Genomic DNA, 268,763 nt, shown 5'->3' on the forward strand with positions numbered 1-268,763 from the left:
TGCCACAATGATCAGTTTATCTTCAATGTGGCTGATGACATTTTCATGTCCGGAAATAACGATCCTTCTAAGAGAAATCTTTTCTTTGAATAACCCAATGCCAGCTCTGAGCTGGCGTTGGGGCAGTGTTTTGGTGTGTGCTGTGTCTTTGAGCAGGGGGCAGAATAGCTGATGACCTCAGGCCCCAACACAAGCATACATATGCTGCTGTCTTACTAATCTTTCATCACACACACAATTACATACAAATCTCTCTCCTTGCAAATGAAAATGCCAAAGACAGAAATAGTGTTATATATAATATATATTTGCTCTTGAAAAATAAACCTTCTGTCAGAGGGCTACATCCAGACAAGCTACAAAAATAGACCTTCTTTTATATAAATAATTTATAAGGCATTGCAATAGTTCTTTATTAAGATAAAACAAGAAAGACAGACAGACAGACAGACAGAGAGAGGCCGCACTAGTTGACTTGGTGTGTTCCATGCCAGATCAAGCCAGAGGTGTGTAATGCACCCAGATGAAGGATACAGCGGAAAGAAGAGTCCCCCCCCCCTCCAGGACAAACACTGTCCTACATATGACAGCAGGCCTCACCCACATACACCACAGAGCACAAGGGCCTTAGACCACACAATCACACCAACCCCCCATCAACTCCTACTCTACATATACGTACGTAGCAAGCCGTTGCAGACAAAACATTCAGTCCAAGGAGAACAGCTGAGAGATCCCAATCCAACAGGAGTCCAGTAGGAGCTTTGGCGGGAAGTGTAAAACCCAATTGCAAACAAGGAGCCCTGTCTTTCCTCCCAGTAGGTTCCCCATCAGGAAGGAGCAGAAGCAAAGCAGTTCCCACTCCCACCCCCTAGATATACCTTGTAACCCGTTCTGGGCTCCTGGGGAGGACAGGCCATAAAACCAACTGACTGTCTATGTTAGGATGAAAGTAATGGCGTGTGGGGAAATCAGGAGCGTTCCCTCCTTTAGTTTCTGACTTGGGCCCCAGTTTGTCTGTATATACAACACACTCACATCAACAGACTCACACATGGAAACTCACTCTCCCATGTACACATAAACATACCCCACACCCATCCACATTATTGCATTATTCCTCCCCCTCCGTGTGGAGCTTCCGAATTACCTGGTTCCAGGAGGGCAATTTAGGCCAACCTCATCCTGATATATTAAGGAGAATGCAGCACTGTTTTCAATAAGTAGAATCAGGAACTACAAATCCCATACTGCTTTGGGATATAGGCCATAAAGTCTCCCTCTGTGCACATATAAATGATTTACACACATGCAGATGGATAGAGAGATATGCACACCTATATCTTGCTTTTAGCAGGATCCATGTTACAGAGGCTGGAGCGAGTTGGTTTATTTACCCAGAATCCCTCAGCAGCCAGCATGCGTGTATTAAGAGGCCTGACACGAATGACATCGATGAGCAGAGAGCACTCAAGATACCAGTCCCAGCAGTATTGGAGGGGTAGCAGCACTGCTCTAGGAGGGAGATTTTAGGCCAGTCCTGAATTTCTCCCCCTCTCATCTTGAAGCATTATGGGACTTCAAGTGCTGATTTGAATAGGTAGAATCAGGGACCATAAATCCCATGACTGGCCACAAAGTCTCCCTCCTGGAGCTCTCCCACATGACCTCAGCTCCCTACAAAGGAGGATGTTCATCCCAGAAACATAACCTACGCAGTGGGCACCATCTTGAAGAGGATGCAGGCACCCGAACTTCCCTGCCCCTCCCTACTACAGTGTGTGAGTGCCACTTCCCTTCCCCTGGTACAAGCAGCAACATCCAAGCTGCTGTGGTGCCAGTGTCAGATCTTCCTCTGATGTCACTTCCTGGACCTGCGCCTAGGACGTGACATCAGCATGGGGGTTGCTGCTTGCGCCAGGAACATTAAGAGGTACGGGGAAGGGAAGCGGTGCCAGTGCGACAGGAGGGGGGTGGGAAAGGAGCGTGTGGAGGTGGGGGGGGGTGGAGAAGGTGCACCACTGCCTTGGGTGCCTCTCACCCTCGCTATGCTACTGAACCTACGGCATCAGCTGCGGTGGAGAGGACTAGATGGTACAATGGGAAGGGGTCAGATATGAAGCCTTTGAAGGGCTGAGCCAACTCTCAGTCAAGCGCTTATGTTACCTGCTTGTGAAACGAGTTAGAGAGACAGGAAAGGGTCATTTAGCTGTAAACCAAGCTCCCACCCCTTCAGCTGCACCTTTACAAGAAAGCAAAGTGGATTTGACATCGCTTTTAAAAACAGCAGCACATTTCTGAATATAACTTACAATATCTTCTATCGGACAGACATTTTGCATTGCGGAGGGATGGCAGTCCAGGCCCCCCTCCCCAATACACACACACACGATTCTTTACACCTGATCACAACTGGCAAAATATACATTTCAGTTTTAAATAGATCTTCCAAAACAATGTCTCTATTCCCTTCTTAATCGTAAGGAGCCGGGGTGCCTGAATCCGGAGGCAGGATCGGGACGGCTCTTCTCTCTAACACAACCTTCAAGAAACAAGAGACCGTGGTTAAAGCTACTGACCTAATCCCCCTGGCATTCAGACTGCAATCCTGGAAATTCAATGCCAGCGCCTGGATGGCCACAACAGCTGGATAGGCCAGTCTTTTAGGTGGCTCTATCTGACCGCCAAACTTAGCCGGTGAGTCACTGAATAGTGACACATGACGTAGCTGGTCAGTAAAGGGGTGTGGTCTTCCTTGGGGGCCCTGGCACCCCTCCTGCTCTCCCCCCTCCCTTCCCCCGCACCTTTTAAACTTTGGCGCAAGGAGCTACAAAAACTTGCCACCACATCAGCTGTGACGCGCTCTCTGACGTCACTTCCAGGAATGAAGAGACGTCAGAAAGCGCCAAAGCCTACATGGGCAGCAAGTTCGTGGCTGCTTGCGCCGAAAAGAAAAAGATACGGGGAAGGGACACTTGCGCATGGCAGGAGGGGGGTGGGAAAGAAGGTGGGAGAGGGGTGTTGCTCACCCTTGCGAGTGGGATATTCAGCAGAAGATACTCGTAGCTGGCTCTCCCCCGTTGAATATTGCCAGCCGACAAAATAGCAATGAATATCATCAAAGTAACGTCCAGCTCTAGGCCAGTGCGTCCTCTCCGGACTACAGATCCCAGAGTGCTCTTCTACCCAGACCCACCATTCTCTGTGCACAACAGTTCTGGCCCACTGACCCCCATTTCCCTTTCTCCTGCCATCAATCTGTGGAAGCTGCAGTTGTCGGATCATTTCACTCTCTCCCTAAAGTAATCCGTCCAGTTTTGTAGTTGGAAGCCAAAGTGTCTCAGGCAGTTTCGTCATTCCCTGTACGCTGGCACCAAATGTATGTTATAATGTGAGAAGGAGGCTGAAGGAGTGGCCTAGTGGTTACAGCAGGGGTGTCCAACCTGCGGCCCCGTGAACTATTTTGTGTGGCCTCGGCCGAGGGCGATGCAGTGTTTTCCTTCTTGCCGGCTCCCTCCTCTGTCTTGCTGCAGCGTTTGCGCATTTGTGCGACCTCAGGGAAGCCAAAAGGTTGGATACCCCTGGGTTACAGCAACAGCCTCAGCACCCTGAAGCTGTGGCTTCAAATCCCACACTGCTCCTCGCGACCGTGACCAAGTATTGCCCCAGGTACATTAGATAGATGGTGAGTCCCCTTAGATAGCTTTGATAGGTGGTATAGAAATACAAGGAAAGAGGAACCTCCTGAGACACTGAGGCTGCAGTAAAATGGGAAACAGATCAAGGCACAGAAATCCATCTGCAAAAAGAGGGTGGAAAGGGTATCAGACAGCCGCTACTAGAGAATTTGTCCCCGTTGGCACAGGAACTCAATTTCCCTGTCCCATTCCTGTAAGCTCTGCCTTAACCACACAAGCCTTGAACACTTATGATTTGAAAGTGCACAAGAATGAGTTTGCAGGGACAGGAAAAGAACTCATGGGGATGGGAAAATTTGTCCCCGTGCCATTCTCTAGCTGCAACAGCAGAGCTGGCCAGTTGGGTTAAAGCACTGGATTGTCAAGGTTAGATGGTTGGGGGGAGTTTTAGTTCTATCTAAAACTACAATTTCTCCATTGGAGTCCACTGAGAGTCTCTTCCTACCAGTGTAGCCTGGCTGTACTGACCTTCTTTCTCTGGGGCCTTACATGTAAGGGCTGAGGACCCTCAAGTGCACAGCCCTGGACTGAGCCGGGTATGGAGGGATGCAGGGCCAGGGTGATAGAGGCAGTGGCTCTCACAGTGCTGTAGCTGCCACCTGGCCCTTCACTTCTGTGTTCTGGTACTGAAGTCCTGGGGTGCCAGGTCCTGCTGGGCCTCCAGGGCTGCTGCTGACTGTGTTTGGACTGCGTTCTTGAGTCCGGAGGGTCCTCCTTGAGTGGCAGATCCTGTTCCTCAGCCTGACTTTTTACTACCTGTCATCGAAAATGTTCAAAGAGAAACGGCAAGTTCTGCCTGATTATTCCTCAAATTAACAGTCTGGAAGTGCAAAACTATAAATCCTAAAAGGCACCAGGGCGACAGTAGAGAAGTTAAAGAAAGACAAAACTACCTACTGACTATGGAACCTTTGCTTCACTCATGTCAGACTATATATGCCTGCTGTCCTCAGAGAACACCTACTACAGGTAAGTATCTTTGCTTTATACAAAACCCCCTTATATAAACACCCCATAACCCCTTTTCTTATAAATACAATACATAACTCCTATAAACACTCCATAACCTTTCCACCCTGTAACTCCTCATATGCAAACCCTCCAAAGACTATCTCTTGTAGCCACACCCCCATAGCCCCTCTCCTTACACACTCCCATACTGGTGAAGACTGACCACTCACAGTGATCCGGGGGAAACCGGGGTTCTTGCTGGCCTCTAGTATGATGGGGGGCCCATGGCAGTCAGCATGGCCCTCATAACGGTACTGATCCTCCTCACTGCTCCCTAAGGTCGTGGTGCTCTCGCAGTACTGTTCCGAGTCACAGCATTCAAAGGCACCTTGCTGCACGTAAAACTCGTGGTGGCTTATGGGTGGGGGGATGGGCTCTGGTGAGGCTGGTGGCAAACAGTTGCTGTTATCTGCTGGGGTCACCTGGAAGGATTGAGATAAAGGCAAAAGGATTACAAACACAAAAAAGAACCAGAAAGACTTGTTCTAATGGCCCAATGAGAACACACTTTGCTAAAAACACAGCTCCTTAGGGCAGGCCAGAGCTCTGCATTCTGAGAACATTTCTAAAACTTTTCCCATGTGCTTCTATACAGTTGATGAAAGATGGGGGGCACGCTTAGATCAGGTCAGGGGAAGGAGCTGATGCTCATGCTTTCAATTGTCAGAACTACATCGGCTACTCCCAAGCACACAGGACACTTGACTTTCTTTCATCTCAAGCTATCCTTCAATCAAGCTTTCACTCTCTTCGTTCCACAAAAACTGCCCTTACGAAAGTCTCCCGTGACCTGCTCCTGGGCAAACCCAAAGGCCTCTACTCTGTCCTCATCCTTCTTAATCTACCAAGCTAAATTACCACCTACTCATCGATCCACTCTCATCACTTGGATCTCAGTTATCTCATGGGTTTTCTTCCCATCTTTCTTATTGCACCTTTAGCAGATGCTCTGCTGGATCCTCCTCAGATGCTATCCTGCTATCGGTTGGCATTCCTGGGACCACTTCTTTAGTCCATCTACACTTCTTCCCTTGGTGGTCTAAACTCCTCCCATGGCTTTCAGTATCAGCCTCTGCTTGCTCTGGTCAGTAGCATGGGTTTTGTCCAGGTACTAGTGACCTGGATTGGCCACCATAAGAATGGGCTACTGGGCTTGATGGATCATTAGGCTACTCTTATGTTCTCTATTCCAACAACTCACAGATCTATCTCTCTGCACCTGAAATCTCAACAAACATTTAGTTCCAGGTTTTAACCTGCTTGTCTGACATCACGATTTGGAGGACTCACCACCATCTGAAATTAATCATGTCCAAGATTGGGCCCCTTATCTTTCCACCTCATTCTCCGTGTCTCATCAGCTCACAACTTTGGGGTAATCTTTGACTCATCTCTCTCCTTCTCTTCACATATCCAACAGACTGCCAAGATCTGTTTCTTTCTCTACAATATCGATAAAATCGGACCCTTCTTTTCTGTGCAAACTGCCAAGACCCTCATCGCCTCTCACTTAGACTACTGCAACCTGTTTCTCACTGGCCATCTGTTCAGAACTCTGCTGCACACCTCATATTCCGTCAATGTTGTTATGCCCACATTGCCCCTCTCCTCAAGTCACTTCATTGGCTCCCTATCCATTTCTGCACGCCATTCAAACTCTTCTTATTGACCTACAGGTGTATTTGCTCCACAGCTCCTCAGTATTAGGAGCTGTTTGTAGAGCAGTCTAAGCGCAGGACCTTGCTGATTTCTTTCTAAATAAAATAGTTACAGTTCGTCAAAATCTAGAGAATACTTCCTCTTTTGCTTACGCGGCCATTACAAAATGGAATACTCTACTTGTATTGGTAGCATGGAATATTGCTCCACCAAGGGTTTTGGCCAGGAACTAGTGACCTGGATTGGCCACCGTGAGAACAGGCTACTGGGCTTGATAGACCGTTGGTCTGACCCAGTATGGTTATTCTTATATTCTTATATATTGTTTTATTTAAGTTCAAATTTATAATTATAATACATAAACATATAATATCTTTCTACCCAATGTGACAGGTCCCCAGCTTAGACGCATGAAAACAAACAACAAGGAGACCATTTTAGACTCCAGAGGCAGGCCTTCTTAGGCCAAAACACGATCGTGTCGAGTCTGTTAATAAATAAAAAGATTGAGCACCATCTGGTCTCCTTCGTTGTTTGTTTTTGTACCTCTCACTGATGTGGAGGCAGTTTGTCCTGTTTTGTCTTCCAAATAGGTCCCCAACTTACTCATTAATCGATAGATTGACAATGTAAATCCAACGGTTTCTAAACTCTTCTAAAATGAATTAAATTTCACTTCTTTACAGCAGCTACTTCTTCATCTTTTCATATTAAACAGACGACATTCCACACCAGGCAGCCTCCGAGAAAACAGAACTCTTCTTCCATTCAGACAAAATTTGTTGTATTGCTAGACCCATTAATATGTCAAACAGCTTTGATTCAGATTCTGAAGCTCACCTCGGACAATTAATGGGAAGGCTTAATGCTTCGAAATAAAACCTCCTTTCCTCTGGGAGCAGCTAATGCTTCATATTAGCTGTGAGGTTAGCACCACCCCAAATTCTGCTTATAATCTGGGATTGTCTGGAGTAATGATCCATCTTAGAGTTAAAATGGTCTTTATAATTTTGGTTTACCAAAGCTTTCACTCCACCTGACAAGGTCATCACTGGGATGTATGCGGACCCATGGGAACAAAGATCTGGGATTCAGACTTACCTCTGCAGGGGGGCCAATGACAGACAGCATGACAGGAAGCAAGACTAATCCATTCAGGAGGCCCAGGACAGTCAGAATGGTTAATACGGCAAAGAAATACCTAGAGAAAAGCAAGAAAAAAACAGAAGCCATCAGAAACGGTCCCAAAGGTATCTAAAAGAGGGTGATGGGTCAAAAGCACGCGAGGACAAAGGCGCGCCGACAACCAAGCGCAAACAACTGAGCGCAGGGCTTAATCGCACCGAAGAAAACCCGTATTTTAAAGGGCTCTGACGGGGTGTGTGGGGGAGAACCCCCCACTCGACTTAATAGGAATCATGCTGTCTCACACTGCCATGTTGGGGGGTGGGGGGTGTAACCCCCCACATTATACTGAAAACTTAACTAAAAAACAGGGAAAAAGTTAAGTTTCCAGTAAAATGAGGGGGTTTACAACCCCCAAAACCCCCCACAACGCCAGCGCGATCTCTATTAAGTAAAGTGGGGGGATCCCCACCAACACCCCCCCGTCGGAGCCCTTTAAAATACGGTTTTTCTTCGGCACGATGAAGTCCTGCGCTCAGTTGTCGGTGCGCCTTTGTCCTCGCGCGCTTTAGACTATAAACCCTAAAAGAGACTCTTCAGTCCTGCTCTCATGTCACTGGATCTCCAGATCACAGCCTTTGACACCTGTACCCCCAATCTCACTGTATCCTGAGGCCTGTGATACCTACTACTATTTATGATTTCTATAGCGCTTCCAGACACATGCAGCGCTGTACTTTAAACACGTGAGAGACAGTCCAAGAGCTTCAATCTAATTACGACTGACACACTGGACAAAAATGATGAATCAATATACGGGACTGCAGAGGGAATATTGGTAGGGTTAGGCTTTAAAACGCAGCTTCAAAGAAGTGGGCCTTCAGCCTAAAAACTCACTTTTTTGAAACTGCATTTATGCCTGACCCTTTCAACTTGAAAATCACCCATATCTGTTGCCATTCCCTCTTTACTCCCCTACCTCTAATCCCTTATATTTCCTCACCTAATAAGCATTTGTCCTATGTCCATTTAAATTAGATTGTAAGCTCTTTCAAGCAGGGACTGTCTCTTGCATGTTTGTTGTACAGCACTGCGTGTGTCTGGTAGTGCTTTATAAATAGTAGAAGTGTGGACATAAATGCCACCGGAGAAAAAGCCTGACATATTGAATCAGGCAGTGCAGAAAGGCAAAAGGGATGGAGTAAGGAATTGGCCGTGAAGGAGAAGGGTGCAGACCAGAGACTTACCTGGCAAATTGAGTTCCTGCGGCAGAGGATAGGGAAAGACGAAAGATACTGAGGTGCTGCAGAGTGCCAAGGGAAGAAGTGTAGATGGAAAAAAGAAGAGGTCCCAAGACAGAACCTTGAGTTGCACCAAGTGATGGTGGAATGGCAGCGAAGGAAGATCCTCCAGAGCATACATTAAAAGTGCGATGGGAGATGAGATAACAAAGTCCTGTCATCCAAGCGAGAACAGCGTTTCGATGAGTAGGTCGTGATCTACAATGTCAAACGCTGCAGACAGATCAAGGAGGATGAGGATTTGGCCAAGAGCAGGTCATTAGAGACTTTAGCAAGGGCAGTTTCCGTAGAATGGAAAAGGGCAAAAACCCAATTGAAGGGGGTTGAGAATAGCTTGAGACGAAAGAAAGTAAAAATAATGGTGATGAACAACATGTTTAAGTAACTTGGATAAGAGGAGGGAGGGCAGGTAGGGTCCAGTGATGATTTTTTGAGGAGCGGTGTAACTACGGCATGTTTGAAGACATCGGGTACCGTCGCAGTAGACAATGAGAGATCGAGGATATAGCAGATAGCGGGGATGACAGTAGGAGAGATGGGATCAGAGGAACAAGTAGTGAGTTTGGAGGAGGAGAGAAGATGTGCAGTTTCCTCTTTGTGTTTTCGAAAAAGGAAGAAAAGGCAGCAGGAGTTGGCAGAGGGTCAGTGGAAGGAGAGGCGGAGACAATTTGGTTGAGAATTCAAGGTTAATCCTGTGGAAGTACTCAGCTGTGGTCTGGGGAGAGAGCGAAGGAGGAGTTGGAGGTGAGAGCACTCTTGAGTAGAGAGTTGAGCGTGGCAAAGAGACGGCGAGGGTTGGATCCAAGAGAATCAGTCAAGTGGGCCTAGTAGTCTTGTTTCACAAGCAAAAGAGTAGATTGAAGGAGGTCAGCAGGAAATTGAACAAACTCAAAGTGAGTGCGGGATTCAGCCAGTGACATTCCGCAGATCGGGCACAGGAACGTAAGTAGAGGTCAGCCAGGGCCTTATGGGATGTGACATGGGAGGAACGAGAGTACCAAGAGAAAATAATATTATAAGAAGAGATTGTGTTTGAGAGGAAGGGGAGAGTGCACGGGTCAATAGTCTGAAGATTCCTGAAAAGATTGGTGAGGATCGGTCGTGTCACCGGTGCCCTGTTCTCACTGTATGCCAACACTGAGACCTGTGATACCCAAGCTCCACTGTCATTGGATCCCTGGACTTTGGGTGTCTGAGATTCATCAGTGACTGATGCTTTGGTCGTGAAGCTTTTCACAATTTGCTTCTGTGGATCCCTCATGTGCTGCTCTTGGTGCTCCCTGCTCAATCTCCTTTCAGCCAGCCGAGATGAGGTGCTGGGCAGCTCTCCCTTTCCGCTCTCTAAAAAATTCCTGAGCAGGCCAGGAGCCTGTGACTCCCCCAGGACCCTCCATTCATCAGCGCAGCCAGATTACTTCCTGAACACATGTGTTTACATTACTGTATGCATTCTTACACACCCGAAAGAATTCATCTGCTGCTGAAGAAGAGAAAAGAGAGTGCTCCAGAACAGATGCTGAGACAGCCATGAGGAACAGAGTAGAGGGACATGATACCAAGGAGGTTCAGTAACACCCATTGAACGAAAGATCTTAATCTGTATACTTTTGAAGAAAGGCAGGAGAGGGGAGATATTTAAATATCTATGTGGCATAAATGCACAGGAGGCAAGTTAGCACATAATTTATGCTATGGGCATCTCTGCACGTTGGCACCTCCACTTCTGAGATCTTGGTTGAAACACAGAAGCTTCTGGCAGATGTAGCCCCTTATGCCTATGGCCTGGCTGCCCTGGGGAGGCCTGCTCTTGCTATCGAAAGCTAAGCAGGGTCATACCTGGCTGGGGGACCACTGGGGAATACCGGGGCCTCATGCTGGGCAGCAGTAACATAGCGGAGCGCAGGAGAAGGCAATGGCAAACCACTTGAAACGTCAGTTGTCAACTCAAAGGCATACACATACACACACCCCACTTCTGCCCATTTGTGCCAGCCTATTGTGCTGTCATAGATCGTACTGAACTGTGGTCCCTGGCTTCCCTCCGCCTATCCTTTTGCCTTACCTAATACCAACATTGTTCCCCATGAGGCCTAAGCACCCTTATGGATTTAAGATGAGTTCAACCACAGGGGGGAAGACCCTTCTCTGCCAACCAGTGGCAGAAGAGTCTGGAGCTCCTGACTGCTGTTATGTGGCATCTTGGTGAAGCTGTTGACGCTCAGCTCATGAGCAGAACGCTATTAAGAGTTCTGTGTCCTACCCAGAAAAGCCATAATTTCATATGTTTAAAGGCCGTGATTGGTGTTTTAAAGCAGTGCTAATCATGAAGTTTAAACCCTGAGATGGTTAGAATCTAAGCCTTCCAGGGACAGGAGAATATCCGAATATACCTGAATGTGACTTACCCTGAGTTTGCATGGGGAACACTAAGTCCAAGTCATTAAATTCTCCAACCTGGTGTCCCTGTTCTTAAACTGAAAAGAGCAGAGAATGAGGGGCTGCGGCAGCTGATCCAGGAGTGGGTTAAGTCCTGGTCATTTTTTCTACTTCTTTCCTAGTTTGAGGGAAAGGAGCTGGCTGGGGTTTGATGAGTTTATTCCATGCTCAGCAGAGAAGAAATGTTTATTTAAGAACTCTACAGGCGATTCCCTTTCCCCTTAACAGCAGCTCCCAGTGTCTGAGCCTTGCCCATAATAAAATATTCCTTCATTCAAGTCCCATCTCTGGCAATAGTAAGTGTGGGAGAACTTCTTTCTCTCTTATTAAAAAACCCTGGGCTGTTTTCCGAGAAAAGCTTCTCTAAACTGCACAAGGCCTTTCAGTCACCAGCAGATCCTCCCTGGGAAACACTGCCTAAGCCGGAATATAAGTGCCCAACATCCTGTCTCTCACAATGGCCTGGCTAGGTCACTTGCAGATCTTAGCTGGACCATCCATTCCCCCCTTTTATCTCTAGCAGTAAGAAATGACAGATGCCAACCAAAACTGGCCTGAAATGTGGGTTCAGGTTTCAGCCAAAAATCCTAAGGCAATTTCCAACTGAAACCAACCCCCCCTCCACCCAATGTCATGGCCGGTGCCTCTGCACAAAGCCTCCCTTCCAGCCTGTTCCAGCTGCAATCTCTTTTTAGAGGGCATGTCCAGGCGTTTTAGAGGGCATGCTCGGGTTTTGAAACTCAGATTGCGTCGGGAGGGGCATTTGCACATGCGCGGATGTTCTCCCAACCAACGAGCAGGCTGAGGGGGGCAGGGCATTGATGGGTGAAACTGGGCGGGTCTGGGGGGCGGGCCTATGGATCCCTAGACAGGGGAGACATTCGAGATAAATGACTGTGAATTGCTCTTGCCCCAGTTAGGCCACTAGACCACGAGGACACCTAGAGCAGGTGGAGGTGGGGAGAGAAGCTGACTGATAGGTGGATCCAGGAAGGGGGAAGGTATGTGGCGGAGGGGAGAGAGGCTGTGTTCAGTGGCTACTTTCATTTCTGCAGAAACCAAAGGTCCTGGGTTTGGTCAGGCTCTAAGGTAGCAATCTCCAAGCCCAGATAATAGCTGTAGGTTCTGTAAACCAAATAGTTTCTGAGTCGCACATTTGCAGGGTGTTATGCTGCTTCACATTTGTGCTGCCTGATTCGCCAATTCAAATAGATTCACAGATTCACTCTGGTGAATCAATTCATTGTCCGAGAAAATCAAACTCACTGATTCAGCGACTAACCCCCCCCCAAACCCCTCCCCAGTGAAATCTGACATACTTCTGAAGCTTCCTAAAGCAGCGGCGGTGGTGGACGGTCAACAGTGGCATCGGCCTGCCCCACTGGGGCCTTCCCTCAGCCAAGTTACTGATGACATCACTGATGACGCAGCAAAGGGAAGCCCTGGTGGGGCAAGCCATGAGTAGCCTATTCAGAGCGATGCTGCTGCTGCTGTAGGAGGCCTCGTAGGTATGTCAGGTGTCACGGTGGGAGAATCGGTGGGCTGCAGCTGAACAGGGGGATGTCACGGCAGGAGAAAGGTTGTGATTCACTGTTCTCGGGTATAAATATTCAGGTTTTCAAGTCTCTTCACACATATTCTTTGGTGCAAATCTTAGACTATTTTTGTCCCCTTCCTCCAAAACTGAACACAATAGAACAAGTAGTACAGAGGTATCAATGCCTCCTTTCTTCTGCGGGTTAAGTCCCTCTCTATAGAGCCCAGCGTCCATTGTTTCATCACCCCTACATCCCACTCCCTCTCTGTGCATATCAGCCTCTCACATCAGACCCAAATGTGCTCTAGGAGGTCTGGGGAAGCATCTTCCTTCCATTCAGAGGGGTTCCGCCTCCGATGGTGTACTATATGGACGTACCAGAGCTCACCTCTCGGGATACAAGAGAGTATTTATGGCAGAGCGGTAGATTGCCTTCCTGGGTAGCCACACTCCTTCAGTGCCCATCTGAGTATTCCATTCTGTGAATGTGAACCAGGTTGAGCCCCCCTATGCTGTCATGCACCTCACGTACAACCTTCACTTCCCCGTGAAGGGACTCACAGGTGGAGGGATGTTAGAAGAAAGTACATGAACGCCCCTGCTTTCTTTCCTGACCCCCTCTTATTGTGCCCTGAACTGTTCTGGGTAGGAGTGACAGTAGCAAAAGAGGAAACCTTCTACTCTCTTCCCTCTTTTGCCCCCGTTTTCCTAACTGCTCCCTCCCAAAATGAAAAGCAGGTGGGTGAGGAGGAAGTAAGAGCTCCAGGAACGATGGGGACCTCAGCCAGTTCTATTTATATAGGAAGCAGAAGGGGAGGGTCCGCAATACCTTAAGATGAAGTCAAATTCAGAGCCAGCAAGCATGAGCACCCCCAGAAGTGTAGAGATGGCACCATCCATTACTGGGGCAAACATATGCTCCAAGGCAACGGCTGAGCGTAGGCTTCTGCTGCCGATTGCGGTGAGGAAGCCCTGCACAGGGGACAGCAGAAAAGAGAGAAAGAGACAACAAGCAATGAGCAAGTCCGTCAACAGTCAGTGTTCGTGCTGGAGGAAGCTACTTCTTTCAGTGTAAAACGCCAGATCTTAGCAGCTTGCTTTAATGCAGACTATGGCCCGGATGCACTAAACTCACTGGGTGGCTAACGATCGTCGCTAAACCAGTTGATAAGGTTTAGTGCCGGACGTAATTTACACAATGGCTGCGTTCGGTGCAGCCATGCAAATAACCTCATTAGTATTAAAATGAGGTGATTAATATTAAAACAAGCGCTCCGATTGATGCCTTAATATTGCTTAGGCATGCACTAAATCTAGCGACAACTAACGACCCCAAATTACCGGCAGGCGCCTTAGGTGTTTGAGCCAGAAGGGGAAGATGCAGGAAGGGCTCGGCATTCCTCCTTCCCTCCTAATGTTTTCTTCTATAGAAGTTACGGGGTGGGTGGGGGGGGGCAGGAGGAAGTGGGCATCCCTCCTGCTTCTCTTTTTGTGATTGGGAGAGGGGGTGGCACATCTGTGGCCATGAAAAAAAAAAACCCTGCTGGCTCTGTGCATGTGTCAAAGTCGCTTTTTCAGGGACTAAAGGGGTGGGATTACGGCAGCCCTCCAGGGAAGTCGTTTGAGCCTCAATTGCCATTTTGAAATTTGCGCCACCCAGGGGATTAGTGCATCAGGGCCTCTGAGTTTCAACATAGAAAAAGACGTGACGAGTGTGAAGTACCCACCAAAGCAATGTGCACAGTGAATTCCACCCCGATTCCTACAGAGGCAACGAGGATTACCACTGGGATGGCACTCAATTTGATGCCCATTAGTCCCATCATGCCAAACAGCTCCACGGTCATCATAGCCAGAACAAAGACCTGCAACAGACACGTTCTGGGTTGGAAGGAAGCGCCATGTGCGTGGTCCTCCAGCTCCCCTCCCTACATCTGCCAGCGCATGGATGAATCTGACTGACTTTTACACACACAACCTGGGACCCGATGTTCAAGAAGCAACACATGTGAGACATGCTGTTACAGCTGAGCTCTGCAATGGGCTGCGTACTTAACGATCCTACACTTATTCCTGTTGAATTAGTCTTTCTTCTGGCATCAGGGAAAATCTCTCTGCCTTCCCCCCGGCTCCTTACCTTCACAGATACCCTCTCTTTGAAATGAACACAAATATTACACCAGTAAACAACCATTTACATCTGCATGAAGGCTGCTGCGTTCCTGGGGAAACAGTTGGCGCAATATTCAAAGCCTTCACTGTCCTAAGTACTCTCTGTCCAATATTCAGCCACAGCAGCTCCTGGTCAGTTAAAATACAGTGCGAGATGGCCACTGAATATTAGCGCTACGTTTAGCCACCAAATTGGGCCACATAAACAGCTTTAACCACTAGAAACCTAACCAGCCAGCACTTAATATCGACTTAGCCAGCTACTTGTAAGCTTATAGCGGTCAAAAATAAATTGGATATTTAATGCCTGTCACCGGCATTGAATATCTGGGCTGAGGCCCAATGTACTTCCCTGTGGAAAGGGCTTTGAATATCACGCTCCCTTTTCTTGTCTCTAGGCTCCAGCTAGAGAATGACAAGGTGACAGAATTTGTCTCCGTCCCTGCGGGAAACCGTCCCATGTCCTTCTTTAGTGACTATATCAACCTCAGATCTGGATATTTGGACAGATTTGGTTTGCCACTCTCTGTGGAAAATTGGGTCACTCTTTTGGCTATATCAACCTCAGTCCTTCCATGCAAGGCTTGAGGGTCAGTGGCTGGGCCCACTCATGCTTTGATTCTTCCCTCTCTCCTTAAAGAATGACACAGGGATGGTTTCTCGTGGTTATCTGTGGGGACGGAGACGGTGACAAATTCTGCCCTACTGCTCAGCCAGGTCCCTCTTTCTTGAGAGGCAGAAAGAAATCACTTATACAGCCTGGTGCTAGAAACTACTGAGCTGCACTAACCGAGGCTCACAGAGTGGGATGGCATAAAGGGCCCCGATACTCACAATGATGCCAGCAGTCCAGGGGTTCAGGAGAAGGAGCGCGCAGACCAGAAAGGTGCAGGCAAGCAAAATACTTATGGCCAACAGGAACCAGTGACGTAAGCTGATATACTGCTCCCAGAAGAGGAATGGGTAGCCGCTAGGATAGCTGAGTACCCCCTTATGGGCAAATTCTTCACAGATGGCCCGAACGCTCCTGATGGCTTCAATGAAATCTGACGTCTGTTGCAATCCATTGAGGTAGAAAGGAAACTGGGCAAATTCAATGGGCTGAGCAGCTGGAACTGCCGAGAGAGAAAAGCAGTAAATTGAGTGCCCTATGTAATTTCTTCATTATAAAATGGAGGAAAAGACCGAGTCAGTCAGTAAGTTTGGGTGGGTTTTGCAGGGCTCACCATACAATATAAGCAGGGAAGTGGTGGAGAGGAAAACGGTGATGGAATTGAAAAAAGCGTGGGATCTCTAATTAGAAAACAAAGGATGTAAATTAAAGATCTTCACGGTCATTTGGTGTAGGATGGGCTGGGGTGGAACATGAGGATGTTACTGGCCAGACTTTACGGTAGATGTCCTGCAAACAACGGGATGGCTGGTAGGCTGGAGTGAGCTAGGACAATACCAGGTAGACTTTAGTTAATCTAACCCTGTATTTTTTAATGGATGTAGGTCTTTTACCTGCCGTCATGTACTATGTTATGGTGAGATGTGTGCCTGGGACTTCCCCCCCCCCCCCCAAGGATGTCCCTCTGCTCTGCTCTGATGTCTGTGGCCAGTTTGCTACGAATGCTGGCTGCTTGAACATCCCAATAGCTTGTTCATGTGTGGTTTTTGTTTGGACGTTTTCATTCTTAAAAATGGTCAAAAAAGATAGCGCATGAGGGCCAAAATGCCTACAAAAGTTATTTAAAAAGACAAACGTTTGGCAGTTTTGTAAAGGAACATTTTCTGTACTGGATTTCTGAATGTCTTTCCTAAAACGTCCAAACTCAAATGCCCCTCCATGTTACTAGGGGGCTAATTTAAAACAAGAGAAATGTCCAAAACATTGCATAAAGGGGCTGATGGACTTTTTTCTCATCCTTTAAATCTGAAGGTAACGTTCGAGGCATGGTGTGGGTGGGACTACGGTGGCCTTAGGATTTGAACATTTAAGAATGCATCCAGGGCAGAATTTGGACATTTGGGGCTAGATCTGTTTTAATAACAAATACATGCTCAAAAGGTGCCCAAACTAACTAGATGACCACTGAAGGGATGTACGAATGAACTCCTCCCCCCCACACTTTCCCAGTGGTCTCTGACCCCCTCCCACCTCCCAAAGATGTGTATGACAGCGTCAGATGTTATGGCCAGGCCTAGCAGAGGAGCAAGCAGGTTCCCGCAGTAGCCTGGTGGGTTGTGTAGTCAACAAGACAGATGGGGACTCAGGGCCACATCCCATTCTAACCATAACACTAATGAGCCAAATCCCACTATACTGCACCTGCAGGCATAAGGGCTATTGGGGTGCTGTACAGGTGGGTCCCATAGGTTTTGGAGGGCTCACCATCACCATACACTATAAGGGGGTTATGGTGAGGTGTGTACCTGGGACCTTTTAGGTGAAGTTCGCTGCAATGCCCCTTCTGGTGTCCCACTGCTCTGCTGGGATGTCTGTGTGGTCAGGCAATTACAATGCTGGCTCCTTCTACATCCCAATGGATTGTTTTGTGCGGTTTTCTTTTGAATGTGTTTTTTTCAAAAATGGTTCAAAGAGACAGACACACCGAGGACAAGCACATCTGAGAAATGGCCAAATCAAAAAGATGGACGTTTTTTGGTTTCAAAAGACAGGATACTGGGCTAGATGGACCATTGGTCTGACCCACTAAGGCCATTCTTATGTTCTTAAAAATGGTCATGTTCAGTAGTAGGTTTTTGTGCGTCTTCCTTAAAACGTTCAAACTCAGATTGGGACGTCAGTGTGATATGACTATGGCAGAAAGAGCTGAGAAAGACAAGGGAAATGGAAAAATCTATCCCAGGGTGTCAGTGTGATGTAATTGTGCAGGAAGAAGAGACAACCAGTGAGAGAGATGGGGAAATACCAGGACAAGCAGAGCAGAGACAGAAGGGACAGACGGGGAAAGAGGAAATGGATCACTGGGTGTCAGATAGGGAAATGTTTTTCTTTAAAAAAATGGGAGTGTATTTGTCCCAAACCCCTGTCCCGAGGAGAGAAGCTCACTTACTTCGCAGGTGTTCTCCTGTGGTCTCATACTTGTCATGGATCCACTCGGGAGGCTGGGGGTAGAAGTTAGCCTGTGAGGCTGCGTAGCCCAGAGGGTCGTTGCTACTCCAAGCAGTCAGGTAAACGTAAAACATGTCAGGGTTGATCGTTCCATTGGTGTCCACCAGTCGCTGCCTCGCAAGCTGTACAGGTCAAAACAGGAGCACACAGAGATTAGGGGGAGCTGGTCCAAACACCCCCATCAGCAAACAGAGCCAGAATCTGCATGACTTCAGGTCTACTATTTATACAGATAGACTTGGCACAAATTTCACAAAAACCGTTATTCCTCACACACCCCTTTTTGTCCAGCTAATTTTGACAGCACTCAATGTTTGTGTGGACAAAGTTACCTGGACAAAACAGTGGCAGTTCTGCCATACTTGGACAGACCGAAGGTCCATCGAGCCCATTATCCTGTTTCCACCAATGGCCAACCCAGCTCATAGGTACCTGGCAACATCCCAAGGAGAGAAACAGATTTGATGCTGCTTCTCCTAGGAATATGCAGTGGATTTCCCCAACTCATCTCCCCTTTTAGGAAATTAGCCAAACCTTTTTTAAACCCCACTGAACTAACTGAAATCACCATATTCTCCGGCAACAAATTCCAGAGTTTAATTACACGTTGTGTGAAGCAACATTTTCTCCGGTTTGTTTTAAATCTGCTAGTATTTTATAGACCTCAATCATATCCACCTTCTCCAAGCCATTTCTACTTACATAAACCTGGTGCAAATTGATCTGAAAGGAGCAGGGGGGGAGGCAGCTGTCCCTCAGAATGACCCTTAAATCCTGTAATTAGGCCTCGGTGTCACTATGGTTTTGGACTGCCCCCCTTCCCTCCCGATGCTACCTCACCTGCTCGTAGTCAAATGGGTCCTTCCTGTTGCCTGTTTGGACTAGCAGTTTGTAGGCAAGGGCACCGTCCTCAGAGGCGTTGTGGGAGCTGTCTTTTCTGATCCGACCTGCCTCCCAGTCCTTGTCAAATGCAGCCTGCAGACCTGAGGAGCCGAGCAGAGAGGTCAGTCCTATGCGCATCCTTCCTTTGGAGTTTAATGGCCAGATTTCATTATGCATTCTAAGGTTTTAGGGTCTTTTTTTCATAGGTTTGTGATGATGAAGCACTTAGAATTACTCTGGCTGGCGGTTGACTTCGCCTAAGTGAGATAGTCAGTGAATATCACCACAGAAAGACCAACAAAAGAGTAGGCAGCTCAGAGGAGGTGCAGGGGGTTATGCGGGTGCCAGCAAATTTGAATGTCATACTATTTTAAGCCACATTTTGGTGCAATATATACAATATTGGATGTTGAGCACATAAGATTTGCATAGAGGGCTTCACTCCTGTCCCCAACGACTAGGGTTACCAGATTTTTCCAAAGGAAAATCCAGACCCATGGCCACGCCCACCCCATTCTGCACCCCAGCCCCGCCCCTCATACAGCACGCACGCATGTGCAGATGTCCCCTCTCGACCTGATTTTCACAGGAAGCTTTTCAAAATCCGAACAAAGTGCTAGACGTCTGCTAATCCTACCAATGACCCCACTAAGACCACAAGGGAGACAGGAAGGCCAGGGGCAGCCTATGTAGACCTTGTAGGCGGGTTGGGATGGCCCATTCAGGGAGGGGGAGGGACACTGATGCAGGCTGGGGGATGGCTTTAACTCAAAAAGAGTAATGTGGGTCCCGGTCGATATTTTGGCAGAGCCCACATAACTTTCTTATATAGGCTGTGGGTCAATACTGGTTAGGTCCAGCACTGAATATCTGAGTCTAATGTAGACAGCAACAGCTTTTCAAAAGAAATTTTTGACCCACACCAGCTGAATACTGGCTGGAGCAGGAATCAGATGTGGCACCCTAATCTGTGGTATTCCTGTGGGAACACTCTCGCTAAGGAACACCACTGCAGGGTTTGGTATCCTATAATTTGTATGCTAAGTTCTATTAAGAAACAAATAATCAGTCACACATTGAATTTTTACCTCAGCAGCAACTGATAGGCCTAAGAAAATATTTCAGCTTGTGCAAGATTTTCCTAGATTAAGGATCCCCTGCAGACCTTTTTTGGCCCTTTTGGCTCAGAAATGTACAGGGCTTTTAGTGACAAGTTTATTCTGGGGCACTGAGACAGGAAAAAAAGAGTAGGAATGGTTCAAATATGTCCCAATATGATGTGCCTCCATGAGGACCAGACATCAGATTTCTAGCAGTCACTGAGAACAGCCCTGAGACATTCATCTTGGTCCTTTATCGGTCTGTTTAGTCAAGGGTTGCACGAACAGACTACTTTCGAGGCTTGAATGAAGAAGATATTCCAGACAAACCCTGAGGGATCCAGCAGCCTGTACCATGCTGTGATCATTGCCATCCCCACCCAATCCATGACCAGGAAAGACCTTACCTCTCAGCCATTCTTGGAAGTAATGCAGCCACATTTTGGGCAACTCTTGGTCCTTCACTCGCAAGATGTACTTGGCTGCTGCAAAAGCCTGGTGCAAACTGTACAGCGTTTCCTGGCTCTGGGGGTAGTCAAAGCCCCCCTTGGTCACGATGAACATGTTGTAGAAAGAGAAGTATTTGAACTGCGCAGAGATGAAGCGGTGCTCCTTGGTGTCACGGGGAACGATATCTGCTAAGGAGAGGCCGTCATGTACCATCGTAGAGCCATATAGGCTAATCCCCAGCAGAGTCAGAAAGAGGAAGAGCACAACAGCCTGCAGGAAACAATGAAAAAGTTGGGATCACCCAGGACACTCCCATTCCCACTAATAAAAAGCTCAACGCAAGAGCCCTGACACTGTGGGATAGGAGAAAATGCAAGAACCAGTCCCAGGTTTCTAGAGTACGTTAAACATATGAGAGTTGGTAACTTCACTTCATTTCTGAAGGGCCACTTTCAAAAATGAAGTCTTAGTCCAACTTGTACGATTCCCACTAAACATCCAAAGTCAGAAACACAGAAATGTCCATTTTCGAAAGCCAAACTGCTAGACATCTCCCAATTTTTTTTCTTCTGAAAATCGCCTAGTTGGACGTCTAGATCGACACGACATCCAACTCTTAGGACTCCTGACGTTATGCCCCATTTTCAAGCACAGAAACGTCCATATTGAAAACGTCCAAATCCAGATCATTTAGACGTGGGAGGGGCCAGCCTCAGATACAGCCTCAGCACCCTGAGGTTGTGGGTTCAAACCCTGCACTGCTCCCTCTGACCCTGGGCAAGTCACTTAATCCCCCCATTGCCCCAGGTACATTAGATAGAGTGTGAGCCCACCGGGACAAATGCTTCAGTACCTGAATACATTCATGTAAACCGTTCTGAGCAGAGGGACACCTTACAGAGCACTGCTGTGAACGTCACATAAAGGATGCCAGTTGCAAATCTCACCATAACCCCCTTATAATTTATGGTGAGCCCTACAAATCTCCCCCCCAAACCTACTATACCCACCTGCCTACCACCCCAATAACCCTATGGCTGCAGGTGGTACCTATATGGCAGTATAGTAGGGTTTTGGTGGCCTCACACTTTCCACCATAAATGTAGTGGTTAGAGTGGCTTATGGGCCTGGGTCCTCCTCTCCCCCCCCCCCCCCCCCCCCCCCGCTACTTAAGACAAATGAAGAAATGTTTTCAGAGATTAAGAAAGCTGGCAAATTGGGCAATGAGTGATTTAATTAGCCAAATTTGTTTTAGGGAGTAACAGTATACAATGTCCCCATTCAAACCATTTCACTCTGTTACTTAAGCCAAAGAGCTGAAATCCCTCGTCTCTAAGCAGAGGTCCAAATATTGTCTTCAAACTTAATGCTGCTATTGTACTATCATGGGCATAAAAAATCTCCTTCTGTTTTTTCAAAACCAGCACTGGAACCCCTACATAAGAGGCAAACAGTATCGTCACCAGGGTGACCCCCAAACCTCATTGATTCATAACATAACATAGTCCATTTATCTTCTTTCTTCATCCAATTACAATCACCTGACAAAGAAGCGTGGGATGAACACAGAGGATGCAGAATCCAAAAAGAATAGTAAATATTGAACTGGGTAGACTTGCACAATATGTGTCTTTGTCTGGCCTTTTGGTGGAGGATGGGCTGAGGAGGGCTTCAATGGCTGGGAGGGTGGAGAAGGGCTGGAGTGAGCTTTGACAGAGACTTCAGGAGTTGGAGCCCAAGCACAGTACCGGGTAGAGCTTTGGATTCATGCCCAGAAATAGCTAAGAAGAAAAATTTATTTTTAATTGAATCAGGTTGGGCAGACTGAATGGACCATTTGGGTCTTTATCTGCTGTCATCTACTATGTTACTTGCTTTGCCGCTGACCATAGCTGCTTCAGGGGAAAATGATCCCATTTGCAGAACTCCCAACTCATACTTGCTCACCCTTCTAATTCTTCTCTACGATGGCCCCCAGCTTTAACTCAACATTGACTCCAGCATTTATAGATAGACATCTGATTCCATACAATTCGCCTAGAGTTCTCAGATCATCCTCACAATCTACCCTATACGTTCCCTCTTTAAAAATCATTGGTACTCGCCGTGACTTGATCTTCTCGGTTACTGCTCCAACAATTTGGAACTCACTCCCTCTTTATTTAAGACTTGAACCAGACTTGCAAAAATTTAAGAATAGCTTAAAGTGTCTTCTTTTTAAAGAAGCCTTTAACTAAAAGTTTTTTTTTTTGTTGTTTGTTTTTTTTTTTTTTTGCTGGTTATTTCCTATTTTCATCACCCTTCATCAAATTAAGATCCCCATCCCCTTCCCTTTTAACTTTTCTTCTGTTCTAAATTTTTTCCCCTCACCTTCCTAATGTACTACCCCATTTTGGTTATTTTATTTTAAAATTGTATTTTTTCTTTCTTTCCTACCGTTTCATGTGGCATGTCACCCCAGTTTGTTTTTTACTTTTTAAAGTAGTCATTTTTAATTTTAATGTATTTGTGATTTTATTGCCTTTGTAAAACGCTTTGTAATCTGAAAAGCGTTTAATCAAATATCATAATAAACTTGAAACTTGATAAACTTGACTGGATAAGTGCTAGGGAGGTAAAATTCCAAGACGTCATAAATGACTGCTTCGTGGAGCAAGAGGTCCAAGAAATGACAAGAAGGGGAGCTATTTTAGATTTGGACCTTAGTGGAATGCGGGGAGGTAATTGTGATGGATCCACTAGGAAACAGTGATCAGAACGTGATCAAATTTGAGCTCTCTGGAGTGACAAGTGAACAAGGCTTTAAATCATAATGAGATCAAAACTCACTTCTTGATATAACCCTCTTAGGTATATTATTACACTTTATAGGGGCTTGCGTCTGTCAATTTTAATAAAAAGAACACAAATAATGGTTGAACCATTGACTTACTTTCCAGTTATATCAGACAAATACAGTAAACCCCCGTGACTTTGTGGTTCGTGAATCGCGGACTCAGGAGCTGCTTTAACACGCTATCTGGAAAATACTGAGAATGATTTTCAGCACTCGCCGGTGCCCCAGCTGACCTCTCTTGCCTTCGATAAGCTCCTAAACTGCATTTGCGGTTTTTTAAAATTTGCGGGTGTTCCTGGAACAGAACCACCGCAAATTTTGGGGCAGTGCTGTATATATGCGGCAATAATGCCTCTCTATTAGATAAAGTGGCCAGATTTAAATGGGTCTTAGAAAAGACTGGAACAATATAACCCAGCAAAATCAGGCAAGACAAAAAAACATAACTCCATGTAGAACACGGTAAGGGGATGTTAAAGAGTTATTAGTCACAAATTCTAAATAATCATTACGAGTTCTAGACCAACAAGTAAGAGAATCTCTTAAAGAAGAATCAGTAAATTGACAGGCTAAAATTTCTAGATCCTTTGCTTAAAATCTATAACCGAACACTTAATAAAAGATGTCATAATAATTGCAAGACCCCCTTCCTTTTGTTCTTTTTACACAATAGAGTAACTTTATATCCTGGTGGACAAAATTCTTGGATTAGAGGATCATTCTCAGAGGACAACCAGGGTTCTGTCAAAGATAGACAGCTTATTTAGTCCTCGAGAAGCCGATTTACCCCAAATAGACCTTATATTCAGATATGCACTGGGTCCTTTCCTCCTCTGTGAATTTCGGAAGATTACTCTTCTCCTGGATACCACTGGAATTGGATGAAGCGCTGTACTCAAAAAGTCAATAGGTGTCCAGAATTGCAGAGTTATCTTTGAATTACGTTCTAATTTCATAAAGGAGTAATGTACTGGAATTAAATCAAATGATACAACCCTCACCCCTCCCCCAAAAAATAAACCAACTCAAAGAAAATAGCAACACCTTCCAATTTCTATTCCTAAAAGAGTTCTGATAAGAACAAGTTAAGAACAAAGCTGCATACAAAACTGTGTGCAAAGGGGTAAAAGTTGCCCCTTAGGCACGGCCCTTCGGAGCTAAGCCTCGGAAGAGCTGGTGGGTGATGTCATTAGAAAAGCGACAATGGCAAAGAAATCAAATTAGGAACTCTGGGGGCAAAGCAACTGGTCTTGATATTCAATAACACTTATGTGACTGTGCATTATAATATTATTGCATATCCAATGACATTGTACCATATCTTTGTGATTTTCATGTTTGGTTTATTTTTGGCTCTAAGCCATAGTTGGACACTGTGACCACACTGTACCATGTCTTTACTTCTGATGACTGAAAACTGTCTGATGGTTCCGATTGGGCAGTAAATGAAATGTACATAAACCCTGGTATTTTAAAAATACAAAATAGGCAAGATAGGGTGATATTTGCTAAAGAAATCAACCTTTAAAGGGAACATTCTTGGAAAAGGTCTTGCTGTGAGCAAGTAGGAAAAAATAAAGTGTGATGTGATAGATCAAAGCAACAACATTGAAAGTGTCTCTCTGGCAACCTGACTGCAGTGTGAATCATCAAAGAAATGTTAGCAGAGCCTCCATTGGAAGCAAATACGGGTAAGGAAAGCAGAGCTCAGTTATCCTCAGTCCTGGGACAAGTGCTGTGAAGGAACCTGCTACTGCGGGGAGCAAAACTGCATTGGCGAGTGTTACCTAGTGGGAAATCTAGACACATTTTGATCCACTCTTTAGTGATTATTGCAATTCATTATTCAAAAAAATTAGACATCCACCAATTATAGAAAACACAGCCATAAAACTCACTTCAAATGCTAATCAATTTGACCACTTCCAGTAAAGCACATTGGCTCCCAACTGCGTACAGGATAACCTATAAGATTATCTTGCTGTCTTTTCAAACGTTAACATCAAACTCTTAATTCCATCTATGCCTTTACGTTCACTGAGATCCTCTGACCAGCATTTATTATCTAACCCCTCTCTTAAGATAATCAGCTCAAAGCGCCCTGATACCCCCAGCTGTGGAACGCCCGACCGATGAAGAGCAAATGCTGGATTGGTTGAAATGCTGTTTAGTTAAGGATGCCTTTCATTTCATCGGGATGCTCCTTTTCCATTCCTCAATCCCTTAGGCTTAATTGTTCTCCTATCCTATTATGACATGTATTTCTCCCTCCTTTGCTTTTGTTCCTGATATTTGTCTATTTTTTGTCATTTTTGTACTTTTCTGTCTAATTGTTTGTTTGAAATTTACTTTTACCCTATTTTATAATTTCTCCATTGCTTAGGAAATAGACAAGTGATTTAATCAAATTTTAATAAAAACTTGAAACTTGATAATATGGAACTGGGTCACTTCAGAGCCTTTTTTACATTATTGGTCGCCGTACCTTAAGAAGGACATGGCGTTACTCGAGAGGGTTCAGAGGAGAGCGACGCGTCTGATAAAGGGGATGGAAAACCTTTCATACGCTGAGAGACTGGAGAAACTGGGTCTCTTTTCCCTGGAGAAGAGAAGACTTAGAGGGGATATGATAGAGACTTACAAGATCATGAAGGGCATAGAGAGAGTAGAGAAGGAAAGGTTCTTCAAACTTTCAAATAATAAAAGAACAAGAGGGCATTCGGAAAAGTTGAAAGGGGACAGATTCAAAACAAATGCCAGGAAGTTCTTCTTTACCCAACGTGTGGTGGACACCTGGAATGCGCTTCCAGAGGACGTTATAGGGCAGAGTACGGTACTGGGGTTTAAGAAAGGATTGGACAATTTCCTGCTGGAAAAGGGGATAGAGGGGTATAGATAGAGGATTACTGCACAGGTCCTGGACCTGTTGGGCCACTGCATGAGCGGGCTGCTGAGCACGATGGACCCCAGGTCCGACCCAGCAGAGGCATTGCTTATGTTCTTATGTTCTTTACTAACAAAAGTAGTTTCTAACATGGTTTAGTAGTTAAAGGCCCTACATGTTAGTCTATGGACGCGTTAGCGTTTAGTGCTTGCTAATTGGTTAGCACACCTTAGTAAAAGTGGAGGAAAGCCAGTGTTTAAAGCTGTTAGAGCTTAGCAGAGCAGTTATTCAAATCAGTGTTCAGTGTCTGAGCTTCACCCTCCCACCCATGCTCAATCTTTGTTTTATAGGCTTTTCAACTAATTAGGTCTATACCGTGGTGTAGAGAGGGCAGAGCCCAGGACAGAGGCGCCCACTCTTGAGCACCCCCTCATCCCCCCCGTGTAACTCTTGAAATGTTCGCCAGCGTCAGCAGCATCTTCCACCTGCTGCTCGCACTGGCCTCGGCTACCTTCTGATGTCATATCCTGGTCCCTCAACCGGGAAGTGACATCAGAAGGGAGCTGAGGCCAGTGTGAACAACGAGTGCAAGATGCTGCTCATGCCAGCATGCATTTAAACAGGTACGCAGGGGGGCAGAGAGGAGGAGAAGAGTCTGAGGTGGTCCACCCCCCCACTTACTACACCACTGGGTGTATATAATTTGAACTGGTCCAGTTGGTAATTTATCTCTTAGAGATCTATCAGCTGATTTTCAAAGTGATTTAAGTGGGCAAGAGAGGCTATAGACCACTTAAATTACTCCTGGCTGCCCAACTGCCAAGATTCAGCAGCTCTTAACCAGGCGGTGCTTTTGAATACTGGCTCTGACTGGCCACTGCAAAAAAATGGTCAGGTCAGGGTCAGTAGAGGGGACCTGCATAGCTAACCCGGCCAAGTTACAGCAGCTGAAAAGCCTTTACAACAAATAACCAAGAACTCCTGAGGCAAAGATAAGGACTTCAAACAGTTCAGTCATGCCGAAGGTCATTTCCAATTGAGAATCCCACCATCACTGGCCAAAGCATCAAGTCAAAAGTGAAACCTAGGCCCGCATGGAAAAGCTGAGCAAATCTTCTCCATGATACTGGTGGCCTTAGATTAGCATACAAGCGTGAAACGTTGGCCATCGTCGGCAGAATATAGCAGGGATTGAGTCCCGCTTTAAGTGTCAGTCTGTACAAAGACGGAAAGTGAGCAGACACGGAGCAATCGGCAGGATTCAGTGGAGCAACACACTTCCAAGATAAGCTATGCCTGCTTTTCATTGTACAATAGATATTTAATTTTACTGAGATATTGCTGAAAAATTGATCCGTGTATTCGAGATTAGTATATTTTGAACTTTACAATATGCACTATTCAAAGGGGTTTCTTTTTTAGCCAATGAGAGAAGCATGGGAGAGAGCCAATGAAAACGCTTCTCTCTCTCTCTCATAGCTCCGTTGCAAAGGTATGCCCTATTGGCTTCTGAGGCATTTGTCCCCTTTCAAAGTTCATTTAAATGATTTACTAACATTGAGGGTGGCAGCAATAATTCACACAGCAGCCAGCTTATATTTAATTCCAGCTCCTCTATTTTGTAGTCTAGTAATTTGTGGTACAGATGTTTCTTACATACCTTTGTCTGTGGTTTCAGCAGCAGGGGAGCATACTTCTCCCTGGCAAGGTTCGACAGGTTCCAGCCGAAAAAGGGCAGCAGGACACACTTCCTGCCTTCCTTTGCTTCCCTCACTTGAGCCAGAAGATCCCGTGTAGAGCTGGAGGAGCTGGAAGACTCCACAGAAGGGACGAAGGTGGAAGGCGCAGTGGAGATTTGGGAGGTAGGCGGTAGGATAGTGATCACATGCTGCCCCGTGGAGTCACACCGGGTGAAGGCCTGCACAGTAGTGGTTATGGTGGTGCTGCAGTACGAGGAAGGGTGGAAGGTGTGGTTGTCATTGGAGTCAGCGTACTCTTGAGGCTGGATCTGGATGACTCTGCTTGAGCAGGAGCTGAAAGGGAAGGGGCCGGACGGTTAGACGAGATGGCTTTCACTGAATGACATCCTCTACTGCCCTGGATACAGAGAGGGAAAATGCTTGAGTACCTAATTTGAAACCCGTTCTGAGATCCTTTGGGAGGATGGGCTAACGAAAATCGAATAGATAAGCCTGGAATGCCCCCTGGCTGGCATATTTACCCTTTCGGTGTGGAATGGAGATGGGAAAAGTTACCTGTAAAAGCAGCAGGCTACGTCAAGTCTTTTATCTTCTCGTCGGCGAAGATCCAGGCTTAAGATGGCAGGAAAAATGAGCAGGACCATAGTGAAATTAAACACCACTACCACAGCAGCCTGCCAGGAATCAAACAGAAAAAAAGGGCTTAGCAGAAACACCGTAATATCAGGAATGTGGCAGATCTTAGAAGAAAGACCAGGGCTGAGGCCTGCAAAAATGTTCCCGAGAGCAGGAAGTTCTTAGCATGGAGGAAAAGGGGCTGACAAGCTTAAAACAGCGGCAAAACATTTAGAAATCCTGGCACTCTGCTCTCTAACATAGTAACATAGTAGATGACGGCAGATAAAGACCCGAATGGTCCATCCAGTCTGCCCAACCTGATTCAATATTAATTTTTTTTTTCTTAGCTATTTCTGGGCAAGAATCCAAAGCTCTACCCTGTATGTGCTTGGGTTCCTACTGCCGAAATCTCCGTCAAAACCTACTCCATCCCATCTACATCCTCCCAGCCATTGAAGCCCTCCCCAGCCCATCCTCCATCAAACGGCCATACACAGACAGACACAGACCGTGCAAGTCTGCCCAGTACTGGTTTTAGTTCAATATTTACTATTATTTTCTGATTCTAGATCTGATAGTAGATCTAGCCCCTCCCCCACTCTCTTCTCCACCCTCCCAGCCATTGAAGCCCTCCCCAGCCCATCCTCCACCAAACGGCCATATACAGACACAGACCGTGCAAGTCTGCCCAGTACTGGCCTTAGTTCAATATTTAATATTATTTTCTGATTCTAAATCCTCTATGTTCATCCAACCCTTCTTTGAACTCAGTCACTGTTTTCCTCTCCACCACCTCTTTTGAGAGCTCACCTCCTGCTTCTTTAAGTCAAGCTGACAGACCTGCTGAAAACCCGAGGAGGGGGAAAGCAGGATCCTTCCCATTGCTGACTACCCAGGGAATGAGGATGCAGAGCTGGCAGGATAAGGCATGTGTGTGATGGTGTGAATCTCAGTCCAGGGTTCAAGTCAGGCTGGGAACCTTACCACACTTTCCCTTCCCCCGCCCCCACCACACACACATATTGAAACAGAGACACAGACTGAGGGATACACACATACACACACACATATACTGAAGCAGAAACATACATTTACCTAAAATGTGACGTATATACAGTATATATGAAAGAGAGACATAGACTGAGGGACACAACCATACCCACAAACCTACTGAAACAGGCACAAAGGGGCCAGTGCAATATGGCGCAGAAGGCGGAAGGTCTGGAATCATTATGGGTTAAATTACCAGAAAGAAATGGTTTTGACATAAAATTGGGACTGTACTATCGTCCACCTGGACAAACAGAAGCAAATGACAAAGAGCTGGAAGCAGAATTGAGGCGAGAATGCAAGAACGGAAATGTGATGGTAATGGGGGACTTTAACTTCCCCGGGATAGACTGGAGTATTGGAAACTCAAACTGCGTGAAGGAAACAGAATTCCTAGAGGCTGTGAGGGACTGCTTCATGGAACAGCTCGTTAAGGAACCAACGAGAGGGAATGCCACTCTCGACCTAATCCTCAGCGGGCTAGGGGGACCTGCAAAGGAAGTGGAGGTAGTAGGACCACTAGGAAACAGCGACCACAACATGATCCAGTACAAATTAGAAGTAGGAACATCAAAAGGGAAGTGAACCACAGCGGCAACGCTCAACTTCAAGAAAGGGAACTATGACGCTATGAGAGCAATGGTGAGAAAGAAACTCAGAAACAGCTCGAGAAAAACAGAGACCATGGAGAAAGCCTGGTCCCTATTCAAGGACACGGTGCAAGAAGCACAGAATCTGTACATTCCCAGTTTTAGAAAAGGGTGCAAAAAAAATCAAACAAAAGACCTGGTATGGATAACCAATGAAGTGAAGAAGGCGATAGGAGACAAGAAAAAATCATTCCGAAAATGGAAAAAGAACTAAACCGGGGAAAACTGGAAGGAACACAGGAAACACCAAAAAGAATGTCACCGAGTGGTCAGGAGAGCGAAAAGAGAATACGAAGAGAGACTGGCTGGGGAAGCAAGAAATTTCAAATCGTTCTTCAGATACGTTAAAGGGAAGCAGCCAGCGAGGGAAGAAGTAGGACTGTTGGATGATGGAGAAAGAAAGGGAGTGGTAAAGGAGGAAAAAGAGGTAGCTGATAGGTTAAACAAGTTCTTCTCATCAGTCTTCACAAATGAGGACACATCCAATGTACCAGAACCAGAAGAGATCTTCGATGGAGACCAAGAAAAACTGTCGACAATAGAGGTAAGCCATGAGGATGTCCTCTAACAAATAGATAGACTGAAAAGCGACAAATCACCAGGCCAGGACAGAATCCACCCAAGGGTATTAAAAGAACTAAGAAACGAAATAGCGGAAATACTCCAACGAGTTTGCAACCTATCCTTGAAAACTGGGGAGATCCCGGAGGACTGGAAAATAGCAAATGTTACATCTATCTTTAAAAAGGGATCGAGAGGTGACCCGGGAAACTACAGGCCGGTAAGCTTGACTTCAGTTCCAGGCAAGATGGTAGAAGCAAGCATCTGTGAGCACATAGAAAAAAAATGGACTAATGAAAGCGAGCCAACAAGGCTTCTGCAAAGGAAAATCGTGCCAAACGAACTCACTGCACTTCTTTGAAGGGATAAACAGCCAGATGGACATCGTTTATCTCGACTTCCAAAAAGCCTTTGAGAAGGTACCCCATGAGCGGCTACTCAGGAAGCTGTGGAACCACAGGGTGGAAGGGGACGTACACAGATGGGTTAAACACTGGTTGGCAGGCAGGAAGCAAAGGGTTGGAGTGAAGGGACACTACTCGGACTGGAGGAGGGTCACGAGCGGTGTTCCGCAGGGGTCGGTACTCAGACTGCTGCTGTTCAATGTATTTATAAATGACCTAGAAATAGGGACGAAGTGGGAAGTTATAAAATTTGCGGATGACACTAAACTCTGTAGCAGGGTTAGAACCGTGGAGGAATGTGAAGACCTACAAAGGGACCTGAACAAACTGGAGGAATGGGCGAATAAATGGCAGATGAACTTCAATGTAGAGAAATGCAAGGTCATGCATATAGGGAAAAAAACCCCGATGTTCAGCTACCAAATGGGGGGATTAGTACTAGAGGCAAGTAACCTTGAAAAGGACTTGGGTGTGCTGGTGGACACAACAATGAAGTCAACGGCACAATGCGCAGCTGCCTCAAAGGAAGCAAACAGAATGCTGGGTTTTATTAAGAAGGGTATCACAACCAGAACAAAGGAAGTCATCATGCCGCTGTATCATGCGATGGTGCGCCCGCACCTGGAGTACTGTGTCCAATATTGGTCACCATACCTAAAGAAGGACATGGCGATACTTGAGAGGGTTCAGAGAAGGGCGACAAAAATGATAAAAGGTATGGAAAACCTTACATACGCAGACAGGTTAGAAAGGCTGGGGCTCTTCTCTCTGGAGAAGCGGAGACTCAGAGGAGACATGATAGAGACATTCAAGATCAAGAAAGGCATAGAGAAGGTGCAGAGATCTTCAGCCTATTGGGAACCACAAGAACAAGGGGACACTTGGAGAAATTGAAAGGGGACAGGTTCAGAACCAATGCTAGGAAATTCTTTTTCACTCAGAAGGTGGTGGACACCTGGAATGCGCTTCTGGAGGATGTGATAGGACAGAGTACATTACGGGGTTTCAAAGAGGGATTGGATAAATTCCTGAAGGACTCGGGGATTGAGGGATACAGATAGGGGTAGAGATAGGACTATGAGGGTTAATAGATAGAAGGGAAAAAGGGAATAAAGGGTTTCAGACAAAGAATCACTTTACAGGTCATGGATCTAAAGGGCTGCCGCGGGAGCGGGCTGCTGGGCGCGATGGATCTCTGGTCTGACCTAGCGGAGGCAACTTCTTATGTTCTTAAGGCTTTGTGCAAAAGGGGAAAAGACCTGGAGGCTTAACACTGGGAGTTTAACTCAGAGTTTGAGAAGAGACCGCGGTCAGCTGCCAAGGGCATATCTGGGAATGGAGTGGATATTACGCCGTTCACAGAAGAAAACGTTTATAAACAACTTGAAAATCTGAAAGTGGATAAAGCTATAGGGCCAGATGGGATACTAAGATCTCTTAAGGCTTTATGTAATAGATCTATAGAGATGGGAGAGGAAACGAGTGGGAATGGCTCTTCTTCACAAAAGCATGGTCAGAGAAAATGTGGGAAAGTTCAGGCTGCCAAGCCTAACGTTGATGGTAGGAAAACTGATGAAGGAAAAGAGAATTAATTTTCTAGAATTCAACAGGTTGCAAAATCTAAGGCAAGATGGTTTTACAAAAGGGAAATCCTGCCAAACGAATCTGATGGATTTCTTTGATTGGATTTCGCAGAAGACTCAGGAGTGAGCTGAGAAGGCTGAACCTAGGACCCAAAGTGATGAATTGGATTGGAAACTGGTTGACCAATAAACGGCAGAGGCTGGTGGTAAATGAAAGTCGATTGAAGGAAAGGAAGGTGAAGAGTGGAGTGGAGTGCCACAGGGGTTGGTACTGGGGCTGATTCTGTTTCATGTATTTGTGAGAGACATTGTTGAAAGGTTAGAAGGCAAAGTTTACCTTTTTACGGATGACACAAAGATAGCCAATAGAAACCATGAAAAAAACCCTCAAAAAATTAGAAGAATGGTCAAAGATCTGGCAGGTACAATTTAATATGAAGAAGTGCAGAGGGGTGTAGTTGGAGTGAGACTAACTCTGTATGTTAGAAATCGCAGAAAGAAATCTGTCATAAATAGCAGTCCTGATTTGCGGAACAAACTACCATATAACTTTAGATGATTACACGTTCAGGAGACTTGTGAAATCCTATTAATTTGATAGGAGAGTGTGGCAAAGTGTTAGCGCTACAGCCTCAGCCCCCTGAGATTGTGAGTTCAAACCCTGTCTGCTCCTTGTGACCTTGGGCAAGTCACTTAATCCTCCATTATATATACTGTGAGCCCATAAGGACAGATAGGGAAAAATGCTTGAGCCTGAATGTAAACCACTTGATACACCTTGTCCAAGCAGCTGATTTATTTGCCAATACTGTGAATAACTCTTCTAATCTTTTGTGATTCACCTTGAGCCATGCCTAGGTTAGGCGGAATAAAAGTGACCAAATTAGATTAGAAATCCAAAGGCGATGTATTAGATCGGAGGCGAGAGATTAACAAGCACAGCTCAGGAGAGGGATCTTGGGCCTAGATTCACTAAGCCCATGGATCTGATCTGTGGCTGGGGGGCTGATTCACGAAGCAATCAGAGGCACGCCCCAAACCGACCACATGAATCGCTGAAGAGCGATCCCAACGAATGTGCAGACCGTCTTCTTTGCCTGTAGATGGTCTGTGCCTGCTCTCTGCGCAAGCTGGAAGAAACCTTCGTGAGCCCGTGGTTTTAACTACTTACATCCATCTAAACTCGGAGGGGGGGGAGAAACCAATCTCTGCATATTCTGCATGTTTAAAAGGAGACCGAAAGGAGGAGACCGAAGTCCATGCTGCCCCCAACTCTCCTGCTCTCTGCCGCCCTTCCCCGCAGTACAGCCCTGCTTTTTACCCGCGGGTTAAAACCATGGGCTCACACTGCGGGGAAAGGCGGCAGAGAGCAGGAGATGTGCCTCAGCTGGTTCCTGATTCCTTTCGGGGCAGGGAGCAGAGTGGCAGAGAGCAGGGTTTTTGCTGCAGGACAAGGATTTTAGGGCACCAGAGAACAGGAAAAGACGTGAATGACTGATCCTCAGCAGTCGCTTCTTTTTTGATTGGCCAGCCCAGTCGGTGTTCCTTAAATAGTTTAGTGAATCGCTGCCTTTCCCTCATTTGCATGCGCGGATCGGATCGGGAGGAAGGTTAGTGAATCGGGTTGAGGTCGGGACACGATCAGTGTCCTTAGTGAATCCAGCCCTTGGTGTCTGAGGATTTCAAGTTGGCAAAACAATGTGACAAGCTGGTGGCTACAGCCAGAGGGATGCTAAGCCTCACAGAGAAGGGGTACAACCCGCAGGAGAAAGGAGGTGCTGATGCCCCTGTGCAAGTTACTGGTGAAGCCCCACTTGGAGTACTGGGTTCAGTTTTGGAGGCCATATGTCACTAAGGACGCAAAAAGACTTGAAGCGGTTCAGAGAAAAGCGATGAAAGTGGTATGAGGTTTGCAGCACAAGACATGAGGAGAGAGTGGTAGAAACCTGGAACGCTCTTCCGGAGTCTGTCATAGTGGAAAACACCCTCCAAGGATTCAAGACAAAGTTAGACAAGTTCCTGCTGAACCAGAACGTACGCAGGTAGGGCTAGTCTCAGTTAGGGTGCTGGTCTTTGACCAGAGGGCTGCTGCGTGAGTGGACTGCTGGACACGATGGACCACTGGTCTGACCCAGCAGCGGCAATTCTTATGTTCTTATGTTGATCTGAAGGTAGGTGGATATAAGAACATAAGAATAGCCTTGTTAACCATCCCTTTTTGAATAATTCTTAACATCCTGTTTGCTTTTTGGGCAGCCAGCGCACATTGAGCGGAAGGTTTCATCGTATTGTCTACAATGATACCCAGATCCTTTTCTTGGGCGCTAACCCCCAAGGTGGACCCTAGCATCTGGGAACTGTGATTCAGGTTATTCTTCCCAGTGTCATCACTTTGCATTTGTCCACATTAAATTTCATCTGTCACTTGGACGTCCAGTCTTCCAATTTCCTAAGGTCCGCCTGCAATTTTTCACAATCCGCATGCGTTTCAACAACTTTGAACAGTTTAGTGTCATCTGCAAATTTAATCATCTCACTCGTGGTGGAGAGGGGTGATATTGGAAAGGTACTGCATTAACTTACAAACAGACTTTTTCCAGAGACAGGAAGCTGGTCGAACTTGAGGACATGAGCTGAGGTTGCAGGGGGGCAGACTCAGGAATAATGTCAGGAAGATACCTGGACTGCCCTCCTAGGGAGATGAAAATGGTAGTGGAATTCATAAATACATGGGATAAAGACAGAGGAGAACGGAAGCAAACCCTGGTGGGAAAGAAAGCCAGGGCCAGACAGACTTCTACCGTCTGTGCCCTGATCATGGCTGCGCAGGTCTGGATGGCACTTCGATGGCAACTTTTGTCATTGAAAAGCCTCTGCCCAGAAAATGGCAAAGACAAATCAAGATCAAGTTTACATATGTAGTATCATATACATACATAGTAGATGACGGCAGATAAAGGCCCGAATGGTCCATCCAGTCTGCCCAACTTGATTCAATTTAAATTTTTTCAATTTTTCCTTCTTAGCTATTTCTGTCACACCATATGGTATGAGGCAGACTGGATGATGGCGAAGGTGACTCTCTGTTCAATAAATTTATTGATTTAAAGACTCGACGCGTACGTGTTTTGGCCTAACCGGCCTGCATCAGAAGTCTTGATAAAAGATGGATTTAATTCAATAACCTTCTGACATCTTATGAGGTTGAACATTCTCAGCGCTGCTCACAAAAAGTACAGTCCAGCACACCCTGACAAAAGCCACAGCATGAGGGCTACCCAGTCGCAGCGAGACCTGGACAACTGCAACCATCATGACACCAGCGGCGGAAGCCTAAGAGGACCATATAGGCTTTTATCTGCCATCATCTACTGTGCAGTGCTGGTGTTAAACTTTCAGCATCGGCCCTCAGGTGTAAATATTTATTTTATGCATGCAATAGGAAACTAATCGAGGCTTATTACATGCAACCCACAGACACAGGAACGAGAGGAAGCAAAGGACATGAGAAACACACTCGACTCGCATTACTCCCCCCTCCCCATACTGAGTCAAAAGGTCAGTAAAGAGGATTATACAAGTGTGAACATAATCTTAGAAGTGCTTTCAGGGCAGGGATTAAGATAGAAGCCCTCATTAACTTGCAGTCGCTGTTCGGTCACACTTTTCTCACGCACACACTCTCGGAGCTGATGCAAAGCTCCCAAGTAGACCAGAGCCACAGACTGAATTTACCTTCAGGAAGATCATTTTCAAAGGAATTTGGTCAGCTAATGGAGCAAGTTCTAGGAAAATCCCCCAGAAGGTTATCATGCCCCTGTACCGGGCCATGGTGCGCCCTCACCTGGAGTACTGCGTCCAGCACTGGTTGCCATACATGAAGAAGGGCACGGTACTACTCGAAAGGGTTCAGAGAAGAGCAACTAAGATGGTTAAGGGGCTGGAAGAGTTCCCGTACAGCAAAAGATTAAAGAAACTGGGCCTCTTCTCCCTCAAACAGAAAAGATTGAGAGGGGACATGATCGAAACATGAAGGGAATAGACTTAGTAGATAAGGGCAGGTTGTTCACCCTCTCCAAGATAGGGAGAATGAGAGGGCACTCTCTAAAATTGAAAGGGGATAGATTCCGTATGAACGTAAGGAAGTTCTTCTTCACCCAGAGAGTGGTAGAAAACTGGAACGCTCTTCCGGAGTCTGTCAAAGGGGAAAACACCCTCCAGGGATTCAAGACAAAGTTAGACAAGTTCCTGCTGAACCAGAACATACGCAGGTAAGGCTAGTAGTCTCAGTTAGGGCGCTGGACTTTGACCAGAGGGCCGCCGTGTGAGCGGACTGCTGGGTATGATGGACCACTTGTCTGACCCAGCAGTGGCAATTCTTATGTTCTCCAAACTGCCCTCTCCTGAACGGACACTTACCAGAGCAACATGGATATAACATTTCCATATAAAAAAAAGGAAAAATAGTTTTGTAGCAAAAGAACCTCTATAAATCCTCCTTAGATCCCAAAAGGTAAGAGAGAGCATAAAGATAAGGAGATTGAAAAAGCAGAAACAAACAATTTGGTTCATAAGAAGAAAGGAAACTGAGGTGATTCCCTCCACCTACTCATTCCCTCTACATCAATTGGATGAAAAGGCTGGAGAAATCCCTAATTTCATCAGATTTACATAGGCTCTCAACTGCTATGGCTGAAAATATCCATATTTAACCCCTAAATATTTTATCAAACAAAGAAAGGTACATCCTACTTTAATGCCATAAAGTTTTCCTGCGATCTTGCATTTCCTGCATTGCATGCATTTTAACTGTGATAAGACAGGAAAGGCTGGGAGAGGCGCATGCAGGAATTTTGTTACAAAATCTCTATAAATCCTTCGCCACGCAGGAGCAGAGAGCACGGCCTCAGATCTTCAGAAAGAAGCTCAGCCGTGTGCTCGTCTGAAACTTAGCATAAAGTGTAGGATGTAGAAGCAGGAAAATGACACGTCAAGCGCTGGAGTTATTCGCCTTCTCTACGCTAAACCTCAGGGCAGACCAGCTGCAACAATCAGTTGGAAGAGGGAGAGAGGTGAAGGTAGATATGAGAAAAAGATGGATGGGCAAAGCTGAAGAAAAGGGGCTGCCACCCTACCTGAAGGGAGAATGCCCGCAGAGCTGGAATGGGCACCAGAGCTGCCATGAAGAAGGCGATGACGTTATTGATGGATGTGAGGGTGACACTGGTTCCAGTACGACGAAGACATTCCCCTGTCCGCTCCTACAACAGAAAACAAAGAGGGCCTCACTCGCACGTGCTAAGGCTTGCTGCCTCTCTCTCTCTCACACAGCACACGCTTACCAACCTTGACTGGCGTGCCGGATCCAGCTTCAGTGAAGGCATGTGCTAGAAGAAACATGTCATCCACTCCGATCCCCAAAGCCAGGAAGGGCAGCACCTGAGGACACCAGAAAGACCACCAAAAATTATGCAGCAGCGCTGGAGTCCAGGGGAACGCTCAGCATTTGATACCCTGTGGCATGGTATTCCTTCAGGAACACTCAGTAATCCCGCAGAACCAGTCTGGGAATGCCACACTATAGGGATGTGCTAAGCGTGGCACATTATAGCATTTTATAACTGTAGGCAGTGCTCTGGATGTGGCACACGACATAGAGTGGGATCCTTGTGACAATGATCTGGGTATTCCTGCAGAGGCCTCTGGGTGGAGCCTATTATAGTGTTCAACACTAGTGAACAATCGCTACGCACCACGGTTCTTGTTCAAGATGAAAGAAAAAGCCTCCGTTTCTGCTGAGCCTAATTGAATCTGACTCTACCAGTTAAGCATCCTAGACATAATTGTCATTACATGAACAGTCCTATTAAGCTGTTCAATTCTTTGGCAACAGGGCAACTTCTCTTGAGTGAAGCTTTTTCCTTGTGCCATGACTGGTTGCTCAGGGACTCCGTGGACCAATCAGAGATCTGTTTAACCTGATTGGTTACAAGGGAGTATTTAGGACACTACCACGCCATGTTTTCTATGTTTAGCGAGCAGAGGGCGTGACTTTTTTAAAGCGAGTAAGCAACATTTGGTTTTCTTATTTTATCCGTTCCTACAGCAGTTTATGTTGTTAAATCATTTATTGTGGGCTCGTATACTTGAAGGTTTAGTGGTATTTATGCCACCAAACGATCGTCGGCCTTATAAAGTGGGACCTTTTTGTTGCTGACAAACTGGTAGAGTCAGATTCAAGTAGGCTCAGCAGAAACGGAGGCTTTTTCTTTCGTCCTGAACAAGAACCGTGGTGCGTAGCGATTGTTCCCTAGTGGAGAGCTCTGTTTTTGTTGAATATTTTTTCTCCATTCCTCCTTTTTTTGATTTTGCATATTATAGTGTGACATTCCTTCTACTACTACTAATTATACCTAGGGCGCTACCAGACGTACGCAGTGCTGTACAGAGTCACGAAGGAGATGGTCCCTGCTCAAATGAGCATTCCTGTGGAAACACTCTTGTGGATGCTACACTACAGGACAGTATTTCTGTGGAATGCTCTGAATGTAGCACATTAGAAGTGTGACATTTCTGTGGGAACATTTTGGGTGTGGCACTGGCACTTTCTAGTATGGCATTCCTGTGGGTACCCTTATGGGTGGGTTACACTATAGTAGGCTTACCCTTGTGGCAGCGCTATAGGTGTGTTAAACTACACTATGGTAAGAATATAAGAACTGCCATACTGGGACAGACCGAAGGTCCCTCAAGCCCAGTCTCCTGTTTCCAACAGTGGCCAACCCAGGTCCCAAGTACCTGACAGAAACCCAAAGAGTAGCAACATTCCTGAGCTGAGATTGTGATGTCATAATGCTTCATTCCACCAGTGCCTAAGAGCCAACCTCAGCAGTGATGTCACAATGGCTCAACTGTCCTATACTTGAAGAAACAAAAAACAATGTGGAGAAATTATGTTCCTGAGATGGACTTTATTAATATTAAAATAATATTAAAACTTGGCAAACCACATAAAAACCTCTAGTACGCAGTCCACTGAAAAGCTTTGGACCCTGGACCCAACACGGTCCGTGTTTCGACAGAATGTCTTCTTCAGGGGTTCCTATGAAGTCCTTTGGTAAAGATACCTGGATAAAAATGCCAGTCAGAAATAAACTGTTCCGTAGAAGTCGTGTGCAGGACTTCACAGGGACCCCTGAAGAAGAAATGCTGTCGAAACACGGACCGTGTTGGGTCCAGGGTCCAAAGCTTTTCAGCGGACTGTGTACTAGAGGTTTTTATGTGGTTTACCAAGTTTTAATATTATTTTAATATTAATAAAGTCCATCTCAGGATTCTCCACATTGTTTTTTGTTTCTTCTTGGAGATCATTGGGTCAATTCTCTTGTTTTCATCTGTCTTATACTTGATTCACATAAGAACATAAGAATTGCCGTACTGGGACAGAGCAAAGGTTTCCAACACTGGCCAACCCAGGTCCCAAGTACCTAACTAGATCCCAAGTAGTAAAACAGATTTTATTCTGCCTATCCTAGGAATAAGCAGTGGATTTCTCCAATCCATCTCAATAATGGCCTATAGGAAATTATCCAAACTTTTTTCAAACCCTGCTAAGCTGTCTGATTTCACCACATTCTTCAGCAACGAATTCCAGAGTGCGAAGAAATATTTTCTCTGGTTTGTTTTAAATCTACTACTTAGTAGCTTCATCACATGCCCCCTAGACCTAGTATTTTTGGAAAAAATAAGCAAGCGATTCACATCTACCCTTTCCACTCCCCTTAGCATTTTATGGACCTCTATCATATCACTCCTGAGCCATCTCTTCTCCGAGCTGAAGAGCCTTAGCCACTTTAACCTCTCCTCATAGAGAAGTCGTCCCATCCCTTTTATCATTTTTGTTGCTCTTCTCTGTACCTTTGCTAATTCCGCTATATCTTTTTTGAGATACAGTGACCGGAACTGCACAAAGTATCCTTGTGAAATGCCCTGGATGTGGCACATTATAGTGTGGTATTCATCTTGGGTGTGGAATGCCTCGAGTGTGTTACCCAATATTTCTTGAGAATTCTCTTGTCTTTCTTACATTACCAGAGTTTTTCAATAGCAGTTTATTCAGGTAAATGAGCTCTTTGAGGGTAAAGCCTACATCTTCTCCTACAATTCCCTTGCCTTTACCATATTTTCCTGGAGCTGAGAGAAAGATTAGTCCAGTCCGGGATTTCTGAGAACCCTATTCGGCTACATTATGTCAATGCTTCTCAACTCCGCCCTCAGGGCACACTCGGCCAGTTAGGCTTTCAGGATATGCACAGTGAATATGCGTGGGACTGATTTGCATACCAAAGAGGCACTGCATGCAAATCTGTCTCATGCACTGACGTAGTGAGAGTGGGAGGCACCCACTGCTTTAGGATGTTAATTCCAAACCAGGACTGGCCAAAAAGCCTCCCTCCTGGAACTGAGTAACTTGGCAGCTCTGCAGTCAGGTCACAGAGGCAGTCAAGGATCCGGTTGTGCATTTTCAAACTAGGCGTGTCTTTGATCATCATTATTATGGTCTTTTCAGCTCGATTTCTTGTACCTGAGTAGTGGCAGCATTGAAAGACAGTCCGAGCAGAGAGCACAGCCCCAGGCCTGATGCCACGGACAGGGCCACCAGCAGGACTCCAGCCAAGCCCACAGCACCTTGGGATTTGGAACAATCCCAGCGTAGCATGGTGACACAGGCATACGCGAGCTGAAAGGGAGAGAGAAGACAGAGGTCAGAGTGAGGAAAACATTGCAAGCCCTATCGTGTGGCTCACCGGGGTGCGTACCATGAGGAGATACCCGCCAGCAACTCGGATGACACTGACATCGGAGAAGGATTTCATAATGTCATTCAGCGTCGTGGTGGAGAAAGCATGGATGTTTTGAGATGAGTTCTGTGGTACAGACTGCTGGGCAAGCTGTGAAAAGACCAATAGGAAATCTGTCATGTGCCACGTCAGCACCACAAAGCCAGAGGAGCTAGGAATGACAAGGGAGCAGTGCTGAAAAGCGAGAGAAAGCTCACACCATATAACCCACTTGGAAAAGGAGGTGATGATGCCTTTGTATAAGTCTCTGGTAACATCTCATTTAGAATATTGAATGAAAATCTGGAGACTGAACCCTCAAAAAGATATAAAAAGACATGGAGGGTAATTTTTGATATGGCGTCCAAATCTGAATTTAGACGTTTTACAGAGGACACACAAAAATCCAGTAAAACTGCCCAATCCCTCCCTGATTCCCCAAAGCAACCTCATCTACTCTTTATCTCCTCTAGAAATTACCAGAAATCTTCTTCATGTAATACGTTCTTTGTAATTCTTTTGCAATCCGCCTTGAACCGCAAGACAATGGCGGAATAGAAATCTCTAATGTAATGTAATAATCAAAACGTCCAAAACGCATCCCAAATTGGCACTTGTCAGGATGTCCAAGTGACGATAATCGAAACAGTCTTTCTGTACCTGTGGCAAGGTGTTGCAGCCTCTATGCGTCCAGAGCATGAGATGGGCATGGTGGAGGCGTGTTATGGGTGGGCTTCGTGCAGTCTCAAGGATGTCTTGCAGCGATAATCAAACATTTTGCAAGATATTCTGGATGAAACTTATACGTTTGGAACTAGACCTGTTTTAGAAGGGTCTAAGTGCCACAAAGGTGCCCAAACTGACCAGATGAGCACTGCATGCATCAAGGTAAGACACCCCCACACTCCCCCAGTGCTCACTGACCCCCAAAAACAGCAGCATGTGTTTTGGGGTTTCTTAAGTAGCCTGGTGGGTGGGCTAATGAACCATAGAGAGGACTAGCGAGTCTCATAAGACACTCTAACCACTACATTCATGGTGGAAAATGTGAGCTCACCAAAAACACCCCAAAACCCTACTCTACTGCCACATAGGTACCACCTGCAGCCATAAGTGCTCTTGGGGGGACGGGGGACTCACCATAAATCATAAGGAGTTATACATCTGGCACCCTTTATGTGAAGTTCACAGCAGTGCCGTCTAAGGATGTCTTTGTCTTTGTGGCCCCACCCACGTCCAAATGGTCAGGATTAGAATGTTTTCAAAAATCGAAAATGGGGTATAAAGTGAGATGTCCCAGTGACCAAGATGTCTAAGTAGACGATTTTCAAGAAATAAATATATATTTGGACGTCCAGCAGTTTATCATTCGAAAATGGCCATTTTTGTTCCTCCAACTTAGGATGTTCGGTTGGAAACATCCAAGTTGAACATCGATGTTTTTTTCAAAAATGCCCCTCTGTGTGTCTATCTTTTTAAACCATTTTCAAAAAAATAAACTAAACCTTGAATTTATAGACCGTGTCATCTCTACAACAATAAAGCTCAACTCAGTTTACAGTAGAAAACAGAAAAGAAATAGTGAGATGAAGACTTTACAATTTAGAGAATAGCCAAGTTTTTACATATTTACGAAAAGTACCTGGCTCAAGCCATTGGGATGTCGGAGGGGCCAATATTTTTATTAGACTGGAAACACAGACATCCCAGCAGAGCAGTGGGACACCTCAAGGGGCAAAGGTCTCAGGTACAAACCTCACCATAATCCCTTTATATTTTATGGTGAGCCCGTCAAAGCCCCCCCCCCCCAAACCTACTAGACCCAACTCTACAGCACACCAATAGCTCTTATGCCTGCAGGAGACACCTCTAGGTGGGTACACTGGGTTTCGATGGGCGTAGTAGTCAGAGGGGGGGATGGGACTGAGTCCCCACCCACTAGGCTACTCCAGGAACCTACTTGTTGCTCTACTAGAACGGAAGCTGGAATGTACTATTTCATTCACATCTTTGGGGGGGGGGTCATTTTACATCCCTCTAGTGGTCATCTGCTCAGTTTGGTCACCTTTTGGGCACTTACATTCAAATTATGCCCTGGACATATTCTTAAATGTTCGATTATGGCAGAAAAATGTCCAAGTCCTATGGCCGCCCTAGTCCCACTCAAACCACATCTCTAGCACGCCCCCTTCAGATTTAGCCAAATTTTTCTAGCAAACAGGTTTCAATAATAGATAATTGGAAGGGTTTGGCAAGAGAAACGTCCATCCGCCCCTTTAAGTCACTTTCAGGACGGTTTTCATTTTTGAAAGTGAGTGCCGTAGTACAAGGGATTTTCAAAAGGTTTCCACACTTTTATGGGCCTCATAATCGAAAGAGAAAAACATCCAAAAACCAGTCTAAGTCGGCGATCATCAGTCAAAGATGACGATCATCAGTCAAAAATGTCCAAGTGTCGATAATAAAAACGGGTTTTGGACATAGGCCTTCATAGTGCCGCTGAACGACCAGAGCTAAACGGGGTGTGTCAGGAGGAGTGTCGAGGGCGGGACGTGGCAGGCTTAGACTTAGTCATACAGCATGTATAACCGAAAGTTATACAGCACAGGATCGACGGAACTTGGACGTTGTGACTTAGACCATTTAAAGCATGGTATAAGTCGCAAAAACCGACCTAAAGTGACCAGAAAGCACTGCAAACACATAATACAGACCCCACACACACTATCCCAGTGATCACTGACCCCCATAACCCCATAAAAATCGTAATCACACCTTTAAAATTCAGATTCCAGACCATCATCACCTGGCAGCCTGGCATAGGAAAGCCTAGTCGACTTGCACTGAGGTGGCTTAAGTCGTTAGGAGGTTAGGGACCCATGGAGAGGAGGACCCATGCCCATAAGCCCCTGTAATCACTGCATTGATATTGAAACATGTGCACTCCCCTATACATCCCCCAAACCCTTTTGTACTGGCATATAAGTGGCTCCTGCAGCCATAAGGGCTATTGGGGTGGTAGATAAGTGGGTCTAGTAGATTCTGGGTGTTTTGGGGGGCTCACCATGACCTATGAGGGAGCTGTAGTGAGATGTTTATGTGGGACCCTTTTTGTGATGTTCTCTGTAAGGTACTCCATTACTCTGGTGTCATGTCTGGGTGTTCAGTCCATCACTTTGCGGTCCAACAGGGCTTGTTCTAGGCGTTTTTGAGTTGGACAGAAAGTTGGACGAAAATGTGGTATAAAAATGGACGATTTAGCGACTTGGATGATCAAATTGGCAGGACGTATAATTAGACGATTTTCAAAACAAAAAAAAAGTTGGACGTATTTTTCAAAAATATGTCCTAAGCTGTTTTTTACTTTGGATGACTTGCGACTTAGACAAAAACAGACTTAGACGTTCCTTTTGATTATGCCCCTCTATTTATTAAATATCTCAGAAGCAAATGACATACGTTTCCACATAATCACTGTTTTGCAATACATTTTTCCTAACAGCTTACTAATTTTTTAATGCCATCAGAAATGAATGTTTTTGATTGAGCGTGAAATATGAACGTGCGGAAACGTTTGAAGAATCCTCGTGTAAACCAGTCTGACAATGGTTTTAAGGATGGTCTATTAAAATGTAATCAACTCTAAACTGGATGGAGTCAGTCCAGAGGATGGCCTTCATCATACAGACTTAAAGAGCTCAGTTTCTTATACCCTGCCAAATATCAGCAAGGATTCACTGTACATAAGATTCTGAGATCAATCTTTAAAGCTGAGGAGTCTTAGAACATAGACTGGAAGAGGTCATGAGGGATTATAAGAAGAGATAGGTCTAACATTTTTCTGAATTTGTAGTAAGAAGGGAGCTGACGCAGAGAAACTTTGGAAATATATATATTTTGGAAGAAGGCAGGAGGGGGAGATATGATAGATATGCTATGAGTCCCTTTCAATTGAAAGAAAGCTCTGGAATGAGGGGGCATAGGAGAAAGGAGAAAGGGACCAGACTCAGGAGTAAGTTGAGGAAACATTTCTTCACGGAAAGGGTGGGTGAATTCATGGAAAAGCCTCTCAGGGTAGATGGTAGAGACAAACGCTCTATCTGAATTCAAGAAATCTTGGGACAAGCGCATAGGATCTGTAGGAATAGTAGAGATTAGGAGATGGTGTGGATGGGCAGATTGAATGGTCCATGTGGACTTTGTTCACCATCATTTTCTCCACATCTTCAGCAAAGGTAAGCTGCTTGGTGGCTTTTTACACATAAGTCAGGAGCCATCAAGGTCTGATCGAATGCCAGATTGCACCCCACTAACCAGTGACCTTCTAATTCCTGCACAAGAAACTGTTCAACCATTCCAGTGCTTGTCATTCTGTGAACATAAGAAGCTGAGGTCAAAAAAAGGTTCCGGGAGACACGTCTTTACATCTGGCAGTGAAACTGGGAATCAGCTTCATTTTATCAGGGACTGGGGGAGGGGGCAATGATTTCACATCCTGCTGTTCATTTCCCCCTCAGAAGCCCCCTGTGGAAGTTCGACAGTCAAGAATGATGACTGCAATTGCCAAGGGTCACAGGGGTGAAAGGTTGGATTAGGTCACCTTGCCTCTCTGGGGCAGTCTGGTGCATACCGAGCATCTGTTACCTTTCTGTAAGTTCATGCATGCGTCAGTACCTCCCCAGCCGTCCAGATCATGCACTGCTCAAGTTTACAGAGCAGTTGAACTTCAGGATGACTGCAAGTTCCAGTGGCCGCTCTTGCCCCAGAAACCCCTCCCCATTACAATCAGCATTGGTACTGAACTGAGGTGATCAGATCTGCAGATGACAGAAAACTGTTCAAAGCTACAGAATGACATGCAGACTATGTGAAGCTACAGGAGAATACTGGAAGGCTGGAAGACTGGGCGTAAATGGCAAATGAAACATAATGTGGAAAATGGTAGAAGTCCAACAATCTGGACTGCTTGGGGATTGGGTCAGTTTGGATTTCAGATTTTCCGGAGTCACGGGCAGTAGTTTTAAAATTCAAATTGAAGAAATATAGAATAGATGAACAAGTCGATTTTGATTTCTTCACTAACAAATACAGAATGTTTCATTGATCAAAACTGTTGGTTAGGTGCCATCGACTCGTGTTCGTGCCCTAATAACTTGATGAATTATAGGTCTCAAAAGAAATCAGTTTTATGCTAGTCTGGAAAGGTCCTCCAGCGTCATCTCCATGGTTGTTTGCAACATGTCCAGCCATCTGATTGTAGGTCGCCCTCTTTGCCTAGTTCCCAAACATAATGGCCTCTTCCAATGATCTCTCTCTTCTGATGGTGTAACCAAAATAAGACAGTTGTAACTTCATCATTTAAGAACATAAGAACGGCCTTCCTGGGTCAGACCAATGGTCCATCAAGCCCAGTAGCCCATTCTCACGGTGGCCAATCCAGGTCACCAGTACCTGGCCAAAACCCAAAGTGTAGGAATATTCCATGCTACCGATCCAGGACAAGCAGTGACTTCCCCCATGTCTTTCTCAATAACAGATTTCAAGTGACGTAGCCGGTTTGATCTCTTCCAGAATTGACTTGTTAGTTCTTCTGGCGGTCCATGGAATGCAAAAAATCCTTCTCCAGAACCAAAGCATCATGTTTTCTACATAATGGTTACTGTAGATGGGCAGACTAGATGGGCCATTTGGCCTTTTGTTTGCAGTTCATCTAAATGTCAAAGGGGAGGCATGGTTTAGTGGGACAAGAATGGACTTATGATTTGGACATTTATGTGCAATAATGAGCCTTAGAAGTATGAGGTAAGGTAAAGCTACTCTGAGGAGCATAAAATAATACTAAAGACAACAAATATGGAAGCTAGAGCTTGAACAATGCTCTATGACACGTGTGTCAAACAGAAGGCCCGCAGGTCGAATCTGGCCATTTTATGTGGCCCATGGTAGTGCTCCCGGAATTTCCCCTTTTCATGGCGCAGCATGTCTTCCCTCCCGTGCCGGTCTGATGTCACCGTCATGCTGAAAAATCTGCCAGCCTCGGCAGTGATTCAGCAACGTTGTCCATGGCTCCCCTTCTTGCTTTCCGTCTGCCTCGGTATGTCTCCAATGATGCAACTTCCTGTTTCTGCCTGGGTGGACCACGGCAGCTGGAAAGCAGAAAGGAGCGTCGCTGACAACGTTGCCGAATCACTGCCAAGGCGGCAGATTTTCAGCATGACGGCAACATGGGAGAGCTAGGGACTGAGAGGAGATGGAGAATTGAGAGGTAGCCAAAAATTTAAAAAGAAGGGTGAGAAAGAGGGCAAGATTTGAGTGGACAAAGGCAAAAAAGAAAAGAAAAAGTTAAGAAAGCTGAAAGGGAAAAATCAATACGTTGGAGACAGGCATAAGAAGGAAATGGAACGAGAGAAGAGGAGAAAAAAATGGACAGCAGACCCTGGAAAGAGAATTAGTTGAGGATAGACAAAAAGCAGAAAGAGAAACTGGGACCAAGATGATGGAAAAGCAAAATAACCAGACAACAAAAGGTAGAAAAAATAACTGTATGTTCTATTTTGTGATTACAATACGTCAGATTTGAAACGTGTATCCTGCCAGAGCTGTTGTTAGACCGCGAACGTGAGTTAAGACCTAACAGAGAGAGGAAATGTCTTTTTTTATTTATTTTGTTTACATCACAGAGCCAGTTGGAGAGGTTGCAACCCTAGACTTCTACTGGGACTAAGGGCTCCTTTTATTAAGGTGCAATAACTGATTTAGCACGTGCTAAATGCTAAGATGCCCATAGGAATAAAGTGGTGATGCGCTAAATCAGTTATTGCACCTTAATAAAAGGACCCCTAAGTATCTTAATAAAAAATTTGGCCCGCAACTTAGCCTGTGTTTTAGATTTCGGCCCCTTATGTGATTGAGTTTGACACCCCTGTCTATGAGCTACCATCAATATCGTACACTTAATTTTATTTTCTATTGGTAGCCAGTGAAATTTTACGTACGAGGGGGTTACATGATCCCTAATACGAACTTTACCAAGTAGCCAAATGGCAGTTTGTAAATGTTTGAATTGTACTGTCAATATCGTCCCCTGGGCCTATCCTCAAACATCCAGTTTTTGCCGTAGACGTTTTGTCCAATGTTCCATTTGGTGTCAATAGAAATTGTGCTTTTTTTCATTTGGTCCCAGTTTTATGGAATTGTTTTCCACTAGAGTTGAGAAAAGAGGAATCCTTTGGGTTCAGCTGACTGAATTCCTTGGTATTGAGAGTATGTACGGATTAGGTTGTTTATTTTATGTGTGCTTGACTTTTCTTTTTGTTTCTTTCCTGGTTTTAATAGAGTTCATTAAATTATTTTGTAAACCGCTTTGACCTTACTTATAGTTTAAGAAGTATATAGTGTTAATAAGCATACACGTATTCCCAAAGGGTCTCCAATGCATACTTCACAAGTCTACCTCAACAAACTTTCTCTGCCATGCTTCCAAGATGGCAGTCGCCTTCTCCTCGTTCCAGTTGATGTCATGAATCTCGTAGTCATCCTTGAAATGTTCATACAGCTGCCGGGGGCTCATTAGGAGAAACATGGTCTGCAGAGCTTCGGCACTATAGAAATAAAGGTAAATGGACATGAAGAGGAAGAGTCAAAGGACCTAAGCTGGAGAGAAATATCTATGCTCAAACCATGCAGCATCAGCTCTCTACTCCACCAGTCTAGTCCAGTCTCCAGCATCAGTGCCAATGTCACCTCGCTTCAATCGCATCTGCGATCTGTGCTGAAATGCATCAAAGTCAAAGAGGTTTTCCTGGCCAGAAGAAGCGATTCTCCCTTTGTAAGGATGCTGCACTTAGGGCTCTCCTACAAGTAAACTCTTTTATAGACTTCAAAGGGAGATGGAGAAAATATTCTATAAAAAGCTGCATTAACAGTTTCCAGAGGACGTGCTGAGGTTCCAATGGAACACAGATTCCTGCTAAATTGATCCATTAATGAAGGTTAACTTATTTGCACTGAATCTGCTAAATGAATCTATTAAAAATGGCCTGAAGAGGCAACTTCTTTCTGTAACAACTGTGTGAATAAGGTCTATTGATTAAATCTGTACAGAAATATTCCAACAACAGCCCCAATATAAGCAAAAGATTTCTTGCAAAAGCTACAAGACTGGTGCTTAAACATCAAATAATCAATATGTATTCAAAGAGTTCAAAAAGGTGAATACATATTGATTAGATGTTATTTGATTTTTCACTCTTTTTGCATTTTGCACTCAGACTTATACACTGAAGGGTTCTGGGATGTTTTACAACTTAAAACCCGTTTGGATAAAGGAGAACCAACAACTTGCCTAAACAGGGGTTAAGACTGAGGACCCTCTACACACATTTAAGATTTTGAACTAATTTAGTTTTCCGCAGCCTCTTATTTTGAAAGATTTTTCTACATACTTTATCTCTTCATCTTTCTGTCTCAGGTTCGTTAGTATAAAAAGTTAGATGCAAAGCATTGATAAAGAAAGCTAAACAAGAATATGAAGAACAACTTGCCAAAGAGGCAAAAACTCAGAGTAACAATTTTTTAGGTACAACAAAAGCAGAAAACCTGTGAGGGAATCCATGGGGCTATTGTATGATCAAAGAGTAAATGGTGCACTCAGGGAGGATAAGGCCTTAGCAGAGAGAATGAATGAATCCTTTGTTTCAGTCTTTACGATAGATATAAGAAATCTTCCTGAACCAGAAATGGTTTTCAAGGGTGATGAGGCAGAGGAATTGAAAGAAATCTTAGTGAACTTAGAAGACATATTAAGCAAACCAACAAGTTAAAAAGTGATAAATCACCTGGATCAGATGGTATACATTCCAGGGTACTAAAAGAACTCAAACATGAAATTGCTGATTGTTGTTAGTGATCTGTAACCTGTTGCTAAACTCGTCTGTAGTACCTGAAGACTGGAGGGAGGCCAATGTTATGCCAATTTTTTAAAAGGGTTCCGGGGGAGATCCAGGAAATTACCTCAGTGCCGGGCAAAATAGTGGAAACAATTATAAAAAATAAAATTGTGGAACATGAAGACAAACATGATTTAATGAGACAGAGTCAGCATGGGTTCAGCTGAGGAAGGTCGTGCCTCACGAATTTGCTTGACTTCTTTGAAGGAGTAAATAAACATGTGGATAAAGGTGAGCCGGTTGACATAGAGTATCTAGATTTCCAGAAAGCTTTTGACAAAGGTCCTCATGAGAGGCTCTTGAGAAAATTAAAGAGACATGAGATAGGAGGCAATGTTCAATTGTGAATTAAGAATTGGTTATTGGATAGAAAACAAAGGGTAGGGTTAAATGGCCATTTTTCTCAATGGAGGAGGGTAAATAGTGGTGTGCCACAGGGATCTGTACTGAGACCGGTGCTATTTAACTTATTTATAAATGATTTGGAAATTGGAACTATGAGTGAGGTGATTGAATTTACAGATGACACTAAACAGTTCAAAGCTGTTAAAATGCAGGCAGACCTTAGGAAACTGGAAAACTGGGCATCCAAATGGCAAATGAAATTTAATGTGGACAAATGTAAAGTGATGCACATCGGGAAGAATAATCCAAATCACAGTTCCCAGATGCTAGGGTCCATCTTGGGGGTCAGTGCTCAAGAAAAAGATCTGGGTGTCATCGTGGACAATACATTGAAACCTTCCGCCCGCCCAATGTGCAGTGACGGTCAAGAAAGCAAATGAGATGCTAGGAATGATTAGAAAAGGGATGGTAAACAAGACTAAGAATGTTATAAAGCCCCTGTATTGCTCAATGGAGTGACCTTACCTGGAATATTGCGTTCAATTCTGATCTCCTCATCTCAAGAAAGACATAGTGGCACTAGAAAAGGTTCAAAGAAGAGTGACCAAGATGATAAAAGGGATGGAACTCCTCTCGCATGAGGAAAGACTAAATGGTTAGGGCTCTTCAGCTTGGAAAAGAGAAGGCTGAGGGGAGATAGGATTGAAATCTACAAAATTCTGAGTGGAATAGAACGGGTGCAAGTGGATCGATTTTTCACTCCGTCAAAAATGACAAAGACTAGGGGACACGCAATGAAGTTAGAGAAATACTTTTAAAACCAATAAGAGGAAATTTTTTTTCACTCAGAGAATAGTTAAGCTCTGGAATGCATTGCCAGAGGATATGGTAAGAATGGTTAATGTAGCTGATTTTAAAATATATTTTTTGTTCCTGGAGAAAAAGTCCATAGTCTGCTGTTGAGACAGACATGGGAGAAGCCACTTCTTGCCCTGGATTGGTGGCGTGGAATGCTGCTACTATTTGGGATTTTGCCAGGTTCTTGTGACTTGGATTGGCCTCTGTGAAGATGGACCATTGGTCTGATCCAGGAAGGCTATTCTTATGTTCTTATGGAATTTTGGCAACCTTTATCATTAGTGTGCTAAGCCACCAGTTCTAGAAGTGGGGGGGGGGGGGGGGGGAGGGACTTGAGAGTGAGTGGGAGATACCAGATCACAGATGAGGAAGGGGGGGGGTGAATGAAGGGAGAGATATTAGACTGAGCAGGTGCCTTGAACCGGCCCTGGCAGCCTCTCTGACTTTGGAGCATTCCAGCACAGGTGAGGTGAAGTTAGCACTGATATTGGAGAGAGATGAACACGATGGTCCCCTCGCTCACTTGGTGACGTCCCAGCTGCAAATGAATAGTTAACCCTACCCTGATGTCGGATTTGAGAATGTGCAAAGACCCTTCTTCAATAGGAAATGCCTGTATATTTAAAATCTTCTCCCTTAATACAACATCTTTTGTATTTTTTATGGGTATTTCCTCTTCTCACTCCCAGAGCCTTTTTTTTTTTTTAGTTGTTCTGGTTAGTTACCATAAATTTCCTTGACCTTTCCCTTCTGGAGCCAGTAATAGGGCACAAGATGGCTGCCGTCATTCCAACGTTAAAATACTCCCTTAAAATGCTTTTTTAAAAAAAAAAAAGGTACACTCATAAACTACGGAGCCTGGGACTTGCACATATCAAAAAAACCTGAGCAAGCTAAAACCATACAAAATTGAGGTACAAATCAGCTAAAACAAAATTGTTGTTCTCATTCAAAATGTAAAGTCCTAGACAAATGCTCATTTTTGAATAGAAATCACACAAAACATCAGAATACTGTCTCATGTTTGTTATTCTAACCTGAATCTATATTAAAGATAGGGGGAGAAGGAGACTATGGCCCAAATTCACTAAGCTCACTGATGGTGTCCCAACCAGTTTGCGAGCCTTCTCCAACCCAGACCCGATACACTAACCTTCTGCTTGATCCGGTCCGCACATGCAAATGAGGGGAAATGGCATGCAAATTAGGAAGGCAGTGATTCACTAAACAGAAGAAGGAACACCGATTGGGCTGGCCGATCCAAAAAAGAAGTGACCAGTCGCTCACATCCTTGCAGACTGTCCTGCTCTCTGCCCTGAAACCATTTTTTTTAAACCCATCTCCCTTGTGCAAAAAGCGCCCTGCTCTCTGCCAGCCCGTGGTTTTAACCCGTGGGTTTAAAGCGTGTTCTGTTCTGTAGTCTGGCTGCAAAGCAAAAGTCCTAAAACAACAATAATTTGAGTTGTCAGGAAGCAATTTTTAACTAGCAAAGCCTTGAAAATGTCAATCAAATAACTGTAGCATATAATGAAGTGCATTCCACTTGGCAACCTTCCCCCTTAGGCGCTGATTGGGCGGACATAATAGAGAGTGGGTCCCTGCCTAAACGCAGAGCAGGAGCGGGGCTTGTGAAGTTGATCCGTGGAATCGCTTGTGGATGTACATCTGATCAGATCATTTACATGGGGACTTCTTTAGTGAATCGGTCGCCCGGCAAGACTCGGCTACGGATTGCCCACGGATTGGATCGGAAAGGTGAGTTTAGGGAATCTAGGCCTATGTTATACAAAGACAACATAATAATACAAAAATCTATACAAGAAAGTAAGAGCCATATTTTCTGATTTGTGTGTTTTTTGTTTTTTTTAATTCTTTATTCATTTTCAAATTTACAATAAGTGTAACAATATATCCAAACAAATTAACAATAAATATAACACTTAATAATCATTAATGGTACAAATAATATGCTCATCTCCCACCCTTCCTTATCATATAATCAATACCTTATAATATGTAACAATAAATTTATCCCCCCCTCCTCCCCTCCCCCCCTCACAATCAAACTTGTAAATTTAAGGGGGAAAAAAATAAAAAATAAAATGTCATCTAATCGGTACAATACTTTATAAATGGCTCCCACACATCCTGAAATTTCCTGAAAAAACTGCGCTGTATTGCAATAAATCTTTCCATTTTATAAACATGACATAAGGAATTCCACCAGAAATTTTAATTTAATCTACTCCAATTTTTCCAATTATACATAATTTGTTGAATGGCAACCCCAGTCATTGTAAGTAATAATTTGTTATTATTTGTAGAAATCTGACTTTTTGCTCTCATTTGTGTGTTTTTATTTTTCTTATAATAAACATTGGAAATTTTTTTTTTTTTTTTTTTTAATCACTCAAATAGGAAGGGCATAAGATATCAATCCAATTTCATTCATTCAAGAACTCAAAGTTTGTGAAACAATGAAAATCAAAATGCCTTTAAAATGTAAAACCTGTAGGAGAAAGTGAATTTTCACCCCAGAAAAATTGAAGCTAAGTTTAAATGGAATAGCTGTGCAAGACGGATCTTCCAAGTTCCTGCTGAACCAGAACGTACGCACGTAATGCTAATTCCATTAGGGCGCTGGTCTTTGACTGCTGGGCACGATGGACCACTGGCCTGACCCAGCAGCGTCAATTCTTATATTAAAGATTGTGAAAAGTCCAGTTCCTTACTGAGGGATAAAGCTCAAACTCTTATATGGTGTCATCCCCCCCCTCCCCCGCCAGACAAGTCCAGTTCCTGATTTTGTCCTTTTGGATGGACAGGGTTAAATCTCTGTTCCAGTCTCAGAAGTTTGCCCTCTTCAGGGCAGCTCAGCTTAACTTTGAAATGACTGCAGCCATCTTGGTTCTGCCGTTTTAATCGCAGTTTTTAAGCTGGCTTTTCTTTTTTTTTTTTTTCTTAATCTGCCTTTGCACAATATATTTCTAGTGGTCATGGAATAGTTTTTCGTCTTAGTGGCCCTATTGCTTCCTCTGATGCCAACATGACACACAAAGGAAGGAAAAAGGTTTTAAGCTGTTTAGTGATATTTTTGTGTTAGCAAAATCTTCAAATCCAGTCTTCGTGTGTTTTATCAAGGCACTTGATGGGCTGGGCAGTTCAATGGGGTTTTTTTCATATTTTTAAAAACCGTTTTCATGTGACTCGGCAGCTATTAAAGTTGTTCTTCTCCAAACACGTCGTGTTTCCCTCCCCCTCTTTTCTTTCCTTCATTTGCAGTTCTCCCCATTTTCCTCCTTCTGTCAACTCTATCTTGGTTTTCAACGTATTCTTCTCTAAGCAGCTCAGGTCCTGGGGAGTGCACTCCCTTTAATATTCTATGCTGCCCTGACTTTCATCATTTCTACTGAGTGGCTTTTGTTGAAAATATGTTTTATTTAGAAATTATTGAACATAAAACAAAACCACAACATTCAGAAACAGAGCCCAAGTAGAAAACAAGTGATAAGAAAATCTATCACTTTGTTCTGCTGAGTGGCTTTTAAGCTTTATGTTTATAAATAGATCTGACGTTCTTTTGGGTAATTATTTGGGCGAAGTGAACGTCTAGCCCAGGGGGAGCCAATTCCGGTCCTCGAGAGCCAGAGCCAGAGCCAGGTCAGGTTTTCAGGATCTCCACCATGAATATGTATGAAATGAATTTGCATGCACTGCCTCCTTGAGATGCAAATCTATCTCATGCATATTTATTGTGGATATCCTGAAAACCTGATCTGGCTCCGGCTCTCGAGGACCTGAATTGCCTACCCCTGGTCTAGCACCACAAGGGTAGACAATGTGAAATCCAGCCTCTGAATAAGACTCTGGTGAGACCTCATTTAGAATACTGTGTACAATTCTGGAGGCCACACCTTCAAAAAGATGTAAAAAGGATGGAGTCTGTCCAGAAGAAGGCTACTAAAATGGTGTGTGGTCTTCGTCATAAGGTGTATGGGGACAGACTCAATCTGCATACTTTGGAGGAAAGGCGGGAGAGGGGAGATGTGATAGAGATGTTTAAATACCTACGTGATGTAAATGCACATGAGTCGAGTCTCTTTAATTTGAAAGGAAACTTTGCAATGAGAGGTCATAGGATGAAGTTAAGTGATAGGCTCCAGAGTAATCTGAGGAAATACTTTTTTTACAGAAAGGGTGGTAGATGCGTAGAACAGTCTCCTGGAAGAGGTGGTGGAGACAGAGACTGTGTCTGAATTCAAGAGGGCCTGGGATAGGCAGTTGGGATCTCTCGGAGAGAGAAAGAGATAATGGTTACTGCGGATGGATAGACTAGATGGGCCATTTGGCCTTTATCTGCCAACATGTTTCTATGTTAACCACTCTTATTTATAAAGGATTTAATATCTTCCACCGTGTCTTTTCTAAGACTTCTATCTTCATAGGCCTAGCAGACTGCTTCCCTATCTGTTTTCTGGGACCTTCCATCAGACTCAGTTGAAGGAAAGTGTGTCAGCAGAGTACGACAATGCCTTCCTCCTACAGACTGGGATGGTCGCAACATTGGACTGGAACACCAAAGCTTAACAGATGAATGACACAGAGCTACTTTGTTTCTCTGTCTCCATCTGCTGGCCAACTGACATAACCCACAGGTTCATCACTGCTCTAAAAGTAAGAAAAGAATGAAGTATGACATAAGTTCTTCATATCTCCTATCTCTTCATCCCAAATATCCCACTTTCTTTCCTGTATTTTACTTCAGCAGTGATCCTAATATTTCACCCCTTACCTCTACCATGAACCAATATTCCTGCTCCTTTATCTCTGCAGCATGTTTATCGAAATTCATAGTGTGCCATGTTAGAAACCCCCACCCTGCTAATACACTTCATCTCCACAATGCCAGCATCCTCCCCACCTCTACCACGTGCCCTACCTCTATTGTGTGCCCCTACCTTTGTCATGTAAGCTATTAATAAGCTAGTACCCTCACCTCTGCAGCGTTCCCTGCGAGTTCTTCACAAGGCCACCCAGTATCAGCTCCTCCTGCCAGTGCATGAACTTCTTGGAAAACCCGTAGCAACCTCCTGTGAGCTCCAAGGAAATGTCCGGATTCTGGGGAAGTCAGAAAAGATTGAGTGAAGGAGAGTCAACTGACCAAGAACATCCCAGGGGGCCACTCTGCAGCTGGATCTACCTGGAGAATCCCAGGGGCCACACTGTAGCTGAATCTAGCTGGAGAATCCCAGGGGGCCACACTGTAGCTGAATCTACTTTGAGAATCCTAGTAGCCACACTGCAGCTGAATCTACCTGGAGAATCCCAGGGGCCACACTGTAGCTGAATCTACTTGGAGAATCCCAGGGCCCACTCTGCAGCTGGGTCTACCTGGAGAATCCCAGGAGGCCACTTAGCAGCGGAATATATCCCTGTCTAGATGCAATTTCAACTTGTCTCCATTCTCTCTGAGTCCTGCCACCTCACTCTTGTGTCTTCTCCCAGTCCCTGTCCCTCTCTCCTGGTTTCATCCCCTCCCTCTCAGAGCCAGCATTTCTTCTTCCAAATCCTCTCCCTGCTTCTATTCCTTTACACAGACACCTCCTAATAATAAATTCTGCTCTCACCACTCATAGGCCACCTCTCAGCTACTCATAAGAACATAAGAATAGCCATACTGGGTCAGACCAATGGTCCATGGCCTGTTCTCATGGTGGCCAATCCAGGTCACTAGTACCTGGCCAAAACACAAGGAGTAGCAATATTCCATGCTACCAATTCAGGGCAAGCAGTGGCTTCCCCCATGTCTTTCTCAATAATAGACTATGGACTTTTCCTCCAGGAACTTGTCCAAAACCAGCTACACTATCTGCTTTTACCCTTACTCTTTCCCTTAATCCCTCTCTCAATGTCAATCTTCCCTGGCCCTGCAGGGTACAACAAGGGCAGGTCACCTGTCTCTTCTGCACTGTTCTGCTGCGCTCTCCTCTTCCTATAGCCCACTGGTCAGGAATTTTCCATTCAGCCAAAAGGTGCAGGGGGAGGCGGGAAAGAGCGCAGCTCAGTGGACAGGAGGGACCCAGTCTCTATCCTTAGGTGAATGAAGGGTTCCAAACCACTCTCAGACTCTTTATTTCTGCAGGGGGTCAATCACTTTTCAGCATTTCAGGAAAGAAACACCTGTATTTTCTCTCTGATTTATTCTAAAGGAAAGGCAGGAGGTTTTTACTATGTAGTGTCTCTGGAAGAAAGCAGCATTTCTGGCCAGGCAATAGCTCACTGTATTTGCCGTTGGATGACAGGTCAGACTGCTCGCATTGTGGCAAAGCACCTGTTTTCACGGTGAAAGTGTGTGCACTTTCATGTTTACCATCTTTTAAGGGAAAGTCCCCACAGACACCTGCCCTTGTGAACACCTCTGCTAAATATGGAACTCGCATCGATTTCTCTGCAACTGTGCGCCCCACCCAGGCTCTGGCTTTCAAACTATGCGCCACTGAGCTCAGGCACTATCTTACAGAATAGCTCGTAGGGGGAATTTTGGCATGTAGCTGTTAATGTATTTGCTGGTATTCTGGTCAGTTGTGTGAGTGGGTGGCACCCTCTTTATAGAGCTACCTTCTCCCTGTGTGGAGAACATGCTTTCTATACAGAAATTACCACCATGATGTATGTAATAATGTGGTATTATCTTTCCACTAGCATGAAGAAATTAAGAAGGGTCAGGTGACATTTACATGTGTGAAAAGTTAGTCCAAATTAGTGATTTAAAAAAAAAAAAAAGTTGTTCCTAAAATGCATCTTCCGAAAGCGCGTATCAGTTTCAAGGCATTTCCCATTGAAGAAGGGTCTTCTCAAATCAGACATCAGGGTGAGGCTAACTATTCATTTGAAGCTGGGATGTCACAAAGTGAGTGAGGGGGCAATTGTGTTTATCTGTCTTAAAAAGAAAAACCAAATTCAAACAAAACCCAAAACTAAGAGACTTCGAACTTGGACCACAGAGATTGAGCTATATGTAGAGCTGCCGACCTCCTCTCATATTGTATGAACCTGGAACAGAAGGAAGAGGCAACGTAGGGACCGGCAGCATCATTTCAGCATCGGTCCTAAAGAGAGACAGAGAGCAGGAAGGACAGGGTGGCGGAAAAGCTGGTTAGGCCACGGTTCCAGGTGGCTCAACCCTTTCTAGCACTTATGCGTTCATGGAGGGTTTCTTTCATCTGTCCAGTTTTGTACACGTCACGTCAAATGGTCAGGCAAAGGGACACGTTGTGAAACAAACAGCAAAGTAAAAACAAATTGGGGGGGGGGGGAATGTCACTTAATGCCCATTAAAGCTAAGAAATTTGTTGGAATAGAACAGTGTAAGTGAAGATATCTAAACCAATGGAAGTACGGTATCAAGGATGACTTTCCTCACTCAAAGGCAGGCGCTCTCCCGCCAAAACATGGTACTATCATTTATTTTTAGTATTTCTATACCAAAGCATTTTTCCCTCACACTCTGTCTAATGTACCTGGGGCAATGGGGGATTAAGTGACTTGCCCAGGGTCACAAGGAGCAGCGTGGGATTTGAACCCGCAACCTCAGGGTGCTTTAACCACTGTGAATGTGCATGACGTGCATTAATAGAAAATGTACCCCAGATGGAAAGTCATCCTTGACACCCCTACTTTCATTGTTTTATTGAGTTGGTTTGTAGTGAAGACGTCTTAACACATTGGCCTTAAGAGAGGAAAAATCCACATCTGGAATGGATCAGAATCAGAGACCGAATGCTGGGCTTGATGGACCCTTGGTCTGACCCGGCACGGTTCTAATGTTCTTACCCTCCTAACCCCATCGTTCCCTTTCAGAAGTGTTGATGATCTTTTCTAACCTTGTCATTCCCCTCTAGAGATGTCAGTGGTATCACCCTCCCAACCCTGACATTTCCTTCCACAGACTTCAGTGATATCACCCTCCTAATAACCAAAAAAGTCGGGATAGAAGAGATGCTTCCATTTCATATAAAAGGACTCAACGCTGCCAGCGTTTCGGTACATAGATTAGTATCTTCTTCAGGAGTCTTCCAAAAAAGGTTGACCAGCCTTAACTGGTGGGCAGCAAGATCTCAATGTTGAGGAAGACTGTGCGTTAAACCAGAGCATTGACAGAAAACTTTTTGGGATTTTTTTTTTTTTTAAATGAATGTCAGATTATTCTTACTTAATAACAGAAGGTTAAGGCTGGTCAACTTTTTTTGGAAGACGATAATTTAAGTACTGAAACACAGGCAATGTTGAGGAGACTGAGAGGGGACATGATCGAAACGTTCAAAATACTGAAGGGAATAGACTTAGTAGATAAAGACAGGTTGTTCACCCTCTCCAAAGTAGAGAGAACGAGAGGACACTCTCTAAAGTTAAAAGGGGATAGATTCCGTACAAACATAAGGAAGTTTTTCTTCACCCAGAGAGTGATAGAAATCTGGAACGCTCTTCTGAAGGCTGTTATAGGGGAAAACACCCTCCAGGGATTCAAGACAAAGTTAGACAAGTTCCTGCTGAACTGGATCGTACGCAGGTAAGGCTAGTCTCAGTTAGAGCACTGGGCACAATGGACCACTGGTCTGACCCAGCAGCGGCAATTCTTATGTTCTTATGTTCTTTTCAATAAAGATCTCGAATGGAAACCACTCTTCTATCTCCAATTTTGTTTGTTATTTTGTATCCCCGTGGGGACTATTTGTTGCTCTTCAGCCGTATCACCCTCCTAACCAAACCATTCTCCTCCTGAGACCTTAATGGCATCCCCCACAACCTCCTCATTCCCATCTCGAGGCTTCAGGGCTATCTTCCTCCTAACCATGAGCCTATGTCGTAAGGATGTTTTCCTTAGACATAAATTGGTAGAAACAATTTTGAGTTTCTGACCACATTTTAGTGAATGGCCTTGTCTTCTGTACTTTCCTAAGTCATTCCAGCTGTCACTAAATCACTCTATCTCCTCCACACACTCACCTGTTTCCTCTGCTTGTTTGGGGCACTCTCGGGGCACTCCGGATCAGTGGGGTCAAGGCACGGCCTTTCCATGTATGCCTGTCCAACCTGTGCCTTGTCCAGCATTTCTCTGAACCCATCGAGGGAAGTGAACTGTCCCAGTTCCTCCATCAACTGCACTGGGTCCAAGTTGGTCCACTGGATATTGGGTCGGTCACTGGCAAAGCAGGAAAAAAGAAATTGTACAAACCACGCTAGACACTGCAGGAAGTCCACTGAGCTCTCACAGCACTTGCAGGGTAACACGAAGAGGCCTCCAATAGCCAAACCACCCAGAGTGGTCATTTCAGAGTTCAAGTTTTCCAGTGAAAAGATTCAGCAGAGCCTGGGGAGCCAAGTATCCAACTCATGCCTTCCCTTCCCCTCTCCTCCCTCCCCACCACCACCATTGTTTGCCCTGCTCACTTCCCCTCTCCACTCTGCGCTCTGCTGCTACCTCCCACCCATTCCGTGGTATATCCTGCTAGCAGGGCCGGATTAAAACTATATGGGGCCCTAGGCAGACATAAATTTATAGATATATAGACACACACAGAGTATATAAAATAACTCTAAATAGGAGGAAACAGTCCAGGAGGAAACAGTCCAGAAACCATTAGCGGCACTTTGCTGGGACCAGACAGAGAGAGCTCTGCTCAGCTTCTCTCCTCTCTGGAGGTGCTCAAAGACTGGAAGCTCTGGTGTCACACAGGTCAAGCAAACAAGCCGGCCTAGTGCTAATTCTGCCCAACACATGCAGGGTGGTAGATGGCAGATATGTGGAAAAGTCTCTCAGAAGAGGTGGTGGAGACAGAGATTGTGTCTGAATTTAAGAGGGCCAGGGATAGGCACGTGGGATCTCTCGGAGAGAGAAAGAGATAATGGTTACTGCGGATGGGCCATTTGGTCGTTATCTGCCACTAGGTTTCTAAGTTACAAACACCAGTGCAACCACAGGACTAGAAGAGACTGTTCAGTTGCCCACCGAAGGTGTCCTGTCCTTTCTTCAGGATGTCTCCTGGTCCAGTCCAAGTGAAACCCGGAGGCAGTCAGCCCATACCACAGTCTCATGCTTCACAGAATTACCGCTATGGCCTGGTGCACCCACAAGCAGCGTAGTAGTCTAGGTGGAACACAGGCAATGCTTGTGACTCAGGAATCATGTCAGTAGTGAGGCTGACGGTGAAATGCAAGTGTGCCTGAGAAATGCCAGGAAGCGTTACTTACGGTAGGTAGGCAGAGCCCCCTTGTAGCTGAGCTCCTTCCCAGAAACAGTCCAGCGGGCTGACGATCACACATGGAAACAGCTTCTCAATCATCTGTCCAGAAAGAAGGGGCACGGGGAGGAAGAGACAGGTATCAATGTCAGGACAAGAGCCCACAGCCCCTGAGTGTTACAAGAGCCAAACACTGGACTTCTGACTCGGCTGCACACACTGCAAACGTTTAAGAGGCTACACAGGTTCTGGGTTCCAGCTCCAAACTGGAGACATCACTCGTGACCTGCTGCACCCCTGACTGTTCCAGTACTGAGACCCCCACCCTCCACCACACACACACAACTGCTAGTGCATCTAACTTCTACCCTCTAGATATTCAAGTACTGAAACTCCTCCCCCCTGCACCTCCGGGGAGTGGGGCCCAAATATTTTCCTTTCTCCCGCTCCCACGTCCAACACAATCTCTCTCTCTCTCCCTCCATTCCCCACACACACCCTAGGTTCAATTCTCTCTTTCTCTTCCTCCCTAGCCCCAAGTCCAATTCTCTCTCTCTCTCTCTATCCCTCTTCCTCCCTAGCCCCAGGTCCAATCCTCTCTCTCCCTCCCTCAAGTCCAACTCTCTCTCCCACTCTCCCCCACCCTACATACCCTAGGTTCAATTCTCTCTTTCTCTTCCTCCCTAGCCCCAAGTCCAATTCTCTCTCTCCCTCCCTCAGGCCCAACTCTCTTAATTCCCTCCATCGCTCTCTTTCCCCCCTCCCCACGCAAGGTCTGGCATTTCTCCTTCCTCCCCTGCACTCGCCCGAGACTCAATGCTTCCCCCTTATACCCCCACTACATCTTGATGCTCCCCCCCAGCACTCTCCCTGTGACTCGATGTCTCCCCTCAGCACCTGGCTTACGGTTAATCTGTCTTCTTTGGCCCTGCAGCCAATATCAGCCCTACTGAAAGGCTGCCAGCGGCCTGCACAGGGCCTTTACCAGCCTGCCCTCTTCTAACCACAGAAGGTGAGGTTAAAGAGGCCATTAGAGTCAAAAGAATATTTTTTAAAAAAGGATCCAAATTAAGAAAACAGGAAGCAGCAAAAGCATGAGAAGTTCAAGTTTCAAGTTTAATATAAATTTGATTGATCGCTTATTCAAAGTTCTAAGCGATGTACAAATCAGTAAAATTAAACAAACGACACAAACTAAATCTTGTAAGACGTATTAAGTTGGATGCAAAGCTAAAAGAGAATTTGGAAGAAGTTTGCTATAGAGACAGAAACTTATAGCAAAAGCCTTTACAGCTAGATTAGAAGCAGAAGGCCTGTGAGGGCAACAGGCAAGAACCAAAATGAATTCTTTGTTCTACTCTTCACTGAGGAAGATGCCTGAAATGGTATTTAAAGGTGACAGTTTGCAGGAACTAAAACAAATTTCAGTGAATGTTCTCTGACCATCACCAGTGATCCAGTGGCTTTGGTTGTAACGGTAGTATCATGGTGTGTCCACTAGGGGTCATCAACATCCTCAACCTCAAGAATGCCAAGTCACCTACCGGTAGATGGATTTCTCTTTGCACTTTCTCTAGGTTGCTTTGCTAAATCATTTTGCTTTTATTTACTTTCAGTTAACGGGATTCTGGCTTTTGGGACCAGTGGTCAGATGTGTCTTTCCCTAATCATATATAAGAGTTTTAAATGTACTAGGTAATGGCGGAATAGAAATCCCTAATGTAATGTAATGTAATATAATTGCTTTATTGCTGAGAGAGAAAATGTGATTCATGTTTACCTGTTTCCTCCACTCAGTATTTTATAGACCTCTATCCTATCACCACTGAGCCGTCTTTTCTCCAAGCTGAAGAGCCCTAGCCACTTTAGCCTCTCCTCATAGGGAAGTCGTCCCATCCCTTTTATCATTTTTGTTGCCCCTCTCTCTGCCTTTTCTATTTCCATTATATCTTTTTTGAGATACGGTGACCAAAACAGCACACAGTATTCGAGGTTCGGCCATACCATCAAGCGATATAAGGGCATTATAACATTTTCCTCTTTGTTTTCCATTCCTTTCCTGATCATTCCTAACATTCTATTTGCTTTCTTAGCAGCCGTTGCACATTGAGCTGAGGATTTCAACGTCTCCTCAGCATGACATGTAGAGATACTTTTCCTGGGCAGTGACTCCTAACACAGAACCCAGCATCACGTAGCTATAGTTTGGGTTCCTCATACCCACATGCATCACTTTGCACTTGCTCACATTAAAGGTCATCTGCCATTTTGACACCTCACAAGGAAGGTCCTTTGTGTCACCAGCAAATTTAATTCTCTCACTAGTTATTCCCATCTCTAGATCATTGATAAATATGTTAAAAAGCAGCGGTCCCAGAACAGACCCCTCGGGAACTCCACTGTTTACCCTTCTCCATTCAGAATACTTAGGATGTCAATATGTTTACTTTGGAGGAAAGGTGAGAGACATTGAAATACCTATGTGGCATAAATGCGCACAAGGCGAGTCTCTTTCAATTGAGACATCGCTCTGGAATGAGGAGGAAGGTGGAAGGGGATAGAGTCAGAAGCAACCTCAGAAAATACTTTTTCACGGAAAGGATGATGAATGTTTGAAATGGCCTTCTGGTGGAGGCAAAAAGTGACAAGTACGTTGGATCTCTAAGGGGGAGGAAGGGGTGCTGGATGGCATGGTTGGGAAGACTACTGTACTTAGGCCACGGGGTCTTTATCTGCCTTGGTTTTTCTCTGTTTCCCTCACAATACTCCCTGCTAATCTGCCAGTTTCAGTTCTTTTGGAAAGCAGGACTACAAGTTCAGCTGGACTTGATTATCTGGTACCCTCAATGCTGCCCATTGAACCCCAGATTGCACTAAGCAATGAAAACCCAGTTCTTGCATTTCGCAGCTGGTGGGAGCCACAGGAAACTCACTCTCTCGATCATTCCATTCTCGATTATAGGAACTCCCGACTTGTAGCACAGTTTGTTCAAATCCCAGGACCTGCAGAGAGCAGAATGAGAAGACTTAGAAAGGCACATGATTGCACTGCTGCTAGCTCATACACTTTCTCCTGAGTCCAGAGCACGCACAGGAGGTGCTTCCCAAATCATCTGAACAGCAGGGAAAGAGGTGACCCGAAACTAAATGAGGCATTTCCCTGATCCCTGCACCCATCACGGACAGCAGCCTCACAGACTCCCCCACCCCCACTCTAACGCCTGAGGAGTGATTGCAGTCGTTAGGGCTTTGGAAGAGGGTTTGTGGGAAAGGGCGCCTCCCCAGGTGTGGGCTGATACAACGGCTTACTTTCCATAGTGAGACACCTGAACCCTGCTAGCAGCGACGGCAGCTCTCAAGTGCAGCAGAAGTGCCTCCTGGCTCAGGATGTTCTCGCCTTCCTCTTTTGGTGTCTGAATCAACATTTGGGAGGTGTACGCAGCTTCCTCACCCAATTTCTCCTTTGTATATCTTAGTTCGTGGCTGACTCGACTCCCCACTGAAAGGAAAAGGAGAGAGAGAGAGAGAGAAAGAGAGCATTCGCATAGTCTGTAATAGCCAAGAGGGGCCAGAGTTTTGAGAGAGAGAATTTAGGGCATGCCCTAATCCCACCCCTGCCACACCTCTTTTCCTCAGTTGTGGTACCAAGAAGCTGCCTTTCCCTCTAGCAGCAGGAGATGCCTTAATAAGACGTCATCCCCTTCTGCTAATGGGGGGGGGGGGTAAGAGGGGCAGCTCAGCAGTTCTTAGCTCCCCAGAGAGAGTGCAAGCAGGAGACTTAGTAGGTCTGTAATAGCACTATGCAGAATGAAGACAGACTAGGAGGGCTGGCTTTGGTGTTGCATGGCTAGCTCAACCTGAAGAAGAAGAAGAATTTTATTCTTATATACCACCAAAGCCATAATAGTTTGAGGCGGTTTACAACAAGAAGTGACAATCAGGGAATAAAACACAATATAAAATCATCAGTATGTACATACAATGTGAAAGTAAAAACAGTAAAACCTTAACTTACAAATCTAAAACTGAAGTAGGATGAGGAATGCATAATGATGTTACCCAACCTGCCTGGAACGCAAGAATCTTTTATATCGACAGGCCTTTATTCTAGGATAAGTGGACATATGAATTGTACGAATAGGCCTGTTTAAAATGAGAGACCAGATGCGTAGAGGCCAACCCAAATACTGATTTAAAACAAAGACAAGAGAATTTGAACAGAACTCTTGCTTCCAGGGGCAACCAGTGTGATTTATGGTAGTAGGCGCTTAACTTGGCTAGGAGTTGGGCAACCTTCTGAGGATGGGGGAGCCCATTCCAAAAGAGCCAGTTTCACCTTAAGCAGCGTAGAACCAGACTGCAGGCACCAACCGACAAGAAGCGGCTTTCAAACTCAAATCTGGCAGTCGCTCAGGAGCATATGGTTTAGAGCAGTGGTCTCAAACACTATTTTGAGGCCCTCGCTATTATAAAGAATGATTCCTTATGGAAAACTTGTGGCTTAAGTGTCCGGCAGTCGCATTCTGGAACGTTGCCCGCCTCACTGCTGTAACCTCACGCAAGCCCTTTCCTGCATCTGTTCGCGATTGTGAGGAGGTGTCTGGTGCTGGAGGAGGTGAGAGCTGAAGGCGGTTGCGGACACGACTGCCGGACACTTAAGGCAGAAGTTTTCCATAAAGAATCATCCTTTATAATACCGAGGGCCTCAAAATAGTTGATCCAAAATCTCGTCTCTTCCAGTTGATACTTTGAGAGTTTTTCACTTTCTGCATGTTGCACTGCTTTCAGCTGTGTAGAACTGAAATGATCAGAAGCAATTAAGGAAAGATTTATAAACTATAACAAGTTTTACCTCATGCAAAGTTGTCATTTCTTTAATAAGATATTAACTATTTTTTCTGCGGCCCTCCAAGTGCCTACAAATCCAAAATGTGGCCCTCGAAGGGTTTCAGTTTCAGACCGCTGGTTTAGAAGAAGGTATTTTCAACAGATCCTGGCAAAATGCAAACATTAGAATATCTCAATAGAGAGATTGTGGGGTTTTTTCTAAGATATTCAGAAGCAACGTACAGGGGACCCTCTGTAGCCCTGCTCCCACATAGCCTTTGAAAGGCAGCTCTGCAAACGTTACACCTAGTACCTAGAACAGCAAATGCTCCTTTCACTAGGAAAAGAGGACATGCAGAGTTTCACTGAATACATCACCTAAGTCACAAATCTTAGAAATAGAAATATGTAGCCAGACAATGACCTGGACTTTGCCTCCAGAAAAAAAGAGGACGGACTGAGATATATCCAGGTTTTACTTCCACTGAAAGCAATGGATATAAGGAGAATGGATGGATACACCTGGTATAACTTCCACTGAAAATCCGTCCTGCTTTTTCTCGGAAATATGAGTGCAAAGCAACAGGATGCGTTCTGCAGTCCCAACATGTCAAACCAGAGGCAAACCTCAACAATTTAGAAGTGAGTGAAGGTTCTGCAAAGAAGAGCCCTCTGGGTCACCCACATTTACTCCGTTCGTCCGCTAATTCCCCAAAGAATACTGAAAAGATTCATTCCACAGATTCCGTGGCAGCTGAAAATGTGCAATTTGCCTCTAGAATGAAGCCTCTACCATGGTTTCCGAGTTTATTAATATCTTGATATACCGTCTATCACAAAAGAATATCTAGGCGGTTTACAATTTATAAAATAAATTTAAAAGCAAATGTTAAAAAGGGGGAAAAAGAAAAGCCCGTCATCAAATTTAATGAAGGGGGGATTACGTAACTTAAGACTAACATCATGGGGAAGGTACATAGGTACAAGACATCGAGATAAAATATATATAGAAATGCGAGGAGGCGTTTGGATTTAAAAACCTGCAGAGAGAATTATTGCTGGTGGAAGCCAATAGGATCCTGGATTAAGCGTCGTAGGCATGTTTGAAGAGAAACGTTCCAAAGAGAGGGCGCCAGGACCGAGAAGCCACTATTGAACACAATAGTTGCGTTTTCCTCCTTCCTTGCTCCATTTCAGTTTCTTTCATAAATTTTCTTCATTCTGACTTCATATTTTTCTTTCTCTTAAATATAAACCACGCTAGCCTGCTTTGATCTCTTTATCCTTTTTCACGTTCTTACTTTTCCTTCTTCTGGCACATGTTCTTTTCATGCTTTCCTTTTGCCTCTTGCGGATCCTGTTTCTTTCTGTCATCTATTTTCTCTTTTTTTGCTTTTCTTTACTACATATCTCTTTCTTTCTGCTCCTCTTGCCAAACCCTTGTTCCCATCTGCTCTCCCCCTCCCCTTCCTAAAATATTCACCTTTTCCCTTCCTTCATCTGTCATTTCATTCTTGTTTTTTTACTATTCTCTTCCTCATTTCTCTGTTATTAACCATTCCATCATCTCCATTTCTTCCCGCATCCTTCTTCACTTCCCTCAGAGTCATCAAGTTACCCAGTTCCAGGCTGGAGATGTTTGACCAGGCCTTGTTTTGAATTTTATATCCCAAAGCATTGTGGGATTTGTAATGCCTGATTCTGCTCATTGAAATCAGTGCTGTTAGTCCCATAATGCACCAGGAAATCCAGGACTGTCCTGAAATCTCCAGCCTGGAACTCGATAACTTGACATCTCTGCTCCCTTCTCCTTTCCATTCTACCCTTCCCATCCAACCCTCCTTTATCCTGTTCTCCGCCCCCTCCCCCCTCCACCTCTACTACTGTTACTACTATTTATTATTTCTATAGTGCTACCAGAAGCACGCAGCGCTGTACATTAAATACAGAAAAGACGGTTCCTGCTTGAAAGAGCTTACAATCTAATTATGACAGACACACAGGACACAGGGTAGATCAATATATACTATTCATGAAGTGGGATATAAAGGGATGAAGAGGTAGGGTAGGGGCTGCAGAGGGAATGAGAAACAGATAGAGTGCATTACAAGTTGGAAGGGTTAGGACCTAAACCTCTGGGACGTCCCTCCAAAGCTCTCCTGACCAAATAAGCAGCAGCAGCAGCACTGGGATGGTGTTTGGGGGCGGGGCTGGGGGCAGAACTAGGTGGGCCTTGGGGCATGGTCATGGGTCCGGATTTTCCTTCGGGAAAATCTGGTAACCCTAGAGGGGAGCATCTCCTGTGTGATTCCTGTAAGAAGGGTAGGGGTGTGGGAGCACTTCCTCTACAACTCCTGTAAAAACAGTGGGGTAAGAGCATTTCCTGTGTGAGGGGACAGCACTTCCTGCGTCACTCATGTTAGTAGGGAGGGGATAGGAACACTTCCTGCATGATTCTTGTAAGAAAGGTGAAGGGTGGTAGCATTTCCTATGTGACCTGTAGAAAGGATGGGGAGATGGATAACTTCCTGTGTGGCTCCTGTAAGAAAGGTGGGGATATGACCCCTGTAGAAAGGATATGGGGTGGATACATTCCATATGTGACTCTTTTTAGAGCAGTGGGGGTGGGGGCACTTCCTTTGTGATCCTGTAGGAAACCTATCAGGAATTCTGGATGGAAGTTACTGAAAAACTAGAACCAATGAATGAAGGCATTGCAGCTTGGCAAAACCTAGCTAATAAAGTTCTAGATAAGACTGCACCAATAAAAACAAGAAAGCTGAAACAGCAACATAACCCGTGGTTCACTTAAAAGCTAAAGGCCACAAGGAAAGAGGAGGAACAAAAAGAGCAAAGACTAGAAACCTATATCAACTGGAAGAAAGAAATAAAACAATACCAGTTAGCAGCAAAAAAGTCGTACTGTGACAAGATGATTAGCGAATCTAAAAATTCTTCAAAATGCCTCTTCAAAATCTACAACTCACTAATCTTCACAAAAGATATAACGCAACCAGATGTAGACAATCTAGAATCATGAGGACGTCATTCACACAAGACCCATCAGATAACATAGATCATTACCCAACCCAAAACAACGAAGATGAAGGAATCCCAGCCGACAGATGCTGGTCAAAATTCACTACAGTTAGCACACAAGAGATCTCAAACTGGCTGAAAAGAATATCCAGAAAGCACTGCTACCTGGATATATGTCCAGCTGGCCTGCTAACCCATCCCCCCCCCCCCAATTGTCTGCTATGGCTGACAGGCCTAAAAAACAGATGCTTAGAAAATGGACTCTATCCCAAAACAATATCAACCATAGCATTGACACCCGTACCCAAAGCCACAAACTTCAGGCCTACAAAATTACTAGACTTTTGTGTCAGCACTCAGCTAGCTAACTTCATAGACCAAACACAAGTCACAACATGGCTTCAGACCAAGGCACTGCACTGAATCCCTCTGACTCGAACTAACATCCAAAATAAGAGGCAAACAATTCGATATCTGGGCAGCATTTGATGCCATAGACCACTCTCTCTTACTCCTCAAATTAAATTAACTAGGAATACAAGGCATGGTGTTACAATGGTTTTCACAGTTCTTAAGAAATAGAACATATGAAGTCTGGAAGGAAGACAAGAGATCCCAATCGTGGAAGGCCAACTACGGCGTCCCGCAAGGCTCACCAATATCACCTGTGCTATTTAAACATCTATCTAAGTGCTCTAGGAAATAACCTACACTCAGCCCAGGCTCATATCTTCTCCTTCACAGTTGACATCTTCATTCTCTGTATAGCCAGAGTCCTTCAATAACACTCTAAATCAGGGGTGTTCAACCTTTTGGCTTCCCTGGGCCGCATTGGCCCCAAAAAATGTTTCTGGGGCTGCGCAAATGCTGCAGCAAGACAGAGGAGGGAGCTGGCAAGACGGTAAACACCCAGGGGCAGCAGAGGAAAACACTGCATCGCCCTTGACCAGAGCAGCACAAAATACTTCACTGGCCGCAGGTTGGACACTCCTGTTCTAAATGATCTGAAAACCACTATTGATGACCTAAGTACATGGACGAAGAGTAACTTCCTTAAGCTAGATAAATCTAAAACAAAATTATTATGGTTCGGAGATTATAAGTCACTACTGAGCACAGAACTAGAGCTATCCACATGTGAGAGGCTAAAGATAGAAAATTCCTCCAAAGTACTGGGAGTTAAACTTGACTCAAACTTAACCTACAAAATTCATATCATCTCTAGTGAAAAAAATTCTTCTTTAAGATGAGACAACTGAGACCAGTTTCAGGACAGTAGCACAATCTGTCCTAATACCCCACCTGGACTACTGCAATTCACTAAATGCTGGCATTACAGAAAAAGAGCGCAAGAGTCTCCAACTACTATATAACACGACCACAAGACTAATTCTCAAAAAGGGCAAATCCACTATTGGAACAACTGCATTGGCTACCAATGAACAAGAGAATCCATTTCTAGATTGTCTGCATGGCTTACAAAGCGATCCTTGGAGAACACTCAGAGGGACTAATATCTGATATCAAAGTCCCACATTCCTTCTTCAACTCACGCGTGACACAACGCTTCAAACTACCCCTCCTGTCACCACAAAAACAATGGCGGAAGAAGATGTTTGAGGCTACCTTCGAATACTAAGTTCCTCACATTTGGAACAAACTGCTAATATAACTAGGACAACCCACCACGTTCCTTGACTTCTCCCTAGAACCACTCTATTATCTTCCTCCCTAAACCACCTCCCTCTTAGTAAACCGCATAAATTCCTTGCAGAGATTCACAGTATATAAGGCACTGTATTGTACTGAATGCCCTTCATATGTGATTGAACTCCTGTGCCACCAAAGCTGCACCCCAGGAATGACTAATCACAGCATGAGTATAATACATGCCATTTATTACACACCAGCACATATACTGTATGTGCTTAAACACACAATTTTAGAGAAGGCCTGTCTGTGCAGAGAAATCACTATAGAATTACCCCCAACATACATCACTGTGGTAACCCATGTACAAACTGTTAGGTCACCACCGTTATCTGCCTTCGAATCTGAAAGGATGCAGACAGCGAGATGAGGGCTGGGGGAGGCAAGCGAGAGAGTAAAGTTTGTGTAATTAGTTTTCATTTGAAAGAGTGCAACCTGATCCGGACTTCAAAGGACAGTCAGGAAGAGTTAAATTCCAGCGCTCTAATTACTCAAGACAAAGAGACTCCACCACTCACACTTCAAAGGGAAGGAAGTGAGACAAAGCTGTGGAGTGGCTAAGGGGAAAGTCACCAACACATCCAGTCTCATTCCAAACTACTCCTTCCAAGTCCCAGCAAAGGTCACCCAGAGCAGCACAGCAGGGTGGCCCATGGATGATGGATGAGGGATGGGGGGGGGGGGCCGAGCAGGGGCCTCATTTACATGTCAGCAGCGGCTGAAAAGCTCAGTGCTAGGGTTGGTCCTGCTTCGCTCACTCTCAAGGTCACCCTTCTCAGGGCATATCTCCTGCACAAGGTCTGTGGTGGATTCTGTCCATTTCATCAAGGGGATAACATGCTGGGTGCACTATCCACTCATGAATTCGCTCTCTATCGCGTTCTCAAAGAGCTCAGAACGGGTCAGGTTGACAGACATAATAAACAGTTACACTACAAGTGTTTTTAATACAAGTTTTTATCCTAATTCGACACATACTTGGGATCTAATATGTAATTTACAGGATACATTTGACATAGTTACACTGCAAGATTCAGCAATATAAGTCTTTATCCTAATGTGACTGAATTCAAATAGTGATGTCACAAGCACGAATGGTGACATCACGGGTCCTTTTTCTGACACAGTCCTTCCCGCCTGCTCTGATTTCTTCCAGCTCAGTTGGTGCCATGAGCTTTCCTTGGCCTTATGCAGAGATGGTTTTCTTATCCCTCCCTCCCCCCCCCCCGCCCCCTATTCAATCATTGCAGCCTCCATGCTGGCCACTGAATGTTATCCTCTGGATTGTAAACCCAATAAGCCCCTAATTCTGTATAAAGTGCTAAAAATTGCATGCAATTTAATTACTTAGCGAGCCAATTAGAAATGATTCTTGGCCACTAACAATTATCGTTGCTAATTGGCATAACTGGAATTAACACGTGCGTCTTTATAGACGCAACCTCAGGGTCAACTTTGCCTTGTCTCTGTTATTCTCTGCACATATCCAACAAACTGCCAAAACTCATCACTCTTTTCTATAAGACCTTGCCAAAATCTGGAGTTTCCAAGACCATTATCCACACCCTCATCACCTCTAGTCTGGATTACTGCAATGCGCTTCTCAGGGATCTTCCGCTAACCCATCTCTTCCCCCTTCCATCTGTTCAGAATTCTGCTGCGCGCCTTGTATTCCACCAGGGTCGTTATGTTCATGTTACCCCTCTCCTCAAGTCGCTTCATTGGCTCCTTGTCCACTTCCACATACTGACCTACAAGTGTGCTCACTCTGGGGCTCCTCAATCTCTCTCCTCGCTTATCTCTGCCTGCACCCCGCCCTGGGAGCTCCGTTCTTCATGTAAGTCTCTCTTGTCTGTACCTGTCTCCTCTACTGCCAACTCCTGACTCAGCCCCTTCTGCATTGCTGCGCCGTATGCCTGGAACAACCTGCCTGGATTAGTACACCAGGCTCCATTCCTGGTGGTATTCAAATCCAGGTTCAAAGCCCACTTTTTGGAAGCTGCGTTTAGGTCTTAACTCCTGCAGTTTGAAATACACTAAGGGGCTCATAATCAAAACTTTAAAACATCCAAAAGCCAGCCTAAGTTGGCACTTGGACATCTAATAGAAGGGATGTCCAAGTGCCGATAATCAAAACCAAGTTTCTGGACAGGCAGAAGCACTTCTAAGCTGCTGTGCGTCCAGAGAGAAAAGGGGTGTGGTGGGAGGTGTGTTATGGGTGGGAATCAGGCGGGATTCAATCTGGACGTACCCCAGCCAGAATCAAACCTTTCCTAAATGGAGCTTAGACGACAGCAGTTAGATCTGTTTGTGTTGTGTCTAAGTTCTACAAAGGTGCCCAAACTGACAAGAAGACCATTGGAGGATTTAAGGAATGACCATCCTTTATTTCCCCAGTGGACACGATTCCCTCCCACCACCCAAAGAGTGAAACCCCCCCCCCCAAAAAAAAACCCATAGGTTTCCCATCAGCTGATTGCATCAGAGGAATTCCCATCAGCTGAGTTGGTTTCGGGGATTCCTGGCAGCTCCACCCCTCCCCCTAACATCCCCTGATATCTCTGCCCCCTCCCCCCGCCACATTCCCACAGTATTCCTGGGCCCTCTCCTACATCCCCAAACACCCCTGCCCCGTACCTTCTGGATGTACTTTCTCCTGCCTAGAGGGCTGTGTGCTGCAAATGATGGGGCGTCCCCCTCCCAGTGCATCTTGGGATGCAGTGGAAGGGGCCAAAGGCCCTGATTGGCTCAAAATCACTTGGGCCAATCAGGGCTGCCAGGAATCCCCCAAACCAGCTCAGCTGATGGAGATTCCTTCTGCCGTGATCAGACAAGGTTGCTGGTGATTATGTCTACAAAACTTGCTTTTCTATGTTTTTCACGTGGATGTTTTTATTTTTGAAAATGGGCAAAAAAAAGGTGGATGTCTTAAGGACCAAAATTTACACCTAACTCATTTTCAAAAATAAAAGCCAGACGTTTGGCAGCTTTGAAAATGGACATTTTTCCTGCTGGGTTTGTGGACATAAGAACATAAGAAATGCCTCCGCTGGGTCAGACCTGAGGTCCATCTTGCCCAGCAGTCCGCTCACGCGGCGGCCCAACAGGTCCAGGACCTGAGCAGTAATCCTCTATCTATACCGTTCTATCCCCTTTTCCAGCAGGAAAATGTCCAATCCTCTCTTAAATCCCAGTATTGTATTCTGCCCTATAACGTCCTCTGGAAGCGCATTCCAAGTGTCCACCACACGTTGGGTAAAGAAGAACTTCCTAGCATTCGTTTTGAATCTGTCCCCTTTCAACTTTTCCAAATGCCCTCTTGTTCTTTTACTTTTTGAAAGTTTGAAAACTCTGTCCCTCTCTACTCTCTCTCTATGCCCTTCATGATCTTATAAGTCTCTATCATATCCCCTCTAAGTCTCCTCTTCTCCAGGGAAAAGAGACCCAGTTTTCCAATCTTTCTCTATCTCTCTCTTTCTATTTCTGTCTCTCTCCCTTTCTTTCTATCGCTCTCTCTCTCTCTCTGTTTCTCTCTGTCTCCCTTTCTCTCTGTCCCTCTCTACTCTCTCTATGCCCTTCATGATCTTGTAAGTCTCTATCATATCCCCTCTAAGTCTTCTCTTCTCCAGGGAAAAGAGACCCAGTTTCTCCAATCTCTCAGCGTATGAAAGGTTTTCCATCCCTTTTATCAGACGCATCGCTCTCCTCTGAACCCTCTCGAGTAACGCCATGTCCTTCTTAAGGTATGGCGACCAAAACTGGACACAGTATTCCAGGTGTGGGCGTCCAACCTCCGACAGGCACACTTTTGATTCTGCCCCTCTAGATCTCTTCTCGTTTCCTTCCTTCTCAGCCTCTCCATCCCTTGTTTGTCCCTTCCTGAGCACCATATGTCCTGCATGTCTGGCATGACTTAGATTGTAGGGTCTTTCGAGCGTGTTTAATGTACAGCGTTGCGTGCATTTCATAGCGCTATAGAAAGCAGTAGAAATTTCTCCGCGCAGATCCAAAAAGTAGGTCAGGGCGTTTGTAGGATTCGGAGGACTCACACCTAATTAAGGTTCAGAGATTTCCCCCAGGGTTCAGTTGGTGTAAATCCTTGCGTCCAAAATTGGATGAGGATCCCGGTATCAAGCGCTATTCTGTAGATGCCACCTAACTTTGAGCGCCATTTAGCAAATAGCATTTAGTGTGCTTTTTTTTTTTAGGGGGTGGGGGGGTCATTTATGTGTGTACATTTCATGCATACGTATTCCTAAGGGAGGTTGTAAAGCCCCACCGGCTTGACCAGTCTGAGACCCGCTGCTGTAATATGATGGGACACTGGCTTCTACCTGGAAAACCAAAGAGTGGATGTGAAACGTCGTTGCCCCATTTCCTTCCTCTGCAGCCCTTCAAGCAGTCACGTTTGGAAAAAGCATCACACCTTCTGTCCAGTGGCCGGGTGATGCTGGCCCTGCAATGACAGACGCTCTCCGGGAGAGCTGGTTATAAATTCCGAGAGAACGCCTTTGCTTTTCTACAGGCAGCGCGAGTACAACTCACTTGGGAGGGTGAATCACTCCATCAGTCGCCTTTTCCATGGATGAGTTAGCCCAAAGAGGGAAGGGCTGTGTTTTCCCCCATCATCTCCAACCTCAGGCATACAAAAAAGGGGCGACATGGAGCTGATCTCAGACAACACGCATGAACCTTACAGCTTCAAATTCTGTTTAGGTATGGACCTGGTGTTTGGCAGTCAGCCTGTCCTTTGTGGGCCGAAACTCTGTGAGGGACTTCAAGTGACTTATTGAAGCTTTGCCCTCTGCAAGTGAAATGCAGCCAAACCTCAAAGATGCAGAGCAGTAAAGAATGTGTCTTGCGGGCACCCGGACAGACAGACAGGATGGCAGGAGCTGATAGAAGGATAATTACCTCACAGTCAACAGAGAGAGAGCTTTCTTGGCTTGTACAGATGTCTGTGTGTGTTGCGGTTTCTGTCTTTGTGTGTGTGACCCTCCAACCCCCCTTAACTTTTGCAAGGCTGGAATCAGCTCAACTAGAGCTTGGGCTGGAGGCCGGTCACTGAGGGGACATTAAACGTATTTTAGTTTGCAACCTCAGATTGGGAGCGAGGGTATTAAGAATGCTTGTTACGCTTCTTACGCCATTCTGCCACACATTACGGGGTATGGGGCTAATGCGAAGTCCCTCTAGCAGGACGCTAAATGCTGGCTGGCCCCCTGCTCTGTACTGCGAGAGGAAAGACTGTGTGGGACCAGCCCAAAAACAACAAGATTCAGAATGCGCTCGGTAATTACACAGGCCTGAGACGATTACACCACGTCCTCCATCTGGACCACCCAAGCGAGGAGCTGGCTCCCATTTCTGGAACAGGGACTCGCCCTCCCATGCACAAACTCTCTTAAAGAGGCAGGAAGCCTTTCTCTCTGCTCTCTAACACCTGGCACTCACTCTGGTCTGGCGTCAGGGCTCAGGTTCAGAACCGGTTTGGGGTCCATGTGGGAAGAGCATCTGTAATAGCGAGCCCAAAGCCTCTTCTGCCCTCTAGTAAGTTACACAGTGAATGACAGCTGAGAAAGACAACATGTGCCAGAAAGGTGGCCTCTCCTCCCCCCACCCTGTGCAGCCTAACCCCTCTCTGCCTCTTTTATTCCTTAAAATGTGAAAGTAATTTCCAGTTTTACTGTGAGTGAAAATGTTCAATACTTTTCGCCAATCTTTATGACATATAGAGAATCTCTCTGTCTATCCCATGCTTTTTTGACCCTACTACTTCCTGCAAAAGAGCTTCCAGGCCTCCACCACCCACTCTATAAAGAAGTATTATTTCCTGATGTTGCTTTTCATTTTCCCTTCTTGCAACTTCTCTTCATGCTGCTCTGTTTTTGGAAACGGTTGTTTTGTTTCTCACTATCACGCGAGCATTTTAAATGCTTGAATCATTTGTCCCTGTCTCTCCTCTCCTCCAGAATAGACATATTCAAGTCTTCCAACACCTTCTACGCCAAGACATTTTGGTCACTTTCCTCTGAATGGCTCTGAGTCTTTTTACACCTTAGCAAGACACGTACAACCTCCAAAAGTGAATGCGGTCTCACCAATGACTTTGTACAGGAACATTATCAGCTCTGCTGGCTAAGCCCCTTCTGGATCTTCTTGGGTACCATCACCTCTCACCTCTGCTCACGAACAGCTCCTTAGGATTTCCTTTCCACCTTTGGTTCAAAATTTGGAGGAGAGACTGCGGGCTTTCATTGCCTCCCTGGCCTCTTCAGGCCTGCCTTGTCTGCAGCATGACATTTTCGTTAATGTAGGCATGACTTTGGTGTTTCCTACTAACACTGACTCCCAGAGCTCAAAGCGCAATGACAGAGCCTAGGAAAAAGCAACTAAAATGGTTAAGGGGTTGGAGGAGTTGCCGTACAGGGAGCGATTAGAGAAACTGGGCCTCTTCTCCCTTGAAAAGAGGGGACATGATCGAAACATTCAAGATACTGAAGGGAATTGACTTAGTAGATAAAGACAAGATTGTTCACCCTCTCCAAGGTAGAGAGAACGAGAGGGTACTCTCTAAAATTGAAAGGGGATAGATTCCGTACGAACATAAGGAAGTTCTTCTTCATCCAGAGGGTGGTGGAAAACTGGAACGCTCTTCCGGAGGCTGTTATAGGGGAAAACACCCTCCAGGGATTTAAGACAAGTCTAGACAAGTTTCTGCTGAACAAGGACATACTCAGGTAGGGCTGGTCTCAGTTAGGGCACTGGTCTTTGACCTGGGGGCTGCCGTGTGAGCGGACTGCTGGGCATGATGGACCACCGGTCTGACCCAGCAGAGGCAATTCTTATGTTCTTATTACACAGGATATTCAAACCTAAAAAACATATACTGTAATATTGGCAATCCCGTCTCATACCCAAACAATTTCAGTCAAATAATATAACAAAATATTTTGTTCCATCAACCCCTACATTTTTGTAATCTTGACGCCATCATTTTGTAACTTCAATAATGGATAGGTTAGCATTTAGTGTGCTACTAGTTAGCAAGTGTTAAATCGAATAGCAACACCGTAGTAAAAGGATCCCCAAGTTACAAGGCCTCTGTCATCTAATATAATAAAGCCCTAAGCGCGCATGCGCACTCCCACCTGCGTGCTCCCATTTTCCGTGCGCTGTAGGGTACCACAGGTAGGAGTGTGCATGCACAAGAATCCCCCGCGGCGGCTGTGGGCGGCTGCAAACTGTGGCGGCAGATGGCTGAAGCCTGCCTGGAGGAGGACGAGGAGGAGCTGCGAGAGCTCCACAGAGGCAGAAGGTGAGGAGAGAGAGACAGAGACAGATGGATGAGAAGGACAGAGGGGCTACTAGGGGGACCAGGAGAGATGGTAGGGGATAGGGAGAGATAGACTTCAGGGAGTGTGGAGGGGGCAGGAGAGAGAGATGGTGTTGGGGAAGGACAGAGGGGGACAGGAAAGGGAAAGATGGCAAAAGAGGTGAAACAGGGTCAGAGAGAGAGATGGTAGAGGGTGTGAAAGGGGGAAAGGGAGAGATGGAAATGGTAGGACCACTGCTGCTTTGGGGCACTAAGGGAGGAAAGGTTGGTACATCAGGACTGCTGCTGTCGCCTCGGGTAAGTAAAGACCCTGTCAGGAGGGCCAAAAGGGTACAAAGGAAATGGTGAAAGGTGAGGTGGTGGGACTGGGATCAGTGGGAGGCAGAGTCCGGGCACGATAGAGGCGGGGCATGGGTGGGGTCAGAGTCAGGGTCAAGGTATAGGTGGGGCTATTCTAGCACCCGTTACTGTAACGAATGTAACAGGCTAAAACACTAGTCTATCATAAGCTTCTAATGTTCATATTTTGACTATCTCATATTTTCAGAATGACAAAAAAAGAAAACCAAAACCTTATGGCTCCTTTTACAAAGATGCAATAGAGGTTTCTACCGTAGGTTGGCGAGGGAAGGGCTCCATCACTCATCGCAGTTCTATGGGCATTGGAGCAGTTACCTTGCCGGCCCGCAATAGAGACAGACACGGGAAAATGTTGAATAAATTCCTGACAACCGTTCTGAGCTCCCCCGGGAGAATGGAAGAAATAAATCAATACTGCAGCTTTGTAAAAGCTTTCAAACGTTTTGACGATCCATCTGTGAGTTGTTTTCAAGAAATCAAAGATCGACGCAGTGCTATTGTTGCTAGAATTTCTTAATCCCACCTTGGGGCCAAATTAATAAGTTATTAGAAAATCATGTAGGACTCTCATATGACACCATACTATTTGGCACTGCAATGAGAACTCAGAGTCCGATCTCAGCAAATAATAATAAGCTACTATTAATATTGACAGGAGTCGCCATGCAACAAATAACTCAAAATTGGAAGGACTATACCAAATTAAATTATACATTCTGGTGGAACTCTGTATGTCATATCTACAAAATGGAAAAAGTAATAGCGTTACAACAAGGGAATCTTCATAATTTTAAGAAAATATGGCAACCATTGACTAATTATTCTACTGATCAGATTTCTTAGCACATTGGTAGTAGATATATAGGATTGGGGAGGGATTTGTATAATTTTTGGAAATAAGAATTGAAAAAAGGGGAGGGATTTATTATTTATGATATGATATATTGATTCTAAATACAAATGTTATGTAATAATTAATTATATTATATGTGAATTAATTGATGTAAGAATAGTAAATTAATAAATAAATTAATAAAAATAAAAATAAAAAAAATCCCACCTTGGATTCAAGGCGGTAGAAACCAGTCCTTTACCTTTCTCACACACACAGGACCTCGACTCAAGGGACCACAATTTAGAAACAGACAAAACCTGAACTGGAAACCCCAAGAAACCAGACTCTTGTCTGCACCACAGCACAGATAGAAATACAATTTCCCCTATAGCAAGACGAGATGCACATTGCCAAAACTGACATTACAGTCTTTCCCTCTCTACTCGGCACTCTTCCATCCCCACCACACTTGAGTTCATCTACCCAAGTCCTGCCTGTGCTCTTCATCGTCTGCTAACGTCCCCATTCCCCCTTCAACTTCTGTTCATTCAGAAGTCATTTCTAATCCAATCCCTTTCTCCTCTGTACAGCCAAAACACAGACTGACCTTCCCCACGCCATGAATCGAGTGGACAGAAGTAACCATTCTGTATTCTCTGTAAACTAACTTGGTGTCTACCCTGTTCACACACATTCCCCATCTCTTTCTCTTCAGAAAGCAAGCTGAAAACAAAACCACAGTCTCTTCAAGTATATTATAATGTTCTGTTGTTGGAGGGGACAGTGTCTCCAAAGGGGTTTGTTTTGCACATACCATGACAGGAATGAAGCTCAGTCTTAAGCCAGAGTACATGGCGTGTGATCTCAGTCTCTCATCGTAGAGCTTGTCTTGTGCTAAAGTTAGAGCTTCCTTCTGGAATTCATAAAATATAACATGTATGGATTTGGTAATGTGTGTGAGCATTCGATGTCCAGGCCTTTGCCATATAGGCAGACAACAAACAAAATGATTTATTCATGTAGTCGAAGGTCAGATATAAAGACATCATTCTTCCCCACAAGCTTTTCTAGCTCATGATTAACCATTTAAAGGAGGGTCTAGTCTCCTGCCAGCCCAACAAAAGATGCAAAGTACAATCTTTATCTTACTCTTCCTTGCAGTAGACAGAGCTGCATCTCTCTCTTTAGAGTCTTCCCAGTCCTCTCCTTATGTCCCTGGCAAGGACAAACTTAGCATCCTTTCCTGCAGGAACTAGTTTCAAACTCTCTCTAGGTCTTTGCAATCCTGGGATCATTCCTAGAGGTTCCTTCTCTTCCCTCTGGGCCTCCCCTAGCTTGTCCTTGCTCTGGGATTTTTTTTTCTTCTGGCTGAACCACACATTCTCTACTATTCATAGACTGCCTTTTACATATGGTTTAAGATAAGAGCAGTTTACAATCAATGTTTCTCTTATGACAAATTTCACATATGATCAAAGATAGGTGACAAAGGAAAAAGAAAACCTATTAACAGCAGTATTAAATACTGGAGAAAAAAGCCAGGTTTTCAGCATCTTTCAAAAATGGAGCTATCCTACTTGATCAGAAGCTACCAACGGCAGAGCACACAAATGTAAAGGCCCTTTTTCTGGTGGTTATCAAGTGAATACTCTGTAACGAAGGTAGCTCGAACAAGTTGTATTGAGAAGACGGTAACACCCTACTCCGATTTAACTCCTTCAACTTCTCCCTGAGCTAGCCAGGCTGTAAAAATCGAAATGCTTTGAAAACAAGAACTGGGAGCAAGGTGATCTTTTTTATCTTCTTCTTCTCTTCTGGTCTTCCTTGGCAGTGGGCTATCTGAGTCCAAGTCTACTGCATTGTGGTCTCTGCTTTGACTATGGATCGGAGGGGGGGGGAGCTGGGGTGTTGGATCTGTGTCCTGGTTTTATTTGGTTGTTATTCCATGGTTGATTGTATTTGTGGGATGGAGTTTTTTCTGAAAATAAAAATTGATTATACACAGAGGGAAAGCCGATGCCAGCACGAGTGGCTCGCGCTGGCAAAGATTTAAAGAGGTACAGGGAAGGGAGGGTGCGAGGGTGGCGTGGGGAGGGGTGGAGAGTAGGCACCTCATATTCTCACTATACCACCTTCTGTTTTCTGTCTTTCAACCAGTTCTTAATCCATAATGGAACATGACCTCCTATCCCATGACTTTCTAATTTCCTCAGAAGTCTTTCATGAGGTACTTTCTCAAATGCCTTTTGAAAATCCAAATACACAATATCAACCGGTTCACCTTTATCCACATGTTCATTCACCTCTTCAAAGAAATGCAGGAGATTGGTGAGGCAAGATTTCCCTCGACTAAACCCATGTTGGCTTTCTCTCATTAATCCATGCTTACGTCTATGTTCTTTATAATAGAAACATAGAAACATAGAAACATAGAAATAGACGGCAGATAAGGGCCCACGGCCCATCTAGTCTGCCCACCTTAATGTCCCTCCCCTACCTTTGCCCTGTGAATAGATCCCATGTGCCGATCCCATTTGGCCTTAAAATCAGGCACGCTGCTGGCCTCAATCACCTGTAGTGGAAGACTATTCCAGCGATCAACCACTCTTTCAGTGAAAAAGAATTTCCTGGTGTCACCTCGTAGTTTCCCGCCCCTGATTTTCAACGGATGCCCTCTTGTTGTCGTGGGACCCTTGAAAAAGAAGATATCTTCCTCCGCCTCCATGCGGCCCGTAAGATACTTGAACGTCTCGATCATGTCCCCCCTCTCTCTGCACTCCTCGAGCGAGTATAGCTGTAATTTGTCAAGCCGTTTTTCGTATGGTAAATCCTTGAGTCCCGAGACCATCCGGGTGGCCATTCTTTGCACCGACTCCAGTCTCAGCACATCCTTGCGATAATGCGGCCTCCAGAATTGCACACAGTATTCCAGGTGGGGCCTCACCATGGATCTATACAATGGCATAATGACTTCCGCCTTACGACTGACGAAACCCCTTCGTATGCAGCCCATGATTTGTCTTGCCTTGGACGAAGCCTGCTCCACTTGATTGGCAGACTTCATGTCCTCACTGACGATTACCCCCAAGTCTCGTTCTGCTACCGTTTTTGCTAGGATCTCGCCATTAAGGGTATAAGACTTGCATGGATTCTGGCTGCCCAGGTGCATAACTTTGCATTTTTTGGCATTGAAGTTGAGTTGCCATGTCCTAGACCATCGCTCCAGTAGGAGTAGGTCGTGCATCATGTTGTCGGGCACTGAATCTTCGTCTGTTGTGCATTTGCCCACTACATTACTCAGTTTGGCGTCATCGGCGAATAATGTTATTTTACCTCGAAGCCCTTCTGCCAAGTCTCTTATAAAGATGTTGAATAGGATTGGGCCCAAGACTGAGCCCTGTGGTACTCCACTAATCACCTCCGTCATTTCGGAGGGGGTGCCGTTCACCACCACCCTTTGGAGCCTACCTCCAAGCCAGCTCCCAACCCATTTCGTCAATGTGTTACCTAATCCTATAGAACTCATCTTGCTCAGTAACCTGCGGTGTGGTACGCTATCGAATGCTTTGCTAAAGTCCAGGTACACGATGTCCAGGGACTCCCCAATATCCAGCTTCCCCGTTACCCAGTCAAAGAAGCTGATCAGGTTGGATTGGCAGGATCTCCCCTTAGTAAATCCATGTTGTCGGGGATCCCGTAGATTCTCCTCATCCAGGATCTTATCTAATTGGTGTTTGATTAGAGTTTCCATTAGTTTGCTCACTATCGATGTTAGACTCACTGGTCTGTAGTTTGCTGTCTCCATCTTTGAGCCTTTCTTGTGGAGTGGAATGACGTTAGCCGTCCTCCAGTCCAACGGGACGCTGCCTGTACTAAGGGAGAGGTTGAAGAGCGCGGACAGTGGCTCCGCCAAGACATCACTCAGCTCCCTAAGCACCCTGGAGTGCAGGTTGTCCGGCCCCATTGCTTTGTTAACCTTGAGCTTTGACAGCTCACCGTAGACACTGCTGGGCGTAAACTCAAAGTTACTAAACGGGTCAACTGAGCCAACCCTTGTCTGTAGCTGAGGGCCGAGCCCTGGCGCTTCTCGGGTGAAGACTGAGCAGAAGTATTCATTTAATAGTTGGGCTTTTTCCGAATCCTTTTCCACATAGTCTCCGTCTGGTTTCCTAAGACGTACAATCCCGCCTGAGTTTTTTCTTCTATCACTGATATACCTGAAGAAGGATTTATCTCCCTTCTGGATGTTCTTTGCTAGAGACTCCTCCATGAGGAATTTAGCCTCCCTGACTGCTGTTTTGACGGCTTTTGATTTGGCCAGTCTCTACCATTTTGCTGGGCACCAACATCAGACAATAATTTCCTGGAACCCTTTTAAAAAATTAGCGTCACATTGGCCACCCTCCAGTCTTCTGGTACTATGCTGGATTTTAGAGAAAAATGACAAATTACGAACAATAGCTCTATACATTCATTTTTCAATTCTATCAATGCTCTGGGATGTATACCATCTGGTTCAGGTGATTTGCTACTGTTCAATTTGTTAAATTGACCTATTACATCTTCCAGTGTTACAGAGATTTGTTTGACTTTCTCTGATTCATCAGAATTGAATACCATTTCTGGCATCGGTAACTCTCCTACATCTTCCTCCTGAAGAGATGCTGAGTGAGGATCTGCTAAAGGGAAGAAAAACTCCATTGGAATATCTTATTTTCTGGCATTCAGACTTGGGAAAAGGTAAAGCTTGGGCTTCAGTAGATTATTTCATTGTCCTTCTCTGTTACGTTTTAGTTCAGTACTTAGCTTTTTCAGCAAAGTCCGTTTAGGCAATAGTATGAACATAAGAACATAAGAGTTGCCTCTGCCGGGTCAGACCGGAGGTCCATCGCGCCCGGCAGCCCGCACCCGCGGCGGCCCATCAGGTCCATGACCTGTTAAGTGACCCTGTCTTTCCTGTATCTATCTCTATGTCTATCTGTCCCTGCCTTTCCTATACCTATCTCTATGTTTATCTGTACCCCTCAATCCCCTTATCCTGTAGGTATTTATCCAAACCTTCTTTGAACCCCTGTAGCGTGCCCTGCCTTACCACAGCCTCCGGGAGCGCGTTCCATGTGTCCACCACCCTCTGAGTAAAGAAGAACTTCCTAGCATTTGTTCTAAACCTGTCCCCTTTCAATTTCTCCGAGTGCCCCCTTGTATTTATGGCTCCTCTCAGTCTGAAGAATCTGTCTCTGTCTACCTTCTCTATGCCTTTCAGGATTTTAAAGGTTTCTATCATGTCTCCTCTAAGTCTCCGCTTTTCCAGGGAGAAAAGCCCCAGCTTATCTAACCTATCAGTGTATGAAAGGTTTTCCATACCTCTTACCAATTTAGTTGCTCTTCTCTGGACTCCCTCAAGTACTGCCATGTCCTTCTTGAGGTACGGCGACCAGTACTGGACACAGTACTCCAGATGGGGGCGCACCATTGCACGATACAGTGGCATGATGACTTCCTTCATCCTGGTCGTGATACCCTTTTTGATGATACCCAACATTCTGTTTGCTTTCTTTGAGGCCGCCGCACATTGTGCCGATGCCTTCAGTGTTGTATCCACCAACACACCCAGGTCTCTTTCAAGGTTACTTACTCCCAGCAATGATCCCCCCATTTTGTAGCTGAACATTGGGTTCTTTTTCCCTACATGCATGACCTTGCATTTCTCTACGTTAAAGCTCATTTGCCACTTTTTTGCCCATTTTTCCAGTTTCGTTAGGTCCTTTTGGAGGTTCTCACAGTCTTCCGTGGTTCTAACCCTGCTGCAGAGTTTGGTGTCATCTGCAAATTTTATAACCTTACAATTTGTCCCCGTCTCCAGGTCGTTTATAAATATATTGAACAGGAGCGGTCCCAGCACCGACCCCTGCGGAACTCCGCTCGTGACCCTCCGCCAGTCGGAGTATTGGCCCTTTACTCCAACCCTCTGTTTCCTGCCCTCCAACCAGTTTTTAATCCATCGGTAGACATCCCCTTCCACCCCGTGGTTCCACAACTTTTTAAGCAGCCGTTCATGTGGTACCTTGTCGAAGGCTTTTTGGAAGTCAAGGTAAATGATGTCAATGGATTCCCCTTTGTCCATCTGGCTGTTTATCCCTTCGAAGAAGTGCAGTAAGTTCGTAAGGCACGACCTTCCCTTGCTGAAGCCGTGCTGGCTCACCCTCAGCTGTCCATTTCTTTCCATGTGCTCGCAGATGCTATCCTTGACCAGTGATTCCATCATCTTTCCCGGAACCGATGTCAAGCTCACTGGCCTGTAGTTTCCCGGGTCTCCCCTAGATCCCTTCTTGAAGATAGGTGTGACATTCGCTATTTTCAGTCCTCCGGGATCTTCCCAGTTTTTAAGGATAGGTTATAGATTTGCTGGAGTGTAACCGCTATTTCATTTCTCAGTTCCTTTAGTACCCTTGGGTGGATTCCGTCTGGGCCTGGTGATTTGTCACTCTTTAACTTGTCTATCTGTCGGAGAATATCCTCTTGGCTTACCTCTATTTGCTCTAGCTTTTCGTCCTGACCCCCACTTATGATTTCCTCGGGTTCTGGAACATTGGATGTATCCTCGCTTGTGAAGACCGACGAGAAGAATTTATTTAACCTGTCGGCTACCTCTTTTCCCTCTCTCACCACTCCCTTATTATTTCCATCATCCAAAGGTCCCACTTCCTCCCTTGCCGGTTGCTTCCCCTTCACGTACTTGAAGAATGGTTTGAAGTTTCCCCCTTCCCTAGCCAGTCTCTCTTCGTATTCTTTTTTTGCTTCCTTAACCACCTGGTGACATTCCTTTTGTTGTTTTTTGTGTTCCTTCTGGTTTTCCTCAGTTTGGTCCCTTTTCCAATTTTTGAACGATATTTTCTTGTCCCTTATCACCTTTTTCACTGCATTTGTTATCCACACCGGGTTTTTTGCTCGATTCTTTTTGCACCCTTTCCTAAACCTGGGGACGTACAGGTTTTGTGCTTTGTGCATCGTGTCCTTGAGTAGGGACCAGGCTTTCTCTACGGTCTCCATTTTCCCTGAGCTGCTTCTGAGTTTCTTTCCAACCATCTTTCTCATAGCGTCGTAATTCCCTTTTCTGAAGTTTAGCGCTGTCGATGTGGTTCTCTTCACCTTTGATGTTCCTGCTTCTAGTTTGTACTGGATCATATTGTGATCGCTGTTTCCCAGTGGTGCTATTACTGCTACCTCCTTTGCGGGTCCCCCTAGCCCGTTGAGGATTAGGTCGAGAGTGGCATCTCCTCGCGTTGGGTCCTTGACCAACTGTTCCATGGAACAGTCCCTCACAGCCTCCAGGAATTTTGTTTCCCTCACGCAGTTGGAGTGTCCAATACTCCAGTCTATCCCAGGGTAGTTGAAATCCCCCATCACTACCACATTTCCTCCTTTGCATTCCTGCCTTAATTCAGCCTCCAGATCTTGGTCATTGGCTTCCGGCTGTCCCGGTGGGCGATAGTACAGTCCCAGTTTAATGTCAGCCCCATTTCTTCCTGGTAACTTAACCCAAAGTGATTCCAAAATGTCCGCCCTTACTGCTGTTTCCATCCTGGTCGAGTGAATGTAGTCTTTTATATATAACGCTAGTCCTCCACCCTTTTTGTACGTCCTGTCCCTCCTATAGAGTTTGTACCCCGGTAGGACCACATCCCATTTGTTTTCCTCGGACCACCATGTCTCTGTGACTCCAATTATGTCTAGGTCCTCCTTGTTGGCTATGACTTCCAGTTCTCCCATTTTGGCTCTCAGGCTCCTTGCGTTTGTGTATAAGCAGTTATAGTCCCGGTTGTTCGTTTTCCTTGCTGGTTTCTCTTGTGGTTTGTTGCTCCCGCCGACCCCCTCTAGAGCTGCCAGCTCTCGAGTTTCGTTTTGTTCTTCCTCCTTCTGTGTTGTGTCCCCTTTATCCTCAGCCAGCTTCCCCACTTTTACATGCCCCTTTAGCTCCTGCTTTTTGCTCTTCTTTATGCTCTCCAGTTCCAGTTGTTTCTTGGACCACTGTATTCCATCCTTAAGTCCTCCTCTATAGTTTTCCCACTCAGTATCTTTGTTCGATACTCTAGTCCGATGTGTCGTTGTTGGATCGACTGTCGGCTTTCCCCTTCTCCTCAGTTTAAAGCCTTGTCTATTGCAATCTTCACGTTGTTCGCCAGCATTCTTGTTCCCGCCTTGCTCAGGTGCAGTCCGTCCTTCCTGAAGAGCTTGTTCTTCCCCCCAAAAGTTGTCCAGTTCCTTATAAAGTGGAAACCTTCCTCCTCGCACCATCTCCTCAGCCATCCATTCCATTCTTGCAGCTCGGTCTGCCTCCTCGCATCCGCCCTCGGTACTGGCAGGATCTCAGAAAAAGCTACCTTCCATGTCCTCCGCTTCAGTATCCTCCCCAGGGTCTTGAACTGCTCAGTTAGTGCAGTCCTGTTGTAATTTCTTCTGCTGACATCGTTGGAGTCTCTGTTAGGGGTTTTATATAAAAAGTATTAGTCTAGATTAGTGTTTTAGGTTGCATTTCAGAGCATAAGATAAGATCAGATTAGGGCACAGATAGCAGTTGAGGAAAGTCTTTGTTTAGTGTTTAATTCCTGCCTTACCTCCTCCCCATCCCTGGCCCTGGCCTGATATCTGATTTATAGGCCTTTGAACCAATTAAGAGGCTAAAAGAGTAATTAACTAATCTCTATTAGCTAGTAATTAGTTCTTTAAAAATAGTCTAAGAAATCCTGGAAGGGAAACCTACCAATTACAACATTATAAATAAAAATTAAACATTACCATAGCCTAACATAAAACTAGCTTATTAGTGTATATTTTCCGACTCCCATAGCAACTTAAGAAAGAAATCACCAATATTAAGATGCAGGCAGCAGTCCAGCAGCAAGATGGGGGGCTATCCAGTCTTTTGCACTGAGTGTCACATGTTTGATTATCTCCCAGTTGGTGAGAGGTCTTATATGTGGGTCTGGTGCAAAGAGCTCCTAGCACTCAGGGAACAGGTCCTATCTCTTGAGGCTAGAGTAGCAGAATTGGAAGAACTGAGGGAGACAGAGCGGTACACAGAGAAGACCTACAGGGATGTTTAGAAAAGTCCCACCTCCAGTCTGGCAGCCTGTAATTAAACTCTGGAATTCGTTGCCAGATAATGTTGTAAAAGCAGTTATCTTAGCAGGGTTTAAAAAAAGGTTTGGATAACTTCCTAAAAGAGAAGTCCATAAGCCATTATTAAGATGGATGTGAGGAAATCCATTGCTTATTCCTAGGATAAGCAGTATAAAATTTGTTTTTCTCCTTGGGATTTTGCCAGGAACTTGTGACCTGAGTTGGCCACTGTTGGAAACAGGATACTGGGCAAGATGGACCTTTGGTCTGTGTCAGTTATGTTCCTATGTTATTATGACTAAAGAGCAGAACCTAAATACAGTTCTTGTCTACTGGCCCAACATAATATCTGTAGCAGAGACATTCTTCTCTCATATTTTGTTACCCTGTAGATCAGTGGTCTCAAACTCACAGCCCGGGGGCCAGGTATTATTTTGAGGCCCTCGGTATGTTTATCATAATCACAAAAGTCAAATAAAACCATTTCTTGATCATCTGTCTCTTTAGCTATAAATGACAATATTATTATTAAGACTTAGCCAAAAGGAAAAATTTATAAACTATAAAGAGTTTTACCTCATGCAAAATTGTCATTTCTTTAATAACACATTAACTGTTTTTTTTCTGAGGTCCTCCAAGTACCTCCAAATCCAAAATGTGGCCCTGCAAAGGGTTGGAGTTGGAGACCACTGGCTAAACTGTAACCATGACATCCTGTTTGTCTTTGGGAAGCAGAGCTGAGATTGTGATGTCATAATGCCTCATTCCACCAATAAGAGCCAGCCTCATCAGTGATGTCACAATGGCTTGATTGTTCTGTTCTCCCCTCTGCCCTCCAACCCAGCCAGCAGATTAACTGTTCCCCTTAACTCAGTGGTCTCAAACTCACGGCCCGCCAGGTCCTATTTTGAGGCCCTCGGTATGTTTATCATAATCACAAAAGTCAAATAAAAGAGTTTCTTGATCAAATGTCTCTTTAGCTATAAATGACAATATTATTATTAAGACTTAGCCAAAAGGAAAGATTTATAAACTATAAAGAGTTTTACCTCATGCAAAATTGTCATTTCTTTAATAAGACATTAACTATTTTTTCTGAGGCCTCCAAGTACCGACAGATCCAAAATGTGGCCCTGCAAAGGGTTCGAGTTTGAGATCACTGCTGTAGATCAACTTTGCCACATTGTTTTCAGCCAACTGAAGTTTTCTTAAAACACCCTGTTTAAACCCCAAAATAAACAACATTACAATAATCTGTGTTAACTAGAACCAAACTTTGAACCAGTAAGCGAAAAGTATTAATTGTGAAATAAGCTCTAGTCCTTCTTAATTTTTATAATTATCTTTAAAAATCTTATACCCCTTCAGAATAATCTAAACAGATGTCCTGGCCCTTTAAAGAGGGCTAAAGAGCCCCCACATCTGTGGTCTGGACACACACACACATCATCCCCTCTGGGGACTTTACAGCTGCATGCAACCAGACAGCTCAACAGTAAACTCAAGCAAGGTTGAGAAAACATGCTGGTAACGTTATATCCAACAGGCAGAAGTTAATTAAAACAATCATTGTGAGGAAGTGACACCACTCCCGGAAATGGGAGACAGCCTGAAACATGCTTATTTTGCTGCCAGTGACTGCTCAAGAGAGAGCGTCCATAAAAAATAAAGTGGCAGACCGGAACATTATTTTGAACCATACTGTACGAGTACATCTGCAGAATGAGAACTATAACGATATGAACACCCAAATCCGGGACCTGTCTGACCATTTTCAAGTATATGAGAGTACACCCGAAGGAAGAGAATCAGGCAAAATTAAATAAAGAATGGAAAAAATTAGGACACCCCATGAAATTCAGGTCTTTCTTAAGAAATGTTCACATATCAATGTCAAATCTTTTTTTATTTATCTCTGGAAAATCTCCATTTTGAGCCAATCAGGGCCTTTGGCCCCTCCCACTGCATCCCAAAAATCATTGGGAGGGGGTAGCCCCATCATTTGCAGCCCACGGTCCTGTAGGCAGGAGGGAGTGAGCCCTGGGGCACACCATTAGGATTTTGCCACTCATTATTCATCCTTACTAATATTCCAATAGCTTAGTGTAATCAACTAAATCAAAAGACCTACTTAGATCAAACTGCCTAATAAGAAAAAGTCCAAGATAGTAGCAAGAACTGTTTCTGTACTGTAATGAGAATAAAAACCTGACTGCAAATCATGTAATAGTGAATGGTGCTCCAGATAATTTGTGAGTTGCAATTGAACTAGGGATAGAAGCGATTGGTCTGTAGTTAGAGATCTGTGATAAATTGAACCCTTATCCAAAAGATAGGATAACCAATTATACAGATCTATCTTGAAATTCAACAGGGCAGTTTTCATTAATGATGGTACACAATGACTCTTAGAATATGTGTTATATACACTCAAAAACTGATTCCAGTCAAGTCTATCATTCATTACTTCCCCCTGTGAATTACAAAAGGATCTCAAGGAAGTGATCTTAGAACCGAAAGTAGTTGGCTAACTCAGTCGAAGAAGGACCTCGATAAAGTTAGATTATGTAAATTGGGAAACATCAATGTTGGAATCATTTCTTTGTGACAATCCTACTTTGGCTGAATAAAGTTTTTCATTTTTCCTTAATTAGAGCCTTGTAATTATGGACCTCTTTACACCAGATGTCAAGATTAACTTGAGTTTTAGATTTCAGCCACTTTCTTTCTAAACATCTTACTAAACGTTTCATAGTATGCAATTCTGAGTCAAACCATTCCTGACACTTTCCAGGACGACTTTAGGATCCCATTACAGACCTTATCCCAGTGAGAAGAAAAATCCGCAATTTCTGTAATTGCAGGACATAATTCTAGAATTCCACAGGGTTGGATGTTGTCCTAACAATAACCTGTTGTTTAACCGTAACTGATTTATGGGAGTTAGTCAAAATCAAAATAACGCTACTGAAGTGATTAGTAGTTGTAGTGCTTCTTCTGTCCCTGGTGGGCTCCCAATCTAAGTTTTGTATCTGGAGCCATGGAGGGTAGGTGACTTGCTCAAGGTCACAAGGAGTCACAGCGGGAACTTAAGAACATAAAATTTGCTGTACTGGGACAGACCGAAGATCCATCAAGCCCCATATCCTGTTTCCAACAGTGGCCAACCCAGGACCCAAGTACCTGACAGAAACCCAAAGAGTAGCAACATTCCAGAACTGAGATTGTGATGCCATAATTCCTCATTCCACCAATGCCTAAGAGCCAACCTCAGCAGTGATGTCACAATGGCTCGATTGTCCTATACTTCGCTCACCTAAGAACATAAGAATTGTCAAAAGTCCATCAAGCCCAGTATCCTGCTTCCAACAGTGGCCAACCCAGGTCCCAAATACTTGACAGAAACCCAAAGATCAGCAACATTCTAGAGCTGAAATTGTGATGTCATAATGCCTCATTCCACCAATGCCTAAGAGCCAACCTCACCAGTGATGTCACAATGGCTTGATTGTCCTACACTTGACTCACATGAGAACATAAGAAATGCCATACTGGGACAGATTGAAGGTTCATCAAGCCCAATATCCTTTTTCCAACAGTGGCCAACCCAGAGCCCAAGTAGCAAACCAGATTTTATGCAGTTTATCCTAGGAATAAGCAGTGGATTTTCCCAAGTCAGTGAACTCAGACCACTGCATTGCCATTACTACCACTACTATCTATCTCCAAAGTACAGTGCTGTACACAGTTGCGAAGGAGACATGTCCTGCTTAAATGAGCTCATAATCTAGTCAGTCAAGATAGGAGGGGAAAAAAACATTACCTACATAAGGTTTAAGTGATAACGAAGAATCAATTGTCACGGCTAAAGATTAACACTGACGTAATGGGGATGGGAGCATAAGCTGAATTGTGAAATTTTGTTGACTCTGGTAAGGGGAGAAGCCTCCAAGATGGCGGTGGTACAAATTGTGTGGGGACTAAAATGCTGGCTGCAACGGTTATACACAAGCGCACACATGCCTTGGGCCACCTTCAGAGTGTTGTGGGGAAGGATTAGATGGATTAAGGAGCCTGTGAAAGCACTCATGCTGTTCGTAGGAAATCTCGCTGGGGGGATCCTCAGACAGCCATTTTTACCTGTCTCACGTACTGGCAGCCTGAGAAAAAAGATCAAAGGCCCATCCTTCTCCACAGCCACTTTCTGTCAAAACATGTTTTAGGGCTTGCCTTCATTAGCTGGAGTTTCCTGGGAAGACTTTTTCAATCAGAATATTTGTTAAATGAATGGGAAAGACACAAGTGCAGGTGGCTTAACAGTACTAGGAATGGAGGGGGGGGGTGTTAATCCAGCTCTTTGTACCTCTCAGATAAATAAATAGAAATAGTCAGCTCCCCCTCCCCTTTCTGGCACAGTGGCAGCAGACAGAGCCCAAAGATCCCATCCTCCACCAAATGAATATGAGGCTTTGTGAGCTTTTCTGAAAGTCCTGGAGGATATTCTCCCAACAAACAAGGGGAGAATCCATTCCCCCCACCCCAAAAAAACAAAAGCAAAGAAACCAAGGTTACTTTTCCAAACAAACGAGGCAAGGGGGGGGGGTATTATTTTCCTAAAGCACAAGAGATGGGGAAGCAGACAGTGGTAGGCCACACCAAGGCCTAGTTGAGGTTTCCTTTTTTAGGCCTCTTTTTAGACAATGGCCTAAATTAATGTCTTAGTAGAAAATACGCCCTCAAAATCTTCAAATCCTCCACCTTGGCAATGTTTTAGAATTAGCAAATAGTAAGAAAACTAATAATCAGCCTTAAAAAGGATTTGGTCCTGGGCTGCGAAGGGAAGTGAACCTATTCCGAAAAAGGAGGGAATAAAATTCTGTTTGGAGCTATTTACTACTGAGACTTCTGTCAGCATGGACATAAATTTGCACTGGTGCTGGCATTTAGATCCTTGCCATTTCCATATGTATAGGCCCTGCCTGCACTAATTATGCTAATCACCCTCTCTGTTGGCTGCTGTGAAAAATGGCCCTATTAGGCCCCCCACTGCCTGCTAATGTGACAATGTGGCTGCAAAACACATTCAGGCCTCCCTGAATGGAGACATTTTCCAAGTTGCTGGATTCATTCAGGCACAAAATTAAATTTTTGGACTTGGGGAGGAACTCTCTTCCAGGCCCTGGAAAGGCCCAAGTTGGCTGTAAACAAAAGAAAAGCATTTTTAGGTACTCTCCTTTTGAATCCCATGAAAGTACCCATACCACACTGCCTTGAGGAACAGAAAAATCCAAAATGGGGTGGTAGAAGGTAGGCCTGAGCATGTCCAGTACGTTATGAGAAGCATGAAGCAGACGGATTGGATCTGACTAGGGTTACAATATGGCTCCAGGAAAAGGAAGACGGATTGAGACATCCGGGTTCTACTTCCATTGAAAGCAATGGAAGTAAAACCCAGATGTCTCAATCTGTCCTCCTATTTATGGAAAACAAGAAAAAACTGCAGACAGAACATACAAGATGCAGGCTATGTTTATTATATCTATTATTAAATGCGGTTAATGTTACCACCTCTTAACAAACCAAGGGACCCGACACGGTCCGTGTTTCGGTTAACACGCCTTCATCAGGGGTCCAAGGTTGATAAGGTTTCAAATTAAACTGCAAATAAAAATAAACATAAGCTTAAGTAAATCAAGGGTAATCGCTTTGTAGCAAGTTTACACTGACACTGTTGGTCAACGATTACCCTTGTACGTTCTGTCTGCAGTTTTTTCTTGTTTTTCTTGTGTTGTTCTGTTTTCACTGTAGACTTCATTGGTTTTCTCTTTTTGTTGTTCTCCTTTTTATGGAACCATATGGTAACCCTAGATCTGACCCTATTGAAGGGCTCACGGAGATATTTTGTGGGTATTTCACAAACAGTGGCTTATGCTCTGAGTGGTGTGCATTGAGGGCTAGAAGCATGAAACAGGATCAGTAAGATCACGTGGGTCCACAACAATCCAATTTTTGGCCGATTCTAAAAGAGCTATTGATGCAATAAAAATTCTGCATGCAAATCATTCGCGCAGAGGTTCATCATAATCCCCGTCTTTCCCCCCCAATTGATCGCTGTGAGAGTGACTCTCACACATGCGCAGAGCTGGCAGGGGAAGTCCAAACAGCTGAGAGGCAGGGAAAGCCTTTTTTTTTAAATGGGCACAGATGTTGTGTGTGTGTGTTACACATGCACAATATCTGTCCCTTAAAAAAAAGAAAGGAAAAAACCTCCCCCTCTGCCTGCCAATGACAGCCTTCTTCGACATCCCCCCCCCGACGCACTGGCACTGGGACTGTCCCCCCCCGTACCAGCAAAAATCAGCAGGAGGGATGCCCACTCCCTCCTGCCATCAAATGCTCCTCTGAACCACCCCTACACCAACCCCCCCCCCCAGTACCTTTGTCTGAAGAGAGCAGGAGGGAGGCTCGGTCCTTCCAGCTTTGAGGCCTGCTAATTCAAAATGGTGGGCCTTCCCCTCCTCTGTGCATCATGTGATGGCCTAAGGCCCCTCCCAATTAAGGCCTTAGGCTCCTCCCTCTGTATCCCAGGATACAGAGGGAGAGGATCCTTGGGAGGGGCCTTAGGCATATGAATCAATCAGGGTCTTAGGCCCCTCCCCATGCATCACATGATGCACCGAGGAGGGGAAGGCCTGCCATTTTGGATCGGTTAAAAAATTGAATGAATAAATGAACAAACAGATAAGCTGGAGTGCAGGGGATAAGAGACTTCCAGGGCCATTGCTTCCATTAGATAAACTAGGCAGTCGCTGGCTGGCCCGGAACGTCCTCTTCGACATCAGAATTGATGTAGGGAAGAAGGCTTCTGGGCGCGATTAGCGGCAGGGAGGTAAGCAGAGGAGCGGCGGTGGCGGACCTGGAGGGAGGTTTAAATCGGGCCTGGAGGGAGGCTTTTTTTTTTGGGGTGCGGCAGGGAGGGACAGGAAGCGATCACCTGTCCCGTTGTCCCCACGCACAGCTTCGGGACGCTGACCCTGAAAACGGACCATTTTTGCATCCCAAAGCTGTGTGTGGGGACAACGGTACAGGGGATCCAAAAACGGGACTGTCCCATTCAAAACGGGACGTATGGTCACATTATCCAAGCACCTACAAATCCAAAATGTGGCCCTGCAAAGGGTTTGAGTTTGAGACCACTGCTGTACGGCATAACTTCCATTTACACAAAAGTGAAAATGAAAGTGATCAGAGTAATTAATGACTCTTAAATAATGGCGTCTGACGTAATCTGCTTGTCAGTTCTCCATAAAAACGGTATGGTCCGAAAACAGTCCACAAAACTAAACACTATTTTTAAGACAGTTTATGCATACACTTTAAGTAATGACTAATTGGTTTTATAATGCTGACTAATTTGTTCTTTAAAAAGAGCAGCTAGCTTAGTTGATGGTGTCTGACGTAATCTGCATTAGCTGTCTGTCAGAGTAAACCTTTAAAAAATGACCCACTTGGCTAAATACTGTTAAAAAGGCAGTATACGAAGGCATATTTATTAATAATATTAAGTAATGCAAAAAGACTGAGGTGGTAATGATATTCTGCTTTCTTAATTGATATGGCACCCTAGTAACATAACATAACCAAATCGCCAATCTACTGACGGCATCCCTAGACTACAAAACTTTTAGAAAAGAAATAAAGACCATACTCTTCAAGAAATCCCTGAACAAAGAAATAACACCACCTCTCACTAAAGCCAACTACCCCAAACAAATAACCATACTCATTTCTTACTCTCTTTGAAAATGACCAAATTTCTTTTCTTTTTTTAAGTTATTGTTGTAATACTTCCTTGATAATTCTTTTGTAATCCGCCTTGAACTGCAAGGTAATGGCGGAATAGAAATCCCTAATGTAATGTAATGTAATTTATATACTGCAAAAGCCTTACAGTTCTATGCGGTTTACAAAAGAGATGGGCTGGCTATTGTCAATGAGCTACAATAGATAGAGTATTGGCGTCAATATAAGAACGTAAGAATTTGCCGCTGCTGGGTCAGACCAGTGGTCCATCACGCCCAGCAGTCCGCTCACGCAGCGGCCCTTAGGTCAAAGACCAGTGTCCTAACTGAGACCAGCCCTACCTGCGTACGTTCTGGTTCAGCAGGAACTTGTCTAACTTTGTCTTGAATCCCTGGAGAGTGTTTTCCCTTATAACAGCCTCCGGAAGAGTGTTCCAGTTTTCTACCATTCTCTGGGTGAAGAAGAACTTCCTTACATTTGTACGGAATCTATCCCCTTTCAACTTTAGAGAGTGCCCTCTCATTCTCCTTACCTTGGAAAGGGTGAACAATCTCTCTTTCTCTACTAAGTCAATTCCCTTCATTATCTTGAATGTTTCGATCATGTCCCCTCTCAGTCTCCTCTTTTCAAGAGAGAAAAAGCCCAGTTTCTCTAGCCTCTCATTGTACGACAACTCCTCCAGTCCCTTAACCATTTTTGTCGCTCTTCTCTGGACCCTTTCAAGTAGCACTATGTCCTTTTTCATATACGGCGACCAGCGTTGGATGCAGTATTCCAGGTGGGGCGCACCATGACCCGGTACAGCGGCATGATAACCTTCTCAGATCTGTTTGTGATCCCCTTCTTAATCATTCCTAGCATTCTGTTCACCCTTTTCGCCATCGTTGCACATTGCGCAGATGGCTTCATTGACTTGTCTATGAACACTCCCAGTATGCTGCTTTGAAAAGATTACAAGAATTTTGAGAACAGATGGGTTTTTAATAGCTTTCTCAAAATGCATATTCTAACCATTTGGCCCAGTTCAGGATCCCTGGAAGTGGCTTGGTATGATAAGAGTTGATTAATGAATCTTTTCTGAGTACAGCCTTTGACTGAAGGGTAGGTAAAAAATGATCAGAAACGTATGGAGCGGCTTGGTGACGAGAACAAGAATTGAGCAGTTAGGCAGTAGGCCATGTAGGGTTTTGTAGACAAGACATCCAAATTTGAAGAGAACTCTTCCCTTGACAGGAAGCCAATGTAGTTTTTGGTAGAATGGAGTTTTGTGGTCAAAATTTTTCAGGTTAAAGATTAGTCTCAGTGCTGCGTTTTGGATGATACTCAGTTTTCAGAAATGTCTGCTTTGTACTGCTAGGTATGAAATGTTGCAGTAGTCCAGGAGGCTTAATACTAGCGATTGGACTAGTAATTGGAAAGGTGCAAGTTCAAAGTATTTTCTTATGGATCTTAGTTTCCAAAGCGCGATGAAGCCTTTGCTTACAACTTGGTCCACTTGAGTGGTCATAGATAGGTGTCTATCAAGGTGAACTCCCAGGATTCTAATCGAAGGGGTGAGGGGATGTCCAAGGTGCAGTTGGTAGAGATGGCTAGAAAAAAACATAGTTTTTTCAGTGTTTAGCTTTAACTTAAAGTGTGCCATCCACCCTTCTATAGTGGATAAGACCAAGTTTATTCTTTGAATCTCTGCAGGTGGTAGGCAGGTGACAGGGAGGACAATAGTAATGTCGTCAGCTTAACTATTTAAGCTTTTTAGATGAGCTCCCTCGGCGAGAGGGAGAATTAGAAGTCCTTGAGCATGCGCAGATGCATGCTCAAGGCCGGCAGAAGCAGGAAGATCTTCTAGCGGCACCGGCACGACCTATGGGCTGCGTGCCGGTGCAAGACGGGGGGGGGGGGGGGGAAGTTTAAGTTGTTCGGGCGGGGGGTGCCGGTTCGCACGGAGGGGGGTCTTTGCGAGTGGTGGGGGAGCAGCACCGCTGGCCTCGGGGGGGGGGGGGGGTAGGAACGTATCAAAGCGAGTTTCCATTATTTCCTATGGGGAAACTCGCTTTGATATATGAGTATTTTGGTTTACGACCATGTTTCTGGAATGAATTATGCTCGTAAACCAAGGTTCCACTGTACGCTCCACAAAGAAAAAAATAGCATCTCAAAAGGAGCAAATGCTGGGGCAAGTCCAAAACATATGTCCCAAACCTGCCTCAGACGTCTGACATCATGGACAGGCAGCTGACTCCCTAAATCCAGAGAAGTGAGCCCTTTTAAGGGAGATGTACAATCGAAAGACCAATTTATAGTGTTGTTCCCAAAAAACAGTGTATTTACGATAAGTAGACAATCTGCCAACAGCTTGCAAAATCACATCACCAGATAAGTCCACCCCAAGGTCACGTGTCCAGGCATCCCATAAGCTAGAGTGATTGAAAAAGGGGGACTCATCCTTCAAATGATGATGGTGAAACTTAAGGGGAACAGCCCTCAGACTCATCTACTCGCTTAGCAAATTTGACCACATCACCAATGCATACTTAGACTCTCACTGGCTACCGATAAAAGCAAGAACACAATTCAAATTCTACTGTCTACTATTTAAAGTAACCCATGGAGCTGCACCAAGTTACCTAAACAACCGCCTATACCGCAACCTCACACACAGAATAAGGAAAACTCAAATCCTATTCACCTACCCACCTCTCAATGGTACTCGACGCAAGAAACTTTACGACAACCTTCTGGCGACACAGGCAGCGAAAATTGACCCAACCGTCTCCAAACTGCTGACCAAAACAACAGACATTAAAGTGTTCCGAAAAGAAATCAAAACTCTTCTATTCAGAAAACACCTCCCATCCTTCATGAATACCACCCCTATAGTATCTGCTAGCCAATTCTTCAAACCATATCCCCCAAATTATATTCAGAAACCTAAACAAGCAACCTCCATCTGTAACCAGAATATTTCTTCCCTCAACGTTATGTAATAATCTTCTATAACCTGAATGTATTGCTATTCTTACCTGATATGTAAACTTCCTGGAAATGTCCAGATTTCTTCTAATTTTGTAATCCGCTTAGAACCGCAAGGCACAGGCGGAATAGAAATTACTAATGTAATGTAATGTAATACTTCAGAAGCTGATGGAAACATTTTCTCCAATCGTACAGGAGTATAATTCTCCTGAACTAACACGCAGACAGAAGCTTTCTTACCTTCCAAAAGGAGGGGGTGTTGGCACGCCATTTTATTTTATTTTTTTAATGGGGCAGATATTGTGCGTGTGTAACACACACACAATATCTGTGCCATAAAAAAGAAAAGAGCCCCAACAGCTGAGTGGCAGGAGGTTGCTTTGGGGCTTCCCCAAACCGGCTCCCTGTAAGAAAAGTTGACAGTCGACCTTGCTCACCTCTCACCCTCCTGAGAAACACCAGTCCCTGTCTTTGACCCATTAAATGCTGAGCTTCCTAAAATAAAAGTAATGGATCAGAACCAGCACTACTTGCTTAAAGTTAGGCGGAGTTGGGTTTCAGTCCTCAAACTCCCAGCAAAGTATACCACAGCCCCAATAAAACTCCCACCAGCGCCCACCACAGCTGCTCCCTCTGCCATTAGCAGCAGCCCTTGCGGTCAGTCTGAAACTCCTCTCCTGAAGACCACCCACAAATTACTGCGACCACCCATCCTAAAGGCAGCACTCTCCCAGCACCGAGAGCTCCCAGACCATCCTGGACTCTGCCTGCACTCCAACACACACAAACTCACCCTTACACGTAGTCTATCCCCCCCCTAAAAACACACTCACAATGAAACCATAATATACGCCCAAACACACTCTCTCTAGAGAGACTGACCTAAACAGCCATAACATACGATCCCTGTTTCCATTGTTAGCATGTTTTCTAAAGGCATTTCTGAGGGTGGAGGCCTGAATAACTCAAGTGCCCCATTAGGAAATGAATCTTCCATTTGTAGTTTGAGTCTGACATTTTTTCTCCTCAGGAGGAGGTGAACTGGGGTTCTTGCATCCAGTGTGTATTTGCAGACTCACTGCTCCTTAGGAGTCTTTGTTAGGGTTTCCAAATGTCCGGATTTCCCAGGACATGTGCTCCTTTTCGAGGACAACTCTGCACTTTATCCGCGTTTTGAAAAGCCTCCTCTAAATTGCGTTGGGCAGGAGAAAATCCATGCATGCGCGCCTGGGGGCGGGTCCAGGGGTCTGGATTTTACTATAGTATAATCTGGCAACCCTACTCTTTGTAGTTAATGCTGTTATGGGAAGTGCGGCCTGTCAAAAGACCCACTCTGCCCATCCAGAACAAGTTCCAAGCTCTACAATCCCTTCCAGATCCTTCTTGCATGTCCCATGCTTTCTTTACTTTCCTCCGTGTGTCTCTCCACAGCCCTGGCAAAGAACGAGAGATTTGGAAGGAAACAGATACTGTACTTTCCTCCAGGGAGACTATCGGGCTACAAAGTAGAGAATGACACCATCCCCATTTGGTACAACCTCGGTTTTTACATCACCCTCCTACAGTCCATCTTTCACCCTCACAGTGTCAATTAACCTCTTGAACCCTGTTATTCACCTGCATGGCTCCAGAAAAGAGAGGATGGATTGAGACATCAATGTTTTACATCCATTGCGTTCACTAGAAGTAAAACCCGGATGGCTCAATCCGTCCTCCTTTTTCTGGAGCCATATGGTAACCTTAACAGAGGCAGCAAGCTGCACATGAACAAAACAGAGCAGATCAGTGAACCGAAGAAACCAATGTTTATTGCTCAAGATGCCTACATCATGTCATTCACCAGGACAGATTCCACAATTGTCATCCTATCGTTCATCCCCAGAGACTTTAATGGTTTTATACTGGGAAAGAATGGTTTGCTGAAGGCCTGGGCCACTCAACATATGTGACAGGATTGCACCCACTACCCCACTGATTGCATTATGGACAAGGTGGCAAACTTTGAGGAGGCAGCAAAATTCTGAGGGTGGTATTAGTCAGATTGGGCTGTATGAGGCAGCAGAATCCACCAGGGGCAATATTACAAGACCTAGCTTTCATCCTGGAGCCTCATGGGCCAGGGGGAGGGCGGTGTTGGAGGTATCAACTTGTCTGCCAATGTGGCAGCTTCCATTGCATTGTGTATATTGACTAAGAATATGAGAGAAGAGAAGCACCACAGGCCAATTTGCAAAAGAAAAGAAAAAGTCTTACAAGAATGAGATCAGCAAATGAGAAAAAAGTAAGTTTTCAAAGCCTAAGAGTGTATCTGAAGATTGGAGGGTGGCTAATGTTCCAAGGGTGATCCAGGAAATTATGAACCAGTAAGCCTGACTTCAGTGCCAGGCTAAATAGTGAAAACAATTATAAAAAATGGAATTGCAGAACACATAGACAAACATGATTTAATGAGACGGAGTCAGCATGGGTTCAGCCGAGGGAGATCTTGCCTCACAAATTTGCTTGACTTCTTTGAAGGTGTGAATAAACATGTGGATAAAGGTTATCCAGTTGATGTAGTGTAGTGTAGTGGCCCTTATCTGCCGTCTATTTCTATGTTTAGATTTTCAGAAAGCTTTTGATAAAGTTCCTCAAGAGGCTCCTGAGAAAATTAAAGAGTCATGGGATAGGAGGCAAAAGTTCAGTTGTGGATTAGGAATTGGTTATCGGATAGAAAACAGAGGGTAGGGTTAAATGGTCATTTTTCTCAATGAAGGAGAGTAAACAGTGGAGTGCCTCAGGGATCTGTACTATTTAACATATTTATAAGTGATCTAGACATTGGAAAGACAAAACTGTTCAAAATTGTTAAAATGCAAACAGACTATGAAAAATTGTAGACAGACCTTAGAAAACTGGAAGACTTGGTGTACAAATGGCATATGAAATTTAATGTGGACAAATGCAAAGTGATGCACATTGGGAAGAATAGCCCAAATCACAGTTACCCAATGCTAGGGTCCACCTTGGGGGTTAACACCCAAGGAAAGGATCTGGATGTCATCGTAGACAATACGATGAAAACTTCCACCCAATGTGCGGCGGTGGCCAATAAAGCAAACAAAATGCTAGGAATTATTAGAAAAGTGATGGCAGTACTGCATTCAGTTCTGGTCTCCATATCTCAAAAAGATATAGCGGCACTAGAAACGGTTGAAAAAGCTACCAAGATGATAAAGGGGATGGAACTCCTCTCGTATGAGGAAAGACTAAAAAGGTTAGGGCTCTTCAGCTTGGAAAAGAGACGGCTGAGGGGAGATAGGATTGAAGTCTACAAAATCCTGAGTGGAGTAGAACGGGTTCACTTTGTCAAAAATTACAAAGACTAGGGGACACTTGATGAAGTTACAGGGAGATAATTTTAAAACCAATAGAAGGAAATATTTTTCACTCAGAGAATAATTAAGCTTTGGAGCACATTGCCAGAGGTTGTGGTAAGAATGGATAGTGTAGCTGGTTTTAAGAAAGGTTTGGACATTTTCCTGGAGGACAGACAGGGGGGAAGCCACTGCTTGCCCTGGATCAGTAACATGGAATGTTGCTACTATTTGGGTTTTTGTCAGGTAGTTGTGGCTACCGTGAGAAGGGGCTACTGGGCTTGATAGACCATTGGTCTGACCCAGTAAGGCTGTTCTTATGTTACTCCAGACACATGAATGGTTTAGGAGAGGTGAATTGAAGAGAGCAGATTCTGGATGAGAGGGTTCACAGAAATAACAAGTGCTGTAGATTTAGTAAGAAACAGCTGGCAATGGCAGAAAGTGTGTGTCTTATGAAGAAGGGTTTCCCAAGGGTCTGTGCTAGGACCGCTGCATGGGAATAACTAGTGAGATCAATCGAAAGAGGATTGTGAAAAATGGCATCAAAATACCGTATATACTCAAATAGAAACCGAGATTTGGGGTCCAAAAATGGGGGTCTCAAATTTATATTCAAGTTAGCACACAACCTGCCATAAGTCCTTATAGTCCACAGGAGGGATCCCTCCTACCTTTAAAGCCCTAGTGGTCCAGCGGTGAACCAGGGCAGGAGGGAGGAGGGTTGGGTGCAGAGACTAGAACATAACCCCCCAGTTAAATTTGAGTCAACTTTTTTCCTCTTTTTTTTGGGGGGGGGGGGTGAAGGTCACCTCAGTTTATATTCGGATCGGTTTATATTCATAAGAACATAAGAATTGCTGCTTCTGGGTCAGACCAGTGGTCCATCATGCCCAGCAGTCCGCTCAAGCTCAAAGACCAGTGCTCTAAAATGAGTCCAGCCTCATCTGTGTACGTCATGTGAGCAAGTGCAAAGTGATGCATGTGGGAAAGAGGAACCCAATCTATAGCTATGTGATGCTGGGTTCTGTGCTAGGAGTCACTGCCCAGGAAAAGGATCTAGGTATCATTGTCAAAAACACATCGAAACCCTCAGCTCAATGTGCAGCAGCTGCTAAGAAAGCAAATACAATGTTAGTAATGATCAGGAAAGGAATGGAAAACAAAGAGGAAAATGTTATAATGCCCTTGGATCTGTGTGCAATTCTGGTCTCCGTATCTCAAAAAAGATGTAGTGGAATTAGAAAAGGTACAGGGAAGGGTGACGAAAATTATAAGAGGGATGGGACAACTTTCCTATGAGGAGAGGCAAAAGCGGCTAGGGCTCTTTCGCTTGGAGAAGAGACGGCTCAGGGGTGATACGATAGAGGTCTATAAAATACTGAGTGGAGTGGAAAGGGTAGATGTTCACTCTTTCCAAAAATACCAGGACTAGGGGACATGCGATGAAGCTACTAAGTGGTAGATTTAAAACAAACCGGAGAAAATATTTCTTCACACAACGTGTAATTAAACTTTGGAATTCATTGCCAGAGAGCGTGGTGAAATCAGTTAGCTTTGCCGGGTTTAAAAAAGGTTTGGCTAATTTCCTAAAAGGGGAATCCATAGGCCATTATTGAGATGAGTTGGGGAAATCCACTTCTTATTCCTAAGAGAAGCAGCATCAAATCTGTTTTGCTACTTGGGACCTGGGTTGGCCACTGTTGGAAACAGGATACTGGGCTTGATGGACCTTCACTCTGTCCCAGTACAGCAATTCTTATGTTTTTATGTTCTTCAGCATTTGACTCATGTTCCTAAGAAAATTGTGGAAAATGAAGAGGTTACGATCACCTGGGACAAGAAAACTGGATATAGTGGTAACAGGTCAGAGACAATAAATAAGTGATTCCCGTTTCCTTCAAAGCTTTCTTTGGTTCAGTTAAGGCTCTTAACTCCACCACCTCCCCTCAGTTACCATTCTGAACTCCCCCCCTCAGGCCATGAGCTCCCTACCAAGGGGGAAGGGGGAATGACATCAAAGCTTACAGGGCAAAGGTGCCACTCATCTGCCCCCTCCATCCTGCAGAGAACATGTGAATAAATCCTGATGCCTTTCACTGGCAGTTTTCAAGTGCAGGATCCAGGGACAGAGTAAAGGTTTTATCATCACAGAAAACAATCCAGGGATGGCTACGGACCACCCAGGGAGTCTTGAATGGGAGAAGGGTGATGAGAACTGCTGGCGGCATGAAAACACCACAAGCCAGCAAGGTCTGAGGGCCGTCAGCTGGAGGGGAAGCTCAGCTCACTGAGTCACCATGGAAGGGTGTGCTGGCCCCTTCCTTGCGCCAAGAATGGGAAAGAAACTGATGAATGGTGCCAGAGAAAACACTACAGCTAGGAACCTGAGACCCAACAATACCTCTCGATCCTCGGTGGTGGGTGTCTTTTCTGCTCTGTGACTTCCTTTGGGTGATATCTGTCTGTGTATCTCTCTGCTCTGTGGTTCTCCTCTGTCCCCCACCCCCTGTCTCCCTGATCCTGGGTGACGCGTCTCTCTGCTGTGTTGCTCCCCTTGAGTAAGGTTACCATATGGCTCCAGAAAAGGAAGACGGATTGAGGAATCCGGGTTTTACTTCTGCGTGTGTATCTCTGCTCTAGGCTTTTCCCAGAATGACATTTGCATCGCTCTGCTTTCTGCCTTCCTCTGGGTGCTGCGATACATGTCTGTCTCTCTGCTCTGTGACTCATCCTGTCTTCGGGTAACGCTTTTTTTCTGTATCTGCCTCTCTTCTGTGATTCCAACCTTTAGCTATTCAGGTTGTTCGTTCCATGCTCAATTACTGCACAAAGAATCTATAGTAGAAAGCTAGGGATGTGTTTCATCTGGTGCTAATGGTAGGACCAATGGAAAGCCCTGTCCAATAACCAAGATCCATTGGAAATACGGAGAAATTCAACAATCATGATACACTCAATGCCACACCTCTCAGAGCAATCCTTTCAAAATGTATTATTGAACATCATACACTGAAATGTTAAACTTTACTTAATATAAGTCTCCAAAGCAATTTACCTGAGTAACTAGGCAGTTTGGTAATTCCCATTCTCCCTGATGGTTCTTTGAGTTCTTCAAGCTGTGAGGTCTATTGCTTTGCCTTATTGCAGTTGCTCTTTCTTGCCCCAGAGGATACCCACTCTTGCCTAATGATTGTGCCAGTTCTGGATAATGGCAGAAATTGTGCCCACATATCATTAAACAGTAGATATCTTCTGGAAGCCTGGTGGTGTATGCACACACCTGGCACATTTTCAACCTGACAAACTAAAGAGCAACAAATCACCAGGACCAGATGGTTTTTTACCCTAGTCCTGAATGAGCTCAAACTTTAAGTTACTAAACTTTTACTAGTAACCTGTAACCTACTATTTAAGATGGTCTCAATAATAGAGAACTGGAATGTAAAAAATCTAACACCAGTTTAAAAGAAGGCTCCAGAGGTGAGCGAGAAAACTTTAGACTAGTGAACCTGATATGATATGAAGGTTGTTTAAACTAGCTGAAGCTATACAAAAAATATTACTAGTTATATAAGTAGACATGGCTTAATGGGAATGAGTCTGCATGGCTCTTGCCTTACCAAATCTGTAGATTTTTTATAAGTTTAAAGCAGACAGGTGGATAATGGTGATCCAGTTGCTATTGTGTATTTGGATTTTCAGAAGATGTTTGACAAACTTCCCTCATGAGAGTTTCTTTAGGAAACTAAAGAGTCATGGGATAAGAGATGGTGCCATTTTGTAGATTATAAACACAGAAACGTGATGGAAGATAAAGGCCAAATGGCCCATCCAGTCTGCCCATCCACAGTAACCCTGATCTCTTTCTCTCTCTGAGAGATCCCACCTGCCCATCCCAGGCCCTCTTGAATTCAGACACAGTCTGTGTCTCCACCACCTCTTCCGGGAGACTGTTCCAGGCATTTACCACTCTTTCCGTAAAAAGGTATTTCCTTAGATGACTCCTGAGCCCGTCACCTCTTAACTTCATCCTATGCCCTCTCATTGCAGAGTTTCCTTTCAAATGAATGAGACTCAACCCATGCGCATTTACGCCACTTAGGTATTTAAACATCTCTATCATTTCTCCCCTGGCCGCTAAAAACCTAGACAAGGAGCAGAAGAAGAAAGCAGCACATGATGACTTGACCAAAGCTAATTAATACATTAAAAAAGATAAAGTATCATAAAATCATTGATGAAACAAGTAATTGATTAACAGAAAATGCACAGACAACTACCATAAAATGCAGAAACCTCCTTAACGTCAAACTGTAAAGTAAAGAAGAGTCAGAGGGTCCCCAGTGGGCTTGAGCAAGTCCTGATCCAGCTGCACAGTCACGTTCAGAGTGCCTCTGTCCAACACCTTATGTACACTATAACAGTGTTCTTCAACCACCGGTCCATAGACCAGTGCCGGTCCACAGTGCAATCGATGCGGCGTTATCTTCGAGCCAGAGCTCTCCCTCTTCCTAACTGATTCAGTGGCTCCTACGGGCATCCTGCGCCTGAACCAGAAGCCTTCTCTCGGACGTTGCAACGGGACGTGCAAGGTGCAATTAGTACTGTTATGGGGGCGGGGTCTGGGGTGGAGATTGGGTAGAGATGGGCGGGGTCTGGCCCACGACTTAGCCCCGTGTTCTTCAACCGCCGGTCCACAGACTAATTCTTTTATTTCTGGCGGTCCAAGGTGTAAAAAGGTTGAAAAACACTGCACTATATGGCTCTGCATATCTCTTGAAGGAAAAGCTTCTGTGGCTTCAGACCTGGTTTTTAAAGCTACCTGACAGATTCCTGAACTCTTGTTGCCTGTGAACAAGTCACCTGTACCTTTTCCATTAATAAATTCGTTGTTCTTTTACCAATATTTTCAGACATTTTATGTTTCTAAATTTGCTTTTGGTTTACATCGGTGTCGTAGCTATGGGTAGGCCTGGGCGAGCAGGGGCCCACCCAGTTTTGGCTCAGGCCCACCCAGCAGTAGCATCACACTGTTCTTCCCCTCTCTACTCCGTGGCATCCCTCCATTTGTCCTCCTATCTCCCCCTGGTATATCTTTCACGTGTCCCAAGCACCTGCAGGGGTTTGTTTTGGCTTCCCTTTGATGCATCCTGCCTTCACTGATGTCACTTCCTGTTTCCAGTCTGACAGGAAACAGTATTCTATAAAGAGTGCTCATCCTGAAGCATCCTCAGCAGTGCTGGGTGCAGTTTTTTTGGCTGCCATATTTGTTCCCTCCATTTACTGAATCCAGCCCCATATGTCCACTGCTTGTACACTCATATAGCAGCACCACACATAAAGATTTATGTGTACAGCATTCCCAGGACAGTGCTGCTGCGGCAAAATGCACCTTGGGTGCAAGAACTTCTATTTTGTGCTGTATGTTGGAGGCATTCCTTAAGCACCAGAAATACTGAAGAAGTCACCTTCCACTACTAAACTGTCCTCCCTTTCACACCCTCCCAAGTCTTACCTTCCACCCAGAGTCGCTCAATGTCTGTCTCGATGGAAGCAACCCGTAGTCCCACAGCCAGTGCACCGAACAGTAACAGACCAAGAAGAAGCACCTTCCCACAGTGCCGCTGAATCTGGCAGCCTAGGGAGAAAAGCAATGCCTGGAAGTGGGCTCTCAGCCAGAGCGGAGCTTTCTGGCCTACAGCTTTACCCTGCAAGAAAAGACAGAGAAAAGGGTGGTGAAAAGGAAAGACAATATGCTGTGTACACAACACAATCCGCATCCCACTGTAAGAAACCCCCCAACATAATAGAAATAGAAATTCACTGCACACGGCATCTCACTGTAAAATCCCCCCCAAACAGAAATCTACTACATCTCACTGGAAACCCCGCTCCCAATATAACAGAGAGGACCACTGCATCTCGCTGTAAGAAACCCCCAACAGAGAGTATCACTGCATCTCACTGTAAGATTCCCCCCAACAGAAATCTACTACATCTCACTGGAAACCCCAGTCCCAATATAACAGAGAGGACCATTGCATCTCGCTGTGAGAAACCCCCAACAGAGAGTACCACTGCATCTCACTGCAAAAAAACTCTACAAAACAGAAATCCACTGTACACTGCACCTCACTGTTAGATTCCCCCCTCCCCAACAGAAATCTACTGCATCTCACTGGAAACCCCGCTCCCAATATAAGAGAGGACCACTGCATCTCGCTGTGAGAAACCCCCAACAGAGAGTACCACTGCATCTCACTGCAAAAAAACTCTACAAAACAGAAATCCACTGTACACTGCACCTCACTGTTAGATTCCCCCCTCCCCAATAGAAATCTACTACATCTCACTGGAAACCCCGCTCCCAATATAACAGAGAGGACCATTGCATCTCGCTGTGAGAAACCCCCAACAGAGAGTACCACTGCATCTCACTGTAAGATTCCCCCCAACAGAAATCTACTACATCTCACTGGAAACCCTGCTCCCAATATAACAGAGAGGACCATTGCATTTCGCTGTGAGAAACCCCCAATAGAGAGTACCACTGCATCTCACTGCAAAAAACCCTCTACAAAACAGAAATCCACTGTACACTGCACCTCACTGTTAGATTCCCCCCTCCCCAACAGAAATCTACTGCATCTCACTGGAAACCCCGCTCCCAATATAAGAGAGGACCACTGCATCTCGCTGTGAGAAACCCCCAATAGAGAGTACCACTGCATCTCACTGCAAAAAACCCTCTACAAAACAGAAATCCACTGTACACTGCACCTCAGTGTTAGATTCCCCCCCAATAGAAATCTACTACATCTCACTGGAAACACTGCTCCCAATATAACAAAGAAGACCACTGCATCTCGCTGTAAGAAACCCCCAACAGAGAGTATCACTGCATCTCACTGTAAGATTCCCCCCAACAGAAATCTACTACATCTCACTGGAAACCCCGCTCCCAATATAACAGAGTACCACTGCATCTCACTGCAAAAAAAAAACCCTCTACAAAACAGAAATCCACTGTACACTGCACCTCACTGTTAGATTCCCCCTCCCCAACAGAAATCTACTGCATCTCACTGGAAACCCCGCTCCCAATATAAGAGAGGACCACTGCATCTCGCTGTGAGAAACCCCCAATAGAGAGTACCACTGCATCTCACTGCAAAAAACCCTCTACAAAACAGAAATCCACTGTACACTGCACCTCAGTGTTAGATTCCCCCCCAATAGAAATCTACTACATCTCACTGGAAACACTGCTCCCAATATAACAAAGAAGACCACTGCATCTCGCTGTAAGAAACCCCCAACAGAGAGTATCACTGCATCTCACTGTAAGATTCCCCCCAACAGAAATCTACTACATCTCACTGGAAACCCCAGTCCCAATATAACAGAGAGGACCATTGCATCTCGCTGTGAGAAACCCCCAACAGAGAGTACCACTGCATCTCACTGCAAAAAAACTCTACAAAACAGAAATCCACTGTACACTGCACCTCACTGTTAGATTCCCCCCTCCCCAACAGAAATCTACTGCATCTCACTGGAAACCCCGCTCCCAATATAAGAGAGGACCACTGCATCTCGCTGTGAGAAACCCCCAACAGAGAGTACCACTGCATCTCACTGCAAAAAAACTCTACAAAACAGAAATCCACTGTACACTGCACCTCACTGTTAGATTCCCCCCTCCCCAATAGAAATCTACTACATCTCACTGGAAACCCCGCTCCCAATATAACAGAGAGGACCATTGCATCTCGCTGTGAGAAACCCCCAACAGAGAGTACCACTGCATCTCACTGTAAGATTCCCCCCAACAGAAATCTACTACATCTCACTGGAAACCCTGCTCCCAATATAACAGAGAGGACCATTGCATTTCGCTGTGAGAAACCCCCAATAGAGAGTACCACTGCATCTCACTGCAAAAAACCCTCTACAAAACAGAAATCCACTGTACACTGCACCTCACTGTTAGATTCCCCCCTCCCCAACAGAAATCTACTGCATCTCACTGGAAACCCCGCTCCCAATATAAGAGAGGACCACTGCATCTCGCTGTGAGAAACCCCCAATAGAGAGTACCACTGCATCTCACTGCAAAAAACCCTCTACAAAACAGAAATCCACTGTACACTGCACCTCAGTGTTAGATTCCCCCCCAATAGAAATCTACTACATCTCACTGGAAACACTGCTCCCAATATAACAAAGAAGACCACTGCATCTCGCTGTAAGAAACCCCCAACAGAGAGTATCACTGCATCTCACTGTAAGATTCCCCCCAACAGAAATCTACTACATCTCACTGGAAACCCCGCTCCCAATATAACAGAGTACCACTGCATCTCACTGCAAAAAAAAACCCTCTACAAAACAGAAATCCACTGTACACTGCACCTCACTGTTAGATTCCCCCTCCCCAACAGAAATCTACTGCATCTCACTGGAAACCCCGCTCCCAATATAAGAGAGGACCACTGCATCTCGCTGTGAGAAACCCCCAATAGAGAGTACCACTGCATCTCACTGCAAAAAACCCTCTACAAAACAGAAATCCACTGTACACTGCACCTCAGTGTTAGATTCCCCCCCAATAGAAATCTACTACATCTCACTGGAAACACTGCTCCCAATATAACAAAGAAGACCACTGCATCTCGCTGTAAGAAACCCCCAACAGAGAGTATCACTGCATCTCACTGTAAGATTCCCCCCAACAGAAATCTACTACATCTCACTGGAAACCCTGCTCCCAATATAACAGAGAGTACCACTGCATCTCACTGGAAAAAAAACCCTCTACAAAACAGAAATCCACTGTACACTGCACCTCACTGTTAGATTCCCCCCTCCCCAACAGAAATCTACTGGAAACCCCGCTCCCAATATAACAGAGAGGACCACTGCATCTCGCTGTGAGAAACCCCCAACAGAGAGTACTACTGCATCTCACTGTAAGATTCCCCCCAACAGAAATCTACTTCATCTCACTGGAAACCCCGCTCCCAATATAACAGAGAGGACCACTGCATCTCGCTGTAAGAAAACACCAACAAAAATCAACTGTATCCCACTAGAGACCCCCCTATACTAGAGAGGACCACTGCATCTCACTATACCTATGGGCAATGTCTGTATTAGATCAATTCAAATCCAATTTAAAAACTTTTCTGTTCCAGGATTCTTTTGGGTAATAACTGCCCTTGTAAGGACAAACAATTCTCTTCTGGCCTTTTCTCTCCCTATCGTTCTTTTTTTTTTGCAAATATTGTAGTTCTTGCCCATCTCCTTATGTTTGGTGTAAGTCAATTAATTTGTTCCACTAGCATTCATTCCCTAGTATTGTCCAGATCTGTTAATTTTATAATTCTGGTTTTAATGTATCTTTTCTAGAAGCCTGATTAGGTGGTATAAGAAATTTTTAATAATCTTGAAACTTGATAAGAAACCTCCAACAGAAATCCACTGTAACCCCCCCCCACACACACACACACATAAGAGAGAAACACTGCATTTCACTATGAGAAACCCCCTTCCCAACAGATAGGACCTCTGCATCTCACTGAAAGGAAAGCCTTCCCACTTGCTAATATTTCAGTTTCTGCCAGGGACTTGTGCCACTGTTGGATTCAATATACAGTACCTAGACCCACTATATCATTTCCTCTACCATAATCTCCCAACCCTGAAATGTCCTGTCTAAATTAGATTGTAAGCTCTTCTGAGCAGGGACTGTCTATTGTAGGTTAAAATGTACAGCGCTGTGTACGCCTTTCAGTGCTATAGAAATAATAAATAGTAGTGATAGTAGGATACCTGGCTAGATGGACCATTGGTCTGGTCTGGTCCAGTATGGCTATCCTTATGTTGTTAGATAGATCAACTGCATCCCCTACAGAATACCACACTGCACCTCACTAACAGATTCACTAACCCCCATCCATACAAGAAGGGTCTATAATAGTGCAGTGGCTAATGGAGATGGAACAGGAGGGTGGGAGGGTCATGTGCAACACCTCCATCCAAGCTGCCAGAGCCCCTTCCTTCCCCTCGCACCTCCACACTAGTGCTCCCTCTGCTCTAAAGAAGACAAGCTCTTGGGAGCGAGCACACCTTCTATAATCAATGCGATGAAAGCTGATCCTGAAACTGGACAAAGAAGCAAAGACCCCCTAGAAGCAGCCCCAACACCCTCCCACAGGACCAAACAGGCTACCCAGATGCTGGCGCAGAGCCCTGTGGCACATGGAACCTAAGACGGAGCATCTCATTGCCAAGTAGTCAAAATTCAGCTGGTGACATCTAAATCTGTGGACACTACATAACACACAGAGAGACTGTCAGTGCCCTTGACATGGCTGGGCTGGAGCCCATGACTTCCCCTTGGCTTGGCTGCATTTACAGTCTCGTGTACGGATGGCTCAGTGGTTTTCCACACTTCAGCCCTTGCGAGAGTTGCTACGGCTCTGCCTTCTCTAAGGAGAGCTCCAGGCGAGTCACAGCAGGAAGAGACGGCCAGGAGTCCAGGGGCAAGAGAAGGCTGCGGGATCACAGCCTGGCACTTCTGCACCCCAGTTGCTTCTCTCTTTCCTTGTGCCACTAGGCTCAGACTGGCATTCCCCCTAACTGCGGTAGTCACTGTAGCAGCCTAGGCAAGGATCCCATAAAGAGCCCCCCTTACTGCCTGTCAACCAGTGTTCCCAGTGCCCCTCTCCCAGCACTCCCAGTGCCCCCTTCTCTCCTGTTGTTTCTTATTTCTCTAACACAAACAATTGGTCTTCTGAGTAATGTTTCCTCCCTGACCAAACGCATCTCTTCATGCACCATACACACTTGCACTCATGGGTGAGCTGGTGCAAAGCCACATCTCATGCACTCATGCGGTGGACTTGCCTCATGTGTGCACAGCTCGGCTCCGATCGGGACTCACCTTGCGGATCTGCTGCAGGGCGAAGGCGGCGTGGCAGTAGCTGGGTCTCTGCTGCAGATCGGAGGCGGCCCCGGCGGACGGGGGCGCCATCGAGACGGCGACGGAGGCTGCGATCAGCCAGAGGAGGCATCGGGGTCCGGGAGCCTGAGCATCGTCCGTGCTGAGTGCCGGCAGAGGCGGCGGGGGAGGGGCGCGCTTCCTATTGGCCGAGCCGGAGACAAATTCCCAGGCAATCAGCTCTTCTTATCAGCTGCTAAGCAACAGCCCAGATGAAGGGAGGGGGAGACCACCCAGACTGCCCACCTCCCCCCCACTCTTGCATAGCAGGCAATCTGCCACTAATGCGAGCTCACTCCCTGCTGTTCTTCTACTACACAACACACCCGGACACGCATAGAGGGATGCACAGTGCACACACACAGACAGATCTATATACAAATTCACACACACAGATGTATGCACATGTGCACATCCAGAGACAGATCCATATACAAATTCACACACAGATGTATGCACACGTGCACACAGAGAGAGAGATCTATATACAAAATCACACACACAGATGTATGCATATGTGCACACACAGTGACAGATCCATATACAAATTCACACACACAGATGTATGCACACACAGTGACAGATCCATATACAAATTCACACACACAGATGTATGCACAGTGCACACATCCAGACAGATCTATATACAAATTCACACACACAGATGTATGCACACACAGAGAGAGATCTATATACAAATTCACACACACATATGTATGCACATGTGCACACACAGAGACAGATCCATATACAAATTCACACACACAGATGTATGCACACGTGCACACAGAGAGAGAGATCTATATACAAAATCACACACACAGATGTATGCACACACAGTGACAGATCCATATACAAATTCACACACACAGATGTATGCACACACAGAGAGAGATCTATATACAAATTCACACACACATATGTATGCACATGTGCACACACAGAGACAGATCCATATACAAATTCACACACACAGATGTATGCACACGTGCACACAGAGAGATCTATATACAAAATCACACACACAGATGTATGCATATGTGCACACAGAGACAGATCCATATACAAATTCACACACACAGATGTATGCACACGTGCACACAGAGAGAGAGATCTATATACAAAATCACACACACAGATGTATGCATATGTGCACACACAGAGACAGATCCATATACAAATTCACACACACAGATGTATGCACACGTGCACACAGAGAGAGAGATCTATATACAAAATCACACACACACAGATGTATGCATATGTGCACACACAGTGACAGATCCATATACAAATTCACACACACAGATGTATGCACACGTGCACACACAGAGAGAGATCTATATACAAAATCACACACACAGATGTATGCACATGTGCACATCCAGAGACAGATCCATATACAAATTCACACACACAGATGTATGCACACGTGCACACACAGAGAGAGATCTATATACAAAATCACACACACAGATGTATGCACACACACAGATAGATGTATATACAAATTCACACACAGATATATGCACAGTGCACACATCCCATCCAAACACTGAGCTATATACACAAGCATACAATTCACACATAGATGTATGCACATCCAGAAATAGATCTATACACAGATATGTATGCACAGTATACACATAGAGACTGATCTATATACAAATTCACACACACAGATGTATGCACAGTGCACACATCTGGAGACAGATCTCTCTATATAAGCATACAAATTCACACACAGAGATGTACGCACAGTGCTCACATCCAGAGATAGTTTTCTAAACTGCCCCCACACATTTTGTATAAGTATATGGAATACAAATATGTTCCAGAATTAAGTCACAGTGTCAAATGAATGTGTCATCCGTGATTTTCAAAAAAGTTCAAGACTTGAAGTGTGAATTTGGAACTTGTACACAGAAATATACCGAAATGCAGCATTTTCATGGGGAAGTGTACACTTTATTCAAATAAAAGGCAGCCAAGTGACTAAGCAACTGCTCTTTAAATAATATGGGTGGAGGGTGGGAGGGGCACAGGCGGTGCTAACTCCTATGTGCACAACCTACAGATTCCAGTAATTATTTAGACCCTTGCTGCTTTTACAAGGCTGCCATCGCACAGGGTCTCTGGCTGCTAATATAGGTTGTCTGGACGTTATGCAATAGGCCAGTGGTCTCCAGCCTTTTCCATGTAAAGGGCCACAAAGTGGATACAGGACAGCTCCAGGGCCACCAACATTTTATATTCAAATCTTTTTAGTAAATTCCTGCACCCTCTGGGATATAATTTTTGTATATATGGATCCCAGATGTTCAAAAATAGAATTTCCTTTTCCGGGTCCCCCTGGCATCTCACTAGTCGATGCAACTGGTAACACCAGTGCCAGAAAGCAGGGGGGATCAGTAGCAGCTCAAGTTTGCAAAATGAATCAAACGCATCCGATGTCCCCTGTCAATTTGTCCATACGCTTCAGGCATGCCTAGCACCAACTGAGCTGCTGTGTCGACCTGTCCAGAAGAGCTGACATATAATCTACTATATGAATCCAGAATCTCTGAATTTTGGGGCAAGTCCAGAGAGCATGATCAAAGGTGTTATCCATTTGCATGTAGGGGTTTGAATACCTCCAGTAGAAAATAATTGCTGATAATAGCTTTCCCTTAAGCAAGCACTCTGTGACAACTGTGACATCCAATTCCACCCCCAATCCCAATGACGACATTAATCATTTTGATTCTACGAGCACATCGCCATTCAACAGCGCAAAGTCATGCGAGCAAATGCAAGCGATGAAGGTGCATACAACATTCCACCTTGATGCAAAGTTTCCTCTCATTTGCAAACCTATCAAGCTACTATTCAAATGAAAGGTGTCTGTCCACCAGCAACCAATACATCTGTAATTCCACGTTGCTTAGATTTGGGGGGCTGAGCTGCAGCAGAGGTACACCGTTGGGAGGTTTTAGCAGTACATAAAAATCGCCATACTGGCACAGACCGAAGGTCCATCAAGCCCAGTCTCCTGTTTCCAACAGTGGCCAACCCAGGTCCCAAGTACCTGACAGAAACCCAAAGAGTAGCAACATTCCTGAGCTGAGATTGTGATGTCATAATGCCTCATTCCACCGATGCCAAAGAGCCAAACTCATCAGTGATGTCACAAAGGCTTGATTGTCCTGTATTTGGCTCACATAAGAGCTGCCATACTGGGACAGACCAAAGGTCCATTGAGACCAGTATCCTGTTTCCAACAGTGGCCAATCCAGGTCCCAAGAAGTAAAACAGATTTTATGCTGCTTATCCTAAGAATAAGTAGTGGACTTCCCTAAGCCATCTCAATAATGGCCTATGGACTTCTCTTTTAGGAAACTATCCAAACCTTTTTTTAAACCCTGCTAAGCTGATGTCACTACATTATCCAGCAACAAATTCCAGAGTTCAATTACACGTTGTGTGAATAAATATTTTCTCCATTTTATTTTAAATCTACTAATTAATAGCTTCATCATTTGTCCCCTAGTCCTAATATTTTTGGAAAGAATGAACAAGCGATTCACATCTACCCTTTCCACTCCACTCAGTATTTTATAGACCTCTATCATATCCTCCCTTACCTGTCTCTTCTCCAAGCTGAAGAGCCCTGGCCGCTTTAGCCTCTCCTCATAGGGAAGTTGTCCCAAACCTTTATCATTTTTGTCACCCTTTTCTGTATCTTTTCTAATTCCATTGTATCTTTTTTGAGATACAACCAGAATTGCACACAGTTTTCAAGGTGTGGCCGTACCATAGAGCGATCCAAGGGCATTAGAACATTTTCATCTTTGTTTTCCGTTCCTTTCCTGATCATTCCTAACATTCTATTTGCTTTCTTAGTTGCACATTGAGCTGAGGGTTTCAATGTATTTATTTATTTTTAGCTCAGAACAGGTTACAAATCAGGTATTTCAAGCATTTTCCCTGTCTGTCCCGGTGGGCTCAAAGTCTTTCTCCAACCTCACGTGGAAATGTCATAGGAATAGTGGGGTGGGGAAGGGTGGGTGTGAGAGAGGAGAGAGAGATGATCTCTGGTCTAGCTGAGCTTGAGTCACTGTGTCATTCTTACTAATCTGGCTGAGTTCGGATCACTCACTGTCTGTCTTGGAAGAAGGCATTGGCTTCTTTCTGCAGGAAAGCTGTGGGTTACGTTTTCATTCAGAACATTTCAGAAGTTTCTCTGGGAAGTCACTGCTTATTCTTAAGTCATAGTAAAGAAGGGAGGGATTTTAGGAATTTGTCCTTTCGGAAGAATTCTGCATCAGACTAAATAATACTGATAATCCAGATCCTGCTATAGTGTCTCCTCCCTCTCCCTCCCAAAGAAACAGCAGTACATGGCGTTATGATATCGGGGCACTGCAGACAGTTCAGCACCACAGTCAGCTCTTGTGACAGACAGATGGACAGACAGATGGACTTGAAAATCAAAAGGACTTTTTATGAAATGGCAAAGCACCTGCACAGTGGCAAATCAGGCGGTCAAACTCAGGTCGCTGGTGACCCCACTTGCCAAAGGCGACGACTGGAACTCCAGGGCTTGGAGGGACAATTTAAATACAAGACATTGCGAATGAGACTGATCCGAGCCAGACCAGACCCAGCTGCTGGAACATCAAAGTAGCCGTTGGGAATGTCCGTCCCTCTGCTCAGGGACCCTGCTGGGAGTGACTGTCTGGCTGTCCTCTCTGCTCATAGACCCTATTCTCAATGTCTGTCTCACTGCACAGCGACCCTGCTGGAAGTGAGTGTCCATCTCTTTGCTCCTGGACCCTGTTGCGTATGACTATCTGCTCAAAGTCCCATTAATGTCCGTATTTCCGCTACGGTTTTCTAGTCAGTACACTATTTGCAGGGTGCCAGACAGCTACAGCTATCATTACAGCCTCTGAGATGTCTGTGTAACTGCTGTGCTGGGTGGCATCTCATGGGAACCTCTTTGCCATACAGCCGACTGCAGTGCTATCCATTATCTCATCTCCACCACTTCTCCTGGGAGACTGTTCCAGCATCTACCACCCTTTCCTTAGATTATTCCTGAGCCTATCACCTCTTAACTTCATCCCACTCTGGAGTTTCCTTTCAAATGAAAGAGATTTGCCTCAGGCACATTTATGCCACGTAGGTATTATATCTCCCCTCTCCTGCCTTTCCTCCAAAGTGTATATATTGTGAACTTTAAGTCTGGACCTGCAGGGTGCTAGACCCATGTTGGTCTCACCAGTCATCAATACCTCCTTTTTCCTACTGGCCATAGCTCTTCCTATGCACCCTAGCATCCTTCTAGCTTTCAGAAACAAAAAACACTGCAGTGAAGATGATATCCAAGATGTAGGCTTTATTGAAAATACAGTCAATTAACTGATTGACTGTATTTTCAATAAAGAACATAAGAATTTCCGCTGCTGGGTCAGACCAGTGGTCCATCGCGCCCAGCAGTCCGCTCACGCAGCGGCCCCCACCCTCTCGTTTCACACTTTCACCTCTCCAACCCCTTGCCCTTTCCTCTAACCCGCTCCTTGTGTGGTGTCTGTCATAACATTCTCCTGCTTTCAAATCTTATTGTGAAATCGGGTTTCTAAGTCCTCGTTACTCCCTCCTCCCCATGACTGTCCTAGAAATATTTAGAGTCTGGATATCTAAACTCTCGCTCATCACACCTCCCCCTCTACTGTAGCTTCCAATGTCATTTCCTGTATTGTCCCCCATGTCAATAAGAATCTATAAAATCAGACTTATTACAGAAAATGCAATTCCCAGAGGAGCACTCAGTGCAATACTAGGGAGGGGAATCATTGGTGACACTCGGAAAGTGTCATATGCTGAAGAGATGGGTCAGGGGAGATAGGATAGAGGCCTATAAAAATACTAAGTGGAGTGGAACGAGTAAATGTGAATCACTTGTTTACTCTTTCAAAAATTATACTAGGACCAGGGAGCATGTAAATAAAACAAATCAGAGAAAATATTTCTTCACTCAATGTGTAATTAAATTCTGGAATTCATTGCCAGAGAATGTGGTGAAAGCAGTTAGCTTAGCAGGGTTTAAAAAAGGTTTGGATAACTTCCTAAAACAAAAGTCCATAAGCCATTATTAAGATGGACTTGGGGAAATCCACTGCCTATTCCTAGGATAAGCAGCATAAAATTCGTTTTACTCCTTGGGATGTTGCCAGGTAACAGGACACTGGGCTTGATGGATCTATGCGGTCTATCCCAGTTTGGCAACTCTTATGTTCTTATGCATCGCACTGCTCTCTCTGACTCTTCTATATCAGGTCAAGTTTCAAGTTTATTAAAAATCTGATTAATCGCTTGTCAAACTTCCCTTCCTTGTGGTATGAAACACTATGGTACAGGAACTCACATGACATGATGAATCTTGGCCAGACCTTGCACTGAACACGCACAGAAAGCAGCACACCATGGCAAGACAGAATATGTTTTTTATTAGGTTATAAATAAAAGAATGCGGGAGAGCAGGAGCTGGTGGGGGCAGCATCTCAATCTAAGAAATATAAAATCCATTGATGAACCCAGGGCCATCATATCTCCATGAGCTGCTCAGTGCCAGCGATCACTTCATTAAGATGCTTAGCTGCAAGAGAGAAAAAGAACAGGAATTATCAGGGAGACAGGCATGAAGAGCTGATCCCTCCCCACAAGCTCATACTCTCAGGGCAAGATACCACTGTGACACATGGGCCCACTGCAACAGGAGGTCAACAGATGAAACTCTTAGGTGGACTCGAAGCTAAAAAGGAGATACCGGTAAAGAGTTAATGAGAAATTGGAGGACAGAGGACATTTATCGAAGGACAATCTAAGATCTTGAGTGAGGATGCCTTGAAATAGCCGAGTGATGACGCAGAGAGAGAAATAAGAGAGGGAGAAAGGGGACATAAGGAGGAGAGATGTCATATGGGAAGGTAGATGGAGAGAGGAACTCCACAAACACAAGACAGGCTGAGAAATGATGGAAGAACGGCAGAAGGACCCAGCAGTTCAGCCATAGTTTCTTTTAATTTTGATTAAACGCTTCTCCAGGGGTACAAAGCGTTGTACATAGAGGAGATGAATATATTAAATAATTAAACGTAGACCAACAAAACAAACATACTTATGACATGAAAACATTGGAAGAAAAGGGAAGAACTACAATTTATTACAAAAGAATACATAAAAGGAAAATTTGGACTTGGAGGATGAGACCATCTTGGTTTTTCCTGTTGCCTAGAGCAGGATGGAGCCCCGTTAAGTTCTGGATGTTGGCACTGTCCTCTTGAAGCAGGACATTGGATCATTTGCTGGTTTTTGTCCATTGATACAAACATTTTGGAAATCTATTTGGAGAATCTTGTAGCTTTAACATATGACACGGTGTTATTTGGGACAATGTTGAGAGCTAAAAGTCAACTTTCATCTTATGACAATAAACTTCTTCTGATAACGTAACTGATTTTGAGAAATTGGAAAAACTTGGACAGGTTGAGCTACAGTTTTTGGGGGGAATCCTGTCATTTTTTTAAATGGAGCGGGTGTTGGCTGTACAACATGGAAATTATAAAAAAATGTTGAAGGTTTGTAAGGATTGATGTTATTTTTGGTCATTTCATTATACACATCCAGGGGGTGGGGGGGGATTTACAGGATAATTCTAACCTGATCATTTTTAATGAATTATTAATTTAGGGGTGGGGGAGTTAAAGTGATTGTTAGGTAAATCTACTAGTTAAAAGTACTTTTGTGTATATAGCTGTTGTGCACAATGATTGTTTGAAACTTAATAAAGATTTAAAAAAAAAAAAAGGAAAATACAATAGGGAAGGGAGACAAATTAAGTAATGCGGAAGTAAATACATATGTAAGAAATCAATTATAGGCGTCTTTAAAGAGAAAGCATTTTAGGCTGCTTTTGAATTTCTGCAAGTTTTGTTCGGCTCTGAAGGAGTTCCAAATTAACAGGGCAGTGACTGAGAAAATGGTTGTTCACCCTCTCCAAGGTAGGGAGAACGAGAGGACAATCTCTAAAGTTGAAAGGGGATCGATTCGGTACGAACGTAAGGAAGTTCTTCTTCACCCAGAGGGTGGTGGAAAACTGGAACGCTCTTCCGGAGGCTGTCATAGGGGAAAACACCCTCCAGGGATTCAAGACAAGTTCCTGCTGAACGCAGTTAAGGCACTGGACACAATGGACCACTGGTCTGACCCAGCAGCAGCAATTCTTAGGTTCTTATGTAATGAGAGTACGACGAGCACCAATTATTTTTAAGGATGGACATTAAGGGAATGTTGACTTGGATTTCACAGCTAGAGTAAGGAGTTTGAGAAACAAGATGAATACGGGCATAATTTGTATAAAAAAGAGACAACCTTTGGATATTCCAAAAAGTAGCCAAATATACTACCGTGCAGCCGTAGAGAAAAAGAGAAAGACAACTCTTCCTCCTTGGAAAACTTGAGGGAAAGAGAAAATCTTTGCAACTAGGATCTTGATCACCAAAGAAGATCCAAAATAATAAACTGAAACAGCTCGAGGAGATAGGAAGAAAATAATTGACAGAAAACCCCAAACAATTGTACAGTGAAAGGTGGAGAAGTTTAGGATAATTTGGAAGGGGTAAACCTTACCCCTATGGAATGACTTGAAGTAACAAGGTTAAAAACAGCCCCAAATTGTAAGAGTCCTGGCCCAATTCTTTTGGGCTCAAACATTTAACATTCTTCCACCAATTGATCACTGCAATAGATGCTGATATTAAGATGGCAATAGAGCAGAAGGGACAAAAGACCGGTTAATCTTTAATAAAGTCATCAGGACCAGTGTATAAAAAGCAGAAATCTTAGTATAGCATAAAAAAGCCTTTGATGGTGTCCCAGGAAATGTACAAAAATCAACCTACAAAAGAACAAACAATTGCCACACTGGGACATATCGAAGGTCCATCGAGCCCATTATCTTGTGGCCAACCCAGCTCACAGGTACCTGGCAAGATCCCAAGGAGAAAAACAGATTTGATGCTGCTTAGCCTAGAAATAAGCAGTGGATTTCCCCAAACCATCTGAAGAATGGACTTTGGACTCCCCTTTTAGGAAATAAGCCAAACCTTTTTTAAACCCGGCAAAGCTAACTGATTTCACCACATTCTCCAGCAACGAATTCCAGAGTTTAATTACACAGTGTGTGAAATATTTTCTCCGGTTTGTTTTAAATCTACTACTTAGTAGCTTCATCGCATACCCCCTAGACCTAGTATTTTTGGAAAGAGTGAACAAGCGATTCACATCTACCCTTTCCAGTCAGCATTTTATAGACCTGGAAAACTGGAATGCTCTTCCAAAGGCTGTTATGTGGGAAATCACCCTCCAGGGATTCAAGACAAAGTTAGACAAGTTCCTGCTGAACAAGGACGTACACTGATAGGGCTAGTCTCATTTAGGGCACTGGTCTTTGACCTAAGGGCCGCCACGTGAGCAGACTGCCGGGCACGATGGACCTTTGGTCTGACCCAGCAGCTGCAATTCTTATGTTCTATCATATCACCCTTTACCTGTCCCTTCTTCAAGTTGAAGAGCCGTAGCTGCTTTAGCCTTTTCTCATAAGGAAGTCCCTCTTATAATTTTTGTGACCCTTCTCTGTACCTTTTCTAATTCCACTACATCTTTTTTGAGATATGGTGACCAGAACACAGTATTCGAGGTGCGGCCGTACCATAGAGCGATCCAAGGACATTAGAACATTTTCCTTTTTGTTTTCCATTCCTTTCCAGATCATTCCTAACGTTCTATTTGCTTTCTTAGCTGCCGCCACACACTCAGCCACTGTGCAAATGGGATACTGGGCTAGATGGACCATTGCTCTGATGGACCATTGCTCTGATCCAGTATGGCTAAGTAATGCAAGTACTAGCAGTAAATTTGAGGGACTGAGATCCTGGCTTAGAAATGAGGTTCATTCCTGTCATGGTAGGCATGAAACAAACTCATTTGGAGAAACTGCCCCAAACACAGGGACACTCTAAAAGCACACAAATGGGGAACAGAGAGGGGAGGGAGACTGCATGTTCAGTGGGGCTGGCATAGTAAGAAAATGGAAACTGAAAAGCAGAAAAGGGCACTCAGAAAAAGACTGATGCACACAAGCATGGAATCCCATTCACATCCAGAACAAGCAGACGGTGGGGATTAGAACTCCATTTCCCAGAAGCAGGGCAGTCACCCTGACACCTCCACACCCAGGCTTACATTTTGCTTCTATGTGCTGACTATTTCCAATCAGACAGTTCTCGATGTAGGCTCCCTTCTTGATCCAAGCAGAATTGCAAATGATGCTTCTATGGATGCTGCACCTGGTGTGGGACAAAGGGAGAGAGTTGAATGACAAGCAAACCACTGCTGCAACACCCACAGAATTAAACATCTAGGAAGGCACTCCTGGACATAGGGGAAGCCTCTGGATGTCGCTACTCCTTGGGTTTTGGCCAGGTACTAGGCATCGTGAGAACGGGCTACTGGGCTCGAGGTTCTTATTAGCACCACAAGCAGAGACAAGTAGGTACAGGGGCATTCTCAACATTCCCATGAAGTGAGGGCAATGGTTGTAATGCTCCTAGTTCTCACACTGAAGTCTTTCTGTTACTTAAAAAAGTGAGTCTAGCTGCTCTAAATTCATCTCCACCTCCCTGTCTGATCCTGTTGAAAAGTGCTTGTCTGAGCTCTATCACTATGGCTGAGAAACCCTCAGTCTATACGAGGAGACGGTAGGCCTGAGGCAGGGAGGTCTCCGTCTCCCTTTGAGCCCTGGTGAGCTTTGTAAAATCCACTTCATTTATGACTGAAGGATGTAAGTGTTTTCAACTACGACCGATTCTTTTGCAAAGGCATTAGGCTAAGAGATGAAGGAAGGACGGGGAAGCTAAGCGCGACCTGGAATTACAACTCTGCAGTCCACGATTGGCTGCTCGATGCTCCCAGGAGAAAAGAGCTTGAATGGGAGCGATCAGGACCTCCAGTGCAGCTCAGCCTGCAAGAGTGGGCTAGAAGCGCAGGAGCTCCAGAGTAGAGGCACAATTGCCTTCCTCGTGTGCTCAGGAAGGCCAAGTTGCTACTGCTGAGTCAGTGTGCAAGAGTACACGGCTCTGTCAATGCACCTCACTCCTGCTATTATAGTGCTGAGATCCTCCCCACTACTCCAATAGACTACCACTACTATTAATTATTTCTATAATGCTACCAGACCTACACAAAAGACAGTCCCTGCTCCAAAGAGCTTACAATCTAAACAGACAAACATAATCTAATGGATACAGTTAAGGGGAACGGTTATTCTACTGGCTGGGTGGGAGGGCAGTGGGGAGGAGGGCTATGGATTGAAGGCTATATTAAAAAGGGAAGGGGCTTGGCGGAGTAGTTTATTCCAGGCACAGGGACCCCCCCACAACAGAGCTCTGCCAATGCACCTTGCTCCCACATCCCACCGAGGTGCTTCTGTGGAATGATACTTCTGTTGTTCCGCTGCCCTCCTGAAAAAGGTGGAAGAGAAATAATGCGGTGGAATTCCACAAAGCCTGGATAAGCACAGAGGAAATGACATCAACTGCAGAGCTGCTAAGTTACTCAGTTCCAGGAGGGAGACTCCAGTCCTGGTTTTAGCTTACATCCTAAAACAATGTGGAATTTGTAGTCCCCAATTTCACCCACTGAAATTAGTGTTGCAGATCCTGTTATGTGGGTTCCTGACATTTGAAATGAAACTGGCCAGGCTACCTGAAGGCAATGGCCTGAATGCGCCGTTTCAGTCTGGGTTTCTATATGACTGCTGCATCGTGCTGGTATTCAGGAGTTCGTATCTTATTCAGCTGAGATATTGTCTACATATGAACCTAGGTGAATACTACACTTTTCTAGCCAGATCCTGCATGCACTGTCTCTGGTCTTACCTGCTAATATCCTTTCCTCAAGTGCTACTAAACTAGTCCAGAACCAATGGGTTATCTCCACCAAGCAGCAGAACAAAGACAGAGCTAATCAAATTTGAGCTTAGCCCTTCAGTACTGAGCTAACAAAGCAAAAAAAAAAAAAAACCACAAACCCCCATCGATTGCCTTAAAAAGTATGGAGGGGAGCACTTAGGAATCAATTATTAAAGGTCCCTAACTTCTGGAATAAGGAGAAATTAGGTCCTTCCCTGTTCATTTTCTTTCTTTTAGTCCCTCCAGACAGGCATAGAACGGATGGGTTTACGCTCCTCTGCCAGCAGGTGGAGACTGAGACACATTGACTTTTGGCAGTCGTACAAGTGGACTGTACAGTCCCATCTACATTGGTCTGACGAATAGCCAAGCAGAAACTAACTAGGCTGAAAAATAACATTCCAACTCCACATGCACATGGAGAAGCCAAAGAAAAATACTGATTAGGAAAGCAACCTTTCAGAAAGGCCCCACAGTTCGCCAGCTAAAGCAGCCTGACCAAGATCCCAAACAACCCAGAGAAATAGATCAAGGAAGTGCACTAGGTATCATTTCTTTAGATTTCAGCAAAGCCTTTGACACAGTTCCTCATAGGAGGCCTGAAGTTAGGACCAAAGTGGTGAACTGGGTTACAAACTGGTTGACGTCAGATGTCAGAGGGTGGTATTAATGGAATTTGCTTGGAGGAAGGAAAGGTAAGTAGTTGAGTGCCTCAAGGATCGGTGCTGGGACAGATTCTTTTCAATACATTTGTGAGCAACATTGCCAAAAAATAAGGAGGAAAGGTTTGCTTTTTTACAGATGATATCAAGATTGGTAACAGAGTGTAAAGCATGAAAAAGGATCTGCAAAAGAAGGAAGAATGGTCTGATGTCTGGCAACAAAAATTCAAAACAAAGAAGTGCAGAATTCTGAGGGCTACATATGTGCTGGGAGGCGAGAGGCTGATTTGCAGGGATGGAGAGAGGGACCTTGGGATGATAGTGTGACAAGGCGGCAGCTGTAGCCAGGAGGATGCTAGGCCTTATAGAAAGGGATGTAACCAGCAGAAGAAAGAGGTGTTGATGCCCCTGTACAGGTCACTGGTGAGGCCTCACTTATTGTGTTCAATTTTGGAGCCGTATCTGGCCAAGGATATAAAAAGACTAGAAGAGATCCAGAGGGAAGTGACGAAAATGCACCAAAGAAGTACAAGAAGAGACTAGAAGACCTCAACATGTCTACTCTGGAGGAGAGACAGGACAGGGGTGATATGAAAGGTATTAATATAGGAGCAAATCTTTTCCAGAGAAGGGAAATTGGTAAAACTAGAGGACATACATTGAGGTTGAGGGGTGGTAGACGTAGGAGTAATGTTACGAAAATCTTTTTCATGGAGAGGGTGGTGGATGCCTGGAATGCCCTCCCAAGGGAGGTGGCAGAGAGGAAAACGGTGACGGAATTCAAAAAAGCATGGGATGAGCACAGAGGATCTCGGATTAGAATAGGAATGGGCAAACCTTCCCCAAAGAAGATGGTTTGGATAGGCTGGAGGGAGCTTCTACAGCAATGCCAATAGTTGGAACCTAAGGACAGGAGCGGGTGGCCCAGAAAGAACAAAGAAAAAAAGACATTGTAATTGAACAGATCAGAGAAGGTTATCATGCCGCTGTAACGGGCCATGGTGTGCCCTCACCTGGAGTACTGCGTCCAGTACTGGTCGCCGTACATGAAGAAGGACACGGTACTACTCGAAAGGGTCCAGAGAAGAGCGACTAAAATGGTTAAGAGGCTGGAGGAGTTGCCGTACAGTGAGAGATTAGAGAAACTGGGCCTCTTCTCCCTCGAACAGAGGAGATTGAGAGGGGACATGATCGAAACATTCAAGGTACTGAAGGGAATAGACTTAGTAGATAAGGACAGGTTGTTCACCCTCTCCAAGGTAGGGAGAACAAGAGGGCACTCTCTAAAATTGAAAGGGGATAGATTCCGTACGAATGTAAGGAAGTTCTTCTTCACCCAGAGAGTGGTAGAAAGGAGAAATTAGGTTCTTACCTGCTAATTTACTTTCTTTTAGCTTCTCCAGACCAGTAGAGGTTAATCTTTACGAATGGGTATATATCCAATCATGACCAGCAGGTGGAGACTGAAAACAAAACTGTGGGACTATACTATACTATACTCCCTTCTCTATTTACATCAGTCTGCCGAATAGCCAAGCAGAACTAAGAACTGGAAAACAGGAAGAAAACAATACTCCGAACAGGAGTAACAAATAACATACCCAAATGCTGTTGGAAAATGCAGAGGAGAAATACCCGAAGGAAAATGTCCCCACAGCTCGCCAGCTAAGCCAGCCGAGCCACAGCCGCTGTTCTTTAATTCTCCCCGGCCCTAGAAAAATACTAGAACCCGCAGCAAAAAACAAAAACTGCCCGCGAAACAGCCCCAACAACAACAACAACAGACAGGGTGGGGACCTCTACTGGTCTGGAGAAGCTAAAAAAGCGGTCCCTGCTGAAACCTGCCCCTGTGTTTGCAATACAGGGGGAAGGTCACCTGAGGTTGCAGACAAAATGGAGGGGCCAGACAGAGAAAATGGCGAAGTTCCCGCCAAAAATGCTCCCTCCATGGCCTGTAGCGGCTGAGAAGGCTGAACAGTCCCAGCCGCTAAAACAGGCAAGTCGGCATCAGCTGTCAAAAAATCAGCTGAGAGGGAATCCTTCGGTGAATCCCTCCGTGGGCGGTTGGGGAAGACCGGGCTTCCCCACTGCTCCCAGCCGACTCGCGAGGCACCATCGGCGGGGAGCTCTGGGCGCCTGCAGCCGCTGCCGACGGAGCTCCATCACATCACCGGGCCAAACTACCGAGTTCAGTCCGGCCGCGAGTGCCTCGCGGCTGGACCTAATTGTGTCCCCCTCCCCCGGAGAAGGGCACAATTGCTCCATACGCGACCTAGCTAGAAAAAAGTGCCGGTTAGATGAAAAAATACAGTAAAATACAGTTTTCTTAAAGGGAAACAACCCTTCAGACCGGCACTACCTCAGGATTTTTTTTTTTTTTTACAGAACAGACTCCACAGGCTCTCGAAGCAATATGCCTCGCTTGATTTAGGGGGCAAGGCTTACTGCTGAAGCTCCTCTAAAAAAATGTGGGGAGGTGGAGGAAGTGGGGGGAGGGACCCCGCTCGAGACCTGCCGGGTTTGACACCCCCGAGGTCGGACGGACCCCCAAACAGGGCCCGCCCAAGCTCTGTCCGGCCAAAAACAGGGATTATAAACCCCCTAAACAAATTCCAACAGCCCTACCAAGGGAGATGGGTACAGATCACTCAACACCTGCTGGAGACTGAAAGAAGACTGAGGGAAATAGAGAAGGGGGGATAGGATATACTGTCCCACAGTTTTGTTTTCAGTCTCCACCTGCTGGTCATGATTGGATATATACCCATTCGTAAAGTTAACCTCTACTGGTCTGGAGAGTGCTAAAGAAGCTGGAATGCTCTTTCGGAGTTTGTTATAGGGGAAACACCCTCTAGGGATTCAAGACGAAGTTAGACAAGTTCCTGCTGAACCAGAACATACGCAGGTAGGGCTGGTCTCAGTTAGGGCGCTGGTCTTTGACCAGAGGGCCGCCGTGTGAGCGGACTGCTGGGTATGATGGACCACTGGTCTGACCCAGCAGCGGCAATTCTTATGTTCTAAATTGACAGGGCAGATTGGAAGGACATTTCCTAGGTCCAGATCTGAGTTTCCATTGTCCAGAATAACAGCTGATATTTTTCATCCTCTCTCTTTAGTCAGTTTACTCTGAGCCCCACATACCCTTCCTCTATGATCACCGAGTTCATGATGACACACTTGGTGATTTTCACGTTCTCCTTTAAGACGCAAGTTGACCCAATGACAGATGCACTGATGGAGGTTTTCTCTCCCACCTGCGTGGACGCACCAATAACCGAGTCTGATCCGACCTGTAGAGGAGGAGAGCAAGCTCAGTCAGTCAAAAGCTCAAACACCTATTCAGGGATTTCTCTTCCCCGAGAGGAACACTATTAGCACCATGGCTATAAGGCTCTCACTCCTCAACAACATCCCATATTTCCCTCAGCATGGCCTCTCCCCTCACAAAGTAACCTAATGAAAGCAGATAAAGACCTGAACGGTCCGTCCATCCAGTCATGGTTAAATTGTCTTTTCTTTAATATTTCTGGGCAATAGACCCTAGCAGTCCGCCCGGTCCTGCCATCGAAGCCCACCCCAGCCTATCACTGGAGCTTCTATCAAAAGCAAGTACTGGTCTTAGTTTTATACCCTTTATTTTCTAATTAGAGATCCTCTGTGTTCATCCTGTCACCATCTCCCTCTCTACAACTTCAATTCAGGCCTTTTAGCTGGCTCTTCTCAGGAAGCCATTAGGACGGTATTTCTCCTTACTTTTCCCCAGCCCAGGAAACTACATTTTTCTCTTATTATGGACAGTCTGTTTTCCTAATGTGGCTTTTTGCTGAGGTATACTGTCCATTGCCGAACTGGATTCTCGCTGCCTTTCCACTAACCCAAAGGCCAGGGGTGCTAGGGTTTTTGGTGAGCAATACGCATAGCTTCTGCCAACCCGAGGAAAAGGTGGAGTCATGATTCAGGATCCAAATTCCTGTAAAGTCTCATTAACTAATTCATCCCCCGTCATCAAAAGACACATCCTAGCCTTTGATGTCCACTAGTCTTGAATCATTCTAACAGAACAAGCTATTGCTCAGCTAATGACATCACAGTTCTGTTCCAAATTGGGTTCTATATGTTCAATGATGTCATCAATGCACTGCATCTATTTCCTGTTTTAGAGGCCATTTTCAGACCCCTCAATCCCCAAGGCGTTTGTAGGTCTGTGATATTAATTTTCTACCTATGAAACTATAAGCCAATGTTCAAAAGGAAGTCTCTGTTCAGTTTCTTTGTAAGCTTCTGCCTGGCAGAGAAGGACATGCAGAGTCTGTGGGAAGTCACTGCCCTTTTATCCTCACTCCTGTGCGATATTTTCAAAGGTGCTGTCTCATTTACCTGTGGAGAATCCCTCTAAAAATCACCTCCTTACAGACTGACATTTGATAGAGCAGTTTACCATAGCAGCAACACAGTGGTCTAAGAAAGGTTCTGTGACCTCTACTCACCAAGTTTCTGTCTGTTATCTGAGCAGAAGGGTGAAGCAGTGGCTCCTCCGGACACAAGACACTCAGCAGTTTTGGAACCTGAAGAAAATGAGGACAGTTGTCATGTTCCTGCTGTACACGTGAGGATCCACCTCACTAACCTTCTCCAGTCCGAGGTAGTGACTGACTCTACTCAGTGCAATGTACAATAATTGCTCGGAGGTTCTCCAGGAAAGTGAAACCTCCTGCTCTCCTCTGCTGTGGACCTTTCTTTGATACTCCGGCCTATATGGTATCATATTCATCACACCCAAAAGAAGTAGCTGAGTGGGGTTGAGACTTGGGTCTCCTCACCTGCCTGTTAGCCTCAATATACATGGCCAGTGTGTTCACACGGTAGCAGACTCCCTCCTCCAGAATGTGGACATAGCAGCGCAGCTTTCCCCCGTGATACGCCTCACTCATATCCCCCCGGTGATCGTTCCAGCAAGACTTGGCCTGAACCTCTGTCAACAGCTGGTCCTTCTTCAGGTAACTGTGAATATCTGCAGAAACAACTTTAATGAATTCAGGTGCTCTGAACAAGCCAAATTATAAGAACAGTCGAAAAAAGCTGAGACCCTAAACGCAGCCGGAAGTTATGCTCTGCTATTTATTTGCCTAGATTAAGGAACTTAACTTAATTGTCTAGTGCTGGAAATCAGGGCTAAGCTCTTAACAATTGTCCTGCCTTAAATCTGGCACTGCAGACTCCTAAACTTATGGGCCTAGTGAATCTAAGAGCATAAATGACACCTTTGCTATGGTTGGCAGGTAGCCCTAGTATTCTCCCGGGGGTCTTTTTTAATAACGTCCCACTGTGAGGCATCTCTCCGCCTCATGCTCACGCTCCCTCCCACCGATGATCCAGCATCTCCAAGGTCCTCTCAAACTTTTAAAACTTCTCTTCACACACCGTGCTCACTGCCAGCCCCCGAGTCTTCCCTCAGATGTAATTTCTGTTTCTAAGAAGGCAGCGTTGCATCGGAAGAAAAGCTCTGCGGCTGGACATGAGTAGCATGTATGAATCACTGCTCGCTGCCACTGACCTCCAGAAGCAAAGTAAAGTTTTAAAAGGTACCGAGGGGGGGGAGGCACTGTGGAACAAATAGGGCCAAAGGACATATGGTTAAAGAGACTAGACTTATGTAGTAAGATGTGTTTGGTGGCTCGCAAGGGCATCTTACAATATTGGACCTCATGTGCCTCTCTCCCCCCTCCCAACTTCTAACACTGGCATGTTGAACACCACCTGGCATTTTGGGAAGTGAAGGATGCCAAGGGATCCCGGAAGGGCAAGTATTTCATGAAGATGTGGGACCTGTATCTACAGATCTTGCACCAGAGAGGTTGCAGCCTTTTGCTGAATGAGTTGTGAATGTACGGAAGGGGGAACAGTACAGTAGGATGGGCAGACAGCCAGGGTGGGAGGGGACAGGGGACGTGTCCGGTGTAATGTCTCTGATAATGTTGCCTTTGTTGAAGAAGGTGGGGAGGTCATTGGACATTTCAGCAATATTGGAACAATCAGATAGAGAGTTGGCGGTTCCAGCTACTCTCTTGTTGTCTGTGGCTTTGGCTCCAGACAAGGATTGGATATTAAAACTTTTCTTTAAAAAATAGGTCTAAAAGACTTCCTGGGGCAACATATTCAGATTTTCCCTGATGTCTCCAGAGAGACTCAAAAAAGAAGGAAAGAATTTTTAATTTTAAAACCTGGAGTGACTCAAATAGGGGGTATTTTTTTCTTGAGATATCCATGTAAATGGTGTAGTGAGATAATTTATCATTGAAATATATATTTACAGAGCCATCTCAATTGATTAGTTTTCTCTCAATGAAACGTCTTGAAAAAGGAATAACAACGTAATAACGCCTAAGTGAAATTAGCTCCCTGCACTTCAGTTAGACAAGGATTTTTCTTGCTTAATTAATTTGAAGTATATAAGTTCTGCTCTTAATAATGGATCCAATAATATTGAGGACTAGTGTGAGAACAGCTAGTTTGGTATTTCCTTGTAGCAATATTAAGTTTGGAATTATAGTTTAATATGTAGTTTGATCTCACTTTTCTGTACAAGATGTATATGCTTGGTAATATTGTAAAATGTTATAAATAAAATAATAAAAAAAGGGGAACGCATAGGGTTGAGGATGAGACATGCTGACCTGATTAAGATGCACAGATGGGGGAGGGGAGGGGACTTATTAATAAAAGGAAACGACTGTTGCTATACTGATAATGATATGTCATCAATACAGCTGTTTTAAACATAAAAGGTACAGGAGGGGTGGTTTGAGAGATTTTTGTTTTCCTAGAAAGAAGACGTTTAACAATCCCGATGGCTCTTCACACATCTCCAAGAGGACTTGCACTCACCACCTATGGCATCAGATCATTTTACACCAACCTAAAGATGTAGTGTCCTTTTGGCTTTTCTCCTTGTCTTCTTGGTCCTGTTCTGAAAAAGCAGGAGCAGAGAACTGTTTCCTGATGAGGTATGGAATAAGTTCACTCCGGAGAGAGGTGATTGACCTAAGAGAAAGACAGCGAGGAGTTTAGTCTCACTGGTCACTGAAAGGTAAAAGGAGAGATGACTGAGGAAGAAATGGAAGACCTGCCAAACCTCAAGCTACAGTAAGCCTATGCTTGGGGAGGTCGATTTGTAAGACCCTATCTATGGATGAGAAGGGCTCAGCTTTGGCACTTGAAGGGGTCAGAGAGGAGGACTTTTGCTTCCTTGCAGGTAGGCTTCAGTCTTACAGCAGAAAGCTGGACTTAAAGCTCTCAGGGGAAGGGATTATTTGGGTGTGCTATAGTGAAATATTTATTTTGCTCAGAAAAGAGGGAAGTTATCATTCTGCTAGCTGGTCCCAGCCCACTTCATGTCTCTGTCTCCCTTTCTTACTTGTTTTCTACCAAGAAGTCCACAACAGATTTCCGGAGGCAGTAAAGATGTGCATCCAGTAGGCTGGTCTTGACATGGATTCTCGGGTGTCTGAGGAAGAGAAAACATTGAGTGGCGAGTGTCAACAACAAAACCGATACAGTCTGGTTTTCAGAAAAGCTCAAGAAACATTTTGCATAAACCCACCAATCACGGAAATCGCCTGAGCAAGCCTGTAACAGAAAGGGATTCGATCAGTCCTGCAAACCATGACTGCCGTGCACAGCACTTTACAAAGCAGAGCAGTGATTCAGGTAAAGAGTAATCTGCCCCACACCATTTGCAAACTCAGCTACAGACTCCACAGATACTCACCTTCTGTGAATCAAAAGGCTTTAACATATCACTTTTCCACATAGTCCCCACGCAAATCGTTCAACTGGCTTCTGTATTTTCAGTTGCTCCCAAAGCCAGGTGAGTACCACTTCCTTCATTTCCTCATACTTTGTCTTTTGCTCTCCTGGTCACAATGACAATTATCTCAATTGTCTCATCGCCGGTGACAATTCTCTCCGGAATACGTGGATCTTCTTCATACTGTCTCAGGAACTTGGTCGCAACCTCCACATGCTGGTTGCTTCTGCAGATTACTGCCGCTCAATTCAATCTGGCCTACTGAATTGATTTTTCGATCCGATCCAATTCGATTCACTTTTCGGCAATTCTTTTTTAAAACAGCCTGGCGGGTTCATTTTTGTAGCCTCTTCATCCACCCCCACCCCACGCTGGTGCTGTGGTGTAAACAAAACAAAAAAGACTTTTCCTCTCTCTGTTAGGTCCTAGATCACGCTCACTAACACCAGCTCTAGCAGGATACACATTTCAAATCTGGCATATTGTAATCACAAAATAGAAAATACAATTATTTTTTTCTACCTTTTGTTGTCAGGTCATTTTATTAGTCAAATCATGTTGGTCCCAGGTTCTGATTTCTGTTTGTCTTCTGTTAACTTGCTCACCAGGTTCTCCCGCCCATTTGACATTTTCTTTTTTTCCCCATGCTCACCATTCATTTTTCATCTCTGTAACTTCCCTTCCACTGCCATATCCAACATTTCTGGGGGGTTTCCCTACTGTCTCCCATCTCTCTCCGTGACTTGATTCCTGGGTCAAACCTCTCTATTCTCCTCCATGCAGCATCTCTCCCTTCCTACCCTCCATCGTGCCAGCCACCACCAGTCACTCTACCCATCACTAGACTTCTGGGTCTTCTGGCTGCTTCCAGTGCCATTACCATTCTCTCTGCTGGTCGCCACCGGTCCCACCACCAGTCAAGAACCTCTGGTTCTTCTAGCTGCTTCTGTACCATTACCAATCTCTCTGCTGGTCGCCACTGCTCCCTCTGCCAGTCACTCACCAGTCACCATCAGGCAGGATACCACCATTGCACTAGTCCCCACAGACCTTCCTGTCACCGGTCACCCAAAGCAACAATACCATTAGCACACTGGTCCCTCCTGAACTCTCCGGTCGCTCAGATAATTAGGCTTACCAAGGTTTAGATTTTTGCCAGCATTCCTCCTCTTGATGGTTGCCTGAGCTCCAGAAGGAGCTCTACTTTTTCAAGTTCTTTGTTCTGGGTGTCTTGTTTTCTAATACCTTTTCCATTCAGGGTGAGTAGAGAGCTCCTACGCATCCATACGCAAATTAGCTCCTTCTTCAGATACTGTGCCTTCCCTCTGCTGGCTGGTGACGGGACATACACCCCATCACACCAGGGTTGCACCAGGGCATCCAGGCCTTTGCTTCCTGGCTCGTGTCTTTGACTGAAGAACTGAACCGCTTTCTTACTGGCTGCCGATGCCATTAGATCCAATGTTGAGCACCCCCTGTTCAAAGGACTGTCTCAAAAGGAAATTAGATGTCTGCAAATCATACAGAATGCCTCAATCAAACTCATTACGAAAGCCAAAAAATATGATCACGTCACTCCCCTACTTGAGAAAGCTCATTGGCTTCCTGTTGCTCCCTGCATTATGTATAAACTATGCCTCCTTACTTTTAAATCTCTGGTATTTAAAACCCCAGCCTTTATTTATAGGGTTTTAATTCCATATACATCACCTAGACTCTTGAGGTCAAGTGACCAAAATTTGTTGGTCATCCCTTCTCTTAAAGTTATTAACACGTGGCGGCAGACTATTTTTTCTGTTATGGCTCTCCAATCCTGGAATTCTCTTCCAATTCATCTGAGAGATGAAAAGAATCTTGAAAAATTTAAGAGCAAACTAGTCTTTTTCAAGATGCATTCAATGTTTAATTAAACTGCTTTTGGCTCTTAATCCATTTTAACTACTTTGATTGTTTTTTATTCCCCTTCTTATTGTTTTTAACCTTAATTGTTCTACTTTTATAACTGGATTGTATTTCATCCCGAGTTTTCCCTATGTTTTTATTAATGTATGTGTAATTTAATTTATTATTATGTATTAGTAGTTATGAAACTTGTCGTTTATGTTTGTAATTTTATTTACTACAATGTATTAGTAGTTATAGTACATCTCTTTTATGTTTGTCTTCCTATATTTTGTAATTTTATCACTTTGTACATCGCTTAGAATTCGGAATAAGCGATTAATCAAATGTTATAATAAACTTGATAAACTTGAAACTTGACCATGCAAGTGAAGGCTTCCCGAGACAGAGACCACTCCCCGGAATTCCACTTGCATATTGTCCACTCCTGCCACAGGTGCTATCAAAAGTGCCAGAAGATGGACCTCCGCCCATCAAAACAACATGTGGGCTTCCAAGCGTAGAGCAGTGCTTTTGGTGCCCCGCTGACGATTGACATAGGCTATGACTGTTGCTTGTCTGTGAAAACTCTTACCACTTTGCTCTGCAGCGCCTGACGGATGGCTCAAAGTTCCAGGCAGTTGATCCGCAGTTCCCACAATCCTACACTGCTCTCAAAGTTGTATAAGAATAATGCAAGATGACAAGCACGGTGCAGCAAAGAAAGACAAGAGCCCCAGTTTACAGCTGCAATAAACTCTGCAGTTTTGCAGAATCCTCCCCCCTTACCTTACCATCTAAACAAAGCATTCCAAGGTGAAACTTACTTCTGCAAGATTGATTTCTTCACCACAAGCTCATTATCCAGGTCTGCTTCATTGGCCATGAAGAGAAGCCTTTTTCCTGTGACATCCACCCCAATGAAATCACGCTGCTCCACTAAACAGGAGAGAAGGGCTTCAGTCACAATCATGCACTGCTTTCCTGCAATCCTGTCACACCAAGACGCAGCTGCAGCACTGCAAGAAAGAAGAGCCTCAGGCAGATGCTTTCCTGCAGTTTTTTTGGTTTTTTTAATTAATTGAAACACGGCTGAGCACAATTTCACTCCATTTTATGCCACTGAATGGATAATATCAGATTCTACAACTTGGTTCCTTTACCTGGCTTTTTTCCCTTGTGTCCTGGCACAGGCTCCGTGGACTCATTTGCTTTCCACATCAACATAGACAGCGTGGCACTGTGGGCACGGAACAGATCCACCACTTTATGTAAGGCAGCATCTGTGATCAGATCACAACTCAACACCAATACATCACCCTGTAGAAAGAAGATACACAGAATATTGAGACAGAAGGGAAATGGCCACATCGGGCTGGACTGCGATCAGTAGATTCAGTTCAGATTCAGAGCTTAACTTAATCTGTATCTACAGCACCAGCACTCACCTGCCCTTCACTGCCTAAACTATAAATGGATAACTGCATAAAGACCCATATCTTTGCCAAACATCGGTATCAAAATATTTGTTATGATTTTGGCCAATAAGCTACAGAAAGTTATTGAAGGGCTTGTAAATCCTAATCAGTTGGGATTTAGCTAACCTAATCTTCAATTTCTGAGTCACTCTATGCCTTTCTAGGTTCAAGGCGACTTACAAATCAAGAAGGCTACATTACATTTAGGAATTACAATGAAATATAAAGTAAGCAGTATACTATGAAGTAGATACCAGAGATACGAGAGATAAAGTAATCATTCAATAGAGGGAAACATTGAGCTGTCGTTAGAATTACAATACAGCAGTTTGAAGTACAATACAGTTGAGTCAGATACAAGTACATTGCTGCGACGATGTTATGTAGAGTTTGGAGAGGGAGCTCTTGTGGTTTCTGGAAGGGTGAAATGCCATGTAGGTTGCTGTGGAAGAGTAGACTTGTTAAGTATCAAAAAGGAAAGTCTTCAGTTTCTTTTGAAATCTGGGGTACTTAGGTTCTGTCTTGATTGTTGGAAGATTATTCCAAGTCTTGAGGCGAGGTAGATGAGTAGCGAGTTAAATATGTGCTTGTATTTCAACCTTTGGGAGAGGGAAGGATCAATTGAAATGTTTTAAGTTTTCTCACTAATATTGACAAGGAGTTGATGAAAAGGATTATAAGTCATTCTGCAGAGTTTGCATTTAGAATGTGGAACATTACACATGATAGGTGTTGCAAGTATTAATAGGTAGCCAGTGCAATCTATTGTAATAAGGTAAGATGGAATCGTATTTCTTTTCAGTCTGAATATTAGACTTATTGCAGTATTTTGTATCAGTTGCAGTTTGTGCGTGAGGGTAGAGTAAATGCCAGCATAAAGAAAGTTACAGTACTCTAGTTGGAATAGCACAAGTATCTTGCCAGTGTGGCAAAGTGATGGTCATGGAAGAAGGATCTGATTAGTCTTAGTTGTCTCATACTATAGAATTTTTTTCCCATAGGTTGGAGATTTGAGGTTCATAAGATAGGGTAGAGTTGAATATAACTCCGAGGACCTTAGAGGTTTTGTCTATATTTAGAGAGGTCCCTGAGGATAGTTTATTAGTTGCAGGGAACATAAATTGTTGAATGTTATTTGGTGTTCTCAAAAGACCTGCCACGAGAAGATGAACCAGATCTGCGTACCATGGGCGCCTGGGTCAATCCGGACACACCAGGATCACATGGTCTGCATGCCGAGCAATGTGAAAAACTCTGACTACCAGTGGCCATGGAGGAAAGACATACAGCATGCCGTCCGTTCGCCAAGGCTGCACCAGAGCATCCACACCCTCGACCTGGTAATCCCTATGCCAACTGAAGAATCTTGGCGCTTTGGCATTGACACTCGTCACCATGAGGTCCATGACCTGCCGGCACCAGGCCTGAGCAATCAACTCAAAGGCTTCCAGGCTGAGACACCACTCTCCAGGATCCACTTGGATGTCCACTTGGATGTTGTCCACTCCCACTATGTGAGAAGTTGAGATGTCCAGAAGATGAGTTTCTGTCCACTCCATGAGAAGAGGCGTCTCCTGCTCTACTAGATGACTCTTGGTTTCCCCTCCCCTGACGATTGATGTAAGCCACCGCCGTAGCATTGTTCAAGAGAACTGGATCCGACTTGCCCTTCAGCAACGCCTGGAAAGCAAGTAATGTCAACCAAATGGCTCTGATCTCCAGAACATTGATCGACCAGGATGCCTCCACCGGAGACCAGCAGCCCTGAGCCGAGCGACCAAAACATTGAACTCCCCAACTGAGGAAACTGGCATTCGTGAGAAGCACCATCCACTGGGGCTGATCGAGACTCACTTCCTGAACTAGATTAAGAACATAAGAATAGCCTTACTGGGTCAGACCAATGGTCCGTCAAACCCAGTAGCCCGTTCTCACAGTGACCAATCCAGGTCACTAGTACCTGGCCAAAACCCAAGAAAAAATTTGTCCCCGTGTCATTCTCTAGCCCAGAGTCACAAGAAGCTACAGCAAGAATCAAACCCAGTTCTCCTGACTCTCAGACTTCTGCACTATCCACTAGGCTACTCCTTCACAAGTTTTAAGATTGGAAGACTGGAGTCACCAGCGCAGGCTGCAACAAACTAATCCCCGAAGCAGGACAGGAGAGTCCAGATCGTGAATCTGGCAAACACCGCCAAAGTAGCGCATACTGAAGAAGCATGTGAGCCCGAGCCCACCGGACCACTTCCAAGGAGGCTGACATGGACCCCAAGACCTGCAGAAATTCTTGTGCCAGTGCACATCAGCAATCCATCAACGAGCAAATCTGCATCTTAGAAACATAGAAACATAGAAAAAGACGGCAGATAAGGGCCGCGGCCCATCTAGTCTGCCCACCCCAATGACCCTCCCCTATTTAACTCTGTGCAGAGATCCCATGTGATGATCCCATTTCTTCTTAAAATCAGGCACGCTGCTTGCCTCGATCACCTGAAGTGGAAGTCTATTCCAGCTATCAACCACTCTTTCGGTGAAAAAGTATTTCCTGGTGTCGCCGTGTAACTTCCCCCCCTGATTTTCCATGAATGTCCTCTTGTCACCGTCGGACCTTTGAAAAAAAAGAAATCCTCTTCTACCTCGATACGGCCCGTGAGGTACTTGAACGTCTCGATCATATCTCCCCTCTCTCTGCGTTCCTCGAGTGAGTATAGCCGCAATTTATCCAGCCGTTCCTCGTACGGGAGATCCCTGAGTCCCGAGACCATCCGGGTGGCCATTCGCTGGACTGACTCAAGCCTCAGCACATCCTTGTGGTAATGAGGCCTCCAGAATTGCACGCAATATTCCAGATGGGGCCTCACCATGGATCTACAACGGCATAATGACTTCAGGCTTACGGCTGACGAAACTCCTACGTATACATCCTATGATCTGCCTAGCCTTAGATGAAGCCCGCTCCACTTGATTGGCAGTCTTCATGTCTTCACTGATGATCACCCCTAAGTCCCGTTCTGCAACAGTCCTTGCTAGGATCTCGCCATTTAGGGTGTAAGTCTCGCATGGATTTTGACTGCCGAGGTGCATGGCTTTGCATTTCTTGGCATTGAAACTCAGTTGCCAGGTCCTTGACCATTGCTCCAATAGGAGTAGGTCGTGTTTCATATTGTTCGTTGTGCTCTTGCTTGTTATATTACATAGTTTGGCATCATCGGCGAATAATGTTATTTTACCGCGAAGCCCCTCAGCTAAGTCCCTTATAAAGATATTGAAAAGGATCGGGCCTAAGACCGAGCCCTGTGGCACTCCGCTGATCACTGCCGTCGTTATGGAGGTGGTGCCGTTCACCACCACCCTCTGAAGCCTACCACTAAGCCAGTCCCCAACCCATTTTGTCAAAGTGTCACCTAATCCTATAGAACTCATTTTGCACAACAACCTGCGGTGTGGGACACTATCAAACGCTTTGCTGAAGTCCAAGTATACAATGTCCAAGGACTCTCCAACATTGAGCTTCCCCGTCACCCAGTCAAAGAAGCTGATCAAGTTGGATTGGCAGGATTTCCCCTTGGTAAATCCATGTTGACGGGGATCCCGTAGATTCTCCTCATCCAGGATCTTATCTAATTGGTGTTTAATTAGGGTTTCCATTAGTTTGCTCACTATAGATGTGAGACTCACTGGTCTGTAGTTCTCAGCCTCTGTCCTGCAACCTTTTTTGTGGAGTAGAATGACGTTAGCCGATTTCCAGTCCAACGGGACTCTACCTGTACTAAGGGAGAGATTGAAGAGTGTGGATAGTGGTTCCGCCAGGACGTCCCTTAACTCCCTGAGCACCCTGGGGTGTAGATTGTCTGGCCCCATTGCTTTGTTAACCTTGAGTCTAGACAGCTCACAGTAGACACTGCTTGTTGTAAACTTGAAATTACTAAACGGGTCTCCTGAGGCGCCGGAACCCGGCGCCTCACGGGTGAAGACTGAACAGAAGTATTCGTTTAACAATTCAGCTTTTTCTGAGTCTGCTTCTACATAGTTCCTGTCTGGTTTCCTAAGGCGTACTATCCCGCTTGTGCTGCGGTTTCTGTCGCTAATATACCTGAAGAAGGATTTATCGCCCTTCTTGATGTTCTTTGCTAAAGTTTCCTCCATTCGGAATTTGGCCTCTCTAACCGCTGTTTTGACAGCTCTTGCCCTAGCCAAATAGACTTCTCTAGAGTCCTGAGATCCTGTATGTTTGTAGGAGATGAACGCTTTTTTCTTCTCTTTTATGAGGTTCGAGATCTCCGCAGAGAACCATTGTGGCTTATTGTTCCTGCGCCGTTTACTCACTGATTTTATATAGCGATTGGTCGCCTCCAGAATGATAGCTTTCAGAGTCGACCACAATTCCTCTACGTTATCTGTTCCTGCTCGGTTTTGTAGTGCTTGATTGATGAAATCCCCCATACCCTCAAAGTTGGCGTTCTTGAAGCTAAGGACCCTGGTTAATGTGTTAGTTTTGGCGAAACCCTTCCTGAGTTTGAACCATATCATGTTGTGGTCGCTGGAGGCCAACTTGTCGCCCACTGAGACCTCAGTGACACTTTCGCCATTGGTAAGCAATAGGTCCAGTATTGCCTGTTCCCTTGTTGGCTCCAATACCAGTTGCCTCAGTTTAGCTCCCTTCATAGAGTTCAATAGTCTCCTGCTGCTGCTGGATGCAGAGGAAAGTGTGTTCCAATCCACATCAGGCATATTGAAGTCTCCTAACAACACTGTATCCCCACGTAAGGTGATATTCTCTATGTCACCGATTAATTCTATATCTATGTCATCCTGTTGCCTTGGGGGTCTGTATACTATGCCAAGATACAGGCATTTGTCATTCCCCCTGGCCAAATTTACCCAAAGGGATTCCCCTGTGTACCTGATATCTGTGATTCTGGTGACTTTGATATCATCCTCATCTGCAATTTGCACACCCTAGCCTCCAGAAGGAAAACTCTCCCCAACCTGGTGTCGAAAGAACGCCAACATATTCCAAGCCCTGAAACAGAATTAACTAGCTTTTGGACAGGTTGATCACCCAGTCCAGGGACTGCAGAACCCAGGAGTTCTCCTGCAATAACTTTGCTTGAATCAACCAGTGCGCAAGGCCACCACTACCATAATCTTGGTGAAGGTGCGTGGTGCCGTAGCTAGGCCAAAGGGAAGCGTACAAAACTGATAATGCTCTCCTAAAATTGCAAAGCGAAGGAATCACTTGTTGGGATGCCCGAATGGGAACAAGCAGATAGTCCTCTGTCAGATCAAGAGAAGTCAGAAATTCCCCAGATTGGACAGCAAGAATTACGGACTTCAGGGTTTCAATACAAAAAGACGGAGCCCAGAATGCTCTGTTGACATCCTTGCAATCCAAAATGGGCCAAAAAGACCCCTCTTTCTTGGGCACCACGAAGTAAATATATCTGCCAGTGCAAATCTCCTAAGGAGGCACTGGGACTATCGCTTTGAGGGCCAGCAACCTGAGCAGTGACTGCCGAAAAGCCCTCTTCTTCCAAGTTGCCTGACAAGGAGAGGAGAGGAAACGTGAAATCTCCAGAGCATAACTATCCCGAATAATTTATAGGACTCACTGATCCGTTGTGATCTCAGCCCATCCCTGGTAAAACTCACACAACTGGGCTCCAACTGAGACCAGGGGAAAGACCTGCAGCAAGTCATTGGGCTAGACAGGTGGCTGAGGAGCCTGTGGAGGAGTTGCGACGCCCCCCCACCGGACTGCATGCATTGAAAGAAACATCCTCTGGAAGGAAAAGAGGTCATACCCCAACCAGGGCGGTACCTATGAAAGTCACTGAAATGTCCCCGGGCAGAACCACCTCACGAAGCCTGGCAAAGATGGTCTTCCTGCAACCAAGGTACCTTAAAGTCACTCAAGGCTTGAACCAGTTTATCTAACTCCTCCTTGAAGTGGGGAGTGTGGTGCAGTGGTTAGAGCTATAGCCTCAGCACCTTGGGGTTGTGGGTTCAAATCCTACACTGCTCCTTGTGACCCTGGGCAAGTCACTTAATCCCCCAGTGCCCCAGATACATTAGATAGAGTGTGAGAGAAAAATGTTTGAGTACCTGAATAATTTGTAATCCGCATAGAATTGTAGGAAATGCAGAATATAAATAAATAAATAAATAAAGGAGCCCCGAAAGGGAAATTTTATGAGCTTAGCCTTAGATGCCATATCCATCGTCCAACCCCGAAGCCACAGGGTATGGCAGGCCACTACACCGAGAGCCATAGACTTGGCTGAGGCACACAACAGATCATACATGGCATCAGAGAGATAAGCTCCCAGCTCAATCTTATCAACTACTAAGTACTTGTGGTCAAGAACTCTCTCAGACCACTGGAAATAAGCCCGTACAACCAAACCGCCACAAATCGCCGCCTGGACAGCTAGGGTAGCCACATCAAAACTTTGTTTAAGTAGAGTCTTCATTTTATGGCCCTGAGGGTTTCTCAGGGCCCAGCTGCCTTCCACTGGCATGGTATGTCTGCACACAATAGCCGAGACCACCGCATCGATCACAGAGAGATTTAAAGGTATCTCTATCACCATCAGGAATAGGGTAGAGTCTGGCCATGGACCACGTCAAGTGAAAGGGCGCATCTGGAACTTTCAACAGAACATGTACTACATCCTGAATATCCTGATGGATAGGGAAAGAGCGGGATGCTGATCAAATCCCTGAAGACACCTGAAGAATGAGCTCCTGCAACTCCTCCCGATGAAAAATGCATACAACAGCCAACTGGTGCCTCTGAAAAGTCTACATCCAAAACATCAGGCCCCCCTAATGGATCTGGAAGGTCCTCCCCAAGATCTAAGTTTTCATCCTAAAAAAACAGATCGGCCAGAAATGAATCCTTGAGCCAAGACACCTGCAGCTGTTTGAACGATGGCTAAGGGGACTGGACAGAGGCAGCCACAGTAGGAGACTGAACGGGGTGGCCTTGGAAGGTAATCCCCCCCCCAGAAGACCCTGAGACCCCCCAGGACAGAAGCAGAACCCCCAGATGCCTGTAAATAAGCCTTGCATATGGCTAACATAAAATCAGGGCAAAAAAAAAACCCTGGCAGCAAGCCAGAAATCACAGCAGGAGCAGAAGACACATTTAAGGCTGTTCCTGTTGTTCCAAGAGGAGGAAGGTCACCTGAGGCTGTGGGCAAAATGGACGCGCTTCCTGACAAAACCAAGGGAAGGGTCGTCGACAAACTGTCACCTGAAATAATACGTGACACCGAGGCCAAACTCGACCCTGACGCTACATAAAAAACGCTACAGTGGTAAGGGAAGCCCCAGCCTCTCTAGTGATCCGCAACACCAAATCTGCTAGACCACCGGCAGATGAGGAAACCCTGGTGTGGGTGGCAGGACAAGCCCGGGTGTCACCACCACCTCCCGCCGACAAGCGGTGTGCGCGCAAAGGGGAGCCTGACACGCCGACAGCCAAATCTGGGTCTCTCTCGAGGCGGCTGGAACATTTCATGCACCCTCCAGCCGCATCCAGCGCTCAGCGCCCACATAAAACACACTTGTTCTGCTTTTTTAAAGTGCTTATAATAAATGTGCCAAAACCTCATGCACAACAATGCCGTACAAAAATGGTGGCCTCAGGACCACTGTAAGCTCCTTTTATTTCTTATATCTTTTTTTTTTTTAACTTCTTACACCTCACCAGCTGTATCAAGAGAGCAGACCCCACTGGCACTCTAAACTGTAGTCTGTGCCTAACAGATGGCCAGATGTACAGTTGAGGCTCCTTTAAATTCAGAAAACCTGGGGAGGTGGAGGGAGGGACTGACCCTTCTGAATGTGGCACCCCCCAAGGTCAGTAGGACCCCCGAAAGGGTCCCCCAAGTTCTATCCAGACAGCAAAATGGACAAGAAAGATTCACTAAACCAGATCCAACAGACCCAAATCAAACCTCAGCACAGACTGCACAAACTTACCACGCCACCTGCTGGAGGCTGAGAAAAGACTGATTGTAATAGGGACTGCACAGCCCACTTGTACTGAAGCCAAAAGTTAGTATCTCAGTCTCCACCTGCTGGCAGAGGAGCGTGAACCCATCTGTTTCTGTGCCGGTCTGGAGGGACGATAAAGAATGTCTAATTTATACGAAGTCTACCTGGTCTGGATGAACTATACCAGGCAGCAGTGAGGCCAACTGATAAGCTAAGATCTTGGCCATTAACTTGAGTTCAAAGTTTACCAAATGTTAGACCAATTAGGCAGTGCTAAGCGTGATTCTATAATGGGTGCCTAACTCATAAAATCGCGCTTAGCACCCACCCAACTAGGCAGAGCTGATTTTTTAGGTCCCATATCTAGAATCATGCCCTAACTGGCTAACACAGGGATATCACATGAGCCCTTAGGGCCAGATTCTTCAAATGATGCTTACACAAAAGCAGTGCCAATCACATATCTGTTTGAAGAATCGCAGGCACCGGAAATGTAGGCCAGGGTTTTAAAGATTTACATTTCTGGCACCTACCTTTCAAGGGAATTGCGTCTTCAGAGGCATTAACCACACCTACAGCGGTACAAGGTGCCTCCTTTGCTGGAACAAAGGCACCTTCATTTTTTTTAGCTGTGTTTTAATTGGCACAGTCATTTACTGCGCTGATTGAACCAATTAAAACAAGATCTTCTGAAACTTTCAAAAAATAAACAGACAGTTAATATCCAGAAAGGGCGGCGCTCTGGCTTCATCTGCTGCATCTAAAGGAAAGAAAATTAACAGGTAAAAACATAATTTTTCCTTCCTTAAAACAGCAGCAGATGAATCCAGAGACTAGTGGGATGTAGCAAAGCAATCCTCAATCTGGGTGGGAAGCGAACGCCCCTCCGCAATGACCTAAGCACCAAAAGCAGTCTCTGCACGCACTGCCACGTCCAACCGGTAATGCTTAGAAAAGGTATTCTTAGAAGACCAAGTAGCCGCATGACAAATCTCCTCCAAGGAAAGACCACTGGACTCAGCCCAAGAAGTAGCCATTGCTCTGGTTGAATGGGCATGAAGTTCTTCCGGCAACTGCTTCCCTGCCATCAAGTAAGCAGAAGCAATGGTCTTCTTGACCCACTGAGCAATGGAAGCTTTGAACGCTGCCATACCTTTGTCGTGTCCCGCGAAAAACCCAAACAGGTGATTTGAACGTCAAAAGTCATTAGTAACCTGCAAATCCCGCACACAGCACTGCTAACCAGATGGAAATAAATACTCAAAAGTATGCTTACCCAACCTTGACACCATTTAGAGAATTTGCTGCTTACTGACTAAAAATTGGGTGGTTGATAAGTGCTCATATAGTAATTTCTAAAAATGGTCACACAGGAATGGCCTAGTAGCATAGAAAAAATAATAATAATAACTGACGACTGGACAATCAGCGAAGTACAAAATACAAATAGCAAAAGTACAATATATTTCTTAAGGATAATCAGAGTAGAATTATTGCAATTATTAAAGAATTATTACATTTTGTAATTTCTATTTAGGAAATAAACCTATCAAATAGTACAGTTTTAATTTTTTTCCAAACAGCACCGTAGGTCAACCTGGCTCCACTAATGTAATTACCAAACCAGGACTGCCGTTTACTTGCTTGAAACCTAAAAGTCCTATCCAAAAAGGACCTATATCTACAACCAGCAATTTTTGAATAGGCAAAAAAATTACAATTTTTGGATAGAAAATAGGCCATTTTATGGATGCGGTAAAAATAGCCTTAGCGCACAGGAAAGAGTCACGTAAGGCCGTGCAAGCTTAGTAAAAGGATCCTTTGGCTAATTTCTCTGCAACTGAACTGGGACATCTTTTGCTGAAATGAATTGTTTCTTGTTTCTCTCTGCCTGACTTAGAAACGCAGGAAGCCATCATCGAGGAAAGGGCCTCTCTCCCACTGCCATATTATCGCTTGCAAGAGGGGAAGACTGACAAGAAAGCATGAGCGTTACCTTGATCTTCTGATGAATATGGCGCAGAGAGTCAGCTGTCCCCATGTCTGCATCATCCGCAATGCAAACGATGTCCAGTTTCAGCTTCCTGTCTGGGTTCAGCAGTTTCTGCACCTCTTTCGTGGTAACCACAATGACTTCTGCAGAGGGGATGAGAGGGAACCTAGCAATCACTGCTACATACCTATCTCCCACGCATAAAGGTGCAACACTTCCTTCCCCAGAGATTTCCTGATTTTCACGGCACACTGCACATGTGCATACCCTATCTCCAAGACTGAGAGGAGAGAGCAGAAAGCACAAAAGGAATAAAAATATTCATTAAGCAGAAATAATGCATCTGACCATAAACAAGACCCCCAGCTCCCAGGATGCAAACATAGAAACATGATGGCAGATAAAGGCCAAATGACCTATCTAGTCTGACCATCTGTAATAACTGGCGACTACATAATAATAAAATTAAAGGTTCTTGGGTTTCTCGTGCTTCTAGAAAGCTTTCTAGCTTGGCGGACTAAAAAAAAAACAAAACACCCTTGAAATTTAATTATACACTTCATCAGGAAATTCTGCCTCCACTTAAGACTATACCAGAATGCAAAGACAAAAATGGTTAAGGGGCTGGAGGAGTTGCCGTACAGCAAGAGATTAGAGAAACTGGGCCTCTTCTCTCTTGAAAAGAGGAGACTGAGAGGGGACATGATCGAAACATTCAAGATAGTGAAGGGAATTGACTTAGTAGAGAAAGAGAGATTGTTCACCCTCTCCAAGGTAGAGAGAACGAGAGGGCACTCTCTAAAGTTGAAAGGGGATAAATTCTGTACAAACGTAAGGAAGTTCTTCTTCAACCAGAGAGTGGTAGAAAACTGGAACGCTCTTCCGGAGGCTGTTATAGGGGAAAACACCCTCCAGGGATTCAAGACAAAGTTAGTCAAGTTCATGCTGAACTAAAACGTACGCAGGTAAGGCTAGTAGTCTCAGTTAGGGTGCTGGTCTTTGACTGCTGGGCACGATGGACCACTGGTCTGACCCAGCAGCGGCAATTCTTATGTTCTTATGCTCTTTTTATCCTAAATGACTCTTGAAAGATCAGGGCTTAGCAAAATCTTTTCATCAAGAAAGAACATTTCTGCTTCTAAAAAAGCTTTCAGACCAGCTCTAGCACAAAATAACTCAAATAACCACCTCCAGAATTGTGACCAAATTTTTGGCTTCTGCCTCCGGACCACACTGGGCTCTTTCTCTCTCAGGGAGAGGGAAGGATGGACAGATGCAGAAGCAGGACAGATGCTGGAGTCCATTGGTCATGTCTGTCCTACAGGAAGAGGAGATGCAAATGTGAAGAGCCTTAGCCAATAGGGAGAGGCGGAGATAGTGGATGCTGCGGATGGGCCATTTGGCCTTTATCTGCCATCATGTTTCTCTAACCATAAAGCTCTGTGACCTCACAATGCAGGTGTAAAGAGCCTTAGCCAATAGGAAGAGGAGATGCAAATGTTAAGAGCCTTAGCCAATAGGGAGAGGAGGAGATAGTGGATGCTGCGGATGGGCCATTTGGCCTTTATCTGCCATCATGTTTCTATAACCATAAAGCTCTATGACCTCACAATGCAGGTGTAAAGAGCCTTAGCCTATAGGAAGAGGAAATGCAAATGTGAAGAGCCTTAGCCAATAGGGAGAGGAGGAGATAGTGGATGCTGTGGATGGGCCATTTGGCCTTTATCTGCCATCATGTTTCTCTAACCATAAAGCTCTGTGACCTCACAATGCAGGTGTAAAGAGCCTTAGCCAATAGGGAGAGGAGATGCAAATGTGAAGAGCCTTAGCCAATAGGAAGAGGAGGAGATAGTGGATGCTGCGGATGGGCCATTTGGCCTTTATCTGCCATCATGTTTCTATAACCATAAAGCTCTATGACCTCACAATGCAGGTGTAAAGAGCCTTAGCCTATAGGAAGAGGAAATGCAAATGTGAAGAGCCTTAGCCAATAGGGAGAGGAGGAGATAGTGGATGCTGTGGATGGGCCATTTGGCCTTTATCTGCCATCATGTTTCTCTAACCATAAAGCTCTGTGACCTCACAATGCAGGTGTAAAGAGCCTTAGCCAATAGGGAGAGGAGATGCAAATGTGAAGAGCCTTAGCCAATAGGAAGAGGAGGAGATAGTGGATGCTGTGGATGGACCATTTGGCCTTTATCTGCCATCATGTTTCTATAACCATAAAGCTCTGTGACCTCACAATGCAGGTGTAAAGAGCCTTAGCCAATAGGAAGAGGAGATGCAAATGTGAAGAGCCTTAGCCAATAGGGAGAGGAGGAGATAGTGGATGCTGTGGATGGGCCATTTGGCCTTTATCTGCCATCATGTTTCTATAACCATAAAGCTCTGTGACCTCACAATGCAGGTGTAAAGAGCCTTAGCCTATAGGAAGAGGAGATGCAAATGTTAAGAGCCTTAGCCAATAGGGAGAGGAGGAGATAGTGGATGCTGTGGATGGGCCATTTGGCCTTTATCTGCCATCATGTTTCTATAACCATAAAGCTCTGTGACCTCACAATGCAGGTGTAAAGAGCCTTAGCCAATAGGAAGAGGAGATGCAAATGTGAAGAGCCTTAGCCAATAGGGAGAGGCGTAGATAGTGGATTGGCTACTTGTGGTGGGGCTGTGCAGGCGCCTCCTGGCGCGTGACCACCTACCTACCTTCGAAGCCCTCCCTCTCCAGCAGGTTCAGCAGGTACCAGATGAGGGGTTTGTTGGCCACGGGCAGGAGGGCTTTGGCGGTCCCGCAGCTCAGCTCCGTCATGCGGGAGCCTCCGCCCACCGCCATCACCACCGCCTGCAGCTCCGTGGGGGCGACCTGCGGGCGACAGAGGCTGAGCGTCAGCGAACAGCGGCTCTCCCCCCACCCCCGAGATTGCTTTTCTCTCCCCCCTCCGTCCCTCTCACCATGGTGCCGAAGTAGCCGGAGCAGCGCCTTGCCCGCGCTTCCGCCTTGGTGCGCATGAGCAATGCAGAGCTACGGCAGCCGCCGAGGTCCAAACGAGTGCGGAGCGCGACTGGAGACAGGGCAGCGCCCCCACCCCCGCGTCTTCTGAGTCACAAGCGTGAGAGGCTCAGGTAGGACAGTGAAGGTCAGCAGCGGCAGCCCACATTATTTAACTCAAGTGGGTCAGGCTCATGGGCCATCTAGCCCTCCTCCTCCTTGTCATATCTATATTAAACAGTCCCTGATCTAAAGAGCTTATGATATAATTATGACAGGCACACAGGATAAATAGACGCTGCTCAAGTAGGATACGGAAATGACAAACAGATATGGGGTTAGGACTTAAAAGGCAACAGTGGTCAACCCAGGCCCCAGGACCTGGCAGAGACCCAAAGAGTAGCAACATTCCAGAGCTGAGATTGTGACGTCATAATGCCTCCTTCCACCAGTGCCTAAGAGCCAACCTCACCAGTGATGTCACAATGGCTTCATTGTCCTAGACTTGACATAAGAATTGCCACACTGAGACAAGACCATAGAGCCATCAAGCCCAGTATCCTGTTTCCAACAGTGGCCAATCCAAGTTGCAAGTACCTGGCAAAAACCCATATAATAGCCTTTATCTCTGCAACATCACCAGAATTCACCCCTTCCTCTCTGAGCACACTACCCGGACCCTTGTAACTTCACACTTAGATTACTGCAGTCTACTTCTAACTGGTCTGTAATGCTGCCTCGGTCGGGAAAGGGTAAAACGCAAACCTCGCAGATCTCAACCGCAGGTCCTTAAAAATCTTCATTTATTGACAGCTGAGGTTTCAGATTTCATGTGTGCAGGTCTGCGTTTTAACCCCTCATTCCACCGCTGTATCTGTTGCCGTTTCTGATCCCATAGGTCTGTGCTGAGTCTTTTATTAATAACAATTAATTTGAGGAAACACTTCAGCTAATGGACCCTCATGCTTCTCTCTCCCTATGCTGAGACTAAAAGTGGCACGGACCTCAGGGCAAAAGTTTTGCCACTTTTAGTCTCAGCATAGGGAGGGAAAAGAATTAATATAAGAATAGCCTTACTGGGTCAGACCAATGATCCATCAAGCTGAGTAGCCCATTCTCACGGTGGCCAATCCAGGTCACTAGTATCTGGCCAAAACCCAAGGAGTAGCAATATTCCATGCTACCGATAAAAGGGCAAGCAGTGGCTTCCCTCATGTCTTTCTTAATAACAGACTATGGACTTTTCCTTCAGAAACTTGTCCAAACCTTTCTTAAAACCAGCTACACTATCCATTCTTATCATATCCTCTAGCAACACGTTCCAGATCCAGAGCTTAACTATTCTCTGAGTGGAAAAATAATTTCCTCCTGTTGGTTTTAAAAGTATTTCCCTGTAACTTCATTGAGTGTCCCCTAGTCTTTGTCATTTTTGACGGATTACAATTTCGCTGTGACCCTTGCTTAGTAGATCTTTTCCCTACTTTACTGTGCTATGACCACTGTCTCAGAGCTGTGATTTTTTCTGAGTCCCTTTACTTTCCTCTCATTCTCAGTAAGTCAGTGTTTCCACCAATAATTGTTTGACCCCCCCCCCCCACACACACACCTATTTTGATTGTACATCGCTTTGAAATTCTGAAAAGCGATTTTATCAAATTTTATCAATTACATATCCCTCCATTATTTTGATGAATTGGGGGATGGAAGCTACTGGCTGATAATTGGTCACTTTAGAGGGGCTGAGTTTTGTGTTCTTGGGAGTGGACGTTAAGATAATTTATCCTCCTGATTTGGGGAAAAGGCCAGTTTTTAGGTGATAAATTGAGCCATTGGGTTATTTTTTTCTTTGCTTGTCGGGGTGTTTAATGTCGCTCCCCCCTCAAGCCTGATTGATGTGGGTGGGGTGGGGGGATGATTACACAGAGGTCCTGGAGAAATATGAATTTGTTAGTTTTCGTAAACACTTTATAGATGTGTCTGGCTGGGGTGGGTCAAATGTCTCAAAACAAAGAACACACACAAAGGCAACACAAACTTTTCCTGCTCACCCACTAAGATCAAACATCCATCAAAGATTTCCCCTGGAGTCCCAAATCCACAGCTGGGACATGTAGCAGCTGATGACAGATAACAGGGAATTAGCCGGTGGCAGCAGCTGCAAGGGAGAATTCATTCACTGCTGGCATAACACCCAGGGGCTGGGCAGCCTGACCCTCGGAAGAGTTCATACACTGCTGGCACAATGCCTAGGGACAGTACAGTGCAGCTCGTGGGGGAGGCAGCAGATGGGGGTATAAGGAAATCCTAAACCAAAATAGAAGGACAAAGGCTGCACATAGAGCTTTCATAATGAGACCCTATGTCTGATGGCTCCCTGATAAGAGCAGGACAGGAGAGGGACTGGGCATAATGACTGCAGATACCTGAGATATTAAAAGTAGATCCCAACGGAGAACACTCAAGATTACCAGATCCTCGTCCACAGAAAATCAAAGCTTTACCCTCCCTCCCCAAGAACAAAAATAAAAACACCCCAAGAATGGAGGGGAGTTACACTTGTTGGACTAACTTCACAAATTTCTTGATCAGTTACCACAAACTCCTACTACGAAGCAAGCGATTGATCACCAGAAGCAGTGCGGCCCTTGCCTCCTTCTCGGAAACCTGGCTCAAAGACGCGACTTGTCCAGAACTTCCCCAGCAATGTCCACCAGGATACAGCATTTTGCACGCTGCTAGACTTAACAAACAGGGAGGCAGCCTTGTGTTAGTCTACAAAAGTTGACTCCAAATCACTCTGACTGATTCTGCAGCTCTTTCTGAACTTGAATACATGATGTGCAAATTAGGAGACAAAGCTGGCACCTGTTCCAGGAGCATACCCACATCACATGATATTACAAAAATACAAGAAATTATCACAAACCTCACTTGCCAGTTTGCGACAGTCGTCGTCCTCGGTGACATAAATATTCCACTGGAATCCCTAGAGGATGAAAGCATCTCCAAAAGTCATAAATTCCTTCTTGAGAAGCATCGGGTCCCACACACGAGAAAGGCCACACTCCGGCTATCATAACATCCAATCCCCCTCATCTCGTCACAGACACTGACTGGAAAGCAGTCGCCTGGTCAGATCACTACCTATTAGCACACTATTTTTAGAAGCATTTTAATAAAGTTGAAATGTTGAATGCTAGTTTTAAGATGAATTGTTCTGTAAAGATTTATTTAAAATGCAATTATTCACTTGTAACCCAACATGTTTGTAAAAGTCCTGTTTGTCATATTCTGTGCATGTTGTTATTCTAATGCCACCTAGATATAGGCAGTTGATAAATGTTTTAAATAAACAAATTATCCTTCAATCTCTCCCTGCACATGAGAAATGTACCCACCAGGGACACCATTAAAAAAAAAACTTTTAACAAGAGGCAGAATTAATGCAAATTGATCCTGGAATATGGTCCCTGAATTATTAGACTCAACCTCAAACAATCCTGCCACATTCCTTGCAAACTGGAACCACACTATAAAACAGATCCTGAATTCTATTGCGCCAATACAACCCCGCAACACAAGGACCGACAAAGCTTCCCTTTGGTTTACCGAAAACCTAAAATCAGAAAAACAACCATGCCGAAGACTTGAAAGGCAATGGCAAAAAGTAAAACAGCCTGGCGAGATGCTATCAATAAATACAAACGTAGTATTGCTGAAACCAAAAAAAAAACTATTAACGTGAAATAGAAAACAACAACTTTGACATTAAAAAACTAGACTAATGCGCTCCCCCCCCCCACCCCCAGGCAAACATTTCAAGAGGCACGCAGGGGTATTGTAGAGATGTGTCAGTTCCCCCTCCAAGACACCACCCAGGGCTGCCACTGGAGAGCCCTGACCAAACAATTTTTCTGGCTTGTTAAATCATTCTGAATTGCTGAAATGCAACTGGAATATGTTTTCTCTACTTACTCAATGATACTGCCACCCTGTGACACTCTATCTTCCCCCCTGCAATATTTAGGCTCAAACTTTTCTCAGCATCCTGCATCTTGGAAAGCAGGACCAAGCTTGTACCACCCAGCCACAGCATAAAACCACTTTCTTCCCACACTCAGGAAGCAGTTCAGTTCATTTGGTACTTGGTGTGAGCCAAGGTCCCCTGCAATGCAGCATGCTAGGATCAAATAATTAAAAAAATGTGTGTTTTTTTTAAATTAAAAAAATAATTACAGTAGCTTAAAAAAAATTCTAGAGATCAAGCCGTTTCAGATGATTATTCCTGCTATAATCCTTACTCCATTAGACTACTGTAATATAGTACTTCCTGATAAAAACCTGATCAACAACTTAGCGCTCCTTTTACTAAGCTATGATAGCGATTTTAGCGCGTGCTAAATTGCCGCTCACGTTAGATGCTAATGCCAGCATTAGTTCTAGCCACATAGCATGGGTTTAGCGCGGGCTAAAATTCTGCATGTGCTAAAAAAGCTATCGCCCTTAGGATCTCTTTTATTGAGGTGTGGTAGAGCTTTCTACCTAGATTTTAGGTGGTATATACATGTTTTAAATAAATAAATGCTCCGGCACTCTTAGGAATTCTATGAGCGTTGGAGTATTTCACACTCTGGACTATGGTAGTCACCTGTATTGCAGCTTAGTTAAAGGGGGGGGGGGCTAAAGATGTGCAAAATAAAGCTGGTAAATTAATTTTAGGCGGCAAAAGGTGAACTCTGTTTGATTGAACTTCACTGGCTGCCACTGAGGGCCAGAACTAAATTTAAAACAGTGATTCCCAACCTCTTCTACACCCCTAGGAAATGTCTGATTAATGTTTGAACCCCCTACAAAAGTAATATCGCAACCAACCACCTACGACCACTGACCAAGGGACACGAGTCACTCTTTGCTGGGAACCCCTGATTTAAAACATTAACATATGATATGAGCTAAGTTTGGAGTCTTTTTCAACATCCTGCGATCATTTACACTCCCAACTGCAAGGACTTGGTACTATGGAATTCATTCCCTGCAGACTGAAGGGAGGAGTGACCTAGTACTTGGAGCTGCTCTCTCAGCACCCTGAGGTTGTGGGTTCAATTCTAGGACCACTCCTTAACCCTCAATTGCCCCAAGTACCACCAGGACAAACACCCGATTACTATTCAATGCTCATATAAACAAACATACTAGTTACCTGGAATTTCATCTTCATTTAAAAATGTGTCTCGTAGGAGAAGATAAAGCTTTTGGTGTTGGACCTGTTCTAGACTCAAGAAAATTATTCTACTGTGATGGTTCTACAAAGGTATAATTCTGAAACCGATATTTCACACAATATTTGCAGGGAAAATGAAGGAAAAACACTGCATCCAGAGCTAGTACCCACTGCTGTTTGGAATTGACAAGACCAAACACTGAATAAATGCTGTTTTCTTTTCCTTTTTTTATTGTCTGATTGGAAATTATTTTTATTTATTAAGGATTTCAAATTATACATAGCCATAATATACAAAGAAAATACATGTTGCAAAGGTAATTACAAAACTAAATCAATCAAACAAGTTCACAGGTGCAGCAGCCCAATGGTCTATTTTCAAAGCACTTAGGGCTCCTTTTACAAAGCTATGGGGGAGGCACCAAAGCCCACAAGAACTGAATGGGCATTTGAAAAAGGGGCCCTTACACTTAGTCACCATCCTTCCACAACCTTCTCCCCTTTTCCCATACTGGTAGTGAAATACCTTATTTACCCCCAGCGACTGCAAGGTTGGAAGAAACGAGCAGATACCAGCAGCTATCCAAAACTGGCTCCGTTCATTCCCACCCAGTGATTCTTGGGCTTGCTGAATCTGAAAATTGTTTTCTTTGTTTGATCTTGAGTTTTTTCTTCATCCCTCGAACCTTATCCTCTTTTGTCTCAGAACCCTTTTCTCACCTCCATCCCCACCACAGTTCTCCCTGTCTTCATCTATTTCTCCAACCCATCCCTCCCCCCACTTCTCTTTTTATCACAGCCCATGCCCCCTCCCCCAGCTTGCATTCACTTCCAGCTCTCAGTACCCACGTCCACCCTCTCCTTCCTCAGCACGTATACTTCTCTCTCTATGGTACATCAAAGCTGGAAGCCCATCTGACCACAACTACAGCTCTTCTCTGCTTCCTGCTCTTAGCCCATTGGTCACATATTCCTTAGCCAGCCAATAACCTGCAGAGGACCAGCTAAGGAATGTCTGACCAATGAGCTGCAGTAGTAGTTGAGGAAACAGATCCTTACTTCCTGCTTTCCTCTGCTCATATCTGGGCAGTGCTGGAAGGAATATTGAGGGTGTTCTAGCACCCACTGAGGGTCTGAAGGGTTTACCTGCAGGCTGGGGCTGAGAGATTTATATACAAGATAGGGCTGGGACTTGGAGATTAATCCACAGGCCGTTCTTGATTCTTAAGGGTTCTGATCTTGTCAGAAACTTCTGAGATCTGGTGGCCAGTCACATTCAGTCCCAGTCTGATTTTTACGTTTTGAACTGTGGTTTCAGTAACAAATTAGTACTGGAAGGAAACCAGACTGTCTGCCAGGGCAAAATTTTTACTCTACCAATAGGCAGGCCAGAGATAGTGTGCATCTACGAATCAGCAAGACCTACGAGAGCAAGGGAGCACTGAGACCCAGTGTGGGACTGGGGATGTCAGAGGAGGGGTCTGAACAGATAAATTCTAGTTAATAAAAACTTGAAGCAGAAGCAAAGTTTCATGAGTTTAATAGACACGCAACCCTGCATCGTGATCAGCCCATCACATGAGCTCTGGAGGTACACAGGTGAACAGCAGCCCTTCCAACACGGTTCCTGCACGATTCATTACTCCTCCCATGGGCTCAAGTCTGTATCGATAGCCACACAGTTATATGCTGCATAGCGCAACTTCTCCTCACAGATCTTTGCACTGGAAAAGAAAGGAGAGGTGACATGGGCAGCAGAATACGCTCTAGAAGGAACTCACACTAGCGGGGGATTGTCTACAGAAAAATGTGCAAGGGAGATGGAGTGAGGGGGGAGCCAGGAATGCACCAGGATAACCAGAAGAAAGGTGAAGGAGGGAAGCTTCTGGTGGGGACTTTGTTATCAGAAGAAGAGAGGGTGGTTGGGTCGTTATCTCTTACTGGCCTCCAGATTATCAGACACAGGCAGCTGCACTGGAGTAAGCGGTTAGAAGCAGTGGCATCAGGAAGACCAGTGGCTCTGCCCCAGGATCTTCATAAAGTCACAGAAGAGATCCTGAGTGGACATGAACTCCTCAGAGCCTCTAATACAATTCTCACCTCTCAATCTTTTTTAACAAGACAGTTCTGAATACATACTCTGGAGGGTATTTTATTTTGTTATACATAAGAACATAAGCATTGCCTCTGCCGGGTCCGCTCCCGCGACAGCCCCCCAGGTCCTTGACCTTTAAGTTCCCACCACCTACATTGTTTGTGCCCTAATCCTGAAGTGCCCTGTATAATAATAATAATAATAACTTTATTCTTATATACCGCCAACAATCTTGCGACTTCTAGGCGGTTTACAATAAAGAGAAATTGTACAGACAGCGAATTACAGAGTATAGCAGTGTACATCTGATTATAACAACATTAATCGTGATAACAACAGTTCGTATGCTGCAGGGCCATGCGGCTTACAAAGAATTAGAAAAATTCCATAAATTGAATGGAGTATTCATAGTTAGTGATTAGGGGTTAACAGTTTACAAGTTCGGTTTTGGGATGGTATTACGAAGGGGGGCTATTGTCCTGGTTCGTTCCCTAGGTATTTCGAGAACAGGTAAGTTTTTAGGTGTTTCCTAAATTCTCTGTATTTGTTTGTGTGTGTAATTAATTTTTCTAGGTCTTTGCCCCATAAGGCTGCTTGGTACGATAGAAGTTGTTGATGGTATCTCTTATATTTGCATCCTCGGTGGGGAGACGAATTTCAGGTGTGTTCTTCTCTCATGTCTGTTGGTTGGGAATGAGAAGAGGTCTGTTATGTATTTAGGGGCTAGACCGTGTAATACCTTGAAGCAGAGACATCCCAGCTTGAACTTCGTTCGTGCCTCCATTGGCAGCCAGTGCAGGAGTCGGTAGGAAGGGGTTATGTGATCAGACTTCTTCAGCCCGAAAATCAGCCTGACTGCTGCCTTTTGTATTAGTTGTAGTCTCTGCATTTGCTTCTGGGAGATTGCCAGATGGGTAATGTTGCAATAATCAAGGTGGTTTAGTATTAGGGATTGTACTAGAATTCTGAAAGCTGAAGCGTTGAAGTATGCTCTAATGGACCTAAGTTTCCAGAGAGTGAAAAACCCTTTTTTGATTAGGGAGTCCACATGGTCTTTCATTGTTAGACCTTGGTCTAGTATTACCCCCAGAACCTTCATCGTTGGTTGAATGGGGTAGTTAAGATTATTAATGCGTACTGATTTTGTCGTATTATGTGCGTGTGGCGAGGCTATAAAGAATTTAGTTTTGTCTGAATTGAGCTTCAGTTTGAATTCTGTGGTCCATTGTTCCATCAGGTTTAGCGCTTCTGTTGTTATGGGGGTGATTTCGGAGGGAGACGCATTAAACGGGATAATGATTGTGAAGTCATCTGCTTAACTGAATACTTTTATACCTCGCTGGGCCAGCTGCATGCCTAGTGAAGATATATAGACATTGAAGAGTAGTGGGGATAGTGGGGACCCCTGTGGAACGCCTGATGGGTTTCTCCATATTTTAGAGAGGTTGCAGTTGAAGCGTACTTGATAGGTGCGGGTCGTAAGGAATCCTCGGAACCAGTCAAGTACCTCACCTCCGATGCCGATTGCGTCTAGACATTGTAGTAATTTTTCGTGATCCACCAAGTCAAAGGCCGAGCTCATGTCGAATTGCATGATTAAGGCGTTAAGGCCTTTGCTGAATAAGTTGCGTAAGTATTCTAGGGTCGCTGCAATCACCGTTTCAGTACTAAATAGAGGTCTGAAGCCAGACTGGGTTTCATGTAGTAGTGAGAATTGATCAAGGTAGTCCATCAGTTGGGTGTGTACTAAGCCTTCCATTATTTTTACGAAAAATGGAATGGATGCTACCGGTCTATAGTTGGTTGCTGATGTTAGGTGTTGTTTACGATTTTTTGGAATTGGGGTGATTATAATGTGACCCTCTATCTATACCCTGTAATCCCTTTCTCCTTCAGGAAGTCATCCAATCCCTTTTTGAAACCCAATATTGTACTCTGTTCTATCACCTCTCCTGGAAGCGCATTCCAGGCGTCCACCACCCTCTGAGTAAAGAAGAACTTCTAGCATTCGTCTTGAATCTGTCTCCTTTCAGTTTTTCTGAATGCTCTCTTGTTTTTGATGTCCCTGCTAGTCTGAAGAATCTGTCCCTCTCCACCTTCTCTATACCTTTCATGATTTTATAGGTCTCTATCATGTCCCCTCTTAAGTCTCCGCTTTTCCAGCTTCTCTAGCTTTTCAGTATATGAAAGGTTTTCCAAGCCCTTTATCATCTTTGTTGCTCTTCTCTGGACCCTCTCGAGTATCGTCATATCCTTCTTAAGGTGCGGCGACCAGTACTGGACGCAGTACTCCAGATGCGGGCGCACCATCGCTCGATACAGCGGCAGGATAACTTCTTTCATTCTGGTAGTGATACCTTTTTTGATAATGCCCAACATTCTGTTTGCCTTCGTTGAGGCCTCTGAACATTGTGCCACTGGCTTTCATCGTTGTATCCACCAATACCCCCAAGTCTTTTTCTAGGTTGCCTTCCCCCAGTACCCTCCCTCCCATCGTATAGCTGTACATCGGGTTTCCTTTCCAATGTGCAAGACTTTACATTTCTCTACATTGAAGCTCATCTGCCATCTTTTTGCCCACTCACCCAGCTTGTTCAGGTCACTTTGTAGATCTTTGCATTCCTCAACAGTTCTGACCCTACTGGAGAGTTTTGTGTCGTCCGCAAATTTTATAACTTCGTCCCTGTTTCCAGGTCATTAATGAATATATTGAACAGCAACAGTCCCAGCACTGACCCCTGTGGGACACCACTTGTGACCCCTTTCCAGTCAGAGTAGTGTCCCTTTACTCCTACCCTCTGCTTCCTGTCCACCAGCCAATTTTTGACCCATCTGTGCACGTCCCCTTCCACCCCATGGCTCCACAGCTTCTTTAGTAGGCGCTCGTGGGGTACCTTGTCGAAGACTTTTTGGAAATCCAGATATATGATGTCTATAGGGTCACCTTTGTCCAGTTGTTCGCTAATCCCCTCAAAGACACGCAGTAGGTTCGTTTGGCATGATCTTCCTTTACATTATAGAAGTTTAGTGTTCCTCACTTAGCAATGTAATGATATGAAAGAACCTGGGTTAATATCTGCCTTTTACAGAAAAGTTCCCCCCTTAGCATAGACGAAGGGTCAAAGCATGTGAAAAAATCCCCATTTAGTCTATGACCCAGAAATATTAAAGAAGAGACAAGTTAATTTAATCATGTATTTTTAATGGATATAACTAATGGGCAGACTGGATGGACTGTTCAGGTCTGTATCTGCCGTCATTTACTACGTTACTAATAAGCTCAGCTATCTGCTCTCCCTTGCTTTTCCAATAACTGAATATAATATCCCAGAGTCCTTTGTTGACACTCTAGTCCTACCAACACACATGCTGACAGCCAGCATACAATAACGTAAGGCTGACCATAACAACCCCTTTGAATTTTACAGGATCCATTAGACCCCCAGCAGCGATGGCCCAGATAGCATGCTCCCTCACCTAGACCAGTCAGCAAATCTAGGACACCTCTGAGATATAGAGGAACCAGGGTCTGCCCTTTGCTACTGGTTTGTAGCATGTAACTAGCTTAGTTTGGGAGCAAATGACAGCAAAGTAAGAACCAAGCAAACATCCTCCCAGTCACCCATCCAACAAAAGGAGAGCAAGAGAAATACGTGAAAGTAGAACCCCACAGGGAAGGCAGAGGGCAATCAGAAGCTGAAGGAAAAATCTTGCCAAACTCAGTGTCATGGGACTCAAGGAAGGAGAAATTAGGTTCTTACCTGCTAATTTACTTTCTTTTAGCTTCTCCAGACCAGTAGAGGTTAACTTTACGAATGGGTATATATCTAATCATGACCAGCAGGTGGAGACTGAAAACAAAACTTTGGGACAGTATATACTATCCTCCCTTCTCTATTTCCCTCAGTCTGCCGAATAGCCAAGCAGAACCAAGAACTGGAAAACAGGAAGAAAACAATACTCCGAACAGGAGTAACAAATAACATACCCAAATGCTGTTGGAAAATGCAGAGGAGAAATACCCGAAGGAAAATGTCCCCACAGCTCGCCAGCTAAGCCAGCCGAGCCACAGCCGCTGTTCTTTAATTCTCCCCGGCCCTAGAAAAATACTAGAACCCGCAGCAAAAAACAAAAACTGCCCGCGAAAACAGCCCCAACAACAACAACAACAACAGACAGGGTGGGGACCTCTACTGGTCTGGAGAAGCTAAAAGAAAGTAAATTAGCAGGTAAGAACCTAATTTCTCCTTCTTTAGCACTCTCCAGACCAGTAGAGGTTAACTTTACGAATGGGATGTACCAAAGCAGTCCCTCTCACGGGCGGGACCCCCGAAGGGCCGATACCAGAACACGCTCACCGAACACCGCGTCCCGACGCGCCTGAACATCTACCCGATAATGTCTAACAAAAGAATACAAGGAGGACCAAACCGCAGCCTTACAAATATCCACCGGAGGCACGAGCGACGACTCAGCCCAAGAAGCCGCCTGACCCCGAGTGGAATGAGCCTTGAGAAACTCCGGAACAGGCTGCTGTTTCAGAAGATAAGCGGAAGCAATCGTCTCCTTGATCCAGCGCGCAATAGTAGCCTTAGAAGCGCCAGCTCCCCGACGAGGACCAGCCAGGAGGACAAAGAGATGATCGGACTTCCGGAATTCCTGGGTCCGCTGCACATCAGAGCGAAGGACCCGACCGACATCCAACTTGCGCAGCTGCCGTTGCTCAGAAGAGCCCTCCCGACCACCCAAGACCGGGAGAACCACCGATTGATTGACATGAAAAGGAGAAACAACCTTCGGCAGAAAGGAAGGAACAGGCCGCAAGACGACCCGCTCCCTAGACAACTCCAAGAAGGGAGCCCTACAAGAGAAAGCCTGCAGCTCAGAAATACGCCTAGCAGAAGTAATGGCCACCAAAAAGACCGCCTTCAAAGTAAGGTCCTTCAAAGAACAGTCGTCCAAGGGCTCGAAAGGCGGGCGCACCAAAACAGAGAGAACCAGATTAAGATCCCAAGAGGGAACCGAGGGCCGTAGGGGAGGCCTAAGCAACTTGGCCGCCCGCAGAAACCGAATCACATCAGGAAGAGCCGATAAACGCTGACCTGACACCAACCCTCGAAAGGTCGACAGGGCCGCAAGATGAACCCGGAGAGAAGACCAAGCCAGGCCTCTATCCAGGCCATCCTGCAAGAACTCTAGAATGTTAGGCAGAGAAGCGCGAAAAGAGGTCACTCCCCGCGCACGACACCATTCCTCAAAGAGACGCCAAACCCGCACATAAGCCCGAGAGGTAGAAAGCCTCCGGGACCCCAACAGTGTAGCGATCACCTTGTCTGAATATCCCTTCTTGCTAAGGCGACCCCTTTCAAGAGCCACGCCGTAAGACAGAAGAGAGACGGGTCGAACAAGGGAATGGGACCCTGCATCAGAAGGTCGTCCGAGAGAGGCAGAGGAAGAGGAACCGCCACCAGGTGCCTCACCAGATCCGCATACCACGGACGTCGAGGCCAATCCGGAGCCACCAGCACCACCAAACCCGGATGGTGAACAATGCGAAGAAGCACTCTGCCCACCAGCGGCCAAGGAGGGAACACATACAACAGCCCCTCCGTTGGCCACGGCTGGACCAGAGCATCCAGACCCTCGGCCAGCCCTTCCCTGCGACGACTGAAGAAGCGGGGCACTTTGGCGTTGCCACTCGTGGCCATCAGGTCCATCAGGGGCTGCCCCCAATCTTGCACTATCAACCGAAACGCTCCGGCGCCGAGAAACCACTCTCCTGGATCCAGGAAGTGACGACTGAGGAAGTCTGCCTGAACATTTTCTACCCCGGCTATATGAGAAGCCGAGAGGTCCAGAAGATGGGACTCCGCCCAAACCATGAGCCGAGCCGCCTCCTGCGCCACAGGAGTGCTCTTGGTGCCCCCCTGACGATTGACATAAGCCACCGCCGTGGCATTGTCCGACAGGACTCTGACCGACTTGCCCAGCAAAAGGGAGTGGAAAGCTAACAGCGCCAGCCTGACCGCTCTGGTCTCCAACCCGTTGATCGACCAGGAGGCCTCCTCCGCGGACCAGGTGCCCCGAGCTGAGTGGCCCATAAACTGAGCCCCCCAACCGAGGAGACTCGCATCCGTAAGGAGCACCGTCCACTGCGGGAGATCCAGACCCACCCCCTGAACCAGGTGAGGGGTCCGGAGCCACCAGCGCAGACTGCAGCGCGCCAAGCCTCGCAGGGGAACCGGAACATCCAAATCTTGCCTCCGGGGAGACCACCTCCGGAGCAGAGCATACTGAAGAGGACGCATGTGGGCCCGCGCCCACCTCACCACGTCCAGGGACGCCGCCATTGACCCCAGGACTTGGAGGAAATCTCGCGCCCGAGGACCCCGGGACGCCAAAAGCAGGCGAATCTGAGATTGCAATTTGCTCACCCGGGCCTCTGGAAGGAAGACCTTCCCCAAGGAGATGTCGAACATAACCCCAAGGCACTCCAGACGCTGAGCCGGGACCAACCGACTCTTGGAAAGGTTGACCACCCAGCCCAGCGACCGGAGAAACTCCACCACCCGAGCCGTAACCCGGGAGCTCTCCTGCAACGACTTTGCCCGAATCAACCAGTCGTCCAGGTAGGGGTGAACCAGGATGCCCACCGACCGCAAGGCTGCCGCGACGACCACCATTACCGTGGTGAACGTCCGAGGAGCCGTGGCCAGACCAAAGGGAAGCGCACAGAACTGAAAGTGCCGCCCCAAGATCGCAAAGCGAAGGAAGTGCTGATGAGAGGCCCGAATTGGAACCTGCAAGTAGGCCTCCGTCAGATCGAGAGACGTAAGAAACTCCCCCGGCTGAACCGCCAGAATGACCGACCGCAGCGTTTCCATGCGGAAAGACGGAATCTTGAGAGCTCTGTTGACCCCTTTCAAATCCAGGATGGGCCGAAAGGTCCCCTCCTTTATGGCCACCACAAAGTAAATGGAGTACCTGCCGGTGCCCCACTCCGTAGGGGACACCGGCACCACTGCCTCGAGATCTAGCAAACGCTGAAGGGTCTGACGAAAAGCCTGCGTCTTCCATGGAGTCTGACATGGAGAAGCGAGGAAAAGGTCCGGCAGAGAGCGGGTAAACTCCAGAGCGTAACCGTCCCGCACCACCTCAAGGACCCACTGATCGGACGCGATCTCGGCCCATTTGGGGAAAAATTTGCGCAGCCGGGCCCCCACCGGAACCAAAGGGGGCGCCGGCAAGGAGTCATTGCGCAGGACGGGAAGCGGGGGAACCGGCGGAGGGATTCCCTGCCCCCCGACGGGCCCCCCGAAAGGGCTGCATGCGCTGGAAGAACCGACCCCGGGAAAAACCCTGAGCCGGGAAAGAAGCAGCCCCACGCCCCGGGCGATACTTGCGAAATTCCCGCAAACGCCCCCGGGCAGCCCCACACCTAGACGCAGGGCGGGCACGGTCCTCAGGCAGACGGGGCACCTTCGAGTCCGTCAGAGTCTGAATCAACTCATCTAATTCCTCTCCAAACAAAAAGACCCCCTAAAGGGAACTTTAGTAAACTTAGCTTTGGACGCAGAATCCTCCGCCCAAGCGCGCAGCCACAAAATACGCCGCGCGGCCATGCCATAGACTTAGCCGAAATCCGCACCAAGTCATAAAGAGCATCTGAGAGGAACGAGGCAGCCATCGCAATCTTCGCTACCTCCTGATCCACTAGAGACCAGTCATCAGACTCCCGATCCAGGACACGCTCAGCCCACCGAAACACGGCGCGAGCGACTAGCTCCCCACAAACAGCCGCCTGGACCCCAAAGGCAGAGACATCAAAATCATACTTAAGAAGAGTCTCTAACGCACGCGCCTCCGAGACCCTAAGAGCAGAACCGTCCATAACAGGCACGGTATGCCGCTTAGGAAGTGCCGAGACCACCGCGTTCCCCATTGGCGAAATTAAGGTAGCCCTACCTCCCTCCGGGACGGGATACCCAAGAGCCAAGGCGCACACCAAACGAAACTGCGCCCATAGGCCACTGCGCCAACACAAAATCCCGCAAATCCTGACGCACAGGAAAAGAGCGGGAACCAGGACAGACCCCCTGAAGCAGAGGGGCCCCCATACGCGGGGTCTCCGGCGGCGCCACTGCAAAAATGCAGCACCAAGGAGACCTGCTACACAGGTCTAAAAGCTCATCCCTCTGAATAAAAAAGCGCACCACGGACGCATCTGCTCTGGAAGACGGGAAACCCGCCGCCCCGCTGCCAACAGGCGTCCCCTCTAGAGGATCCTGGAAGCCCGCCAAAGCAGCCAGGTCCTCAACCAGGCCAACACGCTCCTCCGCCCACCAATTCGCAATCCAAGCCCCCCCGCGGGCGCTTGGAAGAGGGAGGAGGAAGAGGGGACGCCAAACGAAAAGAGGGAGGCAAAGCCATAGGGGGCGCGGAGGGAAACCCCCCCCGAAACCCCCCAGGCGCACGTGGGACCCCCAAAAGTCCGCACAAAGAAAGAAAATAAATTGGGGGCAAAAAACCCCTGGGGGTCCCCAGGGACTCCCTGCCCCAGCAGGGGTCCATGCTGAAACCTGCCCCTGTGTTCGCCATACAGGGGGAAGGTCACCTGAGGTTGCAGACAAAATGGAGGGGCCAGACAAAGAAAATGGCGAAGTTCCCGCCAAAAATGCTCCCTCCATGGCCTGTAGCGGCTGAGAAGACTGAACAGTCTCAGCCGCTAAGACAGGCAAGTCGGCATCAGCTGTCAAAAAATCAGCTGAGAGGGAATCCTTCGGGGAATCCCTCCGTGGGCGGTTGTGGAAGACCGGGCTTCCCCACTGCTCCAAGCCGACTCGCGAGGCACCATCGGCGGGGAGCTCTGGGCGCCTGCAGCCGCTGCCGACGGAGCTCCACCACCTCACCGACCCAAACCGCCGAGTTCAGGCCGGCCGCGAGTGCCTCGCGGCTGGACTAAAATTGTGGCCTACTCCCCCGGAGAAGGGCACAATTGCTCCAGACGCGACCTAGCTATAAAAAAGTGCTGGTTACATGAAAAAAATACAGTAAAATACAGTTTTCTTAAAGGGAAACAACCCTTCAGACCAGCACTACCTCAGGATTTTTTTTTTTTTTTTTTTACAGAACAGACTCCACAGGCTCTCGAAGCAATATGCCTTGCTTGACTTAGGGGGCAAGGCTTACTGCTGAGGCTCCTCTAAAAAAATGTGGGGAGGTGGAGGAAGTGGGGGGAGGGACCCCGCTCGTGACCCGCCGGGTTTGACACCCCCGAGGTCGGACGGACCCCCAAACAGGGCCCGACCAAGCTCCGTCCGGCCAAAAACAGGGACAATAAACCCCTAAACAAATTCCAACAGCCCTACCAAGAGAGATGGGTACAGATCACTCAACACCTGCTGGAGACTGAAAGAAGACTGAGGGAAATAGAGAAGGGAGGATAGTATATACTGTCCCAAAGTTTTGTTTTCAGTCTCCACCTGCTGGTCATGATTAGATATATACCCATTCGTAAAGTTAACCTCTACTGGTCTGGAGAGTGCTAAAGAACAGGTGTTTGATATTGCACATGCCTCAGAGATGTGAAGTTCAGGATGCATCTGTTTCGGATCACTGAGGTCCTGTCCCTCCAAGATTTCTGCAGGTCAGTCGCAACCTCCTAGCTTCACTGTGGCACAGCTGGCTGGAGATGCAGGAGGAACAGTTCTCAGTGCTGCCTCTCTGAAATGTTAGTGATTTATTACTATACAGGCTATGGAGATGCAGAACATGCCCAGTGCTGCCAGTCCCCTCGGCTTCCTCCTACCCCTAATCACATAACACTTCCTGTTCAAAAAAGAAACCTAGAGTAAATGGGGGGGAGAGACACGGAGACCGGCAACACTGCACGTGGCCTGCATGGGCGCAATAACTTCGATGTTAGTATGAGAGAGCAAGAGTACAGACTGCTCAGAGTCCTGCTGTTCCTGCATCCCAGAAGAAGCTGCCATAGTGGAGCTGGGAGGTTGGGTATTATGTGGTTAGGACTCAGAGGGAGAAGGAAGAAAGGAGACAGGCTCTGAAATAGCATCAAAGAGGTGGAAAAGAAGGAAGGGATTAGTAAGGAAAAGAAGAAGTATGAGGGGCAAAAGGAAGAAGCACAAACCCAGGGATATGGGGAGGGGTGGAAGTATGGGAAGGGATGCGTAGGGACAGGCTGCCTGGGTTTGGGTGGGAAAATGGCTAGTTGTTTGGTGAGGATGAGTACAATGGGTGAGGCAGCTTGCAAGTTCTCAGGACAGAGAGAGAGAGTGAGTGTGTGTCTGTGTTAAAAAGGGGTGAGGAGGAGGAAGAACACAGGACCACCTCCCTCTCTCCCCTTAATCCCAGAAACATCATTGGACCGCAGCACCCTGAGCCAACTTTTGCATCAGCATCTCCCTCCTACACGCACTGCTAGTGATAAAGGTACCAAAATCCTAACTCCCAATCTGGCATCTCATCTTCCACACCCACTAAGGGGAGGGAAGAGAGACATTAGACTGGAATTTTGATGCTTTATCACAGGCGCACTGGGCCAGTGCCTCAATCTGGTCCATAGGCCGAGCCGGCCCTGTGAATAATCTTTCTTTGCCAAGTTTCCAAGTTTATTAAAAACCTGATATCCCGCTTTATCAGAATCAAAGCGGCTTACATAAAAATATAAAATCCAAGATTTAGGGGGGGGGGGGAAATCACAGACTATATGACTGACAAAACGAAACAATGTTACACATAAGGTTTCTAGGGGAGAAATACAGTATTTGATAGGAAAGATAAACAATGATCTGATATAGTGAGAAGAGTGTAAAATATCTTTTCAAGTAAACTGTTGGTTTCCAAAGAGCTGGAACAGTTTCTGTCTCTTAGGCCATGTTCTCCTGCCCTCCAACTGCACAGCTGCCCAGAGGTTTAACCAAAGTCATTTATAAAGGGGGCTTCCTATTACCCAGCAGAAGCGGATCCCTCTCTCACCATCCTTGGTTTCGGATCCTCCAACAAACCTAATACTTCCTGCACAATAAAGAGAGAACTTCCTTCTGAAAATCCACACCATGGAGGGATCCTCTCCCACAGGAGCATCTGATTTCATTTCTAAAGGATCTTCTGGCCATGGATCGTCCCATTCTAGGGTTTCAACACCCAAATGAACCTGTAAACCCTCTACATCCTGATAGCAGGCCAACTTTGACTGTTTGGAGCACAACAAGCCCTCCATGCCTTGAACTCCTCGCCTGAGCACCCACAGGGGAGTCCTTTCTTTAAATAAAATGCTCAGTGCAGCAGAAGCAGATTGATGGACAACTTGTATGTTGGATATGCTGTTTGTGATACTTCACTGTCATCAATCTATAAATCTGAGCGCAAGCTGCACGGGCCACTGGAAACTGTGACCAGTCACCGTGCATAGCGGGCCACACAACGCCAGCCTGCCACACTGATCCATCCCATTGGTCTGCACCACACACAGCTGCTGCAAAAACCCAGCATTCCCCTTCTTGTGCTGCTCTGGTCCTGGCAGGTCAGACCACAGGCCCTGTATGGCTCTCTTTTCCTTTCCCCTTTTCTTGTAATCATGAGGCCAGTGCCAACACCTCCAAAAAGCCCAGTCTGTCCCACTGAAAAATTCATCTGCTGGGTGATATCACAGGTTCAGTAGCTCTCAAGCTCCATCTGCTGCTAGATCAGCACAAAGCCACTCATCTGGACTGGTTTGGAGGGAGAATGAGGCGTGCCTCTTATTGATTTCAACTACTGTACTTAAAGACTCAAACTTTCTTGGTTCAGAACAAAGCCCGCACTGGCCTCTGAGTTTGCAGAAGTGGAGTAAGAGATCCCAGTCCTAGCTGATCCTACCCCAGAGGAAGCATGTGCCCTAACAGAAATCAGCGCTCTTTCAAGTTAGTCTCTGGGGATGTGAAAGGTTCAAAAAGAGACGACAAGGGGGCTCTTGGGACCACCCTCAGCAGAATGCAGGCAGTCCTAGTGTTTTGCCCCCACTTACCTTGCATACTTGGGCAGGTAGAGAATACACGAGCAGGTTGAGGATTCAGGTAATGCATCAGTGACCTCAGACCTTAGTTTAAACAAAAAAATAACAAAGAAAAAGGATGCTTAATGTAGGGAAAGGAGGCCACTGGCAGACAACCAAGACACCACACATGTACTCTTCACAATTTTTGGAGCTCTATTCAAGGCCCAAATGTATCACTTTATTGATTTTTAGTATTTATAGACCACTTCTAGCCGAAGCGGTTTTACATTCAGGTACTCAAGTATTTCTCCCTTTCAGTTCCAGTGGGCTTAGAATCTGACTAATGTACCTGGGGGCAATGGGGAAGGGCTGCAGCTAGGCCAGTCCTCCCCAGTGTCATGAAATAGGATGGATTCCTGGCAAGTCCTTCTCCAGTCTAGCAATAAGTTGTCAAACATTCAAATGTCCCACTACTAAAGCTGAATTAGCTAGTTGGGGATTCAGCATTAAACTGATACCCCCATACTAAATATTCCTCAGCATGTTCAGTAATTAATTAATTCAGCTCACAAAAAAAAAAATAATAATCACGAGAAAGACATGGGGAGGCCACTGTTTGCCCTGGATCAGTAGTAGGGAATGTTTTTATAGCCTCACAACATGGAAGCACTGCTGATCTTTAAACGTTTCAAGCTGGTCACACTGGGAGCTGACTGGAAATGCTACAGACCGCCCTTTAGATAGCCCCTCCCCCCCCCGCCCAGCCCAGAATTTCAGATAGAAGAGCCCCAGTCTTACCCTGATTTATTTGGATAGACGTATATAGGTGCTGGGAGACGACTCCTGCCTGTGACAAATCTGAGGAAACGACTGCGATCCTCTGAACAGAAAAGAGTAGAAAGGTTAAGTAACACAGGAGCAATGTATGCTGAAGAGCTCTACAGCGCCCCCTATGCTATTCCAGTACTGAAACGCTAACACAGGAACAACAGGTGCTGTAGAACAGGGAGCTAATCGAAAGTAATTCAGCAAGAGTGACTGCAGAGCTCTACAGCGTCCCCTATGTTCTTCAGCTGTGAATTCACCTCTCTCCTAACCTGCAGTAACCTCTGCTAGTCCAAACCCAGGATACCCATGTATGACTGTTAACGTAGCACCCCCTGCTCTTCCAGGCCTACTTCCACCCTGGAGCATTTCAGTACTTCAGCCTCCCACCCCCAACAGCTCTATCATTATGCATCCCCTGCTTTTCCGGTCCTAAAACCCCCACAAGCATCTGTAGTCATCCTGGTCTTCTCTGGCAGTGAATGCAGATGTGTTGCAAAGAACACGGCTGAGGCTCCGTCTCTTGGCAATATTCAAGTCCCTGCTAAAAGCCTTTTTTGAAGCTGCTTTTAAGGCCTAACTCCAACACAGCTGTAAAGTATCTATACCTGTTTGCCTTTCCCTCTACAGTTCCCCAGCCTATCTGCCTTATTATTCCCTCTGTAATCCTCTACCTGAGCAGCGTGTATAGATTCACCCTTTTTATCCTGTCTGTCACAATTAGACTGTAAGCTCTTTCGAGTAGGGACCGTCTCTCGCATGTTTAATGTACAGCGCTGCATGCGTCTGGTAGCGCTATAGAAATAAGACATAGTAATTGTGGGTCATGTCTCTGCACTTACCGTTAGTGAAGCTGTTAAGCGCCTCCCAGAAATACTGAACTATAGGGTCCGACTGTTCCAGTTCCTCAAATCGAGCTGGCAGAGAGTCAAAAACAGGGCAGTTAGGCTTCCCTGCTCTACAATTTGTATGAAAAAGATCTGCAACGTCAAATACTTCCTGCTGTGGAGCAAAACTGGCCTCAGGAGCTGCCTCTGTGCTAAGCTCCTGCCGATGACATTTTTCCTTTTGCCTCAGGCGATACTGAAGTGCAAGGGATGGATCTGGGGTCCCCTTCCTGCCCTGCTGGGTCTGGTCAGCTGCCCACCTGGGAGTTTGTGGAGGTAACAGGATATACCTCACTTCATGAGATTTTTCTTAATGTATAGTTGGAATGAAACAAATGAAAAACTCGCTGCTAAAATATTTCGTACCGCTACTCTTTATTCCACCCCCTGGGGCAGAGACCAGAGGCTCAGCACAGCTAAAATATTACCCCCCACCCACCCTCAACCCCAGCACTACTTAAAAACATAACCTGACCCCAACCCCAGGGGCAGAAACAAGAGGTTCAGCATTGCTAAAATACTGCCAATTTCACAGCGATCTGGAGGGTTGATGTTTCCTAGTAAAAATCACTTTCGAGGCCAACCAAAACCAGTGTTTTGGTTTTGATTTTGATGAAACTGAATCCACGGCTTGATTTCAGATGAATCCAGAAATGAAAATGTAGCCCTGGCCACCACCACCACAATCGCCATAAAAGGCTGCTTACCCACCTGAGAGAAAACCCAACCCTCCCTAGGCCAGCAAGTGTCCCGCTCGTGCCACCCAATTCCAAAATGGCGGCCATGACCTCCCATGGCAGCTTACGAAGCTGCTGCAAGAAGTTGTGGCTGCCATTTTGAATGCAAAACCACTGAGGGCAGGAGCAACATGGGATTCTTCTGCCCTAAAGCAGCCACTAGACCACCGAGGCCTTTAAAAGGTAGGTCTGGGGAGGGCGAAATGGGTTTGGGGAGGGAGTGGTTTTGCAGCAGTGGGGGCAGGGCCGTGCTTTCGGTTCTGACCAAAAATGCCCAAACGAGAATTTCAGGTCAGTTTCGGTGCTATTTCTGAAACTGAAATTCCATTGGCCTGTAAAATCACTTCCCCAGAAGTCCTGCACCCAAGCAGACACCACACTGGAAATGTGCGTAGTGGCCCAGAGATGCCAGAAGTCACTACTTACTGAGCTTCTTCAGAGCCTCCACGGTGACCTCTGGGTCTCCAGAAACACTCTTCTCCAGCTCCTGCCAGGTCAAGAGGTCAAGCACTGCCTGAGGGACCACTCTCAGGAGCCCTGCTTGCATAGCAGCAATCTGGAGAAGGAGAGGGTGAAATACTGAGAGGTACGAGCAGTGGTACGTTAATGACACCAGCAGCACCCCAATACTATAGCACAAGCAACGTTACATGAGCAACATGCTGATCCTGTGGAATGGACAGCAGCAATGGCGTAGTTAGAGAAAGGGGGCAGTCCACCTCGGGCACTGTCTTCTTTGGGGCACTGGCTCCTCCCGTACGTTCATATTTTTAGCACGAGCAGCCACAAACAGGCTGCTCACGTCGATTTTAGCTCTCTCTCTGTCGCTTAAACATAAGAACATAAGCAGTGCCTCCGCCGGGTCAGACCATAGGTCCATCCTGCCCAGCAGTCCGCTCCCGCGGCGGCCCAAACAGGTCACGACCTGTCTGAATCACCAGAAGGGGCCCCCTTGGTTTCCCATTGAGTCCTATTTTCCCATCAAAGTCCTAACCCTCCGGTCTTGCACATGCACGACCTGGTTGGGTTTCTATACTTATTACCTGGTTAGCTTTCTATACCTGCGTTACATCCCAGCACCTCTCTCAGTATCCCACGATCCCTTTATCCCTCAGGAATCCGTCCAATCCCTGTTTGAATCCCTGTACCGTACTCTGCCTGATCACTTCCTCCGGTAGCGCATTCCAGAGACTCGCACCTAGAAGTGACGTCAGAGAGAGCACCAAAGCCGACGCAAGCAGCCAGGTACAGGGAAGGGAGGCACACGGCGCTATGCCACCAGACAGTGGTACGTTCGCAGCAGAGCAATGCTGTCAAGTGGGCTGTGGTAAGTTACCTGCTCCTTACTTTCCTCCAGTCTGGCTTTCTGAACTAGGCAAATGAACTCCTTGCGATCCTCATAGCGGACGACAGCGCTGCTTCCATTGGGAATGAGTTCCACCAACCTCTGATCACTAAGGACCGTGGTGTAGGTTAACTCATTCCCAAATTTGAACTCAAAGGTGTCTTTGTCCATCACCTCCATCACCTCCAAAAGTTTCACCTGCCACAGGAGAACACGGTTAAAAAGAGTTCACTCCTGAACCAACTACAATCCCACACAGCCCCCAAAGGAGTTTGTGCGACAGACATGCAAAGGTGGAAAGGGTGAAAGGAGACTGCTGTGAGGGCATACAGAGAGACAGTTCTGCTTTCACAGCCGAGATATCAGAGAAAGTTACTGAGATCCGTCAGATCTCATATGAAGGACCTTCTAGAGCTAAGCTGATTATTTTCACTCACCAGTACAGAATCCACCGCAGTGAAGTCTTTGCTCCAGGTGACCGTCTCTCCTGTGAGCTGCTTCCACACAAAAGCTGGGAGCGCCAGGACCTGAGACAGATCAGAAGCAGTCAAGATTAAACCAAGACACAACTTTCTGCACCTTTCCTAGTTCACAGCAACTGTGTTACAAGAAACACGCATCCCTCTGACAAAGTTCATAATTCTGAACAAAGAGGTGCCTCCTATCAACCTGACATCTCTGAAAATATGGACCAGATACAGTGGGCGTAGCGGGGGTGATGGCGCTTCGCGCGTGCCTTCCCTTCCCCCCTGTATCTCCAACCTGCTGGCCTCGGCTTTGCCTGTGATGTCAATTCCTGGTCCCGAGACGAGAAAGTGACTTCAGAGAGAGAGCCAAGGCCGGCACAAGCAGCCGGTTGCAGATGTTTCTCACACCGACGAAGAGTTAGAGGTTTGGAAGGGAAGGGAAGTGGGGGAGGGGAGCTGCCGGTATCCCCCACCAAGACAGTGCTCAGAGCAGTCTGCCCCCCCCTGCTATGCCACTGACCAGACAAAATACATCTTCTAAGAACATACCAATTACAATTAAAGTAAAAAGAAAAGTGATTTGGGTTTTTACCTGTCAGTGTCCACTCACCAAGAATTCCTTGCCTCTCAGCGCTGCCCCCATCAACTGCCCAATCCACTCATACCTGGCAAAGTCCCGGCAGGATGGGTTGGGCACATACATATCCCGACCCTCTCCTGTGCTGTTACCCTGAAAAACAGCAAACAAGTAAAGCCTCTCAAGAACTACCCTGCCGGGGCAAAAGTTACACATTACCAGATGGGAAAGGGAGAGTCTCCGGGAGGAGGAGGGGCAGTCTCAACTACAGAATGGCACGGGGACAAATTTTTCCCCTTCCCCGCAAGTTTTGTCACTGTCCCTGTCCCATTCCTGCAAGCTCTGCCTTAACCGCATAAGCTTCAAACGCGTACGATTTTAAAGTATTTGAGGCTTGTGCAGATGAGGACAGAGCTTGCAGGAATTGGGAAGGGATAGGAAAAGAACTCACGGGGATGAGACGGGAAAAAGAGTTCTTGGGGGACGGGGAAAATTTGTCCCCATGTTATTCTCAAGTCTCAGAGTCTCCCAAACACAGGACTGGGTGGGGGGAAGGGGGGGACAGGACTTTTTGAGTCTCTACAGAGCTTTTATCACCTGATAACATATCAATCCTTGAAGGACTACACAGGTCGTGGAACATATATAATACGCATGGCTTCCTGCAGTGAAACTGGTGCAGTGGCACTCATGTCGCTCGCTAGAAATTTCTCATTTGGCTGCAGTGATGCAGAGAATCTACTAGATACATGGTATGCAGTCAGGAAAAGGGCGAGCTACCTGGTTGGATGTGCGGATGAAGTACGGCAAAGGAACGGGACTATCAGCTGAGCTGGGGCACAACTCCTCAGAGATGTCAGCTAAGCTGTCTCGAAATCCACCACCTTAAGAATGCACACAGAAAAAAAGATCATCGTACGGCCTTTGGTGGGTGCTTTATCTTTTCCGTTTTCTCCTGCCCGCACCAAAGTACTAAGCTACCATGCTTTCAATCTAGAAGTGTTTCTCAGCACTAGAACTGGCAGATACAACGCAGTAGATACATTCCGGAAGCCCCGTTCCCCACCCACATATGCTTTCATGATACACAGAGGGACCTCCTTTGGGTTCTGTCCAAACACTTGACACTGTGCAGGAGGTAAAGCTGGCCACCAAATGCAGTGCTGCTGCTGACTTCCGATTTGCCTGTCTTCAAGGCATTTACATGTTTGAGAGCAGCAAAGTCTGAGGTATAGCAAGAAGAGATTCAGAAGTCACTGGCTACTCACAGAACCCACGGGTAGGCTCCCTGTTAGACTGCAGCTGAGAGCCCCAGAGTGCTGAAATCATGCCTGAGTTTATGAAAATGTCTAACACTCAAGTGTCCACGTTACAGGCAGACTCTCACCTTGATCAATGATGCCCTCAGCGATGAATTTACATTCCCACCACTGGTCATAGCCCCCTGGCCACCTGAAAGAGAGGGGAAAGCGGAAGTTGGCAGAGTCATTGGGTTTCCACAGCATACAGCCCCCTACCCCGCACTCTGATACTACAATGAACACCTAACTTTATTTGAATTATTGAAGAAAATGTAGTTTGGTTCCCATTATGTGCATTGGACATTCACATGCCTGTGTCAGAGTATAGGAGGTACTACAAAACCCCTGGGCTGGGGTGGGGGATGCAGGTGAACCCTTTGTCACCCCCACTGTCTTTTTTCAGAAGTTTGACTGCATGCTGATACCCCCTTACATCAGTATCCTGGCTTGGGGTGTGCATTATAAAATCACTCTTTGCAAATAACGTCTTGTTCTCGGAAGAACAATTCCAGTTGCTGCTTTCAGTGAGGGAAGTGCAGGATGACGGGTGGGTGGCGGGATTGAAGTCGGAAGTTTTGACTCTCTACCTCCTGAGGTGAGAGAGAGAGGGACTATAGAAGGAGAGTACCTGGTATTTGAGCATGCAGACCGTAACACAGTAGATGATGGTAGATAAAGACCTGAACAGTCCATCCAGCCTGCCCAACACCATAATGAATGCAATATAAAATACTTAGATCACGCTCTTTCTGGGACATAGACTGTAGAAGTCATCGACCCCCATCCACCTGGTTTCATATGATGGATTCTGATTCCCAGGTCTGGCTCGGCCTAGGAAGCCTCTGTTTTGATGGGACAAATGGCATCACAACTAGAAAAGGTGGTGCCAGAAGGGGCAAGAAAAGAGTGGATTCCAATTGAACACGAGTTCTCTTTCCAGTCCCTTACCAAATTAGGACACAGCATCCGTTAAAGTTTATGGAGGGTCCAGGGTGTTTGGAGAGAAAATTAAGATAGACAACAAAATAATTTACCATATATACTAGAATATAAACTCATCCGAATATAAACCGAGGTAAACTTTTTCCCCCAAAAAAGGGGGAAAAAAAGGTTTACTTGACTATAAACTGAACTCGTGTCAGTTTTGCAAGGTTAGTATGAGAGTAAGTGGTTTAGTGGTTGGAGCTGCTGCCTCAGCACCCTGAAGTTGCGAGTTCAATCCCATCCTGCTCCTTCTGACTCTGGGCAAGTCACTTAACCTCCATTGCCCCAAGTATCACAGTTAGATTGTGAAACTGCCAGGACAGTTAAGGAAAATATTTAAGAGTACCTGATTACTATTCAATGTATTGTACCCGCTTTGGGTGAATCTCTTCATGAAAAGGTGGTAAATAAACATAGCCAACCACTGGGGGAACTCGCGTCAGCCATTTTGAGTAGTGAGATAGGAGGATCGTCTTGCCCTGGCTCACCAGTGGACCAGCAGGACTTAAGGTAGACAAGGCGAGAGGCTTGTGATGGATCCGAGGGGGAAGACTTGAACATAAACCAAGACCCCCATTTTTGGGCCAAAAATCTAGGTTTCTATTCTAGTATATTACATTACATTACATCAGGGATTTCTATTCCGCCTTTACCTTGCGGTTCAAGGCGGCTTACAAAAGATTTACAAAACGGGGTTACAGTGTAGGAATCGAAGATACATTAGCGTGGTAGTTAGGTAAATTCGAGGTAAGGATAATTACAGTTTACAGTAAAATTGTGTACATGGAGGTAAAATTAGGTGATGTTAGGGCTGATTTAGGAGTTTCTTAAAAAGTATTGTTTTTATTTCTTTTCTGAATGTCTTGTAGTCTGATGTGGTCATCAGTAGGTTGGAGATTCGGGTATCCATTTTTGCGGCTTGAGTGGCCAGGAGGCCATCGTGAAGCTTTGATCTTTTTACTTCATTGATTGGGGGAGGCATGAATGGGGAGTGCGCTTTTCTGTGTCTGAGTGTGGATGCCCGGTTGAGGCGGTTATTCAGGTAGGAAGGACTGTCTCCTTTTAGGGATTTAAATAGCATGCAGTAGAATTTGAATTGTATTCTTCCTTGGATTGGTAGCCAGTGTGAGTTGATGTAGGCTTCTGTGATGTGGTCAAATTTTCTTAATGAGAAGATGAGTCTCAAGGCTGTGTTTTGGATTGTCTGAAGTTGTTTGATCATAGTAGCAGGGCATGGGAGGAAAAGGATGTTGCAATAGTCTAGCAGTCCTAGGATTAAAGATTGTACTATAAGCTGGAATTGATTTCTTTCAAAAAATTTCCGGACTTGTCTCAGATTTCTCATGATTGTGAAAGATTTCTGGATTGTATTATTTATTTGTGGTTGCATGGTACAGCTTCTGTCTAAGGTCATTCCTAGTAGTTTTATGGTGGTTTGGATGGGATAGTTGATTGAGTTGAGTTCTAAATATTTTGAGGTTTGGATTTTGTCATTTTCGAATAGGATGAGTTTGGTTTTGTCTGGGTTGATTTTAAGTTTGTGATCTTTCATCCAGATCATAACTGTATTAAGTATTCGGTGTAGGGTGTTTGGCATGGTGGGTTTAGGCTGATCGTAAGGTGTGAGGATGGTAATGTCGTCCGCGTAGCTATAGGTGGTTATACCTAGATTGTTCAGATGTGTTCCGAGAGAGGCAGTGTAAAGGTTGAAGAGGGTGGGGGACAGTGGGGAACCCTGTGGTACTCCGCAGGGGTTTGCCCAAGGTTCTGATTTTACGTTGTTTGATTTTACGCTGTAGGTTCTGGATTTTAGGAAGCCTTCAAACCAGGCGTATACTTTATCAGAGACACCTATTGCGTCCAAGATTTGCAGAAGGATATTGTGATCAACTAGGTCAAAGGCTGCGGTCAGGTCTAATTGTATAAGGAGCATTTTTTTCCCTGTGCTGAGGTGTTGTCTGATTGTGTCCATAAGGGAGGCTAGGAGAGTTTCTGTGCTGAAATTGGATCTGAAGCCAGATTGCGTGGGGTGGAGTATGTTATGGTCATCTAGATAATTAGTGAGTTGTTTGGCCACTAGGCCTTCTGTAAGTTTGACGTATAGCGGTATTGAGGCAATAGGTCTGAAGTTGGAGGGTTGGTCTGGTGGTCCTTTAGGATCTTTTTGGATTGGAGTGATGATGATTTTGCTGAGTACAGAGGGGAAAATGCCATCAGTGAGCGTGGATTGAATCCATTGTAGAAGTAGTGTTCGGAATTTTACGCTGGAGGTGGTAAGGAGGTAGGAAGGGCAGTGGTTGTAGTCACAAGAGGCGTGGCTGTATTTTTTGTAGAGGTTATTGAACTCGGGCCATTGTATGTTGGTGAATTGAGACCAAGTTCTGTCTGCTGCTGTTGAATCTTTTTCTGTGGGGTGAGTTGTGATTATGCTTAGGTGGGATGGGGTAGAATCGAGGGTGGCTCTGGCATTGATAATTTTGTTCTTGAAGTGATCAGCTAGGAGGGTAGCTGATGGGATTGGGGTATTGTTTGTGGTTGTGTAGGGTTTGGTGTCTGTCAGATCTTTTAGGATTTGGAAAAGTTTTTTGGTGTCTTGGAATTCTGTGCCTATAAGATTTGAGTAATGAGTTTTCCTTTTGTCTTTTAGTAGTCGTTTGTATTGTTTGATGCTGCTTTTCCAAGCAGTTTTTGTTTGTTCTAGATTTGTTTTTCTCCATTTTCTTTCTAATCTTCTACATTGTTTCTTGAGTTGGAGCAGTTCATTGTCAAACCATGGGTCTGATCTTCTGTTGGTTCTGGTTTTGGTTTGTAGTGGGGCTAATTCATCAAGGATGTTGGTGGACATATGTTTCCAGTGAGAGATGAAGTTTTTTGGGTCTTGGTCTTGGTATATTCAGTATCTATTTCAATGAGCATGTCTCTTACATTTCAGGAGTGGCCCTCTTGCTGGGCTTGTGTCCATTCTTTGTATGTTTTGATTGGATTTTATTATGCAAATGTTTCTGAGTGGTTTTATTATTTACTGCTGCGTCATTTTGCTCCTATTACAAAGGCTGAATGTGCTCCTAAAGCAGGCAGTCCAGGTGCCGAAATATGTTGGGTGGTAGGACAACATATAACACCTCGTCATTAAAGATTATAGATTGCCTTTCAAATAAATTCTGCTCTTATGATGTACTAGGTTAGGGCTGCCCAAGTCCGATCCTCGAGATCTACTGGCAGGCCAGGTTTTCAGGAAAATACAATGAATATGCATGAGAGAGATTTGCATACCAAGAAGGCGGTGCAGGCAAATCTCTCTCATGCATATTCATTGGGGAAATCCTGAAAACCCAACTGGATTGTGGCTCGCCAGGAGGGACTTTGAGATCCCTGCCCTAGGTCCACCATAGTCCAATCCCCTCCCTGTAGAGCAGGGGTCTCGCAATCCAGTCGGGTTTTCCCCCAATGAATATGCATGAGATCTATTAGCATACAATGAAAGCAATGCATGCAAATAGATGTCATGGATATTCATTGGGGAAATCCTGAAAACCCTACTGGATTGCGGCCCTCGAGGAGGGACTTTGACACCCCTGGATTAGAGAAAAGGGAAACACACTTTGTATTTCCAACGGCTCTGTTGGGAATGAGGACTGGGGTCAAGTGGAACAGCATAGTGGGGTACAGCAAGAAGAATCTTAGAGGTTTGGTTACGGTGTGAAGGTTGGCACACTCTAGCTCAGGGCTGCCCAAGTTCGCTCCTTGAGATCTACTGACAGGCCAGGTTTTCAGGATATCCACAATGAACATGCATGAGAGAGATTTACATACCAAGAAAGCAGTGCAGGCAAATCTCTCTCATGCATATTCATTGTGGATATCCTGAAAACCTGGCCTGCCAGTAATCTCGAGGACCGGAATTGGGCAGCCCTGTACTAGGTAGTTCCTATGAATGTTTTTTATTTTTGTGTGTGTTTTAAAGATCAGTCTTCCATCCTTAAATCAGGATACAATCATGTCCAAATGACCTGTAGCAGTGGCTTTCATGTGCCACTAGATGTCACCTTTCAGCAAAGATGCTGCCTCTCCATTGTGGAAGAGCAAACTAGATTTATGGGCTAAACCGAGGCTCTTCCACATGACGTTGTACGAGTCAGCCTCATGCCAGGGCTTCAAAAACATCATTTGGCCGAGGAGGGGGTGGCTGTTAGCCATGCGACCCAGCTTGTGGTAGTGGGGACATCTCAAAACTATTATACATACCTGTAATCCAAAGCCTTCTCATACTTATCGGATGGCTTCAGCCCCTCGTATACCTATAAGGCAAATAGAGACTTGTCAGGGGCTGGTAGGAATGGGAAGGCTGTTTCACGAGCACAATTCAAGGGAGATGAAGAAGAACATGAGAAAGGCAGCATAATGGCTGTGGGAACTAGACTGTAAGAGGTTTGGGAGAAAGGGCATAAAATGTGTACCATGTGGGGAACAGAGAGCAAGAAGCCACAAACGGCCCAGAGAGAGAACGTGTGAGAGTAGGCCCTGAGATTGTGCAAGACTGATAGCAGATAGAGAGAGCTCGGAGAGAGGGAGAGGGAAGGGAGAAGAGAGTACACACAGGCCCTGGGATTCTCTCGCTCTAGGCCACCCCCAAGGGTGAGGGTGACACCAAACTGAGGTAGGATGTGGTTGCAAAGTTAATGGGCCGGGAGTGAAACCAATGCCCCGTCTCACAGGAATCCAGCAAAGCTAAAAATGGCCACAGATTTTAACAAGAGGAAAAGGGTCATGCCTCTCAGGCTCACTACTGCAAAGCACTGTGGGATTTGTAGTGCTCAGCTGTTACTGAGCCTAATCCAGGAAGTAACATGGAGGAGGAAGGTGTAGCACCCTGAGGTCTTGAGATCAAATCCTGGGTGTCACTTAATCCTCCATTTTGAAATGCCAAAGCCACATAAAGGTGGCATACAATTCCTCATTCCCTCTTACCTGGATGAAGACGGCATTCTTACAGCTGGGATCCAGCGCAGGGTTGTCCCGGTGCTCCATTGCCAGCCTCCTATTGATGTACAGACGCGGCATCACATTGGGCTTACTGGTCTCAGAGTCCTTCAGGCACTGTGTGATAAGTGGAGCGCCAGACTTTGAGAGCAGAAGGAACTGCTTGATACTCTATGGGAAAAAGGGGAGACATCACCGAGGGATCCTGAATGTCCATTTACAGAGTGCTTTGGCAGCCCATCCTTCCTGCTTTGAACCCAAATCCCTCCAGCCAACCTTCCCATGAAGCCCAGAGAAGGACTGAGGATGGATTACGATTCTTCCTGAAGGGAAAAAGCCACAGGTCAGCTCCTGTTTAGCTGGGGAGAGTGTGGCCCAGTGGTTAAAGCTACCTCCTCAGCACCCTGAGATTGTGGGTTCAAACCCACACTGCTCCTCTTGACCCTGGGCAAATCACGTAATCCCCACCTTGCCCTTGCTCCAGGTACATTAGATAGATTGTGAGCCCACCGGGACAGACAGAGAAAAATGCTTGAGTACCTGAATAAATTCATGTAAACCGTTCTGAGCTCCCCTGGGAGAACAGTATAGAAAATGGAATAAATAAAATAAATCGAGCCCTCCCATCTCCACTCTCCCTCTGCACTGACCTTGAGCTGGTCAAATGTTCCCAATGTGTGATCCCAGGCAGGAACGAGGTGTGGCAGGACACTGTCCAGCAGCTTCACAAATCTGTGAATGAAAGCCCAGGCTTTACAAAGACAGCACTCGCAGCACAGAGCAGTCTCCTCTCCCCCAGCCCAGCCAGTACGCAGACACTCCTGCTCTACAGCACCACCACCAGGCGGTCCAACACCATGACCGGGTACAGCGGCGAAGCGAGGGCGACTGGCGCCCCTCCCCTGCCCTCTTCTCTGCCCCCACCCGGCTCCTTCCTGATCCCCCCTGCTGCGTGTATCCCCCTCCCTCTTTAATTTTCCTGACGGAAGCAGCATCACGAACCTGCTGCCCGCGTCATGTCTGCTCCAACGTCACTCCCTAGGCGCAGGACAAGAAGCGACGTCAGAGAGAGCAGACATCGATGCGGGCAGCAAGTTCGTGATGCTGCTCATGCTGGGAAAATTAACGAGGTACGAGGGAAGGGGAGGGAAGTGGTGCATGGCGGGGGGGGTCGGGAAGGAGTGGGGAGGCGAAGAGGGGAACCCTGCCCCTTACTACGTCACTGCCTAGGAAATGAACACACACCATGTACTGAACAGCAGTGGTCCAGCAACACTGACCATGTGTTACTACAGAGTAGTGTCTCGCAAACTTTCCAGCCGGCGGCACACTAAATCCAGTGCCCCGGCCGGAAGGCACCCAGAAGTGCGCAGACGTTACGCGCCGACAGCCGCGCACGCACAGAGGCCCATCTGGCCACGACCCACCGGTGGAGGGATCGAGGAAGAGAGTCATCTGCGCCAGCTGATTTCCTACAGGTCATGCCTCTCACGGCAAGAGCACGTCCTGTCAGCCGGCATGAATGACTCTCCTCCTCGCCAGTGTGTCACGGCACACCAGAAATCTCAGGAGGCACACAGTGTGTGATACACTGCTGCAGAGGAATAACCCTCCCCTTCCTTGTGCAGAATATAACACCAGAGGTCACAACAGAGGTATATTCCACCCCTCACTGTGCTAAACCCCTTCCCTCCTCTGCTGCGTACCTCTGCAGAACCACTGCCCGGCGATACAGCACATCTGGATCCGTGCCCTCCAGCCGAGGGTAGCGCACAAGGTTCGCCGGCTGGAATATGTCTGCGCTGAGCCCCAGGTCTCGCTCCCTTGAAGATTTAATTTTAATCCCGTGGATCCGCACATCGATTCCATCGTCTGCACAAAACATATTTGTAAGGGGGTCACTAAACATGCTCGAGTCATTTCTATCTACTTTATCAATGTGTGAATCGAGACAGAGGCAGCAAATGTCCCAACATCCCTGGTTGCGAAACACTGAACAGGCCAACAGAAGAGCACCTCAAAAAGAAAGGCAAGGGTGGTGTCTTTTCAACCAGTGATAAAAGTCTTTATTAAGCAAATAATAGTCCCAACAAGGATCCCTGTTTCGGCGCATGGCAACGCCTTCCTCAGGGGACACGTGAGCAGTTGAGCAACAGCATACAGTGAAGAGAGGGATAGAGATGAGGCCGAAAGTGAAAGGCTGAGCTCTGCACACAGAACCGACATGAGAAGCCAGCGGCATGCTGGTCCCATCACCCCCCCTAAGCCAGCTCCACCAGAATCAACAAGGTCCAGTTCCATTTTCATCTGACAAACTGCCTTACAGACAAGCCACTGAGGCACTTTACAAGATAAAGCAAGGATTTAGTAATAGGTACAAATAAGTAAAAGAATGTACAGTACTACAGTCTTACAATAAGAGGACAGGAGATGGACGGCTCCATTAGTGCAGTCATCTCCAAAGCCACATCCCAGCTGCCTCACTGATTTCAAGCTTTATAAAGCCCACGTTTGTTAAAATGCATCTCAATTAAAATGTTTATCAGAATTGCCCAAGTAAATTTATTTCCCACTACAGCTTAACCATTCATTGCCCCGAGTACAGAATAAGTTCCTGTTTATAATATGCAACCACAGAAAGGCAGTAAATGAAGTCCCTAAAAGACTGAAAATCTGCCTCCTGCTCAACCCCAGATCCAACATCTCTCCCTTTCACTTCCTGATCTCCCTCCCACTGTCCACCACCTTTTCCTCCCTCCCCTCTACCCCCACAAATGCCAAGCTCTTCTCGTGGCTGCTGGAGCTCCCTGCCTTGGCCACAGCTTTCACTAGTGGCCCTTCCAGCTATGCTCCAGGGTCTTGAGCTCGTCCCCCTCCCCCATCCAGGGTTCAACATCTCCCCCCCCACACTCGCTTCAGACATATTCAGAAAGAGCAAACCTCGACACTGAACAATGCGGATCTCAATGACAGGGAGGTGAGTGGACATGTCTTCCAGCACACACACATCGCCAATGAGCGTTCTGCGGAAGGAAGGAGAACAGCGTCAGGACATTTTCAAAGGAAGTCACTAAAACAAGATCGAGGCGTGTCAGGGGGACCCAATGTCCCTTCTCCCCACAAAACCAGGAAGAGCATTCACCTGTATAAGGGTTATTCCTACAAGGTGATAACTTGGAGACCAGCTTAGATAACAGAAAGAGCCAGTGACAAAGACGTATAATGTATCCAGCAACCCCAGACCCCACTCTCAAAGAGGCCACATCATAGGTATGAGGTCCCAGGCCCCAGCCAGCCAACCCCTTCCAGATACACACAGGCACACGGTCTGTACCCAGCGGTAGGCAACTCCAGTCCTTGAAAAATCTGACATGTGTCCACATTGAATATGCATGAGACGTTTTTCCACACCATCTCCTTTGCATACAGGTACAGCTTGTGCACATTCAGTGTGGCTATCCCAAAACTCTTCAAGTGCCACAGGATGACTGGAGTTGCCTACCTGGCTGGAAGGACACCAGGATGCCCACTTACTCATCAATGGGCATATCGTTGAGTTTCTTAAGGTTGTCGCTCTCTCCTCCATACACAGCCACTCTCTTGGGCATGTAATTTTCATCTGTCGCATTCACTGTCAGAAGAAGTTTCCTAGAAGGGAAGGCAGTAACAGTTAAGTGAACCGGAAGGGTATTTCTAGCCTCCCAGCTCAGAAGCAAGTGGTGGTGGTGTGAGGGGCACCTGGGCACAGGAAGAAGGTGACAGCTAGAATCAGCCTAAAGGGCCTCCCACTCACCTAGAGTCCTTGTGCTCCCTTCCCTAGTGAGAAGATGGGAGAATAAAAGGAGGGGGAGTAGCATTATATGTTAAACACACAGGTTTAGTTTACAATGACTGGACTTCTTCTCTCTTCAGGGGTTGTGAGTGCTACCTCCACCCAGGAAATGAGACTGGAGCCAGAAATCCTACCCAACACCCCTCCTATGACTATGTGTGCCTTAACAGGGAGCCCAAGTACTGGAGGGAGCAGTAACAGCAGCGGGGGGAGGGGGTGACTCACTTGATGACGGTCCCTTTCTTCATGTGGAGGCGTATCCAGTGCTGGCCCTGGGATCCATCGCTCTCCCAGTATGTATCTGTGTAATTGTCCGTCAGACACCAAGCAGTCGAATCTTCCTGAAAGAGGAGGAGCTATGAGGATTCAGATCCTGACTGCAGAGCCCTCTACCTGCACACATGCGGTACTGCACAGAACCTGTAACCTAGGAGTAATAAAGTCACATAACAACCCGTGCTGTGCAGACAGGAAGGCTGAGCCCAGGGCTTACTGAAGAGAGAGACTGTGCAATACAATAGGGAACATCAGGGCTGGTCACTTTCCCTGCAAGGGTGCAAAAGATGTCACAGGAAGGTGCCACCCCCACAGAGTCTGCTCCCTATGAGGATATGTGTTATCTGCTGTAGCTTATAGGAGAATGTGTCAGACACTGTACCGTATATGAAGAGACATCGATGCGCTCCACGTACTGTTTGACGCTCCCCAGACTCTCATCCTCCTTTGCTACGTGGTCATGGAAGAAATGCACAAGATCTTCATCACACTCATAGCTCCATGTGAGGGGAACAAACCTGTAAACACAAGGAGACGCTCACATCCATGCCAACAAGCACCGTGTCCACTTCATCTCCCCAGGGCTGGGGGCAAGGTGCCCTGGGCAAATCTTCCACCTGAATTCAGTTTAGGACCCCTGGGTACCTTCCTGATAAGTCACAATTACCTCAATCCCACAAAGTCCCAGAACAATCCTTAAAAAAATGCATCGCTTGAGATCATCGGGTCGATATTCAAACACAGATCCTGGCCAGTTAAACTGGGCTAACTGGTCATGCTGCTGGAAATGCCTAGTTAGTGCCTTTCTCAAAACCAGCTACTTTGGGGGGCATTCCGAATGGGGGGGAGGGTCACCATGTGGCAGGTTAAGTGTCAATGTTCAGCAGTTAACCAGCCAAGGTCACCACATGAATCTGACTGCATAAAAGTCAGTCCTAGCTTTATGTAGTGTTACAAAGCTGGGTAAGGGCTGAACATCACACTTAAGCAGCTACGGTTTCACTGGCTCTATAAACACAGAAATTCAACGCCGAAGCCTGGACATGGGCAGACACTGAATTTCTGGAACCACCGTATGTTTAAACATTAATCTTTATTTAGTCTGCAACCGATGAGGACAGCTTCCAAATGCCATTCACCTGAGCAACTGTGCAGGGCGACGGTTCTTTGAGTTTCGGTTGCTTATTGCTAAATGGTGAGACCTTAGCTAGGACCACAGCAGAGCGCGATTTAGGAGTAATCATTAGTGAAGACCTGAAAGCTGCCAATTAAGTGGAGAAGGCTTCATCCAAGGCTAGACAAATGTTGGGATGTATCCGTAGAAGTTTCGTCAGCCGGAAGCCCGAGATCATTATGCCATTGTACAGAACCATGGTGAGACCTCATCTGGAATACTGTGTGCAATTCTGGAGGCCACACTACCGTAAAGATGTACTGAGAGTCGAGTCGGTTCAGCGTATGGCCACCAGGATGGTCTCAGGGTTCAAGGATCTCTCATACGAAGAGAGGCTGAATAAATTGCGGCTGTACTCTCTCGAGGAACGTAGGGAGAGGGGAGACATGATTGAGACATTTAAGTATATCACCGGTCGTATCGAGGAGGAAGATGATATTTTCTTTCTTAAAGGACCCTCAGCCACAAGGGGGCATCCGCATGGCGACACCAGGAAGTATTTCTTCACCGAAAGAGTGGTTGATCATTGGAATAGACTTCCTGTGCAGGTGGTCAAGGCCAGCAGCGTGCCAGATTTTAAGAATAAATGGGATGCGCATGTGGGATCTCTAAGATGGTAATAGTGGGGGGGAGAGTCATCAGAATAGGCAGACTCGATGACATATAGGATATCTGGGAGAATAAATTTAGGGTGGGCAGACTGGATGGGCTATGGCCCTTTTCTGCCGTCATTTTTCTATGTTTCTATGCACTAGGCAGTCGCCTAGTCTTGCCTAATGGTTGCGCTGGCCCTGATCACCCATCCATCAGCTTCAGCTTTCTCCCTGATTTTTATCCCACCTTCCTTTGCTTCCATGTTTAGACTAGACATCAAACGCCTTTTACCGAAGTTTCTCCATGGCATCTTCATCTTGCTCAACCGGTTTAGGCTTTGCTCCGAGGCACAGAGAGTACGTAGCATCTACAACTTGCTCCCACCTGAAAATCAAGAGGAAGGGTGAGAAGAACAAATGGTCAGAGAATATCTACCACAAACAGTGAGGCACTTACCAATTTCTGAAGCCCCTAATACACCCAATCCTCTTATGCAATATTTCTAAAGCTCCCTGCCATTGGTTAGATTCCCCTAGCTACTCACAATACAAAAAAAAATAATCCACACATTATAGTATCACTCAAACAACAGAAACAAACTCCCTCCATTACCAAACCCTGGAAAAAATGCACGCAAAACGTATATAGCAAATCTGCTTCATCAAACCAACATTGTTAACACCCAGAACCCAAACAGCAACAGCCCTGCCTATGAAAAAAAAACCCAAAAACACAATCCAAACACTGCACAGTTCCAAAAACAGAATACGCTGGACTGTGCCAGACTCCTGCACATAATCAATGCACCAGGAGATATCCAAACACAGACCAGAGAGAGGCATATAAAAACTAGCTGAAAATCCCAGGAAGCCAGACTCTGTATGCAATGCCGAGAAATACAAACAGAATCTATTTCCTATTGTACTGTGCAAAATATAAAAATATCAGAGATAAGAAGGGTTACAATACGGCTCCAGAAAAAGAACGTATTGAGACATACAGGTTTTACTTCCACTGCTTTCAATGGAAGGAAAACCCAGATGTCTATAACATCTGTCCTCCTTACTTCCATCGCGTTCAGTGGAAGTAAAACCCGGATGTCTCAATCTGTCCTCTTTTTTTGGAGCCATATAGTAACCCTACAAATAAGAACATAAGAATTGCCATACTGGGACAGACCAAAGGTTTCCAACAGTGGCCAACCCAGGTCCCAAGTACCTAGTTAGATCCCAAGATTTTAAGCTGCTTAGCCTAGGAATAAGCAGTGGATTTCCCCAAGCCATCTTAACAATGGCTTATGGACTTCTCTTTTAGGAAACGATCCAAGCCTTTTTTAAACCCTGCTAAGCTAACTGATTTCACCACATTCTCCAGCAAAAAATTCCAGAGTTTAATTACACGTTGTGTGAAGATTTGTTGTAAATCCATTACAGTGGTACCTTAGTTTACGAGCATAATTCGTTCCAGAAGCATGCTCGTAAACCAAAATACTCGTATATCAAAGCGAGTTTCCCCATAGGAACTAAGAAAAACTCGCTTGATACGTTCCCACCTACCCCCACCCCCCGAGGCCAGGGGCGCTGCTCTGCACCCCTCCCCCGAGAACTGGCACTGCTCCCCCCCACTCACAAAGGTCCCCCTCCGTGTGATCCGCCATCCCCCCCTGCGATCCGGCATCCCCCCCTGCAATCTGGCATCCCCCAGCACCCACCCGAACACACTGCTTATCCCCATCTGGCACCAACGCACCGTACATGCCGGTGCCGGAAGATCTGCGTCTTCTTGTTTGCTGGCCCTTGAGCATCAGCGCATGCTCAAGGCCTTCGAGTTCACGCTCTCTCCAAGATTCTCCGAGAAAGCGTGAACTCGAAGGCTTTGAGCATGCGCAGATGCTCAATGCCCAGCAAACAAGACGACGCAGATCTTCCGGCACCGGCACTTCCTGTACGTTGGTACCGGTGCTGGTGCCAGATGGGAATAAGCAGTGTGTTCGGGTGGATGCTGGGGGATGCCAGATCGCAGCGGGGGGGGGGGAGGGGATGCGACGCGAGCGGTGGGGATGCCGGTTCGCTGGGGGGAGGGTGCCAGATCGCGGGGGTGCCGCTCGCAAATCAAGGCAAGCTCGGTTTCCGAGGCGCCAATTTTGCGAATGTTTTGCTCGTCTTGCAAAACACTCGTAAACCGAGGTACCACTGTACTTAGTACCTTCATCATATGCCCCCTAGTCCTAGTATTTTTGGAAAAAGTAAACAAGCGATTCACATTTATTTATTCAGTTTTCTACAATGTTCTCCCAGGAGAGCTCAAACGGTTTACATTAATTTACTCAGGTACTCTAGCATTTTTTTCTGTTTATCCCAGTGGGCCCACAATCCATCTAATGTACTTAGGGCAATGGGGGGGGGGGAATCAGGTGACCGGTCCAGGGTCACAAGGAACAGCATGGGTTGGAACCTGCACCCTCAGGGTGTTGAGGCCACAGCTCTAACCACTGTGCCACATTTTCAGACATAGTGGCAAATGTTGTCCGACAAAGATGGCAACACAAAGTTGGCAAAGCATGGTAAAAATGTCATTTGACAAAACATGGTATGGTGAAACAAAGCACAGCAAACCTTTACCCTTTCCGCTTCACTCACTATTTTATAGACCAGAAAACTCTGCTGCTACAGCTACGGTTTCACGTCTTCTCTCCAGGACTATACAAAAAAACTCTGTATCCTGTCACCAGAAAAGGAATGTGACCTGACCAGGGACAATACCGATAGAAACTAGAAGCCAGATTTTAAAAAGAATGGGGGGAAGGGAACAAGGGGGTGTAGGGGGGATGGAATAGGTCATATGGAAATATATTTTGGAGGAATGATAGAAATATGTATGGAAATATCACAATTGTGAATCTACTTGTAATGAATATCACTTTGTATTACATTCTTTATTATATTATTGCATATTTACTTGATTCCTTCAGTAAAATGTTATAATTGTTCTTGTTAATAATATTTCTGTACATTGTAATGTAATTTTCTGTCTAACCTTTAACTGCCAAATGCATTACATTAGAAACATATGTAAAATTGTCACGTTGACAAAGTTCTCCGAATCTTTATTTAGTCAGCTTTTGAGATAGACATTGGGGGAGCCACTACTTGGCATGGAATGTTGCTATTTGGGGTTTTGCCAGGTACTAGTGGTCCTGGACTGATCACTGTGGAAACGGGCTATTGTGTTAAATGACCATTGCTATTTGTATCAAATGTGAGAAGGATTCCAATACTTTGTCTCATGCGTTTTGGAAATGTCATCTGATCAAATCTTTCTAGTCTGCCATCCTATTATTTTTGGGGTCCTTATGGAATTGTCAATTGGTTGAATCTCCAAAAGGTGTGTTGTTTGGTAGGGCAGCAGCTTGTGGGGTTTTTGGACATGAAAGATGTATTCTTTTTCAAAAAGCATGTATGATTGGTCATAAATGCATATTACAATATTGGTTACAAAAAGATCCTCCAAATTATTGGCATTGGAGGAATCAATTCCATCGTTTAATTTTATTTGAGGTTTTTGAGGTTCGTAAATTTCCTAAAAAGAACACGATTATTTTTAAAAATCTGGGATCCTTATATACAAAAATTATCCTCGAAAGCTAGAAGTATGATTCTTAATACTTTATATTAGATTTAAATAAATGTGGTTTTTATTTATTTATTTTTATTTAAATATTTTTGTTTATTTGGTGTTTTGTGTCACCTTTCATTCTGGGGTAGGGAGGGAAATTGGAATGATTTTAATATATATGTATGGAGTGGGGAGGGGGGATATAGGGGAAAAGTGGTTTAGATATATTAAAATATATTTTGGAGGAATGATAAAATGTTTATGCAAATGTTTTATTGTGAATTTGATTGTAAAGAATGTCTTTTTGTATCATATTGTTGTATATTCCTTCAATAAAATGTTATAACAATGACCATTGCTCTAACCCAGTAAGGCTATTCTGATGTTCTTATGTGAGCCACGTATAGGACGATCGAGTCATTGTGACATCACTGATGAGGTTGGCTCTTAGGCATTGGTGGAATGATGCCTTATGACATCACAAACTCAGCTCTGGAATGTTGCTACTCTTCTGGCTTCTGTCTGGTACTTGTGACCTGGATTGGTCTCTGTGAAGACGAGATGGACCATTGCTCTGACCCAGAAAGGCTATTGTTATGTTGTTATATGCAAATCAAAGATAACCGAGTTTCATGCCGGTCTTCAGTGGCCAGGGCGTGGTTCGTCTTTGTTATCCTTGGGTACACTTTGCTTCTCACTTAAGAATGTACCCTGTGGTGCCGGGATATCCTTCTCTTACCTGCTGACTGGTTTGTAATCTATGCCGAACAGCTGCTGTTGTCTCTGGAGCCGGTCTGGGGACTCCACTGGCACCAGTCTGTCCCCCACATCTGTGTGTCTGCAGATGACAGTCCAGCCCTCCTCCATGTCAGGGCCCACATTGTATTCCTGCAGCTGCTCCTGTGGATCAAGAACACACAACCATGAGTCCAGCCTGCAAATGTCAAGAGAAGGAAAGGGACACCGAGGGTTAAGTGACATAGTAACATAGTAACATAGTAGATGACGGCAGATAAAGACCCGAATGGTCCATCCAGTCTGCCCAACCTGATTCAATTTAAATTTTTTATTTTTTTCTTCTTGGCTATTTCTGGGCAAGAATCCAAAGCTTTACCCGGTACTGTGCTTGGGTTCCAACTGCCAAAATCTCTGTTAAGACTTACTCCAGCCCATCTACACCCTCCCAGCCATTGAAGCCCTCTCCTGCCCATCCTCCACCAAACGGCCATACACAGACACAGACCGTGCAAGTCTGCCCAGTTCAATATTTAATATTATTTTCTGATTCTAAATCTTCTGTGTTCATCCCACGCTTCTTTGAACTCAGTCACAGTTTTACTCTCCACCACCTCTCGGGAGCGCATTCCAGGCATCCACCACCCTCTCCATAAAGTAGAATTTCCTAACATTGCCCCTGAATCTACCACCCCTCAACCTCAAATTATGTCCTCAGGTTTTACCATTTTCCTTTCTCTGGAAAAGATTTTGTTCTACGTTAATACCCTTCAAGTATTTGAACGTCTGAATCATATCTCCCCTGTCTCTTCTATCCTCTAGGGCAGTGGTTCCCAACCCTGTCCTGGAGGAACACCAGGCCAATTGGGTTTTCAGGCTAGCCCTAATGAATATGCATGAAGCAAATTTGCATGCCTATCACTTCCATCATATGCAAATCTCTCTCATGCATATTCATTAGGGCTAGCCTGAAAACCCGATTGGCCTGGTGTTCCTCCAGGACAGGGTTGGGAATCACTGCTCTAGGGTATACATATTCAGGGCTTCCAGTCTCTCCTTGTGCCTAGAGTCACAAGGAGCTGCAATGGGAATTGAACCCATTTCCCCAAGTTCTCAGACCACTGCACTGACCACTAGGACACCCCACCTCTTCCTCCATTTCACACCCTATCCCAGCCAGTCAGGATTTCTGGATATGCACGCTAACTATGCGCCCTCATATCCTGCATACCCAGTGGCATAGTAAGGGGAAGGGGGCACCTCCTGACCCACTGCTCCCCCATTGCCACATGTGTGTGCCACTTCCCTTCCCCCATGCCTCTGTAACATTCCTGGCATGAGCAGTAACCCTCATCCTGCTGTTGTGCCAGCGTCGGCTCTTCCTCTGATGTCATTTCCTGGACCCGCATCTAGGAAGTAATATCAGAGGAAGAGCTGATGCTAGTTCCATCCCTGGCAGGGTTCAAATCCCAGCTAAAGGCCCACTTTTTAAAAACTGCTTTCAACTCTTAACTCCCCCTCACTGCTGACAGCTACCTAGACCCCCAACCCTGAAATGTCCTGTCTAAATTAGATTGTAAGCTCTTCTGAGCAGGGACTGTCTTATTGTGTGTTTGAATGTACAGCGCTGTGTACGCCTTTCAGTGCTATAGAAAAAATAAAGAGTAGTAGCTTGCGGTTTGCTGTTCGCACCAGGAACATTATAGAGGTATGGGAGAAGAGAAGCAGCGCACTTATGACAGGAGGGGGCAGGGAAGGAGCGTGTGGGAGAAGAGGGTGGGGAGGGGTGCCTCCTACCCTCACATACCCCCCCATCCCCATCGATGCTAGATCCATCTCACTCCCCCCACTGGATCTCCTTCTGCCCCAAGTTTTCATGCAGGACCCTCCACCCTGGTTCTCTATCCTTCCTCCTCCCCATCCTGGGACCTGCATCTTTGGTCCCCTCCTCTACTAATAATATGTTTTGCTCTTCCTACTGTTTCCATGTAGGAACTCCTCCTCCCTCACCCTTCTCTCCTCCTCCCCTTCCCCCTTCTCCCATCCTCCTTCCTCCTCTCCCCCCTCCTGCTCCCCCCTTCTCCCCCTTGCCCCTCCCCTCCTCCCTCCTCCTCCTCACCCCCCCTCCCCTTGTCCCCTCACCCCCCTCCCCTTGTCCCCTCACCCCTCCTCCTCTCCCTCCCCTCCTCCCTTGTCCCCCTCCCCTTCCCTCCTCCCCCCACTTCCTCCCCCTCCCTCCTCCCCCTCCTTCATCTTCCCCCCTCTACCCCACCTCCTCCTCCTTCCCCCTCCTCCTTCTTCCCCATCGCCCTCCTCCCTCTCCCTCCTCCCTCCTCCCTCCTCCCCCCTTGTCCCCTCCCCCTCCCTCCACTTCCTCCCCCTTCCTCCTCCTCCATCTTCCCCTTCTACCCCACCTCCTCCTCCTTCCCCCTCCTCCTTCTTCCCCCTCGCCCCCCTCCCCTTGTCCCCTCCCCTCCTCCTCCCCCCACTTCCTCCCCCCTCCCCCACTTCCTCCCCCCACCTTGTTGAGCTTTCCCCAGAGCCCCCGCTCATCGCAGTACTCGTCGCCGGTGATGCGCAGGACGCTGCCTTTGCGCAGCTCGAGGGTGGCCCGGGGCAGCTTGTGGCGGGCGGCGGCCGGGGAGTCCCAGACGGGCAGCAGGCTACAGTCCCAGGATGCGGCCGCAGCGCCCCCGTCCTTGCACACCTTGTAGTGCAGCTCGCGGGGCACGTAGCAGAGGGGCGCGGGCAGGGGCAGGCGCGAGCGCAGGCAGCGCGCGCACTCCAGGAGGCAGCGCAGGCGGGCGAGGCGGGCCGCGAGGGGGCTCTCCCAGGCCGCCATGGATGGGCGCGAGCGCTCGCTTCCGGGAGGCCGCGAGCGCGCCAACCGCCACTACCGTAATGCTCCGAGTGGCGGCGCCGCGGCTCCCCCAGATCGAACCTGCACCGCGCGCCCCACATCGCATCCAATTCATGCCCCAGCTAGTGGCATTCTACCTGAACAATACCCCCCCCCCCCCGGTGCAAAAAAAAAAAAACAACCCTCCCCAATATGGAATACATGAGGAATGCCTCAATCCCCCCCCCCCAGCTTCTAATGTGCAAATAAAACCTGCACAATGCTCCCAACATCGTATCCCCCGGATAAAGCACCAATTCATGCTCCAGCTAGTGGTATCTAATCATACATGAGCAATACCACCCCATGCAAACAACCCTCCCCAATATGGAATACATGAGGAATAGCCCAATTACCTCCCTCCCAGCTTCTAATAACCTACACAGTGCTCCCAATATCATATCCCCCCTAATACTCCAACTAGTAATACCTGAACAATACTTCCAATGTCACAAAAAAATCCCCAAAATGGCATACCCAAGTAATGCCTCAATTCCCCCCCAGCTTCTAATGTGCAAATAAAACCTGCACAATGCTCCAAATAACATATCCCCCAGATAAAATACCCAATTCATGCCCCAGCTAGTAATACCTGAACAATAATCCCATCATATATCCCAAGCCTGACATAAAATACCAAGCAATGCTCTGATTACCAGAGGGCACCGAAAGGTCTTTGGGGTTTCTTATTTCACCTACTTTTAGGCTAATAAAATAATACAAATAATTGAACATATAATATTGCAAAAAACGCACTATTAATTACACAAGTAATACATAAGACAATCATTTTTCTCCCACCCTCCTCCCAATTATTAATACAATAAAACATATGTGACTAAAATATTATAATTAAGTAATTTTAATCCTCAAAATACACTTCCCACCCTGGATGTGTAAGGAATTCTAAGAAAAGGAGAAATACATGACCCTTACTGTGAGGTAACAAATGAAGTCAATGGGCTCCACACTTTATTAAAAGAATTACTAAAACCCAAACATTCCACATTCATTCTCTCATATTTACATGTGGTACACACATTTGCCCACCAAAATGCGTAATTAAGTCTGTCATGGCTCTTCCGGTTATGTGTGACCATTTGGACAGATATTCCCGTCATGATCAAGAAAGACGGCTTTTATATTTGTCCAAAGTAAGCTTAACATGTAGTAATGTACCACAAATTATGGCTTCATAAATTAAGGGAATAGATGACGCAAGAATAAGATTTATTTGTCCCCAAATTGACCTCCAGAAATTAAGTATCAATGTACAAAAATATAACAGATGATCCAGAGTCCCACTCAACCTGTAACCTCTTCAATCGTTGTAAACCGCATAGAACTTCACGGTCCTGCGGTATATAACTATTATTATTATTAATATGACAATTGCAGCATCTATTAGACTTAGAACTGTCTAGTTTTTGTAAACGAACTGGGGTCCAAAAAATCAAAATAACCATATTTGTCTCATAGATACTGACGCTGTACATTTCAACCTCCAAGTCCAAATTGGTGGCCAATGAGCTAGAGAAATATACTGTTTTATAGTTTGCACAGTTTCTATATTGTAACTACTGTATTTTAATTTTGTTTATATTACACTGTTCCTTTGGTTGCTCCTCTCTCTCCATAAAAAAATAATATTGAACAAAATCAGTTTGTAGGAAGTGTTTAGCTCCTGATTTGAAACATTATATACCACATCCAGCAATGCTTAGTAAGGAAGCACACTGTTTCCAGGACTTTCACCCTAGCATTACATATTCCAGGACCTGTTACTTTACAGAAAGAAATGGAAACTCAGAAACACAGGAGCCCTATCTCACGATAAAGAGTGCCCAGAATTTATCTATCTACATTAAAAAGCAGCTCCGCCATCCCTGTCTGTATCTGTAGAACAGTCTTCCAGACCAGGACAGGGAATGGGGTGACAAAGCAGTTAAGGGCTACAGGGTGGTGTCTCTATATTGTTATCGGAGCAAAGCAGACCATTGTGGTCAGCAAACACCCAATCTGAGTTGCCACCAGTCACAAAACTGCCAACATAGCCCTAGGCTTTTCCAACATTAACCCTGAGCCCTGGAACACCCCCGAAGGCATTGCTTTGGCTCAGGGGCTACATCAACTGGGATCTGGTCCACAAGGGGGTGGGGGGTGACGAGATATTAAGGGAGTTTGCCCTTGGAGTCTGGAAAGCCCTCTGAGGAGTGTAGGGCCTCCATGAAGATCAAAGGGACAGACATCCGCAATGCAATGATGTGAACTGCAGTCAGAAGGGCAATGAGACGGGACTGAGGGAAGGATACGTCTATAAGCTGTAGTCTGTAATGTCCTTACTTCCCCTCTGGGGAAAAAAAAAAGAGACAGTATTAGGTTAGATTTGCAATTCTGCTCTTCTACTTTCAGTACAGATACAAATAAGAGACAGTTCCTGCTCCATGGAGCTTATAATTAAGACACACAGAGAAGCAAATAAGGAGATATCAGTAGTCTCAAACTCAAACCCTTTGCAGGGCCACATTTTGGATTTGTAGGTACTTGGAGGGCCGCAGAAATGTCATTAAATAAATAACAACTTTGCATGAGGTAAATACCTACAAATCCAAAATGTGGATTATCTGAAATTATCAGAAGCAATTAAGGAAATATTTATTAACTATACTTTATCATTCTTTCCTTAATTGCTTCTGATCATTTCTGCTCTACACAGCTGAAAGCAGTGCAACATGCGGAAAGTGAAAAACTATTTTGAGGCCATTGGTATAATAAAGAATGATTCTTTATGGAAAACTTGTGCCTTAATGTCCAGTGATCGCATCCGCAACCGCCTTCAGCACCAGACACGCACAAGCTGCACTGCCTCCATTGGTTACCTCACATTCTGGAACGTTGCCCGCCTCACTGCTGTAACCTCATGCAAGCGCTTTCCTGCGTCTGTACGTGGTTGTGAGGTGGAGTGGAGAGGATGCAGGAAAGCGCTTGCGTGACGTTACAGCAGTGAGGTGGGCAACGTTCCAGAACACGACCGCCGGACACTTAAGGCACAAGTTTTCCATAAAGAATCATTCTTTATAATACCGAGGGCCTCAAAATAGTATCTGGTGGGCCACATGTGGCCCCCGGGTCGCGAGTTTGAGACCACTGCCCTATATTGACCAAAATTTAGTTATCCTCCGCTGCTCTCATCTTATATCTTCTACACTAAAATGTTCTGCTGAAGAGAACAGAAACATTTTCTGCAAACCTCCCACTCACCCAACTCTTCTAATTTCAGACTATAGAGCTTTTATTTCTCCCTTCATCCTGTATCTGTAGGCGTGCAATCAGCAAAACCAGCTCCATTCAGAAGTAGCTTTATTTCTCTATCCGTGATAGGGGACCACAGAGGTAACAACAAGCACTCTTAATCCCATGCACAATAACTGGGATTCATCCTACCCTCTTGGAGTGTGACTACTGCCATTATTGTATCATTGGCTTGACTTGCCAATGCAAGCAGAGGCCAGACTTGGAAATTGGAATTAAATCCACCAGATGGTAGCAAATGCATAGTAATGCAGTAAATGAAGACCTGCGTGCATTCCATTGCTTTTAATGGAAGTAAAACCTGGATGTCTCAATCCATCCTCCTTTTCCTGGAGCCATATGGTAGTGTTACCATATGGCTCCAGGATAATACAAAAATACATTCAATACAATAATAATATTTCATACAAATTTATATCATTCCTTCAAATTAAATTTCCACCCCCTTAATTCCATCCCCTACCCCCCTACCTTTCTCCCCAAATGAAATCCCTCACCCCAGATGAAAGTTGACAAAAATGGGTTGTACTTTAATTGTGTTCAATGGAAGTAAAACCCGGATGTCTCAATCCGTCCTCTGAACACCACTTGCTTTGATCTAAGTATCCTCCACCACAGGGGTGGGAGATGTCCCAAACCTGGTCTTGAATCTGAGGCCATTCATTGTAGCTTTTTAGACAGAGGGAAGGCAGTTTTTTTTTAAAGAGAGCTGCCAAGTTACCCATTCCAGGAGGGAGCCATTTTTTTTTATCCAGTCCTGGATTTCCTCCAACCGCATCCTGGTGCATTCTGGGACCTGCAGTACTGATGTCAATGGGTAGCAACAGGGCCTACTCTGGGATGTAAGTTTAAACCCAGGGGCAAAAGCAAAAGAAATCCTTTCAACCCCCAGGTGGACACTTTACACCAGGAAATACGGGAAGCCTGACTTCAGGCAGAGCTGGAGACAGCCCCGTGGGTCCTTGAGCGCTGACGTCACGAAGATGGCTGCGCCCGGGGCCGTACAGTGAGGGGCGGGGCCAGCCCAGCTCCCGCAGAGGTGAGTCGCGAGCCGGACGGGGAGAAAGTCCGGAGCATGGAGCGAGACTTGCAGTGAGTGCGGAAATGTCACGTGAGAGCGCTGTAAAGAGGGGAGGAAAGCAAGGAGCAGGACTGAACACAGCAAGGACGGGGTCAGAGGGAAGGAAGAGCCCGGGGAGGACTGTGCACTAGTGACGACTGGAAATGGGCTTTATAGTGAGAGGAACTGTGCACTAGTGACGACTGGAAGTGGGCTTTATAGTGAGAGAGACTGTGCACTAGTGACGACTGGAAATGGGCTTTATAGTGAGAGGAACTGTGCACTAGTGACGACTGGAAGTGGGCTTTATAGTGAGAGGGACTGTGCACTAGTGACAACTGGAAATGGGCTTTATAGTGAGAGGAACTGTGCACTAGTGACGACTGGAAGTGGGCTTTATAGTGAGGGGGGCTGTGCACTAGTGACAACTGGAAATGGGCTTTATAGTGAGAGGAACTGTGCACTAGTGACGACTGGAAATGGGCTTTATAGTGAGAGGGGCTGTGCACTAGTGACGACTGGAAATGGGCTTTATAGTGAGAGGAACTGTGCACTAGTGACGACTGGAAGTGGGCTTTATAGTGAGGGGGGCTGTGCACTAGTGACAACTGGAAATGGGCTTTATAGTGAGAGGAACTGTGCACTAGTGACGACTGGAAATGGGCTTTATAGTGAGAGGGGCTGTGCACTAGTGACGACTGGAAATGGGCTTTATAGTGAGAGGAACTGTGCACTAGTGACGACTGGAAGTGGGCTTTATAGTGAGAGAGACTGTGCACTAGTGACGACTGGAAATGGGCTTTATAGTGAGGGGGGCTGTGCACTAGTGACGACTGGAAGTGGGCTTTATAGTGAGGGGGGCTGTGCACTAGTGACAACTGGAAATGGGCTTTATAGTGAGAGGAACTGTGCACTAGTGACGACTGGAAGTGGGCTTTATAGTGAGAGGGACTGTGCACTAGTGACAACTGGAAATGGGCTTTATAGTGAGGGGGGCTGTGCACTAGTGACAACTGGAAATGGGCTTTATAGTGAGAGGAACTGTGCACTAGTGACGACTGGAAATGGGCTTTATAGTGAGAGGGGCTGTGCACTAGTGACGAATGGAAATGGGCTTTATAGTGAGAGGAACTGTGCACTAGTGACGACTGGAAGTGGGCTTTATAGTGAGAGAGACTGTGCACTAGTGACGACTGGAAATGGGCTTTATAGTGAGAGGAACTGTGCACTAGTGACGACTGGAAGTGGGCTTTATAGTGAGAGGGACTGTGCACTAGTGACAACTGGAAATGGGCTTTATAGTGAGAGGAACTGTGCACTAGTGACGACTGGAAGTGGGCTTTATAGTGAGGGGGACTGTGCACTAGTGACAACTGGAAATGGGCTTTATAGTGAGAGGAACTGTGCACTAGTGACGACTGGAAATGGGCTTTATAGTGAGAGGGGCTGTGCACTAGTGACGACTGGAAATGGGCTTTATAGTGAGAGGAACTGTGCACTAGTGACGACTGGAAGTGGGCTTTATAGTGAGAGAGACTGTGCACTAGTGACGACTGGAAATGGGCTTTATAGTGAGAGGAACTGTGCACTAGTGACGACTGGAAGTGGGCTTTATAGTGAGAGGGACTGTGCACTAGTGACAACTGGAAATGGGCTTTATAGTGAGAGAGACTGTGCACTAGTGACGACTGGAAGTGGGCTTTATAGTGAGGGGGGCTGTGCACCAATGCTTAGTGACTACTGGAAGTGGGCTTTATAGTGAGGGACTGTGCACCAATGCTTAGTGACAACTGGAAGTGGGCTTTATAGTGAGAGACTGTGCACTAGTGTTTAGTTACAACTGGAAGTGGGCTTTATAGTGAGGGGGCTGTGCACCAGTGTTTAGTGACAACTGGAAGTGGGCTTTATAGTGAGAGGAACTGTGCACTAGTGACGACTGGAAGTGGGCTTTATAGTGAGAGGGACTGTGCACTAGTGACAACTGGAAATGGGCTTTATAGTGAGAGAGACTGTGCACTAGTGACGACTGGAAGTGGGCTTTATAGTGAGGGGGGCTGTGCACCAATGCTTAGTGACTACTGGAAGTGGGCTTTATAGTGAGGGACTGTGCACCAATGCTTAGTGACAACTGGAAGTGGGCTTTATAGTGAGAGACTGTGCACTAGTGTTTAGTTACAACTGGAAGTGGGCTTTATAGTGAGGGGGCTGTGCACCAGTGTTTAGTGACAACTGGAAGTGGGCTTTATAGTGAGAGGGACTGTGCACTAGTGACAACTGGAAATGGGCTTTATAGTGAGAGGAACTGTGCACTAGTGACGACTGGAAGTGGGCTTTATAGTGAGAGAGACTGTGCACTAGTGACGACTGGAAATGGGCTTTATAGTGAGAGGAACTGTGCACTAGTGACGACTGGAAGTGGGCTTTATAGTGAGAGGGACTGTGCACTAGTGACAACTGGAAATGGGCTTTATAGTGAGAGGAACTGTGCACTAGTGATGACTGGAAGTGGGCTTTATAGTGAGGGGGGCTGTGCACTAGTGACAACTGGAAATGGGCTTTATAGTGAGAGGAACTGTGCACTAGTGACGACTGGAAATGGGCTTTATAGTGAGAGAGACTGTGCACTAGTGACGACTGGAAATGGGCTTTATAGTGAGAGGAACTGTGCACTAGTGACGACTGGAAGTGGGCTTTATAGTGAGAGGGACTGTGCACTAGTGACAACTGGAAATGGGCTTTATAGTGAGAGAGACTGTGCACTAGTGACGACTGGAAGTGGGCTTTATAGTGAGGGGGGCTGTGCACCAATGCTTAGTGACTACTGGAAGTGGGCTTTATAGTGAGGGACTGTGCACCAATGCTTAGTGACAACTGGAAGTGGGCTTTATAGTGAGAGACTGTGCACTAGTGTTTAGTTACAACTGGAAGTGGGCTTTATAGTGAGGGGGCTGTGCACCAGTGTTTAGTGACAACTGGAAGTGGGCTTTATAGTGAGAGGGACTGTGCACTAGTGACAACTGGAAATAGGCTTTATAGTGAGAGGGACTGTGCACTAGTGACAACTGGAAGTAGGCTTTATAGTTAGGGGGCTGTGCACCAGTGTTTAGTGACAACTGGAAGTGGGCTTTATAGTGAGAGGGACTGTGCACTAGTGACAACTGGAAATGGGCTTTATAGTGAGAGGGACTGTGCACTAGTGACGACTGGAAGTGGGCTTTATAGTGAGGGGGGCTGTGCACCAATGCTTAGTGACTAATGGAAGTGGGCTTTATAGTGAGGGGGTTATGCACCAATGCTTAGTGACTACTAGAAGTGGGCATTATAGTGAGGGGGGCAGTGTACCAGTGCTTAGTGACGACTGGAAGTGGGCTTTATAGTGGGGGACTGTGCAGTAGTGACAACTGGAAGTGGGCTTTATAGTGAGAGACTGTGCACCAATGCTTAGTGAGAACTGGAAGTGGGCTTTATAGTGAGAGACTGTGCACCAATGCTTAGTGAGAACTGGAAGTCGGCTTTATAGTGTGTGTGTGTGGTGGGGGGGGGAACTGTGCACACCAGTGCTTAGTGACAATTGGAAGTGGGCTTTATAGTGAGGGGGTGCTGTGCACTAGTAACGACTGGAAGTGGGCTTTATAGTGGGGGACTGTGCAGTAGTGACAACTGGAAGTGGGCTTTATAGTGAGAGACTGTGCACCAATGTTTAGTGAGAACTGGAAGTGGGCTTTATAGTGAGAGACTGTGCACCAATGCTTAGTGAGAACTGGAAGTCGGCTTTATAGTGTGTGTGTGTGGTGGGGGGGGGAACTGTGCACATCAGTGCTTAGTGACAATTGGAAGTGGGCTTTATAGTGAGGGGGTGCTGTGCACTAGTAACGACTGGAAGTGGGCTTTATAGTGGGGACTGCAGTAGTGACAACTGGAAGTGGGTTTTATAGTGAGAGACTGTGCACTAGTGTTTAGTGACAACTGGAAGTGGGCTTTATAGTGAGGGACTGTGCACTAGTGACTACTGGAAATTGGCTTTATAGTGAGAGGGACTGTGCACTAGTGACAACTGGAAGTAGGCTTTATAGTGAGGGGGGCTGTGCACCAATGCTTAGTGACTACTGGAAGTGGGCTTTATAGTGAGGGACTGTGCACTAGTGACAACTGGAAGTGGGCTTTATAGTGAGAGGAACTGTGCACTAGTGACAACTGGAATTAGGCTTTATAGTGAGGAGGGCTGTGCACCAGTGTTTAGTGACAACTGGAAATGGGCTTTATAGTGAGGGGGACAGTGCACTAGTGCTTCAGTGCTGGTTGCATCTCACCCTGTGAGCAGGAGCTGCTCCCCATCTTTGCTCAGAGTCTGCAGCCTGGGATCACGCTCGCACTAAGCTCACAAATGTTTCTTGCAGGACTTGGAGGGTGAAGTGTCTGTTGCTGTGTAACAGGAGATGGGGAAAACATTTTCTCACAGATGACTCGGCAGATATGGGTGGGAGAGGGGAGGTGCAGTGTCACTGCAGAGAGGCCTAGGATAAGAGTCTGCACCCTGCAGATCAGCAGCACTCGGCAAAGAACAAGAATTAAGACCAGAACTCCTCCATTCGGCCCTGTTCCCTGTGGACCTACGTGGAAAAACGGTGTGTGTGCTTTATGCACACTTCTGTCCCTCTGGCAGATGGTCTTCATGCGGCTTAGGTACGTGTGGGGACCCCTCCCTCTGAAACAGTAATTCCCAAACATGTCCTGTCCAACATGAATATGCATGAGGTGAATTTGCCGCCTTGGTATGCAAAGGTATCTCATGCATATTCTTTGTGGATATCCTGAAAATCTGGCTGGCTGGGGTTCTCCCAGGACAGGTTTGGGAATTGCTGGAGGATGGTCTCCATGCAGTTTAGGTGCACACGGATCCTTCATTGTACTTGAAGTTCCCCTACTAGGTACTAATCTTCTGTCTGTGTCTTTTCCGCAGTCCAAAGGACTTTCCTAAACTGAAGAATGATACCTTTTTGCGAGCAGCACGAGGACAGAAGACCCACTATGTGCCTGTGTGGTGCATGAGACAAGCGGGAAGATACCTGCCAGGTAAGAAGGAGCAGTCACTTACACTCTGGGGTGTCCTGCTGCTGTCTTAGGATGTTTGTGCTCAGGCTTGAGAGGCAGGGGGGGTCCGACATCTGGGAATGAGCTTCTCCTAGCTGAGAGAAATTGCAAGAATCTAATCAGATGGGCTTAGTGGATAAATGAAGCAGATGAGATTTCTGTCTTGCTCCATAAGGGTCAGACTATCGGAGGCCAGAGGGAAAGTTGAGTTTGGAACCTACTCGGACTTCACACAAGAGACCGAGAGACTTGCGAGAGGGGTTCTAGTGTGGGTGACATGTTTGGAGATGTAGATTAGGATTTTAAAAAAGTCAGATTTATTTTGCTGTTGCTCAGTTGATAAACTAAACTAAAACGTAAGTTTACAGACCATGCCAGCTCTATAAAAATAAAGCTCGACTTGGTTTACAGTAAATAAACATAGAAAGGAAAATTGGAGGGAAGAAAGATTTGACAATTTGGAAAATGACCAGGTTTTTAGATGTTTATGCAATATTTGAAGAGAGCAGAGATCTCTCCACCACAGAGGAATATTGTTCCATATTTTGCCAGTCGAGGCTAAGCCTTTCAGTGAAGGGAAGGATAGTTTTTGAATGTCCTGCATCTGATTTGTGCCTGGTACAGATCTTCTTTGCATTTGCAGTGAGCATCGTCTGTTTGGTACATCCCAACTGTGGAAAGGTTGGGAACCACTGCACTAGAGGCAGTATTTAGTGTACCTGGACGTAACTTGTCTTCAGCTACTACAGTCGCCAACTCTTGTCTCCTCTCCATCATAAATTTACAAAAACACCTCTATGGGCTACCAGATCCCCTTCCCTTACAGCAAAGTTACTAGCAGGGGCTTTTCTGTCCTACTGGTCCTAGAAAGAGTACTGGTCGAGGAACCCCCAACTTGCTCAGGAGGTAGGAGGAGCTCTCGTAATACCAGCAGGGAGATGTGGGAGGAGAGGAAATGGATGCTTTCATGTGTGTTAAGTTGTGGCAGACGGAAGAGAAGGGCTCCGATTGCCACAGGGATAGATGCAGAACCAGTAATCTCTGTCAGATGAGATGGGGGGAGAGGGGGAGGTCCGCCCCTGGCGTGTGCAGAGTCCTAAAAGGTGTCTTAGTAGGGCTGTGAGATGCAAAGGTTCTGTGCAAGTGCCATCTCGTTCCTGCTTCTGTAGACGGGCTATTGTGGAACAGCTGTTGAGGATCCTTTTTTTTTTTTTAAAGATTTATAGTCCACCTAAAAATTAAGTGGATTTCAGCCATATATGCTTAAATTATTAAATAAACAAAGTAACATTAAAAGCACAAACAAAATTTAAAATCGTATTTTGCTGCTTCTCTCAAGAAAGCCTGGGATAGGCAGGTGGGATCTCTTAGAGAGAGGAAGAAAGGATGGGCAGACTGGATGGGCCATTTGGCCTTTACCCGCCATCATGTTTCTATGTTTTTAATTTCCTGCTACACAAATCTGACTTCCACAAATAAGGTTGTTTTCAGCAGCTTTTTAAATTATTGTCCGTCATCCTTAACTAAGTTGTTCCACATTTTCACCCCTGCTCTAGAAATCGCCTTCATCCTAGTCTCAGCATATTTCACTCGTGACATCGCATCGTCAGATCTTGACAGGAATCTCTTCATTAGTAGCTCAAAGAGTTGCCTTTAGACAGTGGAGAGTTAAGTGACTTGTCTGGAGTGTGGGTGGGATTTGAACCCTGACCTTCCTGGTTCTTGGCCCATATGAACCGATGCCTGATCCGGTTCATATCTTGCCAGCTCTGTGTCTCCTGCCTGTCCTGATTCTCTAGTGTTCTCCAGGCTCTGTTGCATGTGCCATGGGACATTGCTAGGGTCTTCATTCTTGTGTGTGACTTTCAGAGTTCAAGGAAACACGGGCTGGCCAGGACTTCTTTCTCACTTGCCGAACACCAGAAATCTGCTGTGAGCTGACACTACAGGTCAGTATTTAGTGGTAAGAACAGATGACAGGTTTGCACCTCAATAAGTTAGTTTTGGAGCGTGTCACTGTGTCACCCTCTCTTCCGCTGGACTGGTAATCACTGTCACACATGATACAGCTTCAGTTGTCATGGTTTAGGGACTAAAATCTCACAATCGCCTGTAGTATGTTCACGGATATGAACTTAAAAATTGCCACACTGGGACAGACCAAATCAAGCCCAGAATCCTGTTTCCAACAGCGGCCAACCCAGGTCCCAAGTACCTAGTTAGATCCCAAGTAGTAAAACAGATTTTATGCTTCTTATCCTAGGAATAAGCAGTGGATTTCCCCAAGTCATCTCAATAATGGCTTATGGATGTCTCTTTTAGGAAATTGGCCAAACCCTTTTTTAAACCCCGCTAAGCTAAAGTGTAAAGTGCTCAGTCAGTAGCAGAGCTTCTCTCCATATATCTTGTGAGGGATGTTCTAAATTACTGCAGGATGCAGAGGAAGTACTGAGGGTCTCTGTCACAGCTTTGTTCAACTTCTCATTTGAAGCACGAGAGTAGATAGAAGGAGCAAATAAGAGCTACTTGCCCGTGAGTTTAAACTTTGGTGGTGCAGAGGGACAATGCCATGTGCTACAGATCATAAAAAATGGGGTTTGAGCAGAGCAGTGCATCAGGAGTGCAGTAGATGTGGCCAGTTCAAATCTCTGTTGACACTGACACGAAGGGGTAACTGTGTAAAGCAAGTGCCATCTTTTACCCCTGAAATACAATTGTAAATGGTTTCAAAAGAGGCACATACACCCAAATCCCCCCCTAAATACTTCATCCCCAAGCATTGCTGGAGTTTCCAAAGTTTCACCTCTTCTGCACTCAAAAATCGATTTAAACAAATACTAATGTTAAAAGCGATACAAATAATTCACCTGTTGCCCTAGTGTTTTATTCTGTCTTGTTTTCTCAGCCCTTGAGACGGTTTCCTCTTGATGCTGCTATCATCTTCTCCGATATTCTGGTCATTCCCCAGGTAAGATGCTAGCGAATGGGTATCGGAGTCTAGAGGGCCTTGTATTTTAGTTATATTTAGATATTAAATTCTCCCCTATCTCTTAGCTCTCGCTGCATCCTCTCCTCTGAGGAGGTATCGTGAGAAGGTCTAGACTCCAGTCCTTCACAGCTATCTCCAGGACGGTGTGGCTGACCAGAGTTCACCTCTGCTGAAGGGCACCAATTTCCCATTTAAGATTTGATCCTTAGAAACCACTGTAAGGGAAGAAATACATCAGTCTCCAAATTGGGGGTGGGGGGTGAGGGGTAAAGCCTGGGATAAGCAGAGAAGATCTTTAGTCACATAGATGTGAAGGTGCTCTGCAGTCTAAGATCAGAAATGGTCAGGTTGAGGGGTGGTCTGGAAATTATTTCTTGTCATATGCTCTGTTTTGTTGTGGTGGGAGGAGGAGGAGGAGAACTGGGGAATATTTCTCCAACGAGTGACTATTTTTTCATCTCTCCCAGGCCTTGGGTATGGAGGTAATCATGGTGCCTGGCAAAGGCCCAACCTTTCCTGAGCCTCTGAAGGAAGTGGAAGACCTGTTGCGACTACGGCAGAAGGTAGACGTGAATGCTGAGCTTGGCTATGTCTTCGGTGCCATCACGCTGACCCGACACCGACTGGAGGGTAGAGTGCCTCTCATTGGCTTCTCTGGAGCTCCGGTGAGCAACAGCATTGGGTCGAGACCCGCCACCATCTGTCTAATGCACCTGGGCCCAGTCCTTACTGAACTCAAATAACGTAGAGCAGTAGATAGAGGGCAAAATACCGAGCAATCGAGGCCTCGCAGTTTTTACACTTGATACCAAAAGTACAGGCCACAAAGTTTCCATATGATAAAGGACCTATAAATGAACAGAGCCAACAATTTGCACAAATAAATTAACTCATCACCCCAGACATTTGATGATTTAAAAATAAGGGATCCAGTTGCCCCCTCAACTTGAAATGTTGTACTTTGGTTTCACTTGTACACCCGTACCATAACGGCAGAACAGAACAAGTAACTCACTGCTCATGCTTCTCCATATTGATTTGGACTAACTCTCAAGTTTACGAGACTCCAGCCCTAATACCGGCAGAACTTTCCAACTACTCAAATGACAGGTGACATTTTATTCCACAGATGGATGTACATGACCAGGCCTTTGACCATGAGCGGCTGCTGCTCCAAAAAGAGAGGTTGCAATGTGCCAAACTTTGAGGCACTCCACTACTCACCTTTTCCTTCTTGCAAACAAAAGCTTAAGAATTGCCGTACTGGGACAGACCAAAGGTCCATACGACAGTGGCCAACCAAGTTCACAAGTACCGGGCAAGATCCTAAAAAAGTAAAACAGCTTATCTTACACATCTTAATAATGGCTTAGGAACTTATCTAAAACCTTTTTTTAAACCCTGCTAAGCTAACAGCTTTCATCACATTCTCTGGCATCAAATTTCAAAGTGGTGCATTCTGAGGGAAAAAATATTTTCTCCGGTTTGTTTTAAATTTACTAGATAGTAGCTTCATTGCATTCTTCCTAGTCCTTGTATTTTTTGGAAAGAGTAAATAAGCAATTTAACGTCTACCCATTCCACCCCACTCAGGATTTTATAGACCTCTATCATATATAATTGGGTTGGTAGGAACGGCTCTCTTGATTTCAGTCATGCTTCTCCAGTTGCTCTTTTAGGGTTGGTAGGGGCAAGCATTCTTCTGCAATTGTGGAGCTCCCCGAGGCTCGGTATTGGCCCCAACCTAAATAGAAACATGATGGCAGATAAAGGCCAAATGGCCCATCTAGTCTGCCCATCCACAGTAACCATTATCTCTTTCTCTCTCCGAGAGATCCCACTTGCCTATCCCAGGCCCTTTTGAATTCAGACACAGTCTCTGTCTCCACCACCTCTTCTGGGAGACTATTCCATGCAATCAGTCATGACTAGGATTCTGGGTTCTAGAATGAAGTTAATGCTGGGCTCATAGCAGCTCAGACTGGAGGCTCATTTCTCACAGGAAGGAGGCCTCCCTGCCCCCTTAACTTTAATTTCTGAACTCCACTGCCTGCTCTTTCTCCATCAACAACCTGACAACTATGAGATACCAGACCCATCTCCCATACCTGAGTTCCAAAGACCAGTCAATAGCATTCAGAGAGGTCCAGAACAAACACCCCTGAGCTCCTACAATCCAACAATACACAAAGCAATCCTGGACAGAGGCCATTTTATGCTTCTTCCCAAAAGATCAGGCAGTTACAAGGCTTCCAGAGTCTTCATTGTTCATGCTAACACCTAGAGACTGGCAGAGGACCTGTGACTTCCTTTCCAAAGTTGTCATCTTTAAACTGGCTTAATGGCCATGCTCTTCAATTTATCTGGGATATAGCTCTCTTCAGGAAGTATGAACAAATAAACACAAAGTTACCAGCCCCCTTCCAGCAGATGCTTCAGAAGCAAGCAGGACACCATCTATTACTTATTCAGGGGAATAAAATTCCTCCATCCTTCCAACCAGGGTGGATTTGATTTAAATCACTAGTCAGACTTGATTTAATTCATGGTTTTCTCATTGTATGTACTGCCCCCAAAAGAATATTTGCTTGTTTCAACTCTTTATTTCTTCATAACAACAACTGGATCAAAATGACGGTAACATGCAGTAATAATAACAAATATATTACTTTTGATTTTCATCATATTTAAGAAATATGATGAAATCAAAACATTTATCAGTCTCAAGATCCTTCATGTTTCATTTGGGCCACCAGGCCTTGCATTTCTTTGTTGCAGTGTTTGCATTTTGCATGCATGCCAGCCTTACCCATAGGTAGAGGAATTTCATTAAAATATCCCCAAACTGGGTCTCATTTACAGCCTGCTGTCATTAAAGGTTTTCTCCTCCAAGGAGAGAATAATATGATAAACCTCAGGCTATACACAAAAAGATCCCAAGACTTGTGGAGTATTCTGCTCAAAAGGTTTCACTTTCATTTTTACTGCTTGCCCCTTCCTCCTCACACTTAGCTGGAGTTATCATATATATGAAGATAAAAAAGAAGATGCATGACCCTGCCCATACTCCACCCCACCCCACCTATTTCCTTGGTCCCCCTTCCAATCCTTTGTACCCTTTTAGTGCTTCCTCTCCCTTTCTACAACCCTCCTCTCCATGGGTGCCCCCCTCTCTCTCCTTCCACCCTCCCGTGGGTGCTTTCTTTCTCTCTCTTTCCAATCATCCCCCCACGGGTGCCCCTCTCTTTCTTTCCAACCTCTTCTCCTGCTGTTTCTGTCTCTCCCCTCCGATCCAGCACTACCCTCCTATTCAATGCTTTTTTCTCCATCTCTCCTCCCCCCATGCTGTTTCTATCCTTCCTCCCCCCTTCCATGCTGTTTCTCTAGCCCTTCCTCATGACCTCTCTAGCTCCTGACTCCCCCACCTTCGTCTTCCCTGGCCCAGCCGCTGTAATTGAATCTTTGGGCAGTCGACAGCAGCAACAGGGTAAGCCAGCTACTGCCAGCCTACCCGAGAAGCGTGTCTCTGCATGTTCTGCTTATGCAGGAACAAGAAGTCACTGGAGAGATGGCTTCCAGGGCAGACCAGCGGCAGCAGACTTACCTCATTGCTGATGCTGGCTGCCCACAGTGGCTGGGCCCGGGAAGAAGTAGGTGGGGGAGTGAGGAAAGCTGGCTAAATCTGAACAGACTCCTCCCATTAAAAACCCCCCAAACATCTGGCACCTGGACAGTCCTTGGAAAAAGAGGACATGTCTGTGTTTTCCCTGATGTCTGGTAACCCTACACTTAGCTCCTTGTTCAGAAATATAAACTTAGCACTTAAGAGGTAACGGCTTGATTCTGTGAACATCGATTTGCAAAGGAACAAAGGGACTGAGGTCTTTCCTCAACTCTGTACATTTGACAACATTTTTGCTGTGAAGAAGAAGCAGGTTATCTGCCGACACAAATTCACAGTTTTAAGGAATGCAAAACCAAGATAGAAAAACTGCCTGTGACATGATGAATGGATTAATGGAATTCATTTACCCCAAAATGTAGACATTGCACGAACACAAGGCAGCCTCATTAATCCTGATTTTGGACTAGAATGTATCTTAAATAGATTTCTCCTCAAAAAAGCATTTTATTTAAAAAAAAAAAAAATCCAATGTAAATCTGATATTTTTTCAATTGAATTCATCAATTTTATCCAGCTTCTCCCAACCATCCTCCCCTTCCTGAAATGGAGAAGGGATGTCTGTCTGCTTTATTTACTTACACAATTTTCTAAACTGTCCTCCCAGGGGACTCAAGCATTTTTCCCTGTCTGTCCTGGCGTTCTCGCAATCTATCTATCTTTAATGCTTCTTATGTGCCCTGTAGATCCCTGCTCTTCCTTTTCACATTCCTATAATTTTCCCTCAGTGGGGGATTTTGCATGTGTAATACATGCAAAATATCTGTGCCATTGGAAAAAAAAAAAACCAGGCAGACCAGTCGGTAACACAGGTCTAGAGCAATTGGGTTTTACGATTCCTAAAACCCAATCAATGCTAAATAGCCAAGCGATGTTTATGCATCAATCGCTTGGCTATTTTACATGGGGTTTTACTAATTTGCATGGGTCAGATCGTTAAATGGGCATTCGAGGGGGAAAAACACGCGGTGGCCAGTTTTGTGCTTTGGGGGATCCGATCGATCGCTAAACTGGTCAAACCGGTTTAGCGACCATCAGGACACGATTGGTATGTTTTGTGCATCCCCCAGTAAATTCTTGCAGCATGTTGTCAACCATACTACTACAGCACATGACATTAGAATAAAGAACTGAGACCAGGGCCAGCGGAACCATCGGCCACACTACACAAAAGTCCAGGGCGGCAGCTTCTGTGGTGTGGCAACGAGCACAATAGATTCGGTATAACCTGTCCCAGGGAGGTTCAGGTAAATAGTTTGCTGTCATGCCCCTCACAGGGGGTGGTTTTTTATATAAAGCCGCTTTCATGTGGAAAATGGCTCTTAGAAGAGTATGGGAGAGGCTTCAGCTGACAGGTTGCGTTTTGTGTGTCTCCCACCAGTGGACCCTGATGACTTACATGATCGAAGGGGGTGGATCCAGCACTATGTCCAAAGCCAAATGCTGGCTGTACCAGCACGTGGATGCCAGCCACCGGCTGCTGCGCCTTTTGACGGACATCATTGTGGATTACATGGTGGCACAAGTGAAAGCTGGGGCTCAGGTATTTATTTCAAATCACTTGTGTGTCGTTTTCTCTAAAAACAATTCAAGAAATAGACATAAAAACCCTGCTAAAATAACAAAACTCAAAAACACAAGACCTTACAATCCCAAAATATCCCCCCCCTCAAACCATGACTCTCAAATTGATTCATAAATTCTCCCATGCTTTACCTCCAAATCCAACAGACTCGGGGCACAGGTAACACCTGACAGGACCTTCATTCTTCGGTTCCCTCCGAGACCTTACCGTGATGTTTCCCCTAAACCCAGCCGCTTCTCCCGCAAGGAGCCTGCTACTTCTATCAGAACATCTTGTGGCTTTTCTCTGTTTGTATCACCCCTTTCAATCGAGCCCAACCATCCTAATTATACTCCTTGGGTCCAGGGGCCTCAGAAACCTTCTTAACACGGACTGTAAAGCTGACACCTATGTGCTGCCATTAAGCAATGATTGAAACTCTTGCCCCCTTCCAATTTCAATAGAAGTTAACTGCCCCTCTCCCCCTGCACCGCCTCTGATTTCAAGTAGCCTGGGGAGGGAATGTAATCTGCTTGCCTGGAGACAGGGTACTTTATGAACTGTAAATATTTTTGGGCCGCAGGCTTTGCAGGTGTTCGAGTCCCATGCTGGCTGCTTAGGGCCTACAGAGTTTGCGGAGTTCTGTCTGCCATACCTGCGGGAGATTTCCAGGAGAGTGAAAGAACAGCTGGAAGCAGAATCCCTGGAACCAGTGCCCATGGTAAGAGCAGCGGGAGCTGGTAGATGGGCGCAACGGCAGGGTAGGAGCTCTAGGGGGAGCTAGTGAGCAGAGAACAACAGTGACGTGAGAGAAGTGCATGGGGATGGTCAGAGGGAATCCTGGGTAGCTCTGGCAAATGAGTAGGGAAAAGGTTTTTGCTGGTGATTGTTGCCGCTGCAGTGATGAAAAAAGAGAAGTGTGTGGCTCGCACAGTCATGCTGAGGAAAAGCAGCTTTTTTATTTTTTATTTTTTTTTAATCCTCCCAGGGCTCAATGCAGTAAGTCACCATGAGTAGAAGCATAGTTCTTGTGGGGGTGGAGGGTGCAGAAAGGGTTCACCACCACAGTTACCTCACAGTATGTTAAAATGAATGGTAATGAGGCCGATAGTTATTCCTTTGCAATGCACAAAGTAAACTGGGATTTTAACGCACACACAATGTGGAAAATTCATTGCCAGGTCCGAGGCATTGTAAAAAGGGTTGGTCAAGGGGATTTACTGCCATTTTTTTTGTGTGTGTGTGTGACTATAGCAAGTATCCTGCAACTTTAAAAGACGGAACAGAAGTAAGAGCTGTGTGCAGAGGTATTGGTGTCTCCAAAGAAGACGAAAGTACAAACACCAATCTGTGTGTGAACCAAAAGGTTTGCATCAGTAACGATTAATGTTGGTGCAGGTGTGTTCTGGCACTTTTGTTTTCTCTGGACATTCGCGTTCTGCATCATTGCAGAATATTTGCTCCCTAATCCTGTGGTAGAAGCCGAGCACTATCCCCTGACTTTGCACATCACTCCTCTCGTGCCTTGGATGCCGGTGGTGCTGCTTGAGAAATGTCCCTGCAAAAGGCAGGTCTTCTCCCTCTTTGCTGTCTTTGGCAGAGCTCTTGCTGCTGGTGCTGAAAACTTCCCAGAGCAGGAAAGAGAACTCTAAATCTTGCCTCATCCCCCACTGCCCTGCAGCGGCTGTAACGCCTCGTTCCTGCTCCAATTTGCTGTAGCTCTCTTTTCTCTTTGCAGATAGTTTTTGCCAAGGACGGGCACTATGCCTTGAAAGAGCTCTCCCGATCTGGCTATGAGGTGGTGGGCCTGGACTGGACCGTCTCTCCACAGGAAGCCCGGTAAGGTACTGTGTGTCCATTAATCTGCCCAGAAACCATCACGGGCATTCAATTTGAAAGAATTTCTGAGTGCCTCTCCATCCGGGGCCCCTAAATTACCCAGCCGTGGTTTGCCCCCTCTCTGGGCGACTCCACAGCGGGAAAGTTATTGCTGGCCTTTAGCACTGTGTGCTGTCCCTATGCACGTCTCCAGCTTTGTGTACTGTGTTGACCTTTCCGTGTAGGTGATGCAGTCTGTAGTGATTTGTCTGGATCTTGCTGACATTTGCATGGACTGTGTGCTAGTATTCAGAGATAGTGGTGTAGGTCCTCAGATTATCCGGTCACCACAGTGATCCTTACTCTGGAAACTTCTGAAACGCCTTTATACCCAGACAAGGATAAGTGAAGTGCTGGTTCCCAAAAATCTTGCACTGCCGGTTAAGTTTAAAACTGTTTCGAAGAGCCGAAATCTGGCCGTAGGATACAGACCATATACTGCAGGAGGGACAAGTGCTGCAAAGCTGACAGAGATGGATTCTCTCGAGGGACAAATGTCTGAGGGTGTGAGGTGCAGCTTTGCAGGAAGAGAGCAGCTAAAATATGTTTCTGTGTGTTGCAGAGTGCAGACGGGAAATCAAGTGACTCTGCAGGGGAACATGGACCCGTGTGCGCTGTATGCACCCAAGGTAAGGAGAGGGGAACAAGGTTTTGGACTGTCACTTCTGCAGCTGCTGCCAGCTTTGCTTCTTGTCAGGGCTGGCTTTCAGTTACAGGCCCCATAAACAATAGAAACTGAAATGGGATGATTTGGGGGAGGGGGTGGGGTCTGCCCCTCTTCTTCATAGACTTCACGTATATCTGTGCGAGGAGCAGGGCATGAGTATAGGAAGGTTGCACCAGGCCTTCATGAAGGGAAGCGGAGAACAGAGCTGATTCGCGCTCTCGGGGCTCATGTAGGAAGATGGAGGAAAGCAGCATCTGAGCAAGGGGTTCTGGCATCCCTTTAACATATCCACCAGTGACTCCTGACAGCCACATATGTTGCTGACTTGTCACTAAACTTACAGTCAACTTTTGCTGTGTACCTTTTTACGTATGGTTGAAAAAAAAAATTACCATATTTTTCAGACCATAAGACTGTAGAGGAGGAAAAACCAAGAAGAAAAAATTTGGTTCAGAATTTTTTTTCTTCTTGGTTTTTCCTCTTCTACACATAGGTGAAACTGGTGGTCTGGTGCTGGGAAGCCTGAAACAGCCTGAAGAAGAAGCCCGCCCCCCCTCCAGTACCTTTTTTACTGACTGCAGCCAATCACAGAGCAGCATGGGACCAGGCAGGAAGCGCAAAGGTTGCGCTCCTGCGTTGTGCGTCGCTCTGCAAAGAGGCAGCAGTCCAGTAGGAGACCGCGCTGGACCACCTCTACTTAAAAAAGGTACCTGGGGGGGCACGCGGTGTATTCGGTCCATAAGACATACCCCACTTTTCCACCGAAAAATATGGTACCATCTACAAATGTCACATAATAGAATTCAAGACCCTTCTCCACACCCCATTTGATCTCTTTTTACACCTCCCCCCCTCGGGGAATGTGGAATCCTTGATCTGAGCCTGGGAAATCCACCCACTCTGCACAAATTTCTCTAGTTCTTTCTTGACATCTGGGGTTACATGTGCTTCCCCCCCTCCTTCCCCTCCCCCGAGGGAGCCTCTGCACTGATTTCCCGGTGCTCTTGCTTTCTGTCTTGTTTCTTTTCTTCTACTGATGGACATCATCATATTTACCCCAGTTCTCGTGTTCGCTAGTGAAAGGCGCTGCAGTTTGCACAGACGTGATTTGCTTTATTTTTGCGTTTGTGGGTTGCTGTTTGTAAGTAGAATCTCCAAAGCCATTTATAGCATTAAAGTACCATGCAAGCATCATATCCTCAAATGCCGCTCCCATCAGGCGTTGAAGAGAGCTGAGTGGATCAGACAGATGACAAACTGTGCTGCCCTTAGACCTAAATTGTTTGAGGGATGTTTGAATGAACGGCCTGATAACCGCTGAGCAGACTCTACCTCGGCTTGGATGTCTGGCCCAGGTGTACAGATCATATTCTGGTAAAATCTAATCTAATCTTTGGTTTATATACCGGGTCATCTCCCAGTGGAGCTCGACTCGGTTCACATATAATTAAGACTAGAGTACATAGCAGAAAACACGAGAGAAGGAAGAACTAATTAAAAACTAAAGTACATAAGAAAAATAACTCTAATATTATCATTTCGTTGAGACAGTAGTTAAACCATTTAAAAATTGGGAGAACAACAAAGTTTTCAGGAATTTACGAAATAATTGCAGCTGGCCTAAAAGCCTAATGGAGTCAGGAAGTTCGTTCAGATCTCTACAAACTTGAGAACAAAAGATTGACTGAGCTTCCCAGCTTCATCTTCAATCTCAAGATTTTAGGGAGCAATTCGCAAAGCTTTGCAGCAAGTACTAAATCCTTTCCAAGTTTTCAGAGGACGCTGAGGCTGGGAACCTTTTCTGAGGCAGTTGGACAAACCAGTCTTCCTTCCCTTAATTCCCTCTTGTTCTTCTCCCTGCAGATTCATTGTTGTAGCACTTTCTGCACATGGGAAATGCTTCTTTGATGAAAACTTGTTAAACCGCTTAAGCATACGGCAGATCTAAGCAGTTTACAATAGAAATGAAATCTAAAAAGAACTCCAGTAATGGTTTCTGATGCTGCACTTGTGTTCTCTCAGCTTGCAAAGCATTGCTTGTAAGACTTGTTTCCTTTCACTTGTAGGAGAGGATTGGCGAGATCGTGAAGAAGATGATTGAAGAATTTGGGACGCAGCAGTACATTGCTAACCTGGGCCATGGCCTGTACCCCGATATGGATCCAGAGCATGTGGGGGCCTTTGTGGAGGCTGTGCACAAGCATTCCCGCAACCTGAATGAACACACCTGGCCAGCCCAGCTGGAAAACAGTAGCTGATGCGTTTGAGCCCTGCAATTGGCAAAGGCCTCTTTAGCTGTAGCTGAAATCTCTGACAACTCGGTCTTCGTACTTTGGCGCTTGGCTCTGAAGCTTCTGCTGCTGCAACCACCACCACCTCCAGGTATCAGCGTGAGACCAAAGGGAGGCGATATTGCAGGGGCCTGCCTACATGAGTAGAGCCTGGTATGTTTTTTTGGTAGACCCGCAGGAGCAGGTTTCATCTCCGGACACTGACCGCAGGTGTGCCACGCTGCCATGCAACAGAAATTCTAGATGGAGATACTGAAGCGGTGGTTGCAGCTGCATTCGCTTCTAGAGTTCCCTCTTGACCCTTTTAAACCAGGCGTGTCAAAGTCCCTCCTCAAGGGCCACAATCCAGTCGGGTTTCAGGATTTCCCCAATGAATATGCATAAGATCTATTTGCATGCACTGCTTTCATTGTATGTAATGTAATGTAATGTAATTTATTTCTTATATACCGCTACATCCGTTAGGTTCTAAGCGGTTTACAGAAAATATACATTAAGATTAGAAATAAGAAAGGTACTTGAAAAATTCCCTTACTGTCCCGAAGGCTCACAATCTAACTAAAGTACCTGGAGGGTAATAGAGAAGTGAAAAGTAGAGTTAGAGGAAAAATAAAAATAAAATAAACATTTTAACAAGACAGCATTGATCTAAATACTTTGGAAGGTAGAAGAGAGGAGAGAAAGGAATAGAAGCAGAAGGGGGAGCCGTTGAACAGTAGAATTCTGGAGAAATTTAAATGATAGAAATAGAACAAAACAAAGACAAAACAATAGATAAGATTAAAGATAAATCATAAGCTGGAAAGAAAAATAAAATAAAACTTTGTCTTCAATCCACGGTCTCAGCATCAGTGATGAAGTGGAGCAAGTAAGTTTAGGAGGAGCGATTGACGTTTCCAGAAAGGGAATATATATATATATATATATGCTAATATATCTCATGCATATTCATTAAGGAAATCCTGAAAACCTGACTGGATTGCGGCCCTCGAGGACTGACTTTGACACCTGTGCTCTTCCAGATAATTGATTCAGTGAATTCAAAATTGCAGATGTGCAGGACTGTTAAGGCACTTTGGCGTTAGCTCTGCTCTCCCTCTGTGTGCTCAGCTCAAATGTTATTACCACTTATTTTGTCTAATAAAGAGGAGTTGAACCAGCATCTGTGGAAGACATTTGTGCAGAGTCCTGGTTCGAGGGGGTTTTCCTGTTTCTGTTCAGAGGGATGATCCATGCTTCGCTCTCATCTGGCGTGAAATAGCCATAACCACCTCCCTTTTCTCACTCCAGGGCTGCCTGTGGTTTCCTCATTATATACTTATGGGATATGGTTGCTTGAGCCTAATGTATCTCTGGTGTCCTTAGAATGGGGAAGAGCAGCAAGCAAAAGTGTGGTTACCCCCGGCGGGGCAGATACATCTCTTCCTAGTTATTGCAATTCAGCCCTTGTACAGAATGATCACAGAGGTAATGGCTGGGCGTTTACCATAATTGTCTTCTTTTCTATCAATCAATTTGTATTTCTTTTCCCATCCTTTCCTTTGTAAGGTTTAGTTCTCTGTTTGTTTTTGTTGCCCCCTTAATTTTCTAATTTTGCTGATGTGTTCATCGCTTAGAATTTTGAATTAAGCGATCAATCAAATTTAAATTAAACTTGAAACTTGAAGAGATAGATATCAATCATGTACTGTTTGCAGCTACTGAGTTGCAGAATTTGCTCGAGTTCACACTTTTTCATATTAAACCACACATTTTGTTTAGGTGGAAATGCAGACAATGACTGAAGGCTGTTAAAATCCAAAAGGTTTCTTCTGCAAAATAAGAGCGCTCCTATAACTACTGGGAGCAGGCCGCCTAACTTCAAACGGCTCTCTTAAGACCATTAGTCTTCTCAGTCGTGTTACAATGTCTCTGGGTGAACTCTCCTAATGCAGGTCCTAGATTTTAAAAGCTCTAATGCAGGGGTCTGCAACCTTTAAGACATAAAGAGCCACTTGGACCCGTTTTCGAAAAGAAAAAAAAACTTGGAGCCGCAAAACCATTATAAAACAAATCTAACACTGCATATATTGTTTCTTATCTTAATGCTATATACAAGATCACTAAATTGAAAATAAAATCATTTTTCCTACCTTTGCTATTTGGTGATTTCATGAGTCTCTGGTTGCACTTTCTTCTTCTGACTGTGCATCCAATCTTTCTTCCTTTCTTTCAGCCTCCTGTATGTTTCCTCTCCTCCAGACCTCATTCTCTCCCCCAACTTTTTCTTTCTGTCTCCCTGTTCCCCCTTCTTTCTGTCTCTGTCTGCCCCCTTTCTTTCTTTCTCCGTGCCCTCCCCCAAGCCACTCGGTTTGCTGCCACCGCCATCGGGGAATAGCCCCCAAGCCACCGCCGTCCCAAGCTTTCCCTGCAGAAGCATCGCGCTGACCAGCATTCCGCTCCCTGATGTCAATTCTGACGTAGGAGAGGAAGTTCCGGGCCAACAAGGCATTTCTCCTCATTCCATCCAGCCTGAGCCCCATCTCTCCTTGATCCAGCATTTCCCTTCTGTGTCTGTCAGAATTACCATTCCACCTATTTTCCAGCATCACCCTTCTTTGTGTCCATCTCACCTATATCCCTATCTCACCACTTTTTCAGAATCTTCATTTGTCTCTGTCCTTATCTTTACGCCATGTTCACCATTTGCCCTTTCAATGTCTTTATCTCCCCCCACACACTTTTTCAGCATTACTTCTATGTCTCTATTTCACCTCCTCTTCATGTCCCCTCTGTATCTCTATCCTTATTCAGTAGGTCCTGCTTACCCTTTCTCTTCTTTGTGTCACTATCTCCATTTTCAGCTTTCCCCCCCTTTTCCTTTGTTACTGCACCCTGTAGCTAGAATCTTTCCACCCTCCCTCCACTCCGGCCCAGCCCAGTATGAAATATTTCCTTTTGTTTCCCTCCCCTCTCTCTTTCTCTCTCTCTTCTGCTCCCTCACCCACGAGTCCTGCACCTGGCAACACCCCCCTGCTCCGCGGCTCTCTTCAGCAACTTGTCAGCAGCGGTGATCAAGACAAGCTGCCGACATCGAGGCCTTCCCTCTACGAGTCCTGCCTTTGTGGAAAAAGGAAGTTGAAACAAGCGGGACTCGCAGAGGGTAGGCCCCGACGTCAGAAGCTTGTGTCGATCGCTGCTGCTGAGTTGCCGAAGAGAGCCGCGGAGCAGGGGATGTGGCCGGAAGCAGGTAGAAGGGAGAGGGAGATAGGAAGGCTGTAGATCTCCGGAGCATGACACCGACCCCGGCCAGGATGATTTCTTTTTCAGGCGTGCACCTTACAAGTCCAGCGTCGCGGCGGGAAATAGCCATGCTGAGCAGTGAGCTCAGCACTACACAGATGAAAGCCTTGCTTGCTGATTGGTCCGGCGGCGGGGCGGGGCCGCCGGACCAATCAGCAAGCAAGGCTTTCATCTGTGTATGTGCTAAGCTCACTACTCAGCATGGCTATTTCCCGCCTCGACGCCGGACTTGTAAGCTGCATGCCTGCGTGACACACTACCGGAGCCGCAGCAAAGGTGGAAAAGAGCCGCATGCGGCTCTGGAGCCGCGGGTTGCCGACCCCCGCTCTAATGGATCTGCATCAACTTAAACAGCCAGTGGCTTCATGTTGTGGACTTTGCAGTGAATTAAGTAATCTCCTTGCTCTAGAAGAGATCAAGCCATGTTCAGTCTCTATAGGCTTCTAGTGAGGCCCTCTTGGAGAACTGCATTTGCTTCTGAAGATGTGCTCTCTTCAGGGAGGGCTGCCAGCATGGTGCGTGGACTGCAGTATAAGTTATACACTCAGTGAGTCTGAGAGGGGTCGTGATCAGTGTTCCCTCTAAGCGGGCGGGTGTTGTGAGCAAACTTTTTTCACCGTGAGCCAAAAATATCGGGCGCCAGCAAGTTATGAGCCAACTCGCCCGATTCTCCTCTCGCCGCCCTGCCATCTGCCGTACGCCTCTTCCGATCGTGCGCTGTGACGAGAAACGTGTGCGCTGCGATGTAATATTTTGTGCGCCAGCGCACGCCAGCGCAGCTTAGCGGGAACACTGGTTCAAATGGTTTTATTTATTTCCCCAAATTTATTTTTGTTATACGCATTGAAAATATTTGATATTGCGTTTAAATCAAAATCTCAATAAACTTGAAACGAGTGCCCGTGAGATTGTGGGAGGGTTAAATACTCAAAACTTAGAAGTTTTTGCTACGCCAGCTTTCTGGTATCTTTACATACAGTGGCGTACCTAGCATATGTAACATCCGGGGCCCATCATTTTTTGGCACCCCCCCCCCATCTGTAAGAAAAACATGATTTTTAGTAACAAACCACACGTCACACATGAGTACCTAGGAAAAGGCAGCATCTTACATATTGCAGTGAGCAGTACATCAATACACCCATTGTAAAACTAAACAAGCCAGACCAGCACAGATCAATCCTACACCGTCAATCCTAACAGAAAACCATGTCTTTCGAACACACAGAACACAGAAAACACCTTCGCCTAGTAAGGAATATGTAATCACAAACTAACCCCTCCCTCTTTTACAAAACTGTAGTGTGGATTTTAGCTACGGAGGTAACAGCTCTGATGCTCATAAAATTCTGAGCATCAGAGCTGCTACCACCAAGGCTGGTGCTAAAAACGCTTCACAGTTTTGTAAAAGGGGGGATAAAATAAAAATACATAGACAAAGGTTAAATTGAACCAGCAAGAAGCTGGACTCTGCATACAATGCTTCACAGAAACAGTGACACATGTCTCCTAAAGCAATAAATAAATAGAAATTTTTTTCTACCTTTGTCTTCTGTGGTTTCTCCTTTCCTCATCTTCTTGTAACTCTCTTCCTTCCATTCACTGTCTGCCGTCTCTCTTCCCCTATATGGCATCTTCTCTCCTTCTATGCCCCTTCCAGAAACTGTATGCCTCCCCCTTCCATCTCTCCTTTCACCCCATTGGTCTGGCATCTCTCTCCTCGCCTTCCCTCTCCCACACCTCTCCTCATAGTCTGGTATCTCCCCTTCCCTGATTCTCTGGCATCTCTCTCCTTTCCTTTTCTTCCATCTTTCGTTCCCCCTCCATGCTCTCACATCTCCCCCTTCCTTTTCCCTTAGACTGGCATACCTTCCTCCTATGCTCCAAGCCCTGGCATCTCCTTTAATTCCCTCCCTCATCTTCCTTCTCCCTCCAGCTGGGTACCGCAACACTCTTCCCTGCAGCTCTGCACTTCCCCACAATTGCCATGCTTCGGTTCCTCTTCTTCCTTCCTTCCTCCCCCCCCCCCCCCCCGCGGGACCCTGCGGCACCATCAACTCTTACTCCCTCTAATGTCGGCCCTGCAGCTCCAGACTTCCTCGCACCTTCTCCCCTCCCCCTTTGGATCGCTATTATTTTAAATGTTATAGCCGCGGAGCTGTATCCATCAGTGGAGATGTCTAACCTCGGCCTGCCCCGGAACTCTTACTGCAGCAGACGCCCGTCTAGGCAGGAACAGGAAGTCACTGTTGCAGTAAGAGTTCCGGGGCAGGCCGAGGTTAGACATCTCCACTGATGGATACAGCTCCGCGGCTATAACATTTAAAATAATAGCGATCCAAAGGGGGAGGGGAGAAGGTGCGAGGAAGTCTGGAGCTGCAGGGCCGACATTAGAGGGAGTAAGAGTTGATGGTGCCGCAGGGTCCCGCGGGGGGGGGGGAGGAAGGAAGGAAGAAGAGGAACCGAAGCATGGCAATTGTGGGGAAGTGCAATCCCCCCAATGCGTCCCCTTACCTTACCTCCCCTTACCTTTGCGACGCGTGTGTGCGCTGTGAAGAGAAACTTTGCGCTGCGATGTAATATTTTGTGCGCGCGCGCAGGCCAGCGCACCTTAGCGGGAACACTGAGTGTATCCTCTAGGAGAAAGGAGGAAAAAGATACATTTGAAACAAACATTCAGATAGTGAGCAGGATTCAATAAAATGCCAGAAGGAAGTATTTTCTGGAGCATGAAAAGCTGAAGCCTAAAATGGTCCCGCCAGTGGATAGATGCAGATAGAATCCTTCCGCACCCACCATTCACTCCCCTTCCAACATGTCCTTTTCCTCGTGTCTCTTCATCACGTTTGTGAGTCAGCCATGCCGTGTTCAAGTCCAAAGCCAGCAGCTGAAGCGGTTCCCAGGCCCTCTTCTGTCTTCCTAGGGTAAGAGGGCTGCTGTAAAGCTGAATGATTTGTAGGCAAATGGGCCTTCTCTATGCCGATTCAACTCCGGGCTTTACCACAGCCTGCTGCTTTGCTGCTCCTGTTTCTGGTTTCCAATCCACACAGATTAACTCCAGTGCACTTGTATTGTTTGGGCTAAGTCACTAATGCAGGGTTCATTAATGTCCTCTTGTCTCCTGGGTTCGTCTTATGCTTTTTAACTTTAGTCTCTACCAGTTTTCACTGTGTTGTTCGTGAAAAAAATCTTTCTTGTAGTTCTTAATTATCCCACAGCATCTAGAGAAACCACTATGAGAATAGTGTCTCATTATCGATGTGTGTGAAAGTTTCTAACTGTTCAATGGCAAAATAAATATTTTCATTATCACTACAGGACAGGTGAATAGACCTGTTTGAGATCAGAGAATTAGTGCTACAGCTGGGATTGGAACTGAGACCTGTTGGAGGTCATAGGGAAAGTTGGTAGCAGAGGTGGGATTGCTGTTGGTGTAACAGACATTTGTAGCAGGAGCATTTCAACAGCTGACTGTAAATGAGAATGACTTGCTCTCCTTGTGCCTCATTTTACAGTACATAGAAACATGATTACATTAGAGATTTCTATTCCGCCATTACCTTGCGGTTCAAGGCGGATTACAAAAGAATTTAAAGATTGGTCTGTTACAAGAAGAGATCAATGGTCATGACAGGTATTTTCAGAGAGGGAGGAAGGAAATATTCGAGATGTTAAGATTTAATCAGGGAGAGTATGGTCTTTATTTCTCGTCTGAATAACTTGTAGTCTGTGATTGTTATCAGTAGATTGGAGATTTTGGTTATCTCATTTCGCTGCTTGAGTGGCTAGGAGGCTAGAGTTTAACTTCTTTGATTGGAGGGTGTGAGTTTTTCTATGTCTGGTTGAGGTATTATGGATGAGTTGGTTGTTCAGATAGGAAGGACTGTCTCCGTTTATGGTTTTAAATAGTGTGCAGTAAAATTTGAATAGTATTCTTTCCTGGATTGGTAGCCAGTGTGAGTTCATGAATGCTTCAGTAATGTGGTCGTGTTTCCTTAAGGAGTAGATGAGTCTTAGTGCTGTATTTTGAACTGTTTGATCATTGTGGCAGGGCAGGGGAGGTAGAGGATGTTGCAATAATCCAATATACCCAGGATAAGGGATTGTGCTCTTTCGAAGAATTTACGTCCTTGTCTTAGGTTTCTCATAACAGTGAAAGATTTCTGTATTGTTTTGTTTATTTGCGGTTGCATGGTGCAGCTTCTGTCTATTGTCATGCCTAGTAGTTTTAGGGTGGTTGGAATGGGGTAATTGATCAAATTGACTTCTATGTTGGTAATAGTTGGGGCTTTGTTATTTTCGAGGAGGATGAATTTTGTTTTGTCAGGGTTGAGATTCAGTTTGTGGTTTTCCATCCAGTTCGCTACTGTTCCCAGAGTTCGGTGTAAAGTGTCTGTTATGGTGATCTTTGGCTGATCCAGAGGTATGAGGATGGTGATGTAGGAGGTTATGCTTTAGTTTTTCCAGGTATGTCTCGAGGGAGGAAGTATATAGGTTGAATACATTACATTACATTACGGATTTCTATTCCGCCTATACCTTGCAGTTCAAGGCGGATTACAAAAGATTTGACTGGACATTTTCCAGTGAAGATACATTTTTTTTTTTTTTTTTTTTTTATAAGGGGGTAGAAGTCTAGGGGACCTTACGGGTTGGATAGTAAACTGACTGTGCCGAACTGGGTGAATTAGCAAATGGAATACAGTTAGAGGAGGCAAGATTACAATCTATTTTAGGGGTCTGTTTACTTGAAATGTGTTTAAGTGGGGTATTTGGGGGAGAGTTATCTGGCGGTAGGTGAGTTGTCTGGAGGTAGGTGAATTAGTTGGAGGAAGGTGTAGAGGGTTTAAGATATTTGGACGAATAGAGTAGGAGATAGAGGTGTTGTCTGACTGTGTCGACAAGGGAGCCTCATAATGTCTCTGTAGTGAAGTTAGTTCTGAAGCCAGATTGGGTGGGGTGGAGTATGTTATGGTTTTCTAGGTAGGAAGTGAGAAGTTTAGCTACTAGTCCTTCTGTTAGTTTGACATATAGAGGGATAGAGGCAATGGGTCTGTAGTTGGAAGGATGGTCAGTTGGACCTTTTGGGTCCTTTTGGATCGGGGTGATGATGATTTCGCTGAGGTTAGTAGGGAAAAGGCCGTGTGTGAGTAAGTTGGCAGATAAAGGCCAAATGGCCCATCCAGTTTGCCCATCCGCAGTAACCCTTATCTCTTTCTCTCTCCATGTGCCTATCCCAGGCTCTCTTGAATTCAGACACAGTCTCCGTCTCCACCACCTCTTCCAGGAGACTGTTCCACGCATCTACCACCCTTTCTGTAAAAAAAGTATTTCCTCAGATTACTCCGGAGCCTATCACTTCTTAACTTCATCCTATGACCTCTCATTGCAGAGTTTCCTTTCAAATTAAAGAGACTCATCTAATGTGCATTTACATCACGTAGGTATTTAAACGTCTCTATCATATCTCCCCTCTCCCACCTTTCCTCCAAAGTATGCAGATTGAGTCTGTCCCCATTCGCCTTATGACGAAGACCACACACCATTTTAGTAGCCTTCCTCTGGACCGATTCCATCCTTTTTACATCTTTTTGAAGGTGCAGCCTCCAGAATTGTACACAATATTCTAAATGAGGTCTCACCAGAGTCTTATACAGGGGCATCAATTCCAGTGCTATTGGGTTCCTTCTGTTCCAGAAGTTTAGAATGACAGTAGCTCTGCTTCTGTGCTTATGAACAGAGGCCAGCAGCCACTCTCTACTTCATCCATCATGCTGTGGAGGGGCTACTGACAATTTCAAACATATAGCCATAAAAGCCCTAAATTCTAAGAGAATTGCGGTTATGAAAGCTAAAGGTGGCTAAATTTGCATCCTTACCAGCTGAGCTGCAAGGGTTTCCTTATGACACAAGGTCGTAGCAGAATGCTCCATTGTTGACCCTTAGGGAAAGGGATTGGGACTTGTTTAGCATCTTTTTGTAGTTCCATATTTTCTCCATCTGTCCTGATGAGCTCTAATGCAGTGATTCCCAACCCTGTCCTGGAGGAACACCAGGCCAATTGGGTTTTCAGGCTAGCCCTAATGAATATGCATGAAGCAAATTTGCATGCCTATCACTTCCATCATATGTAAATCTCTCTCATGCATATTCATTAGGGCTAGCCTGAAAACCCGATTGGCCTGGTGTTCCTCCAGGACAGGGTTGGGAATCACTGCTCTAATGTACCTGGGGCAGTGGAGGATTAAGTGACTTTCTCAGGGTCACAGGGAGCAGTGCAGGGTTTGAACCCACTGAGGCTGTGGCTCTAGTCCAGCTGTGTCCTAAGAATGGGAGGCAGAACACCATGCGAAGGACATTCTCAAGAGCAATAACATAGCCAGGCAGAGACAGGATAAAGGCTCTGTCCCCCTGCTCAAACACTTATGATTTTCTATTTACATTTTTTATTAAAGTATAAAAAGGGACTATTCTGTACACCTGTTGTGTGTAAATCACAAATGATTGAGCTTTCCATTTCAATCTGGTTTTGGTACAACTTTCCCAAAGATTTGGTTCCCTGTTTGAGGTACAGCTGGACCTCAAATCGTGTGGGCAGTTCTGGTAGCGGAATTAGAAAAAGTACAGAGAGAGGCAACAAAAATGATAAAAGGTTTGGGACGACTTCCCTATGAGGAGAGGCTAAAGCGACTAGAACTCTTCAGCTTGGAGAAGAGACGGCTCAGGGGTGATATGATAGAGGTCTATAAAATACTGAGTGGAGTGGAAAGGGTAGATGGGAATCGCTTGTTCACTCTTTCCAAAAATACTAGGTCTAGGGGGCATGCGATGAAGCTACTAAGTAGTAGATTTAAAACAGACTGGAGAAAATATTTCTTCACACAACGTGTAATTAAACTTTGGAATTTGTTGCCAGAGAATGTGGTGAAATCAGTTAGCTTAGCGGGGTTTAAAAAAGGCTTGTATAATTTCCTAAAAGAAAAGTCCATAGGCCATTATTCAGATGGCTTGGGGAAATCCACTTCCTATTCCTAGGCTAAGTAGCATAAAATCTATTTTACCACTTGGGACCTGGTTTTGCCACTGTTGGAAACAGAATACTGGGCTTGATGGAGCTTTGTTTGTGCCAGAATGGCAGTTCTTATAATTGGATTGCCTTTCAGTCATGGGCATAGAAGAGAAGCAACAGTGTGTATTAAATGTTGGAAATGCTGTTTGATGCCAGCAACGAAGGATGAATGTGTTTCAGGAACAGTGAGATGGAAGGACGTTGCAGATGATAGGAGTCTGATCTGCAGACGAGACGCTCGTTGCCAATCAAAGGCAGACAAGTCACAAAAGATGTCATTTAACAGTAGTTCAGTTAAATCCAAAAGCAGCTTCTGCGGCCTTTCTTTTTCATCCATTAATTCAGTTGCAACTTTATATATTATGTTAAGTCATAGAAACATAGAAATAGACGGCAGATAAGGGCCCACGGCCCATCTAGTCTGCCCACCTTAATGTCCCTCCCCTACCTTTGCCCTGTGAATAGATCCCATGTGCCGATCCCATTTGGCCTTAAAATCAGGCACGCTGCTGGCCTCAATCACCTGTAGTGGAAGACTATTCCAGCGATCAACCACTCTTTCAGTGAAAAAGAATTTCCTGGTGTCACCTCGTAGTTTCCCGCCCCTGATTTTCAACGGATGCTCTCTTGTTGTCGTGGGACCTTTGAAAAAGAAGATATCTTTCTCCGCCTCGATGCGGCCCGTAAGATACTTGAACGTCTCGATCATGTCCAAGTATCTTACGGGCCGCATCAATCAGGTTTTCTATTCAGTTCAAGGTTGGATTACATGACAAGAGGTTGGGTCAGTTACAATGGACAGTTTGACAGGGACATTCAGTAGAGTTGCTGGTCCAGTTAAGTCATACTTACAAGTTCAAGTAAGTCATCGTTATATCCCAGAAGTTGCGTTAGACAGTTTAGAAATGGGCTTTTACAATGACCTTTTCAGTTACTGCAGGGTTGGCTCCCTGTCTTGGTACAGAAATGCTTGTAAAAGTGGTCACAACATCATATAGTGATACTAGCATTTTAAGGATGACGTTCCCCACCCTGCAGCCATCCGTAAGTCTGAGACCGTGTGCCATGGGATGGGACAGACAGCTTTGATGTCCATTGGTGTGGACCAGATCGACATGGAATGAAGCAGACAGCTGTGGTTCCCAGGTTGCAGAGCTGGCATAAGAGAGTGAATTTTTTTTCAACGATATCAACACAACCCCTATGAGCAAGGATAGAAGCAGATCTCCCACACAGTCTGGATAAAACACACAAGACCAGTTTATTTAATACATGTCCATCATCTCAAGAATAGAACTGGCTTCGGGCTGGGATTCTGCTCCTCTTTCCATGCCAACCTAAACCAAGTGTCTGAAGTCATACAAATTTATGGTGCCTCTCTGGGGTCCCATCTAATCTGCCCTGTCCCTAGTTCCAGCTGTGACCCCCTGACCCCTCAAACCTCGGCACAGTGTCAGACAGCGCTGACCGGGTCCCGGTTTATAGTGCTGTCGTCATGAAGGGCAGAGAGGTGTGAAGGGTCAGCAGTCACCCCAGTGTCAGGGATTTTCTCCACAGGGTCAAAAGCATTTTCAGTCACAGGACCCCAATAACTCAAGTATTAAGGACTAGAAGATTAATTAAAGTGATTAATGTAATTGGCAAATAAATCTCACTCTAAGAAGAGAGCCAGAACTTTGGCTTATCGTCAGCCAGTGCATTTTGGTTAAAGGCTGTTTTCTTTTAATGCTTCTTTAGAGTTGGGAGTGGCTCCAGAGAACCAGAGAAGGATGGATATAGTTCCTCTCCACAAAGGCAGAAGTAAGGGTAAAGGGAGATGGGTGAGGAGAGAGTGCTAGATGTGGTGTGCTTAGATTTTAGCAAAGCCTTTGCTTTGCCATGATTACACATAGGCAACTGAGTGTCTTCAGTATAGGCCTTAACGTAACTGACTGGGTTAGAAACTGGTTACATGGAAGGAGATAGAGGTTGGGGGCAAATGGACAGAGTTCACACAGAAGAAAAGGATGTTATCAGTGGTGGGCCAAAGGGACTGGTCCTTGGCTTGGCTCTGTGGTAAGGGGTTGCTTCTTTGCAGATGACATCAAACTCCAGAGGGTGTGGATAGGATGAGGACAGATGGTCCAGGATTTAGCACTGAACTAAGATTCAGTGCTAAGTGATGCACTTGGATTTTTACAGGCTATTTTGGGGGGAGGGAATACTTCTGTGCAAACAGGTAGAAAAGCCTGAAAATGACAACAGGAGGTTATGGTGCCATTGTTTAAGCCTCTGGTGAGGCTCCATTTGGAATACTGTGTGCGATTTTAGAGAGCACAAGATATAAACAAGATGGCGTCAGTCCGGAGGGTGGTCTCTGACATAAAGAGTATGGTGACAGACTTACAGATCTGATATCTCCATGGCGTTAATGTATAGGAGGCGAGAAAATTTCACAATGAGAGAGCATAGGATGACATTAAAAGAAGGAAATACTTTTATACAGAAAGGGTGGTAGATGTGTGGCACGGTCTCCCGGTAGAGATGGTGGAGACAAAAACTGTGGGACAGGCACGTGGGAGATGCTGCGAATGGGCCAGTTGGCCTTTATCTGCCATCACGTTTCTAGCCAGTGGCGTAGTAAGGGTAGGAGATGCCTCACCCCCAAGTTGCTCTCTCTGGTGAAGGTACGGCAGGGTAAAGGGGGGCTGGGGGTGATCGGCCCCTCCCCCCTCTTACTAGGCCACCGTTTCTAGCTAGTCCAGATATAAGTGGTTCAGGCTGGAGTGCCTAACAAGCCAGAAAGCTCAAGGAATTACAATTTCAGGGAACAAGAAAATATGATATCAACCTATTCTAAAGGACATAAGTGACTGATGCTCGGAGGTAGCCCAGTGATGGGGCGGCTAGTTCCAGGCTCTTTCTAGCTGCCGTTCTGGTGCTCTTCTCCCTGGCCAGGGGACCGGTGATGCCTGTGGTCCGTTTGGGGCTGCCTCTGGCTGCTCTGTGTCCTCTGCATGCTGATGGCTCACAAGAGTTTCACTTTTCCCTTCCTGGAGAAGGGATTGAAGCATCTTGGTGTCTTCGGTGTTGCTGATTTCTGAAGCGGTTACATTCTCCATTTCCTGTGAAAGGATGCTCAGATAAGAAGAACGAATACAAAATATTCCACCGATCTGCTCCTGAGAGATTACTTTCCCCATAGCCACAGCTTTAGACGCACCCCTCATGCCTACCCTTCAGCGCCTCCTGCTCTTCTGTTATTGACCCCCAGATCTGCCCGCGTACTTTACCCCTACTCCAATGCAGTCCTGTGTCATAGAGCTGCTTGCTTTGCTTTTACCTGCAGTGTGGTGTTTGTCGTGTAGAAGGTACAATTTCCACAGAGGTCCTTGCTGTATGTGCTACGGATGGCTGCCTCCACATTGAAGTAAACATGAAATCTGAATGGCACATGAATCTGAAATGCAAGTCGGCCACATCTGGAAGACAGAAACTGGGGTCAGGACTAAATCAGGACTGCGGATCAGGCAGGAGGAGGCAGAAGGAGAGAGGAGCTTAAGGGGAGGCAGAGGACCACGTGGGGTCATCTTCGGGGAAGCGGCGAGAGAAGCTCCGCCCACCCCCAACGCATCAGCGACTCGCGACCGGGCTCCTCCATTAAAGGAGGCGAGCCAACGGCGCACAGCCGTTCGGCGCGCGGCGAAGGCGAGCGGCAAAGGCGCTCGCCTTAGCGAGAGCGCCTTTGCGGAGAGCCTTAAGGAGAGCCTTGAGAGCCAAACTACACTCGACTAGGATACCTTAGAGCAGCAACCTATCCCTACCCTAAACCACCCCTAATCACACAAACCCTCATACTTAACTTACAACTCTCACACAAACTCTCATTTAGCCACCCTTCCAGATACCCTCAACTCTTAACTTCTTATTCTCTCAGACACCCAAATCTTTCACAATCTCGCACTAGCTCTCAGTCGGATTTCTTTTCTAACTCTCTCTCTCTTTCTTTTTCTAATTTACTGACAGACAGACCTAATTCACAACTTGGAAATGGCAGGGAGGACTAGAAGCGCCATGGCTACAATCAAATCCAGCATTCCAAATCACAAGAGAAGCTGCCGCTTTGTTCCCACCAGAAGCACTTTCCTAATCCCCTTATTTGTCTTGTCACTCTGGTTTGATTAGATTGTAAGCTCTGTCAAACAGGGACTGTTTCTTATGGGGCTCATAATCGAAAGTGAAAAACATCCAAAAACCGGCCTAAGTCAGCACTTGGATGATGATAAATGAAAGACGTCCAAGTGCCGATAATCAAAATGGGTTTTGGACAAGTTTACAAATGACCTAGGCCTTCCCAGTGCCGCTGAATGACCAGAGCTAAACGGGGCATTTCAGGAGGAGTGTCGAGGGCGGGATTTTGGCGGGACGTGGGCCATGCTAAACTTAGTCGTACTGCATGTATAACCGAAAGTTTTACAACACAGCCTAGACGGAACTTGGACGTTGTGACTTAGGCCAATTAAAACATGGTCTAAGTCACAAAAACCTATATAAAGTGAACAGATAAGCACTGCAAACACATAGTACAGACCCCCACACACTACCCCAGTGATCACTGATCCCAACCCCCTGCAAAAAAATCCTCATCACAACTTTAAATATCTGCCTCCAGAACATCAGCACCTGGCAGCCTGCCATAGGAAAGCCTAGTAGAGCTGCACAGAGGCAGCTTAAGTCGTCTTGGGGGCAGGTTAGGGACCCATGGAGAGGAGGACCCAGGCCCATAAGCCACTGTAATCACTGCATTCATGGTGAAACATGTGCACTCCCCAAAAAAACTCCAAAACCCTTTTGTACTGCCATATACACAATTTACAGAAATTCAAAAATAGTTTAAAATATTTCTTTTTTGAAGATGCCTACAATTGATTATTTGTTTCAAGTCCAGTTACTCTTGATTTTTTCCCGTCCCACTGTTCTTTCCTTTGCCGTATCTTTTCTTAATAAATATTGTAGTTCTCCCCCCCCCCTTTTCCTATTGTGTCCTTGTAGATTAATAAGAACCCCCCCCCCCCCAAAGTGTGTTAAAATTGTTAGTCTCTGTGTACTTTTGTTAATGTTTTAATTATTATTGTACAACGCTTAGTATTTTAGATAGGCATTTAATCAAATAATCAAATAAACTTGAAACTTGATATAAGTGGCTCCTGCAGCCATAAGGGCTACTGGGGTTGTAGACAGGTGGGTATAATACATTTTGGGGGCTCAACATGACCTATAAAGGAGCTGTAGTGAGATGTTTATGGGGCACCCTTTTTGTGAAGTTCACAGCAGTGCCCTGTAAGATACCCCACTATTCAGGTGCCATGTCTGGGTGTCCAGTCCATCACTTTGCTGACCCCTCCCACATCCAACAGGGTCAGAAGCAGGAGGAGAGAAGCTGAAGGAAATCAGAGAGAGACGGCAGGAGACAGTGAGGGGCAAAGGTGAAAGATAGCTCCGCCCACCCCCGACATCAGCAGATCTGATCTGAGCTCCCCCTTAAAAGGGGAGGGGCCAACGGCACTCAGCCATTCGGTGCGCATTGAAGGCGAGCATTAAAGGCGCTCAGCGCCTTTGTGAAGGGCCTTTAAGAAGGTGCAGGAAGATGAGCTACCCAGTTTTCTGCACCATCTGCCATATGTATGACTACTTCCCCTCTGGGAGGCGGTTTTATGTATACACTCGATTCAGGGAACTGGAGACCCTGAAGAAACAAGTCAGACTCCTGGAGGGCAAAATACTGGAATTGGAGGCACTTCAAGCAGCAGAGGAGGAGGACAGGGATACAGAGAACGTCAAGGTGCTGGGAGGTGAGAAGCTGATATGCACGGATGAGGAGAGGGACTTTGGGGTGATAGTGTCCGAAGATCTAAAAGCGAAAAACAGTGTGACAAGGCGGTGGCTGTTGCCAGAATGATGCTGGGCTGTATAAAGAGAGGCGTAGTCAGTAGAAGGAAGAAGGTGTTGATGCCCCTGTACAGGTCATTGGTGAGGCCCCACTTGGAGTATTGTGTTCAGTTTTGGAGACCGTATATGATTCAGAATTCAAATACTTGAAGGGTATTAACGTAGAACAAAATCTCTTCCAGAGAAACCAGAGGACATAATTTGAGGTTGAGGGGTGGTAGATTCAAGAGCAATGTTAGGAAATTCTACTTTGGGGGGTCACATGATGCAGCCTGCCTAGCTAGACGTGTGTGAGGAGAGCTCCTGCCCCACGAAGAGAAAATCAGCAATATTACCTGCCTTTTCTGCATCCCACGGGTTGTTGTACAGCTCATCTGCCAGGGAATACCCTCTGCTTCCTGGCAGCACCTTTGAAGTTCGGCTCCAGAGTTGGGTATGCCCATAAAATCTACATGCAGGGCCCAGGATAAGCCTTCTACTACCCCCTCTAAAATGGCAGCGGAACCGGCCACCTTCACAATCCCAGCAGGGGACTGAATTACTGACATCACGCAGTCCGTGTTGGCGGCGCTGGCTGATAGACTTAATAAAATTCAATCGGCTGTGGATGAGATGCATGAAAAGTTTGATTCCCACAACCGACATCTGACGGAGGTTGAACAACGGGTATCTGACCAAGAGGACACGTGCATGGGCCTAGCTGCAAAGGTGGTGGAGCTGCAGAAAACGTCCCAGGAGCTGGTGGATAAACTGGAGGAGCATGAGAATCAGAGCCGCTATAATAACCTGTGGATGGTCAGGCTCCCGGAGACAGTGGTTGACCAGGACCTATATACTATTTTTAGTAAGTGACTACCAGAAAAACTGGGCCTGCTCAAAGGCAAGGCGGGCTTTGTGTGCGAACGAGCCCACCGCATTGGCGCAAAACCTGCAGATGGGAGGAGAGCGCGGATGGCCATAGCCCACTACACCAACTGGTGGGAAAAGGAGCTGCTTCTCCAGGCCTATCGCAGGGCAGGGGCCCTGGACTATGAAGGCTCCCGGGTGCTAGTCTTCAGTGATTACTCGGTGCGGGTCGCAGTTCAATGTAAGCTTATGGCGCCATTCTGCACAGACCTGCACAACAGGGGAGTTAAGTTCGCGTTGGTGTTCCCGGCTAAGCTCAGGGTTTGGCATGACGGCAAGACCTTCAACCTGACTACAGTGGAGGAGGCCAAGGCTTTGCTGGCGAAGATGCCTGCTTGAGTGATCGCCCTGGAAACTGCAGTGTTTCATCTTAACCTTACCATGCTGGGCCAGTTTTGTGTTTCTGCGGGCCACGGAGGACTGACTGCCACTCTGGGACCTCCAAGGGTTTCCCCTGTTCCCGCTGTGGTTGCAGGCATATCCCTGAGCGTATTATCCTTTTCTGAGGCATGCTTTTGCGAACTGCTGTGTGCCTCTATCATTTTCAGCTGTTGGGACTTTTCATGACAGTTCTGAGGAACCCCTGTGAGTGCCTGGGGGAGGATCTTCTAAGCGTGGTCCCTCAGTTTTGGGACCCTGCCTGATCCTCCTTAGGATCTTGACCTAGACTTGTTGACCTGCTGTGACTCTTTGGGCTGTATGGTATTTTGGGATGTGGAATGGGAGAGCAACGGGTGGTGGGGGGGATCTCCAGGTAGGCTGGGGGAAAGTCTATGGGATTGTATGCTGGAGGGGTGAGATGCTTTGGGGGGAAGGGGAGGGGGGAATAGGGCTGTGGGGCTTGAATGGGATGGGGTGTGTATGGGGATATGTGTGTGCTTGGGTGATGCTAGCGGGGGCGGGGTGGGGCTGGGTGGGGGCACCATTAGAACGGCGAGAGGGCACTTTTTCTCTGAGGGTGGTGAAGCTCGGCTGGGAGGCTTCGTCTGCGCCATTAGCTACATCTCTGTTTGTTCTGTATATGGGATGCTCGATGAGCCTGGATGAGCTTCTGCTCACTCAGGGGTGGGGGGCGGGGTCTCTCACTCTCCTGCTGTGTATAGGTTTCTGTCTCTCTTTGTTCTATTGGTATGGCTGATTTGAAGGTAGTCACTTTCAATGTAGATGGCATTAAGTCCCCAATTAAAAGAGTTCGCATTCTGACTAGCCTGCGCAAGATGGGCCCAGATGTGGCCTTTTTGCAGGAGACCCATCTTGCTCAGAGTGAACACGCTAAATTGAGGAGAAATTGGGTCGGGGAAGTCTACTCCTCCACCTTTGGTGGTTGGCAGTGGGCAGTGGCAATTTTGCTGCCCAAGAGGCTGCCCTTCACATTGCACAAACAACTTACGGATCGGGAGGGTAGATACATCATAGTATTGGGGGAGGTGTGGGGCCTGAAGTTGCTCCTTTGTAACTTGTATGCCCCGAAATGTCTACTATCATAAATTTTTTTCCACAGTTCTTTCTTTGGTATCGGCTTATCCTGAGTATCAAATGATCCTGGAGGGAGATCTCAACATCATGGCGGCTCCAGGGGTGGACTGTAAGCCTCCTAGGGCCAGCCTGAAGGATCATGACAACAAGGGGGTGGGATTTTTGATGCACCACCTGGGCTTGGTCGATGTGTGGCGAGCTCTACACCCCTATGATTCTGAATTTTTACTCCCATGTTCACAAGGTGTATGCACGGCTGGACTACATCCTTCTTGATCCACGGCTGTTCTCTCAGGCTACTAAGTCCGAGATTACTGAAGCTACTGTCTCGGATCATGTGACGGTGGATCTCACCCTGACCCTTTCCCCCGGCCATAAAGCATCTTCCTGGAAACTGGCCCCGTACTTGTGCAATGATCCAGAGTTTCGGACCTTTTTACGGGCACGATGGGTTGACTATCAGGCCATCAATGCTATCCTGGAAGTGGAGCCGGTGTCTTTTTGGTACGCATCCAAAGCAGTTATGCGAGGGCATGTGATCGCCTATATGGCTGCTAAAAGACAGGAACGGGAGAGGGAGCTTCTGTTACTCACTCAAAAACTACATATATTCCGTAAGACGCACATAGCCACCTTGTCAGACTCGGATTGTTTGGAATATAAGGGTATTCGGGAGAAAATTGAGGCCCTGCTTCATCAGCGTGCAGAACAGTCCCTCTCCTATCAACGTTACTGTAAAAACTCGCGGAAGATTTTTTGAAGCAGTTGCTCTCTTTCTAAAGATATTCCCCTGACGCAGCCACTTGGCGAAACAGGGCCTGTCGGGAATACTGAGTTCATTCTTTGAAAAGTGTGTCTGGTTCCGTATTGGAGCAACAGATATTTATTTCCACTGCTTGTGGGAGATAAATGGAAGATAAGTGCAAGTTTTTACAGTTTTTTGCTGTTTTTTTGCAGTTTAACTTGTGTATTTTAAACTGTATCTTTATGAATCTTTTCCATGGAGTTTTTTGACCTGGGATGTGTTTTGTATGGCAGTTTATAACTGAACATATAGTTTCTTGGTTGTTTCCTTGAAACACTGAGGTCTTTTTCTCCATGTTAGTTACTTGCCTTTCAGCCTGTTTCCTTCCACTATTAGCAGCTTTATTCTGAATATTTGTTGGTTATTTTTTTGATTATTATGGGTGACTTCCATTATCCAGGGATAGACTGGAACCTAGGCACCTCCGGCTGCGGTAGGGAGATCAAGTTCCTGGATGATGTAGGCAATTGCTTCCTGGAACAACTTGTCAAGGATATACGAGAGAAAATGCAATTCTGGACCTAAATGGACTTCGAGGACCGGTGCAAGCAGAAGGGACGCTGGGAAGCAGTGATCACAATATGATCCGCTTCAACCTGGACACAGGGGCAAAACATCGGACCAGAACATCGGCCACAGCACTAAATTTCCAAAAAGGGAGTTACGAAGGGATGAGACTCATGGTGGGGAAGAAGATTAAGAAGAGGATAAGCACTGTAAAAACGCTAGAGCAAGCATGGCCCCTTTTTAAGGACACGGTCACCGAGGCGCAAAATCTATTTATACCGCTTATCACCAAGGGTTCCAAGAGGAAAAAAACAGGGAACTGGCGTGGCTCATTGTAGAGATGAAGGAAGCGACCAGAGACAAGAAGACTTCGTTTAAGGAATGGAAAAGGTAAAAAAATGGACAAAAACTGGAAAAAGCACAAACAACATCAAAGCAGGTGCCACAAGGCAGTAAGAAGGGCCAAAAAAGACTATGAGGAAAAAATAGCCAAGAAGGCGAAAAACTTCAAGCCGTTCTTTCAATATGTTAAGGGGAAACAACTGGCAAAGGAAGCGGTGGGCCGTTGGATGACCATGGAATAAAGGGAGCGCTAAAGGAGGACAAAGCCATCGCCGACAAACTGAACACATTTTTTGCATCTGTCTTTACCGAAGAGGATATGCACAACATACCGGAAGCCGATAGGCTATACGCAGGAAACGAGGATGGGAAACTGACAGGGATGACGGTCAGTTTAGAAGAGGTATGCAGGCAGATTGATAGGCTTAAAAATGATAAATCCCCTGGACCGGATGGCATCCATCTGAGGGTCATCAAGGAACTGAAAGGGGCTATAGCTGAACTGCTTCAACTAATAGCCAATCTTGTCAATCAAATCGGGAAGGATTCCAGAAGACTGGAAAGTGGCGAATGTCACGCCGATCTTCAAGAAAGGTTCAAGGGGAGATCCAGGAAACTACAGATCGGTGAGTCTGACCTCAGTACCGGGAAAGATGGTAGAGGCACTGATAAAGGAACGCATCATTGATCACCTTGACGGACACGAGCTGATGAGGACCAGCTAGCATGGCTTCAGCAAGGGAAGAACTTGCTTGACAAATTTGCTGCACTTCTTCAAGGGAGTAAACAGGCAGATAGACAAGGGCGAGCCGGTCAACATTGTATATCTGTATTTTCAAAAGGCGTTTGACAAGGTCCCGAATGAACAACTACTTTGAAAAACTGCAAGCCATGGAATTGAGGGTGAAATCCTCATGTGGATTAAAAACTGGTTGGTGGATAGGAAACAGAGAGTGGGGGTAAATGGACAATACTTGGACTGAAAAAGCATCACGAGTGGAGTGCCGCAGGGTTTGGTGCTTTGGCCCGTGCTCTTCAACCTATTTATAAACGATCTGGAAACTGGTACGACGAGCGAAGTGATTAAATTTGCAGACAATATGAAGTTATTCAGAAGGATTGCGAAGACCTGCAACTTGACATAAACACGCTCGAGAAATAGGCCACCACATGGCAAATGAGGTTTAACATAGATACGGTAAGGTGATATATGTCGGTAACAAAATTCTTATTCACGAATACAGGATGTCTGGTGCGGTACTCGGAGATACCCCCCAGGAAAGAAACCTGGGAGTACTGGTCAACAAGTCGATGAAGCCATCAGCGCAATGTGCGGCGGTGGCAAAAACGGCGAACAGAATGCTAGGAATGATTAAAAAGGGGATCATGAGCAGATCGGAAAAGGTTATCATGCCAGTGGCGTACCAAAGGGGGGCAGGGGGCGGTCCGCCCCGGGTGCACGCCCCAAGGGGTTGCACAGCCGGCCACCCTCCCTATTCTGCCGCTGCTCCGTCTAACCACCGCATCCCGGCACCGGCTCCCCCGCAGAGTCACTCCTTAACCAGGCCGGCAACATGACTTCAGTCCATCGTGCGGCCTCACTGGTGGGCAAGTGAGCTAAGTCTCCTTTCATTGGTTGTCTTTGCTGGCCCACTGCATGGTAGGTGGAGGCAAAAGGTGAGGCGGGCTAGTGGGTGGGGAAAAAGTGCAGGGCCCACAAGACTTCACCTCCAACGTCAATTCTAAAGTCGGAGAGGAAGTTCTGGGCCAGCCAATCGCTGTCTGGCTGGCCTGGAATTTCCTCCCTATTAGAACTGATGCCGGAGGTAAAGTCTTGTGGGCCCGGCGCTTGTACATGCCAGGCCTGGCTTGGGGAAGGAGCAGGGAGAAATCGGCTGCTGGCTTGGGGGTTGGGGTAGTGGTAGGGAAAGAATCTGAGAAGTGGAGAAATCGGCACGATGGCTTTGTGGGGGCTAGGGGGAGAAAGAAAGAAAGAGGGAGGTGAGGGGAAGAGAGAAAGAAAGGCAGAAATAAAGAGGGGGGCCAGGGGGAGAGAGAAAGAAAGGAAGAAAGAAAGAGGGGGGCCAGGGGGAGAGAGAAAGTAAGGCAGAAAGAAAGGCAGAAAGAAAGAAATATTGGCTTTACAGAAGAAGGACCAGAGACTCATGAAATCACCAGACAAATAGGTAGAAAAAATGATATTATTTTCAATTTAGTGATCAAAATGTGTCCATTTTGAGAATTTATATCTGCTGTCTATATTTTGCACTACGGCCCCCTTTTACTAAAGCGCAATAGCGGTTTTTAATGCAGGGAGCCTATTAGCGTTGAGAGCAGCGCGGGGCATTCAGCACAACTCCTTGCACTAAAAACCACTATTGCGGTTTAGTAAAAAGGGAAGGGGTATATTTGTCTATTTTTGTATAGTTGTTACTGAGGTGACATTGCATAGAGTCATCTGCCTTGACTTCTTTGAAAAAAAACCCCAATATAAATGATAATTACCATTTTCTCTGCGTACAGTGTGCTTTGTGTTATTTTAAAATTTTATTTGTTGGTAGATCATTTTGACTTGGTCATTTTAAAAGTAGCTCGCAAGCCCAAAAAGTGTTGTCATCCCTGATGTAAACAGTGGTGTCCGTCCCAGCTTGTGCTCCCTTCGGCGGTTGTTTCACTTCTGGCCGGCTCCCCTGTTCAAAGCCGCAGGCATCAACTCCTCGCGCAATCCGCGGCTGCATCGGAAGCGTTCCCTCTGATGTCATGACATCAAAGAGAAGGCTTCCGATGCAGCCGCGAATCGTGTGAGGTGTAGACACCTGCTGCTTTGAGCAGGGGAACTGGCCAGACATGCTGGGCAGGGAAGAGATGTTGCTGCTGCACAGGGAAGGGGGGGAAGAAATGCTGCACAGGCAAGGGGGGAGAAATGCTGCTACTGCACAGGGGAAGGGGGAGAAATGCTGCTGCTGCAAAGGGAAGGGGTGAAGAAATGCTGCTGCTGCACAGTGAAGGGGGTGAGAGAAATGCTGCTGCTGCAGCACCCAACTGGGGAGAGAGGGAAGGAGGGAGAAGGAAGACAAGGGAGAGGAACCAGAGATGCCAAGTCCATGGGAGGGAGGGAAAGGAAAAAAGGAAAGGAGATACCAGACCATGGAGGGGGGAGGAAGAGATGCCATGACATGGGTGGGGGGAGGGAAGGGAAGGAGAAGAGAAAGAGAGAGATGCCAAAGCATAGGGGAGGGAGTGGAGACAGAAAAATGGAGAGGGGGGTGAAGCTGAAATGAATCATGTGCAAAGGAGAGAAGGGACCCCGGATATACAGTTTATTGAAGGGATCAAAGGAAGAGGGAAGATACCATATGGAAGAGAGAGAGGGTGGACAGTAGATGGAAGGGGCAGAGAGAGTGTGGGCAGTAGATGGAAGGGGTAGAGAGAGAGGGCAGAAGCTGGGTGGAAGGGGCAAAGAGAGGGCAGATGTTGCATGGAAGGGAGAGAAGACAAACGCTGTATAGAAAGAAGAGAGCAAAAAGAAGATGATTAAAGCAGAAACAACAAAAAGTAGAAATATTTTTTTGTTGCTTTACTTAGAATCAAGTAGTATTGTAACTGTATTGATAAAAGTTTATAAATAGGAAATTGAAATAAGGCAATTTTTTGGACTAAACTCCTTTCCTCAGGACTGGATAGCATAACAGCAGTATACTGTACTGTTCTGAAAAAAGATTTGGCCTCTGAAAGCTAATTGAAAAATGGATTAGTCCAATAAAATGGTGTTTTCTTATTTCTCATTATTTGTTTTATTTTTATTTGTTAATTTGTAAAGTGATGATTGTTATGTATCAGTTTTTTCAAATTTACATCTACTGTCTTTATATTTTGCACAGTATTAGGGGACATGTGTCACTGTTTTTGTGGTGGTGTGGTGTTGCATTGTATGCAGAGTCTGGTTTCTTGGCGGTTCAGTTTAACTTTTGTCTACATATTTCTATTTTTAGTTTGTGATTATTCCATATTGGGCGAGGGTGTATCTCTGTTCTGTATGTATGAAAAGGACATAGTTTTCAGTTGGCATTGACTGCAGGATCAATGACTATGCGGGATCTGGCTTGTTTAGTTTTACAATGTATGTGTTGGTGTTCTAGTGCTCACTGCAGTATTTAAGATGCTGCCTTTTCCTAGGTACACTCTTGTTGTGCGATATGTGGATTGTTACTAAAAATCATATTTTTGATATAGATGGGGGGTGTCAAAAAATGATGGGCCCCGGGTGTCACATATGCTAGGTACGCCACTGTATCATGTCACTGTACCGGGCCATGGTACGCCCCCACCTGGAATACTTCATCCAGCACTGGTCGCTGTACATGAAGAAGGACAGGGTACTACTCGAAAGGGTCCAGAGAAGAGTGACTAAAATGGTTAAGGGGCTGGAGGAGTTGCCGTACAGTGAGAAAATAGAGAAACTGGGCCTCTTCTCCCTTGAAAAGAAGAGACCGAGAGGGGACATGATAGACTTAGTAGATAAAGACAGGTTGTTCACCCTCTCCAAGGTAGAGAGAACGAGAGGGCACTCTTTAAAGTTAAAAGGGGATAGATTCTGTACAAACGTAAGGAAGTTCTTCTTCAACCAGAGTGGTGGAAAACTGGAACGCTCTTCCAGAGGACGTTATAGGGGAAAGTACCCTCCAGGGATTCAAGAAAAGGTTAGATAAGTTCCTGCTGGACCAGAACTTACACAGGTAAAGCTAGTCTCAGTTAGGGCACTGGTCTTTAAACCAAGGGCTGCATGTGCGGACTGCTGGGAACGATGGACCACTGGTCTGACCCAGCAGCGGCGATTCTTACGTTCTTACGTTTGTATGGAATCTATTTTAACTTTAGAGAGTGCCCTCTCATTCTCTTCACCTTGGAGAGGGTGAACAATCTCTCTTTCTCTACTAAGTCAATTCCCTTCAATATCTTGAATGTTGCGATCATGTCCCCTCTCAGTCTTCTCTTTTCAAGGGAGAAGATGCCCAGTTTCTTTAACCTCTCATTGTACGGCAACTCCTCCAGTCCCTTAACCATTTTTGTTGCTCTTCTCTAGACCCTTTCAAGTAGTCAGAAGGATGCTGGGCTGTATAAAGAGAGGCGTAGTCAGTAGAAGGAAGAAGGTGTTGATGCCCCTGTACAGGTCATTGGTAAGGCCCCACTTGGAGTATTGTGTTCAGTTTTGGAGACCGTATCTGGTGAAGGACGTAAGAAGACTTGAGGCGGTCCAGAGGAGGGTGACGAAAATGATAGGAGGCTTGCGCCAGAAGACGTATGAGGAGAGACTGGAAGCCCTGAATATGTATACTCTAGAGGAAAGGAGAGACAGGAGAGATATGATTCAGATGTTCAAATACTTGAAGGGTATTAATGTAGAACAAAATCTTTTCCAGAGAAAGGAAAATGGTGAAACCAGAGGACATAATTTGAGGTTGAGGGGTGGTAGATTCAGGGGCAATGTTAGGAAATTCTACTTTACAGAGAGGGTAGTGGATGCCTGGAATGCGCTCCGGAGAGAGGTGGTGGAGAGTAAAACTGTGACTGAGTTCAAAGAAGCGTGGGATGAACACAGAGGATTTAGAATCAGAAAATAATATTAAATATTGAACTAAGGCCAGTACTGGGCAGACTTCCACGGTCCGTGTCTGTATATGGCCGTTTGGTGGAGGATGGGCTGGGGAGGGCTTCAATGGCTGGGAGGGTGTAGATGGGCTGGAGTAAGTCTTAACAGAGATTTCGGCAGTTGGAACCCAAGCACAGTTTTGGATTCTTGACCAGAAATAGCTAAGAAGAAAAAATTAAAAAATTTAAATTGAATCAGGTTGGGCAGACTGGATGGACCATTCGGGGGTCTTTATCTGCCGTCATCTACTATGTTACTATGTTACTATGTACTATGTCCTTTTTCATGTATGGCAACCAGTCCCCACCATGAAAGAGGAACTGTGAGTAGTAACATTTAGTAAAAGTGGAAAGTGGCTAAGCAGTGAGGCGGACTACAGTGTCACCTGGGCTCTGCGTCAATGCCAGGGGTCAGGGAACATAAGAACTGCCATCTCTGGATCAGACCTTCGGTCCATCAAGTCCGGCGATCCGCACACGCGGAGGCCCTGCCAGGTGTACACCTAGCGTAATTTATAGTCCACCATATCTTTATATGCCTCTCTTAAGGAGATATGCATCTAGTTTGCTCTTGAAGCCTAGGACGGTAGATTCCGCAATAATCTCCTCTGGGAGGGCATTCCAGGTGTCAACCACTCTCTGAGTGAAGCAGAACTTCCTGACATTAGTCCTGAACCTGTCCCCCCTTAGCTTCATTACATGTCCTCTAGTCCGTGTCAAATTGGACAATGTAAATAATCTTCTCTGCTCTATTTTGTCGATTCCTTTCAGTATTTTGAAGGTCTCGATCATATCCCCACGCAGTCTCCTTTTCTCAAGGGAGAACAATCCTAGTGTTATAAGTCTATCCTCGTATTCCTTCAACGGCCTTCAAAGGTCCCCTCAGCTCATGGTTGAAGACTTTGGTTTGAATCAGGTGTTGCAACAGACAGGTAGGCAAGTGGGTTGCAGGACTCAGTCACCAGAGAAATGCTTGCAACTGTGTAGAGAGAAGCAGGAACCGGCAGAGGGGCAAAGCCAGCTAGGGGATAGATCCGGGGCCCTAAACCTTCAGCCTTCCACGTCACTAGTCACTTGCAAGATTTTAATGATGAAATTCAATCATGATCACCTCCATTCCGCCCAAACAGTCCTTTAAAAACACCAAACTGGACATGAGCATTGTAAAGAGTGCATTTGTGAGAGACTTTGTCAGGCACTAATCAAGTGGTTTTTCCAGTTTCACTGGCTTTCTGGGCCCAGATTAAAATGTTGGTTTTGATGTATGAGAAGTGCAGTGTCATTTGGCCATGGAGAAATGTCCTTTCTGGTCACTGGGCTGCCCTTGGAGTTCCTTCTTCCTCGGAGCTTTTTTCTGGTTAGCCCCGACATTATGAAATCAGCTTCCTCTTGATCTTTGATTGGAACAGTACTACCATTACTAATGATTATTTCTGTAGCACTGCTGTACACAGCCCTGTAAATAGGGATAACATATGGTTCCAGGAGAAGCAGCATGGATTCAGGAATCCCAGTTTTACTTCCATTGCTTTCAATGGAAGTTCAACCCGGATGTCTCAAGCTGTCCTTTTTCAGGAACCATATGTACACATTATGTGAAAGTGCTTTCTCTGTGCCTGGTAGAATCACAATTGAATCATGGAGAAGAGGCAGCTCAGGGGAAATATGATAGAGGATTATAAAACACTGACTACAGCAATTACTCATTCACTCTTTCCAAAAATACTAGGACTAAGGGCATGCAATGAAGCTACTAAGTAGTAGATTTAAAACAAACCAGAGAAAATATTTTTTCACATAATGTGTAATTAAACTCTGGAATTAGTTGCCAGAGAATGTGGTGAAAACAGTTAGCTTAGCAGGGTTTAAAAAAGGTTTCCCTCATTTCCTAAAAGGTGAGTCCATAGGCCATTATTGAGATGGCTTGGGGAAATCCACTGCTTATTCCTACGTTGGCCTACATTGGCCACTGTTGGGTGTCACGGGTGTATCGTGCGCTTCTTCTCCGAGAGGATCCATTTGACCCCTATAAAGCACAATGGGAGGCGGACTTGAATGGGGGGATTTGGTCCCTAATTGGGTTCATATCTATAAATCTTTATTTGACCCACCAATCTCTGGATGTAAGTTATATTACAGGTGATACTTGAGCCCACTACGTCTGCTCCGTATATATGGCCATTCCTCTGGGCTGAGTTGGAGGGATTTTTGGCCCATTTGGTGGGCCTGGCCTTATGGAAAAGAATATTGGTCTATGGTGGTGAAACACTGTCCCATGCTGGCTCAATGCTGCCTACAAAACGTTAGGATTCTGGGATTTTCCCCTCAGGAACATCGGCTGGCGGCATTTACTGTAGTCGATGTTGGCGCTCCCCTAAGATATCTAAAGAGCAGTGGCTGGTTTGTAGGCTGGACTTTGTGTAAATTGACAGCATCATAAGATTTGGCCATACTGTTGGGGAGGGTGGGTGGGTTGGTACCGAAGGGATCTCTTTGAGATTTATATGCTGAAGTTTATACATTGGCTGTTGACTGTTTTGACATTTTTGTTATTGCACTCTTCCATTTTCAATAAAAAAGCTTAAAACCTTCAAAATAAATAAATAGATAATACCGCTATACCAAAAAGTTCGAAGTGGTTTACAACAAGGGCAATTGGAATTACATAAGAGATAAAATAAGCAGATAAAATTGGAATAGATCAATTAAAATGAGATTAAGGCGTCAACCTATCAAACAGATGGGTCTTTAGCACTTTTCTAAAATCAAAATAAGAAGTAGCCTCTAACATAGTTTTTCCAAGCCCCTTTTGATGGAACTCATTTTTTTACTTTCAGAGACCAAAACCCCATTCCTCAAGGCAGGATAGTATAATGTAACAGAAGAAGGAGGTTTTGGCCTCTGAAAGCTAATAGAAAAATGGATTAGTCCAATCAAATGTTATTTGTCAGTTTGATCACATTTCCATCTGCTCTCTTTATATTTTGCACAGTCCTAGGGGCCTTGTGTCACTGTTCCTGTGGTTCAGTTTAACTTTTGTCTACATAACTCGTATTTCTATATTGACTTCTTTTATACTGGGTGTGGGTGTTTCTGTGTTCTGTGTGTATGAAAAGGACATGGTTTTCTGTTAGCATCGACTGTGCAGGATCAATCTGTATTCATCTGGCTTATTGAGTTTTACAGTAGGTGTATTGATGTTCTAGTGCTCTTTGCAGTGTTTAACATTCTCCCTTTTCCTCGGTGCACCCTTGTTTTGTAACTCGTGGATTATTACTAAGAATATAGAGGATGGGGGAGTTAAAAATGATTGGCTTTGGGTATCAAATATACTAGGTATGACACTGCTTGAGCCAGTCCTGCAGGAAGCAGTTTTTTTCACTGCTAGACGCTGCCTCTTTGCCCTTCCCACAGAAGCTCCGGCCTCGTATAAGTATAAGGATGTTGTATAAGTATTGATTATATGATAGATAAGGGTAGGGAGGGGGGGAGATAAGAGAATATTATAGGTATCATTGTTGATTATTAAGTGATATATTTATGGTTATTTGTATGGATATGTTATCACACTTATTATAAGTTTAAAAATGAATAAGCTCCGGCCTCGTACCACAGCCTAGTCTGTCTGATGAGGAAGCCAGTCCTGCTGGGAGACAAGTAATTGGAAAGCAGAGACAACCAAGAGACAGTAGAGAAATGTGGATGGAGACAGCCAGGAAGACTTATAAGAATCGCCTTACTGGGTCAGACCCATGGTCCATCAAGCCCAGTAGCCCGTTCTCACGGTGGCCAATCCAGGTTACTAGTACCTGGCCAAAACCCAAGGTGTAGCAATATTCCATGCTACCGATCCAGGGCAAACGGTGGCTTCCCCCTTGTCTTTCTCAATTACAGACTATGGACTTTTCCTCCAGCAACTTGTCCAAACCTTTCTTAAAGCCAGCTACGCTATCTGCTCTTACCACGTCCTTTGGCAACGTGTTCCAGAGCTTAACTATTCTCTGAGTGAAAAAAAATGTCCTCCAATTGGTTTTAAAAATATTTCCCTGTAACTTCATCGAGTGTCCCCTAGTCTTTGCAATTTTTTAACAGAGCAAAAAATCGATCCACTTGGACCCGTTCTTCTCCACTCAGGATTTTGTAGACTTAATCATCTGAGTCTCTTTTGATCCCATTTTCTGCATAAACTCACATGTCCTTTGTCTTACCCACCTTTTGTACTTATTTTTCATGTGTCCTTTACTATGCTTATTGTAGTTCTCCCTACTTCCCGTACGTATCAGTGCATCATGTTCGTGTGTGTCTGTTATAGTTAATAATTAACACCCTGTTTTTAATTGTAAATCACTTTGAATTAATGATATTGCAATACATCAAAATATTAATAAAACTTGAAATTTCAATCATATCTCCCCTCAGCTGTCTCTTTTCCAAGCTGAAGAGCCCTAACCTTTTTAGTCTTTCCTCATACGAGAGGAGTTCCATCCCCTTTATCATCTTGGTCGCTCTTCTTTGAACCTTTTCTAGCGCCACTATATCTTTCTTGAGATAAAGAGACCAGAATTGAACTCAATACTTCAGATGAGGTCACACCTTGGAGCGATACAGGGGCATTATAGCATTCTTAGTCTTGTTGGCCATCCCTTTTCTATTAATTCCTATCATCTTGTTTGCTTACTTGGCTGCCGCCACACATTGGATGAAAGGTTTCAGCGTATTGTCCTCAATGACACCCAGATCTTTTTCTTGGGCGTTGATCTCCCTGGTGGAGCCTAGCATCTGGAAACTATGGTTTGGGTTATTCTTCCCAATGTGCATCACTTTGCATTTGTCCATATTAAATTTCATCTGTCATTTGGACGCCCAGTCTTCCAATTTCCTAAGGCCTGCCTGCAATTATTCACAGTCTGCATGTGTTTTAACAACTTTGAACAATTTTGTGTCATCTACAAATTTACCCCTCTCCTCCCTTTTATGAAGCTGCGTTAGGCTTTTTTTATCGCCATCCTTGATGGTATTAGAATTCCTATGAGCATCGGAGATAATACCGCCATTGCTGGCGATTATAAAAGCAGGCTTTGTAAAAAGGGGTGAGGGGGTTAATCCCATCACTTGTTCCAATTTCCACATGATTTATAAATAAGTCAATAACATCCCTGTGGCACTCCACTATTTACCCTTCTCCCTATCTTCTGTTTTCTGTCCAATGTTCTACACCGAGACAGAGGGGAACCAAAAGATGCTAGAGAAATCTTTCAAATGGGAGATGCTTGAGCAGAAACCAGCAAAGGTGTGACTGACTTGTCATAGATGAAGAAATCATCCTTCTTTCCTCTGAGGCTGTGCCAGACGTCAGGCTCCTGAGGGGACTGCTGATACACGGGCACGCCAGCGGGAGCATGGCGCAGCAGCTCTGAGTACATTTGGAAGGATAGCTCTTCTCTTTCATTCACAATCAGGTAACTCACATTAGACAGTCCTTGACGAATCAGTTTATCCCGCAGGCTACCGAGGCTGTGTAAATCAGGAAAGAAAGACACCAGGCTGCAATGTCTCCTTTCACCATCCTGAAAAGCTCTAAACTAGTCGGAAGTTTGCTGATTCCCCTGCCTTAAAAAGCAGAAATGTTGTAACTCAGAAGTATCTGGGACAAGCTTGTTCACCTCCTCCCCATATTCACTTCCAGCTCCTTGCCAGCTTCAGACTGTAGTAGTAGAGAATGACATGGGGACAAATTTTTCCCTGTCCCGTCCCCGCAAGTTCTGTCGCTGTCCCTGTCCCATTCCTGTAAGCTCAGCTTTAACCACTTATGATTTTAAGGTGTTTGAGGCTTGTTCAGATGAGGACAGAGCTTGCAGGAATGGGGCAGGGACAGGAAAATGAGTTCCCATGGGGAAGAGAAAAAATTTGTCCCTGTGTCATTCTCTGCCATCCCAGGTACAAACTCAGATTGTGAACCTGTGAGACAACAATCTGAAATTAGCTTACCTTGATCTACGACTGTGTTTCCCTAAAAAAAAGACCTAGTCGCTGGCAGCAACGCTCTTCCCTCCCCCCTCCCCCCCCCCCGCTGCTGACACTTCCATCCGAAACTCGCCCGTGAGACCAAAATACCAGGCAACAAACGGCAGCGTCGGCAGCACAGGCTGCATCATGGCCTTCTCACGCCCAGGCGTTCTGTGTGCCGCGTTGCTGACATCAGTGATGCGGCAGAGGAACGCCCAGGCGTGAGAAGGCCACAATGCAGTTTGTACTGCCGGCACTGCAGTTTGTTACCAGGCATTTCAGTCTTGCGCTCGAGGTTAGGATAGGAGAGACAGATGAAAGGGTCAGTGGGGGGGGGGGGTAGCGGCGGGGGGGGAGGGGGTTGGGAGGGATAGAAAGATGTACAGGGGGATGGGAGGAAGGGAGGGATAGAAGCTGCAAGGGTTCTGCTGCAGAAGAGGAGGGAGGGAGGGATAGAAGCTGCAAGGGTTCTGCTGCAGAAGAGGAGGGAGGGAGGGATAGAAGCTGCAAGGGTTCTGCTGCAGAAGGGGAGGGAAGGAGGGATAGAAGCTGCAAGGGTTCCACTGCACAGGGGGATGGGACGGATTGTAAGATACTGAACAAGGGGATGGGTGAGAGGGGAGGAAAGATGTGGCACATGTGGGAGAGAGAAAGGAAAGAGGAAGAATTGGGGTGAAGGAAAGGAAGAGCGAGATGATCATTGTACATGAAAAAAATAAGACCTTCCCCGAAAATAACTCCTAATGCCTTTTTTTGGGCTCAAAATTAATATAAGACAGTGTCATATTTTCAGAGAAACATGGTAGTCTCCCCCCCCCCAAAAAACAAGACAGACAAAATCCCAAACCCCTGGCCTTCTCCTAAAAAATTCCAATTACCGTATTTTTCGCCTCATAAAAAAGTGGGTGGAAAAAAGGGTGCGTCCTATGGAGCGAATACCCAAATCCCACCCCACCCATGTTACCTTCCAGGACTGCCATCTGCCCCTCGCTCGCCGCCACTGCTGGTTGCTCACTGCTGAAATTAGAAGGGAAAGGCCAGGTGGGTGCAGTGATTGCACTCCACCAGCCTAGAAGCCTTACCCCCGATGTCAATTCTGGCCCGGACCTTCTCCCCAATGTCAGAATTAACGTCGGGAGTAAGAGTTCTGGGCTGGTGGCGTGCAATTGCTGCTCCCACCTGGCCCTTCTTGGTGCCGCTCTGCTGAGCTAGGAGTCTGTTATTCTGGATGCTGCGCTGTTGAGCCAGGAGTCTGAGCTACTCCCACCCCCCCTGCTGCTGCTGCTGCTTCGCGACGTGTCCTCACTGCAGCAGCAGCGGGAGGTAAGTAAATCCAGCGGGCAGGCAGGCTTGGGGGAGGGGGGAAGAGGACAAAGGCTGGAAGGCAGTAAAGGGGAACATAGGAGGGAGGGAGGAAGGAACAATTGTTAGGCCTGAAGAAGGAAAGAAATCACCTAACAATAAAGGTACGAAAAATGATTTTAATTTTCAATATAGTGATCAAAATGTGTCAGTTCTAAGAATTTATATCTGCTGTCTATATTTTGCACTATATTTGTCTGTTTTTCTATAGTTATTACTGAGGTGACATTGCATATTTTAAAAAGTCATCTCCCTTGACATCTGTGCCCTGTCCCTGCCTGCCCTATGCCCTGTCCCTGCCCGTCCCGGCCTACCACTAGACCACCAGAGGGGGGACAGGGTACAGAGCCTGGCAGGGAAGGGGGACAGGGTGCAGAGCCTGGCAAGGAGTGTGGGGTTGGGTGCAGAGTCTGGCAGGGAGAATTTGGTTCAGAATGTTTTTTTTTCTTGTTTTCCTCCTCTAAATCTAGGGTGCGTCTTATGGTCAGGAGCAAAAAATACAGTATCCCACTTCCATCCATGGGAAGAGGAGAAGCACCTCAATGCCTGTTACTGGGCCAAGTTTCACAATAAAAGACACAGTGAACACAAGGCCAGCATGGGCTGCTGCTTTTAAATATTTTTCGGGCTACTGGGATGGAATCAGAAAATTTAATTCAGTATAAATGTTGGGAGACAACATGGCAATTCTGTTAAAGACAAGCGTGGTGGTTGCCATGGTCACCTTTTCATAAATTTAAGCAGGAGGGGGGGGGACTCAAGTTCCTTCCCAGTAACATTTTGTTTTAGGACCCCAAATCTGAACTTACACCAGTGCAATTGAGGAAAACCATTTAGCAATTCTAGTTCCTACCTCCAGGCACCAGTACAGACCACGGTAGCCAATCCTCCAGCCAGACACAAGCACATATCACAGCATCCCCACTCCCAGATACACACCAGTACTGACCCTGGGAGCCCCCATCATAGACCATGGCAGACCCCTCCCCCCTCTCCCTGCCTTCCACATTTCTGGTGATTTTATCTTGGAGAACTGCAATGACATTGTAGAAAGGATCAGTGTCATCCCAAGAGTCTCACCTGGCAGCCTGCAGGAGGCAGAAGTGTCGGCTGGCTTTCAGAAGTGCCACTACTGTTACCTGCCCTGTATTCGCCTCCATAGGTGCTTCCCCATTGATCTTCCAGGGTGGTGCTGGCTGGCAGATCTGTGACTTATTCTGCGTTACTGCTGCCAGTTCTGCCACTAACCCCAGCAAGATGAAAAGGCCCAACGGACCCATAGCCACAATCTGAAAGACAAGAAAATGATTTCCTACTCTGGACCTTTCTTAAAAGACCTGTTTCCTAACCTAGGACCTACAGCTGGGATGGGAGAGTAGGCAGAAAGCAGAAAGGAGATGACAGTACATTCGTTCTGCCATCTGCCCCCTGGGCAACAGGATTTGGATACGTGGCAGGAGATGATGCCATTATCAGCTTTCCTTTGGCTTGAGGGGTGGGTGGGGTGAAAGAAGGAGGAAGACTAAGCTGTGCTTCCAAACTCGGTTCTTATGCTAATAGTTACTGTTCTATGATCAGAGGGAGACGGGGAAAAGGGTTTCTTTATAACTATGACTTTGTACCGACTGGATGATTTCAATATAGCAACACAAATGTTTATACAGGACTAGTGTTTAAGCCCATTACATTAATGGGTGCTATAATATATGTCTTTCTTTCTTTCTGTCTCTCTCCCTTCCCCTGTCTCTTTCTTCCTTTCTTTCGGTCTCTCTCCCTCCCGCAGTCTATCTTTCTTTCTTTCTATTTCTCTCCCTTCTGCTGTTTGTCTTTCTTTCTGTCTGTCTCTCTCCCTGCCCGTCTGTCTGTCTTTCTTTCTATCTGTCTCTCTCTCTCTCCCTGCCTGCTGTCTGTCTTTCTTTCTGTCTGTCTCTCTCCCTGGCCCCTTTTATCTGTCTGTCTTTCTTTCTGTCTGTCTCTCTCTCTCCCTGGCCCCTTTTATCTGTCTGTCTGTCTTTCTTTCTGTCTGTCTCTCTCCCTGACCTCCTTTGTCTGTCTGTCTCTTTCTTTCTGTCTGTCTCTCTTCCTGGCTGCTGTCTGTCTGTCTGTCTTTCTTTCTGTCTGTCTCGCTCCCTGGTCCTCTATCTGTCTGTCTTTCTGTGTGTCTGTCTTTCATTCTCGTATGCTGAGACGCTTCAGCTGCAGCCTCCCTCTCCCACCTACCCTTAAATCACTCCTTTTGCCTCCTCATCAGCCTGAACAACCGCCAACCACAGTCCGGATGCTGAGTGTCGGTATGCCTGCTTCCGTTATTTTTTTGCTCTCCTTGGTCCTGTTAGATGGAGTGAGGGCGGGAGGGGAGAGTTGCCGCCGTGGTCGCCACCTCCGTACGTCCGTGCTTAAGGTGCCTCCGCATTTGCAGTAGAAGGAGCCAGCGTTGTCGAGGAAGGGCGATAGGGAAACCACCGCTGGCTCCTTCTACTGTACATGTGGGGACACAGAGCCACGAAGATTGAAGTGCGCATGTGCGCTAAGGGTATTATTATAGCGGATGTTAAGTTAATCAGGTTTTCTATTCAGTTCAAGGTTGGATTACATGACAAGAGGTTGGGTCAGTTACAATGGACAGTTTGACAGGGACATTCAGTAGAGTTGCTGGTCCAGTTAGGTCATACTTACAAGTTCAAGTAAGTCATCGTTATATCCCAGAAGTTGCGTTAGACAGTTTAGAAATGGGCTTTTACAATGACCTTTTCAGTTACTGCAGGGTTGGCTCCCTGTCTTGGTACAGAAATGCTTTTAAAAGTGGTCACAACATCATATAGTGATACTAGCATTTTAAGGATGACGTTCCCCACCCTGCAGTCATCCGTAAGTCTGAGGCCGTGTGCCATGGGATGGGACAGACAGCTTTGATGTCCATCGGTGTGGACCAGATCGACATGGAATGAAGCAGACAGCTGTGGTTCCCAGGTTGCAGAGCTGGCATAAGAGAGTGAATTTTTTTTCAACGATATCAACACAACCCCTATGAGCAAGGATAGAAGCAGATCTCCCACACAGTCTGGATAAAACACACAAGACCAGTTTATTTAATACATGTCCATCATCTCAAGAATAGAACTGGCTTCGGGCTGGGATTCTGCTCCTCTTTCCATGCCAACCTATACCAAGTGTCTGAAGTCATACAAATTTATGGTGCCTCTCTGGGGTCCCATCTAATCTGCCCTGTCCCTAGTTCCAGCTGTGACCCCCTGACCCCTCAAACCTCGGCACAGTGTCAGACAGCGCTGACCGGGTCCCGGTTTATAGTGCTGTCGTCATGAAGGGCAGAGAGGTGTGAAGGGTCAGCAGTCACCCCAGTGTCAGGGATTTTCTCCACAGGGTCAAAAGCATTTTCAGCCACAGGACCCCAATAACTCAAGTATTAAGGACTAGAAGATTAATTAAAGTGATTAATGTAATTGGCAAATAAATCTCACTCTAAGAAGAGAGCCAGAACTTTGGCTTATCGTCAGCCAGTGCATTTTGGTTAAAGGCTGTTTTCTTTTAATGCTTCTTTAGAGTTGGGAGTGGCTCCAGAGAACCAGAGAAGGATGGATATAGTTCCTCTCCACAAAGGCAGAAGTAAGGGTAAAGGGAGATGGGTGAGGAGAGAGTGCTAGATGTGGTGTGCTTAGATTTTAGCAAAGCCTTTGCTTTGCCATGATTACACATAGGCAACTGAGTGTCTTCAGTATAGGCCTTAACGTAACTGACTGGGTTAGAAACTGGTTACATGGAAGGAGATAGAGGTTGGGGGCAAATGGACGGAGTTCACACAGAAGAAAAGGATGTTATCAGTGGTGGGCCAAAGGGACTGGTCCTTGGCTTGGCTCTGTGGTAAGGGGTTGCTTCTTTGCAGATGACATCAATCTCCAGAGGGTGTGGATAGGATGAGGACAGATGGTCCAGGATTTAGCACTGAACTAAGATTCAGTGCTAAGTGATGCACTTGGATTTTTACAGGCTATTTTGGGGGGAGGGAATACTTCTGTGCAAACAGGTAGAAAAGCCTGAAAATGACAACAGGAGGTTATGGTGCCATTGTTTAAGCCTCTGGTGAGGCTCCATTTGGAATACTGTGTGCGATTTTAGAGAGCACAAGATATAAACAAGATGGCGTCAGTCCGGAGGGTGGTCTCTGACATAAAGAGTATGGTGACAGACTTACAGATCTGATATCTCCATGGCGTTAATGTATAGGAGGCGAGAAAATTTCACAATGAGAGAGCATAGGATGACATTAAAAGAAGGAAATACTTTTATACAGAAAGGGTGGTAGATGTGTGGCACGGTCTCCCGGTAGAGATGGTGGAGACAAAAACTGTGGGACAGGCACGTGGGAGATGCTGCGAATGGGCCAGTTGGCCTTTATCTGCCATCACGTTTCTAGCCAGTGGCGTAGTAAGGGTAGGAGATGCCTCACCCCCAAGTTGCTCTCTCTGGTGAAGGTACGGCAGGGTAAAGGGGGGCTGGGGGTGATCGGCCCCTCCCCCCTCTTACTAGGCCACCGTTTCTAGCTAGTCCAGATATAAGTGGTTCAGGCTGGAGTGCCTAACAAGCCAGAAAGCTCAAGGAATTACAATTTCAGGGAACAAGAAAATATGATATCAACCTATTCTAAAGGACATAAGTGACTGATGCTCGGAGGTAGCCCAGTGATGGGGCGGCTAGTTCCAGGCTCTTTCTAGCTGCCGTTCTGGTGCTCTTCTCCCTGGCCAGGGGACCGGTGATGCCTGTGGTCCGTTTGGGGCTGCCTCTGGCTGCTCTGTGTCCTCTGCATGCTGATGGCTCACAAGAGTTTCACTTTTCCCTTCCTGGAGAAGGGATTGAAGCATCTTGGTGTCTTCGGTGTTGCTGATTTCTGGAGCGGTTACATTCTCCATTTCCTGTGAAAGGATGCTCAGATAAGAAGAACGAATACAAAATATTCCACCGATCTGCTCCTGAGAGATTAGTTTCCCCATAGCCACAGCTTTAGACGCACCCCTCATGCCTACCCTTCAGCGCCTCCTGCTCTTCTGTTATTGACCCCCTCCCCCCAGCTCTGCCAAAGCACACCTGTGTCATAGAGCTGCTTGCTTTGCTCTCACCTGCAGTGTGGCATTTGTCGTGTAGAAGGTACAATTTCCACAGAGGTCCTTGCTGTATGTGCTACGGATGGCTGCCTCCACATAGGGGTAATGAAGAAAACTCAGTGGCAGCTGAATCTGAAATGTAAGTCGGCCACATCTGGAAGACAGAAACCGGGGTCAGGACTAAATCACAAGAGAAGCTGCCGCTTTGTTCCCACCAGAAGCACTTTCCTAATCCCCTTATTTGCCCAGCATGTCTGGTTTGATTAGATTGTAAGCTCTGTCAAACAGGGACTGTTTCTTTTGTGTTTAGTGCTGTGTAAGTCTAGTGTCATTAAACTAAACTAAACTAAACTAAATTAAATCTTGGGTTTATATACCGCGCCATCTCCACATCGGCACGATTTACAGGAATTATAATGAGAAAGGAACTGCAAGGAAGGGTTGGGTGAAGATCGGAGAAGGAAGAGTGTTAGTGGGATAGGATGTCGAAAGAGGAGGGAGAGTTAGGTTTTTGAGAAAAACCAGGTTTTCAGATGTTTACGGAAGGGTTGGAGAGCACTCAGTTTCCGAAGAGGGGAGGCAAGGCTGTTCCAGAGCTCGATGAATCTGAAGAGGAGGGAAGTCCCCAGTTTTCCAGGGTGGGAAATGTCTTTTAGTGAGGGGAAGGATAATTTCGATTTTTGGGTAGGTCTGGTGGTATTAAGATTTGAGGAATTCCAAGAAAGTGGAATTAATGGAGGGAGGATGCCGTGGAGGATCTTGAAAGTTAAGTGTCATTATAGAACATAAGTACGTAAGATTTGCCGTTTGCTGGGTCAGACCAGTGGTCAATCGTGCCCAGCATTCCGCTCCCACGGCTGCTCTTAGGTCAAAGACCAGTGCCCTATTTGAGTCTTGCCTTACCTGCGTATGTTCTGGTCCAGCAGAAACTTATCCAACCTTTTCTTGAATCCCTAAAGGGTGTTTTCCCTATAACAGCCTCTGGAAGAGCGTTCCAGTTTTCTACCACTCTCTGGGTGAAGAACTTCCTTACGTTTGTACAGAATCTATCCCCTTTTAACTTTAGAGAGTGCCTTCTCGTTCTCTCTACCTTGGAGAGGGTGAACAATCTCTCTTTCTCCACTACAGGGGCATTATAGCATTCTTAGCCTTTTTTACCATCCCTTTTCTATTAATTCCTATCATCTTGTTTGCTTACTTGGCTGCCGCCACACATTGGATGAAAGGTTTCAGCGTATTGTCTTCAATGACACCCAGATCTTTTTCTTGGGCGTTGAACTCCCTGGTGGAGCCTAGCATCTGGAAACTATAGTTTGGGTTATTCTTCCCAATGTGCATCACTTTGCATTTGTCCATATTAAATTTCATCCGTCATTTGGACGCCCAGTCTTCCAATTTCCTAAGGCCTGCCTGCAATTATTCACAGTCTGCATGTGTTTTAACAACTTTGAACAATTTTGTGTCATCTACAAATTTACCCCTCGCCTCCCTTTTATGAAGCTGCGTTAGGCTTTTTTTATCGCCATCCTTGATGGTATTAGAATTCCTATGAGCATCGGAGATAATACCGCCATTGCTGGCGATTATAAAAGCAGGCTTTGTAAAAAGGGGTGAGGGGGTTAATCCCATCACTTGTTCCAATTTCCACATGATTTATAAATAAGTCAATAACATCCCTGTGGCACTCTCCCTATCTTCTGTTTTCTGTCCAATGTTCTACACCGAGACAGAGGGGAACCAAAAGATGCTAGAGAAATCTTTCAAATGGGAAACCAGCAAAGGTGTGACTGACTTGTCATAGATGAAGAAATCATCCTTCTTTCCTCTGAGGCTGTGCCAGACGTCAGGCTCCTGAGGGGACTGCTGATACACGGGCACGCCAGCGGGAGCATGGCGCAGCAGCTCTGAGTACATTTGGAAGGATAGCTCTTCTCTTTCATTCACAATCAGGTAACTCACATTAGACAGTCCTTGACGAATCAGTTTATCCCGCAGGCTACCGAGGCTGTGTAAATCAGGAAAGAAAGACACCAGGCTGCAATGTCTCCTTTCACCATCCTGAAAAGCTCTAAACTAGTCGGAAGTTTGCTGATTCCCCTGCCTTAAAAAGCAGAAATGTTGTAACTCAGAAGTATCTGGGACAAGCTTGTTCACCTCCTCCCCATATTCACTTCCAGCTCCTTGCCAGCTTCAGACTGTAGTAGTAGAGAATGACATGGGGACAAATTTTTCCCTGTCCCGTCCCCGCAAGTTCTGTCGCTGTCCCTGTCCCATTCCTGTAAGCTCAGCTTTAACCACTTATGATTTTAAGGTGTTTGAGGCTTGTTCAGATGAGGACAGAGCTTGCAGGAATGGGGCAGGGACAGGGAAAGAACTCATGGTGACGGGACAGGAAAATGAGTTCCCATGGGGAAGAGAAAAAATTTGTCCCTGTGTCATTCTCTGTCACCCCAGATACAAACTCAGATTATGAACCCTCTGAGACAACAATCTGAAATTAGCTTATCTTGATCTACGACTGTGTTTCCCTAAAAAAAAGACCTAGTCGCTGGCAGCAGCGCTCTTCCCTCCCCCCCTCCCCCCCCCGCTGCTGACACTTCCATCCGAAACTCGCCCGTGAGACCAAAATACCAGGCAACAAACGGCAGCGTCGGCAGCACAGGCTGCATCATGGCCTTCTCACGCCCAGGCGTTCTGTGTGCCGCGTTGCTGATGATATCAGTGATGCGGCAGAGGAACGCCTAGGCGTGAGAAGGCTACAATGCAGCTTGTACTGCCGGCACTGCCGTTTGTTACCAGGCATTTCAGTCTTGCGCTCAAGGTTTGGATAGGAGAGACAGATGAAAGGGTCAGTGGTGGGGGAGGGGGTTGGGAGGGATAGAAAGATGTACAGGGGGATGGGAGGAAGGGAGGGATAGAAGCTGCAAGGGTTCTGCTGCAGAAGGGGAGGGAGGGAGGGATAGAAAGATACTGAACAAGGGAATGGGTGAGAGGGGAGGAAAGATGTGACACATGTGGGAGAGAGAAAGGAAAGAGGAAGAATTGGGGTGAAGGAAAGGAAGGTCGAGATGATCATTGTACATGAAAAAAATAAGATCTTCCCCGAAAATAACTCCTAGTGCCTTTTTGGGCCCAAAATTAACATAAGACAGACAAAATCCCAAACCCCTGGCCTTCTCCTAAAAAATTCCAATTACCGTATTTTTCACTCTATAAGACACACTTTTTCCACCCAAAAAAGTGGGTGGAAAAAAGGATGCGTCCTATGGAGTGAATACCCAAATCCCACCCCCACCCCCGTTACATTCCAGGACCGCCGACCGCCCCTTGCCCGCTGCCGGTTGCTCACTGCCGAAATGAGAAGGGAAAGGCCAGGCGGGTGTAGCGATTGCACTCTGCCAGCCCAGAAACCTTACCCCCGATGTCAATTCTGGCCCAGACCTTCTCCCCAACGTCACAATTGACATCGGGGGTAAGGCTTCTGGGCTGGCGGCGTGCAATTGCTGCACCCGTTTGGCCCTGCCAGATGCCGTGCTGCTACCACATCGGTGGTAAGAGTTCTGGGCTGGCGGCATGCTTCTGTACCTGCCTGGCCCTTCCGGGTGCCGCTCTGCTGAGCCAGGAGTCTGAGCTACCCCCACCCCCCCTGCTGCTGCTGCTTCAGCAACGTGTCCTCACAGCAGCAGCAGCGGGAGGTAAGTAAATCCAGCAGGCAAGCTTGGGGGAGGGAGGAAGAGGACAAAGGCTGGAAGGCAGTAAAGGGGAACACAGGAGGGAGAGAGGAAGGGACAATTGTTGGGCCTGAGGAAGGAAAGAAAGAAATCACCAGACAATAAAGGTAAGAAAAATGATTTTAATTTTCAATTTACTGATCAAAATGTGTCAGTTTTAAGAATTTATATCTGCTGTCTATATTTTGCACTATATTTGTCTGTTTTTCTATAGTTGTTACTGAGGTGACATTGCATATTTTAAAAAGTCCTCTCCCTTGACATCTGTGCTCTGTCTCTGCCTGCCCTATGCCCTGCCCATCCCGGCCTACCACTAGACCACCAGAGGGGGGACAGGATACAGAGCCTGGCAGGGAAGGGGGACAGGGTGCAGAGCCTGGCAAGGAGAATTTGGTTCAGAATGTTTTTTTCTTGTTTTCCTCCTCTAAATCTAGGGTGCGTCTTATGGTCAGGAGCGAAAAATACAGTATCCCTCCATGGGAAGAGGAGAAGCACCTCAATGCCTGTTACTGGGCCAAGTTTCACAATAAAAGCCACAGTGAACACAAGGCCAGCATGGGCTGCTGCTTTTCAATATTTTTCGGGCTGCTGGGATGGAATCAGAAAATTTAATTCAGTATAAATGTTGGGAGACAACATGGCAATTCTGTTAAAGACAAGCATGGTGGTTGCCATGGTCACCTTTTCATAAATTTAAGCAGGAGGGGGGGGACTCAAGTTCCTTCCCAGTAACATTTTGTTTTAGGACCCCAAATCTGAACTTACACCAGTGCAATTGAGGAAACCCATTTAGCAATTCTAGTTCCTACCTCCAGGCACCAGTACAGACCACGGTAGTCAATCCTCCAGCCAGACACAAGCACATATCACAGCAGCCCCACTCCCAGATACACACCAGTACTGACCCTGGGAGCCCCCATCATAGACCATGGCAGACCCCTCCCCCCTCTCCCTGCCTTCCACATTTCTGGTGATTTTATCTTGGAGAACTGCAATGACATTGTAGAAAGGATCAGTGTCATCCCAAGAGTCTCACCTGGCAGCCTGCAGGAGGCAGAAGTGTCAGCTGGCTTTCAGAAGTGCCACTACTGTTACCTGCCCTGTATTCGCCTCCATAGGTGCTTCCCCGTTGATCTTCCAGGGTGGTGCCGGTTGGCAGATCTGTGACTCATTCTGCGTTACTGCTGCCAGTTCTGCCACTAACCCCAGCAAGATGAAAAGGCCCAACGGACCCATAGCCACAATCTGAAAGACAAGAAAATGATTTCCTACTCTGGACCTTTCTTGAAAGACCTGTTTCCTAACCTAGGACCTACAGCTGCGATGGGAGAGTATAACATAACTTTATACTATCACAATCTTACGACTTCTAGGAGGTTTACACTGAAGAGAAACTGGACAACCAGCGATTTACAAAATACAAATACTAAAAGTACAATATATTTCTCAAGGATAGTCAGTATAGAATTATTAAATTTAGTATGACTTCTGTTTAGGAAAGAAATCTGTCAAACAATGCAGTCTTAATTTCTTTCCGAAAAGTGCCATAGGTTAACCTGGCTCCGTTGATGTAATTGCCTAACCAAGACGGCTGTTTGCTTGCTTGAAACATGAATTTTCTATCCAAAAAGGACCTATATTTACAACCGGTGATCCTTGGATAGGCAAATACATGACAATTTCTGGCTATCCTAGTAGGGCTGTATAGCATGAAATGAGGTAAGAGATAGGTGGGGGCTCTTCCCCAACCCATTTTGAAGCAGATACAAGAGAACTTAAATATTATTTGTGCCTCCACAAAAGCAGAATGGACATGACAGTACATTCGCTCTGCCATTTGCTCCTTGGGCAACAGGATTTGGATACGTGGCAGGAGATGATGCCATTATCGGCTTTCCTTCAGCTGAAGGGGTGGGTGGGGTGAAAGAAGGAGGAAGACTCTAAGCTGTGCTTTCAAACTCGGTTCTTCTGCTCGTAGTTACTGTTCTATGATCAGAGGATGATTTCAACACAGCAACACAAATGTTTTTACAGGATAATAGAGTAAGCCTCATAATGAAACATTAGGAGAAGAACAAGAAAATACCAGCAGAATCCAGGCACTTGGTGAAACTCGTAGATGGAAAGACCCATGTGCTGGCATGTTGAAGTTCCCAAAACTGGGGTCTGTGTCATCTTGTGATGCTCCTTATAGAAGTAATGGATTGAAATCAATCTGGCTGCTTGAAACACTAAGAAGCAGTTGCGACCTGAACAAAAACCCTACTGGTGGATTTGCAAAGCAATTTACATGGGCAGAAGAGGCTGTTGCTCACTTAAATTGGACTCCGCATACCTGCTATCGATATTCAGCATTCCTTAATCAGGGAGGTCCACTGAATCTCTGCAGTAAGCAACCGTTCCTAAAGAGGGCAGCAGAGAGGTGATCTGGAGGATGCACAGTCAGGGAGGAACCAGCAACTATGGGGGTGCTGGGAATATTCCGTGCCAGCAGCTGCATAGTTAAGTGACCAAATAGGAATGCAGATATAGCAGTCCTGACTTTGGTTATTTAGCAAGCTGGATGCTGGTACTGATTACCGGCTGGCATCTACAGAGCTTCTGGCTAGCGGGCAAAGATGCACGCTCTTCCTGAGTCCCATCCGTCCAATATGGTCAGACAGTGTTGCTGAAGGGGGCTCTTTGGAAATGTCAAACATTCAGCCACCTGCAGTCCCTGCTCAGAGTGTGTGGTGCAGTGGTTACAGCTGCTCCTTGTGACCCCGGGCAACTCACTTAATCCCCATTGCCCCAGGTACATTAGATAGAGTGGGAAAAATGCTTGAGTACCTGAATAGTTTATAATCCACATAGAATAGTAGGAAAATGACCTCTATAGATGGAGCTGCTAGGGATTGCTCCTACCGAGGCTTCCCCACTCTGTATTTCATGGAAGGGGGTCTGATGGCAAGACATGGGAAAGCTTCCAGATCCACTTATGTGGGTCTCAGGTAAACACTGGTAGGGACCCACAGAAGTTTGGGCAACCAGCAGCAGTCCAGTCAGACCCAGATACGCAGGGCCAGTGCCTTGAGTTGGCCTGGCTTTCAATATCTGGGACTAACTTAGGTGGCAACGCTCAGCGCTGGATGTGAAATCTTTTTATGAGAATGTCAATCAACAGTCAAACAGAAAAGTCTCGATTCGCCAATCACCTGTCAATCATGCGACAGCGCCTTTTAGAGAATCACGCCTCCGATGCTGGAAGTGTAGACCAGGGTTTTCAAGGCCTAGATTTCTGAGGTTAGCCATACCCAAATTCATTTGAACTCCCTCCCTTCAAAAACCTGACTGTCTCTCCTTCAACTTCTCTCCTTTCCCACCCAAACCCATGGACTAGCTACAGACCTGTCCGTATACCTCTACCTGCACGTTGTAATGACTTTGTTCGCTGCTATATTGTATACCGTCTGGAACTGAAAAGGTATGATGGGATATAAATAAAGCTATTAATATTATTACAGTGGCATTAGGTGTCAGAAGTGGCTTTTGGAGGCGCGATTCTGGTGCTGTTTATGTAAGCACTGGTAGGCAAGTTTCAAGTTTATTTCGTATTTAATAAAATTGCTTTTTCAATGATTACAAAGCGATGAACAATAAAAATTTTTTTTTTTAAATAAGGGAGACATACAGTTATGGGATAGACAGACGTATAATCCATAGGGAAATCGGGGAAGAACTTTTAAATGGCATTTCCCTCTTAACTAAGGTGCCAGTACAGTGCCTGCCGGAACCTAAATTAAGCCGCCATTTCTAGAATATGGGCCATAGTGTCTCAGACGCCCCAAACTCCCTGTCCCAATCCCACCCCTTTCATAACAAATCTTTGTCTGTATTATAATTCAAGAAGCAGACATAACCATGACACTGTGTCCCCAAAGCTTCCCAACCCCTAGGAGCCCTTTACCCCCCACAACACCTAGCCTGATATGTACAAAACAAGAGGCTTGTACTCTGATAACCAGCCAAAGCCCTCCCATAATCCCCCTCTCCCAAGAATTGGTATGGATTGAAAAACAAGGAAGTAATATTATGCAAGAGCCGAGAAATTTTATACTCTACTACATGCTTCAGAAGGTAGATTTTGAATGTAACTTTCCCAGATCAACCAAAAATATTGCTCGGTGGACACGCTGGTAAATGATCCATTGGTCTGACCCAGTATGGCTTTCTTTCTAGGGCTAGAATTAACCTCTCTAGCTTCCAGAAGCATCAAAGCATTGAATGCATTTTTTCCAATGCCAAAACGAGGAAACATCAGCACCATCTAGTGTTGTAGGATACACTTCCTCCCCACTACATCAGCCTTAACAACAAGTGTCGTCCCCCATCCCCCCTAACTGTGGAAAGGCTTTCTCCCCTTTGGAATCAAAAAACCCAAAGGATGAATTTATCCAATATATGTCCAAGATATGTATGGATGCTTTTCCAAAACCATACAACCTAAAATATACTCTCTATACGGCACCTGTACAGTAGAGAGAGCCTATTTTTCTCAAATGCAGGATCACCGATTTATCACAAGTGTGAATTACTTGAGAGTTCTCCCTCCCCTTGTGAGCCTGGATTCTAGAGAAATATGCTCTCTCTCCTGTAATAGCCCTAGAGCAAATGGGTCCAGGTGAAATTTGAACCGTGGCTCAGAATTCTGCAAAATGGTAGAAACGATTATAAAAAAAACAAAAATGTGGAACACGTAGACAAACATGATTTAATGAGACAGAGTCAGCATGGGTTCAGCCGAGGGAGATCTTGCCTCACAAATTTGCTTGACTTCTTTGAAGGTGTGAATAAACATGTGGATAAGGGTGAGCCAGTTGCTATAGTGTATCTAGATTTTCAGAAAGCTTTTGATAAAGTTCTTCACAAGAGGCTCCTGAGAAAATTAAAGTGTCATGGGGAGGCAACGTTCAGTTGTGGATAAGGAATTCGTTATCAGATAGAAAACAAAGGGTAGGGTTAAATGGTCATTTTTCTCAATGGAGGAGAGTAAACAGTGGAGTGCCACAGGGGTCTGTACTGGGACCGGTGCTATTTAACTTATTTATAAATGATCTGGAAATTGGAACGAGTGAGGTAATTAAATTTGTAGGTGACACTAAACTGTTCAAAGTTGTTAAAACGCATGTAGATTGTGAAACATTGCAGGCGGACCTTAGGAAATTGGAAGTCTTTGCATCCAAATGGCAGATGAAATTTAATGTGGACAAATACAAAGTGATGCACATTGGGAAGAATAACCTGAATCACAGTTATTCTAGGGTCCACCTCGGGGGTTAGCACCCAAGAAAAAGATCTGGGTATCATTGTAGACAATACGATGAAACCTTCCGCCCAATGTGTGGCAGTGGCCAAAAAAGCAAACAGGATGCTGGGAATTATTAAAAAAGGGATGGTTAAGACTAAGAATGTCATAATGCCCCTATATCGCTCCATAGTGTGACCTCATTTGGAGTATTGCGTTCAATTCTGGTCTCCTTATCTCAAGAAAGATATAGCGGCCCTAGAAAAGGTTCAAAGAAGAGCGACCAAGATGGTAAAGGGGATGGAACTCTTCTCGTATGAGGAAAGACTAAAACGGTTCTGGGCTCTTCAGCTTGGAAAAGAGACGGCTGAGGGGAAGATAGGATTGAAATCTACAAAATCCTGAGTGGAGTAGAACGGGTACAAGTGGATCGATTTTTCACTCCGTCAAAAATGACAAAGACTAGGGGACACTCGATGAAGTTACAGGGAAATACTTTTAAAACCAATGGTAGAATATTTTTGGCCAGGTACTAGTGACCTGGATTGGCCACCGTGAGAATGGGCTACTTATGTTCTTAAACTGGGCTCCAGTTCTGATATTATACATCGAGATTTGGAAATAACAAAAATCTACATGAACAATACCACCTCCTCCCCCAATATTGTTAGAAGTAAGAAAATGCTGATACTTCATAATATATTAGTTAGTCTCAGATATTCCAAACTGCTCCTTGTGACCCTGAGCAAGTCACTTCATCCCCCATTACCCCAGATACATTAGGCCAGGACAGATAGGGAAGAATGCTCGAATACCTGAATATAAACCACTTAGGCCATAATTCATCTTCTTTCAGACTTTACAACCCCTCCAACTCACAGAATGTGCTCTTAGTCCAGGCAGGGTCCAACCTTCCTGTCTTCTTTAAAGAATCTCTCTGTCTGGTATTTAGCAACCACAAGTTCTGCCCTTTTGTAGCCTCAGAGGAGGGAGGTGTTAAGCATACACAGGAGGGGGGCAGAACTGGAATCTTGAACTGTATACGAACCAACCAGTGTAATCAGAACTTCAAGTGGCTCAAAGGTTCATGTGTCCCAAAATCTTAGTCCAAGAAGCAACCTGTTAAACAAACTCAACTCCCTAAAGACAGGATTATACAAAACTATGAGGGGGTGCTGGAAAGTTGTCAGCCCAGTCAAGAAGGGGATGACATGCAGCCATGAAACGTACATATTCACCCCTAAATTCAACGTGTCTGAAGTTTCTGTAACCCTTCCAAAAAATACTGTCTGGTCATGCAATCACCTCCAAATCACTCAAAAATGGTCAGCCTTTCAAACTCTTTTTAAGGTTTGGAAACAGAAAATAGTCAGACGGAGCAAGATCTAGTGAGTAGGGTGGATGGTCTATGCACTGAAGCCCCAACTGCGTCAAAACATCCACCGTTTGCCAGCCTTGTGAGCAGGTGCTCTGTCTTGCAAAGAGAAAATTCCTTTCCTTTTTTATTTCAGTGCCTCTTCTAATCGGCACAGCAAATTACAGTAGTATTCTGCATTAACTGTTTGGCCCCTTGGAAGATAATCAGTCATTACAACACCTTCCTGACCCCAGAATACTGTGGCCATGACCTTTCTTGCGGACTTTTGTTTCTTGAATTTCTTTGGCTTTGGAGAACCTGAGTGCTGCCATTGCATGGACTGTTGTTTTCTCTCAGGACCATAGTGGTGGAACCATGTTTCATCAATAGTAATTAGTTGTTCCAAATCGTCGGCACCAGCTTGCTGAAAATGCTGCAAAATCAACTTGGAAGTGTCCACTTGACATCGTTTCTTGTCAGCCTTCAAACATTTGGGCACCCACTTGGCTGATAGCTTCTGCATACCCAGCTGCTCATAAATTATACACACAACATGTTCCTGAATATCTGTAGTGTCTCATCAATTACCAAAATGTGGACTTGGACGTGGTTAACAATTTAAGGTCTCCCAGACCCTGCTGCATGTTTGATCTTAAAGTCTCCACTAGTGAGATTCAGAGAAAAATATTTCGATTCGATTCACCCTGTTGAATCAATTTTTCGATTCGATTCACTGTTAATGACACAGCTTTTTAAGTTTAAACATTTTATTTAACCAAGGCAATATCATATCAAAAATTCCCAGCTTCTATCCCCAGCCCCCAAGACTCACCAGCCCCCATTCCGATTCATTTACTTACTGGACTGGATATTAAATTGCAGGGAAGAGAGAAGAAATACGGGGAAAGAGCCAGCCAAAAATAGTATTTGCTGCTGCCGAGGTCTGCTGCACGAGGTCCACTCGCTCGCCGATTGACTCTCCCACTCCTTTCATTTCTTCTGATGTAACTTCCGGTTTCGCAAAACCGGAAGTTACATTAGATGGGTAGAGGCTAGCGGCATGAAATATCCCGAACTCGTCTTGCAGCTGAATCGGTAAGTCTGGTTTTTAACAAAAACGAACCAATTCGAATTGATTCACCTGATTTGAATTGGTGAACCGATTCGAATCGTGAATCGGGCAGCGCTAGTCTCCACACTGAAAGTTTGCACACCACTTTTTCAATGTGGAGTATGATGGGCATTTATCACTCGGTGTTTGCATCATAATTCATGGATTTCTTTTGGGGGTCTTCTTCTGTAGGAATAGGAACTTCAGGATGGCTCAGAGTTCCACACTTTTCATTGACATGGTTCAAGATCTGAAACAGTGTCAAAATATGTTTCATAGACAAGGGCACGAAAGACAAAGGCGCGCGCCAACAACTGAGCGCAAGATGGAGGTGCGCGCCGAAGAAAATTACAGTTTTTAGGGGCTCCGACGGGGGGGGGGTTTGTTGGGGAACCCCCCCACTTTACTTAATAGACATCGCGCCGGCGTTATGGGGAGTTTGGGGGGTTGTAACCCTCCACATTTTACTGTAAACTTAACTTTTTCCCTAAAAACAGGGAAAAAGTGAAGTTTTCGTGAAAATGTGGGGGGTTACAACCCCCCAAACCCCCCACAA

The 268,763-nt window shown here is 45.8% G+C and overlaps 6 protein-coding genes across 15 annotated transcripts; 1 reads left to right on the top strand and 5 right to left on the bottom strand.

Annotated features, from left to right (window-relative positions):
• Positions 1 to 286: 286 nt before the first annotated feature.
• Positions 287 to 120,944, bottom strand: PTCH2 (patched 2). Of its 6 annotated transcripts, none has more exons than XM_033915869.1 (24): positions 120,787 to 120,944; positions 108,888 to 109,080; positions 65,320 to 65,509; positions 64,944 to 65,013; positions 62,021 to 62,112; positions 60,776 to 60,971; positions 56,766 to 56,887; positions 49,072 to 49,219; positions 41,598 to 41,729; positions 41,363 to 41,518; positions 38,125 to 38,217; positions 37,914 to 38,039; positions 28,468 to 28,586; positions 27,873 to 28,245; positions 20,450 to 20,762; positions 18,901 to 19,043; positions 18,002 to 18,182; positions 15,774 to 16,054; positions 14,495 to 14,632; positions 13,597 to 13,739; positions 7,470 to 7,569; positions 4,880 to 5,131; positions 4,167 to 4,454; positions 287 to 2,542 (listed from the first exon to the last, which is right to left on the bottom strand). In XM_033915869.1, the coding sequence occupies exons 1-24, from the start codon at positions 120,919 to 120,921 to the stop codon at positions 2,474 to 2,476; spliced, it is 4,053 nt and encodes a 1,350-aa protein (XP_033771760.1). In that variant the 5' UTR covers positions 120,922 to 120,944; the 3' UTR covers positions 287 to 2,473. The 6 variants fall into 6 exon arrangements, 5 of the variants coding, with proteins under 5 accessions (XP_033771760.1, XP_033771761.1, XP_033771762.1 ...); XM_033915870.1 differs by lacking the exon at positions 120,787 to 120,944 and adding an exon at positions 114,321 to 114,447; XM_033915871.1 differs by lacking the exon at positions 14,495 to 14,632.
• On the bottom strand, positions 120,848 to 151,321 carry EIF2B3 (eukaryotic translation initiation factor 2B subunit gamma). The gene is made up of 12 exons (XM_033915875.1): positions 151,166 to 151,321; positions 150,920 to 151,076; positions 148,220 to 148,359; positions 137,905 to 138,061; positions 137,569 to 137,680; positions 134,468 to 134,557; positions 133,970 to 134,094; positions 131,874 to 132,064; positions 131,541 to 131,618; positions 130,195 to 130,343; positions 124,665 to 124,768; positions 120,848 to 121,017 (listed from the first exon to the last, which is right to left on the bottom strand). The coding sequence occupies exons 1-12, from the start codon at positions 151,220 to 151,222 to the stop codon at positions 120,965 to 120,967; spliced, it is 1,413 nt and encodes a 470-aa protein (XP_033771766.1). The 5' UTR covers positions 151,223 to 151,321; the 3' UTR covers positions 120,848 to 120,964.
• Positions 151,322 to 157,946: 6,625 nt separating this feature from the next.
• HECTD3 (HECT domain E3 ubiquitin protein ligase 3) lies at positions 157,947 to 195,739 on the bottom strand. Its single transcript, XM_033916021.1, has 21 exons — positions 195,364 to 195,739; positions 192,847 to 193,007; positions 188,784 to 188,876; positions 187,107 to 187,242; positions 186,674 to 186,789; positions 186,151 to 186,264; positions 185,557 to 185,639; positions 184,323 to 184,488; positions 183,267 to 183,348; positions 182,605 to 182,787; positions 181,882 to 181,934; positions 176,739 to 176,803; positions 176,132 to 176,235; positions 175,385 to 175,504; positions 174,745 to 174,834; positions 174,299 to 174,505; positions 173,389 to 173,518; positions 172,181 to 172,255; positions 171,312 to 171,393; positions 170,544 to 170,615; positions 157,947 to 158,147 (listed from the first exon to the last, which is right to left on the bottom strand). Exons 1-21 carry the CDS (start codon positions 195,682 to 195,684, stop codon positions 158,063 to 158,065), a joined length of 2,538 nt encoding a protein of 845 aa, XP_033771912.1. The 5' UTR covers positions 195,685 to 195,739; the 3' UTR covers positions 157,947 to 158,062.
• A 4,217-nt stretch (positions 195,740 to 199,956) lies between these two features.
• On the top strand, positions 199,957 to 218,715 carry UROD (uroporphyrinogen decarboxylase). 4 transcript variants are annotated; one of them, XM_033916935.1, is made up of 10 exons: positions 199,957 to 200,092; positions 205,074 to 205,186; positions 207,074 to 207,153; positions 208,110 to 208,172; positions 208,661 to 208,858; positions 213,257 to 213,418; positions 214,023 to 214,160; positions 215,178 to 215,278; positions 215,880 to 215,946; positions 218,051 to 218,715. In XM_033916935.1, exons 2-10 carry the CDS (start codon positions 205,159 to 205,161, stop codon positions 218,240 to 218,242), a joined length of 1,029 nt encoding a protein of 342 aa, XP_033772826.1. In that variant the 5' UTR covers positions 199,957 to 200,092; positions 205,074 to 205,158; the 3' UTR covers positions 218,243 to 218,715. The 4 variants fall into 4 exon arrangements, with proteins under 4 accessions (XP_033772826.1, XP_033772825.1, XP_033772824.1 ...); XM_033916934.1 differs by having other exon boundaries at positions 200,018 to 200,145; XM_033916933.1 differs by lacking the exon at positions 199,957 to 200,092 and adding an exon at positions 204,608 to 204,796.
• Positions 218,716 to 229,565: 10,850 nt separating this feature from the next.
• LOC117346060 (selenoprotein Pb-like) lies at positions 229,566 to 253,378 on the bottom strand. Its single transcript, XM_033915300.1, has 4 exons — positions 252,688 to 253,378; positions 249,541 to 249,753; positions 231,949 to 232,087; positions 229,566 to 231,730 (listed from the first exon to the last, which is right to left on the bottom strand). The coding sequence occupies exons 1-4, from the start codon at positions 252,885 to 252,887 to the stop codon at positions 231,512 to 231,514; spliced, it is 771 nt and encodes a 256-aa protein (XP_033771191.1). The 5' UTR covers positions 252,888 to 253,378; the 3' UTR covers positions 229,566 to 231,511.
• Positions 253,379 to 254,667: 1,289 nt separating this feature from the next.
• LOC117346048 (selenoprotein Pb-like) lies at positions 254,668 to 266,685 on the bottom strand. Of its 2 annotated transcripts, none has more exons than XM_033915273.1 (5): positions 266,619 to 266,685; positions 261,492 to 261,700; positions 258,517 to 258,729; positions 256,740 to 256,878; positions 254,668 to 256,535 (listed from the first exon to the last, which is right to left on the bottom strand). In XM_033915273.1, the coding sequence occupies exons 2-5, from the start codon at positions 261,689 to 261,691 to the stop codon at positions 256,317 to 256,319; spliced, it is 771 nt and encodes a 256-aa protein (XP_033771164.1). In that variant the 5' UTR covers positions 261,692 to 261,700; positions 266,619 to 266,685; the 3' UTR covers positions 254,668 to 256,316. The 2 variants fall into 2 exon arrangements, with proteins under 2 accessions (XP_033771164.1, XP_033771163.1); XM_033915272.1 differs by having other exon boundaries at positions 266,555 to 266,677.
• Positions 266,686 to 268,763: the final 2,078 nt, after the last annotated feature.

This window comes from Geotrypetes seraphini, chromosome 12, assembly GCF_902459505.1.
Source record: "Geotrypetes seraphini chromosome 12, aGeoSer1.1, whole genome shotgun sequence".
NCBI lineage: Eukaryota > Metazoa > Chordata > Amphibia > Gymnophiona > Dermophiidae > Geotrypetes > Geotrypetes seraphini.

Bases quoted from the DNA above. Each gene is read 5' to 3' on its own strand.
- PTCH2 (XM_033915869.1), bottom strand. From the start codon at position 120,921: ATGCTGCCCCCACCAGCTCCTGCTCTCCCGCATTCTTTTATTTATAAC. The intron at 49,220-56,765 runs GTGAGGGTACTA...TTATTTCTATAG, and splicing joins TCGCAGGGAACGCTGCAGAG to TGCCGAAGCTCTGCAGACCA. The intron at 20,763-27,872 runs GTATGTAAGAAA...TGTTTCCTGCAG, and splicing joins TGCTGAAACCACAGACAAAG to GCTGTTGTGCTCTTCCTCTT.
- EIF2B3 (XM_033915875.1), bottom strand. From the start codon at position 151,222: ATGCGCACCAAGGCGGAAGCGCGGGCAAGGCGCTGCTCCGGCTACTTC. The intron at 148,360-150,919 runs GTAGGTAGGTGG...TCCCCTCTGCAG, and splicing joins GGAGAGGGAGGGCTTCGAAG to AAGTCATTGTGGTTACCACG. The intron at 130,344-131,540 runs GTGAGTAGAGGT...CCTCCTCTACAG, and splicing joins AGATAACAGACAGAAACTTG to GTCGGATCAGACTCGGTTAT.
- HECTD3 (XM_033916021.1), bottom strand. From the start codon at position 195,684: ATGGCGGCCTGGGAGAGCCCCCTCGCGGCCCGCCTCGCCCGCCTGCGC. The intron at 187,243-188,783 runs GTAAAAGGCGTT...TTGTGTTTACAG, and splicing joins GATGCCATGGAGAAACTTCG to GTTTGTTCCCCTCACATGGA. The intron at 172,256-173,388 runs GTAAGTAGTGAC...ACTCTCTGCCAG, and splicing joins GGAGGCTCTGAAGAAGCTCA to CTCGATTTGAGGAACTGGAA.
- UROD (XM_033916933.1), top strand. From the start codon at position 204,777: ATGGTCTTCATGCGGCTTAG. The intron at 204,797-205,073 runs GTACGTGTGGGG...TCTTTTCCGCAG, and splicing joins ATGGTCTTCATGCGGCTTAG to TCCAAAGGACTTTCCTAAAC. The intron at 208,859-213,256 runs GTGAGCAACAGC...GTCTCCCACCAG, and splicing joins TTGGCTTCTCTGGAGCTCCG to TGGACCCTGATGACTTACAT.
- LOC117346060 (XM_033915300.1), bottom strand. From the start codon at position 252,887: ATGGGTCCGTTGGGCCTTTTCATCTTGCTGGGGTTAGTGGCAGAACTG. The intron at 249,754-252,687 runs GTGAGACTCTTG...TGATTTACACAG, and splicing joins TGCCTCCTGCAGGCTGCCAG to CCTCGGTAGCCTGCGGGATA. The intron at 232,088-249,540 runs GTCAGTCACACC...TCTGTCTTCCAG, and splicing joins GATTTCTTCATCTATGACAA to ATGTGGCCGACTTGCATTTC.